General features: G+C 36.1%; 1 protein-coding gene across 3 annotated transcripts; it reads left to right on the forward strand.

The window, feature by feature from the left end:
- Positions 1 to 9650: 9650 nt before the first annotated feature.
- LOC129744462 (inactive serine protease scarface-like) lies at positions 9651 to 220436 on the forward strand. 3 transcript variants are annotated; one of them, XM_055736982.1, is made up of 9 exons: positions 9651 to 10016; positions 49406 to 50474; positions 50613 to 50845; positions 99471 to 99623; positions 204419 to 204511; positions 204857 to 205690; positions 205771 to 205925; positions 218327 to 218604; positions 218667 to 220436. In XM_055736982.1, the coding sequence occupies exons 2-9, from the start codon at positions 49406 to 49408 to the stop codon at positions 219080 to 219082; spliced, it is 3231 nt and encodes a 1076-aa protein (XP_055592957.1). In that variant the 5' UTR covers positions 9651 to 10016; the 3' UTR covers positions 219083 to 220436. The 3 variants fall into 3 exon arrangements, with proteins under 3 accessions (XP_055592957.1, XP_055592956.1, XP_055592958.1); XM_055736981.1 differs by having other exon boundaries at positions 204419 to 205690; XM_055736983.1 differs by having other exon boundaries at positions 49406 to 49529; positions 204419 to 205690.
- Positions 220437 to 265140: the final 44704 nt, after the last annotated feature.

Here is a 265140-nt window from a genome sequence, read left to right on the forward strand (position 1 = left end):
ACATATAACTAAATTAATTGACTCAAGTTTTTCATCTCAAATATGATGGGTTCGGTGAATCATTTTTTTCTTCATTTTCTACCTTTTTTATTGATCGAAAGGCTAAATTTAAATCTTTTTAATAAAATCACTAGATGGTCGGTCCAGTTTTCGACATTCAATTTAAGTTTTCCAAAAGTTTTAGTTTTCGACAAGAACATTTTTACCTCGTTTGTTTGCAAAGAAAAATGAATATTTGCATATTGGAATTGCTTGTATACTTCACACCGTTTTTGACCATGGAAACACAATAAACGAACACAGGGAGTTGGGTGTCGAAAATTAGATTATTGAGTGAATTTTCAGTGCTAGTTTTCGACAGCTTAAAAAACGGTTGAAATTCAATAAAATGTTAGCAAAAATATGAATTACACAAGAACACTTTATTCAGAACCTTGTTCATCAATTGATTTTTTTTAACGAACACGAACACATACAGAATCTCAATGAAACTTGATGTTTCTTCGAAGAGATTCCTTTGACTTAACTCTAAGCGTACATCTTCCGTGGATATGATGGCTAGCATCTTACAAATGCTAAAACCACAAACCCAAAAAGTGGGCTTGTGATATAGTTCAGTTGGCAAGTCTGTTGTCTCCTGAGCCGATGTCCGCGAGTTCGAGCCCAAGAGTAATCATCGAACACAGTTGTACCGGATAGTTTCTCAATAACGATCCGCCAACTGTAACGTTGATAAAGTCGCGAATGCCATAAAGTTGGTAAAACGACTATAATCGAAACAAAAAAAAACACAAACCCAAAGAAAGTGTACTATGTATGCCGTGACCGGGATTCGATCTCATATCCGTTTGCTTAGAAGACTTGAAGGCTATCGTCTACGCCCCGGGCTTAAGGCAATTTCCATTTATGTTGCTTTTATTCGAATAAAAGGTAAATTTTTTTCATGATTCAAAATAATTCTTATTTGGTCGATGGCAGTGAATTTAACAGGTTATTTAGAATGTTTCTTATAAATTATCGATTTACTACTATTAAACAACTTATTTAGAATGATTTTTATATTCAACACATGCTGCATATGACTAAGCAACCCAATAGAAAGATAAGAATTTAAAATCTGTCGAAAACTAGCTCCTGTCGAGATCTAGAGTATCTACCCTACTTATGTTTTTCTACAAAAATAAGATTATTTATTTATACTTACTGTGTTAAAGTGAATAATAATGCTTCTACAAACTATTTGCATTATTGAGCGTTTTCTGGTATTCCAAAGGAATAAATGCGGTTTTTAGGAGATTTTCTTTTAGTACTAAGGAATTTGACATTTTGGCTATAATACATAGACTCTACGCCGAATTTGAATAAACATCAGTCCTTGATGTTGAACGGATTTGAAAACCATTTTGAATTTTCCGAAATGAATGAATGTGTGCTGGATGGATTTGGTCACGAAATATGAACTACACTAATCAAATATTTAGAATTGCATCCTGGTCACTAAAAAGTGAACTTCTTGGACCGATAATCAGACTTGTGATATTTTGATCTTTAAATAAATTAAACCATTAGGGACTTCAAAATCTTTTTTCAGGTTTTTCGAATCGTGGAAATTGTATGCAATCTCATACATGATACGGTAAGGTACGTCTCGGTCCAAGCTAAACTACACGATGTGTGTAATGCTATATTCTACATGCTATTTTGATAAAAGTTGCATATACATCATAGAAAAATCGTATGAAAGTTGAAAAATCAGCATTCACCTACCAAAGTGGGGGCAATATACATATATTTCACATATTTTATTTCGTTCAAAAACGATGAAAACTACACCAATTGGGCGTTATCCGTTACCTTATTCGTACCTTTCAGAAAAATGCAAGAGAGAGAGAGCACGATTCGGCTCTCATAGCCTTCGAATCGTTGCTAGCGACAATATTTTCCAGCTCTCATTGGTCAATATTACTCATTTCCCCTCTGATTTTTAGCCATCTGAATGCACTGCTACGATTTTTTCACTGCGATTTGCAACACCATTGTAAACGTACTACAAGAATCAACTTGGGTACGTTGGATTCACAAGCTGTCTCTGAACGGACCTAACGTGCCGAAAGAATTGAACGCACTCGTATAGATGCCAGTTCTCAAATTGGGTCGATGTAAGAGTGAGAAAGGAAAGTTGCAAATTAAGCGGGAAGGCTAGAAGCAGAACGTAGGCAAAAAGTATACAAACAAGAATCATTCTTGAAAAATGAATTCTAGTGGTAAAGGTGTTTGAACATTTGCTTAATTCTACGTTAAGGCTCTATTAGAAAAAAAGACCTACTTCAAATTTATTTACGGGCTTATGTGAGTTTTCTTTAATTCTTTCCATCACCTAGGAAAATGTGATTATTTTCAGGTAAAAAGATGTACCAAAGAGATTTCAAAACATCAGTATTGAAGTAATTCATGAAAAAAGTGATAACCATTTCGAAATAAATAAATCCGAATGCATTGAAAACTGTTCAAAAAATGGCAGTATTTGCTTTCTAGGCCATTGAAGGATTTCATGACATGTTTTGACAAGGTCGTTTAAAGCAGTTTTTCGTGATTTTTTATTTTCATCCTACAGTAAAATAGTTTTCAAATATGCAGTCAAAAATGCTTAAATTGAAAAAAAAAACACATTTTGAAAGGCATTTTTTTTAATAACATCGAATATCTTTTCTATGGTACATGTTAGGTTTTTTCAAATATAATTGAAACAATATTCACCACACTTATTTTCTTCATATAATGAGAAGGCGACACCATCAGCATCCTCTAGCGGACAAAATGGAAGCATTAATTCGAGAAATTCGTCTAACTTGTGAATAGCGTGTATTCCGACTCGACTTGATCAGGGATGCCAGTTATAATAAATGAAATTGTTTGTTTCTATTCTTGCACCATACAAATTTTAGTAAACCAACAAATTTTATTGTTTCAAAAAATACATAGATTTGAATGCGCATAAAGTGTTTTTTTAAGAAAAAGATTTTAAATTCAATCGGTCAACTGCTTAACTGTTTATCAAAATTTTGCTTTCTATTAATAGTTAAGGAAAAAAATATCACGAAATTTACATAGAAATATCGTTACTTTCTCTTTACTAGATGACGGGTGTCGCTTTTCAACTTGGCAAAAAATGGGGTTTTAAACGATTTGTATTAAAAGATGGTATTGTTATTGTCTCATGCTAGATTTTTCTTGTTAATATTTGAACAAACAAATTGGTTTATCATTATCTAACTATAAAGTTTGTTAGATCATTTATCAAATCCAGATCTTAGGTCAAAGGACATTATACCGAGCTTTTATCCAGCAATAGCATGACAATAATCTCTCTTGAATGTTTATAATTAATGAATTGATTAAAAAAAATCAATGCTAACAAAGCGTTTCAGAAATGTAAGCGCTGCTGTTTAAATAAATATAACTAGGAAAAATTAATAATAATCATTTTTGAATTTCAATTTTTTTATTACTTTATCTATATTTAATTTTCGTCTCTTAGCTAAGCTTTTAAAATTTGTATTAAGCTTCCGCTTATTTTGATTTGCCGTTTTGTATGACATATTCTAGGTAACGGATCGTTGTTAAAAACTCGAAATAAAGACAAAGATGAAATAAAATTTATGGAATTTGATTTAAAGAAACTAAAAGGCGCAAATGTTTGATTAAGAATATGTAATTTGTTTGCTTTCTCGTTAAGTATTGGCGGAAATTTGCAATGCAAAAGTCTAAAATCTGTGCAGGCAGATTTTATGGCGAGTGTCGTAAACCAATGTATTTTTACACCCAAAAGAATTTAGAAATTATTTTTACGGGATTTTTCACGTAAACTATAATTTTGTTGCATCATATCGTTTCTACGTGAATCTTTAGTGTTTCGAGTGCGTCCAGGTAGTAACTACAGTAGCTCCACATAGTTGCCACATGAACTTCACGTAAAATCTAAGTGGATGCTTCAAATCGATTTCGAGAATTGTTTTTATTCAAATTCTTATAAGGAAAGATTAGTTTGGTGACTTTGTTCGTTCTGTTTGAGAAAGTTGTGATACACTAACCTAGGACTACACTGAAAACTGCGATTTCTGTCTGATGCCTCAGGAATATTTGGAAGGTGAGTGGTCACAATATTCGGGATTCGAATAGATTAACCGTTGATTGGGCAGAACCAAATTTGTGACCAATGAATTGTTTTATTTTCTCAGGCCACGGAACATTCCTTCACGGTAGCTTGGTATTAGGTTTCCAAACATCCTGACGAATCAAGTAAATCCGAGTGTCTTCCAGGGATTAAAAGGATACGAATTCTCGACTGATTCGAGAAAGGTAGTTTATTTACTTTTCAGGAAGTTCATTTTTATTTATTCAACTTTTTTAATACTTCTACAGGGGGACCCAATCGAAACAGGCCAAGACTGCGGATTGTTGCAGATTTTTTGTAACAAAGTTTAATTCTGTTTATGTTGCGCAACAAGTTTAAAATAAACTTTCTTTAAAAAGAAATTTTGTTTTCTTAATCAAAATAAAAAGAAAAAACAAAATCTACGATCATATAAATTGCATTTCAAAACCAAACGAATTTCACAAATCTTTCATTATCTCATCATGTCGTATTCATTATAAAATCACGTAAATTTTAGTTGATGATCATTCTACACCGATTCTTATAGGAGCGCGTTTACATATTTATTTCGTAGCATTTACGTGAAAATCAATTGGATAAAAATTATGTAGTTTTTCACGTAGCCGCTACGTGCAGATTATTTTGGGTGTAGTTATTTATGAAGTCATAATAAATTTGTCATTTATTACGAATTCTTGACCTTAAAGTTTAGATTCTAATAACATTCCCTTTTCATTCTTTCTTTTTTAAAACTTTGCGCTAAATCGATAGGAATATTACAATCACGATGTTTAAGAGTATCAGCAGCGGTCAGGTGTCAAAGCTATAATAACACTCAATTTTGACACTTGCTCCTCGGTATTGAAAAAGCAAGCCAGGAGCCATACTTGAATACCGACCAGCTCCTGATTTGACAGATGCTAACAAAAGGAAATAGCATCAAAAAACAACAACACCTATCGGAGCGTTACCAGTGGCTAAAATGGAAACCAGTTTAGCACTTACCGGTGCGCAAATGTACTGCTAAAGCTAAAAAAGGACCTAGCATGTGTTAACACCTGGGATCGCTGCCGATGCCTTAAGGGTTTAGACAACGTTTTAAGAATTGTAAGCATGCTTGGCATCGCTCCTCAGATTTGCCCGTTCAGAGTAAGAGCGTGTATTTTTTTCGGTGTGCTCTTCCCAAACGGGGAATCTTTAAAAAATTCTCAGTTACCTCCAGAGCGACCAAGCGTCCACTCAAGTGTGGGCAAGAGAAGCAAGCAAACTGATGAAGTGCGTTTTCGGTGCAGATAAATTCGTTCGCACTCGGGCGAAAGAGAAGCTTTACAAAAAGCTCAGTTTGTCTTCATCGGTTGCGTCTGGATCGATGTTTCGAAGTGCGTCAGAATTTACCATGCAGAACATAAATCTAACGGAACTAAATTAATAACGCCAAAGGTAGTAAAGATAGAATGCTGATGTCTTCGACAACATTGCTCTGTATAATAAAGCGCATATTTTTATATGAAATATAAAGTTTAGAGGTCCACCAATAGCAAGATATAAATCATAACTTTCTTGTTTAGCATTTTAGAGCTTAATTTTTTTCTACAAAGTTATTTATCTCAATAAAATACACAACATTGCTTAACATGTCAAAGTTCTACAATCTTAACCCAAGGAGATACGGTTAAATAAAAAAAAATACTTGAAAAATGCTTTACAAAACGTTATTGTTATTATAGCGCTATTTTTGAATCTCTCGACGTTAAATTTTATATCAAAATATGGGAATTAACAACTTTGCCCAAAACACCTATCTTTTCATTCCTGAGCGAGTTCCTCTAGATTGATGTTCTGCACCAGGAACAATGATTACACATGCTACGAAAGCTTTCTTCGGTCGAAAAATATTAAAAGTGTAGCGGTAAAGGAGGATAATTCCTAAATTTTACGATTTGTGAAAGTTTTGCAATTTTATTCCTAAAATTTGTCCCAGATCCCTGCGTAATTTTCACGGTTTGTTTAATAGACAAAGATTTTTGGATAATTTTAGTAAATGTTACTTTGCGAATTGCTGCTTTTGTAAATTAATGCTACCCAAACCTAAGTATACAGCAATTTGCGGATGCCCGGATATTGTGAAAAAACTACTTGGATTTTGCCCAGTTTTATCCACATTATTTGGAAAATGAAACAAGAAAATCGAATTCAGTTTAAAATTGTTTGTCAAAAATTGGATTTGTGAAAGTTTGTTTTATCAAAAATCAAACCAAAACTTTTCTTCGTATGCTTTAAACATAAATTTAACACTGCTGTTACTGTTACTGTTGCGACAAAAAAATGTAAATGTAAATGGCCGGATATTGCTCGGTTTTTGGAATGGAGAATTTCAGATTATTTACCCGGTTTTCACCATGTTTTTCAAATAAGTTGCCTGGAAGTGCCCGGCCCGGCTACGTACAAAAATAGTTCATACATTGAACCTCTTCAACTGATGCACTGTTCCGCACTGCATTATGGCTTTTTTGAAGAAAACATTCCTGCATTGAAATCTTTCTGGCTTGATACACTGAGCTACTCAGCAGCGTCGCTAGAGCACAATTTTCTAGCCAGCTCCTTCTCTTTTCTGTAGAGCGAGCGACGTCCACCCGACCGTCAGAGCAACCGCAATCGGGCGCACTCGGCAAAAAGATTTGTGAACGTTGATCGGCTGAGCAGTGCACTCGGAAACCGAAATGATAAAAGTGTAATTCGTTCTCTGCTCTGTTCTGTTTGCGAGGTGTTGGACAAACATGATTGTAAGAATATGCGCTGTTAATAATTCATATTTATTCAAATAGTAATCATTTTTCTTCCGCCTTTTCTATATGCTACGCCAAACTTTTTGCGATTGTCAATTGAAAAATCAGGACACCTGGCATCTCTGATCAAAGCTCCGAAAAAATTCACAGTGTAATAGTTCCATTTCTGTCGCCAGATAGCGCTATTCGTGTCACCCGATTTCTCGTTAAGTGGTGTATATCGGTTCTAGTATATCTGGTTTTTTGTTTGTTAACATGATATGTATTGTAAATATCAAGGAATATTAAGGGGGGGGGTAGGGTCTAACGGGTATAAAAAAAACACCATTTTCACGATTTTTTTCTAGAGCTATCGTTCAAACAAATGTATTCAAATTTTTTGCATTATACAAAGCATTGTTAAAAGAACATTTAGTAATTTTTTCGTAGAAAAATATTGAAAAATGAGCCGGTGACGGAGCATTTTCGAGGATGCCTTTTAGAAAACAGGATTTGCGGTGGACACTGTATCTCAGCACAGAATCATCTGAATTCAAAAAATCAGAGCAAAATATTTTTAATAGATGTTTTTCTGGACCCCAACGTTTTTATTTAACTTAAAAATATTTTTATGAAATTTTTGTGGCTGTTTGAAGTAAAAACTACGATTTTTCACTTAAAAATCCGCCATTTTTCACCTATAAAATCTCCCCAAAGTAAAAAAATCAAAAAAGAAAAACGTTGGGGTCTGGTATTTTATATGTAGAAACTATGTTCCAAATTTGAAAAGAATCGGATAAGTAGTTTTCAAATGACGATGTCCACGGACTTTAAAAATGTGCTTTCGAGAAAAACGCGTTCGAAGTTTCTGCTCTTGCTTTCTTGCAGTATTAGATAGGAGGAGATAAAGGCCTATAACTTCTACAGTTTTGCTTCAATTGACTTGAAAATTTGACACAACATTCTTGAAATGTTTTACAATAAGAAAATAAAAAAATAAAAAAATCGATTTTTTGAAAGTGTTAGACCCTACCCCCCCCTTAATGATCCAGAGTTATATTTTTATGAACTTCCAGTAGGTACATCTCTGGTGGTTTTTGAAAGCAACATTTTATTTTCCCATACAAATATCCATACAAAATTAAAACTCGTTCTGCTTATTCAGGACTCAATGAATCGCTTCCAAATTTTTTATTACTATTTTCCGCAGTAAAAACAACAGAAGATGTCATGGAAGGTGCAAAAATTTATAAATTTAATATTTCCAAACAAAGCTTGCAGCAGTATGCTGTCCATATTAAACGAATCGAACGAATTAAAAAAAATGTCTTCGTTTTGCACTGCGTCGACTGCCCTGGCGAGAATCTGTAAGGCTATCACCCTACCCACACAGATGTGATCTGCTATCTTTTACATCCCTAAGCCAGAGAATAAAATGTATATTTGCAACGAATGTTTGTATAAGATATCCCGACAAACAACGTTGACTGCCCCCAATTACTCCAAAGCCTGAATTTGCCTACGCTAGCCCCTCGTTTGCACAACCAAACCACCTTTTGACTCCTAGAAGCAGAACAGTTTTTTTAACAAAACCATTCGCTTAATCGATGTTGTCAGATTTTCAACGATGTGTCGCACTTGTTTGACTTCAAAGTACCCAAATCAATGTTGAAATGTGCAATCCGTGACGTTTATTTAAACATAAGTTAATTTAAAATCTCGTTCTGTATGGCAGCAGTCAAAGACTTAAATAAATAAACAAAAGGTATTTTCAACAAATCCACTGTTACTGAAATGAAACTTGTTTTAAACACCACTTGTTGGTATCATTAGTGTTGAGTTTTCGAATTTTGTTGTGTAAGGTTTCCTTACCATAATGGCTCCAAGTTGAAGTTGCCAAGGTATGGAAATCAGAAATAGCACCCACGGTCCTTCCGTAGTTTAACGGAATCAACTGTAGAATCTTGACGCGAATGATAACAATTCCTCCAAAACAAATCCGCTTCTCGGTATCAAAAATTGCATGCACCAACCTCTCAGAGATTTGTTTATTTTGCTCCAAGATCTGCTCAAATTTGAGAAAACCGTCTTGATTTCTCGGAGCATTTGGAGAAAATTCGTAAGCTAGAGGGTTTAATTCTCTTGCTAGCTCTAGGAGCATGAGTTACTTTGGTCGAGGAAACCTGCCTAAAACGTAAGTGCTGATCACTCAGGAGCAAAGAATCACGCATGTCTGGACCTTATCTCTTCTCCCAGCCGGCGCCAAAACGAGAGACTCCAACGGTAGAACCGGTAAGCGACGAACCCGCCGACGATGATGGTTAATCACGCGAACTGCCTCCAGCTAGCTAGCCAGGTGATTGTGATTCTGTTTTTTTTTCTCGATCATAAGATTCGCGGGAGGGTTTGTGCTACCTTGCTGAGAGAAGATCTCACCGGGTCGGCAGCAACGGAAGAAAGCCTGTTGCAGCTGCTGATTTGGGGTGTTTCGTATGTTTGTTTGTTTCTTCGCGGAGATGAGATGAGATTTTTGCGTGTCTGCTTGCGGCTAGCATGTGCTGGCAGCCTCGCCAGCAGCTGGAGATTCTCGTGCTTGTTGTACGCGATCGCGCTCGTTGATGGGTTTGAATGGGGCACAGGTGAATGGCGACGGGTCTGAAGGGAGTAAAAAAGCCGATCGGCTATAAAAGGTGTTGATCTTGGCGACCCGCAGCTCATAGTTGGGGTGATCATTGGCCGAATTTGTGCGCTTCTTGAATTTCGCGAATCCCGCGGAGTGCCTCCGGTTTACTCAATACGGTGTGTTCTATCTAGAATCTTTAATCTCTGATCGGAATTCGCAATCGAGGTCGCGTGTGTGGCCCAGCACCGAAGCGGATATCCGGGTTTAGTGGCGTAATAAACGGTTCCTTGAAAAGCGAAACACCTCACGAAAATTAAACAAAAACAAGGTGAAAGTGTGATTACGGAAAACGAAAAGTGAAAATCGAAAACGCTTTGCAGTGCAGTGACAAATCAACGTTCTGAGTGGATTCAGAACGAAACCGTGAAGAAATTTGTCTGAAACTCTTAGGAGATCTCAATCACCTACAAAAGTAAGAATCCTGTTTATCGATCTAGTTTATTTGTTTGATAATTATTTGATAAGTGCTTCTCCGTGTGTTCCAAAAATTTCATACTGCTGTTATCTTGATACTTGAAAACCAAAACCAAAAAAAAAGGACAGTGATTATATAAACGAAAAAAAAATTTGGAAATGCCTTTCAACACCAGCAACAACAACGAAACACCAAAAAAAAAACCAACAACCGACTGAAACAAAAAACAAGATTGTGTTTAAATGAGATGCGGGTGACCCAAAAAGTGCCTAGTTTGCACATTTAACCAATATCAGAAAACAGGATTCACACAGCAGAGATTTGCATCAACTTTCCTCCAGCGCGCCCAGACAGTAGCAGCAATCGTGAGTCAACAAGCAACAACTGAAAATGATTCCACGAAAAGTGAATGAGGGGTTTTAGCTATGGGGTTTAATAAGAGTTTCAATTACAATTGGTTTATTAAAAAACAACAATTCTCAAAGCCACAAAAGCTTCTTGAAAACGTCAGTAGAACTTTCCCTACTGAATTATTACTTTAAAATAGTTATGAAATTTTCTCGTACTTTTTTCAATCTAAAGTTGGTAATTAGTAAATAACTTTAGCAAATTAAGCTAAATTTATCTTATTTTTTTCAAAACAGCTATATTCAAGAGTAAAAACCAAAATTGATTTAATTTTTATTTCTGAGATTTTTTTAAATTGTGTTAAGAAAAGTCTAATTGAAAACAAGTAATAGTAGCAATCATAAGAATAAAATAACTTGGCTGCTAACACATTTCAAATTGAAATCTATATTTTTTACATTATCACAATATTCAACTTATTGTGCAAAAAAGTAAGATATATTAACTCACCAATTAAATATATCTTTTGCAATCAATTTTGTGCACAAACAGTTTTTTTTGTTATTAAAAGAATAATTTACTTGCATTTTTACAATATTATTCCACCATTTATACGAAAAAATATGATTAAATAGAAACTCAGTTTCAACGTTTGAAAACAAACAAAGATATTTAATATTTTTTATGTTAATCTCTTTTTAATATCAGGGATCATGGATTACCCATGATCAATAAGCAATCCAAAACCAAAATTGACAAAAATCTTTTGAAATTTTCAATTTGAAATGTTAAAAAATATTAACTAAACATTTTGAATTGATTCCTGGCATGGACGTTGGGAGAGGGAAGGGGGGGGGGGGGATCTCTCCTATGAGGGTCCTGAAAAAGCAAGCAGGTATTCTAATCTACACTCAAAATTTTAAATTCCCAATCTAATTTGCATAATTGAGTAGATTATTCAAGAGTAAAAATCTTTATTCGAAGCTTATGTTTAAACCTCGAAAATAAATCTCTGGTGTAAAATTCTGTTACAGTTTCAAAAATTTTTCACTTCTTGATAGGCATTCTGTTCGGAATATTGAATTTCAAATATAATATTGCTTTGAAGGTTTTGGCTCTACATTTTCAAAATCTAAAGTTTATTTCTGTTTCCATTTTTTTGGATTCTGTATCCAGTTCGGGATTCTTGATTTACAGATAGAATCATGATAAAAAAAAGTTCTGCAATTCTGGTTCAAATATGGTTTTACATTTCGTCAAATTTGAAATTTATAATTTTTGAAACTCAAATGAATTTTCAATATTTAGATAAAAGTTTTTCAAATATGAAAAAAATAATTAGAAATCAACCTGATTTTTTGTTTACCATTTTGATACGAAATTCTTATATCGACATAGTAGAGTTTCTTACTGGCGACCCAGAATTATAAAATTAAGAATCAGATGGATTATTCGAAATTATTTTTTTTATTTATATTTACAAGTCCGATTAAAAATAAAAAAATTAAATAACAAATTCAGTTTCAAACCAAAAACTTGAAAATTTATATTAAAGATTCATGATTGAGGGCCCTGAAACAAATTTTACTTCTTGGGTCATATTTAAAAACTGTGACCTGCAGTTTTGATACAGAAATCGTTTTTTTTTGTACATTTTAGAGATTGTTTTGAAATTCATAAACAGAATGAAAATTCTAATTTTGAATTTAGGTTTAAAATTTTGATTCAGAATTAATTTTTCAAATTTCAGATTCAGTTCAGAAAAAGGTTTATTTTTAAAAATATCAAGACGACTATTTCGTCAATGAATTCAAATAGCAGGAGATTGAAGACTTATTATTTTGATTGTCAAGTAAACCAAATAAAAAATTTCAGATTATGAATCACAGTCAGTTTTTTTATACAATTCTGCTGAAAATCACAAATATATTTGGGTTCATTTGCAAGTTTTGTTTAATTAAAGAAACTGAGTTTTGTTTGTCTAAAGTTATCCACAAAATTTTTTATTTATAAAATCGTTTTTAAATCAGCAATTTTTGCTGATAAATAAACCTTCACGCAAATTTCGAGCAAAAATCTTAAGTTTGGATCGAGTTTGCAAGAATCAAATTTGAACCGTAAATTTATAACTTTTTTATTTTTTAAAATTCTAGTTACAATTTTCATCGAAGGAAAAACAAATCTTTTTCACTGATAAATAAATATTCACGTAAAAAAATCTGCAGGGAATGCCATATTCTCTTGGTGGATTGAGTCACTTTTCAATATGGCGATTTTTTCAAGAGCCGAATTTCGATCGAAAATTTTAAATTTAATCGAGTTTGCAAGAATTAAATTTGAACCGTAAATTCACAATCTCTTTATTTTTGGAAATTTGAGTTACAATTTTTATCGGTTGAAAAAATAAATTAAGCTGCCCAAGAGTTGACTAGATTTATTTTACTTGATTTAAGCATTGCACATTTTTTTTTCAAAGAAGTTTTAGGCTTTCTTTAAAAATGCTTATTATTTAAATAACCTAAATCACCCAGATTTTTCAAAGATTCAAAGATTTGACCGACAATAAAAACAAGTTCCCTTTTTTATTACTGAAATCTTCATTATACAAATATTAATTATCATTTTAGAAATTTTAGGACGTATTTTTATGGAAAACATCTTAAAAATGAATAATCAAAAATGTAGTGCTAAAATTTTTTTGTTTGTGTATCATAGAAATAAATTAGTCTTCAAAAAGACCACTCCTCGCTTCCCTAATTCCTGGAAATCGGTTCTTTTTTAGAAATAGGTCAAATAATTGATAGTTTCCCTATAAATCGTTTCATTATGAGCTTAGAGATACACCCAAAGATAATGAAATTCACACTGTTTTTTTTTTTTTAATTTTCACTCTTAAACTGAATACAAAATTTCGTTTAATAAATTCAGAGCACTCATTTTTGTTTTTTTTTTCGAATTTGATGTGATACTTTTGAATTTTGGAAATTATAAGATATTTGACTCAATAAAATGTTTTGATGTGGTATAAAAAATTTCTCTGTTAAGAGCAACCTGCAAAAACCTTTAAAATTTGGGGTTAAAAGCTTTAAATCTGAATTTACAGCGAACTTGATTTTTTTTTGTTTTATATAAATATTGTCTCAATCAAAAAAAATCAATAAACAGTGTATTTTGTTTTTGCAAATTAAAACAAATTGAAAATCTTTCAATATAGATTAGAAATCTGATTAATTTGTTTCTATTGGATAATTTTTTAACTACACAAACATTTTTTTAACATCAATAATTTGAATTTTTCAGTTATCAAATTGCATGGTAATCTGTGAATTTTCTTTAGCTGATTTTGCTCTTTCAGCAGGGTTACCTTGAATTTTCAACATAAAACTTGGTAAAAAAAAAATCGTTCAATTAATTTTTCTGGAGTTTTTCAAATTGAAACATTCGTCAAAGTTACCAAAATCAGTCAAAGTTTGAATAATTCTCATATTTTTGAAGCAGGTGAAACCTTTTTGAACTTTTTCACAGAAATGACAGATTTGAATTTTTTTTTTATTTTTAGTTTTTTGTGTCAATTATTCTACATTAAAAATTTCTTACTCTACCTCGTTTTTGATTGAAATTTTTTTTTAACGTTCCACATAGAGTTTCGAATTTTTTTCGGAGAAAATATCATAAAATTGTTCCAGATATTTTGGGTCAATTCATAGAATTACTTTTTTATATTCAACAAACATTGTTTTGCAACCATGGTTATCGCTCGTGTATCGGACGTTTTTAGATCGGGCTTGTCTATAATCGAATGATTTAAGTATGGATGCGAAGTCCAATTGCCAGTCTGTAATCAAGAAATTTCCAAAAAATATGTTCTACTTATCGGATGCTTCCTAGGATGATCGGATGATCAATAAATAGCGAACCCACTATTTATTTGATCAATAAATAGTGGGTTCACTATTTATTGATCAAATTCTTTTTTTTTTGTAATAAATAATTGCATTCGGACTGTCTTTTCTAATTCATTTTTGGTTCCCTGAAATATATATCTCTGTTTTCCTCCTCTCTGTATATTTATTTTTTATAATTTATACTTAGCCTAACTCCCATTGTTAGTAATAAAATGCTCAAAAAAGACAATTTTGAGCCAAACGAAAATTACACGCACTTTTAGTAGTCTCTGGTGCCAAAAGTCGCTCATATTTAAAAAAATGTTCAGAAAACTCAAAAGGCAACTCTTCTTTTTTTTTGTTCAAAATAATTAGAAAAAAAAACATTCATAGCCAGGTATTCGATTTCAAAGCAAATGATTAACTTTTATCAAATATTTCAATTTGTAGTATTTTTCCATTAAAACTTTGTTCGACGGTCAGATGCCGGGATGTAGTAAAATTCAAAGAAAATACCAGCAATTAATCTGGCTTCAGATAAAAGCTAGAAAAATTCTAAAAAGATTAATCTTTGTGATGATAAATACTTCAGTTATGAAAAAAATCTGATTTTGATTCGATTAAAAATTTCATCTTTTATCAAATGTAGAACAACATCAGGTTCATTTTGACCAAGATTTTCTCATGATCGCAAAATTTACGTTGACTCAAATTTCTAGGTCGATACAACAAAGTATCACACATAACGAGGAAACAAAAATAAAATAAATCCAAGAATCCAATGTTATCTAATCAACACGGTTCGAGTTATGTTTCTGCGAAGCGGTCGATCAAATTTCCGCACCCTCGAGAAAATCACTAGGTCCTCTTTTACACGCTTGGGAGTCCTAATAGTGGTTAGAAAAAGTCCGCTAAAACCCATCACAGATTGACACCTTCAGCAGCTTTTCGACTCTGAAATCCTATATCTAGCTTTACCTTTTGGAGTGAAAAAAATGCCATCAACATCAGTCATCTCTCAGAAATCAATCCGGGTGTCTTGTAGAAACGGCTTTAGCATGGCGAAAATATCTAAGCCACTAGCACCAGGTGGCCCGAAATCCTAGACACTCTATGCTGAGCCTAGAGAGTGGTAATTTATGCTAATTAAAGCTAAGCAGTTGTGTGGTTTTTTTTTTGTTGAATCGAGCATAACTCGGGCTCGGAATTTCACTCATCTTCGAATTTCGAGAACATGTGAAATATGTTTTGAGCTCCGTTTATGTAATGAAACGGTGGGCAACACTGTAGCATGAACTTCAAACTCTTTTTGTTGACAAAGTTAGAATTTGAAAATGTGATCTGCTTTACACAAATCACATTCTACTTTCAGTAAATCAGTCTAATTTTCCAAAGGGTTAATTATTTTTCCAAGAATTTAAGTATTTTGAAACCTGATTTCTTGTTATGCTAAAAACTGACATTTTAATACGAAGTTTGGAGACAAAAAAATCGTACTCGATTTATAATACAGAACTTATCTAAAAAATTAAGTATCAATCCTACTTAATTAAAAATTTAAGATTCTTTAAAGTTTATTGAAATTTATTTTTATTTTTGACGTACGCTTTGAAAAATTATCAAAAATAGATTTTCAACCCTACAAAGATGTTCACATAATATTTGTTTCGGGAAAATTTGACCTGAAGTTGCTGTTCCGATGGCCTCAAATGTGGACCAATATTCATTATATTATAACCGTTGTGTAGATAATTTATTCCAATTTTTCAGTATTTCATAATGAAGTAAATGTGTTCTGCCAGGTTATCTGTTGTTAATTTCGAATAAAAAAATGAGAAAATACCAAATTTGATTTTTTAAACTGTCTGTAGTTTCTGATAGCCTTGCAATATTTAAGGTTTTGATTTTTTAATTGTCATCCGACGATCTATAAATGTGTGGGGGTGTGATAATCATTTTGACCACTATCACGGATTATCCGGTACAATATAATCTAACTTGAAAAAATTTAAAATGGTTTAACTGTAAATTGTAATGGTTAATATTGACGCACCAAACCTCTACCTCGTGCTTAAAATAGGTTTTTACTAAGAAGTGTACTTATACTTGTTCAAAATTTGAAAAAAAAAACTACCATTAGAACTTCAAAACTTATTCATAGAATACTCATTTTACACACCGCAAATTGGAAGCCTTGTGAAAAGTCTTGAACACTCACGATAGTCAACAGAATAAGCAAAATAAAAACAAAACCCTTGTATCGATTATAACTTTATATGATTGTTAAAAAAATGCTGATATGAAATATTTCTCAAAACTACATATTCAAAACGATTTTGAAAAATTACTCAAAGCCTCAAATTTCACATTTTACGAGGTGCAAGGAATATAAGAGCTGATTTTGATTAATGCCCTGAATCCAAATGTGCAATAAGGTTTTTGTCTAACAGCTTCTGCTCTTGAAATAACTTTTGAAAAGAGGTTAAAATCATTTTAGGAATTTCATTTTTTTTTTAACTTTTCTGACTAACTTAAAAAAAAAAGAATGGTTTCAAATCTATTATCACCTTTCTCCAACATCGCAAGAAATTTTGATTTCGGCAAAAAACAGTTGAGGCAGTATTTTACACAAATACAGTTATCAATGATTGATTTCACTTAAACTGTTTCATTTTGATACTTATAAACTCCATAGCATCAAAACCAAAAACGTACCTTTATAATCTTCTTATTTCGTTTTTATATTCAAATAAATTGACCTAATTTTAAAATGTTTGTAATCCAATTTTCACATAAATTTACCAAATATTATAGTAAATTTTTTTTCTGTGTTATTTTTAAGTGTTCTTATTGTTTTCCAATCCTTAATTTTTGTGTTCTGAAAACATAATAAATTTTAAAAATGAAAATAAAACTTAGTTTCTATAATTGGTCCTTTCCAGGACCCAGAATTTCAATTGAAGACTACAAAATATTCAGAACTTGAAATTTTGAACTATAAAACTTGAAAACTTTTAAACGTTTTACTTATTTTTATTACTTCAAATAATTTTTTTTGAGTCGTTCATGATTTTTTAATTCTATGAAAAGTTCAAAAAATTATTGGATGTAGCAACTTTAAAGCTTAGTTTAAATGTTCAACGACAATTGAATAAGCAATTGCTTTGTTCTTTCTATGTTTACTACAAAACTTCGAATTCCTAATTTTAAATTTTATCAGTTTCTTTATGATCATTAAAAAAAATCACCCATTTCCCAACCTGTTCTTTGGAAGTAGAAGCTTTCAAGTGAAATGAACATGTTGTTTGATAAATATATGAAGTTATTATTGTGAACTTCAAAAATGATAAAATTGGAAGAATTTGAATATAAAAATGATTTTTTCTCTGATTTTGGTCATTGGCACTTTTGAAATTAGATTGATTTTCTTCTTTGTATCAAATTGAATTTAATCATCAATTAGGTATGAATTTTAAATCAATTCTCTCAAGTTCAAATTTTTTTTTCCTAATCAAGAACTCTTTACTCCATTCGTGATTGAATATTTTTTCAAATGAAAAAAATTACAGCGGAAATTTCAATAATTTTCAATAAATTCAAAATCCGGATTTTTTCTCGATTTTTTTTCTGGAAAAGTTTTTTTTTGTGTAAACTTGACTGCTTGACATTTATTTTCAAACAAATGTCTATCTCAAAATAAGGAACATCATTTTGAATAATCTTTTGATGACTTGTCGGAAAAAGTATTGATTCAAAACTTTGATTATGATTTATTCTGAATCGTATCAATCAAATTTATTATATCTTCGACTTTAGGTGATGATCGTTAGTTTGAAAAAAAAAGATTAAGAACTCAAATCCATTATTTAAAGTTCAGTTTTTCTTTTCATAAATAGAAACTTTTGAAAATACATCTTTAAATTTCTAAATGGGTAAGCTATGTAGATTCGTTTAAGGTATCCTTTAGTAACAAATAAGGAAACATACTTTCGTAGATGTTTTTGATCTTTGAGTTTGCTCTGAAATCTGGACAGTTTAGCTTATTTTATTTGAATGTAGAATAAGTTCTTAGAAGAAAAATTTCAATTACTAAAAAAATTTTATTCTATGCTCAAATCACATGAGCTAAATCTATCAAACTATTGAGCAATTCTCAAGATTTCAACCATAAATGAAAACAAAGTTTTGAGAGAAAAAATATGTGAAAAGTGAAAATTTGCGGATCAAACCTGATTCATGCAATCTCGATCCAAATTCAAGGTTAAAGTTTGAAATTGTGCTTTTGATTAAACTGCAATAATTATTTTACAAAATTGTAAAAAAAATTAACTTCCTTTTTTTAACAGGAAGATATCATGTTTCTTCATCCGAGATTATTTCATAAATTCCATTATCAATATCCTGTGAATGTTTTGCTACATTAAAAAATGACTGACGTTCAACAATCAGAATTATTAATTTGCGATCTCTTGCAATTTGAATTTCTCAATGAAAAAATTATTTTGATAATTTTAACTCATTAATGAACTGAATTTAAATTTTGAATATACATGCTGTATCTGAATTCTGAACCTGAATTCAAAACTTGAATATGGGATCTGTTTCCGAATTTCAATATGTTTTCTGAAATGTCCAACAAAAAAAATATTTAGATTCAGATTCCGGATAAGAAGTTTGAAATCAGTTTCAGAGCCATCGATCATCAATCTAGTATTTTAATTTTGATATTTTGTGTTGGGTTTCAACCTGAATTCGTTGTACCTTTTTTTGAAATTTTTAATTCAAAATGCGAATTTGAATTTAAATATGAATTTCGAACGATGAATCTTTCTATGAGTTTTCAATTCTGGATCGTCATTTTGAAGTTTAATTGTGATTGAATTCTGCATAAGAACTTAGTTGAGGAACTTCAAATCTGAATATGAAACAAAAACTCAGGATGATTGTTTATTATATAATTTTTCATCTTCATAAGTTTAACAAATCATGGATAAAATTTAAAATAAAATGAAACACCAAAATTAAATAACGATTTCAAAACACCTTTTCAATTCTTTCAATTTTTTCGATTGATGATGCGAGCTGAAAATCAAGAATCCCATACAAAATACAGAAAGCAAAATATGAAAACAGAAATACATTTTAAATTTTATATATAAATAATAAGGAACCAGAACCTTTGAAATGAGTTTATTCTACTTTTAAATTTATTATTCAGAAATGAATTTCTATCATTAGGCGAAATTATTTTTAAAATCCATAGTAGAATTCTGAACCTGGGATTAATGTTCAAGGTTTTTACATCAGTTCTGAGTCAAGTTTGTTACTCTTCACTAAAGTTACTCAGTTATTTGATTCACAATTTTGAGTGTAGAGAAGAACACCCCGCTTACCTACTTTTCCTGGATCCAGATTTTTTTTTCCTGGATAATTCCAGAAGTTTTCTTTCCATTTACTTTCACTCCGTTAAGTAAAATAAGGAAGTTTTTACGTAATAATTTTATTTTAATTTAAAACCAAACGGAATCCGAGATATTATTCCAAACAAAAGTACAAACATTTGGTTGTATTCAGCTAAGTTGTAAAACGGATTAATATTTTTAAAATTAAGCACAAAAAATCGAACTTACAGTTTTTCGGGTCCTCCAGAGGAAAACGTTCTTCCGGATCAGCAGATGAAATCTGCTACTGTGTCGGCGAAACCAAAACCTAGTTTGTTTTGTTTCATGGCTTGCTTTGTGGGTAATTCTCAATTGATGATTGCAAACAATAGAATAGTGATGATGATGACGGTATAAATGTTTACACCATCACACGGTTAAGCAAGACTTCTCAAATTAGGTTCGTGGTAACTCAACAATGTTGCCAAAAGTTTTGGGTGGCAGTATCATTTTACTCATTGAGAAATGAGTACTTTCCCGGTCAGCGATTTCAAGTGTGAATAGTGACAAATAAGTTATCGCTAATGATACAAGTAACATTGTAACGAATAGACGAAGAATGAAAATAAAATTCAACTCCATTCTACCACTGAAACCTGAATGTTCCATTTTCACCACTAGTTTATTCTACAGTGAGCGAAATAAGAATAGCACCACTATGTGTTTTGCTTGTTTAAATATGAATGTTTGAAAATCACCAAAATTTTCTTCTATAAATTGTTTTGAATTGTTTAACGGATAAATCAAGCATAAGTTTACTTTTTTTGGACGTTGCAATTGGCGTTGAGGACCAAAACTATGGAAAAAGGGTGCGAAATAAGAATAGAACCACTTGTGTTTTTTCAACAAAAACAAGATTGTTTCTAAAAATTGACTGTATAAAAGTGAATAATAATGCTTCTACGAATTATTTGAATAATTTACTGCATTCTAAGGAGTTTTCTAGAATTACAAAGATTTTCGAAGGTTTTAAAATAGTGTTTTAAAAGACGCTCTACTAGAACTAAGGAATTTGATATTTGAGCTGTAATTCTTTACCAAACTACTTACTTTCTTCATTAAAATGACGTGAAATGCTGAATCAAACATTTTTGGTTTATTTTACATCAGAAAAAACAGGTTGGTATTCATAAACTTAGATTTTTTTTTCAATAAACATCCCTTTTTCCAGTTTCAAGTCATAGATGGCAGAACTATCTTGCCGTTAATACCAAATTAAGTCTCAATATTGATTTTTCAGGTTTATTTAGGCCCAAATTCATTATTTCGATGTAGTTTTCCAACACAGTTTTGTTGGAGTTCACGCTGCAGAAATCTTTTCCGTATTTTTGAATTTGAAGCCTGTTTTTTTTTATTCAAATTCAGCATCAAATCTATGTTTCGTCAATTTGCATCATACTTATGAATGATAATGAAGAAATAAAGCAGTTTGATAAAATATTATAGCTATCAGTAGTAGTAGTATCAAAGTATCAAATTCCTAAACGCTAGAGGAGCATCTCTTGAAACCCCCTTTAAAACCTTTGAAAATCTTCGAAATTCTAGAAAACTCCTTAAAACACAGTTATCTATTCAGATAATTCGTAGAAGCATTATTATTCACTTTTATACAGTAAATTTTTAGAAATAATCTTGTTTTTGTTGAAAAAACACAAGTGGTTCTATTCTTATTTCGCACCCTTTTTCCATAGTTTTGGTCCTCAACGCCAAATGCAATGTCCAAAAAAAGGAAACCTATGCTTGATTTTTATCCGTTAAACAATTCAAAACAATTTATAGAACAAAGTTTTGGTGATTTTCAAACATTCATATTTAAACAAGCAAAACACATAGTGGTGCTATTCTTATTTTGCTCACTGTATTAAATGGTCGAGTTTAAATTTTTAAACCTGGTTTCTCCTTAACTGACAAAACAATTTTATTCTTGTTTGTGAGATCTTCTCAAAAAAGTTATCTTCTTATAGAAGTTCACTCTAAACCTTAAAGTCTAACCTTATGTCGAAAGATTCTCATCGGTCTATCCTTCGCCACCTCGAATGTGTAAAAGTGTAACTACGAACTAATTGAATTCCCCTTTTGAAGAGGCCGTGCAGCTCTTTTGACCTTATCTTCTTAGGTTCGTTGGTACAAACGAATCCAGACGGTTTACATCTGTCCGAAAGCATCAAACTCACACGGTCTGCATGATTTTGCAACAAAACCGCAGATACAAAACAAAAATAAGCCCTCCTAGCCTAGGAGATGTTCTTTAACACCAACTACACCCACCGACGAAGACGACGAAGACGAGGGCTTAATGTTTTCGCGCTAGTGAATATGCCAAAAGGTACACAGACCGGCTGGCTGATTAAGACCAGGTCAAGCCGAGATTTGAAGATGGTGCGGATTAGCGCGGACATTTTGTATTTAGTAGGTACCTACTCCCTCTTGTTGTAAGCAAAACGAAACTCAGACCCTGTCAGGATTGCCTAATGTGGAGGTCTGTAGAATCTTGCGGTCTTCGGCAACCTCCCATAGAATCGTGAGAAACGATTTAATTAGTTATGACGACGACACAGAAAGGAGACGGCACACTCTTCGGAGTCAACTTCAATTTTCGTTTGTCGTTACCTTCTGTCACTTTGAACCAGACTGGGTTGTTGTAATAACGCCGTCGCACTACGAGTGACGATGCCCTTTCGAATCGGACTAAAATATGAATCGATGTCATTTGAATGACCCGAGCGAGCGATGATGGCAAAACAGCTGATCCATTTTGTGCACCTCCATCAGTCAGTCAGTCAGTCGGTCAATGCAATGGAGTAAAGCCGTTGGCGCTGAGCTACCTTGGATGTAATTAATACGCTCAAAATATCAGGTCGCTATAAATCACGCGCCGCGTCGCCAAGATAGTCGCCGAATATTTAGGAGTAGCGGAACTTGTTTTGGGGTGCCGAAATCGGTTTGCCAAAAAAAAAAAAATGGTTTTTGCTCGGAGCTGCCAGTGGTCATAAATGGAAATCTAGGTGCGCCTATCAAAATCAGTAAGATTTGAATTTGTGCAAAAAAAAGTCATTGATCAAATGGAAAGACTTGCAAAAAAAGGCACCAGGTTTAGACTGTGAGTCATGTGATAGACAAACCACCTCCTTAGAAACATTACAATGTTTTATGTGTAACATGAAATGAAGAGTCCTTATACAGATTTTTTGGATTATTTTATTTTATTTTTGTTTCGATACGATGGAATGTAAGAAACATTTATGGAATCGGAAAATTACTATCTGAGGGAAAAAAGACTCAATCTGACACTATAATGGTCGTTTGATAAAAATGCTTTTTAGGCTAAGAATGCAAAACATATTTCAGCACCTATACGAGCCGGACAAATCCGGGCTATTTTATCTAAACACCTGGCAAAATCCAGGGATTTGATTGCAAAATTTTCAACCAAAGAGCCGGACAGTATCCCGGAAAATTTGGTCAAAACCAAGAAATTACTCAACAATATTAAGAGAAAAAAAACTTTTATCAATTTTTTTTCAGCGAAACTTATCAGCAGATTTTAAATCGTTTTTAAGGCTTCCATAAAACATTTTATGATTATTTCTATAAAACTATATTTTTTTGTTTTTGGTCAATTTGGCTAATAAGGTGAATAAATCCGGGCACAATCCGGGCACAATCCGGGCTTTCATCAATGGATCTGGGCAACCGGGCCGGATCAGATTTTCCTAAATTTTGGTGACAATTTTTTTTTCTTATCACATTTTTGCTTGAACAATGCATATATAAGGATAAAAAAAATAAAGGTTCGATATTAAGATTGTCAGAATTTTTTCAGCACCTTTACGGGCCCGATAAATCCTGGCAATTTTATCTAAAAACCTGGCAAAACCATGGCATTTGTTTCGGAATTGTCGACCGAAAATCTGGGCAATATCCGGGCATATTTGTTCAAACCCAAGGAAATACTCCACAATAATCCAGAAAATGAAACTTAAAATATTTTTTTTTATTAGAACTCATCAGTTTATTTAATATTGTATCTTAGGCTCCATTAAAATCATCTTAGATTATTTTTATAAAAATTGCTCAAAAAATTTCGATTGGGACGCATAAATATGAAAAATATGCAACACAAGTGTTTTTTATTGTTTGATTTAGCAAATAAAGTGAATAAATCCGGGAAAAATCCGGGCTGTTTTCAATGGAATCCGGGCAACCGAGCCGGACCGGACTTTTCCCAAAACCTGGCAATCTGGCAACCTTATTCTTTATAACTATTCAGGTTTAAGTAACTTTACATTAATAGTAGGGTATTTATATTAATTTCTATTCTATCTATATTAAGCCAAATTTGAATACCGTAAACTGGGGTAAGATTGATCATTTTTTTCAATTTTTTCGATAATTTTTTCTGTTGAGGGCATGTTTCATATTTTTAAAACAAGTTAAAATCCTTATGAACTTAAAACTCTTATGAACGTAAAACATATTTGCAGAAATTTATTAGACTACTTTAAATAAGATTTAAAAATCGATTTCGACTCTGTTTTGAATTGGATGCTTTCGGGTAACATTGATCAGTCTACAACTACAACTACAAAAAAACTTTCCATTTACTAAGGAAAAAAGTTGAACTCTCACATAAATCAACCCGTTTGCTTCTAAACGCTTTGATTTCATCAGGAAGGGTGTTTGTTAGCAAGCCTTTTGAAAACATTTTTACTTACATTTGAAATTTTCAAAATCAAACCAAGTTTTTTCCAATTTGAAACTCAACTTTAAGGTTCTCAAACGTAGAATTTTTTTTTTTTTGAAATATTTTAACTTTAGACTTCCTTATTGATGATTATCTGGAAAAACATCATGTTGATCAAAGTTACCCCGTTTTGAGGTAATGCCTTTGGAACCTGAGTTCGAAATCTGAATTCCAAATTTGAATTTGATTTTCGAATCTAAATTCTAGATAATAATTCTTACTAAATATAAGCCAAAAGGCGTAATTCTCAGCAAGACATCATTCACTCGAATTCTGAATTGCTGGCTTTCGATGTGAATTTTTTCTTCAGTTATGTATTCGATTTGTGAATCTGGAAAAAAATTGCGAATTATGAAACTGTTTCAGATACTTTATTTCTGGATCACCATTATGAAATTTTCTTTACATCCAATTATGCATAAGAATGAAAAGAAAAAAATTGTAATCATAAAAATGGTTTATAATATTAAGTTTTTCCTTTGCACATTCCGAAAGGATTAGTTTCGAACATAAAAATCTGAAATCCAAAACCGAGATCCGAATCAGGATTTTTTTCTCAATGATTATCCAAAATTAAGTTCAGTAACAATTTACTGTATACAGAATCCTTATCACAGACATCGAATTTTAAAGTTTTTAAGTAGATTTGAAACCACAAAATCCTTAATTATTCTAGCATAAGCTTTCTAGATATTTTCCTTCAAGTATACGGGTCGTGCAAATCCGGGATATTTTCTCCAATATCCGCCAATATCAAAATTTTGAAATAAAAATCATCAAGAAAAACACTTGACTTTTGTTTATCGAAATACATCAGTCAATTATGCATCATATTTAAAGCTTTCAAAAAAGTCGTTGATTTTGATAAAATTTATACAACATATTTCAAAATTCATCATTATTGACTCAACCACAGATGAACAGATGTGTACAAGCTAAGCCTTGAAAAGTGTGTTAAGTCCCGACGACAGTTTGGAAACAATTTTATGGTTTTTGGTTGAGCCACCAGGTCTCCAAGGACACCGGAAAACTGTCAAGAAGAAAGTGCAATGTAAACAAAACAAAATAACAAACTATTAGTCAGTTATGAAAAGGTCGTATTACGTTTTAACGAGTTTCGAGCAAATTGATGTTGATGATTCTTAAGACATTTATGATTTGCGTTATCAAAATATTTAGCTTAAAGCGCTTTTTTTTCAGCTGCTTCAAACAAGCATGAAGCACTTTATAGAAACAGGATTTTACACTGGTTTCTGAAATTTTATAATTCAAGCATGTACATCTGTTTGTTATTTCTTCAGTCTCTCTAGTGAAAAAAATTTGATGATGCTATATTTCTCAGCTTAAAGTCATTCATGGTTCATTAAATAATATAGAGCAATTCATCTTATTGTATTTAAATTAATTGATTTATGAGTTTAAATACCATTACGCCCATACGAAAAATTCTTACCATCAGAAGAGCTATCTAGAAACAGTGCCATCTATTGCGCCGTTCAAAAGTTACAAAACAAGTTATAGATGGCACTGTTTTTCGTCATTTTTCACGGATTCTTTTAAAGAGAGCGATGGAAATTTCACACAAGATTTTTTGTTCGAGCTTGTACAACTGTTCATCTGTGACTCAACTCAAATATTTGTTTGACTTTGCAAATAAAGTGTCAAAATTCGGGCAAGATCTGGGCGATTTGGAAAATTGGGATTCGGTATTAGGGACAAAAGCTTCAATCCAAATATCTTTGTTGTAGTCAACAGTTTTGTCTATTTTACAATATAGTTTTCCTATTTCCAAGAGTCACTTCTTCAATCTTAAAAGGTACAACTGATAGAATAAAACTAATTCCTTTTAAACTAAGCGCTCATTAATTAGTCAACATGAGTTTCTAACTTGTTGTTGCTTAGAATGTAAAATACTTAAGATATTTGCAGAGAAAACATTCTCGAGAGGAATTCAATCGAAGTCTCTAGAGTCCTTTCAAAGTACTCAACCCAGAATTTTAAAGTTGCTTACAAAGAGTCATGAATTCAAATCGTTTCCATCATTACATAAATAACTAAAAAAACACCTTATAAAAAGGCTTATAAGTAATATTTTGTATTAAATTGAAATTGTTGAAATTTAGAATGTTGAGTGTAATTTGAAACTCCGAACAACTTTCTAAGTAAATGTTTGAAATTTTTATTGATCATATTTTTAAGCCTTGCTACATTTTAACTGTAACATTTCTCATTGTCTTTTATCGAAACAATTTACGTTGTCTTGTGACGTTTGTTGTGAAGTGTGATCGATGCCAAAAAATTTATTAAATTGGGAATGATCACTACTAAAGCTAGAATTGACAGGGTAAATTTAACAACAAATGGGAGTTCAAGAAGCTTAATTCTTACAAAAGCAGTTCTCTAAACATGCTCATTACCATGTTACTTATGAAACTGAAAAATAACTCTGTAAAAATTTCGAAACGATCGCCGAAAATTGTTGATGTTGCTTATAAACATTGTGACAAATCTTTAATGCAGCTGAGTTCACAAGACAAAGGGGAATGAATTCTAGAGAAGAATGACACTGAAATGTGCAATTCCTTAAAAAAAGATCATCGGACTCCAACCTATGTCCAATGTCCGTCCATTCAACTTAAATAGCTCTGGAAAGTCTCATTAAATCGATATTCGTGTTAGTGAAAAGTTATTCCAGAGCTATTGCCAAATGATTCAATTTGCGAGGATATTGATATTGAAGAATGATGTTTTTTTTAAATCTTAAAAAATATAAGGAAAATGTTGATTGAAGTCAGGGTATAGTGTAATTTGATATTGTTATTTATTTATTTACATAGTATTCCGTCTCACGACATAACTTGACGAACATTATTCCTAAAATTCACTCGGTCCATGGCAACCGTTCTCCAATTCCTCGGGCACCCCACGTTCGCCAGATCACGATCCACTTGGTCTAACCACCTCGCTCGTTGCGCCCCCGCTCGTCTTGTTCCTACCGGATTCGTAGCGAACACCTGTTTTGCAGGACAGTCGTCCGGCATTCTCGCAACATGTCCCGCCCAGCGTATCCGGCCAGCTTTCACCACCTTCTGGATACTGAGTTCGCCGTAGAGTCGCGCGAGCTCGTGGTTCATCCTTCGCCTCCACACTCCGTTCTCCTGTGCGCCGCCAAAGATGGTTCTTAACACTCGTCGCTCGAATACCCCGAGTGTACGCAGGTCCTCCTCGAGCAAAATCCATGTCTCGTGCCCGTAGAGAACAACCGGTTTTTAATTTGATATTGATTTGGATTATTATTCAATTAGCAAAATCATATACAACAATGATTTATGGGGTGTATATTGCTTCGAATTAATCTGTGTCAGCTTCAAAGATTGTTTTGTATTTATCTTTTAGCTATAGTCAAAAAGTTAAGTAATTTTTAAGTTAAAATATTGAACTAGTCCTGGCAATGAATCTAATTGAAATCACCTATTGAACTGCTTGGATATTTCTACATATTGTCCATGCAGTTGATTGGTGACGATGAAAAATTCATCAAACACCTCGGCAATCAGCAACTCTTTCTTTGGTTTGATTTCGACACTTGAAGAATGTTTGATAAAAGTCTGATGTCGTTGAAAAAAAAAACAATTTAAAAAAAATAACAGTTGAAGAAAAGGGAGTTGACACATTTTAGAAAACACAAAACAAAGTTGAACAAGCTAATCGTTATTAAATAAACTTCCAGTTTCCTTGAGAAAGACCACAAAAATTGGTTGAAACGTCGGTAAATAAAAAAGTTATTTGATTCAAGTCTCAGAACGTTAAAAGCCGAACATAATTAGTTTAAAACATCTTCCCGGTCGAAAACATAAATGTAACCCATTTTAGGAAAATTGAGCTTCAAGTCAACCAAACAGGCTGCTGTTTTTCTGTGTTATCAGAAAATATATTTTTACGAGCCCTCTAATGACTCTTAAACTCTGTTTCGATAGCCTCCGATTAGAAATTTCTCCCCAATTTCGCTTTTCGTTTAACGTTTACCAACTGTCAGAGCTGTTATTTGCTTACAAACCTCCCGTGGTGTGCAAATATCAACAGGACCACAAATATTTACGCCCGGGGCACTGGATCACATTTCACATCATCATCATCATCGATCGGTCTCCATTCATTAGTTGTGTTGGCACTTACTAAGGAGCTGTCTCCGAAGATTTGTGGCTCCAACCCACTAATCTATAAACCAAATGAACTGATCGATCGCCCGTTCGTAATCAAAGTTGGGGTTCAACTTGACCGAATCAAGAGTGCCATTTCGCTGCAGCTAAACACGGTTTGTGGAGCTGATTAATATATTTTTGAGTCCGCCGGCTAAACAGACAAAGTCAAGAAAAAAAAAACACAGAAATAATAGATTGTTCAAATGACCCCCTCACTTGATTGAATCGCATTTGTTTTAATTTTCTTATTTGGACCCTCCGGGGATATTTACAAGCGCCAATACGCCTCTTCTTTGTTGTGCTTTGGGCGGTCAGAAATCGAAAAAAAAAATTGAGAACCTGGTTCACTTCATCAGGCACTTTGCAAACTATCCCAATCGGCACAAATTTTTCGATATTTTGGGTATTCACTTCTTGTTGGTGCAGTTTCGTAAGGAAAAAAACTAAAAAAAAAAAAAAACAACACACATTCAGACAAAAACAATGTTTGATTGATCTGTTCCATATATCAAGGGGGCGTCGATTTTGCGGTTAACCATGAACTATATTCAGCGATGCACAAAAGGTTTTTCAGAATCGATGTCGGGTCATTTGTCCAGTTCGGGCCAGGGCTCAGAAAATTGTGGATGCAGTCACCAAAAAAAAAAAACGAAATTCTCAAAAGACCCACACGCAATAGCAACTTGTAGTTTTGGGTTTTTTTTATCTGCTGCAGAGCCCCTTCGAAGATTGAGGGATTCGAGGGGGTGAAAAATCAGCAGGTTTTCGATTAGTTAATGACAAAGCAATTTGTTAATATGACTTTCGAATGAGTTTGATAGATTTTTATCGGCGTCTGAGAATGGGACGTTGTTAGATGCGGTACCGTAATCGTACAAGAGATCTTGTGAAACTTGCCCTTTGGATAAATTGAAAAGCATTAGCTCAGCCGAAGTGGATTGCTCAATGTTTTGGATTCAAAATCATCCTTTCCGTTGGTGGATGGTTGAATTTGCTGCATCTTCTTATGGTTGATTTCTTCTTTTCAAATAGATCATCCAGCATAGTTTGGTTATTATTTCGAATTCAAAGCTCGTTGGTTTCTTTCATGATGGGTGCCAATCACCATACACTGGGAATCTTATTGATGTTTGCCAAACACGAAAAAAAAGGGTGAATGGAGGTTGTAGTCCAAATGGTAAGTTTATGTCTGATTCCTTTGTGACAAATTACTTATATCGTTTTGAAATTGTTATACTCTATCAGATTTCTTTCCTTCCTTTTTGCTTTAGAATCAAAACGATTTTCGAGCGTTTTACTATTTTAAAGATGGCAGCGGTCTTATGATTTTGAATGAATAAATATATATTTCCTAGGATCTCCGAAATCAAGTTGATCACATAAAACGCTTTTTTAATTTCCAGTTTGCCCTGATGAGACACCAGTAACTAAGTTGTTAACGCATTTTTTTCTGACTCCAGTTTCGACTTAGGGACGCACAGAGGTTTTCGAATAAAAATAACTTGGCAAAAGGGTATTTTTTAAAATGGCTCTGATACTTAGGTATTAAAATTGTGAAATAATTATAATTTCACTTTTGAGTTCAATAAAGAGTACATGTGGTTCACTCATGGGAATTGGACATTGATTTTCTACGGAAGAAGTCATTCAGTAAAATAAAACAACGTTTCATGTCAAATGCTAATCTTTTTTTCAAAATTTTATTAATATTACATGAATATTTTTGGCGTTGCATTGAATTATACTTTGATTTTGTATGGGAGCCCCCTGTTTAGAAATGAGAACCACTACCTATTGCAATTAGTCATAAAATTTATTTGTGTTTCAAATTTTATGAAATTCATATAATAATTGTTTAACTTCTGTCTGTGTTTTTTCTACAATTTTTGTATGGGAGCCTGCTTTTTTTCAAAGCAATACAGTAATTCTGCAATATAAATCAACTTTTTGTGTTAAATTGTGTTTGTAAATGAATTTGTTATGTGAATCAACTAAAAATTGATTAACTTGTTTCATATTTTCGATTTGTTTTGTATGAGAGCCCCTGCTCTCTATAGTCGGAGGATATAGTAATCGGGTTCCAAACCTCACGTGTCGCCAAAAAAAGGTGTACATTTTAGAATATAAGCATTTGTATGAGCCTTTTCTCCGCAAAAAATTGAGAGAGATCAATCATTACAGTAAATCATCTTTAAGCATCAAAAATGGCCGTGTATCAAATTTAATCAGTATTGCTCAACAATTGTTCGAGTTTTGTAGTATTATGCGTTAATTTTCTATAAAAGCTCCACCTGTTGACCAACTTGTCATGTCAGATTTTGCAAGTGTATCAAATTGCCATAAACTTACATAGAATTATATGAGTTCTGTCCAGGCCCGTGCGAAGGACACGTCCATATTATTCCCGGTTAGTTATTTGAAAAAAAAAAATTCAAAATCATGATTCTTATTCTGAACTAGATATTTTGAGTCAATATTTTTAAAATACAGAAAACGAGTGCGAATTAAAATTAAAATTTATAGAATAAGTCAATTCAACTCAACTGATTAGACAGAAAAATTATAAAACTTTGTTATTGTTAGAATTTGGATTATCAAAGTAAGCTGAAAATCCACTCATTGTCCCATAGCCACCTCAAAGTAACCATAGCTACTGCTATAAAATTATCATTTTATTTTATATTAACAACAGCTTGCTAGAACACATCTACGGAAATTTTCCAGAAAAATTGACTTTTTTCAATAAAACTCCCAGCGCACGCTGGAAACTTACTCAAATGAGTTCAAATTTGGCCAGAGTACTTGAAAATGAATGAGGATCAAACCCTGTAAGTGGCGTTGTGATCAGCGAAAAAAGCCGAAAAGTGAACTAGTCTAATATCTAATCAATGCATTTTGAAGGTGATACGTTTTGAACATAAGGCAATAAAGAATTTTATGAATTTACAAACTCAAAAAAATTGAAAAATTCATGCAAGTTTTTGATACCTTTTGATGTAATATTTTGACTTTTTAAAATTATACGTAAAGAAGCTGAAAAGAAAAACTAGGGTGGGTTTTGTTTCTCATTGAAATTTACTTAAAACATTAAACATATTTCAGCTTTTATTAAGGTTTGATAATTACTATATAGTGGAGTAAAAGAGTGTTTTTGTATGGCCCCATCATGTTTTTAAATGCCTCTTTCCTAAAATAACAGGTTAAATATAATAAATAAATGATTTTTATCATTGAAACATCAAATCTAAGCACTGATTAACATCTTAAGAGAGAATTGAAAATCTAAAAACAGATTTGATAAAGTTTTTCTTATGGATGAACTACCTCCATAGTATGGCAACCCTAACTTTTGTTTTGTTCCTTAAAATTATAATTTACGTAGATTTTTGTAAAGCTTCAGCTTTTTCGAAAGGATTGAATTACTTTCTAGCAGTTTCAATGAAATTATATGGAAATATTGCCCGAAAAAACAGGAATTTTGTTCAAAACATAAATAGGCGCATCTAGCCCGCACGGTTTGAGGTTCGACATTTTAGACAACAGTTAAAATAAAATCGTTCTCTTGAAAACGGAAGGAAATTTAAACATAAAAATTTGAGGTTCGACATTTTAGACAACAGTTAAAAAAAATCGTTCTCTTGAAAACGGAAGGAAATTTAAACATAAAAATTACACAAATGTATAGAAAACAGATGCCTTCACACGTGTATGTAGTTTTTGTACACATATTCGCTGTAATATTTGATTGAATCAGTGTTCTGCTTAATAGGCGCATATAGCCCGCTTCTCCCCTAATGTTGGATCAAGTAATATTTTTACTTTTGTCCACTGGTCACTGGCTGATATTGATGGAAAAAAAATCTTATAGCCTGCTTAATATAGAATTGGTATAAAAACAATTGCCTGTATTTTAGTTGTTTATAATTGGATTCCAGATCTTTTTTCATACAAATGCAGTATTTTCTTCATACTTTTAATAACAAATATGGATAGAATTATTATTTTACCTGAAACACGGCTCATAAGGCGGCGCACACCTTCTTCGTCCATGGTTTTAGCTATCTTTTTCCACCAGGTCCTCATCTGATTGATGTCTTTGTCGACCTTTCCCTTTACCTCAAGTCTCCTCTTCACGATTTTCCAGTATTTCTCGATAAGGCGGAACTGGGGGCAGTTCCGTGGGTTAAGGTTTTTCGGAACAAACTGGACTCTTTCTCTCCATACCATTCTTGAACCTTTTTTGCTGTAATAACAGCTTGTCAAATCTGGCTGAAACATCACGAGATGGTCATGGGATAGAATGAACGATGAAATTCATTTTTGGAGACACTCGGTACAGTACCGACGCCATTGTCTTATTTGTAACGAAAACTTAGGTTTTTTTGCCTTAGCTGCAAATACCCTACCAAATCATAAATTTTCGTGCAAATTTGTCGCAAAACCAAATTTCAATTTTGCTGCAACATTCCCCTGAGCCGCTGTAAAGTAAAATTTTCGACCTGATATTTGCCCGAAGTCAGCCTTGACATAGGTTTCATCGTCCATCAGAAGACACCCGTCGAACTTGGTCAGCACCTGGTCGTATAGCTTCCGAGTACGGGTTTTGGCAACACTATTCTGTTTTATGGTCAGTTTTGGCTGTTTGCTAGCTCGATATGACTTGATTTCTTCCCAGAGTCGAATTCTCCTCACGGTACTGTTGGCAGCACCGAATTGTTTTACCAAATTACGGTCCGACAGATTTGAATTCCTCCTAATCATCTTAAAAATTTGACCACGCAGTTTTCGGTCGACAGTTCGAAGATTGGCTTGTGGCTTCCGAATCATCGTCAATGTTTTTGTAAACCGTTTGATAACGCGCCATACGGTATTTCAGCTGTTTAGCTAGCCTAGCTGCAGCCCAAAATAGGTTATCCAAAAAACTGTTTAGATTTTTTTTCCCTTCTTTCGGCATCCATGTTGATTGTTTGCAAAATCGATTTGAGGAATGTCAAAAATACATAGGGGAAGCTGACAAAATTCCCAACACGTGGGTGCCAAGAACTTCCAAATCCGTCCACTAGGAGCGCCACAATATGAGCAAAAGTTTGTCCACTTCTAAATAAAGCAAGCTTCAAGCACCGAACATGGATTGAATTCCAGCGCTTCCGGCCTAAGGTAAAATTGAAAATATTCGATCGACTGTAGATTGATGGCCTGCCCATTCATCGTAACTCAGTTAACTTTTTGCTATAATAGAAATTGTAAGAAAGGAATCAACATACATTACTAAGACTTACATTAGGTATAATTTCTGTAATGATTTTATGTTAGCTGGGTAGAGTTTAAACCAGATGCATAGCTGTGGGAATTTTCCCTAAAATGACCAGGTTTAATTTTTGAGTAAAAACTCGAGAAATGTTGAATTTTTTTTGAAGATTAATAGATAGAATCTATTTATCGTCCTACAATATCACAAACCTGACCTTAACGTAGTAATCCCCTGGAGATGACCGATTTACTCACTTCCACTACTACTTAACTTCAACCTTGAATAAAGTCTATGATCAAACTTCCCTACCACAACAAGTCGCAACCCTTAAGATTTTAGGTCTGACGAGATTCTTCATTTGATAACTTTACACAATCTACATAAATCCCTTATGCGTTATTTGATCACATGCAAATAAAGATATTTATCATCAGCTGTCAAAATCCATTAAAAAAAAACTCACAGTCACCAAATCTCTCATCCCTCAGCTGTTCCGGCCACGGTTCCGATCCGGAGCGCATCCGCATGCGCGAACGGCCTTGTCAAAGGGCGATCCACGTGACCATGTTAGCTTTACGCAGACAGTCGTTAATTCAAAGCGCCCAACAAAAAAAAGAACACTCTCAAGCTTCCCTGTTGGTCTTAGGGTACCAACCTTTAGTTAGTTGAAGATTACACCGCAATCGTAAAACGAAGTGGCACCGAAAGTTAGTGTCCACAAATTCCTCACGCACTTATTCGCGCATTGCACGTCCAGCTCGCGTCAAGTTGCCCCTGAATTACTGTCGGACATCTCTTAATCAAACGGCTAAGTGTGTGCGTTTTTATAGCCGGCAGAAACATCGAGATTCAATAGTCTTTCTTCGAGGCTTTTGGAAGCGTTTCCTCTCGAAGAAGATATACCTCCATCGGTGTTGGGATGAGGATGAATGGATCAAAAAACATAACTCAACTTCCCCACGAACTGAGAAAATACGAGATCCCCTCAAGCTTCCACCAAGAGTGCCGCACAAGACCGGGTGGATGACAATGAAATCGAGATGGTCCTCAGCCCGGAGTTTGTAGTTTTGCGTAAATAAATGAGGCGTCTCTATTGCCGTGCCGTGCCGTTAAGAGGTTAACCGGTAAACCGGAATGTGTCCGAAAAAGCAGGGGGGTTTTGGTGGCTGATGAGGGAAGTGGACGAAAAACACGTTTTAGGGGTGTTCGGATTTTCGGATGTAGACGATACCGGATCGCGCGCACCCTCCAAAAATCGTGCCTCGACGATGTCTCTAAGTTTTTGAAATTGTACCCCCTTTGCCTCCGGCAAGGCGGGACTTGCAGAGCGATGTTTTCGGCTGAAGTTCAGGGTTAACAAGCTTTGGAAACAATAGGGGATGGATGAATGAAGTGGCCAGGTAGGGCTGCGTTTGTCGAAATGTTCGATCCGGCCACCCGGTTCATTACTACCGGATGATGTCCCAACTAACGATCGATGATCAAATCGTGAGCAGCTCATGTTTAGAAAATGTGAAAAGAGGATATGGAAAAAAATTGCTGGTTTTTACAGGTATTTAAGGCTGTGAAGTCAGATGAAGTTTTTTTTATTTGCAAGGGTTTTTTTTTTTGTTTTTTGAAGAGGAGAATTCAATAGAGTCAATAGATACCATTCATAACTGACATTACATTCAAAGTTCAAATTTAGCTGAGTTAATCATGGAGATCTGACTTGACGGATCAAGTTCTGACTACCAAAAAAATTTATTTGTGCGTTTTAAGTGATTCTGTCACATTGATAGTCCACGAGTTTTTAAATAAACCCTGTACGAACTTTCTGGTTTCATACTAACGTTAACGTTAACTTGACATAAGTCATGTTAACGTTACTTAAAAATTCTGCAAAAAATCATTGATGAGTTTCGATGCAAGACGAAGCTTTTTAGACTCCAGGGTTTGGAAAATTCAAAAATGACCAAAACCGACTTAGTTTACTATCATATTATTCTTATTGAATTGCACTTACATTAGGAGAAGCTATGAGAAGCTTTCAGTCAAAATTAAGTGAACATTAAAATTATTGAAGAATTCTTCAAAAAACGACTCCAGTTTCGATCACATATTTGATTATATCACTGCAACTACCTATCTGTTTGTCATCCGGATAGTGCAATCTTATCAGCGACCCCAAAAAAAGGTCCAAAAATTGATTGCCAACAACTCAACCGCAACATGATCGTGCCTGCCTTGCTAAAAATAAATGAAAAAAAAACCCAGCACAACAACCGTAAAACGGGCTTGCTCGTTACATTCTGGTCAACATTTTGGGGTCGTTCCACCGCAAGAAAAAAAAAGTATCGAAATGTAAAAAAAATCGCCCCAAAAAGTGCCATTGCCAGGATGTGTCAGCCGGTGCAAAAATCCAGTTGAATCAAAAATAAATTACCTCCTGTCGGGGGTTCATTAACATGCTGCCCGTTTGGAACGGATTTTTTTTTGTACTCTTTAATAAATTTTGCTCCATTCTGCCCAACAGCAGCAGATTCATTCAGCTGGTTGCTTCAGCCAAGCTAAATGATGACCAACTACGACATTGTGCTTACACACATGCTTTCTCGTTGTTGTATTTAGTATCAAGAAGTGTAGATACCGCGGCGGGTGGACAAAATATTTCTGGAGGGAGAGGTCGCGCCGGATCAAGTTTTTCACAAATTATGTTCGGCCAAAAGATATTTTACCCGGACGAACGACAAGCGCCCCAAAAAATAAAACAGTTGCATGAAATGACATTCTTCGGTGCAACGTTTCTTAATACCTACCAATTCGTTGTATTTTTTTTTTTGCATTACTTCAACCCGTGAACAGGTTTCGGGTTTCATAACCGAAAAGCTGTTAAGGAGGTTTTCTGAGGTTGCATTCGGGTTGGAGGAGATTTTTTTTTCGGTCCCAAATCATTACAGAGCTATATAAACATATCAATTCTTTCTTAATACTTCCAGCCTCAGGTTGATGTTATTTTTAGACTTTTTCTTTGAGTATTGAAACAAGGGACAACAAGTGAGGGAGAACAGTGATTTATAAATCTCGTAAAATAAAACAGTAAAAGTAAAATAAAACAACTGAGCAGGTTATTTGAAGATACTGCCCGCACAAGATTATAAAACTTTTTTTATTTTTTTCGTGACAAAAATCACTGAGAACGGATTTCAATCTTTTGCTTAGGTAAACTTCTCTTATCTTTGTTTTACTGTTAGGAAAAAATGAGAAAAATATATCACAATTGTTTTTACTCTTTCATGGATAAAAGCCGTTATGAAGTAAAAAAAACTAAGCATGTTCACGATTTCTATGTATAAACGATTATCTCTGTATAAACATCAATAAGACAACATATTTGAAAATATGAGAGAGAAAAACCTAAATTAATTGCAGAAGTTTACTTTAGAACCATAAAACTTTCTTATGGATCGAATGGGAAACAAGTAGAGTGTCCATTTCCCTGCCATTTTAGTGTATCCGGGAATCAAAAATTTGACGATCCTTTATCCGCGAATTCTCGATATCCCGGGAAAAATTAAAAAATGACGATTTTAAGTCTATACTGAATACGAAACCATATGTGTACGGTATTTTGAAGTTTTTAAGGTAATAGACTAATAGTATTGCAACAACAATTCAAATTTTTTTCATTCCCCCAAAAATCAATTATCGATTATAAAACCTATTTAAGACCCAAAAATAGAGTAATATAACCTACAAACTAGATACTTGCTGCAAGAATTTGGAATAGTCGAGATAGATTTTCCACCATTGATAGATGTAGGTAAGCTATACTTCAGGTTATTAATCCGATATCGTAAATTTTTCAGATAACTATCCTTTTGTTTTAAAATATGTCATTTCTTTGCCGATGTTTTGCTACTGTCAACAGTTTGAGAAACGGAAGTTCTGAACGATGAGTGTTGCAAAATAGAACATCATTTTCCTTGCTTAATCCGATCAATTTTTCCAATGAGGATGATGTAATTTTTTTTGTTTTTTAGCACTCTTTGTTGGATTGGGAAATTCCCGGGATTTTTTAGCGTTTCCCAAAATTCATGAATTCCATGAATACCATGAATTTATAATTATTCTCGGGTAGGACACTCTAGAAACAAGAGAGATACTGTATTGGATTGACACTCCTCGAGCTTTAATCTAGAAATGTTGCGAATTAATTTTTGATCACAAGATACCGTCAACTGGGGCAACATGCAACACTTTTCAACTTCAATGGCTACTAAAATCTTCATGCTTACAGATAAAGTTTTAGGGTTGGTGGAACACCAAACTGACGTAGTTTGAATAATTATTGGTTTTACCAGTTACTTTTAAATTTACAAAAACATGCGATTTTCACCCTACTAAGAAAAAGTGGTGAGTTGCAACAAACTCTGTAATTAATGAAAAATCAAATAAAACGTTTGAAAATTAATAGTTTTTGATACATTTGTAATGTCATAACGCATAAAGCACCAATTGTAGTAATTTTTGGTTTTGTTCGAATTAAATTTTACATTTCTTCTGTCAAAAATGTTTTAAAGAAAAAAGTGTTAATCTGCTGCATACATTTAGGGGTAAAAAATACCACAAAATATTCAATTATCTTAAATCATGTAAATAAATCTTGGGATTACAAATGTATACAAATGTTGCTTCTAACCCTGCTTTTGCATGATGCCCTGTTTGACGGTATCGTTTTTTTCACCATAGATTACTCCACTTCATCAACATGATTGTCAACAAATGATCACTTGACAAAAATCGATGGAACGAAAACAACTAGATTTTTATGATTATTGGTATTTCATATTTCTATGTCACGTAGGATTTAGTATTTCTGACTCAAATTTATGAAAATCTTATAACATAGAGAATGCAAAATAATTTTCAGGTACCGAATTAAATTGAAAAAAGTTATCCAATTATTTCATGTTTGCCGTGATGTTTCATAGAAAAATATTCACAGAAACCCATAATAGAATTTGGGTAAATTAACAAAATAGTGAATAGATACTTTTTTTTTTTAAACGCAAAATTCGGCATCCTTGTGCACAGCTCTCAGATCAACAAGAAGAAAAATCAATGAGAATGATTTGAATAATAAAACAAATAAGTTTCATTGATACCGAAAGAAATGTAGTTCCGAACACTCATATATAATTTCTGATCATAGTTTTTTTTTTAAATGCGAGAAAATCAATATGACTTTCACACAATTCCAAAATTTCAATCCATTTATTAATTAAGAATCGGAACCAAGTGTTAGGTTAAGGGCAGGACCGGAATAAGCCAACGAGGGGCAATTTTTCACGGGAGGCTCATACGAATCAATTTTGTTTTCATCTGCTTTCCCAGAGAACAAATAGGGTAAATGATCTTGAGCGGAACTAGTCAAAATCTGATCTTGAGCGGAACCATTTACTTTTTCTAAGTTCTAGGCAATGATTGTTTATGAATCTTACCAAACTGTTGAAAAAATACTTTTTCAAGATGTTTTCATACAAGCATTGACATTTTTGATAAAATTTATTAACTCAAATAATGTTATTAGAAGATTTAAAAACATACGCATTTCTGCTGCAATTTTCATCAATCTACGCTGACTTTGAACGTCAATTTATGTCACCCTTGACCGTTGTTAACTAATTCTCAATGATTGAAATGGCAGAAAAACTCATAAAAAAGCATTATTCGGGTTTTTGTAGCAAGTTTTCCATCAGAATATCAATTAATAGCGTAGTTTTTAAAAGTAAAATATGATCTTGAGTGGAACCATCTTCGATCTTGAGCGGAACTACTAGCTTCCGAAATAAACCGCTAGGTGCGCTGCCTTATACCTAATGTCTCACACGCAGTTTATACCCCTGAATATATGCAGCACATTTGTATATTTCTTATTCTATCAAAATGTAAAATTAAGTTCGAATAGATCAAAAACTAATTAACCCGTTCGAGACCGATTGCACACCGTGTGTGCAATGGAATTTTTGTGCCTTTGTCAGAACAATCTTTCATTGTGAGTTAACTATTGCGCGGAAAAATAATATTCTTATACCAATGGAATCTGCAAATGTTAGGCAAAATGTATTGGGAAATGGTTTTGATAAAAATCAAACGACGTAAAAGTTATCTAAGAGTAAAGTACTATGAGTACGAATGTCGTGAAAAGGCCTCCGTCTCGAATGGGTTAACTGGCGTCACAGCGTACCAAACTAGGCACACAAAAAGTTTAATTTTTTGGGGTTCAAGAAATGTGTTTTTGAATCTTTTTTTCAGAGGACGACGAGAAGGAGGAGGAAGGCATACATATTTTTTGGCATAATTCGAGAACTAATGAAGCCAATAAAGTTAAATCATTATTTCAGAATAAGAATCAATCTTCATTGCCATTATTATTCGTACTTTATGAAGTAGCTTTCTTTTAAAGAGATTGTTTTAGATGTTCATATTCCAATTGAAAACGATATACTATCTAATAAACAAAAAATCAAATTGTTTTTTTACACACATCATTTTAGTTTTACAAAGTGTAGCAAAGCACACAGGGAGCTATTTTATAATACTTCATGATTCAATTGGTGGCCTGGTATTGAAAACCTATCCGATTTCCTTGACTTCCTTGATTTGACTTTACACTTGAGCTCGAACTGGAAATTGGTTTGAGAAATAATTGTTTTATCAATTGAGATAAATAATTAGGCCGGAACAAATTTCAAATCCTTCTTTTGTCACTCGGAGTTGGAACATTGCGAGGGGGGGGGACAATAAAAAATAATGCGAAAAACAAATATATTGGAATAAATTGCACGAAAGATTGTATGCAACCAAATTGCATACTATATTATTGCATAAAACCTATAAATCAAGTATTTTTTTTATCGAAAAATTCAATAAAATCAAGAATACAAAATGTTAATTAACTTCCATCTTCCAAAATTTGATTCTTGGTCTTGTAATCTTTCGGATATTTGAATTTTTATTTGAAATTTACTTAAAATAATTCAAACTTTATTTATTCCCCCCTTCGGGATTTTGGAAATTTCGAAGGGGGGGGGGGGGGTGACAAAAGAAGAAATTGATATTTGTTCCAGCCTTAATGTTTCAATAAATTTTGAATATAAATAAATGTCAACGTGATTCATGAGAAACAAGAATTTATTTTAAACTTTATTCTATGAATAAGTTGCTTACAGCAAGGTTGCCGAAATGACAGTGAAATCTGTTATTTCACAAAATTTTGAGGAAATTTTATCACAGAATCTGTGTCACAGAACACGATATTTTGATATATTTACAGATTTTACATAATTTCTTAATTGCGAATGGATTTCCATAATAATAATTTTTTTTGGTAAATATAAAATTAAGGTTTCTTACTTTGAATTAGAAAAGTATGAAAAGATTTTCAACGTTAACTGATTTTTCCCAACTAAAATATAAAAACGTTGCAAATTTTCATGAATTTCCAATAAAGTTGAAGGAATTAAGGCAATAAGGATAAAAAAATAAGAGTTTTTTTTCTCAAAAACATTGATTTAGAGCAATGTACCGTTTTTTTGCCAAATCTGTAATTTAAAGTATCTTCTTTTTTATTACTAACTTTGTCGTTACCTTCAAAAGTTGTTCGGGGCAGTATGATCCTAAACACGCACATTCAAAAAAATCAATCAAATATACTAACGAATTTAATTTTTGTGATTAAAAAAACTAAAATTTGAGTTTAGAGAATCGATTCTTTCAAAATAGGATACAGTGCATCAAAGGGAAAATTGGACTTTTTTTAAGCAAGAAATAAATTTGAATGGATATTTTGAGAACAGCTTTGGAACGCTAAGTTTCTTTTTTTCACTTAAAAAAATTAATTTTTGAACTTTAAAATCTTCAAAGATGAAATTTAATTGAAGTTTTCACAGTTACACAAGTATTAGGAATAAGAGCTATTAAAGATGTTGACAGGAGAAAATGGTTCCGCTCAAGATCATATATTGGTTCCGCTCAAGATCAGCGTGGTTCCGCTCAAGATCAGAATTCTTACTTCAGTAAAACAGCTCTAGAGCTATTAGGATTTACTCTAAAATAATCTAAAAATCATCATTAGAAAGCAAAAACCAAGATCTATCCGCTGAACTAAAAAAATATTTGTTGGGATGTAACCCAAAGCCATACCGCTTGATCAACTGTTCCGAGTTGCGTCGAATTGAGCCAATTGGTTCCGCTCAAGATCATTTACCCTAATATTTTAAACATACAAAGAAACTGTAAAGAGTTCGTTATATTGCCTTCTAAAAACCATTATGTCCGATATTTTCAAACAATAATTGTTAATCCTTTAGATACAAACATTGCGAAAGAATTAATCAACTAATCGAAAATGAAATTGCTTATTTGAGCTCTGAGATGCAAAATTCAAATCACAATTTATTTAATAATTCTCTCACCACTCAAAAATCTCTGGTTTGTAAAAATTGAAAGATAGATTTCAAAACTCATTTTATTTAATTTTCAATCACTTTGTATGAGCTTCATCGAAAGCAGAATGAATATTTCCCTCATGACTATTGGGAGGTTACATTAAGACTTCAGACAAAGAATCTAAAATATGAAAAAAATACATCATAATTAAATTCAAATTCCATGGAAATACTGACAGTTCAATAGTTAAAGTTCAAAACCTAGAATCGCATGTTATTTGGACTTTTAATTTAAAGTCTCAAATTAAAATCGTAATATCAAATTACAATTGAACTCCAAATACAAAATTGAGAATCAAAATTTATTATTCAAGTTCAAATTTTTACTTCACTTTCATACCTTTAAAAGACAAAAAAAAGTCGACTTCATGTAAAATGGTGAAAATTTTTAAAATGTAATGCGGATTACAGACTAAAAATTAGGTATTTATTTATTTTTTTAAAGAAATTACTAAAAATTAAGAAACATTTGTCAAAAGTTCTTCAAAATGTGACAAAGGTTACCTTCGAAAACAATAATTCAGAATGGAAATTAAATGTTCAAGAAACAGAATCATAAGTTTGGAATAAGATGAGATAAAAAATGTAGAAATAGTTGAGGCCTTTTGAGCCAAAGGGGTATAAGTGCATGGAAGCTTATGTCGAGAAACCAGGCTTTTAATTTGTTATGTTTGGCAATTTTCCATATATTTTTCGAAAATTTTTATTTTGCTTTGGAACGTAAAAGTATGTAAATAGAAATCAAAAATTCAAAAAAAAAATCAATAAATATAGTTTGAAATGTGAAAAATCGTTTGGCATCATTAACTCAAAATCGACCATTTTGTCACTTATACCCCTTTGGCTCTGAGGGCCTCATTTATGTTTAAAGCATCGCTCAATGAAATTCGCAATTCAACTATGAGAGCTTTTTAAAGATAATAATAATTTGAGAATGGTCATTTACAAAATGATATACTGAATCCAGGGTTTTTCCATTAGTAGAGGATAATTTATAAAAAAAAATGTACATCAGAAACAGAAGTATGAAATTTGGGCTCAATCAGTTGGAAAAATTCCAATTCGAAGTACTAATATTAAATTTAAATTGGAATAAAAATTCAATAGTGGACTCAGTTTTTCCCATTGAACCTATTAAGTCAACTACAGTTACCTTTTTTTTTGAAAATTAAAAAGGGTGTAGAGTGTATCATTCAACGTAAATTCAATAATGATCGAAAAACTAACATTTATTTTACATTATTCGTACTCAGACAAATGCTCACAAAATGAGCATTCCAGATTTCCTGCTTTTATGAATTTTATTCCCAACAAAGCCCGAGAAAATTTACATTTCAAAAGGATTTTAAATAGTTTTGTTCACTTTCTCAAATTTCTGAAAAATTCCTTTCGAAATCTGATAATTCCTGTAATTTTCCCAAATCTAAGGAAAAGTAAATCTATCCTCCGTAAAAGGCGATACATTTTGTAACGATTTTTTCACAACATCCGGTAGAAACTCCTGAAACATTTTGTTTATTCAATATATAAGAGAAAGTGATATGTTATTTTAATTGTAGGGTATGCATTTCAGATTCACCAGATTTTTTGGACACGCCCGGGTTTTCAAAGTAAAGTGAACAAATAAAACAAACTAAGGACTAAACTAGGCTCAATTTTACTGTGCTTGTTTAATACAAGTTCTTTTTTGTTTAAGGATTTAAAAAACAGATTTAAATGAAAATTTTAGGTGGGTTTCTTATTGATTTTTTTAATTATCAACAAATTCTGCTTAAATTTGTCCGAATTTTATGTTGAAAAATTCAAAATCTAATGCCCAGATAATGCAAGGTTTATAAAAATTTATGCTGATTTGTTCAGCAAAAAAAAAGCGGAACAACTTCTGCAATACTTACACTAGGATGGCCCCTCAATCTATATTATAGTTGAACTATTAGAGATATTATTTCAAAGGAGTTCCCTTATCTGTTATATTATACATTTTAAATCCGAATTTCATTTTTTTCTCTAGTTTTCTAGAACTTAAAGCAGTATGATTTAAATAATGTTTAAATTTTTGTTTTCCTCAGGGGCCTCCTTTGAGCCGGGAAGCTGGGGTAAATTGCTCACTTTGCGCCTCCTTTGATTCGGCCTTGCTTAAGGGTTAAAGAATTTGAATTCAAATTCACTTGAAAATTAACTTTTTATTTTATTTAGATTAGGATATAAACTTTTAAAAAGAAGCTATAGTAATGTAGGTAATAAAATACAAAAAATGAAAAATTGATCCAAAAAGCGAAAACAAAACCAATAAAGTTATTTAAAAAAATATCAATAAATGTTTTAATCATAAAAATAAACAATTTACCCATTTAACTTGATTTGCAATAACAGATGGACAATAAAGTTACGGGAGCAATAACAAATCAGACTCTTATCAAACAATGAGCTATCTTGGAGGTGGAATTATCGGTATAAGACAGTATGCCGGACCAGCATTAACAAACTTTCTGATGACTGGCAATGTCCTCCCAGCGCAACCGCATGGCATATGTTTCGAAAAAAAAACCAAATAAAGCATGTCGTAATATCCTATCACAAGATAAAGCAGGATGGAAACAATCAGCCAGCCACGATGTAGTGGTCATGCATCATTTTGCTTGGGAGCTCGAGTCTTTATGCCAGTAGTGCTTTTCCAATCATTCCGTCTTTGGTACAGTTCACTTTTCAGCTCGGCATTTCCGGCCAGAAATTTGCTTAATAGGCATTGGATTTTTGCAACCTCTTCTATGGGTATAGCAACCTTTTTTCATCCATTGAAACATGAATATTGTTCCCTTACATCTATGAAACAGCACAATAAAGCTTAGTTCTTTTAGAATTCGGACACTTTCTTTTGCTGATATCTCATTTATTAGTTATTGCACGTTCAAAGTTTCGACAACCTTTTGTTGCCAATTAAAAGTACTATCAGACCTATTTTTTTTTCAAAGTTTTAAATTTACGCGTTTCTGAGATATTTACGATGCAAGAGAAAATGAAAAAAAAAATACTTTGCACAGTTTCCTTCAAAATCCGTCATTTTTTAATTGATAGCTGACAAAACCGTTGATTATTCCAAGAAATACTGTGTAAGAGTAGTGGAAATGTTGCAAACACTGTCGAAAAAGTTCACAAAAATCAAATCAAGCCTTGTAGACAAGCACTTGCTCGGTAACTACGGTGAAGGGTCATCAGGGAAGTCAAGTTTCATAACGGGTGTTAAATAAAAAATGAGAATTTTTTCAATCACATATAAAAAAATGGTTATTTTTTTTCATCGATTTCAGTATTTTTTTATCAATAACATAATGTATTTTCTTCAAAAAAATGTCAGTGAATGTTTGAGTAAGGGCCGTGGTCTGATGTTCGACGCAACTTTGTCTAGCATTCTCACAAGAACGTTGTACGGCACTTACGTCCATTTTCCGGATACAATTCCGGATTCTTGTAGTCAGTTGTTTCGTGTCTTTGGCCCTCCAATTGTTTTTATACACTAGGGCACTGAGTGAGCCAAAGAAATCTTCTATTGGGCGGCACTGGGGCAAGTTTGTTGGGTTACGATCTTTCGGCACGAACGGTATCTTTTTCTTCTCAAAATACGCCAGCCAGCCAGAACGAATGACGTCCCGCGGTATTTTTTGGTCATCCACCGACACTGTGATTTAACCGTCTCAATCTGCTCCTCCGTGTACTCCGGCGACCTCGTCTTCTTCCTGCAGACGATTCCTTCCATCTTGAGGGTCACGCGGGCTGGTTGCGTTCTTGTTGTCAAACAGCTTCTTTAACAATGTCTTCCTCTGCTTCGTCATTATCGTCACCGGACGACCACTTCCGACCTTCCGCTCTACGTTCAGGGAACCCAGGATACGATATACCGTACTGACAGGTACATACATTTTCTTCCTGAAAATGTGCCACCGATAACTTTTTTCCTTGCTGGAAATGCGTTTCGTAGAACCGTACAATGCGTTCGCGGAGCACGTTCTGTTTCGACGCCATCTTTGCTTTGACTAAATTCAAACTAGCAAAACCAAACACGCCTACTGTTTCTAGAGAGCCCAAAGAGCAATTTTCTTGGAGAAAGAAAATTTTACGCTCTTTATTTGAATTACTGAAAGGTATTGAAAACATTCTCATTTTTTATTTAACACCCGTTACTAGAATTTTTAATTTTTAATAAGCAAAAAACTAAGTATAGCTCGCTGAAATGTTCAAAAAAAGTTTCTCCGATTACCCGAAAGTGTTGCCTAGTTATGAGTCATTCAAATCTAACCTCAAACAACAAGTTTTGGCTCGTTCCAGAGCCCGCAAGCTCTATAGCCGCTTCCGAGGCTTTGAGACAGATGATTTCTAATGGACGACAAAACTCATGAAAAACCCTATTTAAAACAAATTCCAGCGTTTGAATCCTATTACATGTCTGCTCGTGGCAAGGTCCTTAGCAGATTAAAGTTTGTATTTGCTGGTTGTAATGTATAAAATATAATGATTTGTCAAAATTCTGCTCCTGTGAAAAAGTACAAAAATTTTGAAAACGAAAGCTTTGGTTTTCGCTGTTTTTAAAAGCCAAAAAAGAGTAATTTTGTACTTGTAATCATAGGCTTCGCAGCCTATGATCTATACTAACCGATTAACATTCAAGTTCAATCTCATGATGGTTTTACTTCGTAATTGACAGATTTATCCAGAAGCAATTCCATTTCAAAGCCTATTAAATGGCACAAAAATTATCGAGTTTTGTTTATTTTGAAACAGCTGTAACCACTTAAATTGCCTTTAGTTTCTTCAAAAAGAGAAGTATTGGACCAAAATCTAGCAGAAATTGAAGGAGGAGGATGCAGCCACCTTAAAAACAGATTAGACGAAGTCTAAGTTGGAAAAACTGATCAACATCATAACTGAAAAAAGTGTGCACCGGCCGATGGGAGATACCATGAATAAAGTAGACATTTTGCACATAAAAACTGATAAATAATTTTTTTGAAATTTTTTCATGAATTATCATAAGATTACCTAAATTTGCTTCATAGGAACGATCATGGATCATCATCGATCATCGATCATGGATCGAACGAATGGTTTTTGAGATGCACGCATTCGTAATTGTCCCATTTCTAAGTGCACTAAGCTTTATTCTTCGATGAATAATGTTTCGGATTCGTGTCATATTTTTCACCCTGAAGTTAAATGGTTAGCATCAGTAAACCCCTTCAAGCTATCTAGATTTGTTTTTTTTCAGTCTAGATTTGTATTAACAGCTAAACACTGTCATTAGTGCGAGAGGTCATTCCTAAAAACGTGTCCATTACACAAAAAGAGGGCTGGCGCTCCGAAATTGGAAGCAAGCTCTTTGAACTTTCTTGTGGACCAAATTGCCGTGGCTACCCCGAAACATAATTTGTTACGATAATCGATTTGGGGTTGTCCAAGATTTCGATAGGACCGTATCCGTATCGCTAGGTTCCAGTCGACAGTTGATTGATTGTTCTTTCTAGCTTATGATGATTGAAGTTGTCAGTCATGTTGAGGTGATCGTTTTGTGATTATCTCGTGGCATTGGAAACAGATATCCGATAATGAGGTACACGCTTTTAAAATGATCAACTTAAGTGTTATATAAATTGGTGATTTTCAAGGTGATTTTCCAAAGGTTTCAACCATAAAATTTAGATATTACCTTAAACAGCGCCTTGGGCAGTTCAATAAAATAAATAACACAGCCGCATGAACCCTGATTAAAAAAAAACCGGGTGCCTAATTAAGCGGTAATATCATTCAGAAAACCAACAATGCACCATTAGGTTAATCAGCTGTTCTCTAGAAAAGAGCACTCTATCATAAAACCCTCCAAGAGTATAGGTACCGTACCAAACACATTGCTCGGTGAAGATTGAACATCTCAATGCAGCAAACTGCAAAGCTCGCGAGAGTGCATGTAAAAAGTCAACAAATCAAGCGATAAATCTTCGTCATCGACCGGTGGCGGATGCTGCTGCCTGTTCCTACTTCATAGTAGAAGAGGTAGAAAAAATAGCATCTCAAATATTTGCGCTATGCTTCTTTAGGGTAATCTACCATCTCATACAACTACCTTTACCGTATACGATAATCAAGAAGATGCCGAGATGATAAGCAACAAATGTTTACGCACCTAAACGCAGCAGAACACCCCCGCACTTAACGAAAAGTATTTCCTTAGATTGGCAAACCGCGGGTGAGTAAGGTCAAACCAGCAAGAATTGGAGCTGATGTGGGAAAAATTCCCAATCTTTTTTTCGATTAGCATAGTGCGTGGGTAGAAAAAATACACCGGCAGCAAAAGCAGCGAATTGCAACTACTTCCAACAACGGTGATAACTGGGTGTTAATGAATCTGTGAAGTGATCGATTGTTTTGCCCCGGGCTTTCGGTGTTCTAGTCTAAAATAAGCGGGTTCATTTCTAATTGGCTTGTTAGCAGATGATGGCAGAAACAGCTTGGTTGCGATGCATTCGATTCCCTTATCACCGGTTAAATTTTAATCCAATCTAATGGTAAACTGACATGCAAAACAAGTTTTTTTTAAGAAAGGTGTTTCTCCTTTTGATTACGTAGCTCTTATTTCTTTAATGTATAGATAATGAATGATTAATAAATTTAAACTCAACAAACTTTGTCACTCAACATTTATTTAGTACAACTCGGCCCTGAAAATTGAACATTTCAGCTTTTTGAGTTTGGATGATAGACTTTTTAAAACTTCGGGCCTTTAAGTATTAATAAAGTCTACTATAAACTAACTACAAAGTTTTTTAGCTGATCAAAAAAAACCTGCCAATCCGATCGAAAAGACAAACTGCCTTCGAATAACCGATTGAAAGTCCCCTAAAATTGAATAAAAAAGTGTCTGTAAGATGAAGCGACGAATGTGTTAAGCCTGGAACACGGAAGCACTTGATCAAAATAAATCATTCAAATTCGACCAAACCAAAATAATCCTGAACCCCCTTGTCTCTCTCCACAGATGAACCTCCGAAGTGGGGCCTTGGTAGGCCTGCTTTGCATAGGGCTGGCATCGGCCCAACTGAACTTCCGGCCGGAATTCATCTCGGCCGGACAGGGTTTCCGGGCGGCCAACGCATTTCAGAGTAATACAGATGCCCATTCTCTAGTGAAACGTCAGGCTCAGGGTGGTGGGGATCCTTCCGATATAATACCGCATGATAATAAAAAGCAAACCACCTACTGGTGGGTTGCGCCTGAAACTCCCTTCAAAGCTACTAAAATAGGTGGTGGTGTTCAGAAGATTCCGGGTGAGACCGCGGAAGCTGCCGCGGCTGCGGCAAAGGCTGGGGCAGCCGGGGAACAGCTGGATCTTTCAGGTCGTCAATCAGCAGAACAGAGGACCATCGGTACGCAGACTTCATCCCAGGGAGGCATCGCTACGTTCGGTGGAGGAACTACGATTTCGAAGACCACAACATCAACTACACGGAACTTCCAGGCCGGATCAGCAGGAGGAGGGGTTGCTGGAGCAGGCCGAGGTGTTACGGCAGCAGGTGCAGGAGTCGGAGTTACCGGAATCAATACTCAACAGACGAACGTTCAGCAGCAAACCAACGTGCAGAGGACAGCTAGCGGAGCAGGATCAACATCAACCTCAACTCAACGGGGAACTGCTATAGCTGGAGGTACCAGAACTCAAACCCAGGTGTCATCTACACAAGCAACATCCCAGTTTGGACAAGGTGGACCCCCAGGGGCAGCTCGCGGAGGAGTTTCAACAGCAACAACCTTCCGCCGTACCCAGACTTCGACTTCGACCGGCATAGCTCCTGGCTTCCCACCTGGAAGCACTGGCACCACCACCGGAACTAACGTCGTTGCTACTCAATCTAGAACTAACACAGGCATTACCAGAACTACTACAACTGGAACCACGACTGGAACCACAACTGGTACCACTTTAACGGGTACTTCTACTACGGGGCAGCAGGGTGGCGTTCGTACTAACACTAACACTGGCGTCACAACCAGTACTACTTCTACCGCTACTGGAGTCGGAGTCGGAACCAATACGGCAGACTCGCCAAGTAATTTTCGCTTAACGCTAACAGCATGATTTTCCTCTATAAAAAAGCGTTTTCTCTCCTCTCCCCAACCAATTATCATTCTTCTCTTACTAACCGCCAACTCTCTCTCAAAACCCCAACCAAACTTTGAAATTCTAGATCAAGGAACGCCGTCTGTCACCCGGCAGCAGGAATCGGGAGGTGGTTACAGTACCCACACCGTCACCACCGGGGTCCAGCTGAAGCCCTTCTTCAAGAAAACCTCGGTCACTTCGGCTGGCTACGATTATCCGGTACCGTGCCCGGAGCCTCAAGTTTGTACCCCCCGGGATTACTGCGTACAAGGTCAGGTACAGGAAGCCCAGCTCAGCCTGTTCGACAGTACCAAACATGTAAGTAGTGCACCCTTATTATGGGATTTTTTTTTTCGTGTTGCTTTGCGGATCTACAAAAAATATTTCTCAAAAATGATTTTTATCGGGTAGACCATCAGTGTTTTAATTCTTTTAGATAAATGACTTCAAAAACATTTTTCTTCAATGTAAAGTTTATAAGGGGCTAAGGGTGTTTTGAAGTCTCGTCTTAGCACGGATTCTGCCTGGTTCTCTTATCGATTTTATCACCAGCGATCATAAAACCGTTGATCTGTATTAAATTTTCTTATTCCGCTTTACGAGACTCCTCTCAACCAGGTTGTTTCCACAACAGAGCTTCGTATCCGGTTGAATATGACAGTTCTGGATGCCTCAACCAAATATATAGCACTGAAGATTTCTTCTCATTAACTGGTTACCTAGCTCATAAATTCTTATTTACGGATTTAAGTACAAGACACGGCGAGCCATCGCGTCAACCCAGCTTTCTACTCTGGGTTTATTAACGGAACGGGACCACTGTACGTATACATACTGTACGTATACCTCCTGTAAAGTCATTTTGGGGGACCTTCGTTCCCACCTTGAACTGTTGATAATTTATCCTTCAATGGGTAAAGATCATACTCACACTAGTACGCTTTCCGTTTTTACAACTTGATGCCTGATCTCTCCTTTGAATGCTTAAGATCTTCCCTCTCCTCGTAATGACTCGAGGTTAACGCATACATACCTCTAAACGACTCAAGGCCTGATATCTCCTCTGACGACTCGGAATCTGCCCTCTCCTCATAGTGGTTTGTTACTAGTTGATCACCCAGGTGGTAAATTCTTTTAACGGATTGCATTCCAAGACACAGCGAGCGATCGATCCATGAGTGCAATTGGACGACTCATGATACTAAGAACTCCTACGCTATAAAGTCCACCTGGGGCCTCTGGTCATAATTCCCATCCGGAACTGCATCGAAGGCTGAACCCGAGATAGGAGACCAAGTCCACGATTAAGCGCTCATCGGCTAACTCAGTTTCAAGTCCAAACTCCAGTATATATACCCTGCATGATGTTACAATTCAAGACTAAGGACCTTTCCTCTGACGACTCGAGGTCCGGCCTTTACTCGCAACACGAGGCTCGCTTGGTTTCCACGACTATTGTGCGCTCCGTTTCTGTTCGAGACCACTGCAAGAGACCAATAACCTCTCCTCTAACGACTCGAGATCTTGGCTCCGCTTGGCTTGGTTCAAGGCCCTCTCCTCTTTGCCCGTCCGTGTGCCGAATCGAGAGCAGCAGATCATGGACTCGCGCCTGTCACAGCACACGTCCGGGGCTTTACGAAACTTCTCGGATGATTCCCGGCGAAGACGTCATACTACATTGACTCGAGTGACCCACTCGCCCACGACATAAAGTCACCCTAGCCGAGAGTATTTCGCGGCGTAAATACTCTTCCCCCTACGAGTACGACTTCGAAAAAGGTCAAGTCTTATCCCCGCAGCTTCCCTCGTAGGGAGCGCGTTCTACTCAGATACTCCGCAGCGGTGGAGGTATCCTACACAACGTTAGCGACGTACCTAACAACTCGGCATACGCGGAAGGTAGAGTCTTATCTTTGTATGCTTTACTGCTTGGATCGCCGAAAGGGCATACTACTTCGACCGTGGTCCGGTCTTCCTCCTCCCTTTTTGCTGGCAACCCTAGGTTTTTTGCCTGCCGTGTGCCGAATCGAGAGCAGCTTATTCTAGACTCGCGCCTGTCACAGCACACGTACGGGTCTTTAACGCATGCGACTCAGATGAATCTCGACGGTGATGTCATCCTACCCGACTCGAGTGGCTCATCCGACGGCGACGTGAGACTACTCTACCGAGAGTACTCCGCGACGTGAGTACTCTTCTCCCTGCGAGTTCGACTGCGGAAAAGGTCATGTCTTATCCCCACAGCCTCCACCGCAGAGGGCGCGTTTGACTCAGATATTCCGCGACGGTAACGGTGGAGGTATCCCACATACAGAAGCGCGACGTACCAGGCAGCTAGGCAAACGCAGAAGGTAAAGTCTTATCTTTGTATGCTTTACTGCCAGGATCGGACGCACACTACTCAGATGCTCCTCAACGAACGAGTCACCCTCCACCGGTCGCGGACTGGTGCTGGTTCTAACTTCTCTGCAGGGCAGTCATGATCCGGGTGAAACCATCGCTGACCACGCGCCAATTATTGGTATCCTCACACATTCTCCGCACGATGTTGTCGGCTGTCGTGGCTGGTCCGTAGGCGGCAAGCATGTTAGTGCGTACCCCTTCGAACCTCGAACCTCAAGACCGAGATGGGCATGACCCTCGCCATAACATCAGCAGCTACCGAGGACACCGTTCGGTATGCGCTGATAACTCGCAGGTTCATCAACCGCTGCACACTGCAGAGCTTCTGCATATTACACTGCCTGCTCAAGGCTGCTGCTCCGTACCGCGAAATGGACGAGGTCACGCTCGCCAGGACCCTCCTTCTGCTGTAACGAATTGTCAAGTTGTTCGACATGGCCCGTGAGAGGGCTGCTGTCGCCATTGCCGCTCTTTTACAGGCGTAGTCGACGTGGGCCGTAAAGCTCACCGGCAGGGAAACCAATCGAACCGATCTGATAATGATAACTGGTTTATCACTTGTGTAACACTTAGCGATAAATTTTAAAAACTGATGACTTCTCATCCCTTTCCAATGCCGATCAAGATAACTCGTTCGAACTTTGCTGTAGTGGGCATCAGATTTCTTGATGTGCGCCCCGTGCAATTGTTGGTATTTTTGATGGTGCGTCTACCGCTCGGGTCGGCCCGGCACCTTGTGCGTCATCAAGCAATTGTTGGTATTTTTTGTGGGTGCGTCTACCGATCGGGTCGGTCCGGCCCGGCACTTTGTGTGTCATCAGGCAATTGTTGGTATTTTTGGTATTTTTTGTTGGTGCGTCTACCGGTCGGGTCGGCCCGGCACCTTGTGCATCAAGCAATTGTTGGTGTCGTCCTTGGGTGCCAGCAAATTGTTGTTGCTTTATCCTTAACGTTACAAGAGACGATAAATTTGAATCGGAAAGCACAACTTATCGGGAGCAAAATTGAAGTTGATAGACGCTAGGTATAGTGTTCTTGAGGAAGAAAATCTCTCTCACGGGTGTTTTGATCGGCAAATTCTATCGGAGGATAGCGATTTTTGGATTCCCTGCTCACCGGTCGTCGATCATCACCCTCAGGTGCTTGATCGCAAGATTGGATTCGATTTCCACTTTCTCGATCGCTACTGTGGTGAGTAGCTGGACCTCACCGGTTGATGGGGCCGATGCCAGCAGTCCCACAAGTCTTACTCCGGTGGGGAGACGCAGTCTCAGCGGTTCGTCGTAAACGATGTTCCAAAATACCGGCCCAAGTATCGATCCTTGTGGAACCCCTGCCGAGACACTCACTTTTTCCAGTCCCTCACTGGTCATATACTGTAGTTGGCGATCACGGAAGTAAAACCCCACTGTCCTACAGATATATGCCGGAATCCTCATACGAATGAGCGACGACGCAATCACCGCCCAGCTGACGCTGTTGAAGGCATTCTTCACATCAAGGGTGACCACTGCGCAAAACCGGTCTCGTCTCCTCTTCCTAAGAGGGTCTAATAAACTATCGGTGTGGTTGACTGGAAGAGTTGTATCGATGGGGTAGAAGTCTAAAGCCGAAGGTTGAAGCTTTTTGGCTGATCCACGAATTCACGGAACTGCATCCCCGTGGACTAGGTGTTATGTTCAGCGATTTAAAAAGAAACAAATTTTCAAGAGGAGTCATCTACACCTTTCGGGAGCAACCGTTTCACGCATCGGTATAGTTAAATTGAAGTAACGAGAAACTATTTTGTTAACATCTTCATCAGCAATTTGCACCTTTCCACCTTTCCAGCTGATGGGTCACCTGGTGGCTTACCCGGTTTTGGCAAGAGCACCAATCGCTGCCGCTTCCACACGTCTTGAAAGACCCTCTCATCCACGTATTGTTGCAGGGATGACCGGAATATTTCGGGATGTTCCATGAGCGCGGCCTTCACTGCAACGTTAGGGATGCCATCCGGACCCGGAGCTTTGTTAGGCTGGAGGGATTTGGTAATGTCCCATAGTCAGTGGTTCCACCAGAGACATCTGCTCCTCTTCACGCGTGTCCCAATCATATAGAACCCTCGGCCATGAAACTTCGTCGTCCTGTGGGAATAGCTCGTTGACTATTTCGCTCAGTTTGTTCGGGCACGTTTCCTGTGGCACACCCCCGCTCCGCGTCTTGGCCATGACATGACCATGATCTCATCGCATTGACTCTTGACAACTCGACTTGATCACTCGAGATCTAGCCTCTCTTCTAACAGCTTGAGGTCTGACCTCTTATCACAAAAACTTGAGGGTTAACACGTTTTCCCTTCGTATATCGACCCAGAGCATTTTATTCTGGACTTGCACATATCACACACTCGCGAGCCTTTACGTAATGCGCGAACTATGTGTGTGTGTGTGTGTTCCATCCAACGACCCCCTGAACTGGCAGGTATGTTATGCAAAAGGACCAGTGTTAATCATTTTGATTAATTTGGTTCAGTTGCGGGTGCTGGAGGTGTTAGCTCTATTGAAATTCCAGTAACCCATTTCAGAATGACAGAGACCTAGCTGCACATTCCGAGGTTACTTTCCTTGTCAATAAGCCCCGCCCAATCATAGCCACATGACCAAATGGGTCATGCAATTATGATTAGACTTTCAATCTTTTAATTAGTACAATGAAAGATCGACTCGTATTTAATGAATGTTGCATTTTTAACAAAGGTATAATTATTTTGATAAAAATATATCTTACCGTCTTTTTTTCATTTACCATACTTAACCTTCATTTACCAGATGTACATATTAATAATACCTTAGCGCACTTACTTGAGACTCCAACAAAAGCATATCTTTCTAATCATAAAACTCTACACATACTCACAACCATCATGCATTACTTACAAAACCATCGTCTTCCTGTACCACCCATTGATTTCTCGGTCCTCAGAATTCATCAGTGTTTCAATAATTCTCTTATTTCAGAGGCCCAGAGGTCGATTTTTCTTGGTCGGTGGAGCCAGTGATTACAATTTACACCATTTTCTACATTATTCACCCCAAGAATATACAAACAATACAATTTGCAACAAGTGACAACTCGAAATCAAATCAAAACTTTTATGTTGAATGTTTGAAGGAAGTCTGAGCATATTTGTAAATTAATTGTTGTTTTCTTACCAATTTTTGTAAAATAATTTCGGAATTTCCATAACTTTCATTTAGATAGCAATCATCTTTGTTTTGATTCTGTCAATTATTTCACGGTTCTATTTTAAAGGAAGAGTATATTATTTTTCGAATCTTCTACCTGTCAATAATTTGATATTCGAGCAGCAGGTTGCCGACCTCTGTTTCATCCTATTTCTTCATGCCATATCAATGATGCCTACCTGCTACTATCGAAATCCGTCTTAAGATTTTTTCCCGTTATTTTCTTATTGCATGTTCATTTAACCTCCAATGTATATGTGAAGGCAAGTCATGTCAATTTGTAATTCATTCTTATTTTCTACTAAGCACAACCAATCTTCAACTCGAATGAACCACTTAACAATGTTCATCCCCTTACAAATGCCTTCTATCGCCCTTCATTGCCCGTTCAATCCACCAATCCAATGCCCCCACAGTCATCAATCATTTCGATATATAGCAATGATGCATGTTTCCAATTCGCTACCCCATCGTTAAGCTGAACACGGCAAGGTGTAATGACTACTCAACTCCCGTTATTTCAAATCTGTAATCTGTGTTTGTAAAGTAAATGAAACAGCTTCAATGTGTATGTATGCGTCTCAGAGAAATATGAAAGGTGAGAAAATTTTCAACGGTCAGTCATACCACACACACCATTTTAATTTGTTCATATTCTGGCTGTACAAAATATTCAAAAAGGTGGATTTTTAGAACATTTCACATTTCAAGAAACTCGGTTCGATTCCTCAATGCAGTTTCTAACCTCTGAGGTGCCATTTTACTAAACTGCTATTTACCGGATAGGCCCAACAGAAATTTCTTACTACTTTTTTGCTTACATGTGGGGTTAATACATGCCGAACCTATCACCACCCACCGACATTCAATTACCTACTCAACAGTTTTAGAATTTCATAGGGAACTCATATAGAAATTTATGTTATCAACACAGAAATTAATGTAATTTTTCAGGTTTCAAAAAGAAAAAAATGGATTATCAGTTTAAACCAAACTATCAAACATATTAAATTGGATTGATCTCACCAGTTTTTGTGCGCGTTCCAACATGGTCGATCAATGGATTTCTCAATTTCTGGCTTCTCTATTCGCCAATCCAACCAATACAGACAACGTATATTTCGCCCTCCCCTGTGCCAGATTTTCGTTCTGCTTGGTATTACAGGTCCCACTAATACCACTGTAGTCATTTTTTCAATTAAATGAGGCCATTTTATAATTGCTAAATAGGTTGAATTTTAATCCACTATAACACCTTTCCTGTCACTTATCACTCTCCAATTTCAGCATTTTCCAAATCTTCACCTATTCAAACACCATTTATCAGCACATAAGCCCCTTTGTTGTAAATATTTCACTATTAATTCGTAAATCACTCGCGAGATCAAACGATTGCCGACCGGTCCGACCCTCACCATTTCCCCCAGCCCTTTACGTAATGCGCGAACTATTCCCTAAAAAGGCGTCATCCTACATCGACTCGAATGGCTCGTCCGGCATCGAGGGCCACACTAGACGCTTGGTATACCCCGCCAACGAAAGATTCCCTTGAACTCCTCTGCGAGGGGTTATTCTAGACTCATGCCTGCCACAGCACGAGATCGGAACATTTAACACTACGACTCGGATGTTTCCCGACAATGATGGCATCCTACACCAACTTGAGGGGTTCACTAGACTTCGTGAGACTCTCTACCCCGAAGGTATCCCCCGACAGAACTTTTCCCCCTTCATGTAAGGATCGCTGCAAAAAAGGTCAAGGTATGTATGTAGGTATTTCCCACAGCACCCAACACCTACACTACACAAAAGGTAGAGTAATAACTTTGAAGCTTCTATCGTGGATAAAGACGCACTATAATTTGAGGCTCCCTGCGGATGAAGCCATGCTACACTGTTTGTGGGCTGCTGCAGAATACACCTTCTCTGCAGCATACATCTCCTCAGCATCACACACAGTCAAAATATCAACAACTGTGTGACATTGTGACAACTCAACGAGTGGACAGTAAACCCTATATCTAATTCCGAATATACGGAGTAGGATTGAGAACAAAGGTGAAATGCACATGGATACTTCATGAACTTACACTACCTATTCTGTAATACTGAGGAAACATCTGGACATAAACATAAATGTTAAACAATTTTTTGGTTAAGGAAATTGACCTCTTCAAAAGATACCTACGGAATTCATCGAATGACTAACAGTCAAATATAGAATATCCAAACATCTCTATAGATGCATCTTTATAAATTTCAGAGACGATTTTTCCTAGTAAGAACTCATAAAAAACTCAAGATGACGCTTCTTCCAGTAGCAAAATCAGCGGCTATCTCTGGTAGCGCATAGGTCATCGTCATCGAGAACGTTCCTAGCGGGCTCAAACAAGCAAAGAGCTAGGATCAGCTTAGAACCAGCAATGATCGTCGTCTGTCTTCTTTAGGATTGCTACCGGTGGCGGCGGCCGAAGAAGTTCACATACCACCTTGTGATAGGTTCTTAAAAAGTCGCCGCTCACACACGTGTTATGGCTAATTTGCAAGACCACCCTCTCTTTGGCGCTAGATTCCATCCCATCCGTCCCCTCGATAAGAAACGGGGCAGGCAGTCGACTTCAAAGGTTAAGCACGGTTTGCCATTTCGAAGCGTCCGACTCCACAAGGGTGCTCATATTTTGTTTATAATTTTTTCAAACATTCATACATGTGTCCCCCGGCCAACTCGCCAAAGGCCACAGATTGCTGCGGCGATGTGCGAGGGATGTGTGTGTGTTTTTTTTCTGTTTATTATTTCTTGGAGAAGATTTGTTGTTGCCGCCCGCTGAGGGAAGACACTACTGATCAAATATCATCCTCCAGTCTCGAGGGGTGTACGATGCTAATATTTGCACTATCTGCACTTTATGTTTGCTTGCAGTGTGCCACGTACCTACCATAACCTAAGAGACCATCGTCATCAGCAACACTCTCGTGATCTGGCCCGTGTCACTTTGGGCGTTAAGAGTCGTTTACTTTGCCGGCTTTCGTGTTTGCATCTATCTGTATGCAGTTCAGCTGATGGCGACGAGCGACGGGGGCGTTTTTGCATGTTCGCTATCAGATTTTGTTTCGTTTAAAATGGCGATTAAATCTGCTATATGGAATCATCAGTGGTCGGTTAGCGACTGACTGGGAGTTATCATCCCTTTTAATCGGGAAAATCTTAGCTTCAAGACAGTGGCTGCGGTCTCGGAAATTCATATCTCAAGAAAATTTATCTTAGGTCTGCCACAAAATCTCCATGCAATATCCATCTTTTTCAACAAAACATTGCCCAGAAAAGCTAAATATTAAAGATATATAGATCATTTTTTATAAACTTCAAAATTAATAACGCTGGAACAAATATCCATTTCAAGTTTGAAGTATTTTATTTAAATTTCGATGTTCCTACTCGGAATGACAAAAGAAGGATTTGAAATTTTTTCCGGCCTAAATAAAAATATTCAAAAACCGTTATTTTTTTAACGAGATACTAGCCTCTCCACTATCGGCTGTCGAATACATCCACTAAGGATGCTCGATGGGAAGTTTTACAAATGCTTAAACAACAAACCTACAAAAAGAATACTATGTTTGTCGTGACCAATATTTGATCTCATGACCACTAACTAGAAGAATTGAGCTCTTTTTTATAGACCACGGAATGTGGCTGCATTTAACAATTTACATCTGTTTAACATTTAACAACATACACAATGTGGAGTCAGTTAACTAATGAAAACTTCTTTTAATTAAACATATACCTAAACTTCATTAAATAAGATAAGACATTTCATATTTTTTGTATGAAAGTTTGGTAGCATAAGGATCTTTCTTTTTTTGTTTTTATATCTGCTTTTTAAAATGTTGCTTGCTTACAATTTTTGAAGCTATGAATCTAATTTTTTCAGATTAAAATTCTCACTTAAATTAAGAATGAATATTAAACATAGGTAGTTTTGAATAATATTTGAAAATGTCATGAAACGTATCAACGTTACAAATAGAGTAATGCAATAACACTTAGCACAAACATTTGATAGCTTGTTAAGAAAATATTATTGGAATTTTCCGCTCATTTGTTTTTTCAGATCTGCTAAAAACGGAAATCTTAAGAAAATTTAAAAGAACATTTTAAAGAAAATTTAATCTTAATGCAGCTTTATTAAATGACCTAGGAAATATGCATTTTACCTAAAATTGACCAATTAACAAATTTCGACACGCCATATCACCAAAACTAGAGGTGAAAGATAGACGAAATCTAGATAGACTATAATGACAGACAAAATAGACAAATGTTTGAATTTAGGAGGCCAAAATCTTCCAAATTATTTGTTGAAAAATAGGCACAAAAAATGTTATTCTCCGAAGAATCCATCCGTTATAGCTATTGTTTGATATGCTATTAGAAAAAATTTATTCTCAAGCAAGATCCAAATTAAATTAAAGTATAAAAAGTCGTTTTTGGAGTATTTTCGTTTTCCACGTATATTCCATTAAAATTTATGGAACGTGTCCGGAGCTTCCCTTGTTATAAACAATCCCTATTTTTGGTCCCAAGCCATTTGAGTCCATGACTGAGAAGGGCATATTTTGCTTTAAAGCAGTTGTACAGTCACTCAAAAAAAATGACCGTAGGGAAGATAAGGGCATAACGGCCACCTTAAGGAAAACGCTTATTTAACCATAGAGAACAGCTACAATATGTGAATTACATCATTGTTTCGTGTTCAGACACTCAAATAGTCTATTGCCTAATTGAATGAAACTTGAAAAAGTAGATGAAAACGTTTAAAAATGCATTTTTTATTTTTTATTTTTTTTTTTGCCGAAAGTTAAAAACCAGTCGCTGTAGGGGCATAATGAAATCGCTCTTGGGACAGTATAAGCACCATTAATCAGGGCACGATCAGTATTTTCTGCCGGAGAATCTAGCAGTGAATTCGACTCGATGAAGTCAACTGAAGAATAGAGCTACATATACAATACTTGTTTCATCTGTCGATTTGGCATATTGGTAAGGTGTCGGAGAGGTAATCAGTAGACTCGAGCTCGATTCCTGGTCAAGGTGATTTTTTTTCATTTATCATTCATGATCGATGCATTTTGCACTAAACGGTGAGGCGTAGATTCATCAAACAAATCAATAACAAAATAATCTAGGCCTGTAGAATTGAAAGAATTAACACATGCTCATACATTATGTTTCTAGTGTTTTGTCCGACGGATGATGCTACAATATAATGTAACAATAAAAAAAACCAATCATGAATGGTAAATCCCCTCGAACAGGAATCGAACTCGAGTCTACTGATTACCTCTCCGACACCTTACCAATAGGCCAATTCGACAGATGAAACAAGTCAAACTGTAGCTCTTTTATTCAGTTGACTTCATCGAGTTGAATTCGCTGCTAGATTATACTGCAGAAAACGCTCATCGTGCCCTGATTAATAGTGCTCTGTTCGCCCCAGGTCAACAAATTTAAGTAAAAACGGGTTTTAAAATTGATTAAAGTGAAAAATCAATAATTTTATGATGGTGAAAATTGAGAAACAATGTGTAAATCATGTTGCAGTGCATACATTTCAGATCAAGATGATTTAAAGGTCATGAAAGCTAATTTGGTGATGCTCAAAAATTATAATATTTTCGTCACTTGAGAACCTAGCTGGTTATAATTGAATATTTCTGTAAAGATGAAAAGGATATTTCTTTTTTGGTGAAAAATTTATACTAGAGATGTACCGAATAGTGGTATTCGGCGAACGGCCGAATACCGAATATTGACCTTTTCAACTATTCGGCCAAACGAATATTCGGCCGAATATTCGGTCGAATATACTGTTGAATTTTTAATAAAAATTCAAAAGCGATAATTTCTATTTCCTTCTATTGCTTCCATCTTAATGCCCTTTATGTTTTTAAGTCGACTATTTTCAACCAGTTGATGTATTACAAGATCTCTTTCAAGTAGGGGTATCTCTGACTTGAAAAATTTCATTAATAACTGAAAGGACATCAGATGACTTGTCACTTCAAGGGCGTTTATCACCAAAGAGATGGGTTCCTCTAAAATCTGAGAAAAAAACACGTCGAAACTGGTGCCAAGCAATTTAAAATAACTTTGATATCTAATTAGATGAGAAAAGTATTCGAGCAGGATTTCTTCAAAATAATTGTTAAAAAGTACGATGATTTTTATCAGTCTGTGCGTTAACCTAATGCCATGCCATACTTTCAACCACACGGTTGGGAAAATCAGGACAATTTTAGGAAAAATTTGAAAAAACGGGCAAATCTGAACCAAATCAAGGAAAAAACATACAATAGGAAAGTGAAATAAAATAACTTGAAATTATATGTTTTCATTGAAACGCATGAGCAGTATACAAATTGTATCTAAGGATTACACACACATTTATGTTCATTTTGAAATTGTTTAAAAACCGTTTTTGAACACAAAATCTTGAAATTTCCAAAAAAAAAATCTATTTTTTTTATTTAATTAAGAAAATTATTTGAATAAAGCCGGGCAAAATCCAGGAGGTTTTGACCAATATCTGAGCATCCCGGCCAGATTTGACTTATCTTGAATTCTTTATTGGATTTATGGGTAAGCCTGGATGTTTCAAGAGCATTTTCCTGTACGATCTTCAGTGAATGATACACAGATACACCTAAGATGCTTAACTGAAACCATAAGTTTTTGATGATTCTGTAGCTTTTACAACATTATTTTGGGCTGTTCTATAAATTATCCAAATTCATTAGAAAAAAATTGACACTAATGTTATTGTTTAAATTTGAAAAGTAAGTATTCGGCCTATTCGGCCTATTCGGCCGAATACTTGGCTCAACTATTCGGTGAGCCGAATATTCGGCTTAACGGTTTTTAGGCGGTATTCGGCGCCGAATATTCGGCCAACCGAATATTCGGTACATCTCTAATTTATACTATAGGTAGTACGAAACAAATCCTCATGAAAATTTGTTTAAGAAAATACGTACTTTTGTAGAAAAAAGGTGTGCTTATTATGCCCTGGGTGCTCGTTATGCCCTTATCTCCCCTACAACAATTATATCGAAATCGAAATATTCTATCAATGATTTTTTTTTAAAATAAATGACGGAATCAAAACATCTTCACTGAGCGTTGAGAAAAAAGTTTTTTTTAGATTGATGATTATGCTTATCAAACATAAATATTTTATGTTCAATATACTTACTACATTGAGCCCTTAAAATTTTACCGAAAAGTTTTCGTACAACGGAGTGCAAAATTTTACTCAGCCACAGCCAAATTTGAGCTGACTTCAACAATTTTCCGATAAACAATCGTCATTCTTGTTTCTTTAATTTTCAGCAAATTGAAATGCTTATGGTTTGAATTGGATGTCTCTTTTTTTGCCTTCAAATCAAATAAAAAAAACATAAATACGTGACTGACTTTAAATTTACGAAGCACACATAAAGGTTGCCAAAAAATATTCCGTGTTTTTGAGAAAAAAAATTCTGATTTTCTGTGATTTCACCAAAAAATTCTGTGATGGTTTTCTGTGATACTATTCCCTTTAATTTTTTTTTGAAAATTCATGATAAATTGGATCTTTTTTAAATTTAAGTGGGGTAAAATTATTTAAAATTACAAATTTTATCATACCTCTTAAATTCAAAGTAAAACATCTAAATTTTATATTGACCAAAACAATTATGATTTTAGAAATCCATTCAAAATTCAAAAATTCTGTGAAATATGTCAATTTAACAAAATTCTGTGTTTGCTCAAATTTCTGTGAAATTACAGATTTTTCTGTGATTTCGGCAACTTTGTCACACACCTCACTGAAAAAAATTCACAGATAATATCAAACATTATGTTTATGTTATTTTATTTTCCTTCCACATTATTGATATTCTTATTTGAACATTTTGATTGATAATTAAAACATTAAAATTTATATATTACAAACAAAGCTTTGTTCCAAAAATGTATCACTTTTAATAAGATCATAAAAAATTCATAGGTTATTAGCTATTCCGATGTACTTTGCAACACATTCTGGAAATTATTGAACATTGTAAAAATAATTTAAATTTTGATTTTTTAGTAAGCATCATTTTAAATCAAATTCCACATTCTGCAATGGGAACTGAAGCTGGATTTTCGAATTGCAATACAAAGATGATTAAATCTATTTGGTGAAACTTGATCTTTAAATTTGTTTTTTAAGATCTGAAATTTTTGGTGTATTTTTGTAAACATCATAAGTTCTTTTATCATGTCAAAATGCATGTTTTATTGGTTTGGATTCTTCGCCATTTCCTTCTTTCAAAATGAAGAGGGCTTACGAACTACCCTTAAAACATTTTTAGTATCCAAATTAGAGATGTACCGAATAGTGGTATTCGGCGAACGGCCGAATACCGAATATTGACCTTTTCAACTATTCGGCCAAACGAATATTCGGCCGAATATTCTATTAAGTTTTTAATGAAAAACCTAAAGCGATTATTTCAATGCTTTCTATTTCTTCCATATTGATGCCCTCATATATTTTAGTCGATAGTTTCCAACCAGATGATATTATCTAATGATAATGATGATGAGATATTTTTTAAGTAGGGGTCTTTCTGATTTTTAAAATGTCACCAATAACTGAAAAACATCAGATGATTAGTCGCTTCTAGGGTGTTTATTACCAAAGAGATTGCGTTCCTATGAAATGTGGGATAAAACATGTCAAAACAGGTGCCAAGCCATTTGAAATTGCTTCTCTGATACTGAATTAGATGAAGGTCGAATTTGAGTAAGATATCTTCAAAAAGTTGTTGAAAAGATACATGATTTTTAAACTTATGCATACCCTACTTTCAACCACACGTATCTACACGGTCAGGCATTCAGTACGATTTTTGAAAAAAAGGGTAAAATTTATGTATATTTTTCATTTTTTAAAAAATCGTTTTTGAACACAAAATCTTAAAATTTTTAAAGTGGAATTTGAGTTTTTTATTTGATTTAGCAAACAATCTGAATAAACCTTAGCAAAACTCGGGAAGTTTTAAACAATATATGGACATCCCGGCCAGATTTGACTTATCTGAATTCTTTGCTGGATATATGGGCAAGCCTGAATATATCCTGAAAATCTGAAATCAACTATAATCAAAGTTTCAAGCGATACCGTTCAGCATTCTCCTGTACGATCCACAGTGAAAGATACGCGGATACACCTTAGATGTTTGCTGCTTTTCGCACTCCGCCCTGAAAATAGGGAGATTATATTCACTTGATTTATTCTGAAATTATGCCATCAAAACTGTAGGGGAGAGTGGGGATACTTGATCCCCTTTTCTTATTTTCACCATATCTTTTTGGAAAAATTTAGCAACTCGCCGTCTTTGACATTTTCTGACAGCTTGTAACTTCAAGTTTCTATGCTCCAAAAATTAGAACGATACTTAAACCCGTTGATGAACTAGAAGCATTTTCGTGGGAGTAAAAAAATTGCGATTTTTCTGAGGTTAGGGGAGACTTGATCCCCTACTGAAGGAGACTTGATCTTTTATTCAGGCAGCCCTAATTCTTGTATAAAAATCGAACAAAACCCCAAGATAGAATGTTAATTTACTATTTTGGTCATGTTTGTTCTCATTTCACAATTTATAGCAGACATAAGAAGAAAATTATATAACTTTGTCTCAACGCTAATCACATTGCATACTTGAAGGCGCTATTTTTTATAATTAAGAGAAAATTAATTATTATTGCTCTTTTCTTCAGACAATTGTTTGATAAATATTAGTTTTTGGATAAATATTAGTAATTTCGTGATCAGCAATTATAACGATCAATTCAGAAGAAGAATAAGCCGTTTGGAAGGGGGATCAACTGTACCCAACTCTAGGGGATCAATTATACCCATAATCAACATTTTAGAAAACTTTTTCTGAAAAAAGTTGAGAGTTTTCCATTGCTTTGAAAATATGGCATTATGAAGTTCATTCTACGCTCGAACGATTGATATATTGGAACAAATATTTCTTTCATAATTTTCCCATGTAAGGTACATTTTAAAGTGATGAAAAAAGATCTTCAAGTTACATTTTGTGAAATTTTTTAAACAAAGTTCAATAACTCAAACAATTATTTTGTTAAAATTTTTTATACTACAAGCATTGTTATTTTGCTCATTTTGGCACATTTTTCTAGAACATTTGATCTTTGTAAGACATTCCAGTTTCGAGATATAGCTAAGGAATCAAGTATCCCCAGGGATCAAGTATCCTCATTCTCCCCTATAAGTCTTCCCATCTCCTTCGTATTTACTAACTGGAAGGGTGTTGTCTCAAATAATAGAAGAACCATTTCATGTGGAAAAATCATATAAATTTATCTCGTATCACATGCCCTCCCATGCTCAATTTACCCTTGCCTATACCAGAATGACCTAAGTTGTGAAACGGTCGTTAAATAAAATAAAAAAAATCCTTCCTTATCTCCCAACTAAAAGAAATGATTATGGATGCCCCACTCCTCATTTATCTCCCCCATGGATGAAAAGAGGGATCTAAAACAATCATTGAAATTTTTCTTGTACCCAAATACCCTCCCATGTCAAATTTGATTCCATTTACTTGAATAGCTTTCGAATGATATAAAAAATTATAAAGAATCACCCTCCCTCTTCTTTTCTCCTCACTGGAAGGGGGGAGGGATACCAAAGATTTTTTTTATTTATAAAAAGTTTTATTAAGACATTTAACTAATAAAGTTTTGTAATGCCGAGTATCCACTTCACTTGTGTTATGTTAGTAAGAAGGGGAGCCCTGATCGTCGGGGGAGCGATACCAAAGATTCAGGAACACATTATCGTGCGCTTTTTTCTTCCTATGCCAAATTTGGTTCCATTTGCTTGATTAGTTTTTGAGTTATGTAGAGAATTGTAAGAGAGCCCCCTCCCAAGTGGAAAATTTAAGATTAAGATTTAACACTCAGAACCGGGATGAAAATCGAACCCATGCCATCAGAGGACCAGCGATTACCGCCTTTCCAGGCTAACCACTCGACCACCGAGACGTATTTGATCTCATTTTCTAAAAAGATTTATAAATATATAAGGCCCTCAGAGTTGAAAAGTTTACATATACAATACTGTTTTCGAATGAACGAGCTTTAAAGAATTGATTTTTCCCATTATTCATACATTTTTTTGGGAGAGTTGTAGTTTTTGTTTGATCAAAGAAGTACCTATGAAAAAATCTCAAAATCTACACCAGATAATTATTAAGATATTGCATATTGCACTTTTAGGGTAATGGCCTTATTTTGGACAAGGGGGGGGGGGTCCACTAAAAATGAAAAAAAAAAACATTAGTGCAATATATAAAGTGCCTGGGCTTTAACTATGTTTGTTAAAAATTTCATGAGTAGTTGCTTTATAAAAGAGCTAAACAAGATGGTCCAAAATAAGTCCGTTATTCTACCTTTTTGGCTTCATTATTTTCTTTATCGAAACTTTAAAAAAGTAAAAAATAATCACATATGGCGCCCATGTGTTCCTGAACCATTATAAAACTACTAGCTAGAGAGAGAAAAACAAAACTCAACCGCTAATAAGCCATGGGAAAAAAAAACTTATCCCCCCGATTCACAGCTCAATGAACTAGCCCGGCACAGCTCGAGCGGCATCTCCCGGGGTTTAAATATTCAAAGCATGCATGCTCAATTGATACGTGCGCACTTATGTTAAATAATTGTTTAAAATTGTTTATTTAATGAAGGTGTCAGACTTTGATCTCGCTCAGCTGCCGGCTTCTGGTGGTGGCTGGTACGAAAATAACCACACATGACCGTGCCATTCATGGTTTTACGGCATGAATTGGGCTTTTAGATTACATATTAATAAAAAAAAATATTAACAGCAACAATGAACCTGACCAAATTGGCACTGCTGCTGCGCAATGAATCTTCTGACCTAGACCTTTCAGGGGATAATTTTAATTAGGTTTTGATTACATCTGGAACCGGCTGTAAGGAACGATGACACTAGGCTTCACCGATACCATATGTCCATTTCGGTTTTAAATTGACACCAATTGTTTTTGCTTATTTTAAATTTCCGCATAAGGTTCCGGGTTGATTATTGTCGTTTGTCCTTAAAAGGTAGCATCATTTTAATGCAGCCTTTAAATAAAAATTATTTAATAAGAAATACACAATAAATACAAATTTTATCATACTTGGAATCGCACTCATCGATGTCTTGAAACTTTATGATTACAGTCCAAGATGATCACAGCTAGTTTGTCAGATCAAGTTTCTTTCAAAGTGGCAGATTTATGAATTGATAGTTAAAATCGGCAGGCAGGTGTTTTCGGTTGGATGCCAAACCAGCTGGATACATGCTGAGTTTGCGTTGTAAGCCATTTGTTTGATTATCATCGCTTTTTGGTTTTCGAGCCTACAAATGGTTTGATATCGGATATCCCAGCTGGGTGGCTAGAGACTGATGCAGGAATAAAAAGAATTGTGATTTTTGTGACCTGGAGATTCGATATTGGGGTGGGTATGAAGTATCAATTAACAGTTATTTACGTTTGAGATTCATGGCTTGAAACATTTCTTATGGAAAGCGTACTTTCCAAACCGTTAATTTGAAATTGAGGAAAACCAAAACATTGATTGACACCAATTTCAAAATCTCAGTTTCAGAGATTACGATTTTGAAAAGTGTCAGGGATAACTTGAGAGAGGCGTAGACTAGATTAACTAGAATAGCATTTATTTTTATGCAGTTTCAATGATATGTATCGATTCATTGATCTTTTACAGTACGTTGAATGATTTGGTTAGATAAAAAATTCAAGTAAGGAGTCGTCAAGAAGATGCTTATAAAGTTGATGCTTACAAACTGGTGTTGAGTCGGTCCTAGACTGTCCTAGAGGTGATTTTTCAAATTGAAAATAGAACCAGCCAATCGTAAGAAACGTAAATAGGGTTAGTTGCCCTACTTTGGACCCTTTAAGCGGTGGTTTTTAAATAATCATGATTTTCTCACAAATGGACGGGAAATTTATATCCTTTAGGAAATTCATTTACAAGTCATTATCTCATCTGCAAGTTTCAATGAAAATTTTCAACATAGGTTACGCCGTTATTGAGAGATTTGCAAAGATATGGATGATCAAAAGTTCCAACATTGAACCTACTGTTCCTATTTTGGTACTGAACTGGTTCCTTTGAATGGACCTAGAACTAAAATTCATATTAAAGTATGATTTTTCGAAAATAAATAAACAAATGTATTGAAAATGTAATCTTCAATCAATTATTATCATACGAAAGTATTACAGCTTTTCAACATTTAAAAAAACTCAAATTTCTGTTATGAATATCACAAACACTTTCATTCCCCGTCAGCTCTATCAGCAGAACAATAGCTGAAACTTATTTGTGTCTACTTACATGTAATTAATGTGCGTATAGCTGACAAAAACTGTTCGAAATATTCAATATTGGTTCAGAACTATGCCTCAATCAAAAATTCGCACCTATGTTGATTTGTTGGTATTGATACAAAGTTTTTGTGATGTTAGGTCTAAACATGGAACATCAAAGTCGAAAGTTTCCTATATTTGGACCCGTCACAAATTTTCCGAGTTTTCCATTGATTTTCATGAATTTTAAGAAAAATAGGTACGATGGTTTATATTCTTCACAGTGAAAGTATTTTTCCTTTAAACTTTGGCTTGGGCAGTAAAAAATCGTGATTTTTCCTTAAACACTCTAATTTCTTAGAACGCGCCCCACTAAAAGAGCTGTCTGATTTACTACTGATGAGGGGGTACATTTTTAAAAACGTAAAAATTTTATCAGGAAGACTTTTAATGTTAAAAAAACGGTATGGTTGAGTTCAGGAAGAATAAGAGTTCATAGTGTGCATAGGAATATATTCATTCTATGCCAGCAGAAAGAATCATTTACAATTTTCGACATTTTAGGACTAAAGTAGGCTCTAGGTCCAAAGTAGGAGCACTCACCCTATCTGGTGAAAAAACGTTCATTTTTAGAGAACGAATACAGGGGTGGGGGTAGGGGTTACGGTGTTGCAGTTGAAATTAGTTTAATATATTTGCTTTATAATAGTGAAAACATTTGACGAATTTTATCAAAACACTTGTTTCGATATCCTTACATACATCTTTTATTAAACAATCTGCATCTCTAAAATATTCACTGCGAGAAAATTTTGATGAGGTGAGCATTTTCGTCCCAAATTAAGCTCAGAATTCCGAAAAAAAAACGCTTCTTAAGGCCAGAAAATTCATTTTAAAATTGTGATCCCAAATTAAGCTCAGAATCCCGAAAAACGGCTTCTAAAGGCCAGAAAACGCATTTTAAAATTGTGATCCAAAATTAAGATCAGAATCCCAAAAAAACGCTTCCACAGGCCAGAAAACGCATTTTAAAGTTGCGATCCCAAATTAACCTCAGAATCTCTGAAAAACGCTTCTTAAGGCCAGGAAACGCATTTTGAAGTTGTGATCCCAAATTAAGCTCAGAATCCCGAAAAAACGCTTCTAAAGGCAAAAAAATGCATTTTAAATATGTGATCCCAAATTAAGCTCAGAATCTCGAAAAAAAAAAACACTTCCAAAGGCCAGAAATCGCATTCTAAAGTTGTGACCTCAGAGCTTCTTCATATAATTCATAAGTTCATAATATTTCTTTGTGTTTCTAATTTTGCAACTATACATTCAAAAAACATTAAATTTTCAGCAAAGTTACCTGTAATCCTGTAATGTAGTGTTTACATTTGCGAATTATTGTGATGTTCTGTCAAGTGGTTTTTGAGACAGCGTCCAATGCAGAAATTTTTCGGCTTTAACTTTTTTGCAACACGTGCGCCATCTATGATGCATACTTTGAACCACCTTTTTTTCAAATCAAGGCTATCTTTGATTACATTTGATTGTTATTGATGCTTGACCTGAAAAACAAATCAAAATTTCTAATTACGTTGAAGTTATAACATATTAAGAAGATTTTCTCCTTCGGCACAAAAACAACATATATGACTTTTTATCACTCCACTACCTTTTTTTGCGTAATGGCACGATTTCAGATCAAACTAAAACAGTGTATAAACGGGACTTACTAAGTGCTTTGCAGAGAAAACGGTCGCATTCGGAGGCAGTCTTCATTGTATTTTTTAACCAATTATCGTGTCAATCGTTATGAAAGACTGAGCAATTTGCAGTTTCCACCGATCGTTAGCCTCCTCAAGTAGTCGTCAACGAAGAGTTTGTGGTTTGAAACCTGCCATGTGACCGCCAAAGAGTTCGTTTTGCTGTCCATTAGAAAATTTTTCAAAAAATGTCCCCACAAGCAGTCCAAATATATTGCGCACGATTTGACCACCGTATTTTGTTTACTTTACTGGTGGGCAGCTTTTCTACTTTGTAGAAATGAAGTCAGGCCTATTTTAAAGGCAGCTAAACGAACCAGTTAGAAAAATTTGACTCACTATTGGGTCCTCTAGGACATCTTTAATGATTTAGCTAGTGATCTTTGGTCGGAGGGTTTATTTTCAGCTGTTTTTGGGTCTCCCAATGGGTATTTTCTGAATTTTTCTCGATCTTGCCCAAACAATTCGTCAATGAACTTCATTATTGGACGCTATCTCGAAAACCACTTTACAGATTGTCACCAAATTTTGTACACGAACATCTTACATTACTAGGTCGCTTAACTGAAAATTACATCAATTCACATTTAAGCGACATTTTACATCAATTTACATTTAAGCGATACATTTCAAAAACGTACATATTTAGCCCAAAAAATGTTGTTGCGAAGATACATCGTTTTGAAAACATCAATTTTTATATTTTAAAAAATTAGCTAATTCTGGCTTCACAGAAGAATGTTTTGTTCAGCTTTAATACTTAGTGTTGAATACTGATTTTAATCTATTTAACAACTTTGTTGAAGGCTGCAAACCGTTTCAACTCAACACGGCGTTTTTAGTAGAAGGTCTTAAAGAAAAAAATACATAATACATAATACATAATTTTTGCATGGACAGAAAATAGAGCTTTTTCCGGTTCATTTTCATTAAAAATTTAAATATTTTGTCATTGACCCCCCATACAATTTTTTTTTTTTAAATTGTCTATTCGAATTCTTCTTAAAATATATATATATTTGTAGTGTTATATAATTTCAGAAGTGTTAACTCTCTTAGTTTTAACATTGAATACTTTAAAATTGAACCGGTAACTCAACAATGTCATAATAAAAACTTTGAAAAAAATTCAAATTTTTTTTAAACAAGTTACAAAGCTGATTAAACATAAAAGCTCAAAAAGTGTCTTATCATCCTAAAAATTGGCTGGAAAATCCTGACAGCAGTCTGAGGGAGTCAAATTATCTGAAATGATTAGAATTATCTGGAATAATATGAATCCATATAGGTATTAATCAATTTTAACCCATTATTTTTAGATTTCCTGACTGTGGCAACACTGGAGAGAATTTTATTTAAAAAAAACTAAATTATTAGGAAAATCAGTAAAAACAAAGAAACCTTTGCCTTAATTTAAGCTTTGAAAAAAAAACAAGAAAATGAATATTGAAAAGTAAACGAAACGTTCAGAACAATTTTTGAGGAGGAATCAGTTTTTATACTTCTCCTGAGTTGAATGTATCAAAACTCCATCCGCATTTCAGACTCAATGCAAATCGCTACAGCTATTCAATCTAGCTTAAATTTTGCTTTACTGTCTTTTGATTTAATGATCATTATAAACCTGGAGTTTCTTTTAATTTTTATTATTTTCTAGTCCAATTTTTTATACCAATTATGGTAAAAACTATAGAATGATTTATAAACCAATGGAAATCCAAAAAAAAAAACTATAGAAATCCGTAAAAACCAAAAAACGCATAAATTTGGTCTGAAACCGTCGATGAAATTGAAATTTCTCTTGAAAAAAAAAGTTTAAAATTGATGTTATGTAGCGGAAAATAAACGGATTTCAGTGCAAGAACTTTAACTTTGAACTAAATTTTATATCTTACTAGCTGACCCGGTGTGCTTTGCTACACCTTTCATGATAAAATGATATTTTCAAAAATTATTCAAATTTATTGTTTTGTTGGCATTATTTTAAATCAAATTATAACATATTTCATAAGCAACCACTACAAAATTACAGCTGCAGCTGGAGTTTCGAATTGCAACACAAAGATAACTTAAACAAATATTCTGAATCTTACTCTATAAATTTGTGTTAAAGATCTGATAATTTTAATCTGTCTGTAGCTTCCTATATTCCTAACTATATCCTATATTCCCAATTCTATCATCCTACTCCAAGAAAGGGTACTCAAATACTTTTTGATGCCAAATATGCTTTCATTTGCCTGATTAATTCTTGAGTTATGCAAAAAATTGTATGGAAGCCCCTCTTTCCCGCTTTATATCTTTCCGCTGAAAAAAGGTGGATTATCTCTCGTATCTAAATTCCCTCACATGATATGGTAGATATGGTTGAATTTGCTCGATCAACTCTCCTGTTATACTGAAAATTGTAAGGGAAATCTCTTCTCCCCCTTTTCATCCACCTCTTTGAAGGATTGAGGAATACCAAATATTCAAAGAAGCATTTCTCGTACCCAAATATCGTTCCATGCCAAATTTGGTTTCATTTGCTGTTGTAGTTCTTGAGTTATGCAATAAAAATTGTATGGAACTTCCCTCCCTCCTTTCTCCCCGCTGAAAGAAGGAAGGGGTCTCAAACAATCATTAGAACATATCACGATCCCAAATATCCACCCATACCAAATTTGGTTCCATTTACTTGATTAGTATTTGAGTTATGTAAAAATTATAAAGAGGGCCCCTCCCCCCTTTATATCTCCCTACTGTAAAGAGGGAGGGGCTCAAATAATCATAGAAATATTTTTCGTATCCCTTCCTAATACCTTCCCATGCCAAATTTGGTTCCATTTGCTTTAAAAGTTTTTGAGTTATGTAAAAAATATGAAAGAGGATCCTCCCCCTTTCAACTGCAAAAAGGGAGGGGTCTCAAATAATCATTGAAATATTTTTCGTATCAAAATACCTTCCCATGCCAAATTTGGTTCCAATATCTTGAATAGTTTTCGAGTTATATGAAAAATTGTAAGGTAGCCCCCCTCCCCCCTTCCTATCACCCCACTGAAAGGAGGGAGGGGTACCTAATATTCATTGAAATATTCCCCGTTCCCAAATACCACCCCATGCCAAGTTTGATACCATTTGCTTGATTGGTGCTTAAGTTATGCAAATAATTGTCTTTTGTTTGGGAGGCCCCTCCCCCCCTTCCTGTTAGGGGGAGGGGTCCCAAACCATAATAGGAACCTTCTCCGACCTCCAATACCCCCACCTGCCTAGTTTCACGAAAATCGGTTCAGTAGTTTCTGAGTCTATAGGGAACAGACAGACAGACAGACAGACAGACAGAAATTCATTTTTATATATATAGATTCATTGAAAACTGGTCTGCTTGGAAATGTTTAAATTTAATCAGAGCCATCTAGTCAGAGCCTGCAAATATTGTGGAAATATTTCGAAGAATAATTTGGTATAAAAAAGAAAAGATTTCAAGTATTTTGTTGAAAACCAATCAAATGATGTAGGACTGTTCTTATTCACATATCATAATTTTTTTTTAAACAGAATTTATTCTCCAAGATATACACAGATGAATATAAATTCATGTTACATTTGGATAACACCAATTATAGCAAAGATATTCCAAATAATAAAATTTTAAATAAAATATTCATATAAAAATAAGTTTTAAAGAAACTCTAAATCACTTATCTTTCTTACATTTTTTATTGTTTCAGAATGATAAAAAACTTGAATAATAATAAAAAAATAAATTTTCTAAGAAAAATGTTACTATACCATTGCACTGGAATAATTTTACTAATAAAAAATTCTAAATATGGACAACAAATCTTCAGAAAAACAAAACGTTTGGGGACTCACCGACCAAATATTTTAATTTTGCCTGAAAATGATTCAGAAATGGCTAAACTTTCCATTTCTGAAAAAGTAGAGTTACTGTATTTTTTCTTTAAAAAATCTTCTATAAACACACCGGGTCAAGCTTTTAAAAATATTTAAGATTTATTTTTTTTTAAAATGATTTAAAAATTCTAGTAACGAGGATAAATAACAAAGTAAAAAATTCTATAACTTTAACATAGAAGTCAAAATTACTCACGGTATGTTTTTCAAATTGATCATTAAGTTAAAACCTTTATGATTAAAATTATTGTAATTTTAATTTTTGACAAAAAAATGCACACATTTTTTAAATCCAAACTACTAATCAGGTTTCTAAATCTATGACTTTGAAACAACGTTGATAACACTAGTTTACAGCATATTAAACTAAGTCAGCTGAAAATATATTTTAATATAAAATTGGGCGCTGAATCGAAAACTTAAATTCAAAAAAATCTTAGTAGAACAATTTTGAAATTATCCTCCAAATATAATTTTTTTTTTTGAAAAATAACAAAAAAGACTTGTACTTATATGCAAATATCTTCGACTGGTTAACATAATTTTAAAATCTCTTTTTGTATATTGAAGGTGAATATATTTCCTATCGATCATCTGAACTTCACTTTTGCGTATGATCAACAGTATTGTTAAGGTTGCCAGATTGTCCGGTTTTATCCGGGTTTGCCCGGATATTTAATACTATATTTAAGTATTCTCCGACCGGCCCGATTGCCCGGATTACATTGAAAAATGCCCGGATTTTGCCCGGATTTTTTCACTTTATTTGGCAAATTAAACAAAAAAAAAACAACAAACACCTCCAAAACGAATTTTTTTGAGCAAGTTTTATACAAATAATCACGAAAGGTTTTTGAAAGCTTAAAAATACGGTTCGAAATCAATTTATCAGTTTTGATGAAAACAAATTTTTATTCATATTTTTTTCTTGATTTTTGTTGAGGAATTTCTGAGTTTTGACAAAATTTGCCCGGATATTGCCCGGATTTATGGACGTCAATTTGAAATCGAATGCCCGGATTTGGCCAGGTTTTGATATAAAAATGCTCGGTTTGTCCGGCCCGGATACGTGCTGAAAAAATTCTGGCAACCTTAAGAGGGAGTAGGGTCTAACAATTTCAAAAAATCGATTTTTTTTTATTTTTTTATTCTAAAACATTTCTAGAATTTTGTGTCAAATTTTCAAGTCAATCGAAGCAAAAGTGTAGAAATTATAGGCCTTTATCTCCTCTTATCTAATACTGCAAGAATACTGCAAGCAGAAACTTCAAACGCGTTTTTCTCGAAGCACATTTTTAAAGTCAGTGGACATCGCCATTTGAAAACTACTTCACCGATTCTTTTCAAGTTTGGAACATATTTTCTACGTAAAAAATATCAAACCTCAACGATTTTCTTTTTTTTTTACTTTGGAGAGATTTTACAGATAAAAAATGGCGGATTTTTTCTTGAAAAATCGTAGTTTTTACTTCAAAGAGCCACATAAATTTCATAAATTTTTTTTAAAGTTAAATAAAATCGTTGAGGTCCAGAAAAACATCTATTAAAAATATTTTGCTCTGATTTTTTGACTTCAGATGATTCTGTGCTGAGATACAGTGTCCACCGCAAATCCTGTTTTCCTCGAAAGTGCTCTGTCACCGGCTCATTTTTCAATATTTTTCTACGAAAAAATTACTAAATGTTCTTTAAACAATGCTTTGTATAATGCAAAAAAATTTGAATACATTTGTTTAAACGATTTTTTTTTGTGATGGTCACACAGGCCCATTTGGATCCTTCCTCCTTCATAAGGAGTAGGAGGGACTATTCATCCTCTGGATAATTATGTTTACATTATTTGATCAATTTCTATACAACTTGTTTGTCTTACTCCCGCGTTTTTTTCCGTCACCGTACATTTTTTTATCTGATACTGCTTCAGATCTTCATCACATGATTCTTTTTAGGATCGGTCATTGTTTCAGATTGACTGTTTAACGTATTGAATTGTCAGTTTTTTAAAGACATTTAAGTTTGAACTGTCTTTGATGTTCAGCGGCAGGTTATTATACATCTTCAATCCGTTGTAGAAAACAGAACGCTTGGTTATCTCTTTTTTCGTGTTTGGTAATCTAAAATCTTGAGCTCTTCTTGTATTGTATCCGTGTATATCGATACCATACTGCAGACCGTCGAATAAATAAGATTGTAACATTCCATTCTTCATTTTCTATGGACCAGAAATTTCATTTTAAGACAAATATTTCGAAGAGTTATTTATAAAAATCGGTTAAAAATTGTAGAATTTATGATTATTTCACTAAAACAGTGATATTTTCATTTTTAATAATTTAACAAATAGCAGTGTACTAACCTTAGTATAGCAAAAATTATACATGATACATCTTACTTGCTCCAAGCTTCCTTTCTTGCCATTGATTGATAAATATTATGAGTTTAAAAAATGTCTAACTTTGCTACGTGAATACGTTACCAAAAATATGTATTGTTTGATAGACACTTCTTGAGCTAGAGCCAATGTTATTTTCCAAATCTGAATAAGACAAATGATTAAATCTTAATCAAAACTGAAAACCCAAAAAAACAAATCCTCAATCAGGAGGTTCAACGCTCTGCAAAACTAACACTCAGCCCAATCCAATCACGGAAACATCTTGAAATCAATGGAAAATGATTTATGTTCACACTATAAATCCATTGATTTATTGGCTAGAATCGATTCCACTCCAGGCTTAAAAAACCATTTGTGAGTTTGAGTTTTTCGGCTTGTGAATAATCAAAACAAATCACCAACACCGTAAATCGACAACATAAGAAAATAATTAAAATTTTACTACCCTTCTGGTGTATCGGATCTTCCAAATGGTATCAGTCGAGCTTAATGCGAAATATTTTTGGGGGAAAAAAACTTAATCGGGATAAATTAATAACAGCAAAAAAACATCCCAATACCGCCGTAAAATAAAGCCATTTAACGGCTCAAATGTTCTCACGAACTGGGCTTTTTGGTACATAAAAAAAAGTTTATTTTTGAAAATTGACAACAGTTTCCAAAACCATCGGAAGCCTATTTGTTTTTGGGGGTTTCTGATCGTTAAAGTTTCGATTCGATCACCAACGAATTGTTACCAAAAATATCACAATTTAGGTTTTCGAGCTCTGGTGTTATGGTTTTAATAAAATTCAGCAAGAATAGATAAAAATACCCATCTGTGTCGTCCTAACTTGTCAATGGAAATTGATTTAAATTCCAAGTGCAAATTGAGCATCGATCAAGTCCTACCGCAATCTTGATCGATCGAGTCGATCGGTTGTTTGCTTACCGATGTCGGAGGAATTCAATTTCCATATTAACGACGAAATTATTTCCAGGGGATGGCCATTGAGCCACGGTAGAGTAAGAATACTAACTAAGAACTCAGGCGGGTGTTTACGTTAACAAATTTCCGTCATTCTTGTCATTGGTGATATGGGCCATAAAATGAACCTCCCAGTAGAAGAAGAAGGTGTGAGAGAAATACGTTCTTACAGCCGGAATAAATCACGATATGAAGAATTAGTATTCGAATGGGATAATTTGAATTAATTTTTGTGATTTTTTTTTTTTCAAATCGTAGACAACTTTGTCCGGTTTCGGTTGCAAATCCATCTAAAAACGACAGGTATTTTCTGTACCAATTGGGGATGGGCCCAGCCAGCTCGCAAACCACCGATGATGATGCATCCTCGAGAACTGGTTTGGGTTTCACTTTTCCCCATAAATACGATACGGGCTTAAGAGCATAACAGCCGCGTGGCATCATCGTTTACTTACTTAAAATTCACGACGCGCGGCCTTCGATGACATTGAAAACATCCTCAAGAAAACGGGGCATCCATCTACTCGGGCAGGCCGCCGGGGTCGACAGCTGCTCCACGTTGTCGTCTGCTCCAACCTCTTCTGATTTGCTACTTTTGTGCTCTAGTTGACCACATTTTTGGGCGGATTTTTCGCCGGCTTGTGAAACATGGAAGGATCTTTTTCTGACCTACATTTCATCGGTCGGCGTTATCAGCTGGCTGCAAAAGAATGGCATAAAAACGCAACGTAAAATTGTCGTTTGCTGTTTTTGGTCTCTTACAAACATTTTTTACTTACTGTTTTGAAGTACATCTTTTTTTTTTATTTTAGGTAATCCTTCTGTTACTAATTTTTCCTGAAGGCGTACAAATTATTGATAAATAATGTGAGAGTTTCAAGACTCTCAATATAAAAACATTAAGTAAACCTTGACATACCGTGCAAGTATATTTTATTCTGAATTTGTGAAGTTTTTGATTCCAAGTTCGGGAACTTTCTATACACAATAAATTGAATTTTATACTTTCGACTCCTGAAAATAAGCTTGTTTTACAGATTTTTTTTGGCAATGAAAATTCTAAAATAAATTACTAAATACTAAATTGAATTAAATTGTTTGCTGGTATCGCACCGATGTGCAAAACTGTATATGGAAAAAAGCCAAAGATGTTTTTGTGCCGAAGGAGAAAAATCTTCCAAAAATGATTCAATACAATGGAATAGTAATTTTTTTCATTGAAAATTTGTTTTATTATTTTTATTCAAGTTTTTGTCATTTTGGAACAATAAAGAATGTCGACGCCTGAAATGATAAGTAATTTGGATTTTCTGAAAAACTTATTTTTATATGAACATTTTATTTAAGATTTTATTATTTGGAATATCCTTGTTATAATTGGTATTATTTAAATGTAACATGAATTTATATTCATATGTGTAAACTAATTCTGGTTAAAAAAAATTATAATACATGAATTAGAACAGTCCAACACCATCTGTTTTTTTCCAACAAAATATTAAAATCTTTTTTTCCAAATTGTTCATTGAAATATTTCCACAATATTTGCAGGCTCTGATGCATACGGGTTCGCACTTTAGAAAACAATAATCGCGTTTTTGATAATACCACTCGCTCATGGCGTTTTTGATTTTTTTCCACAGATTAAATATAAACATATCTTAGCAGACCAGTTTTCGATATAATTCAAAATATTAATTTTAGTTTCCAGTCAAAGTACTGGCACTGAAATTCGTTTATCTTCTGCTACATAACATCAATTTTCAATTTCTTTTTCTCATATTGAAGGTGAATTAATTGTCTATTAATCATTTAAACTTCATTTTTGCTTTAGAATTGAAATACTGTTGATATTTTCAAATTCATAATCAACAAAAATATGAAAACGATTTTGTTTTTCAAGAGAAATTTTAATTTTATCGACGGATTTAGTCTAGACTTATGCGTTTTAATTTTTTTTTGTTTTTATGGATTTCTATGGTTTATTCAAACCAATGACTTCTATAGTTTTTATCATAATTGGTTCAAAATTGTAGAAGTTAGGATTGTTCTACTGTAACATTAATGCTTCATTAGGGTTCTATTTAATAATAAAGAAGAACTCCAATGAACAGTAGAATAACTAAAATAAGTAAAGGATGAACAAAATATGATAAATCTTACGCGCTGTAGGCTAGCTTGCTATCGATCATTTTAAATTAACTTTTGCAATCAATTCTGTTAATTTGCGTAAATTTAAGATCGACAAAAAGATTGAAAGCATTTTTAATGGAAAAATTTATTTAGCACAGTTTTAGAATAGATTCATCCATTAAATCAATTTTTTTCCAAAAATAATATACATATAACTCAATTTAAAATAAAGAATTCGAGATATTATTTAAATAATATAGTGGGTTGGAAACTGTAGAAGCTAAGATTATTTAACCTTAACATTAACTAATAAAATGGAAGAATCACAGAGTACAAAGTTTAAAGGAAACTCCAGGCTTATAATCATCAATGTATCAAAAGACAGTAACAAGCAAAATTTAAGCTAGATTGAACTGCTGTAGCGATTTGCATTGAGTCTGAAGTGCGAATGGAATCTTCAGACATTTAACTCAGGAGAAGTATAAAAACTGATTTCTCATCAAAAACTGTTTTTGACGTATCGTTTACTTTTCAATATTCATTATCTTATTATTTTTTCAACGCTTTAATTAAGCAAACGTTTCTACTCCAGATCGCATCAAGATAAGCGTTATATAAAAAAAAGTTATAGCGTTTCCTAGTGTTTACTGATTTTCTCAATCATTGAGCTATTTTATTATATAACTCCCTCCAGTGTTGCCCCAATCAGAAAATCTAAAGATAATGGATTCAAATTGATTCATATATGGATTCATATTAATCCAAATAATTTTAATAATTTCAGATAATTTGACCCTCTCAGACTGCTGACAGGATTTGCCAGCAAATTCTTAAATTATAGGATTAGATGATACTTTTTAAGCATTTTTTATATTCAAACAGCTCTGCAACTAGTCTGAAAAAAATTTGAAAATTTTTCAAAGTTTCTGATGACATTGTTGAGTTACCCCGTTTCCAGTTCTATTTAATAGCATTGAAAATTGAAACTAAGAGAATTAGCACTTCTGAAATTATAAAACACAAAAAATATATTAAGTTTATGAAGAATTCTAATAGAAAATTTTCAAACAAATATTTGTATGGGGGGTCACCGACAAAATATTTTAATTTTTGGTGAAAATGAACCGGAAAAAGCTCGACTTTCTGTCCTCGCTCAAATTAGCGTTACTGTATTTTTTTATATTCATCATAATATTCATCATAAATAAACCTATTTCAAACTCAACTTTATGCTGTGTTTCTTGTTCTATTAACACTAAACGAACCGGAAAAATGATGGTTTTTGAACTTTTAATGATGATCACGCTTAATATATTTTTTTTTTGCAAACTTATCTACAGGACTATTTTTATTTTTTAAATGAAAGTGTTTTTGCATTTTAATATTTTTTTCTAAATTTGTGGTTCTCCAATAACGCATGTGGTATACCTATTCACACCGCAAGCGGTCAAATGACGGTAAACACCTTTTTCGCTAAAACTTTCTTGTTTCTCAACCGATTTCTACAAATCTCATAGTTTTTCAAAGCCTATAGTGTGACTCAAATATGATTCTCCAACAATTTTCAGATACAATCATTAATTATAAAGTTATTCAAAGTCCAAGGAAGTTTTTAAAAAAGCATGATTCAGGATTTTTTTTTGTAAATCAGTTATGGAGTGTTCGATGGATCATGGCCACAAAAAATGTAAAAAAGTTGTGTAAAACCAGTATTTTTCAATCAATCAACCGCCAAAGCTGTTTCAATTTTTTTTCAATTTAAAAAAACGAATTGAAAAGTTTACGTAATTTATAACATTTTGGTATCGTTTTACGAAAAAAATCTTGGACTTTGAATAACTTTAAAATAAATGATTGTATCTGAAAATTGTCTGAGTATCATATTTGAGTCAGATTTGTAGAAATCGGTTGAGAAATAACATAGTTTTAGCGAAAAAGGTGTTTGCCCATTTTTGACCGCTCGCGATATGAATAGGTATATACAAAGTGTCGGTTTGTTAAGTGTTAAATACTTAACTCCACATTCAAAGGGGTTTTGATAAATTCCACAATTTTTTTCTATCAGCTTTGGTTTTAGATAACATTTGAAAAAAAAGGTAAAAATCATTCAAGATATTCTTGTACTTTTTTGACAAAACTGTAAATCATTACACAAAACCTTTTTTTTTAGTTTAGAGGCAGTTTTCGAATTAGCATTGTCATGTTTCTGTCCAACTCATCTTCGTCAGTCCACGATTTCAATTAGAATAGACGGAAGGAAAAACAGGAATCAATATTCTATTTTTGGCTATTTTTTCCCGTTGAAGAAATTAATAGAGTAGCGATGACACCTAAGCGTTGAAAAAAAAAGAAATCTTACAAGAACAATCGTATGACGATACCCTTGAGAAAGGTCAACAAAAATGGTCGAAACTTCGGGCATTTAAATAAAAAAGTTGTTTGCTTGAAATCCGAGAACGAAAAAAAAGCCACATACAGAATATTAAATATCACTAACAATCTATATCATAAACATAATTTGATTAAAATTTCAACAAAACATACTCAATCATGAAATTTTACTTTCGCCTTCAATCATTTTAAATTTTTTAAACAGAGGCTGTGTTCTGTCCAAAATTAATTTCTCTTCTTTTTCGTTATCCATGAAAGCATAACTACGGTACTTCAATCCAGGGTTAAAGACAACTCGAAAAGAGTTCTTCGCTTTTTCTATGTATCAGTAAAAGATGAGCTCGAATATCTTCTGGAATCAATCTATAAAAAAACCTAAGATTTTTAATCTAAATTATGATGAAGTCTCATAGATCAGTTTAGCATTTTACAGTTGACTGGCCCAAATTAATGTGGGAAGATTTTTACAACACTTTTGTTTTCAGCGCGACACCCCCTAGGTTGGTGCCTTTAGGTGAAAAAATGACTTTCTGAAGGTTTCAGGTTATTTGGCAGAAGCACGAACTGGCGCAAAGGACTTGAAATTTGTATGGAGATTTTCGACAAATCGACATATTTGTACTCTTTGTGTTCTAGAATATGTTTCTAGTATGCTAGAAAGCTCAGAATTACAGAAATTGTAGCTCAAACAAGTTGAGAAAATGAGTTCGCTAACCAAAAGCTATCGGACTATTAAGCGATAAGTCAAGGCCGGATTAAAGGGGGGGCAAAAGGGCAATTGCCCCGGGCCCCCCGGCTCAGGGGGGCCTCCCGAGGGAAAAAACAATACTTTAATCATACTACTACAAATCTATGAATAGAAATCGAAACTGGAAAATCGGAATGAAAACTTAAATTTAAAAACTAAAGGGCCCCCGTAAAATAATATCTAGATTAGTTTTTGTTTTAAAATGTTAAGGGGGCCCTAGAGTAAGCAGTGAAGGAGCTCTTCCACATTTTGCGGGCTGAGTATATCAAAATCTTCTGGATCAAACCGAACTTGAAAAAAAATTAAGAAGAATATGAGACAAAACACCTCGAATTTTCATTTTCTATCGAAATATATCAGTTACGATATTCTGTACAGAACAGGTAAAGTAAAGAAAAAACATCTCCTCATTTTCATTACATTCAAACGTCTTGAACAACAATAATGTTTGTTGTTACATTAAGCTTCCAAGTTATGGTTTACTGCACTAAAAGAGCAGCTAATTTCGCTTTATGATAAACATTTCATAATTTGTAACCGGGCAGAATCTGGGTCAATACCACGTATTATAATAACTTTTTACCTTTCAATAATCAATTATTATTGAAATTTTCATTAGTTTATAAATTCTAAACCATTTCCCTCCCTATTTTTGAATGTTAAATTTAAAAAAAACTGTAGTTGCTTGAACTGAACCAATCGACAGTACAGGGTTTCTTTATTGAATTTCCATCCCGATTTCTGTCTTAGACTTGAAATTTGTATTGGAGCATTTTCAACTGATTTAACCAAAATTTTATCATCTACTTAAGTGAATATCCTGAATTCAGTATATCATTTTCCAAATGATCGTTCTCAAATTATCATAACAACGATCTGATAGTTGAGTTGCTTGTATCATTGAGTGATTTTCTTAATATGAATAATTCTATGATCTTAATCTTATCTTTTTCCAGATTCAATTCATTGAGATTTTCAAGAATTGTGATGTTTCTTCAGTTACTGAAGTTCAGTTTCATAATTTTTCTGAATTTTGAAAATTCAGGATCTTTGTTTAAGGTACTAAACTCATTTGGATTCCTTATCTGATTTTTTAATGATAACTTATTCTGTGTTTTTAACATTGATTCTTTATTCTCATTTTTATTTTCAACCGATCATTTTTGCACTAATACCTCTTTGGCTTTGAAGGCATCGAATGAAGCTTTCGTCACATTCAGAATAACAATTTGATAAAAAAAAATTATCTGATGAGAATCATATTCAAAAACATCTAATTTCTGCTTTTGCTCTGATTGTAACTTTTTATCTATTTTTTCAAAATTAGTTTATATTTTGATTCTCAAAACTTGATTTTAAATTATGATTTAAATTCAATACACTCATTTTTGGTTCTGAATAGAATGTGATATAAAGTTTTGAATTCTTAAACTTTTACATTTGTAATTATATATAATGTGGATTTAATTGTTTTGTTTATTTTTTTTAAATTTTGTTTCCTATGTTTCAAATCTTCATGATATTTCCTAATTGTCACTAGTTAAATATTTCTCGAATAAGCACAAACCAAACGATCAATGATAATTTGAAAATTATTTAAAATATCTATCCGGTCATTTTTTTTAATTAGAGAATTTTAATTGGTGATAACGGTTTTAAAAAAAAGAGAATTAAATTTTGCATTTTTCAGCTTAAATCAGAGTTTTCATTTTTAAGAAATTTCTAAACTCTTCCGCAATATTTGCAAGTGATTGATTATCAACGTATATTTGAAGATACCAGAAATTATTTTCTACACAGGCAACATGGCTATTTGAAGAAAGGGGCCATTCAGATAACACGTGGACAGAAAAATGATTTTTTTAGCCCCTCCTCCCCCTCCCTGGAGAAGCGTGGATATTTGAAAAACCCTTACCCCCCTCCCTGGATGAGATTTTGAATTGTTTTTTTTTTCTTAATCTAATTTGACAGTTACAAAACACCTTTTTTTACCTTTTTGATATTGAAATGGCTGATTTTGAAAAAAAAAAACGAATAAGCATTTCCTGGAATAAAGTAATTTAAAAAATATGAATTTCTAAATTATCATATTTATCCTTTGCTTTCAAGTGGCTACTACCTGTTTAAACCTAAACCACAGAAAACAGACGTACAAGCTCGAACAAAAAATCGTCAAAAAAGTGTGTAAAATATCAAATGCAATAACCAAAAAAAAAAAAACGTTAGAAATTGACTACAAACAGTGCCATCTATTGCGCCGTTCAAAAGTTATAAATCAACTTTAAAGTGCCCAGTTTTCGAAAAGTTGTAATCGTTTATGAACTCACAAAAACAAATCCAATGTCTCAGAAGAATGGACGGTTTAATTTAATGCAAGGAAAATGAAATAAGAGCTACTTTTGACTGGGTGAAATTTTACTTTCTTTATTTTTGCACTACAACGACAGTTATAATAACTAACAGCTTTGGTAGGTTATGTTTTCGCACTTCTTGAATTGTAATTCATGTTAGAAAATGCATCGCCTATGTCCAGTCAAATATAAGAACAGTCTTGACGACCAGTCGCATCCAACAGTACTGAATCTAGGCATCTTAAAGCAGGTTACTTTCACATATCACTTCACCAGCCCGCTGTTTAAAACTTTGTATTTCCAACAAATTTGAACGAAAAAGCCAATAACTTTTAAGATATTTTTTTTTCATGCAACATAATGACGTATTACGAAACTTCAACAGCGATTTTCTTGAAGCATGCCAAGCAATTCATACGACCTACTGAAAACTGACTGAAAGTAGTCATTTTTTCTCAACTTTGTTTTGACAGTTCTCTTTGGTGTGTTTGGAGACGTCTGGTGGACCAGCCAAAAAACAAAAATTGGTTCAAAAAGGGTGTTGGGATTTTTACAAAAGTTTCGTAGGCTACCTAGTACGTTTTTTATCTGTGCCTAAACTGAAAGGCTTCTAAATTTTAAGATTTTAAGATGTTTCAACATCTTAATATTTATTCACCTTTAGAAAATATTTTGAACGTAAGTATGTCCACGTGGACATTACCCAAATCCTCACCCCCCTCTCCGTGGACAAACGTGGACATTTACATACTCCCCTCCCCCCCTCCCCCCCTAAGTTGTCCACGTGGTATCTGAACGGTCCCAAAGTATACTGAACTCATCTCCAGTTTTTTTACACGTTTGAAAGGTTTTGTATTTTCTGGGTAGCATTTGAAAAAAAAAAATCGAACTAAGGGGCCCCCCGAGAAAAATTGCCCCGGGCCCCCCGATGGCTTAATCCGGCCCTGCGATAAGTTGATTAGCGGTTTTGTGCCACTGGTACCAGTTTTTGCTTTTCATGCAGGTTTATTCGTTCATCAGGTCACAATGATTCATTTAATTTCTTGAGGTAGAATTTTCTGAAGGGTTAAATTCCTATAAAAAAGAAAAAAAAAAAAGATTTATTACACACAAATTTGCTTCATTGTTAAAGTTCAACGGAAGACGGAAAGCTATAGAATAATAACAATCAATTTTAAACTTCTTGGTGTCATATCACCAAAACTGGAGGTGGTAGACAAAATTTTACAAAAGATTCGAGTCCAAGACGCCAAAATCTTACAAATCAGTCATTTAAACATAGGCCTCGAAAAAGCTGAGTTACTCTTGTTAAAAAAAACCTTTTATAATAATAAAATTTAATCTTTCCACCTTCATATAATTATGAGACCGAGTCTCCGAGGATGTTTTTAAAAAAGTTTTATTTTCACATTCCTCTTACTTATTCACTAATCACTATCACTAAACTAACTGCTAACTGCACTTCCTGCTGCTGAACCACTTACTGCTGCCGGGTCGGGAACCAAAAAGAGAACGAGCATGCCTTCGCTATCGGTATTTAAGTGATCATATTTGCTTACGATGCAATTATGATCACCGCGTGGTTGCGCGTGGCTTGGGAGCGCCACGTTTATACATCCTGTCTCGGGTTCTGGGAGAGGGATGTATGTAACTCCTCCGGGGGGTGAAAAAGTGTCGTCCTCGACACTTAGCCGTCTGTTGATTTCTTGGTTTCTGCTGCTTCCCGTGGTTTATTCCTTATTTTGATAGTTACTCTTTTCTTAAAGATACAAAGAAAGGTTAGAGTTATCAAAATGATTATGCTAGTGGATATTCCACCGAAAGCTGTAAGCGAAAATTTTCGGAATCCAGAGTGTTCAAGTTTGATCAAGTCTAACTTCAGTCTATTCTGGATCGTCTCGTAGTGGATTAATGAGATGTTGTGATCCTGAATAGTATTCCACTTCATCGTAAGATTTGGAAAGGCTCCTTGTATTTCTTCGGTATTACTAACACGTTCTTCTGAAGAAAATTTCTGCCCGTCTATGGTAATGCTACAGTTAGAAATTTTAAGCATGAAATTGCCATGCAACTCACGATTATGTGGCCCACAATCTGTTTCTAATCTGGAGCCTCTTGCGTTATTGATCAGAATCTTGTTATTGTCGACTAATGAGATTCTTGTGGCATCTTCTAAAACAGATTTGCATTGTCCTTCTATTCCAAATATAATTGAATTAGTACAGCTATCTTTCAGGGGATTAAGAAAGACATCGCGTTGAATCAATTTTTCTGGGTATTCGGTTTGAAATAGTTGTTCTTTGTATTTCACTATGTGATTTGGAATGTTGGTAATCACATGATTGTTGACTGTTAATGGGATGAGTTGGATTATGTCACAGTCTCCTTTGATTTTAGGGACTTCGAGTATGTATAGCATTGTATCGTGTTTTGATGCTATTTTTGGCTTAGCATAATTTAGAGCTTCCTCGGGAAATTTCGTTTCGATACCTTGTTCGTTGAGAATTGCTTCGATTGAGAGGATTTCTTGGAGAGATAGTAGCTTACTGTTTGGCAGTTCAATTTTTGTCTTCAGGATTGTGTTTTCTAGTTGCTCTAGAATCTGATTCGTTGTGTCCATGTATAGGAGGAGGGTTACAGCATCCATTTCTTCCATTATTAATTTGTTTTCCATGGATTCATGTTCCAACAGCTTGTTGATCGTCCCTGTTATTTCCGAAATTCGGGAATCAATGAGAGAATTGATCCTGACTTGCTGGTTGTTCTGTTCTATGAGTTCGTTCATAGTTTTGTTGATGATGTCCAAATCGTGTGCATCCGGGGTTCCGGCTATCCATTTCCAGGCGGTTCCAATCTGGTCCCATCGTTTGCTTCTTCTTGGTTTCAGCGGTTTCAACAGGTGTAAGTTATTTACTAGCTGTCTGCTTTTCTGAATAACTAAACTTGTTATCGGATGGTTTGTATCTAGTTTCCTTGATATTTTTACAAAATTGTATACGTTTGATTCCAAATTGGTTATGTTAATCGGATGTATAATTTTGACAATCCCTGATTGGATTTTACAATTTCCGGTTTTTAACAAAAGCATCGGGTCGTTTGATAGGTTTCTAATTCCTAAATAGTTACATTTTGTTGACCCGGTGATTGCAGAGACAAATAGTAGGATCGCAAGTGATTTCATCTGAAAAATAAAAGAAATTAGAAAAGGTTGGCTATTCTTTTATAATCTAGAAAACATGATTTTCATGTCATGTTAGTTTTTTTATGTTTTTCTTGTGCCTTTTAACGCGCCTATTATTTTTGAACGTTTTATCTGTAATTTCTTGAGCGTTTGTCGGTTTTGCCCTTGGATCTAATTTTTTTCTAATGTAAGGAATGACGAATACTTCTTTGCCTTCCTCTATGATTGGTGGTTCAATTCTGTTCTTATTCTGTTTATCTTGTTTGTTTTTAGCTTTTTCTAAATTAATTTTTATTTTATTGAAAATTTGAGTAGATTCTTCGTTAATTTGTTGAGGGTTTTGAATATTATTTTGTCTAAAAATGACCTCGTTAGGCGAGTATTGTGTCGCTGAATGTATTGAATTGTTGTAAAGTGCTGTAGCTAATAGAACCATTGATGTTATGTTCAAGTGTTGGTGCTTGTGTTTATTAGTGTTAATGATCTCGATCATTGTCGAATGTGTTTTTTCTACTTGTCCATTCGATTCTGAACACGATGCATATTTGAGGTCAACGTTTAAATTGTCGAGATAGTTTTTCAAGTGAATTGAACAAAATGTAGTTTCGTGATCAGTTATGATTTGTCTTGGGGTTCCGAAAGTCATAAAATATTGTGCTAAGGCATTTTTGACGTCTGTTAAATTTTTAGTATCCATAGGGATCAATTGCGCATGCTTTGAAAATGCGTCAACTAAAGATAAAAAATTTTGTTTGTTAATTTGGAAAATATCCATGTGAACTCTTTCAAAAGGTCTGTCTGTCGTAGGTCTTGATGAAATTTTTATGTTGTAAGGTTTACGTTCATATTTATGCATATTGCAAATCTTACACATTTTTGTAACCATTTTAATTTTTTCAATCATTTTGGGCCAAAAATAACTTCTTCTAATTTGACTTTCTACTTCTGTGACTCCTCTGTGGGCTCTGTCATGTTCTTTGCTCACAATGGCGTCTTGACGGGCGTCCGAGTTAACGTCTTCTACCAAGTTATGAGTCATTACAAAGTGTCCGTGTTCATTAAAGTGTTCCTTGTATACATCTTGGATAAGTTGGGTAATATTTTCTGGTGCTAATATAGCCGTTTGCTTGTAATCATGAAATTTCTTTATGCAGTCACGTATTATGTCGTGATTAAATTCTTTTCTAGCTATAGTCACTCTTCGAAATTTTGGAAAGGGGTTGAAAATTAAGTCGCTCGTAAAGCTTGCTTTTTTAAATATGATTTGGTTTCTATAAAAGTTTATTGGTCTTTCTGTGAAATGAATAAAGTGATCGTCGGAAGTTTGCGCTGAATGAATCGTTTCAGTGTCATCGTCATCTTCGTCATTGTCTTTTAAAATGTTATCCGTTGCTGCAGGAAGAACATTGTTAGATTGTGATGGATTTTCTTCTGGTTGGCCATCATCGGTTTGATTGTGTTCCTCTTCTGGTGGGTTGCTGGTTGATGCCTCTCCTTGACTCGACCAATTTTCTGAAAATGTATCTTGGGAGACTTCTGAAATTGAAGAATTTGTGTTATTAAAGTTTAACTCGACTTCGTTTTCTATTTTTCTACTCAACGCATCTGCGACTACGTTGGTTTTAGCCGGTTTGTAAATAGGGGTATAGTCATAGCTTTCTAGCTCCATTCTCCATTTTAGGATTTTCTGATTTTTATTGCAATTTTTGATAAATTGAAGGGGTTTGTGATCTGTTAATAACGTAAATTTGTTACAAAAAAGATATGGTTTGAGTAAGACACCTTGATTTTTTAATACTGTGTCAAATAATTTTTCTTTTTCCAGATGTGAGAGGTGATCTGTACTAATTATGCTCTCTAGAATTGTTTGATTAATTACAGATCCTTGTTTTAATGGGATTGGTGTAATTGTTTCAAAGTTGTTTACCGTGAGGTTGATTCGGTCATTGATGACTGGTTTTTCAGCTTTGGTTGTCTGGACGAAGCAAAAATTTAGGTCTAAATCGTCTATTTCATCATCTATTTCTTCGTTTTTAATTTCGTTATTATTTATGGTTCGGTTCAGCGTTAACCTACTTTTAACTGAGCCTATCTCCATTGGTTGGGGACTATTGTAGGTATTTTTCTGATCGTTAGATTTTTCCTTATCATTGGTGTCATTTACTGGATATTTGAAATTTTTCTTTTGGAATGGGGGTTGTTGTGCAATACTTTCTCTGCTTTTAAATTTGCAGACGAAAGCGTAAGCTTCCTCGATGTTCTCCGGTTTTGCGGCCTGCACATACCCAAAATAGGGTTCTTTAAGGCCAGAAATGAATGCAGCAAGGATGTCCTCGTCAATAAATGAGCTTATTGCATCCCAATTTTGTTTGTATATAGTTTTTTGTTTGGCTAAACTTTTTATGTTTTGCCCAATTTCGGTAATTATTTGGTAATATTTATGAAGGGACATGTTTTCCTTCATTTTCGTTTGCCACAATTGGCTTTTGTAAAAGGTCAGCTCCTGCTTGTCGCCTAATGCGTTCCTGAGGATTTCGCTCGTTTCTTCGAAGGTACGCGGGTTGCCTGCCAGACAAATGATGTCCCGTGCTTTCCCTTCGATTTTATTTATGACGGCTGTCACATAAATTTCATACTGGCATGTTGTGACCAGCGGTTTAAAAACGTTAAGTGTTCTCTCAGCGTTATCCAGCCAAGCTGGAAGTTGCTTCCTGTTTCCGTCGTATTTAGGAATTGATTTGATAGGGTCTGGTATAGCAAATAAATTTTCTAATCTCCCTGTTGGTTCATTAACTGAATTTGGATTATTGTTTGCTAGTGCGTTTATTGCCAACTGTTGTTGGTCTTGGGTTGAATGAATTTGGCTGACCATAGTGGTTAGGTGCGTAATTTGTGCCACGAGGTCTTCCATTTTTATTTGTTCTAATTTCAGTGCTCCTAAATCGGGGGGATTTTCAATAGGAACGTGTGAAAATTCAGCAGATTCTTCCGAAATTTCTGAATCCGAAATATCACCAAAGATAATTTACGAACTGAATAATTGTCTTGCCTTTTTCAAAGCGCTTAGCTTTTTTTCTTTTGGCATTAATTTATTTGATGTAACCCCTTTAGTTTGCTCAGTCAGTATGAACGAGCAGAGGGAATCTTATTTCAGTCTCCTTTTATAAACACTTGGCGTGAACTAGCAGCGCGAGCTTTTTGCTTAGTCCGCCTTATGCGCGTTTCAAATGGTGACTATGTGGTTTATTTTAATTTTTTGTAGAGATCTGCCTATCTGGTAGTACAGATCAATACCAACAAAATTTTAGCAATTTTCTTAATTTCAGGGCCTATCTGGTAGTGCTCTGGGAAAAAATAAAACGCTAGCACTTTGTTTTAACTGGGAGCACACAAAATGTGTCGCCTCACTCCCTGTCGCGAAAGCTGTCTATCTGGTAGTGCAGTTTCCGGACGCAAAAAGATAAGCGATTAGCTTAGTTTTCGAGCCTATCTGGTAGTACTCGAGTGAAAAGAGGCCTATCTGGTAGTACCAAATTTCACTAAGATAAACACTAATCTTTTTGATTTGAGGTGAAAAGTAATAAAAAAAATCACTTACCTCGGTTTGCTGTCGTGACGGTAGGTTGCTAAAGTGGTCCTGACGGGGGGATCCTCAACTCGAAACGATGACAGGTCATCCGCGTTGTTCCGATGCTTTCTTCGCGAGATCACTTTTTTAAGTCGGTTATTAATCGACTTTTATCCACTTTTTTATCATCAGAATTCACTAAAGCTGCTTCCGTCGGCTGCGCCAATTATGAGACCGAGTCTCCGAGGATGTTTTTAAAAAAGTTTTATTTTCACATTCCTCTTACTTATTCACTAATCACTATCACTAAACTAACTGCTAACTGCACTTCCTGCTGCTGAACCACTTACTGCTGCCGGGTCGGGAACCAAAAAGAGAACGAGCATGCCTTCGCTATCGGTATTTAAGTGATCATATTTGCTTACGATGCAATTATGATCACCGCGTGGTTGCGCGTGGCTTGGGAGCGCCACGTTTATACATCCTGTCTCGGGTTCTGGGAGAGGGATGTATGTAACTATATATTGTATAAATTTTCAAATAAAATTACCGAATTTCAAAGCGCTGGCAAATTTTAGAATTATCGCTTTTTTTCAAATAAGTTTGTTTTTTTTATTTTTATGGTTTTGTGTTTTTCTTGGAATCATAAAAACATTGTTTGTTCCTTTTGTCCTTCCCAGGACTCAATATTTCAACTGAGGGGGGTGCGAACATTTTAAATGCTTGAAATTTCGAAAGATGAAGTAGCAACTAAGAAACTTTATTTTAATTTCCAATTTATCAAATCAAACTCAAGCATCTAACCTGTGTTTTGAAGAAATTCTCCCAAGTTCAATATTATATTATGAGAATTAACATTTCAAGTCGTGATGTTTTTTTTCGAATTTAAAGTATTACCCTGGAATTTTTCAATCAACCCTTCAATTGAAAATTAGTACAGAAATGTAAATAGATATGATAAATATTATAAAATCATTAAAATTTTCTAAATAATTCTTGATCAGGTATAATTTTTGACGTGATTTAAAATTAATTTTACAGCATTTGGGTTTTTTTTATCTGTTGTTATTTTTTTTATTTATTCTGTTTACTGTGCACTGATTCTTTTTATTACGAGGAATGAAACACTTCTAGATAGACTGATTAAGGTCAGCTTCAAAGCTAAAATTTATTATAAAAATTAGCAAATTGTAGTTGGATAGTTAGTTCATTTAGTGCTTACATTTTAGTGCTCTCCTAACCTTTTTCAAATTTCCAACATGTAAAAGCGAATCCCGACAGTATGTACAATAGTCTAGGATGCTTTGATTTAACTGAATTACCTGTGGTTTAGTAATTGTTAATTTTAATTGTTTTGATAGGATTGTATATAATACTCACGGTTCTGCTCAATATAAAGAAGTAATTATAAAGTTACTGAATCCTGTTGTAAGCCAGTGATACAAGCTAAAATAGTAGGGTTATATTAGAGCATTGAACTCATAAGTTCGAAAATGGTACTGAGTTCTTAGTAGGTAAATTTAATATTAGACTTGCCTGAATGTTATGTCATTCGCGGAATAGTATCACTAGCACTTACTCTATTTACACCAGCGTCAACAGTCGTCCCGGCCCTGAGTTCGTCTGTGGTGAAGGGGTTCTCCAGCCTGCGTTATCTGGCAAGTATTATATCACCGACAGTCCCTCTCCGCCTGATGGAATTTGCCTTTCCAGTGATCGTCGTTCCTGTTCTGCTTCTGAATCAGCCGACTCGATTAACATATACTACCAGAATGTTGGTGGTATCAATTCTTGCTTGATTGACTATTTCCTCGCCACTTCGTGTTCCTGCTACGACATTATCGCTTTTACTGAAACATGGCTCAACGACCGCACTCTATCTAGTCAGGTTATCGGCTCTGATTACGCAGTGTTTCGTTGCGATCGAAGTCCGCTCAACAGCAAAAAATCGACCGGAGGCGGTGTGTTACTGGCTGTTAAATCTAAACTCTCTGCCATGCTTATTGAAGACGACTCTTGGTTCAATCTGGAAATTCTTTGGACCCGCATCGATATTGGTGATCGGAAACTTTATGTGTGCGTAGTGTACGTGCCTCCTGATCGTTCCAGTGACCTGGTTGTAGCCGAATCTTTTTCACGTAGCCTCTCTAAAGTCAGTTCCATTTGCTCTCCTGAAGATGACATCCTCGTCATCGGCGACTTCAACATGCCTGGCTTGAAATGGTGCTTTTCACAAGGCAGGTTCCTGTTTCCAGATCCTTCGCGTTCTTCTTTCACGGCACCTTGCAGCCTCTACTTAGATGCCTTAAGCACAGCGACTCTACGTCAGATAAATTACATTGAAAACGAGAACGGCAGGATGCTTGACCTCTGCTTTGTTAACGAAGGGTTCAGGATTCCGACGATCGATTTAGCTCCCGCTCCACTCGTCAAAGACGTCCTACATCACCCAGCTCTAGTGGTCTCACTCGGTGCCGCCAGGTTATATTCTCCCATTGAGAAAACGTCTTACTATAACGATTTCATGAATATGGATTCCGAGGCTTTATTGCGCGTTCTGGAATCCATAGAATGGGAAATCGAGCTCGATCTTTCTGATCCCAACGCAGCTGCAGAGAAATTTACAAATATCGTTAATTACACCATCGATCGCCATGTGCCGAAACGTAGCGTAAGTGCTAATCTACGGACTCCGTGGGTCACTAAAGAACTGCGGGAACTGAAGACAGCTAAAAAACGTGCCCTACGTAACTATAACAAGCAAAAGTCGCTCTACGCTCAGAATGAATACCGCAAACTGAACTCGACTTATAAAAAGACGAGTAAGCGCTGCTACCAGAATTATCTTAATCGGCTCCAGCGAAACTTTAAGACCAGTCCGAAAAAATTTTGGAAGCACGTAAAAAATCAGCGGAAAGAAACAGGGCTTCCGTCCCACATGTTTCTGGACAACAACACAGCCGCTTCCGACCCCGAAATTTGTGTGCTCTTCGCCGGGAAATTCTCAAGCGTTTTTACCACCGAGGGCATTTCTTCAGAGCAACTAGCCAGGGCTGTCCGGAATATTTTACCTCCGGGTTCATCTTTGAATGGATTCCTAATTGAAGATGCAGCCATCTCGAAAGCAACAGCAAAGTTGAAAAATTCTACCTCAACGGGCCCGGACGGTATACCAGCAACTTTTTTGAAGCGTTTTATGCCACTTTTGCTGACTCCCATCAAATATATTTTTCAATCATCGCTGGATAACGCAATTTTTCCCTCACTGTGGAAGGAAGCTCATATGTTTCCTGTCCATAAAAAAGGGGACAAGAGAGATGTTAGCAACTACCGTGGGATATCAGCTCTATGCGCTATATCCAAACTCCTTGAACTGGTCGTTATGGATCCTGTTTTCTCGTTTTGCAAACCTCACATTTCCAACGACCAGCATGGATTTATGCCTAAACGATCCACAACTACCAACTTACTGAGCTTCACATCGTTCGTTCAAGACTGCTTTGCCAGGAAGACTCAAACTGACGCCATTTACACTGATCTCTCAGCTGCGTTCGACAAGGTGAACCATGATATTGCTATCGCAAAGCTCGGACGCTTAGGATTCTGTGGATCTCTGCTGGATTGGTTCCGGAGTTATCTAACGGGACGGAAATTATCCGTTCGAACTGGTGAATCCTTTTCCAGGCAATTCCCTGCCCCCTCAGGAGTACCCCAAGGAAGCCATTTAGGACCGATAATTTTCGTAATCTACTTCAATGACGCACTCTCGCTCCTTGAAGGCACAAAACTTGCTTATGCTGATGACCTGAAACTTTTTCACGCCATACACAACCAAGACGATATCGACTTTTTACAGCAGCAATTTTCCGTATTTGCTCACTGGTGTGACATTAACTGCCTGCCGTTGAACCGCAGCAAATGCTCGGTTATATCATTTTCCCGTAAGCGGCACACTCTTCGTGCGGAGTACATCCTTGGAAGCGAAACCATCACCCGAGTAGAACACATCAACGATCTAGGAGTCATCCTCGATCAACGGCTGGAGTTCAAGACTCACACGAACTATGTTGTTGACGAAGCTTCTAGAAACCTTGGATTCCTGTTTCGCATGGCCAAAGACTTCAAAGACGTGTACTGCCTTAAAAGTCTTTATTGCTGCATAGTTCGTTCCATTCTCGAGTACGCATCAGCTGTCTGGTGCCCCGTCTATCAGAACGGAGCTGAACGAATCGAGGCTATCCAGCGGCGCTTCCTGCGGTTTGCCCTACGTCACTTGAATTGGTACGATCCGTTTTGTCTGCCAAGCTACGAAAATCGTTGCCGCCTTATAGACTTGGACACGCTTCAAGTTCGTAGGAACGCTACTCGAGCTCTGGTTGTGGCTGACCTGCTGACATCGAGAAAAGACTCACCCACGCTGCTGGAGGCTGTCCCTCTCAGTGTACGACCCCGAGGATTAAGAAACCAGCATTTGCAGCTCTACGTCCCCATTCGTCTGAACAACTATGGGGCCAACAGCGCTTTTGTCGGAATCTTAAAAACTTTTAATCGTTTTTCTGCCCATTTCGACTTAGACGTTTCGAGAAATGTGTTCCGAAGGAAAATATTAGACGTGTCCAGAACTGCGTCGAGTGGATTTTAATTCTGATAAGTTATTTAGGATTAAGTTATCATTTGGATCAACATATGATCCGTTGATTTTTTATACAAATAAACAAATAAACAACTATATAATCTTCTTTTTAAGAAATTTTAAATTCTACACCTCGTAATGGCACAAGACACGTACTCGACTTTAGCATCTGTTTTCGTACTCCTGTTACGATGACAGTTATCGACGGTTCCCTTTTGAAGATGTCATCGCCTAGTTGCGAGGGGATGCTCGTTGTCAACACCTATCAATAAGCGCAAACTACTTTGCGGCGTAACATTTTTACTCGAAAATTTAAATTCTGGTTTTGATGTGTATTCGAAACTTTTTTCCTAATTTTTTTATTGGTGTTTAGAGAAAATTGATTTGAAATTTAAAAATAAGACTACTTAAGATTTATTTTTAAACAAATCTCTAACTCAGAAGAAGGAAGAAGTAATGAATCAGTTGAATCTATATTTTTATCCCCTCTCCCCCATGGACCCTTCCCACGAGCAAATGGAAACAACTTTAGCATGGGAAAGCATTTGGATACGTTTAACGGTTATTTGCTTATTTAAGACTTCTTTCTCCTTCAATTGAGGATACAGTTATGGAAGACGGGAGCTCATATACGATTATTTAGCATAAACCAAGAACTTATCCAACAAATGGAACCAAATATGACATGAGAATAATCATACAATCGAGCAAACGGAACAGAATTAGGCATGAGAGTGTATTTGAATACACGGAATGTTTCATCTTGATCCCCTCCTTTCAGGTAGGGGATAGGTAGGAAGAGGGGCTCCGATACCAATTTTATAGCATAATTCGAAAACTAATAAAGAAAACGAAACCAAATATGGCATGAGAGGGAATACGAGCACAAGAAATGTCAAATGGGAAGGGAGTCACTCATTCAATTTTTTGTTATTATCTCGATAACTTATCGAGAAAATGGAACCAAATTTTCATAGGAGCATATTTTTGTACGGTCTATACTTTTTCGATGGTTTGAGACGCCCTTCTTTTGCCAGATAGTTGACAGAGGGTCACCTTTTTTTTCAATAACTCGAGAACTTATCGAGAATGGAGCCAAAATAACATAGGATCGTATTTGTATACAAGGAGTGTTTTTCGGATGTTATGAGACCCCCTTCCTTCCATTAGGGATATAGAAATTGGGAAGGGGGTCACTCTAACAATTTGAATAATAATTCAAGAACGAATAGCTAAACTAAGTGTCCCAGGACGTTATTTTGTTACAAAAAATGTTTCTTTGAAAGTTTGAGAGCCTCTTCACATTAAAAGGGGAAGCGAAGATTCCAAATATTAAAAAAAAATATTTTGGCATAAGTTATAAACTTATGAAGCAAAGAATTTTAAAATTGAATTGAAAATTTTGTGCAAATAAATGAAAAGTTAAATAACTAGGTACCACAACGTAATTTTTTAAAGGTGTAGCAAAGCACACCGGGTCAGCTAGTAATCAATGAAATATACAGGGTATCCATGGGCACAAACGACATGTGTTCTTCCGACTCAGATTGGCTGATCTGATCAAGCCCTGTTACTAAAGCTCCCCTTGCGCTCCAAGTAATTCACAACATTCAATCAACTCGAAAACAAAACCAAATGAGAATAACAAAAAATCTCACCACTTCGTAGATCCGCAAACAAGCAACCCCATGATCTATAATCTAGGAATATTAATATGCGATAAATTCGCGCATCGATCGACTCCTTTCATCCGAAGGGTGCTTCTTAGTCAACAACCTTTTTCATTAATTTTCGTCCGTTTTTTTTTCTGCTTCTTCTTCCCCTACAGAGCTGCAATTCCGAAACCGAACAGTGCTGTTCGATCGTCCGGGCGCCCCCAACCCAATGTCCGGACAACACCTACGTGTGCGTGTCCCAGAGCTTATGCAACAACGGCGTCCTGAGCTACGATGCGCAAAACTCGATCTCCGCCCAGCAACAGGTAAGCACAGACAATATTGTAGGGGTATCAGGAACAAATTAATCGAACGGTTGGGTTAGTTTGGCGTGAAAATATCTTACAGGTCGATTTTAGGGGGTGGGAAAAGTTTTCAGCATCTTCATCCTTAAACTGAGGAACACAAATGGAGAGAAGATACTCGAAGAATGTGCGATTATAGAGTCAAAACTTGAATAAGTCTCACGGGGATAAAACCTAAAGTTACCAGTTACGCAAAACAAGCAACCACTTTCCTGCGAAGCTTATCAAACATAAAAACAAAAATAAAATCTCATAAACTAGAGTCGTATGCAAATATTACATTTTAACAACCACCAGACTCGACTTCTGTATTTCATCGGAATCTGCCATCAAGATATGATGAGTATAAGTATGTTTTACTGGAGTTCGTAAATACATACATCTTGGTCACTCGGGTTCATTTCCATCCAATTGGCCACGGCTCAAAAGAAGTGGCAAAGAAAAACTGAAGACTTAAATAGCATAAATTCGATTTTATGTTTACGGAAAGCCAGCAATCCGACCAGACGACCAGCTTATGACCGGCATATTTGGACACGGTCCGGTCCGGCCAGGTCGATGCAAATCTCAACCGGAGTGCAGATATTTTTGTATTTTACGAGCTCAAGAAAGCCATACATAATGCATGATCAAGCAAGAGGGCGTCTGGCAAGGTCGTTCGTTCGCATCATTTGAGCTGCGATAAAATCTTCCAGGAATTACACTTTTTCCTTAAATTTTCATGCGGTTTGTTTTCATAATATAGAGGGGGTGATGTTTCTGTTAATCTCTGCTGGTCGTGATCAGTATTTCAAATTTCAAGGCTAAATTTTACATAGAATAAGTGTCCTCAAGTTCAGAAATCAAAACAAGTACAACTCTTGAAAGAATTCCCAAATATACTATTTTATAAAAAAATCTTAAAACGTTTGAGCGCTCTATCTAACTACCTGACGGTATCATAAAAATGCAGAAGTTACCACGGTCGCCATGCGCCAAGCACTGATAGAGAGTGGGAAACAGAGAGCAAGAGTGGCACTGGGTCATACACCACGCTAAAACACCGGTTTGATTACATAATCTGCAAAGATCACCGCTAGCGTGTGTGCTCGCGCCATTGACCGCTCCGGGTTTTGGCGTGGCGTGGCGTAGCTTCGAAGAGACCGGCAACTTGCCCCTGCAGCAATAAACGGGGTATGCCAACGGTAAAGGCCAAAACGGCAGCAGCCGCAAAAAAAACCATCAACAACCGGGAACCCCTGAAGCTATTCCAATCCTCAACACTCTCTGATCATCCACCTCTCAGCTCAGCGATCTTTCTCGGTCAGCCAGACTGGGCTCTCTGGGGGTTTCTCGGCGTCGGGGTCTCTGCAAACAAACGGCAAGTTCAAGCTTCGTTCAAGCCGGTTCGAGATTCAGTCACCTTCGCATTATTTTCAACTTGCCAAACGCACAGGCACCGGAGGAAGGATCCCACCCCAACTGCTAAAAGCGACCATGATTGCCCTCGCGATCAGTTGATTAGTTTGGACGATGGTTTCATTCATAAATTTATGGATCAGAGTAATGGATAAAATTGGCTCTCGTTGAGAGAATTTTGAGTAAGATAATTGGTTTCTTTTTTTTCGGGATAGATATTTTTAGAACATTATCTACAAACTCTATGCCCGTTGTTGTATTAGTGAGGCATGTGTTTACGAGACGGCCAATTTTAGGAACTCAGAAAGGATTACATTTTGGAACAAGGGCCACATTTAGAAGCAGTTTAATAAAAAAGGAATTATAAGTATTTATTGCAATAATCCACAATTTTGAAGCCACCAAATATTCCACTGCACTCCAGGCTAGTAAGCAATCATATTTCTGGTAGAACATTCAAAAGTGCTTGTAACAGGAAGGCTACAACCATGAAAAAGATAGTCAACCACGCCGTAGGGGCTAACATCGGATACATTTACCCTATTCATAAAAATGATTTTCTACTGAGAACTTTAAAAAAATTATCAAGAACAAAACAATGCGAATAGTTTTAAAAATTGTAAGACCATCGACCGAACACCAAATTTTGACATTTTTAACTAACGAATAATAGGTTGAATGTTTTGTCGAATATTTAAGAAAATAACATAAGCGGTCATCTAAATTTTCTTTTGTTTCTTCCATCTTGATGCCCCTCATGTTTTTAAGTCGATTGTTTTCAACCGAATATTTAAACACTTTGCTTGGATCTTATGTGAACTTCGGAAATTCAGCACTAGATTTGTCACTCATGCCAAATCTTTTTCAAGTATATCCAAAATTTCAAGAGTTAAAATTCATTCCAAAAACTCAGCGTGCTCTCCGAGTTCCAGTAAAATTAGGGACAACCATCCCTATCCAATCAGATGCCAAATAGTATGAAATGACTTCAAAAAGTCATCAAATTTGATGAAATTCAAATATGAGTAAGATCTTAAAAACAAATAATTGTTCAAAACAACGATGATCCTTACACGAACCATTTTTCAAACTCAAAATTGATTTTGACCAAGGTTCAAAACATAATTAGATTCTGTGAACTTAAATTTAAGTTACCTTTTTGCTCCTTGCGATATGGTTCAAAACGGAGAACTGCGAACCCAAAACTAATCCCTTTTTTTCCTTCGGTGAAGAAGCAAAACTAAGTTCGACCTCATGAGCTAAAAATTGAACTCTATTTGTTAGACTAGAAACACACAGTGAGTTCACTTTGAACCGGAACAGCAACCAACAAACACGTCGCAAAATTTTGTCACTCCGTAACTGAAAACTGTGAAGGAACTTCCGCCGTTTTCAGCTCAAAAAACCTCCAAACGTTATTTCCGGTGGGAAGAGACATCCTGAAGTTTCCTTTGTAGTTTTGACCGGGAGCGTCAAAACTTTCCACCGCTCTAAAATGTCAATGCAATGTGCCGGACCAGCGACATCCGGTTACGCAAACTTGTAACCCTCCTTTATTTCTCTTAAAATAAACAGACCTAGACTAAAAAAAATGAATTTTAGTTCGGCTGTCGAACGTAATTTTGAGTTTGCCTATCAGAACTTAATTTTGAGATTGAGCAGTCGAACTCAAATTAAGTGTTGCCACTGAAGTGTTGTTTGGAACCAAACAACTTAATTTGAGTTTAAAACTAGGACCGTGTACACTAGAGTGCCCCAAACGACTCGACGTTTGAAAAAGTTATGCGCTGCAGGCAAAAATTGATCCTAGTAAAAGATCTCAAGCCAAATTTGGGCCAGATCGCATCACGGAAAAGGGTCGCTCAACAAGCCAGAAGTTTGTATGGGACTTTAAGACATTTTGTTCGGGATAAACATGAGAAATCCGTTTTTCATCAATAGCTTTGGTTACCTTCGGCCGATTTTATTTAAATGCAGGTTTTTAAAGAGTAAATTATGGCAAATATTGCATCCGAAGACTACATCTCGATTAGAGTTGAGATGAAGGAGTAATAAGGCTTCAAAAATTGGCTAACTTTTTTAAGACTTTTTTAATTCATCACTGTTAATGAGGCGTGAATATGTTCGACCGCTCCGACACATTTACAGTGATGAATACCAGCCTTAAAAAATGTAGCCAATTTTCGAAGCCTAATAAATTCTTTTTATTAACTGTGGTCGAAATACAGACTTCGGATGAAATATTTGTCATCACTTGAGCTTTAAGAAAACCTGTATTTAAAAGAAATCGGCCGAAGGGAAACAAAGTTATTCATTAAAAATTGGTTTTTCATGTTTCTCCCAAAAAAAAAAGTCTCAATATCTCAGACAAACTTCAGGTTCGTTGAGCGACCTCTTTCCGTGATCCGATCTGGCCCAAATTTAGCATAAGATCTTGTACTAGGCCTAGGATCAATTTTAGCCTACATCGTATAACATTTCACAGGTTTTTAATTTCCCATACAAATTTGGGACAGTCTAGCGTACATTTAAGATATACCATACATTCTACCACACGGCTGGGCAAATCTGGACGATTGTTGAGAAAATATGGATAAAAAAATCGTGGAAAGTGAGAAAAGTTCGTTCACAAAGTATCTAAGGAAAAAAGTACATATTTTTAAACTAACTTTTATAAACCGTTTTTGAGCGTGTAAACTAAAACGTTTCAAAGTAAAATTAGAGTGTTTTATTTCATTCAGCAAATAATGTGAAACCCTATGCATATCCCGGGAAGATTTTCTGTATTGTCATTAAATTATGGCGCATCTAACAAAGAACAATTGTTCATGACTTAATATAAAAGTAATTCCTTTTCTACTAGGATTCATAGTTTAAATTTCGTTATCAATTCAAAGTGTACTTTTTATAAAAAAGTTACCAAAGAAGTGCTGAAAGTTAAAAAAAAAATATAACTTTGGATTTTAAATATTCCTTAATTCTTGCAGTACATTTCATAACCACAAATCTAACTTTCACCTCCAAAAAGATATTCAGTGATATACATTAAAAAAATCAAAATACATTCTGTTGTGGTATGAGCCTACTTGGATGAATGATTCAACTGAATCAAAGCAATCGAAAGATTCCTTTTAATTCAACCACGGTAAATGAAAAGTTCATATACCAGTATTTCGATAGCAACTTACTACCTTCTTCAGTGAACGTTTTCGATTGATGAATGTGTATCGTTTCCCTCCCTTATATTGTCCGGGTTAGGTAAGCTACTACTAGGTAGCAGAAACCTCCGAATGCTCGGCAGTTGTGCCGTTGTCTGTTTTTTGGGTCTACCTACCCTATTCTGGGTGTTTTCTGGTAGTGCTAAATTATTTTCTACCCGTTTTTGGGCATTGTCAGGTAAATTATTGTATTTCTTTTTACCTAAGAATTTGAACAACCAAGTGTGCCCTGGTCCGGTGTCTCCGTTTAAGAGATGAACTGATTTTTCATTGAAGATTTCAATGCTTTCAGCAACATCCAATTTAAGCGAATTACTATTCAAAGACCGGATCAGCGAGACATTTCCTCGATCAATAGAGTGACCAGATTCACACATGTGTAAAGCTACTGCAGATCTAGGATTCTGTGAAGGAAGAATTTTCTTCTTTGAGTCAGATCTAGCTATAGCCATGTGTTCCTCGAATCTATCAATCAACTTCCTTTTGGTTTGTCCAATGTACACCTTATCACAGTCGGAACAACTGATTTTGTACACACCAGATCTATGAAGGAGCTCCACTGGATCTTTTGTCGATCCTAAGATGGATTTCAGTTGATTATTAGAGCTAGTGAACACTAGTTCAATATCGAACTTTGTCAACTTGTGTCGCAATTCGACTGCGTTGACACTGTTGAACTCCATGGACCTTCGTTGAAACTCCTTCTGAATGGGAGTTAAAGTAGTGAAAGATTTCCGTTGAAGCAATCTTTCTTTTTTCCTTATAATGGCTTGAATGGATCTACTTTGGTATCCATTTTTATTAGCCGTTTGGAAAATATATTGAAGTTCCTTTTCTCTTCCTTCCGTTGATAGGGGAATGGAGTTCATCCGATGGATCATGTGGTGAAACGCCGCCATCTTATGCTGGAACGAGTGGTTCGAGGTGCTCGGTATTACCCTCATGGTGTTTGTCGGCTTTCTGTAGATTTCGAATTGGAATAGGCCATCATCTCTCCTTACCAGAACATCCAGGAAAGGTAATTTCCTGTCTTCTTCTATTTCGCAAGTGAACTTAATATTCTTATGCAAACCGTTTATGGATGTTAGAAGTTCTTCTAGAAAATCTTTGTTTACTACACAAAAAATGTCATCGACGTATCTCCACCATTTTTCGGGTAATAAATCTTGATTTTCTAGAGTCTCCTCCAAATGAGCCATAAACAGTTCACACAAGAATGGAGACAGAGGATTTCCCATTGGTGCCCCCTTTGTTTGTCTATAGAACAAATCTCTAAATTTAAAGAAGGTTTGTCCCATACACAAGTCTACCAATTTCTTGTAGTTTCTAACTTTGAGTTTCCAAGTGCTCCCATTGTGTTGTTGAAGCAACCAATCTTCTAACAGATTAGAAGCTTCTTTAACAGGAACACTTGGAAACAAAGCTGAAACATCAAAGGAAACCATGACCTCGTCTTCTTCTATGCCTCCCGACGCCTGTAGTCTGTTCACGAACTCTAAGGTGTTGGTCACTGATCTCGTTTTAAAAGGTTTTGGCATCCTTGGCAAAATTTTTTATTTTTTTTTCATTTAATAGCTCTGCTTCTGCTTCTTTTCAATAAATATCGATGGAACAGATTTTTTTAAATTTTCAAATGGTTATATTTTTTTCATGAAAATCTTAGCTCCTTCTTATACTGGAAATAAATGAAGCTTAAAAATAGGCAAAACCAACAATTTAAGACAAATTTCATTTCAAGCTTATTTGAATTTCCTGGATGATTCAATCTGCAAAAATTCCTTTTCCATACTAAATTTATTTAAAGGTTTTGCGTTAGTTCAGGAATCAACCAAATCATTTCAAATTTTACACTGATGCTTGGTGACCCAAAAGGCATCGAAAAAACATATGGAAGCATAAAGTCATTTTTTTGCAACGGTCTACTGTTCAGTGTTTTCAACAGTCGATCCCTCTGTCAATTTAAAACCATTGCTCTTAGCGATTTCACAGGGTTGGGTTTTTTTTCTGAGAGCTCCAAACAATAATTTTTTTGTAATTTGTTCGATTGGGAATGAAATATTCCACTTTCACGCTTTCAAAATCACAACAGGCATAATTTTGCCAACCCATTGCAGACTTTCAAGCATTATTATTTTTCGGGTTCTTGATCATTTTCCGAGAATAAAAATCGATTGTGATCTACTCATCTATGTTTCCAATGTTTCTTTGGAATCCAAAGAGCAAGTAGAAATTTCTACCCGGTTGAAAAGGCTAAAAGAAATGTTCAAAGTATTCTATCTATATATATAAAAATGAATTTCTGTCTGTCTGTCTGTCTGTCTGTCTGTCTGTCTGTCTGTCTGTCTGTCTGTTCCCTATAAACTCGAAAACTACTGAACCGATTTGCGTGAAACTTGGCAGGTGAGGGTATTGGAGGCCGGGGAAGGTTCCTATTATAGTTTGAGACCCCTCCCTCTCTCAATTAGGGAGGGAGGGGCCTCCCAAACAAAAGACAATTTTTTTGCATCACTCGACCACCCATCAAGCAAATGATATCAAAATTGGCATGGGGTGGTATTTGAGTACGAAGAATATTCCTATGAATATTAGGTACCCCTCCCTCCTCTCAGTGGGGTGATAGGAGAGGGGGAGGGGGGCTACCTTACAGTTTTTCATATAACTCGAAAACTAATCAAGATATTGGAACCACATTTGGCACGGGAAGGTATTGGGATACGAAAAATATTTCAATGATTATTTGAGACCCCTCCCCCTTTTTTGTAGAAAGGGGGAGGGGGCCTCTTCCATATTTTTTTACATAACGCAAAAATAACTTAAAAACTAATAAAGCAAATGGAACCAAATTTGGCATGGGAGGGTATTTGGATATGAAAAATATTTCTATGATTGTTTGAGACCCATCCCTCTTTCCAGTAGGGAGAAATAAACAAGGGAGGGGCCTCTTTTATAATTTTTTACACAACTCAAAAACTAATTAAGCAACTGGAACCAAATTTGGCATGGGCGGGTATTTGGGAACGTGACATGTTCTAATGATTGTTTGAGAACCCTTCTTTCTTCCAGTGGGGAGAAAGAACAGAAGGAGGGGAGTTTCATACAATTTTTACATCATAACTAAAAAACTACAACAGCAAATGGAACCAAATTTGGCATGGAACCATATTTGGGTACGAGATGTGCTTCTATGAATATTTGGTATCCCTCACTCCTTCAAAGAGGTGGATGAAAAGGGGGAGGAAAGGTCTCCCTTACAATTTTCAGTATAATTGGAGAGTTGATCGAGCAAATTTAACCATATTTGGCATATAAGGGTATTTGGATTCGAGAAATAATTCTGTCATAAATTGAAGGCCCTACTTTTTTTTCAGCGGAAAGATATAAAAAGGAAAGGGGGAGCTTCCATGTAATTTTTTTTTTGCATAACTCGAGAATTTATCGAGCAAATGAAACCAAATTTGGCATCAAAAAGTTTTTGAGTACGAAAAATACTTTTTCTATGTGAAACAATTCCTTTCTTGCAGTAAGATGATAGAATTGGGAATATAGTAAGGGAAGAGGAGGCTTACATTTACTCTTTTTTTTCACAAAATTCGAGAAATGGACAAAACTTAACTTGAAAAATCATTTTGGTATGATTCTATGACACACCATTCTCCTTTCAGTGAGTAGGTACATAGGAGGAGGGAGGTGAGCCCAATACAATTGTGTTAGCATATGTTCTCAATTTATGCTAACGAAGCCAACAAATGGAAACAAATATGGCATGGAAAGGTACTTGGTTACGAAATATCTTTCTACGATTGTTATAGATCCTTACGCTTTACAGTGTAGAAAGGGGAAGAAAGGAGGAGGGTCCAAATAAATTTTTGTTTTAATGCTTAAAAACTTATCAACCAATGGAACTATATTTTATATAAGAGGATTTTTGGGAACGAAAAAATTAGGTATGATAATTAAAAATCACGACCTGCATTCAGCAGGGGGTGAAGGTAAGGACAGAGGAGGGACTCTCTTATCAGTTTTTCAGCATAAATCCAGATCATATCAAGAAAAAACAACCATATTTTATAAGTTAGATGGTTTGCGATTAATTTGAGACCGTCTAGACAGCTTCAAATTATCAGATCTTTAACAAAAATTTATAGAGCGAGATTTTGAATATTCGTTTAAGTTATTTTTGTGTTGAAATTCTAAACTCCAGCTGCAGCTCTCATTTTATAGCGATTGCTTATAAATTTTGTTATAATTTGATTTAAAGTAATGCCAATAAAACAATAAAAATTTGAATAATTTCTGAAAATATCATTTGATTTTGAAAGGTGTAGCAAAGCACACCGGGTCAGCTAGTATAGCATAAAAATAAATCGACAACATCCTTCCATAAGCTTGTAGATGTAGATATATATCTGCACAATCGGGTTTTTTTGTTAAAAAAAACACGTTTCAGAGCCGAATGCTGTACCTTGAAAATTGAATATAAAAATTTAATTAAAAAATTTCGATTCAAAATCACAAATCAGTTACACAAACATGAAATGCAATGTAAATTCAAAAATGAAATTGAAACATCAGATTTAAGCTTATTATTGAAAAATTAAAATTAAAATTTGCTAGTTTGTTTAAACATCCGTATGAAATTATTATTTGATTTAAATTGAATATTTTATGGCATTTCGGTACTCAATTTGCCTACAATGAATCAGTACATGAAATCAAAAATGAAAAATTCACTAGTTTTGGCGAAATAATTCCGTTTAACTGGTTCATGAAAGTTAACTCTAGATAATCTATAGCATTCTACATTAATTTTAAGTTCTTATCCATTCTTTCAATTCCATAATCAAGATGAGAAGAAATATATTCAACTTTTATACAGGACTGATAAAAACAGAGTGTACCATTTAGATATAGATGATTTGGACTGTTAAACATAATTTCGAAACGTTATTTAGTGCCTTTTAAAGCTATGCTCATTTAGTATCCGGACACTTCATTTCGGTCAAAGCTATGATACTAGAGCTCGGATATGCAAAACTTTAGCACCGTTGTGTTGAACTATCATGACAATCTTTTTCAAATTTTTAAATTACCGTGTGTTTGAGATATTTACGATGCAAAAAGACATGGTAAAAATAATTTTGCACAATTGCCTCAGCAATTCTTCATTATCGACTTGAATACTCATTAACTGTTGATTTTTTCTGATTTTTTTTTTGCCCAAATGGTTAAGAAGTATAAGGAGCCACTCTAGGATGCTTACGAAGATCAAACTATGCATCTGAGTGGGACCCTTGATCTCAAATATGGGTAAAAAAAAACTATGGTTATTGAAAATAACTGAAAGTATGTAGTAAATCCGTTTCCAGCAGGTAAAAAGTGTTGCCTAACTAGTAGAAACCAAGTGAATAACCAATAATGAGCAGTTCCATAGATCGCAATCTGTACAACCGATTTTTACGCAATATGACAGATTTGTTCTGATAAACTAGGAAATTTATTTTAATTTAAGAGGTCGAATTTAAGAGGTCAAATTCTTCGAGATGCCTACTCATGAAAATACTCGAACTATATTCAAACTATTTTTCACTCACCCTCAACTAAACTGAAGATTTGTAGCACAATCCTTCGAATTGAAAGTTCGAAAACACGAAGAAAAAAGTTTTTTCAACTATATTCCGCCAATATTCAACTATATTTCTGATCAATTCTCGACCTACCATAAATCTGAAGATTTCAACTATATATCTGATAGATTATGTGATTGATATTTTGAGTTCAACTATACATATAATAGAATCAACTATAGTTGTATGATTTATTTCATGCATGTAGCTCTAAATATACTAAATTAAACTATTATCATATGATTGCTGATGGGCATTCAACAATAAATATAGTAAATTCAATTTGACTAGTATAGTCTATTTAACTGTAAATAAAATAAATTCAATTTTATTAATAGTGTTGGTTTGATGAGTTCAATTATGTATAAATTGTTGGTTCATATTTCTGGTAAATTTTTTTTCAAACTTGATTATTTGGTTTTTATTCCATATGTATTCAAAAATAGTGTATACATTTTATTAAAAATTGCCCACGTTCATTAGGCTGCCCGTTATGATCAATTCATTTGCTTCAGCAACAGGATGGATTTTGTTATTTTCAAATGTTTCCAGCATTAACAAATTATTTAACAAATCGATTATATTTTTAATTGGTGTTGCCTAGAATTTTTGCTGAACTATGCATGTAGTTGCTATTATCTCGAAATAAAAAATAGAATATACATATACTTTCTTCTTCTTTTAAATGTTCACTCGGTTTTTTTTTTAAATAAACATAAATCGATTCTAGCAATTTTTTAACCTCTCAATTTTTAACAACAACTTAGAAATAATTTATTGACGTATCTGGCACTTGAAGGTGTACTTTAATTTGTCGGATGTAATAAGTCATAGGCTGAAAAACTGTATAAGCATATCTCTCACCATCTTTTTTGAAACTTTGCAATCAAAATGTATAACTACCACATTATCTCTTTCTTAAACCAATCCACTTATTATTTTGCAATATTTAAATCACTTACCGGATCTGAAAGGTGAAAGAAAAAGAGTCTACTTTTTCATTGTCTTAAAATATCCACTTTCGAATTCAACCATGATCTCCAAAGTCAAGGTTTCCAGTCAGCCGGTGTCGGTCGGTTGGTTGATCGGCTGGATTGGCCTCTCATGTTCAATCAACTCGACAAACTTACAGCTTAGTCCATTTGTATGGAAGGAACAAAAAATATAAATAAAAATACTATCAATCCGACAAAAGAAAAAAAAACACTTCAACTCACCAGCCTTCATCCGATGTGATGAAGACCAAGAGTTAATCAAATTAATCGATGGAAAGATAGCGCTAATTTTTTGCACAAATCTTCACGCTTGCCAATATTGTTTTTCTTGGGACAAGTGGGTTTTTTCAAGTCTTTGGACGTCTCTATTAGAAGAGGATTGCCCAGATTGATGTTTGGAATTTCTCAACTTCACACCTATCTATGTAGCTTTGGCGGTTTTTCTAGGCAACAACGATTCGTTGATGGTGTTTAGTTAAAAGTCAACGTTTCACACCAATTTGACCGATTGGTGGATCCTTCACCCCTGAGCCGAAGTCCTTGTGAATGATGCTGCAGAAGATCGATGTAGATTTTTAGACAATAATGTGTTGGAATTAGACGACGTCAGAAGAAGGACTGTCAAATTTCAATAAAGAACAACCTTCTGCAGTCATTAAAACTTACTGAGTAACGATGAGTGATAATTTTCCTTAAAAGGCATTTTGTATTACACACTAACAAGAAAAGTTTAGTTGAATTTATTGCTCATAGATCATCATGGGCTTTTTGTTGAGGAGCCTCTTTAACTAGTGTGTGGTAAAGGGAATTTCAGAAGTCCGTTCGAGTGGAAACATTCACATAAATCTTCAATAACTACACCCTTCAAGTGGGCCTTTTTTCAATATTTCTAAGATGCGTGGTTGTGTGACGAGGGTTAGGTTAGAAAAAAAACCAACATGACATTTGGTAAAACACAGAAGCTACAAAAGAGTGTCCTATTGATTTATGCAATCGACCTAAACTTACAAGACATAAACAAGCTTTAAAGACGAAGGGTAAACGACTTTGTAGTAAACTATTGAACCTCAATACTAAATCACCTGGGATAGGTTTTTTTGTGACTAGAGTTAGTCTTTGTGAAATATTGTAGGTTTTACATTTATGGAGATTTAGTTATGCATTTTTGTAAAATTTACTACGTACAATATTACACCAACTCAGAACAAACTTTTCATTAAAACTAATTGAGCTACTTTGAAAACATGAAAATTCGCAGCTCATAATTGAATTAGTCGTCTTCCATTCCTTCTTCAAACACACGTGCTGAAGTAAATTGATGGCAATAATTAAGATCTCTTTTTGTTCGAATGGAATGATGCTAATCTGAGATCTATCGGGTGTTCTGCTGATTGAATTGCCATGTTCAATACCCAGCTCTTAATTGTGGGCTGAACGTTGTCTTTAGTTTTTAATTATTTTGCGCATTGCGCAACAGAGACGTAACTGGGAATGATTGGATTAACTTTGGGAGGCTTATTGGTTGTTTGATGAATATTATCATCGTTTCTATCTAGAGATGTTATGATCAAATCATATGTTTCAACGTGAAGCATTTCAAATTTGTTTGTTGAAAAGATTATCCAAGAAGCAATCGATATTTTCTGAGCTGACGTTTACAGAAGTCAGGAATTATAGGTAAAATCTGGCGAGTAATGTCACGTGATTCTCATAATCATGCCTATATCGCAATAGACTGAGTCGATTAGGGTCATTTTTGAATTTTTGAAACCCTGGTGTCTTAAAAGCTTCTCTTTTATTCAAACTTATCCATGATTTTTCGAAGAATTTTTAATTAACGATTACATGAGTAAATTTTAACTATTCTGGTTTTATGGAATAATAGAATATTTTGTTCTGAAAAATCAACATCATTTTTGATTTTTTTTTCTGTGGAACTGAGCCTGTTAATTGGTTTTGTGCCATTTTATAAATTCTTGAAAGAATATTTTCCACTAAACAACTTTGTCGAAGATCATAACTTCGTGTCTTATTAGGTATCAAATTTATAAGCTGTTGAATAGGGGTATGTTTTTTTGACATTTAAAACCAATCAACTCAATCGACATCACCGCCTACGCCTATTAAAGCACTGCTTGAAAAGAAGTCACGCAATACCTCGCTAGGTGATGTCAGTTGAATTGATTGATTTTAAATGATAAAAGACATACCTAAAGTTGCCAGAATTTTTTCAGAACGTATCCGGCCCGGATAAATCCAGGAAATATTATATAAATACTTGACAAAATCCAGGCGTTTGATTTCAAAATTGACGACAAAAAATCCGTGAAATATACGGGCAAATTTTGCTAGAACTTCAACAAAAATCAAATCAAAAATTGAAAAAAAAATTTCATTATAACCCATCGACAACATTCAAATCGTATTTAAGGCTTCCAAAAAACCTTTCATGATTATTTTTTTATAAAATTTGCTCAAAACATTTCGATTTAGAGACATAAAAAAATACTTACAACACAGTTTGCTATTTTGTGATATTTGATTTGCCAAATAAAGTGAATAAATCCGGGCAAAATACTTAAAATCCTCTCTTAGGAGTGTTCAAACTAAATTAGAAATTCTTTGAAATCTATACACATTTTGAAAACTCAAGAATGTACATATGTATACTGTCACCTAAATTTTTGGTGAAATTTCTCTTAATATCTGCAAAATTAAAGGTTGTAGATTTCAGGAACAATTTTTCTGTAGGGGGACATAATCAGAGCATCGAGGACCAATTTAAATTGTGGAGAACTATCTCGAAAACACGATAAGAAAACATAACTTTATTAGTGAATTTCAATATCGATTAACCATCCAACTCTGAAAAGAAAGCGCTTTTATTTTTTTCTGATTTTGTGTTATTACTGTGTTAAAGCTCCGGAAAACTTTTAAAAGGGAGTGACAAAAAGAAGTATCACGTCGAAAAAAAAAATTTTTTTAGGAAAGAGATTTATCGTTTTATTAATCGTAGAAAGGTTTTGGATCATTTTCATTTTTGTGAACAAAAAAGTTGCAAATGATTACGGATAAGCTTAATAATAATTGAAACAAATTAAACTATTTAAAAAAAAATTCCCCTGACAAAGATTTTGTGATATACCTCATTAATTTCGGCTGGTATTGACCGACTTGCATTTAAAGACTTTAAAGACTTAAAAAACACATTGATTCTTTTGATTTTTTGTTTTTAATTTGTTCGTTAAAAATTGATATGTAAATATGAATATTGATATAAAACATTGACTTTTTATTCTGATACCTCTTAACTCAAAAGATTAAAATCAATAAAGTTCTACAAAATATTAAAAATTGTTATTTTAAGTGCGGCCCGCCTAAAAGATATAAAATTCAAAGTGTCTCGTTAGTTGAAAAGGTTGCTCACCCCTGAGTTAAACAGCTCTTTCTGCAAGCAAATTTCTTAGACAAATGATTGTTGAATTCATCCTAAGAAAGACATTGGTTGGTTGACTTTAACTGATTAAAACATTTAAATAGGATTCAAGGAATATCCATGAAATGGCTAATGAGGAAAATTATTTCGAAATCAAATGATTTTCTCGATTACCTAAATAGGTATTCTAAATGATCGAACTATACATTTTGAGACATATTCATTACTTTGAAATTGATTATTTATCATTTTTCGACCATTCAAAATTATTATTTTTACAGTTTTGCAAAATTTATGTTTTTGCCAAAATCATGCCATTTTTTTCCTTAATAAAATTGGGAAACCATTGTACCACTGTTTTTTGTAGTTTACCCTGCTATCGTTTTTGTCTAGAGCTAACGTAAATTTCTAATTATTTTTTTCTTCAAATTGATAATTTTAGCTGAGCGATACGTCTTACAATGAGTTTCGGTCAGAATTGTTGGCAAATTTCATCTTCTGACTGAAATTCTTATCTTTTGGAATAAGTTCATTTTTTTCCACTGAACTTTGTTTAAATAATATTCGATCTAGTTTTTCTCAACTTTTCAAAGCTCGAAATTACAACTCAATGTTTTCGATTCAATCAATTAAAAATGATTATGCAAATCATCGAGCTACATGGCGACCGTCATAAAACTCAAAAAGTGTTAAAAATTCGTTTGTCAGTTTTTGAATATTTGCCCCAAAAGTGATATGACCCTGTAGCAGGGCCGAAGTTTGTTTACACAATTTTCCCTATAATATTTTCTCTTGAAAAAGTGCTACTTAGAGTATCGCATCATTCGGGTTAAAGTTCCTTTTTATCAATTACTATAAATAATTTATTTAAGATCATAATATATTTTCGAAAAGATGTATCATAAGTTTCCAGTTTTTTTGAAGCTTTGAAAATGAATGAGGAGTCTTAAAGGCTTCATTTGAAAGTAAAACTTTGGTGAAAATGTCTCAAATATAAAGGAATAAATGGAAAAGAATAAGTTTGTGTTTCAAATAAGATTTATATTCAACTCTTGTTAACTCGATTTATTCAGATTTTACTTAAGATTTTAATTTTAAAGAATCTACAATATAACCAACCAATAAAATATATTTTCAGTTGAATTTTCCAAAACCTGAAGATTAAATACAAGTTATATTATAAAAAAATCATCATTTATATTTTTTCATCATTAAAATCCTTTGAAAAAAATTTAAATTGATAATAGGATTTTTCCTGAACGTAATCTTAAAAATGAAGTCATATATTATTTGAAAAAGTGGTTTGATCATGTTTTGTGATTTTCTTGGGCAATTTTGAATTTTAATTCTAAATGTGAATCCTGCAATTTGAAAGTGAATTAAAATTTTGAATTCCTCATTTAAAATCCATTGTTGAATCTAAAATGAAACCAAAAATTTTAATAAATTTAATAAATTTAATAAATAATTTTAATAAATAAATAAATCAAAAAGAGCATTTTAAAACAGAATTCTGAACCAGAGATCTCTTATTTGAATTGGAAATCTTGGATTTTCTATATGAATTCTTTCTTCAATTATTTATTCGTTATCCAGCTAGTAAATCTGAATGAAATTCTGACGAAGCTCTGATATTTCAATGCTGAATCACTTTTATGAAACTTTTTTAAATTTCAATTCTGGTTAAGAATTCAGAGTAAAAATGTCAAATCCAAATATTAAAAATTGATTCTAAATGTTTTCTTTTAATATTCCAGAATGATGAGTTTGGAACATAGTTTAAAAAAATCTTATTTTATTTTCAAATGCAAAACCAAGATTTTAATCAGGATTCCACAATCCGGTTACAGGCAACAAATTTGAACTTATAAAAAAATTTGAACCAGAACACAGGAAATGATTCAAATACAGGCTTACCAGATATTTTTCTGGGCCATTTTATCAAAAATTGAACCCATTAAAGGCTATTAAACCTTGCAAAATCTGGGCATTCTACAATACAAAATATGGGCAAAATTTTTTTCGAAAAATAGTTTTTCTTTTCATCGAAATACAATACATTTGTCGCCGTGATAGATTGTGAATTAATTAGTCGGCTTTTTTCGACGCGTTTTCGAATGATTAAAATGTTTTTTTTTATGGACAACTGATAAAAACGTTTTAATCAATCGAAAACATGCCGAAAAAAGTCAATTTATTAATTCACAAAATACATAATTGTGATCACGAGCTTTAATTTTTCCTTGAATTTGCAAATAAAGTGGAAACATTCGGGCAAAATCCTTGCAATTTGGCAACCTTAGTAAGTCTAACCTTATTGAAAATTCGACATTCGGGACTAGGGACTGTACCCTAGTCATTTCGTTCATCAACTTCTTTCGAGAATGACTTTTGATATCGATTTCCGAATATATTCTTTAAATATCTAACAACAGATGAGAGAATTTTTGAAAAACTGTAATAGTATGGGAGAGTGGGGAATCATGGGCCACTTTTTTTCGTTGTTCCATAACATCTTTATTATAAAAGATAAAATGAAAATAAAAAATGGTATGGCTTTCTACATTTTCAAGGTATCATTAGGTATTTTTTTTAAATTTTTAATAAGTTATGTTCTCCAAATTCTGACTGTTTGAAAAAAAGCAATATTTTTTGGATTTTGAAAAATGGTGGGGAATCGTGGGCCACCAAATCCAAATTGACCAAACAACTTTCAAAGTTTATGAGTTGACCCAAAACTGTGATTTCCTAATTCATTTCGTTATTTAAGAGCAATTTCAGATGATGAAATAAAAAAGAGAGCTGTGTATGACCGAATAGATTCAAAAACTGGCTCGCGAAGGTTTTTCAAAATTCCTTACATGGGATGGACAAAATATTTTTCATAACTCTTCATTTGGCATAAGAAAACTTCACAGATAGGTAAAACGTATTTTAAGTTCTGAATGTGTATAAAAACATAAAAATATGGGTGATTAAAGATGTGTGGCCCACGATTCCCCACAAGCTATGATTTGCAAATTGGTTGCGTTTGTGTGACTTGTTGATGTTTCATCGAAAATTCCTTTTCCATGTGAAAGATCATGACAAAACTAAGATCATAAGCGTATGAGCATATTTTTGTTATGTACTTTAGGTTCCCCATCGATGAAATTAGCGGGTGTTTTTTTAATTACGTAAGTAAATTTTTCTATCTTTTTTTAGTTTGGCAAATAAAAGAAGCATATGATGCGTATTTCAGTCAACAAAATATAGGAATATATGCTCACGTAAAGCGACGACGATGACAGTTGGTTTGAGATTTTTATCTCAACACACATCTGCGATATTAAAAGTGGCCCACGTTTCCCCATGGCCCACGATACCCCACTCTCCCCTACTGTAGTGGACCTTGGATAAGATTTCGAGATTTTGGGCTTAGTTCTGAGTCAAGTTCTGAGATTCCAGAATGATGAGTTTGGAGCATTGTAAAAAAATCTTATTTTAGTTTCAAATGCAAAACCAAGATTTTAATCAGAATACAGATTCCACAATCCAACTCTTGGCAACAAATTTAAATTAAAAAAAAATTGAAACCAGAACACAGGTTTCAAATCCAACTTTACCAGATATTTTGCCGGACTATTTTATCTTAAAACCTTGGAAAATCCGGGCATTCGATTTCAAAGTCTACAGCCCAAAATCTGGGCAAAAAAATCGAAAAAATTGTTTTTCTTTTCATCGAAATACATACATCAATTGGTCCAATCATTTCGGCAAAAAACAAAACTTTGTACAATTTTGAACGACCATCGTGCTATGAATAATTTATCGAATTGATTTATGCCTCCAATTAAAAAATTCTACAACCAAAATTAATCAATAACGGACAAAACATGATTTGTACTCAAAACAAAGCTATCTTCCAGAATGAATAAAGCTAGTATTTATACTAAAAATTTATTTAAAAAAACGGTAGTTTTAATGAAAAAAAATATCGTCTATTTTGAAATTATACCTTTTTAGATTGAAGACACGAAAAGAGTTCTAAAAGGATCTCATAAGCCGTTTTAAATAGTTTGACTAAGAAGGAATTTCCAGTAGGATTATAATTATCCAACAACTCGAAAATTCTAACAACGAGACAGGAAAATAATCTCGACAAAGATTATTGAAATTGGTTCATTTTTTTATTCATGCTCTTGATTCAATCCAGTTTTAAAAGTTTAATTCTCGATTGCGGATAAAATACTTATAATAAATCTTGCTTTTTCAAACAAGAGCAAAATGTTTGGATTGCGATTTGAAAAACATAAACTGAAAAATAAACTTAAAATCAGATAGTAGAACTTCTGAGTTGACAGCTGGATTAAAAAGTAAAATCTTCAATCCAAAAGTAAAATTTTCAAGCCTATATCATTCTAAAAGAAATTAATCACATTCAACTTGAGGAATAAAAAAAAAACAAACTTTTGTACACACGTGACAAACAAACAGTCCGTCGCCCAAATGTGGAATTTCCCAAACTGTTAAAATATATTTAATTCACATCCTTTTAAACCAGTCAATGACTTCGAACTTCCCCCGAGATACATATCTGATTCAAAAGCAAAATGAAGTAAATTGGTAATGATGTGTCATTCCAGATTGCGCCACCAGATTGTATCTACCCAGTCAGTGGTTTTTGTGTTGTGTTCTTTGTCATTTTTAGCGCCTCTCGCGATGCGACTCAGGAAAAAAGACGGAAAATAAATCAAAGCTAAAAGTCACCTCAAACGCTTAGTCTGAACATTCGTATTAACTTAGTTTGATTATTTAGATCTTGTAGAAAGATACTAGTTAAAAACTAGGGACAATTGATTGTTAGAAGTTGATTATAAGAAGAGTATCAGCCAAACAACACAGTATTATACGATTGTAAAATTGTAAAAAACGAAAAAAGACACATGGAAGAGGAAATAAAACAAAATTGTTTCAGAACCCGAAGGTCAGGTGTTCATTTTCCGTGAACGTTGTTGGGAATTTTGAAAAATAAAAATTATTCAATCCCAAAAATTAACAAATAAATCTTTCTGGCGTAGCGTTAGCACTGCCCACACATCGCTTGACGCGTTCTCGGCAGCAATTATGAATGGCGATTATTCTTGTTCTTTCTGAAGACACAAAAAGCGTTTTCCGGCAGTTTGGGAGCTAACTGACGTGAGAAATGGTTTCGGAATCGTGCTTCCCAAAAATGGCTTTGGCGTTTCATAGAATCGTTAAACTAACAATGATGCTCCTGCCTCAAGTGTTATCTGGAATAAATTACAGTTAATGAATGATTAATGTTATTCGAAGCGTGAAATTGCGAGCAGACAGAAGTTTTGAAATATTTTGCCTGGAGCTGCTGTTTCATTTGATCTGAAATAGCTCTGATTAGCTGTTCTATTGCTTCCTGTTTGAATGATTGGTATTCTGTTATAGCTTCCAAGTAGAGCTGGATTAAACTCTTAATAAAGAAGTGAAGTGAGAAAAAACTGGGAAAAATTGTGGATTTACTTGATTGTTTCAATATCATTTTAAATGGAAAAATATTTCTGCTAATAAGAAGTTGCTAAATTTGAGAATAGTTTATCACATCACTTTAACCTTGCCATTATAACATTACCAATAACGCATCATAACAACAACATATGGAAAAAAAATCTGAAAAGTTTTGGCCAGCAAAAATGTATTACATTGTTTCCATAAATTACAAAAACAATTAAAAAATAAAATAAAAATCCAAGATCTGACAACACCTTTAGGGAATGGTCGAAGCTGTTAATTTTGATCCTCGTACATATACACTGTCGGCCAAAAGTTTGGGATCACCCACTAAAAAACATGCAAATTTTGATCGTTCATATCTCAGCCGTCTTAAGACATATTGAAAATCTTCTGATCTCATTTGAAAGATAATGAGCAATAGCTATCTCGGAGGTATTTTGTTCAAATATAATGTTTTAGTTTTGAACTTAAAACTTAACCTAAAGTTATAACATTTTCAAAAAGTCGCACTAAATATTCAAAGCCGATCATCTCGGGATAGGGTGGACCAAATCTCAAAATTTGAGTGGCATTAGAATTCCTGTTCTTTACTTCTCAAAACACAATCAAAAAAATTTGAGAAAAAAATTCAAGAATGTATTTTTAATTAATAAAATAGACACTTTAGTTATCGTCCAAAAGTTTGGGATCACCTCTTTGTATGGTGAGTTTGGGATCATTCTTATAAAAACATGCAAATTTGTTTTATTCATATCTTTCTCATCTAACATCGTATTGCAGAGCTGAAGGGTTCATGTGGAAGCTTAGGAATTGTTGTTTTTTAATAAATTCATTCAAAAATTATATTTTAAGGTGAGAACTATAAAAAAAATCTGGGAACTTTCAAAAAAACAATTAATTTCAGGTGATTTTTTATGGTTATCACTTCAAAATATAATTTTTGAATGAATTTATTAAAAAACAACAATTCCTTAGCTTCCAAATGAACCCTTCAGATCTGCAATAAGATGTTAGATGAGAAAGATATGAATAAAACAAATTTGCATGTTTTATAAGAATGATCCCAAACTCATCATACAAAGAGGTGATCCCAAACTTTTGGACGATAACTCAAGTGTCTATTTTATGATCTTTACAGATGATCGGCTTTGAATATTGAGTGCGATTTTTTGAAAATGGTATAACTTTAGGTTAAGTTTTAAGTTCAAAACTAAAACATTATATTTGGGCAAAATACCTCCGAGATAGCTATTGCTCATTATCTTTCAAATGAGATCAGAAGATTTTCAATATGTCCTAAAACGGCTGAGATATGAACGATCAAAATTTGCATGTTTTTTAGTGGGTGATCCCAAACTTTTGGCCGGCAGTGTATGTAGGTAATTGCTTCATAATGAACGACTGCCAGTTGGCTGTGGTTTTGCTCCTTTTTGAAACACAACTTAATCGAGGGCGAAACGTGTTGTTGAATATTTCATTTTTCTGGTGCTTTTATTCTGATGGATGGTTGAGATCTGCCTGGAAGGCTTAACAACCGAAAATAAAAGAAAATGCTGGTATTTTGCAACGGAATGTTTTATTTCTACCAATTCGTCAGGACAGCAGGCCAACATGCTTGTCGAGACCGTTTTTTGATTGTTTTTTTTTTTTGGCGGTCAATCAAGAGCCATGCCTTTAAGTTCGAAATCTGCAAGTTTGTTGTCGGTGGTCAGTTTTGATTGGATCTGTCTTGGGTTCAGAAACACAGCAATATTGCAAATATATTTGGAACAGTTAAAAATGTTCGAATTCCGAACCATCTACAGGATGGTAAGGATAATTTTGAAATCATTATGTGGAACAAAAAAAGTGTAGTTATGTTGCTAAAAAAGTGACCAATTGCAAAGTAAATCAGAACAGTTTTATAATAAATGCTGTGCAAAAGTGATCGAATTTTTAAACATCGTTGAACAGATACATACATACTGTGAATCAAAAAATTGTCCGTACAGAGCAACTTTTAACACCAATATTTTATACGGGACACTTTTTATGCTAACAAGGCACCAAAATATCTTCATTTTGTGCACCAATACGTCCTTTTTTTTCAGATCAATTATTAATTTTCTTGTACAGATACACGTTCGTGAAAAATATTCTATTTAGAACTACAGGTCTTCAAAATAATGTGAAAAAAATAGTCCGTACATCGTTTCTTGGACTGGTTTGCCTTCTCCAATTTTCAGATTATTCTTTATGAGATTTCCAATGCACATTCCGAATTGAGCTTATTCAAAAGATTGCCGGGAGTGTGCGATAAGTTTTTGTAAAAAAATAATTTTTTAAATTCTTTCTGTACATGTTTCTAGCGATCCACTGTTACGTAAATTTACGTTTTTTTTTAATTCAGATGGTGATTTTGAAAACATTAAATGATTTTGTTTTAAGCATGCGCTAGATCAAACCAAAAAAATCAAATTCATCCAGAAAACAGATTTTTCAAAAATATAGATATATCAACATAAACATGTGAAGGAATACAAATTTTCAAACGTAATTGTAAATTTCTGAATTAAAAAAATCATTTCAAATCAATCATCTACTGATGAAAAGAATTCAGTTACCTATATCTCATTTGAATGGATGACGGATTGTGAAATCAACGTAAAATCATCGTTGCGAAATTTTCTGTCACAGTAAAAAAAATACTGTACAGCAATTTTTTATTTAAATGTATGATAAATTATTTATTTTTATTTTTTATCAAACTCCTAAAAAGCACTGGTTTGTATTCTCTGAGCTCTAAATTTAAAATAATTATTTTATATTTTGTATTCGAATGTTCAGTTTTTGAAAGCCAATTAAGACCATTTCCAATTCCAATGACCAATTAGTGCCATTTCTCATTCAAACTTGGATTAATTGTTTTCATTGTTGCTTCATCGAGCTTCGATGATTTTGTTTCCAAATTTTACTATTAGAACTTAAAATTGTATATCGCGAACTCCATGTTTAAAACGGTTCTGCTTGTGTTTATTGTACAATACATAGATTCAGGTCGCCAGATTGCCCGGTTTTATCCGGGTTCGCCCGGATATTTAACACAAAATTTGATAAAAGTTCGGCCCGGCCCGGTTGCCCGGATTTAGTTAGAAATGCTCGGATTTCGCTCGGATTTATTCACTTTATTTGCCTTGATTTGTGTCGAGTAATTCCTGGATTTGGACCAAATTAGCTCGGACATTGACCGGATTTTTGGTCGACATTTTGGAATTAAATGCCCGGATTTTGCCAGGTTTTAAGATGAAGATAGCTCGGATTTTCCGGCCCGGGTACGTGCTGAAAAAATTCTGGCAACCTTAACATAGGTAGTCCTCTATGAATCAGAATTTTCAAAGACGAACAGCAATATGACCAATTTTTTGTAAAACTTCCTTCATAGGCTATTTAAAATTTGGACAAAACACCATCGATCTTTGAAATGCTGAAAATTAACGTGAAATATTTTAACAATCAACACAAAGGAGAAGCTGCCTTTTGTAACACTTTTTTTTAATTAAATATGAAAATTAAATTTAAATGCTTTGTAAAACTTACTATAGTGGATTTTCAAATGTAAAAGATAGCTTGAAAGGCTTATCTGAACAGAAATATCAATCACTAGACAAAAAGAAAACATTCAGGGTGCACTTTAACTAAATTAAACTAGAAATAATTTTTCAGACAATATATAACATTGGCAATAAATTGAATGTTTAAAAATCCAAAAGTGATGTGAGAAAAGTGAGAACTAAACATTTTGATCCCGCAGCAACTTTTTTGTTTGTCGAAACGTAAATCAAAGCATAAAAAAAACAATTATTTTTAATAGTTCGATCAAACTTCGATCAATTCACTTTTTGATGCAAGCCTAATCTGATTTTTATTTGAAACTTCGAAATCTTTACAATTCACTAGGCCAAAGAGCGCAGATTTTGAAGGCTGCTGCTACGAACAAAATTATTTTTGATTCGGCCTAGCTACGGTAGAAAGACGGATTGGCACAGGGGTACAGTTTTTGAAGACTGCTTCTACGAACGCCTTCCAGTGGAACAAGACGGAATTGGCTTAGGAAGCACAGATTATTAAGGCTTCTGCTGCTAATTGTTTGTTATGATTTGATCTTGATCATTGAATCAAAGATTTAAAATTAATTATAGTTTTATGTTTTCGATTCCGAAATAAAATTATTTTTTCTAAATTTTAAAAAATCGGAAAAAAAGTATAATCTAATACAGTTTTTTTTTTCAAATTTAGTCGTCCGTCATGTATTCTGATGTTCACATTATTGTCGTGATTTTACGATTCTCACTAACCTCTATTCAATTTTGCCTTATGTTGCGAAAATAACAAACGTCGTCATAGAAATTTATCAGTTTTATTTATTTTCAGTGTAACCGATTTTAACTCTGCGCATCCTTTATCTCATCTCTACAAAATCCTCACTAATAATGTTCTCATATTCGTGTGATATTATGAGCTAACCACTCAGAATATCTGGTAACACTGCTCATAATTGGAATACGACACTTGAATAAATCTAAAAAAAATCTTTTTAAAACTTCTTCCAGTACAATAAACAATTCAAACACTCCGTTGATTCCAGAGAAAAAATCAATTTTATTACTTTGGTTAACAGAAAACAGGACAAAATTCAAGTTTTTTCAACCAGTTTTTTTCCCTTGTTAGAATGCTTTCCAATACAGAACTTTCATAAATTTAGCTAACAAATATCTTCAACATTTACTTTGAATGCAAGTTTTTGTGAAAATATCACTTTTTTATCAAAAACTATTAAAATACTTAGGTGTGTTTTGAATGACAAGAAATTCAATTTACCGCTGAGTATCTATCAGTATTTTTTCAAAAAATATTCAAAAAACTAAAGAAGACCTGAAAATTGATTCTACTTACTTTTTAAAAGATCTTTTAAAGAAAAAACCGTAGTTAAATGAATTTAAAATTCATCGAAAATTTTCACCTAATTGTTTACATTTCTTGCTTATAACAAAACGTCAAAGATTCATCTGGCATCCCGAATCCATTGTTCTGACTGAATTGTGAATTGATGCAAAGCGTGGAGAACCAAAACAAGCAATGTTTTGGTTCTGGTCGGAGCAGCAAGTATCTTTAGCAGCTGGATCACTCCGCATTTTGAAATGGTTCTTTTGGAGGATCTGAACAAACAGAAAGTTTCAACAAAATGTTTGTTTTTCATCACGAAGTTTGGTTTTGAAAAAGCCTGCTCTTCCTACTAAAAAAACAATTTTCAAAAGTAGTATGTTTCGATACTAACGATCTGTATCTTCAGGTTTAAAAATATGATTCTGAAGGGTATTTAGCGGTTTTGCTAGAAATTGTGTATGCAACTTGTGGCAAAACTCCATTTCTTGAGATCTTAACGTTATTCTCCTGCTCGTTTCCAAGCCTCGTTTCATAAACTTCCGACTCGTGCAGAAAAAAATTTCAATTTTTGCAACTTTTTGCATAATTAACTATTTTAAGTGAGCTTCAAACGGCAAATGTTGAATTTTTGTCAATATTCATATCAACTCTAAAAATATAATCTGAATTATCAATCGAGTTTTTAAATTATAATACGAGATATCAATATCTAATTGTAATTTTCAGATGATTCCCAAACGTGTATGAACATAAGAAATTTGCAATAAAACTATGATTTTTCAGTAGAATCTGAAAATATGCAAAGTGGCAAAAAGTTGAAATAAAAAACTGCTTCTTAACACTCGTCATTTACATTTTTCCGAGGGGCGAAGAACTTCAGAACTGATCTAGACACATTTGGGGGCGCTGATTTTAAATATGCAATAAGTGTTTTTTGAGCCACTTTTGTTTTCAAAATAAATTTGGAAAAAGGGTGAAAAATTCATTAATTCAATTTTGGCACTTTTTGGGAAAAATTGTAAAACTTTACAAAATTTGGAAATCAAAGGTTTTGAATCAATGATCAACTTTCCCTGAGATCGTGAGTAATTTTGACTTCTGATAAAAAGCTATAGAAGTTTGCTTCTTGTTCATTCCTTCCAATTTTGCAAAATATGCCAATTTTGAAAAAAAAAAATAAGAAATTTTAACCCAAATTTATTATTTGTTAATTTTAAAAAAAAAGTCCTTTCGTCTTGCAGTCCTCAACAAAGTTCTTAAATTAATGAAAATCTTGAATATAAAATACTCGAAGACTATCTTCAGCAGTTTCAGAAATAGTTGTTATGTATTTAAATTTCTAAAAATTGTAGAGTTTTATATTTTTAAAGCTACATATCTCTAAATCTTTAATATCTAGGAAAAATCTGAATCCTTGATTGAATGGAGGATAGGTTAAAGATTCAAAATATGTTTTTGTTTTTCACGTCTGTTTGTTGGTTCATCAGTAAAAAATGATCGATTTTACTCAAAACCGAAATATTTCAATATTTCTACACTTCATATCCAAGGGTTACCGAAAAAATTATGAGTTTTAACGAAAAAAAAAATTCTGACTTTCTGTGATCTAACCAAAAATTCTGAGATGGTATTCTGTTAGGGAAAAAGCATAAAATTCTTTAAAAGGTTATGAAAACTTGAGTCTTTTTTTATATAATACTTGAGAAAACCAAATATTATCATAATTTTCAAAAACGAAGTTAAAAATTCAAATTTATGTTGTAATAAAAAGTATTTCCAAAATTCTGTGTTCTGGGACACAAAATCTGTGATGACAGTTTGCTCAAAATTCTGTGAAATTTTTTTTTCTGTAATTTCGGCAACCCTGATCATACCACTAAAACAAGAGCTGATAGACAAAATCTGGCAAATGATTCGAATGTCAAAAATCTTCCAAAAACAGCTATTAAATCATAGGCACCCAAAATGCTGTTCCCTAGTTTTGTATTTAAGCTACGTCACAAGTTTTCCAGAACAATAAATTATGTACAAATTGATTGATAAGCCAATGTGAAATAGCGGTATCTTAAGAGGAGTGTCAAATTGACTCTCTGGAAGTTATTAGGAATGTTTTTATCAGGGCATCGAGGGAGAGTCCATTAAAAAAGTAATGTGGCAAAATTTAAGATCTCGTAATTTCATTAGGGATACCAGAAAAAAAACTTTTTTATTATGTGGCTAGAAAAAATTAGAAGCCAATCTTCGAAAAGTGTCATAAAGACACTTCAGAGCGGATTAGGATTAATGTGAAATCTGTATTTAAAACCGGCCTTAAATAGAATTCTGACAGAAAATATCCAGCAATTGTGGTTTGACATTTGAAATTCCAAAAATTAACCTCAATTCAAATTTGATACACAGTTGAGTTTGATAAAATTCTAACGAAAGTATTTCAAGTAAACAGAGAAATAATGTTTTTTTTGTTAATACTTTTATTTTATATTATTGATGTTACGTTTGCTTGTGTGTTTTCAACACACGTCATCGATAATTGATAATGACTTTTTCAAGTAGTAGGCAAAGATAAATCTCCAAGGTAATCGTGAATATATGGAGCTTGATTAATCAAACTACGTTAAGCCTGATTTGTAAACAATAGAACCTAAAAACTGTATTGCGATTCCTCCTAACTACAATGATACACAAAGCTTTATTTTCATTCATTGCTTTCCTACAAACATTTCTGTTACTCACAGGTAGTTCTCGCAATACCTGCGATGCCAATCATTTCGTATTAAATGTGATCCATCAGAACCGGATCTGCCGGATCGAATAAACGTTGACGATGATGAGCAATTAAAGTCACAATTAGGCGATTGGAATCTGTTCAACCGAACTAGGCTTAATGTTTTACTCGGTTGGTGTTATTTTACTGAATATAAGTTCATTCAGTAGTAAAAACGATAATGGCATTTCGGTGAATTATACATTCTAATAGGAAGAATTTCAAATGAAAGTAATGAAAATTATAGACGGATAAATTAGATTAGGAAGCATGAAAGGTGTTGAAAATCTATCCGTCTATAATTTTCATTACTTTCATTTGAAATTAACGTAAAAAATTAACGTGTATAAACGTAAGTCTAATATTTAAGTAGCAAAATCAGTAACAATTAAGAAAGAAAATATGTATTGCTAATGTAAAATATCCTTTGAAAATTGAAAACACTTTACTTGGTTTTGGAAAAAATAGACGAGCTCCGATTTTTTCTAACTTTAAACTTCCCTTTGTCATTAAGGAACTTATCTGAGGCACACTTCCCCTGATTGATAAAAAAAACACGCAACTTTTTTCGCGAGCTCCCAAATAAACCGAGCACCTGCGTGCCTCTAATTATAAGCTGTCTCTAATCGGAGAAGCACTAGACAAGTGCCCTGCGGGTTTCCACCTGACTATCATCTCTCAAACCACCTTAACGCTGAAATCGGTTGCCATATCTCCTTCACTGATTGCCAGTTTTGCATACAATTGCTATCGTCAGCCCACACGTAAAGATCTTTAGGGGTACCATTTATCAGAAACGATGAAGATTAAGAAAAAAAACGCGCGTACTCTGACATGTGATCTTTGACACACGCAACCAGTTTCAGCTATTGGTTTTATGCGCAATCAGTTAAAATGAGAAAAAAAAATCCACTCTTGATCAAGTAACGGTTTGTTGAAGTTCACGAGGGATGACACAGATTTAATTTTCACAGGGCGTTGACCATTCTCGGCCGACTAAAAAGATAACCCAACGATGCCGTGACTTCTGGCCGGTTCAAATACCATTTGTCGCAATTGGCCCGGTCAACCCACTCGATTCGCGATTGGCCAATCCCCCCGCAACTTAGAAGGTAGAAAACAAATCTCGAATTAAGTGTCGAAATACGACAAGTTATTCGGATAAATCGCTGTGCGAGAATGTGTGGTTTGGCTACTTTTTCTCGCTCCTTGGGGTCGGTCCTTTGCCAGATGACCAGTAAAAAAACTGGCAGGCGGTCGCATCTTCGACCACTTGACAATCGAGAGACCTCAAGAAGGGTAAAAAAAATTCTCAACAAATCTCACCCAGCGGGTGGCTACGGTCGTTTGGCGCGTATGGCGAGTAAAATGTGACTTTGGTGACATACTTTGGCGGTCGTTTGCCTGTTTTGATGGGTAATATTCAAGTTAATGTTGTTGTGGTGTTTTTTTTTGGCAATACATATGACACATTTCAACGACGCTAATAACCATTTATTGACACTTGAGCTGGTGCAGAATTGCAAAAAAAATAAGGAATGGTCATCAGCATGCAGCAGTGCATGTGAAAGTCTCGTTGGAATTCAGAATGACCGCACTAGTGACGTCAAATGTGAGGGTATTTTTCTTTATAAAAACTTATAGTTTTTAAAAATAAATAACAATAAGAACAAAAGTTTTTTCATAAGCATTAAATTCTACAGACTCTCAAAATTTTGTTATGGCTTTGGTTATAGCTCTGTTGGTAGAACTCTCGCATTTTAAATCAATAGTTGTGAGATAAAGTACGAAAGTAAATAACGAAAACGGTTGTATCAGATAGCTTTGCTATTACCAGAATTTTTGTAGAAATAAGAATAATAGCATGCCTACATCACCTTAGCCGATTTTGGTTTTACTAACTGAGTAAACGAGACGTGGTTAACTTAAGATTATCATTTAAAATCCAGTTCTAAGATATTTTTTTTTTTTGGAATTGGACCCATACCTCCAATGACCTGCGATTACCATCGCATAAAGCTAATTGTTCGGCGTACAGTTTAGAAAAATAAAAGTTTTGTTCATCTTATCATATTGGAAAGGTTCATAAAAACCAGCAAAACATTTGTTCGATAACTTCACTAGAGTGGACTGTAAACACTCATTCAGGCTATCAGTAAGCACGACACCAAAACTTCACCCCGTTCCGACGCTTGGGGACCAATTTAGTTTGCCCAATTAGGAGGGTTTTTCGGACGAGTTAAAAACGCGATACGCACTGGTTGGTGGTTGCAAAAATTATGATCTTTATTGCCGTTTGTTTACTTCTACCAGTTCGGCTCTCTGGTACTCTCACAACATATCGACGGTGTAACAGTGGGACGTGAGAAATAGAGCGAATCAATGAACGTTAGCACGTCTCACTTGGGGTTTCTATGAAAAACGGAATCTAACTACCATTTCTAAACAACATTAATTTTTGAATTTGGGTCTATTTTCAAACAACTACGAATAAAAATCGTAATTTCCCTTATTTCATCTCTCGTCTTCAGACAAACGTTTGAGCCTTGATTGGACTTGACGTTTTCTTAATAAGTGTAGGTACCTGATTGGAAGTGTTATTATAGAATAATGTATAAACAAACACTGAGACAATGTTATAATAATTTATTTTTTCTCTATTTCGTTACAGGTAAATTAAAAACAAAAAAAAATTACTTAGTTACCCATGAGCGTGAGTACAAAATACAAAAAATTAATGTCAAAATATCAAACTGCAAAATAAAGCTTAGTCCATTTTGAAATGCGACAGTTACGAATGCGTGTATCTTGAAAACATTCGTTTGATCGTAATACTTTCTTTTAAAGAAATAGAGGTCATTTTATGATAAATATAGAAAAAATTTGAAAAAAATATTCAGGAGAGAATGGCGTTACTTGATTCCCTTTTAATAAATTCATAATATCTTTCTGGAAAATTTAGAAACCAGCCGTCTTTTGCGTTTTCTGACAGCGTGTAGTTTCAAGTTTATTTGTATGTTGTATGTATGTTGGTAATCCACCATGAGTGCACGGATTCACCGCAGTTTCTGCCAAAGTATGGGTTCACATGCATTCCTTAGATTATTAGGTTCGACAAATCTCCAATGCAGCGCGCCACCATACCCGGACCCCATGGCTTCGTATGAACTGTTATGTGGTGAATGTATTGCGTGTGTTGATGTAGGTATATTTTGGAAGAACGAATCAATCAGGTGGGCTAGTTTACTTACAGGTATTCCGGCATCCGTGTATATACCTGGCCAGCTGGCAACTGATTGAACATTCCAATTATATAGTCAGTTATATAATGAAACACATCTTACCTGTCGGCCCGCTTTTGGGATTCGAACCCAAAAGTTTTTCTTGCCGATACCGGAAATCGAACCCAGTACGCCTGGCGTACCAATACCAGACTCGCGCCAGCCTATCCACTAGACCACATCGGCGCTTCAGCGTGTAGTTTCAAGTTTATTTGCTCCTAAAGTTAGAATGATCCATGAACCCATAGATGAACTAGAAGAATTTTGGAAAGACGAAAAAAAATTGTTATATTTTTTAAGTTAAATGAGACTTGATCCTTTACTAAAGGAAGTTTGATCCCTAATTCAGGGTACCCTGAACCTAGGCAAAATTCTAGCAATATTCAAAGATAAAATGTCCGTTAACTATTTCTTACCATATTAGTTCTCATTTCACAGTTTGTAAGTTTTAGACAAAGACAATTCGAAAAGTTTATCTACTCTCCTAGAGACATTGCATACATTAGTGTGAAACTTCTAGATTTTACGGTTACAGTATTTTGAGTCTTATTTAACAGATATTTACTGGATAAACATTAGTTATTGGACAAACATTGGTAATTTCGTGATAACCAATGATCTCGCTCCATTTAGAAAAAAAAATACATATTTTTGGAATCTAGCGATCAATTAAACTCATATCATACATTTTGGAAAACCTGTTCTAAAAAAAATGAGAGTTTACTATTGCTTTTTAAATAGGGCATTGTGAAGTTCATATAATATTCTAACGATTGACATATTGGATTAAATTATCGTTGGAAACATTTAGAAGTGAAATAAAAAGGTCTTCAAATCACATTTTGTAATATTTTTCAAACAAAGTTCAATAACTCTATAAATTAATTTTAAATTATTTTCTATTTGGCACATTTTCCTAGAATATTTGATATTTGTAAGACATTATAATTTCGAGATATGGATACTTTTCCCCAGGGATCAAGTATCCTCATTAGGGTGTCCCAAAATTGCATAATGTTTGGGAATCTGGGGGCTCACCATCCAAATGGTGGATTAGGATGTGGAGAACATACTTTTGTATGGGGCCGACTTAAAAAAATTATGTTAAGAGGTTCCGCAAACGCGATCTTTGAAAAAAGTCCACTTTCAAAAGATTTTATTGTAAATGAATTCTGGGTCCCAAAATTGCCGTTTTAACACGCAATTGGTAAAATGTACTCATTGCGTTTTACAGAACAATTTGCGACCAGAAACATTCTTTGAACAGCCTTATCTTTTTTGTTTTAAGTCCAATCGAGTTGCAGTCTTCAGATGAAATGTTAGTCTTAATTGAAATTTTAGTAAAATCAAAATAATCAAGTAATCAATAGGTATAAAAAAAAATTTGATGAACAACCAGTTTTTTATTCTTTTTCAGAACACAATGTCTCAGAATCCCTTTCACACTTGAGATTCAGTGCAACCCCTTCCCGTTGTCGGATTCAGCTAAAATTTGACATGTGGCCTTCTGATGACCACCTTAAACCATCCAAGTCTTTTTTGCAAGTGTTTTGATTTTCAAGTAGATATTTAATAAGACGCATTTGATAAGTTTAATAAAAAATATACTTAATTGCGATTTTTATTAAGGATTAAACCGTAAATAGCTCTTCTCACGACGGTACCAACAACATGCTTTGTCCAGCAAGGTTTAATTGCACAAAAATCCACATCTTTTGATGGCATTGGCATCAAAAATATTTTACGCAAGGTACACAATTTTTGCTCCAAAGTATTTTTTTTTCTTGAAAATAGCTTGCTTATTTTAAATTTTGATAGAAATTTGGTTCATTTTTTATTTTTTACGTGGTAGTATTTAACCCAAACAAAACAGGACCCAGAACATGATTTTTTTAAGTCGGTCCCATACAAAAGTTGGCTCTCCACATCCTAATCTACTATTTGGAGGGTGAGACCCCCGTTTCTCAGACATTATGCAATTTTGGGACACCCTAATGCTCATTCTCCCCTACTGTTTGTATAAGAAATATTTCTACTTTATTCTTGGCATCTCTTATCGGCCGGCGCACCTTTTTTTCAGTCATGATATTAATCAATTTTCTCACTTATACTTTGTATTTCTGGTGGTATTCTCCTCCTTAAATTTCCGCTACGTTTTGGCCCAATACTTCTCTTTTGATCTGTGTAATCCATAATGTACAAATGGATACATGTATCTTCAGCAAGGAGCAACTGTTCATTATCCCACAACAAATCCAGATGCAGAATTTTAGATACAAGTAGTGTGATTTGGAGCATTGTTTTGGCAGGCACTGCAGCCACTGGAGACCTCCTAGATTACGAATCTTTATATTTCGAATTCTCCAACACACAAAAATACAAAAAAAGTTTCGTACCAGATATCAGATAAAAAAACAATCTTTCAAGTATAAGTGAGTTTATTAATATAAACACTTGAACTCGATCAACAAAAATAAAATCAAGATCAAAGAAAATCAGCTTTTAAATTTACGTTCAAATTTAACTGAAAACCCAGATTCATAAAGCCAAATTCAGAATATTGATATAAATTAACAATAAAATTCAGAATAAAATTTAACTCTTTGGATTACAGTTTCTTATTTCAAGATCATAAACTAAAATTTTAAATAATTTGTGATTGTTTTGAATTTTTATTCCAAATAATGAAAATAGATTTGCCTTCATTCAAGGTTTCAAATGCTAAGAGAAAAGTAATCCAAAAACATGACACTTTATTTTTTTTATTTCCTAATTTATAGTGCAATTTGCCAATGCCTAACTCAAAATTGAAAAAAGATAATGATGAAACAAATTTAAAAAACATTTTCAAACATTATATTTATTAGAAAAGTGTTGCTGTTAAATGAGATGAATAGTGACTTTTCCTGAATTGTTAAATGTTTGTCAAACTCAGCTCTGTCAATTTACAATAAGATTCAATTAGTGCATTTAGTACAAAGTCCGAAAAAACGACATTTGAAATAATGAAAAAAAAAAATTAAAAATTGAGTTTATTTTCATTATTCTTTAAATGTTCTGGTTTTGTCCAAATCATTTTTTAATTTTTCTATTCTGACGATCGTGCTTAAAGAAAACTTCAATGTATTTAAAAACAGAGGTAAATACAAATCGAAAAAAAAACTCAGTTTATGACGACTCCAGCAAAAAGATCCATTTTATGTTCAAATCAATCTTTAGCAATTTTAAAATACTTGATCAGATAGGAGTTTTTGAATAGGAATGATAGCTAAACTAAATTGAAACTTGATAGATTAAGCGTTCTTAAGTAACCGGAAGAAAATAAGTTCGCTAACCAAAAGTTAGCGTAACTTATTTGTATATTGAACAATAATTCTGGATTTTTTTCTGACACAAGGATATCCACTTGCTTCAAAAGAAAGGCTGACTAAGCAACAGTGCTAAAATATAAAAAAAAATCTCAAAAATACAGGGTCAACAAAGTTTGCCGAGTCAGCTCGTTTTCGTATAAATCTGTCTTCAAATCCAGCGCCAAAAATCCTATTATTTGAAATAAAGCCATATAAAAATGGAGTCCATGGAGCTTTAATCTAGAATTTGACAAAATTCCATTAGCAAGATGAAACTCAAGTTTTTCAATAATATCAATATAAAATATTTGAAATTTTCAATAATGAATTTAGTTTTAAGTTAGAATATAAATTTTGAAAAGATATTTATAAATTTTGAAACGAGAATTTATTTTTTACTAACAGTTGATCCATTCTAAGCGCCGTCCCGAAAACTGTCAAAAATAATTTATTTTTTGGGGAAAAAACTGCAATGCCTAATTTAATTGAAAAATCAATTCAAAAATTTACAAGTTGAGTGTTTTTTCGAAATTCTCAAAAATTGGAGTCAGCGATCCAAAGTCAAAAAAAAAGATCAAAACTTTTGGTTATGAAACAATAAGAAAATCTGTGAACTATGTAGTTCATTCAAATTAATAATTTGGAAATGTTGATTAAAATTATGTGGAGCTGTAAATTTTTCTAGGAGTTCGGGCTTGAAATAAACCTAAAAGAGTATATAAGCGATGGAAAACTCCCAACTTTTTTCAGAAAAAGTTTTCTTTAATGTTGATTTTGGGTACAATTGATCCCTAATATATGGGTATAAATGATCCCGGTATATTCTTCTTCTCAATGGATCGTGGTCTGATTACGAGATTACTAATATTTATCCAATAGCTAATATTCATCCATCAATTATCTGAAGAAAAGGGCTAAAATAATTGATTTTCTCTTGTTTATAAAAAATTGCGCCCGTAAGTATGCAATGTAATAAGGGTTGAGAATAAGCTATAGAATTTTTTTCTGACAATTATAGATTGTGAAATGAGAACAAACATGACCAAAATAGTCAATTAATATTCTATCTTGGGGTTTTGTTTGATTTTTTCCATGGATTAGGGCTTCCTGAATAAAGGATCAAGTCTCCCCTAACTTCAAAAATATCGCAATTTTTTTACTTCCTCGAAAATGCTTCTAGTTCATCTACGGGTTCAAGTATCGTTCTTATTTTAGGAGCATTGAACTTGAAGTTACACGCTGTCAGAAAATGTAAAAGAGTGCGAGTTGCTAAATTTTTCCAAAAAGATATGGTGAAAATAGGAAAAAGGGATCAAGTATGCCCACTCTCCCCTACAGATACCCCATAGGTTGGCAACCTGCGGCTCTTTGGATGTATAAATGCGGCTCTTTAGCTCGATGTGTGAAAATTTTGAAAATCCTCGAATTTTTCTAGAGTAAACGAACGCAACATAAATTTTCCTTCAGTTCAGATAATATTTCCCAGGATTCCAAAAGAAACCAAAAAAACTACTATACAACAAATTAACAGAATCTTGTCAGTTTGCAATCAAGTTGAGATTGAGAAATCAGTTAACGTTCTTCATAAAAGTGTGATTTAGCATTTGGAAACTTGGAGAAAGTTTTCTTCGGTGGTATGGGAAGTTTTCCGTTGAATTTGTTTTATTTGTTGTTCTAATTTAATCGGATAAATAGGGAGAATTTTTTAATCGTCAAATAAAGTCCTTACTGTTCAGATTATGAAATTGAGTTTGATTTTCTTGAATTTAAAATTTTAAAAATCAATTTGCTGTACCACCATTCTGATCAAATATGAACATCAGATGATGATTTTAAAAATGCTTTGAATACTGACCTCAATGCCTTTTCAAATCCATGAAAGCATTCCACAAATTTTCAAAAATTCAAGTTCTTCGTTCTAATTTTGAACATGAGTTCAAGTGAACAAAGTTTTCAAGATTGTAAAATTTTTTTTTTGTAAATCGGGAGTTGAGTGCTGAGAATTTCCTAATAGAAATTCCTAATATGAATATTTTTGGTATTCATTCGTAGAAGCAACTTTATTTGGTAGAGCAGAATTTTCTTCCATAAACTTTAATATATTTCCTTACAACTTTTGCGTTCTTTTTTTTATTATAAATTTAATTCCTTTATCATGTTTCTGCACATTTTCATATGTGATGAAAGAAATTAGAGAAACATGAACTATCAAAGAACGAAAGAACATAAGCCGTAAATATCATGAAAATTTCGAAAAAGATACAACGGCTCACCGACAGGACTTGAACCTGCAATCTCCGGAGATTGCAGGTTCAAGTCCTGTCGGTGAGCCGTTGTATCTTTTTCGAAATTTTCATGATATTTACGGCTTATGTTCTTTCGTTCTTTGATAGTTCATGTTTCTCTAATTTCTTTCATCACATATGAAAATGTGATCATTTTCAGGTACAAAGATGTACCAAGCGATTTCATAACATCAGTATTGATGTTTCTGCAATTATTTTTAAAATGTCATGACTGTTTTAAAAGTTGATTTTGATTTCTGAATCTTTGTCAGAATTTTGGTTTTTGTTTATTCTTTAAAATCGTGATCAAAATAAAGTGATGATTTTGGTTTATTCTATAAAGTGATAATGATAATAACGTCAAAAAAACTAAAATTTGAGTTTAAAAAATTCGGTTCGTTGAAAAATGAAATACAGCGCAGCAAAGCCAAAGTATATTATTATTATTTTAGATTTATTTTTTGTACACGAAGATCCGAGATAGCTATCAAAACTTTCATTGGACCCAGCATGTTTCTACATCATTGGATGAATCTATTCTTGACGATTCCAAAAATCGCAGATACACTGAAATACAGCAAATCTGTCAAGAATTGAAAGTATTTCAAAAATATGTTTTTGACTGTTTGAAATATTTGATATTTTTTTGTTTTGAAATATTGAAATATTAAAGTAAAATATTCATACAACGAATCCCATATCATTACAATCAGTTAACATTTTCGGCCAAATTCAAAACATGAATTTGTGATAAGAATTCATAGAACATGATATATTTGAGACTCAGAGGTTTAGACATTATTTTTAAGATTCAATTAGTATGCAGAAGAAACTATTTGAAATGTTTACGATTATGAACAGAATTGAGAATTTAAACTTAAATTTTCGTTATCGAAAAATACATTTTTGAAACCTTTTTTATATTATACCAGAAATTAAAATGAGAACAAAAAAGCTGAATCGGAATGCTTGTAATAAAAAAAAATTTAAAGAGATTTTATAACCGCATTATCAGACCACATCTCGCGACCAATCGTTAAGTTTTATCAAATTTTGGTTGATTTTTTTCAATCCCTTCAATGAGCATTCATAAATAAAAATCTGTTGGTTTTTTAATTCTAAGGCTCGGAAAATATTTATCTATGTATTTGAAATGATAGTTTAATGCGCATAACAAACAAATGAACCACAATGGTTGGTTTTTGACGGATGTTCAAAACCAAAAAAATTAGGCCTTTTTGTAGAATTTGAAGTAAAAAATAATATTAACAAACCCTTGTTTATTTTTTTTAGTAAATTTATCTCTTGAAGTATGCATTTTTTTATATAAAATTTTCAATACATCTTTTTAATATTTCAACAGAACACATCGAAGGTCTATTTTTTTATTTTGAATAAGTGATAGGAATGAATTGCACCAAAGTTTGAAATCTTCATAATTTCAACGTTACTTAGCTGTACTCGTTTTGAAAATGTATTGATTCAGATGAAAGAAAATCGCTTCTGTTTGTCAATAGAACAACGAAAATCTGTGGCGATGTGAAAAAGGATTATATAACTGAGTTCACATCAGAATGCAATGTACCTTAGCGATCATCATTATCTGTAGTAAGGATAAAATGAAGTGCGGCTTTTTCAAATTTGGAAATTTTCTGAATTTGCAATTTTTGGCTCTTCTGTCTCAAAAGGTTGCCGACCGCTGCCCTAAGATGTTTTGCTTAACCATGAGTTTTTGATTATTGTGTAGCTCTTTCAACTTTACTTTAGTATATTTCATAAATTATCCAAAATCAATTCCAAAATTTGACAAGTCTGTCATTGTTTAAATTAAAATAATAAATATTCAGTCTATCCGACCTATTCGGCCGAATACTTAGCGCAACTATGCGGTGAGCCGAATATTCGGCTTAATGGATTTTCGGCGATATTCGGTACATCTCTAGTAAAAAGCAACTGTCCTTTTGAGAATTAATTCACAGATGCGCCAGTGTATGAGTCAAAACATGAATTCAATACATGTTCCGGTATGTTTTATCAACTTTTGTTGATAAATTATGTGTTTTCCTACATTATTAATTACTTCTTGGCACTCCATTTTTGTTGTTTATGTTTTAAGCAAAACTACTTCGTTTACCAATAAATTACAGAGTTTTGAATATCCGCTTTAGATACTAAACTTTGAAACCCCCTTTTGACGATTCTGATTTTGTCTTTTTTGAAGCCTAAATATTCAAAACTAGAATACACTTTGCATGTCTTGTACGTACTTGAATTCTTGTGTAATCAAACAGTGCAGTGCTTTTAATGAATATTTTGAAGAAAGTTTAATTTATCTATGTCGTATTGTTTGTTAGGGCCTTAACACCAATTTCTAGAAGAATTTTTTTTTCTTATCAGAAAAAATTTGAATGTTTGCACTTGCCCCGGTGTACCTTAAATTAAAAAACGATATAAGAGACATTCCATTTAAATAAGCATTGAATTACTTTGAGCAAAAAGAAAATTAAAGAATTGTATAGTGTATCAAAAATCTCTATCTAAAAGTCTATCAAAAATTGCTTTCAAAAAAAAATATATCAATTTTCTTTCTATTTGACATCATAAATTGCATTCCGTAACTGGTATTTTGAATTTTAAATACCCATCTTACTATTAAAGATATTTAAAAAGGTAGAATTTTTTTTTTCAATTCTCTCATCTAAGTATGGGAAAAAACATTTTATAATAATGTTCTTTAACCAACTGGCACCCTAATTTCGTAATTTAGATTGTTAAGATAATCAAATTCTAGTGGTTGCTCAAACATGTAACGGTCACAATAGGTCATAACGTTTAAGGTTAAACCGTTTTGCGTCAAATAACTAGGATAATCATGATGACGCCTCGGCTAAGTAGACTAAAGTGGTGGAAAAACAGTCAGTCAATGCCCCCAAACGCTAATGTTAACCGGGGCAAACTTCAAATGGCTGCACCAGAAGAAAAAATGATCCACGGCGATCATTTTTGATGATCATAATTTGACTAATGAATGTAAATTCCCATAGAAAACCCTCGTTTTCGGTGGGTTGTTGATTTTAATCTGTTTCGCTAAGCTGCTCAAATTGACTTGCGTTGACCTAAAGCTGGCCGGTCAGAAGGGTCAACAAAGTTTCGCCAAATCGTGGTGACACCGCGCGCTGTTGAAAGTTGTTTTTGTTTTATCTAGTTCAAGTTTGTGTGGGAAATGATCGTTAAACGTGGAAGGAAATTGTGATGAAATAGCAGCCCCCAACAATCATCGTTCATCCGATAGGCGGGCTGGAAATGAACGATGAGTCTTCCGATTGTTCTGACCTCACCTTAATTAGCGAAGATCGTTATCGTAATTTCTCGCGGTTTGCCGAGGGTGTGAGAAATGCCTAACCGGAACATTTGATTGTAACGGAAACTCAGATTCTGCACCAGTATTACTTACAGTAGAAGTTTCCGACAGTGTGATTTGAGATCATTATGGAGGAATTTGCGTGTTGAACATCTCAAGTCTACAGTGAAATGAAAGCATCTTGATAGGGTTAACGGAAGTGTGTGTTCGGAAATGAATTTGTTGCGTGTTATTTTAGTTTAGAGAAAAATTTCAAACACTTGTTTACACTCAATGAAATAGTATTATTATAGGCACGTCTTTTCAAACGTTCAAACTGGAATTCTCTACAATGTTTTAGTCTTCCTCATTTTTATTTCAAATTTGAAATTGAAATAAAACTTTATACCGTATGTACTTATGAACAGCAATTAGGAAAAATAAAGTTTAACTGGTCTCAATTATCACTCATTATTTGAGTAATTGCACTGCTTCAAAGCACCATACCTTCAAATTAGGTTCCAGGTGTAGGAAGTTCTCCACCTCTACAAAAAAAGAACGCTTCTCTAACGCTAAACCTACGCAGCAGCTACGCATATTCATCTTCTAGCCCTCAGGGCAACTTGCTTAGAAACTCATATAAGAAGTTAGAGCCCCACATCAAAACAAAACAAAAAAAAAACAATCTCAATCCACAGGGCTCCTCGGAAATTTGTCGACCTTGTCACGCATTCAATTGAGCCTGAAGTAAAAAAAACTTACATTCCATTTAGATACATTTGTGCCTACCATTGAGCGGCTCAACAATAAATCAACACTTACAGATCAAAGACAAATTGCATCTACAAGTTGTCTGATTTGTATCGCGGTGCGTGTCATCAGAGACCCAAGGCAAGGAAATCTCTTAGATGATCATACCATTTTACAACAATGTTGGAATGACACAAACAGAGTTTAACAAATTTACGCAGTTTAGATTTATCATAGCGATTGACAGTAGCAGTTTTTTTTAATGAAGTACATACAATGAGTTTCAATGATTATTCCCCTTATATAAAACATGTTATCCTGCCATAAAATTCTCTCGCAGGCATCTCTCAAACGTTGTCACAGTTTGCAAACATCTTCTACGAATTTTTACGCGTGTTTAACTTACAACAAATGAGACAGAAAGTAAAGCAAAAAAAAAAGTGCTCATCTGAAAGCTTCAGACAATTAGTATGCAAATGAGGCATTAAAAGTGCATCAGGTGCAGATGCTGAGAGGAACTGAATGCTAATTAGTACCTGACTCAAACTAACCTGCCTCCTCTCCTTTTGTATTTTTTTTTCGAATACGTATGCAGTTGGAAAGATGCGTAAGTCTTGAAAAGCGAACATGGAGTGACGTTTAAAATATGTTGCGATTTAATCGATGGACAACAATGGAAACGCACTGTTGTGTACGAATTATAGGAAAAGGTTTAAGTTTGCGAATAGATTTTTTTAAAAATTGATATCATATCAAAGACATTATAAGTAATAATCTTTGATATGCTGTGGAAGGTTTCAAAAATAACATTTCTCCACGTTATTATAAAAAAATGAAACAACAAACAATACGAAAATCTTATGGAGTTTTTTTTTTTTTTAAGTTGATGGAAAATATATGAGGAACATGAGATATCAAAGAAACAAAGAACGTAAACCGCAAATATCATGATTTTTTCGAAAAAGATACAACGGCTCACTGACAGGACTTGAAGCCACAATTTCCGCTTCAGTACGACGGCGCGTTAGCCAATTACACCACGGTAAACGTGACGAAATAGGCTTCAGTATGAGTACATGTCGAGCTCCATCAATCGACTGGATCTTCTATCGATACACTCTGTATGTATGTCGCATGTGTTCTTTGCCCACTATTGATATCTCTGTTGTTTCTCTATCACCACCAGCGATGTCACACATACCGACACAATGAATACAACTGTTTACGTCCCAGAGTGCCTGAACCGTCGCTTGCTCCCCTTGATCCACGAGCATGATCAAACGACACGATGGTTTGGTAAAAATCCAATAGAGTCCAGATCGTACCGAAGCAGATGAATCTGCCAAATTGTTCTCAAGCGAGACCTATCGAAATTTTTAGGGCCCTTACCAAATCGTATTTGATCTTAATGATCTCTCTGGCGATTTCTTTACCGATTAGTGTTTACTGAGAATTAACCCTCATTTTCCATCTGGGTCAGGTGCTTAGTTCTACACTGGTTAATCTGTTAGATGGGCAAGATCAGGCTTGTAAGTGGTCACCATCGTTTGAATTTTTCCGGAGACTACCATCACACATCGTTCGTGACAATCGGGGAGAGCGCAATCGTTTGATCGGAGAGCAAAAAAATGTCAAATGAAATTTTGATCTTTTTTGTGGTTAGTCGTTTGACTTTCATCCCTCTTGCGTAGATAATCGAGATAATCGTTCCACATTGTTCGACCAACACATCCAAACATCACCCGGCGCTGCAGTGTGGCGAATTTTTTTTCAACAGGAGGGAGTGAATAGAAAAGATTGCATTTGCTTATTAATTCTGTAAGTTCTGCTGCGTGAAAGAGATAGGCGATGTCGTAAACTGTCGGGAATAATGGTCGTTTGACCATCATATTACCCCTCTCGTGTACCAAGACACGAAATTTCGTTCGACAATCACACAAAGAAGAATTAATGTCGTTTCGTTTGATGGTAGTCGACTGTTCGGCAAGTTTTCGGTCGCATTCGTTTGATGGCACGAACAATGAAACTGATAAAAGCAGGCTGTGCGACTGTCAGAGAAAATGTCGATGGTTTACAAGTCTGGGCAAGATGAATGTATAAAATTGTTATGAGTTCGATTCCCACCGACAGCATCTTTTTTTTCTTGTTTCTGGGATGAATTATCCAAAAGGATGAAAATTCCATAAAATGTTTTTCTTCTATCGCTTAAATATTTGTATGTAGTGGTCCTATATCATTCTGTCCGAGAACTCGAGTTTTTATGCCGGCAGACGGGAAAGGAATCATATCATCTTTGGCGCAAGGCACATTAGCTTCGATTGGCATTAAAATTTTGCAATCTCTTCTTTGGGTGTAGTCCTTCTTGTTCTATGGGTTTGTGATTTTAGCATTGTTCCAGGATAATTGTACAAGAAATAAACATTTTATTTTAGCATTGTTCCAGGATCTATAGATAACTGTACAAGAAATAAACATCAAACCAACCTTTGAGCTATCCTTTTTTCCCAAATTGCTTCGAATTGATCAACTAGGTTAGGAATGATCAAATTAAAGGACATTGCATTGCCCATTTAACTTGATCTAAACAGTGTTTTTGCAAGATTTTGGTTAATTTTGAATAAATATTATTGTTCTTGAAACGTCCATAGTATAAAAATAACTTATTTGGTCAGGTAGATGGATGATAATGAAAGTTTTTTTTAATTTGAAAAAGTATTCCAGAAACAGACATGCGTAAACTCGCTCCGAATCGTTATGCTGATTTATTCCGAGCTTAACGCGTTATGATTGATTATATCTTTGTTCCAATCATTACGTCAATGCACACAAAACTAAGAGAACAGTTCTGCATTGATGATTTCGAAGCATCGCAGAAATAAAATCACACAACAAAACAACAGAACGAAGCTTACCGAACACAAAACGCACACGAGCGTTCGTTGCCCGACAAACCGAGCGAACAGTACCTCGCATCACTTTTTCGCTCATTTCCCGTTCTCTTGGCCCTACCACTTTTAGCCACGCCCCGTTGTGTTATTCGATTGATGTGCTCGTCTGCCGAAGGAACACGAGTTTGAATTTTGAATTCGCAGAACTATACGTTCGTTTTGCTGATGTTTCCTTTGATCAAGGTTGCTAACATTTTTTTTCGAAAATCAAGGAACTAGTGAAATAAAAATCAGGCAAAATCAGGCTACGTTAAAGTAACGGAAATTTCGCTTAAAGTGATGACCTTTTTTTTGGTCATCGCTCCACATTTTCACTTTAATATGTGGTGTGAGCCTACTTGGTTGAATAATTCTACTGAATCAAACCAATCGAAAGATTCCCTTTTTTTTTTAATAACAATTAAAAGGAGTCTTTCGATTTCTTTGATTCAGGCCACATTTGCACTTTTTAACTTAATCAATGGTACCAGTTCCTTACTACCTATTTTTTCATCACATTTGCAAAAATCAGGCAGGTGTGTTAAAATCGTGGTTGGTAAAATATTTGTTTTCATGTTTTTCAATAATTGGAGGAATAGTTAAACAGGGCAGTTTCCACTTATTGCGAAGCTGGATCAACCTGTTAGGCCCTTGAATACCGATGCTGTTCTTCCCGGAACGTCCTGGTGCGAGTGAGCAAGCATAGTGGGGCGTAGTGTTGTTCCCAAGGCCGGGTGTTGCCCAGCGGCCCACAAATGTCCATTCCATACTGCGGACGAGTCTGCACAGTCCTCTTAGTCAAAATTGGAAAAATGAAGAACGCCGAAGCTAAGTATTCTTTACTTTTTAGTTCATTCTTAAAAAAGGGATATCGATATATTCAAAAAGTTTTAGGATGCACATTATTTGCTTTGAGTAGGTATTTGGCATGCAGATTAACTCTCCTATACCGTTTGGGAATTCTAGTTAAATTTCTAGTTATAAATATTGACAAATTGAATAAAAAATAATAATTATTGACAAATGTCTTAAATTTAAATTTGAAAATTCATATTTAGCTTGAATTTGATATGTATTGTTGATATTTTTGAAATCATTTGTTTACAAATTTTCAACGTGATCCCTTGAATTCCCTAAGATCCCTTGAATATTCTCGTGCATGCATTGGTGATAATTGATTTCATCATTTAAATGTATACATTTCAATTGTAAGTTGTTTTATAATTATTTTTTATCTAAATGGACAGATTTTGAATCCTTTAAAGAGGAAATATATAATTTTTTTTTTAAGTATTTGATCCGGATTGCGATTTGCGAATGGTAATAAGGTAAGATGTAAAACATGAATAAAAATATGCATTTTATTTGTTTTTCATTTTATATTCAAATAGCTTAACTCTATTATGGGGTTCAGTGGGGGGATTGGACAGGACATCAAACGATCGGATGACTGATATACAATGGATTGTGGGTTCAAGCCAGCCGGAGTATCTCGGCAAATTTGGAATCATGAGTAGAGTACTTAGGTACCTTTTCAGCATTCTTTATTTGTTTCGAACAGTTTGAAGGGAGTAAGATGAGTCAAACCTGTCCCAAGCCAGTGGTAACGGAACCCTTGGTTGTGCTGTAATTATTGTTGATGAGTTAGGCATGAACAATTTTTGAATGTGCGATCGAGACTTCCCGTACCGACACGGGTCGAAAGACCTATCAGCCACTGGTGGGTTCTCATACATACATACATACATACATTTGCAAAAATCAGGCAAAATCAGGCATATTTTCAAAAATCAGGGAACTTCATTGGCTTATCAGGTTGTCAGGCTGAGCCTCGAAAAATCAGGCACATTGGCATCACTGCCTTTGATTGCAGTAAACTCGACCGAGTTTATCCAAAGCTCACATTCTGATGCTTTCCGAGTTTAGCCTACCGGTAGCATAATTGCAGTTTGAGTATAACGAAATAGAATCGATCTGCAAATATGGAAATGTGCGAGCATGTAGACTCGCGATTTTAACATGCTTAGCCAGAAACATAACCAAAATACTGATAAATTGGTCATTACGTAAGCAGCAGCTCAAGATTTACTTTATATCAAAAACTATTTACCGTAACTAGAAAAATTGTGTCATACGCATTTTCATTATTTTCCATATCATCTCGATCGAAAATCGTTCCATTATCTATAGTTTTTCAATAAAGACTTGAAACTATGAGAAAATGTATGAAAAACATACCAAGTCTAGTTGGTATTTAGATATTGTATTTATAATAAAGTGTATCAAATTGTAAGCATGCTCGAATTTCAAAAACCCTGTAAAACCCTGCAGTCTAAAAAGTTTCCATTTGGTCAAAATGAACGACAGATTTTTTGCAGATTATCAAAACACGATTTAGGCACTCGGGTTTTGATTTGAATTTTCGTATGGAAAAACGGAATAGAACTCCCCAGATGAGGGTCCAGACAATGCAAATAAGGTTTTTTACATCTTCACTCAAAAAATTCAATTCAAAGCACAATTTGATGGTTCAGTAAGGTTATTTACGAGAAACAATCTTGACTAAAACCTCGAAGACTAATTCCAAGTACAGAATTTTGCTTAAATTTCCCAAAAATTTTCTCAGATGTTGATCGAAATTCCATTCTGAATATATAATTTTGAATGCCATTAAATGTACTGGAAATCAAAATTGTGTTTCTTTTCTCGAATTCCAGTTTCGGAATTTTGATTTTAAATACGAATCATCATTACAAATTAGAAATAAAATGCTGTTTTGAAATCCTGGTTAAAGAAAATTTTTAAACTTCGTTTTCAATTTCATACAAACTTTCATTCATTATTTACGATACTCATTTGCATTTTCCAATTTTTTTAAATTAGTTTTCCGAAAATTAAATGAACAAGATACCATTCTCAGTTTTTGATCCATATTCAGATTCGAAGTTCTTATACTTAACTCTTATGTAACAAAGCTTCAAAATGGCGATTCAGAATTTAAAACTTAGAATCATCGTTCGAATTACTTATTTCAATTCGAATTTACTTGTCGGATTAGAAATATATTTTTTGAAATTCAAAATTAAATTGAAGCCCAAAATTTCTAAATTTGAACAACAGATTCATAGTTGAAGGGTTTGAAACAAATTTCGCTTTTTTCTCAATTTTAATAACCTGTTCTGGGATGCACATACAGATTCAAAATTATAATTTTTAATTTAGGTGCGTAGCTTTTTTTATCGGGCATATCGGTAAAAACTGATGGCCTTTTTTGTAGGAACATCTTAAGACTTTGAAATATCAAATTTCAAAGCAAGTTTTGAGAAACAAAATATAAAATAAATTCAAAAAAGAGATTCAAAGTAACAATTAGAGCCAAAGGTGAAATAGCACCAAATGTGAGTTTCAATCAGTGATTGAAATCCTCAACCATTTTCTCATCAGAGGCATTCAAAATACACACTTTGAGGCCTCGTATAGTAATACAGGAGACGATACATATACATTCATTCAAACCTCCCCCCATGAGGAGGATCTGCTCCGAGAGACACTATCCGTTCGCTGCTCAGAACGAACTCTCTCAACGTTCGGTCGCTACATGATGCATGAAGAAGACGAGGCACACATACTCATTTACGTTATTGAATTTGATGGACTCAAGCCGATAGCAAAGGTTGAGGCAACAACGACACAACCGAACTTATTACATTGCATAGGCCCGCAACGTATGGAGCAAGGAGAGGGGAGGAAAAGAAACGAAAAAAACTAGCTGCCTGCGTGCGGTTGCTGTGCAATAATAGCAATAGCAGAAAAACCTCGGGTATTCGATCCAGGCACAAACGAGGAGACTCGGGTTTGCTCTGCCTTTTGAATTCGGTTCCCTCAAGAATGTAACAGGAGAAGAGTGAGAGCCATTCGTTTGGTTTTTTGGATTCGCTGCCTCGAATGTATATTGCTTCTTGAAGGCGGGCCATGTGAGAGCGTATGCATCATCGGTTTTGTCGTTTTCGCTGCCTCAAAGCAACCTTTGCTTCCGAGTAAAGCGTTGAGCGAGAGATGGTTGATCAATTCATGCTCAGCCAAATTCAATCACTGGTTTCAATAATATCTTTAAAATACAAAAGAAAACCTTTTCGTGAGATGTTTTTGAATATGATTCTCATCAGATGAAAATAAATTGTTATCATATTGTTATTCTAAATGTGACAAAAGTTTCATCCGATGCCCTCAAAGCCAAAGGGGTAAAGTGCAAAAATGATCGATTGAAAAAAAAATCAGTGTAGGGGTTAAATGTTTAAAACACAGAATCAGTTATCATTGAAAAAAGTCAGATAAGAGATCCAGATGAGTCAAGTACTTTAAACAAACATCCTGAGTTCTCAAAATTTAGAAAAACCATGAAACTGAATTTCGGTAACTGAAGAAACAACACAAGACTTGAAAATCTCAATGAGTTGAATCTGGAAAAAGATCAGATTAAGAACACAGAAATATTCATGTTAAGATAATCACTCAACTATGAGATCGTTTTTATGATAATTTGAGATGATATATTGAATTCAGGATATTTACTTCAGTAGATGATAAAATTTTGGTTAAATGAGTTGAAAATGTTTCAATACGAATTTCAAGTCTAAGACAGAATTTGGAATGAAAAATCAAAAAAAAACTCCGCACTGTCGATTGGTTGAATAATAATGATTGAAAAGTGAAAAGTTACAATAATACCCGGTATTTACCCGGATACTGCACGGGTAAAATTTTTAAATGTTTATCATAAAGGTTCTCTGTTCTATCTTAGATCTGTGAGCCAGTTTTAGCGAAGTTAGGTGCTATTTTAGTGCAGTAACCATTGCTTCATTATTTTTGTCCAGATTTTGGGTTGAAAATTTTAAAATTCAAATATAAATATAACAATATTTCAAGATTTTTATTTCGATTTTCTAGCTTTCATTTCTTTTCATAGATTTGTAGAAATTGAAGTTGGGGGCCGTTCAAATAATACGTAACGCAATTTTCGAGTATTCTTAACCCCTCCTCCCCCCTAAGTATCACATTCGTCTAAGAATTTCTAAGCAAAATCCACAAGTCGTAACAAGCTGCTATACCCTCTCCCCCCCTTAAAGCGTTACGTAATATTTGAATGGTCCCTAGTATGATTAATGTAATGTTAAAACTTTTTTCCCTCGGGTGGTCCCCCTGAGCCGGTGGGGTAGGATGGAGGGGCAATTGCCCCTATTGTCCCCCTTTAATCCGGCCTTTTTTATCACAGAAAAGGCAGAATATTTTTGAAATCGTTAAAAAGTTTATGAGAATTACTTTTTATGGTAAATTGAGGTCTTATAGCATTAAATAGGAAGATTTAAACTTTATACATTAGAGTATCTTAAAACTATGCCAGTTAGACCAAATATTTACAATTATTTCATTGACCGATTTTCAAAAACTCTAGGTATAAAACGCATAATTTGACAAATAAATGGCCATCCTATCAAATTTTTTTTTCTTTGCATAAATTATTCTTAACAGATAAAAACTTTCATGAAAAAAAAACGATAATAGAAGTGCAAATATTTTCATTTTAAAAAATTATTTAAAACCTAACACTTATCAAAAACATGAAACTAACCCTTTTTTTTCTCTTTTCTTCTCTTTACAGGTATTATCCTTGAAACAATTTGAATACAGTTGTAAGTTATTATTAAAAATCTAAATCAAACAGCTTTTTTCATTAACTTATTTTCTAAGGTATCGCAAAGCACATTCAAATACCTATGAGTGCGTTCATAAAATATGTGACTGCATAGAAGGCAGTATGTTGTGTTATAAAATCGATTATTGTCGGAGAATACAATTACATACATTGATGGACTCAAGTATTCGAATCTTTCGGTGTTCTGTTAAAATTATCGTTATTTTAACATATTCCCTCCTTCTTATGGGAGAAGAGCTGAGTTGGGGAGATTTTATGCTCTTAGATAGAGAACATTTTACAGTTGGTATGTTTGGAATACTTTTGTCCATCAGTGTAGAGAAGAGTGCCCCAAATGACCCGACTTTTGAAAAAGTTATGCGCTGCAGGCTAAAATTGATCCTAGGCCTAGTACAAGATTCCATGCCAAATTTGGGTCATATCGGATCACGGGAAAGGGTCGCTCAACGAGTCTGAAGTTTGTATGGGATTTTGAGACACTTTGTTCGGGAGAAACATTAAAAACCAGTTTTTCATCAATAAATTTGGTTCCCTACGGCTTTTTTTCGAATTCGATTTTTCTTAAAGCCCAAATTATGGCAAACATTTCATCCAAAGACTGCATTCAATAAGACTTATAATAAAGAAGTTTGAGGCTTCAAATATGTTCTGACTTTTTAATAGTGGTATTTATCGCTTTTAATGAGGCTTCATTTTCATTAACAGTGGTTAAGACCACCCTTAAAAAAGTTTTAGAAGCTTAATAACTTTTTTATCTTAACTTTTATCGAAATGTAGTCTTGAGATGAACTGTTTGTCATAATTTGGGCTTTAAGAAAACCCATATTATAAAGAAATCGGCCGAAAGGAACCAAAGTTATTGATAAAAAACTGGTTTTTCCTGTTTCTCCCGAACAAAATGTCTCAAAATCCCATAAAAACTTCAGGCTCGTTGAGCGACCCCTTCCCGTGATCCGATCTGGTCCAAATTTGGCATAAGGTCTTGTACTAGGCCCAGAACCAGTTTTAGCCTGCAGCGCATAACATTTCACAGGTTTTGAATTTCCCATACCAATTTGGGGCAGTCTAGTGTACAATGTTGCAGTTTTTTTTATTGGTTTGATACTTTTCAAAACCAACCATAGCGTTAAATAAACGTTGCATAGAAAAATAAACATACATGGATTCTAAGTTAGCAGTACATTAATGATGCTTCAAAGTACTATGTACTATGTACTCTTTATTTCTTATACTATGTACTATGTATCTACTATTAATTTCAACAATTTCCTTTTTAAAGGACGGTCAAATTGAAGCAAGACTCAAATTAATTTAAGGAGTTATGACGAAATTCGCATTCGTCCTACATGACAAGTACCTACCCCTAAGATAATCATATACGATTATAATTTTCCGAATCATTTCAATTGGGTACAGCACTCAACTAAACAGTACTACATGAAGTCAATGAAAAATTAAGTCCCATAATTATCAACCGGCATAAGAGCCTACGTACGAATGTAAGTACACTTGCTCGTGTATCTGATTCGTCCTGTTGAGTTCGTCACTTGCGCCAGAGAGGAAAAAAAATGAAGTAAAACCGCCGCCCAGTTGTATTGTTGTGTGTTCGATTGTAGTTTCTAGTTCAATTAACTGATTACGATCGGGTGCATTAATTCAAGTTCTCAGAAGTAATGAAAAAAAAAAACAGAATACAACTACACTCAACGTCATTCGTAGACTCCGGCAGCCAGACAAACAGACGGTTCAAAGTTGCATCAGAGATTTGCATCGGTCAATTGCGGTGCGTTTTTTTAACCCTTGCACAGCTTGAAAAGTTGATTGTTTTGTGAATTTTTTTTAGATGTTTCAGTAGAACAGACTTTAACATTTGTGCTTTTATTATTTTCTAAATTTCTTTTGAAGAGAAAACTTTAAAAAAAAATAATAGCAAATGTTGAATTGTAGAAAACAGAGGGTCCCTCGAGGGTCCATTTGTTACCTCACCATTAATTGATAACAATCAATGTGTCGACATTGTCTTCCATTTATTAATTGAGTTGCATGAATTGGGAGGATGAAGCGATACAAGCCTGCAAAAACAAGTTGCATATGGGACGAAAGTGAACATCGATCATTGCAAGCAAACATCGATTGAATATTAATGAACGATGAGTTAATCTTTTTCACCGGTTCTTTTTTAATCCTTTGATTTACTAAAACAAGATTTTCATTCATAATCGGTATTGAAAACGATCAGCGAAAAAAAATCATTAAATTGACTTTGAGTAATAATTTGAACTGACATTTTATCAAATTTTCAATAATTTGACTCCTTCGAATTCTCGAATCTAATAATTTTGCTGCAAATGTCAAGAGCAGGAAACAATCTATTAAACTAGTCGCTTGTAGACACATATTCCTGAAGTCACCAAGTTCACTACCAAATCAATCATTGAGGTCTCCCACGTTAAGCTGATTGAATTCCGTTAAGTCATGGTGCAGATCTTGGCACGCAGTCTGCGGCATTTTTCATGATCACCTGGGCCTGACATCAATGCTGATCATCTGTGAAGACTGCCTCGCAGACGAGAAGATGCGAATCCACTATCATGAGCAAAATGTATGGAAAAATACGACCTTGAGCAATTACCTTCCACCCCTCAATGATGGCGCGTTTCATGCGTCAGTCATTCTCTTCACCAACGCACGCCTATCTTCAAACAACAAGAAGATCCAAACGGCAAGCAAACAATCCGTAAATGTTCATCCAATTTGAGTATCATCCAGCATCATCATCATCATCACCGAGCCTAGCAATTGCTGGAGAGACGTTTCGTATGAGTACCAACTCCGGCTCCGGGATCACCCACGACCCAAACTAGTTTCTTTGAGAGGCGTTTTTCCCCTTTAGGGTGATTCAAAAATACTCAGGTAAACCTTTCACTTCTGATTTTTTTTTTTAAATTTCAATCAAATACAAATTGTTGATAATGTATGGTGAACGATTGATTTCAAATATGAAACCATTTTTTTCTATTTTTTGACGACATTTCCTTTTCTGACTCCAGGAACGTCAAATCGATGAGCAGCCAAAGAACATTCATACCATCTATTTTGTCTGACGTCAATCGAGGTGAAATGGGCTTACAGAAAAATGTTCTATATTAGCAGCTGAATTCTGCAAAAAGTGAATCAGCTGCTAATACTGATCTCATGGCGACGGTCAAAAAGTTTTCGAATGGATGATCGGATTTCGTTTGATCACCCAAACAGCAGCAGTTTTGAGTATCGCCTTTTTGTCGAAATTATTCTAAGCATGCATGATTTCCGATTTTTATACAAATATCTGAGATCTGTATCAACACGAATATCTTTAATCTGTATCTGAACGAAACCTCAATCAACCATCTTCTCTAGCATTTTTATCGTTTATTTAAAATAGAAAATGAGACGTAGGTATTTCTTCACACTTTCTCCGTTCAAACAAAAATTTTAAAAGTAGTTTTTATTTCACCTCTTGTAAAAACTGTTTTAGAGATGGAAAAATTGGTTTAAAACTCGGTTACGAGATTCATGTAATTTCCATTATTTTGTCATTTTGGATACGTAGAGAATTGAATATACTACGTTAAGTTGGCTATTTCACGATAATTTTTTGGAATTTGAAATGTTATCCTTATTTTTATAATATTCCTTGAGTTTGCATTTGCAGTTTTAGTGAATTTTCACTGTTCGACCAAAATCTGAGGGCAAACTCAGGGAAGATTAGAAAAATAAGAATAACATTCAAAATTCCAAAAAAGTACCGAGAAATAGAAATCTTTGGAAAATTGTAGTAGATTCAATTCTCTACGTATCCAAAATTCAATGATTGCAAAATATTGGAATTAACATGAATTTTGTAATCGTATTTTGAAAACAATTTTTCCATCTCCAAAAGAGTATTTACAAGAGGTGAAATAAAAACTACATTTTTTTTATTTTTGTTCGACAAAAATTTGAAAAAAATCTCATTTTTTTAAGAAAATCCATCGTATAGCTTTTAACTTCAGCTTTCATGAACTTATAAGCAATATTTTTTGAAGTAAACTATGTGTAACTTACGGTAATTTTGTAAAGGATGTTTTTTCAGATGTTTTTTTTATGGATTAATGATACATAAGTTGGGAGAATGCTCCATACATTGACATCCCAAACAACCAAAAGTCCCATATCCAAGTTCGAATTTCGCTGAACAAAGGTTCCAAAGGGAATTGGTACCGAATTTTCTCGAAAGCTAGCATGAAAGTTACAAAATGTTCCTCAAATAGCCTTATTGTGACACGTCAATCGCATCACTCAGTGTTTAAGTAACTAATAGGGCCTCAAATAGCCTTTCATGGACTAGAATTTCCAAATAGTTCCTTAAAAAGCCTTTTTGTGACATATCAAATCGCATCCCTTCAGTATAAAATTTGCAAATTGGGTCTCAAAAAGCCTTCCTTGGACTTCAAGTTCCAAAAAGTTCTTTAAATAGCCTTTTTGTGACATGTCAATCACTTCCATTTAATATAAAAGTTACAAATTGGGTCTCAAATAGCCTTCCATGGATTTCAAGTTCCACTAAGTTCCTTAAATAGAATTTTTGTGACATGTCAATCGCATCCTTTCAGTATAAAACTTACAAATAAGGTCTCAAATAGCTTTCCATGGACTTCAAGTTCCAAGAAGCTTATTACCACTTCAAATTTCAGCTGCTGGTAAGGCAACATCTAGGCGTGACCTCGTGACAGTGTGTTTGGCTATCACCTCGAAGGGTCGCGGTTCAAATCTTGTATCAGGTCATTAGGTTGTTTGATTGCTTGAGTGAGCAAATAAATCAAATGTGTATCAGAAATGGCGTGCGGGCCGGCATGTATCAAACAATCCCCCTTATTCTGCGCCGCGCGTGAGGTGACGATAGTCGAGTCGAGTCGAAGTCACGTGAGTCTTTTCACCTTATTCCCGAAGTTGATGTGACAGAGGTTCATGCCCAGCTGACTACTAGATTACGATAAGAACTCAAAAAGTTCATTCTAAAAGACGTTTATCACCTAAAGCGACTACTGGAATCGGGTGACTAGGGTGATTCGGCTATCGTCACCTCACGCGCGGCGCAGAATAAGGGGGGAATGTCAAAAACAAAGCAATTAAGTCGGATGAATTGAGGTGATGAGAAGAATTAAGAAAAATGCCGAGAAACCGGCAGCACCACATGGGCTGGTGGTGACCGAAGTAAGAGAGGAGAGAATACTTTTTTTGTGTTTGCTGATTAAAAGATGACTTGTGAGCTGAATAGAAGGCCGTTCAAATCTGTAATGGAACTTTCAAATAGAACTTAAATTTTGACCTGAATAAAACGAACTTCAGCACATTGATTAAGCGGTGTTTGACCTTTTTAACGAGACTTTTGGTTGCTCGGGAATATTCTTTGCACTGACAGTATTTTAGACATTTATTCTGCACTTAATACTATTATCAAAATTATTTTTATGTAGTCCGGTATGTCTTGTTACATTTACCATTTTTGTTGATGTGATAAGGGCGGGAAAACAGCTCGACATAATTAGGAACACTGTTGATATAAGGAACACTTGTTCCATAAAATTTTTCTGCTTTTTTTTTTCAAAATATTTAGTGTAATACCTCTAATAGTTCTACTACACGCTTTATTCCTAATCAAGAACACCTCAATTATTAGCTTGAAATCCGTTCTATGGAAGGCTCTTTGAAAACAAATGTGGATAGTGAACACTTTCAAATTTCTTGGTTCGTGAAAAAATATTTTAATGAGAAATCAACAGAATCGAAACTGTAAATTAAAACAAAAAACACAAAAGATATATTTGGAATAATGATCTTCATAAAAAGGATTTTTTTGTATTTTAAAAGGTTAACAGCTCTTTTTATAAAACCTCATCTGTCCCAGGAAATTTTTCCCGTTAAAGTTCCTGGTGAGTCAATTTTACACTCCTAACTAAAACCGCTTTAATCTCTCTTGTTTCTCAATCATTTTTTTTTACAAAACTAATAGTTTTGGAAACCTCGGAAAATATTACGCTACCATATTTCAGTTTTCTGTTATTCAAAGTGTAAGAAAAAAAATCCGAAAAACAGGTTTCGGAAAAAGACTGTAAATCAGCTACGGAATACCCACAAAAAATTCACTAAATTACAAGAAAGCTGAAGTTGGAAGCTATACAATAATAGGTTGTTTGAATTTTTTTAAGATCATGACCACAAAAAAATGCAAAAAGTGTTGTTAAAACCGTACTTTTCAATCAATAAACTGTCAAAATTGTTCAAGTCACACTAGATGAATCTTAAAAAGGAAAAGGATTAGAAAGATTGTGTAATTTTCGTATCTTTAGATTTTCAAAAAAACGAAGCACAAAATTGTAATATGATTACACCACTAGAATTGGTATAAAATTGCCTTTCTGGTGGATATAAATTTATAACAGAAATCTTGTGTTAATATACTCAGAATCCAGTGCAAAGTAGAATTTAAATGGTGGAAAATCTGAGATATTGGAAACTTATTTAAAATTCAAAAAACAGCTATCTTTGGAAATTTGTCAAAAATTCTGTATTCTGAATTTAATTTTTTTTTAAATATGAAAATGTGCCAAATTCCTTCGACATTTCTATCCTCTTTTCAAAATTGTTCTGGTGTGAATCAAACAATTTCGACAGCTCATTAATTAAGAAGAACGATTTTGCAACCACTTTTTTTGCATTTTTTGTGATATGATGTGGTGTGAGTGATCTTATAAAGAAAAAAAAACAAAAAATATATAGTTGCGCACAACGTAAAGCTTTAAAATTCAGCTTTCTTGGAAACTGAGAGAGATATTTTTAAGCATTCTTTTTCTTTTTTTAATAACGGAAAAGTGAAGTGTTCCAATTTAATCTAGTCTGAAAAACATATTTGTATTGCATTGAGAAGTTTCCAAAACTATAAATTTTGTAAAATTCGGTTAAGAAACAAGATAGATACAGCAATTTTAAGCGAGGAGTGTCAAATTGAAACACAAAGTCTGATTAGGGAGTTTTTTTTGTCTGGGATTTCAGGGTGCTTCCATAAAAAAGTAATGATGCAAAATTAAAGATTTTAAGAACTCATTGAGGGTCCTTGAAAGGATTTTTTTATTGGATGCACCCGAATAAAGTTACAAGCCCCCAAACTTCCAACAGGGTCATATTGACTCTCGAGATCGGATTAGGGTCAAAGAAAGTTTGTCACTCTTTTAAACACCGATAAGGGGATTTTGCTTCAATTGTAACAAATCTTTCATCTGTTAGAAGTTAACTTCAGGATTATGAAAATTCAACTTGTGAAAACTTTTATCAAAATATTGAAAATGCATGAGATTTTCGAAAAACATGATTCAAATTTGATAAGAAATGCAAAACCGAATTTGAACCAGGATCTCAAAGCAGTTTTTTAATCCTAATTTCTTATGATTATCAAGAAACCTCAACTTGATACAGAATCAGAAACAAGAAAATATGTGGAAATACAATTTTGGTTCTGGGAATATGGAACCAGAACCTCCAAAGTGGGTTTAATTATAAATTTAATACTCAGACCTGAATTTCTATGGTAAGATTGCTCGGTTATAACTGGATTGGCCCAGATGTTTAATATTAAATTTGGGAAAAGTCCAGTCCGACCCGATAATCCGAATTTCATTGGAAAAGCTCGTATTTTGCCCGGGTTTGTTCTCATTCTCTTTCTGAAATCTTACTTAAAACAAAAAATAAATTGTTTTGGATTTTTTTTTATTTATGCGTCCAAAATTTTTGAAGCAAGTTTCAAAAAAATTATCATGAACTGTTTTTTAAATTTGTTTTTACATTTTCAATGAGCAATTCCTAGGTTTTGACCAAAATTGCCCGGTATTTTGGTCGACAATTTTGAAATCAAATACCCGGATTTCGGACGACAATTTTGAAATCAAATACCCGGATTTTGCATGTTTTTATTTAAAACAGCCCGCATACGTGCTGCAAAATATCTGACCAACTTATTCTATGAACATGTGAGAAAATTTTGAAAAACTGTTGCAAAGTTTTGAACTTGGGATGGATTTTTGAGGTTTTTGCAATAGTTTTTAGTCCAGATAGCTACTCTTGAATATCTTTTATCATAATTTGATTATGAATTGAAAATTTTGAGTGTAAAGTAGAATACCTCGCTTGCTATTTTAACCCCCAAACCCCGCCCCGTTCCTACGGCCATGACTAGAGAACAAATCGAGCAAATGGAACCAAATTTGGCATAGGAGTGTATCAAGGTACACAAAAGTATTTGGGAGCGAGATTGGTTCTACTATTATTTGAGATACCACCAATCTTCGGGCAAGTACATGGGATAGGAAAAAGAAATTAATCCAGCGAATGAAATCAATCTTAGCATGGGATGGATTGGATTCCATATAATTTAGTTGCATAGCTTAGGAACTAATAAAAAATGGGAATTTGATATGGGCGAGTTCCAAACAAGTTTATTTGCCATTTATCGAGAACTTTCCAAGCAAAAGAGACGATGTTTATAAGAGAAGTTGTTTGCGTACGAATGATTTGAGATGCTATTATGGTAGTTCGTGAGCCCTTCTCACTTGGGAAGAGGGATACGGTGGAAAATCTATACCAGTACAGCATACATTTTAGCTTAACTGATGATCTAAAACGATAATCTAACTCATGATCACGATATTAAAATGAATGTTTGTCTGTCTGTCTGTCTGTTCCCTATAGACTCGAAAACTACCGAACCGATCAATGTGAAATTTGCTTTGTAAGAGTTTTTGGTCGGAGATGGTTTCTAAATTACTTTCTAACCACTCCGACGTGTAGCAGAGGGCCTCTCATACAATATTAATAAAAATATTCTACCGTTTGAACAACTCTCGAAAACTACCGATCAACGTGAAATTTGCTGTTCAGCCATTTTCAAGACCGGGAATGGTTTCTATAATAGTTTAAAATCCCTCCGAATCCAAAAAGGAAGGGGGGGAGGGCTTCTATACTAAATTATTAAAAATTTGACACAATAGGCGATGGAAGTTTTAATTTATTCTTTCTCTCTTTAGGAAAAACCCCTAAGATCTGTCAAAAGTTGGGTGCTTTTAGCTGCTTCCCACTTGCACTAATGACAAAACCATCAAAAAAAATCGGCAGCGCTTCCATCGCCTATTCGAACAATTTTCGGAAACTGCTGAACCAATCAACGTGGAATTTGGCGTGAAGCCGTTTTCAAGACCGGGAATGGTGTTTATGATGATTTCAAACCCCTCCGAATCCGTTAGAGAGGGGTTGGAGGGAGGCTCACATACAAAATTAACAAAAAAATTGACAAAATTTGATCTATCCTTGAAGAACTTTTGTTAAAAATTGATGCTTGTAAGCGTTTTGACATAATGAGATGATTTGTTGAATTCCCAAAAAAGTTTTAACAAAATTAGATGTTATATTGCATTGATAGACGCTTCCCATTTTAGTGAATGAAGATTTTTATTTTCAATAAATATTATTAACACAATCAATGTCTTAGTTTTTTATAGTCTGGCACTTTTTGATTATGTAAAAATTTGACTGTATTTAAATACTCCGCCCGCTTCAAAAAGGGGGATTTTTTCAATTTAAAGGGTTTATTTATTGTATTGATCCCTCGTATTTTTTATTCTAAAAGGTGGCTCCTTTAACTTTAAAACCTTTATTTTACGTTGAGACTAAAGGCTCAGATGCCATGGGAAAAGGTTCGCTTTTGAACAATGTTGAAATTAAACTTAAAAAGAAGTTTATTTTAATTAAAATAATTTTAACGAACCCAATTTTTCTAGGGAAGGGGTAGCACTTGATCAGCTAGTAAAGCTTATAAAAACAAAATAAAACTTTCAGATCTTGAAAATCAAGTTCGGATATCAAGTTTTAATAAATAAATTAAAATCATGTATGTGTTGCAATTCGAAACTCCAGCCACAGATTTCTTTTAAAGTGATTGTTTCTTAATTATTTGGAAATTTGAAATTTTGAAATAAGACATCACTAGCGTGTGTAACATGGTGACACCGATGCGGAATGGTTGAAATTCCAGCCGGACTCGTTTTTTAAAACCTTCAACCTATTTTTATTTCGATTCCCTCGGTTTTCACCGCGGAATTTTCTTCATGGCAAGGAAATCGGATTCAAAATAATTCTAGGAGGCTTAGGTCGGTTTTTAGATTTATTGAGGAAACTAGCTGATTTTACCCGGCGTTGCTCGGGTTCGCATAAAATATAAATCAAAATGAGTCGTTGGACTTTTCAAAATTTTGGAAGCTTTGTATTCATCATTAGATATAAGAAATTTTGACAATTTTTGGCCATGTGAGCTATGTAAGTTTTGTTAGATTTTTAAAGTTTTGATTGAGATTATTTATTGTTTTTCTCGTTTTCATAAAAAAAACTTGTTTGTGTTGAAATAAAATTAAAACTATTTCCCTTGAATGCTTGTTCATCCTATCATAACAAAAATTTTTTTCACCCACCATTTCCAAGGAAGCTTGAATAGCATTTACTTGCTATCTTCAGCTGATAAAACTGTTTTTTTTACTTTCACATCCCCATTTTATTAAAAAAATTTTTTTGGAAATCATTCTACTTTTCAAGTTACATGATCTCCCTGTACAATGGTATATTCAAGTTTTGGTTACTTAGAAATTTTCAAAAAAGACTCACACTGCTTCATAAGTACTTGTTCTTAAACGTTAAAAGTTTAACTAATAGTTTTTTGAAGTTATCAAGAACAAACTATCTCTGAACCGAAGTTACCATTATTATGCTATGAAATAGATTTATTTAGAGTTATATTTCAATGCTTCTATTGTTGGACACAATCATCCCATTAATTATTGTGAAAAGTGATCAATGTTGTCAAGTCACATTGATGACCAAAAATGACTCAAAAGTTAAAAATTTACCAATGAAATTGAATTGTATAGTACTCAAAACCTTAGATTTAATTTCTTAATCAATTTTCTAAACCCCCGTTTGAATTCTTCGAAGGTTGTCTAAGAGGCTGAAAGCTGAATCTAATAATTTTTTTCTTTCTCTATGAAAAATCCCATAAATATTAAAATAGTTGGCTCTTTAAAGCTGGAAATTATGAAAATCGGTTCATAAGTTTTTCAGTCCAAATAGTTGTTCAGCTGAAAAAGTCAATTCATTGTTCACTATTCAGTTCACTGTATGTTTTTGTAGACTTTCAAAGCCCCCTAGCGGCGGTAAAGAGCTTTGATAAACACTATGTACAATGCTTGTCAATATCTATATTCCTAACAGGCTAGTTAGATTTTTCAATTCAAATTGTAGGCATATTATTGCATCCAAATATCTCGTACCAGTTTCACGTGCTTTGAAGTAGAATGACAAAAAAGCACCCGCCAAAATTTTCCCTTTCTAAATTTGAATGCTCAGCAAGCTTTGATTTGCTATCCAGTACACGTGAACTCTGGATGGTCGTTTCTAACGCCCAGCCCATGGGGGTGGTGAAAACAACCCCGCCAAAGGAAACGAAAATCGGTCGACAAAATGGTGCCATGACTTTTGGTTCGTGGAAGAAAAAACGAATGTTGTATGGGAGGGTCCCTTTTCTTAGATGGGAGGGGCTCAAAACTATTACTAAAACCTTACCATGGTCCAAATACATAACTGTACCAAATTTCAGGCTGATCGGTTAAGCGGTGTGGATTTGTATAAGGTGCATACAAACAAACATATATAGTCCAACTCATCTTTATATATTAGATAATAATTTTCACGTTCATTTTCACGCCTTAAAGCGTTATTTTGAGCGACGTTATAACGATTGATAATTTCAAATAAGCCTCTATGATAAAGAGAGAGATTTTTTTTTTTCTCATTATGATTCACATAATGCTAGATGATTGACTGTTTTATAGATGATTCAATAGGCGATGGAAGCGCTGCCGAATTTGGGTGATGGTTTTGCATTAGTGCAAGTGGGATGCAACTAAAATTTCACCCAACTTTTGACAGATCTAGCGGGTTTTTCTTAAGGAGAGAAAGAATAACTTTTCGAATCTATCGCCCATTTTTACTGAAATTCAATTGTGTTCTTTAAATGCTCTTCTATTCTATTTTAAACAAGCCTGGCCTTCTGATTCGTGTACATCTTAGAGCAAGTTCACTGGTGTTTGGAAAAAGTGGTAGAAATCTCAGCCGTAGTGAATGAAATATTGCTATTTTTGCATCACAGTATGCGAAAATACAACACGTGTTGTAAAAAACTAGAAGTCCAAAGATCTTGAAAATGTTTTTGCATGGGAAAATTTTCAATATGTGCCGTATGTGTCGAAATTTCTACCACTTTTTCCCAACACCAGTGAACTTGCTCTTATTTATTTTAAATTTTATAACAAAGAGACCTCTCCCAATAAAACTGGAACATCCTAACCTCTCCTTTTCTACCGTCAATACTCACCATCGAATACACGTCACTTTGGACGCATTTGAACAACACGTTAAACAATTACTGCCAAGTGTTTACGAGATGTTCTTCACTTGCTGATGCTTCTTCTCCTTCTTCTTCTTTGAACAACATCCAACAGCTTCTCATTAGCCCGGCAAGCTACTTCTCTTCTCAATCACCCACTCATAATATTTGCATGTTTGTTTTGTGATTGAATGTGCAAAAAGCGTACCCTTACTCTAGGTAAAATGTCTTATTTTTGGCACTGACGTACCTGGTTCAAATATGCCGTAGATAACGTTTGTTAGTAGATAACCTTCATCGGAGTACAAGATGGTGTGAAAACAATAACAAAAGGCTTATGAAAGGTTAAATGAAAGGTTTCAATGAAGAGAGTGTCGAACTCTTGTCGAAAAATTTAGTATCAATACAAAAAAAAAATTGTATTAATTTTTTAAAGAAAAAATACCTTTCAATTTCAATAATTTATTTTAATCAATAACTCCAGATCTGATATGATCCACCATGTTTGAACATCACTCATCATGCCGCGAACGCCAAGGTGCTTGTTTGACTAGCAGCAAAGCCGGTCGAAAATGATTTAATGAGCCGCCCGTAATTAATAATTCGCGAGCGAAAACAATTGGAACAAAATCGTCTTAGTTCCGCGTGAATTATGTACCCCACCGGCAGAGATCCGATTTGCTTCCTATTATCCAATTGAAATAATTTAGCATTTAAAATCGTTGTTAAACTAATAATACCGAGAACCGAGCAATGGTGATGGTGTTGATTTGGCGCGTAGTGCTGTGAAAATTGAATTAAAACTGCATGCTAAACAGTATTGATTGAAATTTTGCTATCTCGATGAAAGGAATCAAAATATTAAAATGTTACGCAAAAAATATGTATTGAAAGATTTTCATAATCGATGTAGGCTTGAGATTTTTTAAATTGATTCTTCATGCATAATTTTTCAACAATCTTTAATGTACTGCCAAGATAATCAAAAACAACTCTGAGCCTCGTTGTCCGAGGTCGGCACCGGAATTGTCCGAGATTACAGATAACGTTGTTCAATCAGCTTGTTTCACTTAAGCTTTTGCTCCCGTTTTCCACGGAAAACTGAATAACCGAAGCGATCCACTTAGGCCTTAATATTAATGGGCCCGTCTGGGACTGCAGGCTACGTTTTTGTTGTCAGTATACTGTCTTCAGATTTTATCGATACGTTTTCCCTTTGTGCTGATAGAAAATTTAAATTTTGTGAACAAATCGCTAACAGCAATGGTTTTATGAAGATAAAAATCATTATTCTAAAGTTTTACAATCCATTATTGATGACGATGAATTATTTTCAAATTCAAACTTTAAATTATTCTTAAGCTTCAATGTTTGATACCAAGTTCATATTTTAAATATCTCCAAAATATAAATTTTGTAAAATTTGGTCAATTGGTTGTCGAAATAAAGCATGTCGGGTTCCGGAAGTCCGGTGTCTAAATTTCTTCGTTCCTCAATGTGTTAAGAAGAATGCTTATTTTATAAAATATTTCAAAAATAGACGCGTATTTAATATGAAAACTTTATGCACATGAGCAGGCAACATTTTTATTGAAATTTAATCCATTTCGATTATTCTTCCTAAATGAGATATCTGTTTTGTAATTGTGGAAGAAATTTTTATGTATAAAATCTCTGAAAAGAGTTAAAAATCGATTTTTTTTTTCTATAAAAGTGGCCAAATTTGCCTTCAATCGAATGATGCGGGCTAATTGTTATCACAGATTTAATGAGATGGAGCACAGATAGGGGTGCCATACTGTGATATTATTTCACATATTTGATCTGCTTCAGCTAATGGATATTTAACTCTTTTATTCATACTGTGAAAACAAAATATTAGCTTTTACCACACTCATTGGCGCATTTAAAAACGGTATATCATTCGCAGCCCTATAAATGTTAAATTTTCGGATTATTTTCAGCTTTATTGAAAAGAAAAACTGTTGAGCTTCACTACACATTATTTCCGGTAAAAAAAATCTACGTTTAATAAAATATTTGAATGATTTTTTTTATAATTTAAATTTCTATAAAAATCTTTCGTGTTTTATCATCAATGAGTAAAACCTTCAATTTGCCGATGATAAACATTTCTAACAATTTATCAACTCAATCAAGTCTTAAATACTAAAATTGGTAAAAAAAAATATGTCCTAAGTATACGATGAATAAATCGAATTTAGCTGGAAAATCAGATTTTCCATTAAAAAAATCGAAATGCGTAAACTTTATTTAATTGAGTTTAAAGAAATGATTTTTTTCTGAGTTGAATAGAAAAAAAGTATAATGAACCTGTTATCATGCCATTCCGGAATGTTATAGGTCTATTAAATATGAATTGTAAATGTAAACAACAAAAAGATAAATAACTTCTTTAAGGGGGGGGGGGGGGGGGGTAGGGTCTAACGGGTATAAAAAAAACACAATTTTCACGATTTTTTTCTAGAGCTATCGTTCAAACAAATGTATTCAAATTTTTTGCATTATACAAAGCATTGTTAAAAGAACATTTAGTAATTTTTTCGTAGAAAAATATTGAAAAATGAGCCGGTGACGGAGCATTTTCGAGGATGCCTTTTAGAAAACAGGATTTGCGGTGGACACTGTATCTCAGCACAGAATCATCTGAAGTCAAAAAATCAGAGCAAAATATTTTTAATAGATGTTTTTCTGGACCCCAACGTTTTTATTTAACTTAAAAATATTTTTATGAAATTTTTGTGGCTGTTTGAAGTAAAAACTACGATTTTTCACTTAAAAATCCGCCATTTTTCACCTGTAAAATCTCCCCAAAATAAAAAAATCAAAAAAGAAAAACGTTGTGGTTTTGGTATTTTATATATAGAAAATATGTTCCAAATTTGAAAAGAATCGGATAAGTAGTTTTCAAATGACGATGTCCACGGACTTTAAAAATGTGCTTTCGAGAAAAACGCGTTTGAAGTTTCTGCTCTTGCTTTCTTGCAGTATTAGATAGGAGGAGATAAAGGCCTATAATTTCAACAGTTTTGCTTCAATTGACTTGAAAATTTGACACAGCATTCTTGAAATGTTTTACAATAAGAATATAAAAAAATTAAAAAATCGATTTTTTGAAAGTGTTAGACCCTACCCCCCCCCCTTAAAGGATTTTCCGCTGAACACCTTTTTCCTAGACCGAAACTTCGTATCTTATATGGAAAAAATGTTATGAACTGTTGAATAGGGATATATTTTTTGGCATTGAAAAATAATTATTTCAACTGACATCACTGCTGGTGCCTATTTAAGGGGGTTTTGCTTGAGTTTTTTGATCGTCCCAGCCTTTGCTGAAGGAAGTCTCAAAAACTATGATGAACTTTTGCTGCGTTCGTACTTGTAATATTTTTTTTGTTTCGCGCTGGATACGACTGTTTCAGTGGAAGCAGAAAATATATTGCTGAACTCTTACTTCCATCGACTTGGTTGAAAACTATATGAAAAAGACCAGAATCCGTCAAACAAACTATTTGAGGAAACCTTCTCTTGTGCCTTATTAAGAAGGTTGTTTTTCTTTTCCCACTCATAAAAATCTCTTATATTCGCCCACTAATATTTCGTATTTGTACTTATTATAGGAAAGAGATTGATATAGGGTGAGTGAGCCTACTTTGGACCTAGAGCAGATATACTACACCACTTAATGAGAAAACGGGAGACACGAATAGCGCTATCTGGCGACAGAAATGGAAGTATTGTACTGTGAATTTTTACGGAGCTTTGATCAAAGATGCAAGGTGTCTTAATTTTTCAATTGACAATAGTAAAATATGTGGCATAGCATAGCGAAAAGGCGAAAGTAAAATGAGTGCTTTTTGAATAAATATAAATTATTATCAGCGCGAATTCTTACAATTCTTAATACTTTATCCAAACCCTCAAACATCGTGATTGTAATATTACTATCGATTTAGCGCAAAGTTTATAAAAATGGAAAAAATGAGGTCAAGCATTCGTAATAAATGACTAATTTATTATGACTTCATAAATAACTAAACATACATTGAATTACGACATTCACGATCTGCCAGTACAGATTTTAGACTTCTGCATTGAGAATTTTCGCCAGCACTTTACTAGTAAACATACAAACTACAAATTCTTAATCAGACATTTGCGCCTTTTTGTTTCTTTAACTCGAATTCTATAAAGCTTAATTTAACTTCTTCTTCATTTCGAGTTTTTGACAACGACGTTACCTAGAATATGTCATACAAAACGGGAAATCTAAATAAGCGGAAGCTTAATAAAAAAATATATAAGAGACGAAAATTAAATGTAAACTTTTTAAGATAAGTTAACCACCGTTAATTCATTTTTGTAATTTTATTTTTCGGCATATCGGTGAAATGTAGTTCTGAATTTGATAAAGATGGATAGAGAAGTGAGTAGAAAATTTACAGATGTTGAAAAGAGCGAAAGAGCATTTTTGCGAGGAAACTTATTAACGTACACTAAATAATGAAATGTTGCGGGGTAAAGTATGGTGTACGTTAATAAATTTCCTCGCAAAAATGCTCTTTCGCTCTTTTCAACATCTGTAAATTTTCTCCTCACTTCTCTATCCATCTTTATCAATTTCAGAACTACATTTCACCGATATGCCGAAAAATAAAATTACATTATATATAAAGTATTAAAAAAGTAAAATTCAGAAATGATTATTATTAATTATTCCTAGTTATATTTAAATAGTTGTTTATGTTTTGGATTATCAATTGTTTTGTATTAGTAAAGATTTAAGGAACAATAGAAAAGTTTCATTTCAAAACCAACATACATGCCACTCGGAATCTGAAATGAATTTTTATTTAATTTCGTCACTTTCCATATCGGAAACAAAATGTTTCCTTCTTGCTAATAACAGATCACTTGATGTTTAATTTGCACTCAATTTTCGTGTTAATTAAAGTAAATATGCTGAAATTTTGTTTTCTCCTTGATAATCGTTACTGTGATACTTTTTCAGCTTTGATTTTTCATTTATTTAGATTCTTGTTTTACGTTCACGTGCACAAATAAATGATGGGAAAACATTAAGAAATATATCGCATTCCAATTATTCATTGAGAATCAAAGAGTTTTTTTAATTTATTTCAGTACAATTCGTTTAAATTTGGAAGAGAAAAAACAGTTCTGTTGCACACATTTTTCTCTCTCAATAATAAAAAATCAATTTGTGCCTTTTCAAAATGTTAATCTGAAGCTGTCAAAACGCTCATCAGGGATGCCGTCCGAACTTATTTTCATCACTTTTTTGTTTAGTTTACGTACACTTAAAAAAAATTAAATTCCGCTCATTTGAGAAATGAATATAAAATTCGCACCACCAGCCTACACTCTTTTCATGTTATTTGGAAAGTTAAAGATATGTCGCAAGTCTCTTAGGCATAAATCCAAGTCCATTATCAGAGTACATGGATACTAATTGTTAGACTTTTGTTTTTTGTTTTCTTTTTTTTTTTTTTTGAACACTGGCACTTCGGAAACGATTTGTAGGCATTGATTTTTTCAATCAATTCATTAATTATAAACATTTAAAAAGAGATTTTTGTTATGTCATTGCTGGATGAAATCTCGGTATAATATCCTTGGACCTAAGATCTGAATTTGAGAAATAATCTAACAAACTTCATAAACCAATTTGTTTGAAAATTTATAAATACAAACAAGAAACATCTAGTATGAGACAATAACAATACCATCTTTTAATACGAATCGTCGAAAAAACCCATTTTTTACCAAATTGAAAAGCGAAACCCGTCATCTAGTACAGATAAAAAACGATATTTCTGCGTAAATATTTTTTTCCAGAACTGTTAGTAAGTAAAAATTTTATATACAGTTAAGCAGTTTTTTTTTTATCTTAGCCGATTGAATTTAAAATCTTTTTCTTAAAAATCATTTTATGCCGATCCAAATTTTTCTTTTAAAATAATATATGATCTATATTACCTATTTTTCTTAAAACAAAATAAAATCAATGGAAAATACGGAAATTTTGTAAAGGGTCCAAAAATAAGACACTTTCGACTATGATGTTCCATTTTGAGACCTAAAATCACCAAAATTTTGTTTCAAAGCTAACCATTCATCAATGAAGGGGCGAATATTAAATTGGGACACAATTTAGAACTCTTTTTTGAGCATTACTAACATTTTTCGACAGGAACGAACGAAACTCAGCACGGAAATTTCTGCATGGAAATAAAAATTAAATCTTCTGCTTGTGTGTGAGTATTTCAGATATCCTTAACGTTCTTGTTTGGGAAGCCGGACGTCAGAAATTAGCTTCGACTGGGAGGGTACGGATTCACTTCTTCAAGCATCGACCTAAATATGTATATTGGAATAACCTGTTTTCGTCATTCCTGAGAAGAAAAAAACTCTACAGAAATGTAAAATTTCAAAGAATTAGACAGCATTGGAAACAACTTTACTTTAGTACTTAGGAAATGACTAAAATCTAATTACTCATACAAGTTAGGACAGAAACCGGGTGTTCGGATACCACCATCCAATTTAAGCTAAGATTGTAAAAAAAAATTTTCAACTCGTATCCGGGCCGGACAAACCAACTTGATTTAAAAACATGGCAAAATCCGGGCATTTGATTTCAAAACGGACGACCATAAATCCGAGCAAATTTACTCAAAACCCAGCAATTACTCATCAAACAACAGTCTCGGTGGTCGAGTGGTTAGCGAGGTAAGACGGTAATCGCTGGGTCCACTGATGGCATGGGTTCAGTTCCCATCTCGGTACTGGGTATTAAATGTTAATCTTAAGTTGTCTACGTCATTTATTCAGTCTGTAAAGCCTAAATCGGTTAAGACGGTGTATGTCTTTTTTTAATAAAGAAAAAAACTTAGAAAAAAAATATTTTTTTTCATCAAAATTTATCGACAGATTTTGAATTGTAGTTTAGGCTTCCAGAAAACCATTTATTTTTATGAAACTAGCTAAAAAAATTCGTTTCGGAGGCGTTCGATGTTTTCTTTGTTTGATTTGCAAAATAAAGTGAATGAATCCGGGGGAAAAATCCGGGGGAAAAATCCGGGCATTTTTAAATGAAATCCGGGCAACCGGGCCGGGCCCGACTGTTTCCAAATTTTGTAATCAATATCCGGTCAAACTCGGAAAAAAAACCAGGCAATCTGGTAACCTTAATTAAAGCCGATTTGGCCATCACTTTCTTCACACTTTCAAAACGACCTCTGATTAGTAGGTCTGGTCGTTAAGGGAAAGAAAATGATTAATTTCCTGAAAAAGTTTTTCAAACTAACCGTTGCAAATGACATCAATTGCTTAAACTCTAAAGGGGGGAGAACGGAAAAAGAAATTAAAAGGGGCAATAAACTTAATGAATTATGGAAAAAAAATCGATAAAATATTGTCCCAACGCAGTACACGAAATCGAAGATTACGGGTTCACATTTTGATTTAGAGACTATTGTATTTTATCGTCAATTTTCTAACTAATTTTGTGTCTCTTAATTTCCCGGTTTCTTAAATTCTTGAAAATAATTCAAATTTATTGAAATGAATTGTGGGAAAAAGTACATACAGCAGATGTTATGGTTGGGATTTTTATAATTGATTTGGCACACAACCTTTGGGATTAATTATTTAAGCCAAACTAAGTCATTATCTACTAAGTATAATGAAATGCAGGATAGTTCTTCCACCTTCTACCGCAAACTTCAAAAAATAAAAACCACTCTCATTAAAATGTAAGCTAGGAAGCTAGAAGCGTGAACAGTCAATAGGACTTATTTATTTTGCCATCTCGAAAATCTGCATTTCTCACTTACCTTTCTACATACGACTGGCTGGTTTGACGTGAAAAATTCCACACGGCTTAGATGAGCTGTGAAATAACTGCCTTCACAGACTGTGTGTGTGTTTATGTCAGATTTTGCACTCCCGCACCCCAGAAGCCGGTATGCGGATAACGACGAAGCGTGTGTGCGCGCGGATGAGACGCGTGCTTTGCCGATACGATGATGCTGTTGACGCGCGCGCTCGCACGACTAAGTCAAGGTCGCCCCGCGTGTATTGATTGAGCCAGCCAGCTGTTATTTAAGCAAATATCATCAACTTATGGCGCCTCACGGGCCAACAGCAACCACTTAGCTACTCTCACCTTTCGACCAGTAGTGAGTTGAATAACGATAATAACAGTGTTGGGCAGCTTCAATGCACGAGCCATGTAGATCTTGAACGATTTGGGAGAAAGAAGCGATGTGTATGTAAACAATAACAAAGTTTAATGGCTGACAGGAAGATGTCATCGGTGTCAAGAATTAATAACATAACAAATCTTAATTTTTTTTTTACATAATTAAAGATTTTCCAGTTCATTTTTCCCCTAAAACAATTTTTTTTAATTTGAACAATTTTTTTAGCCTGAATATGAAAGTTGCCAAATCCGTTAAGCCCTTTCAAAAGACTGCAACAACCAGTTGAAACTGATGCATCACCGTTGTAATTTTGCTAACCCATATTTGAATTACCGCATTCATCGTTCAATTCACACCTACTACTGTTTGATTTTCAGTTATTATTTATGCTAACAGAGCTGGGTTGACACCCTTAAAAAGAGCCATTGTACTTCAGTTGACAACTTTACCTATACCTAGATGATGATGATGATGATGGCCCACCTCCACTCCCCCGTACATGGGACTTGGGCTAGTTATCTTTTCAGATATTTGATAGTCTTTAGCCAATGTTCATTTTATTGTCCACTTTGAATTGCTTTATTCACTTTTGTTTTGCCCATGTACGTCCATCCTTTTTATATTTACTGTTCGTGCTACTACTGTCCTTAATTCAACTTTGGAACAGGGACCATCTGGGAAAAGGGTTATTTTGGGATACATCCCGCCCACACACATATGAGTCCAAGAAAGGGTTTTACCGCGCCCCGAATCGCGTTGCTTTTGAATAATGTGTCATATGCGGCCCAGAGACGTATGTTCAGTTGATCATCATCACCAGGTAACTATATTACACACATTTAAAACACGTACTTATAAACTAATGCTAGTTTTCACAAACGTCAAACACTTATTCTTAAATCTAGCCAGGACTTGTTCATTTTTTATTTCACTTGGTAGAGTATTAAACATTTTCACACCACGGTAAAACAAAGAATTTTGTGACGAAGACAGGAGGAATGCGGCTGATCTAATTTCATTTGAGAAGCGGGTTTCATAGCGGTGCAGATCTGTGCCTCTTACTATCCATTGTTGGAGATATTCGGGAGCGATGCCTTTGGTAATTTTAAATATAAGGAGCATTGTGAGGAATGTGACGCGTTGACGAACCGAGAGCCATTGTAAGCGCAGAATCAATCTCATGACTTTATTTTGAAGCCTTTGTAGCCTAGTCATTTGTTTTTCATTGGCAAAACATATAATTGAAGGACAAAACTCAAAATGTGGCGATATCAGTGCTTTGTATAAATAAATCAAACTCCATTGTGACAGGTCCTTCCGGAGGCGGCAGAGGATTCCATATTTTTGAGCTACTTTTTTTACTGTAAAGTCGATGTGTTTGTCGAAATTTAATTTTGCGTCTAATATCACACCAAGGTATTTCATTTCACTGACAAATTCTAAGCGTGTGCCGTCTATCTGGATATCAAACGAATCACAGTTGACAATACTATTAGACACAATCATACATTTAGTCTTTGACACATTTAACTTAAGTTTCTTAAAGTTTAACCATTTACTTAAACTTAAAAGATCACAGTTCAGTTTTTCTGTAGCAGCACTATCATCATCACAGTTTATAAATATCACAGTGTCATCAGCGAAAAGGTTTATATCACAGTATTTTAGCATTCTCTTCAAGTCGTTAATGTATAAAATGAAAAGAATAGGTCCTAAAACGCTACCTTGGGGCACACCGACTTTGGTTTCTTTGGCAGAGGATATCACAGATTCGAATTTAGTTTTTTGGCTCCGTGAATTCAAGTATGATTTGAACCATTCTAACACAGGACCGCTGATGCCGTATTTCTCCAACGTGACTATTAATTTAGATCGGGAAATCGTTTCAAACGCGCGTTTCAGGTCCAGAAACACTGCGATTACCTTTTGTCTAGTATCGATAATTTGTTTCCATTTCACTAGAATCAAATTGAGTGCAGTTTCGCACGAATGATTTCTCCTATAACCACTTTGCTCTGGTATCAGTAGTTTGTTGGCCGTGATGTATTTAATTAACTGCTCCTTGACAATCATCTCCAACACTTTTTCATACAACGGCAACATGTTTATCGGTCGAAACTCATCTGCTTTACAGGTACCAGAAACCTTTGCAATCGGGACCACGATCGACTCTTTCCACGAAGTTGGAACCGTGCCACTACGTAAAGATTCGTTAATGATTGCCAAAAAATTTTGTCCTATGGCGTTAAAAGAATCCTTCAGTATTCTGGAACTTATTTCATCTGCCCCAGAGGATGATCCCAATGACCATACAACGGTTTTCAACTCATCCAAAGTTATGAGGGAAAAGTAGCTCATTTGTGTAGCATCAGCAGTGTAATTGCCTGTTAATTCGACTGGTTCTGATTCCTCTTTGATGGCACTGCTTATTTCTTCCACACTGGTCACGAAGTAATCATTAAACTTGTTGGCAATTTCCGTTTCGCAATGAATTTCTGATCCACCAAATGATATTGACCGGGAAGCAGAAGTTCTGGGCTTGATCATCCGTTTTAAAACTTTCCAGAGGGATTTGGAGTCATTTTTATTTTCTTCAATTTGGCGTTGTATGAAGTTTCGTTTTTTTCTACGTAAGGCAAATAAATACTCATTCCTTAGCACTTTGTATTTCGACCATGTTTGTTCGACGTTTACAACTTTGAACCTTTTATACGCTTTGTCTCTGCGCCTTTTCAATTCAACTAGTTCCGCATCAAACCATTTCGAGGACTCTTTCAATTTCACAGATTTTAAACATAATAGCTTGTTCATACATGTTTTTAAAACATTTATAAGACACTCTGCCTTTTGGTGTACGTCATCCAAACCGTTGACTTCACACAAACTATCAGTCAATAAATTTATCAACTTCTCTTGACTGTAATTTTTCCAACACTTAACTTTTGTGATATGTTCCTGGACTTCGTCTTCTAACATTGAAAAGCATAAAGTTTCATGGTCAGATATCTTAAAATCATTGACGGCACTGACATTTATATCACAGTTCGAGAATATCAAGTCTATTTGTGTTTGACTAGTACGTGTTATGCGTGTATACAGATCAACTTTCTGATTAAGATCAAACGAATCTGTTATCAGCTTCAATTTGTTAGAGTCTCTAGGATCTTTCCAGTTTATGTTGAAATCTCCTGCAATAACATTGCTTTTCGCAGAGTCAACAAAATCTTCTAGCCACTTTTCTTCTAAGACTTGAAGAAACATCGAGTCACTATCATTTGGGGAGTGATACAACACCCCATAGCGACCTGGATTGATGCCGCTTAAAATTTCGATACCCAGAAACCAATTTCTCGCTTCTTGGCAATTCACTAGCTCTTTAAATCTGATACTTGAGTGTATTAACATCATGACACCCCCAGTATGCCTTGAATCCGAAAAGCAACTAACAGTTCGGAAGTATGGAATCTGAAAATGGTCATCTCCTGTACTCTTCGTCACATGCGTTTCTGTCAACATTACAAGTTTGGGTCTCATGAAATGCACCATTAAATTCACTTCCTCGAAATTTTTTGTTAGCCCACCACAGTTCAAAAACAGTACAGTTGTCCTTGATTGCTAAACAGAGTAGTCAATGGTTTGTCGTTTTCTTTCCACCAGTCTTTTAAATATAGGACATTCAACACTATATGCGTAATGATTTGTGTCAAGTTTCGTTTTCCTTTCTGTGTTCATTCTAAAACAATTGGCGCACCGACTTGAATCAGAATCACATTTGGCATCAATATGAGGACCAGCACATTTAGCACAGATTTCATTATTCTTACAATCACCACTTTTGTGACCGAAGCCGCAACACTTATAACACCGCATGACATTAATGCTCTCATAAACCCTGCATCGCTCCCATCCAACATTTACATGACCCATTTCTATCATCATATCGTGTGAGGCCAAATCAACTTCAACTATAGCAGTATATGAAGTGAACTCCCTATATTTATTTTCGTAGATTGCCACAATTTTCAGTGATTCAACTGCAAGGCTGACGTTTTGTTCAGACAAACAACTCTTTAATTCATCTGCTTCTAATTTTTCCGACAAACCAATGATTTTTAAACGTGGTTTCAATGGTTTTGATAAGGCCACATCGTAATCTTCTCCCATACTCGTTTTTAAACTAGAAACAACAGACTCCAAGTTGCTTTGATCATTTATCCCAATAATCACTGAACCATTATTGCCCTCCTTTACGCCTTGGATTTTCATTGCAGAACGGTTAACTTTTTCTTTCAAGGCTTGTTTTGTTATCCTTGAAGTTTGATCGGTTTGCTTCGGTTTAACTATCAAAACTTGCTCCTTTCTTCTTATTGGGGTCTTATTGCCCACCTTTCGTTGCAGAACCTCCGAATAGGAGGGAACACTATTTATTTCAATGGCATCGTCACATTCCTCTGTAGCTTCCCGGTCGATCACATCCAAGCGAGATCTTTTCCGTGACCTCAAGTTGCTACTTGGACCAGAAGGGGTAACCCAATTTCTGCTCTGTTGGACAGACTTATTTCTGTCAATAATTTTCAATGCTTCTTTTGCCAATTGATTTTTTCCACCATTCATTACTCTTTCCATATTAACTTCCATTTCTTTCACTTTTGTCACAATTTCTTCTTTCCATGAGTACATATTTCCGCTAAGTTTTTCAAATTCTTCCCTCCAAGTATCCATTAAATTTTTGAAGCCCGTGATATAGCCACTACACTGAGTGCACAAGTATTTCAACCCTTCATTTGATTCCATTGCGTTGAATCCATTTTCATCTATATCTTCACAGCATGACAAATGTGCAATCAAACCACAAGTCCCAAAGCACATCACTTTTTGGCTATCTCTTTTGATGGCCTTGCGGCAATAGACACACAAGCAGGTCATCGACATTCTGACGGTGCTTGTCGGCCCGTGGGCCGCTTGTATTCTGTACACGTTGTGTTGCTACTGATTGATCCAACTTGATCCAAAAGTGATGAAATTTAACATCAAGTTTTGGATTAACTCCAGACTGATTTTTCAAAGAGTTATGCACCGACGCAAAGCAAATTTTCTACACTTTGTATGGGTATATTTTTTTTCATTTGTTGCCACTTATTTCACATAGAAAATTCTGTGATAAAACTTAGCTTTGTGAAACTGTATCGACTGTGTTCGACAAACGCACTGTGTACCTAGAAGGTTACGAAGTTTACTCAGCAGAGGTATTTCACTTCCGTGGGACTTTTCTGTTTTGTTTATGATTCATTGTACTCTAGAGACTTACATGTAAAGGGGTGTAAAGTTGTTTATTGACCCAAGATAAGATAACTTACTCTGATATTAAATTTTTTAATATTTTTTCTTCTTTTCTTTACAGGTAAACTTCACATGCTTGATCTACGTCAACAAACAATGAGTTATGTCCATAATCGATAAGTATAAAAATTCCTTCTTTGGCGACTACTATTCAAAAATGATCAAAAGCATCGGCAAATCAAATATTTCACCAATCGGCTAACCCTCAGCCAGTCAAATAACTTCCGCGCCACCGAGAATTGCAGGTCAGAGACCGCCCGTGAAACAAAGTGTATAGGCCTTCGGAATATTTGCCGAATTTGAACTTGTCCTTCTAACGAATTACTACCCCGCACACCACCAATACACGCACTTCAAATTATGTCATCTTCAAAGCATTTATGCTGAATCGTCACCAGCCATATATGCATGCATAAGTGTGTCATTTCCATGATTTGCAGATTAATCATGGCAACAGCATCAGAGCCGTAGAGCTCATAGATCGACTTAATCCATGTAGCAATCCAAGAAAAGGGGAGGGAGTTGAAAAAAATAAAACACGCAAAGGTTAGGGGCACTGTCTTTGGCTATTCCGAGAGAAATAGAAACTTAATCCACCTTTGTGATGCTTCGCATCTACTAACTTGAAGTCATGCCCGGCCATTGATTGTCGTCGTCGTCATCGTAGCACACGGCACACAGGTGTCATCCATATTAAGAAGATTGATTGAAAACCGTTGCTGAATCAATTCCAATGAATGTCAGTCACTCGTTGTCATCGATGGACGTCGCTTGTCCTGTCCATTTACCTTCATTCCTGATGCTTTCCATTTCTATCGAGTGGATATGATTGTCCCAGTATTCACTTAGATAAAAGCGTTTTGTCTAGCAAAGCATTATCCATATTTAACCTTTTAGGTATTGGACTCATTGCTGAACATGAAATTGAAAAAATCGACCCTTACGCAAAGGATAAATGAGAATTAAAGCACTGTATATTTTGCTAAAATTATCGCGGAATGCTTCAATAAGATCTTAGAGACAGGAATTTATCTAAAATGCCTCAAAACTGTATGAGTGATCCCTATCTTTAATTCTGGTGACCAACTCAATGTTAACAACTTAAAAAAAAAACGAACACTAACACATACAGGATCTCAATGAAACTTGATGTTTCCTCGAAGAGATTCCTTTTTCTTAACTCTGGGGTCTTAAAAGCTTTGTTTTGGATCAACTATCATCCATGGTTTTTCCCAGAATTTTTCAGTAACGGTTACATTGGTAAATTTGAAATTTTAGGTTTGTATAGGAAAATTGAATATTTTGTACAGTAAAATCAAAACCATTTTTGTTTCTTCTGCATTCCACGTTTACTGTAGGTTTACATTTCCAATATCACAAGTGCATCAAGTATGAAGTACAGATAATTTGATAAGAAAAAAATGGGTTTTTTTTATAACTTAGTATTAGTATTATCACGGTTTCTTTTCGGATCTTGTTGAAGGAATTCCCGGCATCGAACGATGATCCTTGGGTGGGGGCCACGTTCTGCAAAACCAAAACAGATTGTTTCGGTTCTCTCTCTTTTGGTCAATTCGCATATCGAGAACAATAGCGGTTGACAGTTGATGATGATCGATGATGATGACAATAGGTCGATTCACGCACTGCCTGGCCTCACTGGTTTTGGCATTTTGCGATTCCTGTTTTGATTCCTTATTTTCCAATTCTACACGCTGAGGAAGCAAAGCAAAAATTTGGGTCCTCATTTAATTCACCTTCACGCGTTTTTAGCAAAAGTTCTCAGCTCAATTTTGGGATTTAAAAAAAATTAAAGAAGAAAGAAAATCCATCATTTTGTTTGTTAATCCAGCTGGAATAAACGGACTTAAACTTAATAGATAAACCACTGACCACACTGACTGGACAATCGATTCCGATTTTTGGCAGTGCTCGAAAATTAACGAGAATGTCCATACAAAAAAATTTCATGCTAAAATTGCTGCCGCGCAATGTCGATGATAGGAGGCTTCGAGCCAAATACTGAGAGGAATTTGATTCTAAGTCTCATGTCAGTGGTGTGTAGTGGTCAGACTATCTGACGATATTTTTATTCCTCGAATATATCATATCGTAAAAATTTATAATAGTTCAGCCTTTTCTTTCGGAATGTTTACCGGAGATTTTCCCTATATTGGATTCTTCTGTCCCTGAATAGTGTTGTCGTACAAGTATGTGCATTTGTTTACAGTTTCTGGTCAAAATAACACAAGAAATATCCGTACAATCGATTCGGCACATTCGAATTCTTTAGAAGTTTCCACATTTGGACATTACATGGAATTTTTTTGTTACAAGAAGACGCGCTTTCCCAGAATATTCAATACAAAGTGGGTTGGTCCAGAACAAATGTGTTGAAGAAGCGTTTTGAATACATGTTGAAACATTATAATAAACAAACCTCCTTTTCGAAATTTTGAAGAACTTTCAACTTTCTGTTCATTTCCAAAGAGATAAACATGAGAAACCAAAAAATGCGCTGAATTTAATTCACAAAATGGAACTTGTTTTTTGCTATCCTTAAACTGAGTTTTGAGTTAAATTTCTGGACCGTGTATCCACACGAAAAATTTAGCCGCACCCCATTTTTCGTTCGTAGAATTTTGTAAATAGGACGTGCAAACTGTCACCATAAAAGGGAGCTACGTCATCGTGAATCGAACCATAATACAAATGTTGTCTTGATACATGCTAGACTTCGCCAACACAGCTTGTGGTTATGAGTTCCCTGCAGTGTTGGCAGTTTATTCTGGATGGTTAAACCGAAAACTGATAGTATTTAAGGAATGATTCAGAGTTGAGAATCACTTAGAATAAGCGACAAAATTGTAATCGTTGTACTGCCCCTATTCGCATATGAGTCCCATGTGCAAAAACTGCAAACAGAGAAAAACGCTTGTAAAGTTTGGAACTTGTTTGAAAATAATAGAATGCATCATTTGTTGGTAAAACCTATCAATAGTTCGGATAGAAAACAATTCAAAGAATACTTTTGTTTACTTTTGAGCCAATACTAACTTGTATTTACAGAGAAATTACAAAAAAAAAATACTCATGTGACTCATATGCGAATATTCCTAACCTTCGAGCAGAGATTATTCGCAAATGAGTTTCTTGTGCTAAAGTTATCAGTGCTGGTGGAAGTGGCAAGTACTTTTCTAACATATTTGAGCATTTGTTTACCATTCTTTTTGATGATAAATAAGGTTTCGAAAGATCCTAATCCCAAAACGATTTCAATCGATGTTTTTTTAGTGGGATGTGATTTGCAGCGTTTTTTAAAAAACTTTGTTTCCATTCGTGTTAGATGTTCGGATACGTGGATTCCAAGACAAAGAAGAGGGCTTCTTCTGGGAATATATTTCTAGGTGATAAACGAAAACAGTGGTATTGATATTGTTGTGAATACAGGAAAAAATAATTAAAAAAAGTTAGTTATCTTATTTTTGGAACAACACTTCAAGAGTGTTTCACCGATTACCGATTAAATATGAGATCGTCAAAATTACCCACGGAGGATCCATCCTGACTGAAACCTAATCTATTGAGCATTGCTCATCAATTATTTTTTGTCGAAAAACCCATTTTGAGAGAATTTACCTGTAACTTATTAATGTTTTTGTGATAAAACAAGGTTTTCTACGGAATCATTTTGCTACTATACGTTCAAATGTTTATGTAAGTAAATAATGTTTTAAGCTGCAAATTATTGATTTATTTCATTTTCTATCTACAGTTTCCTTCAATTGTGCGCTCTAGCGCTGAATTTTGGTCATGGGACTCATATGTGAATATATTTCACATGGGACACACCAGGGGTCATATATTTTATTCGAAACTTTGGGAACAAAGACCTGTTTTATAGGTTGATAGGACCATAAGGAAGCGTTTTCCATCGGTAACTAAAAAACGATGAAAATGCACATGGGACTCATATGCAAATAGGGCCATCATAGCTCTTAGTAAGTTGATAAGGACTTGACAAACTGAAAGGAACAAACGGTATATCATTTCCAATCCAAAATACCTCAGCCAGAGGTCCCAAGAGGTCATCCAGAAGTCCGAAGAGGTCAACAAAAGTTCGAAGAGATCTTCCAGGAATCAGCCGAGGTCCGAGGTGGTCAGCCAAGATGTCAAAAGCCCAGGTCCTGAAAAAGGAAGCTAGGTCTACAAGGAATCCAGAGGAACCAGCAGTCAAGGAACGAGCCTGGGAATGGTATGTTACTATCGACTCTGCCAGTTGCCAGCCCGGAGAGGGCCGTCATCCGAGAGGAGTACTCTCGATGCCGTTATTATTTACAGTGGGTAGCATGTATATTGAGGATTCAGTGCCGATTAGTAGCTAAAAATCTCCTCCACACCATGGTGCAAACCTCCGAGGAAGAACGGCGCCTAGTAACCCTCCAGAAGCGCTAAAACGAGGACTCCGAGTCAATAACATCGCACTGACTTAACCGTTTTTAGATCAGATTACTCTGAAAGCCTCATTTTACCCAATTTTCCCTAAGTTTTTCATGAATAGCTGGATAATGAGAATGGGTGATATGGTTTTCGAATGTACACGGATGAGCAATAAATGGTTCGGAAAATCTTGACGAGACAAGAAAAAATTACTAAGAAGTCAAGAAAACCTATCGTGGGAAACAAAAGTTATGGAAGAAGAGGCCCTGTAAGGCTACCACCCTACCCACAAAGGTGTGCTCTTTTGTCTATACCGTCCCTAGGCCAAAGAAGAACATATTTGCAGCGAATGTTTGTATACGACATCCTGACAAACGCTATAGACTATCTACAATTGCTCCAAAGCTTGAGTTTGCACGCCCCAGCCCGCCGTTTGCGTAATCAAACCACCCTTTGGCTACCTAGAAACAGAACAGTTTTTGGACAAAATCATCCGCTGAATCGATGTTGTCAAGTCTTCAACGATGTTTCACACTTGTTTGACTTCAATGTATCCAAATCAATGTTTAAATGTGCAATACGTAACGTTCCCTAGTTTTAACATAGTTTTAATTTAAACATAAGTTAATTTTAATATTTGGTCTGTATGGCAGCAGTCAAAGACTTAAATAAATAAATAAATAAATAAATATTTAAGGGTGTTCGGATTAAAAAGTGGTCAACTAAAATTGTGTGTGAATCGATTTTTAATTTATCATTAAATTTTTTAAATCTATTCTATTTTTATTTATTTAAAGAGGATTTTAACCTCAGTCGTCATTCACCCTCTTATTTTTCAAATCAATGTATCTGACGCCTGCCATCAAATTTTTTAGTCACCTTATCTACTTTCTACGCCGCAGACCGCCAGTTTCATTGGAACTGCTTTTCGCTGCTAACAGTTTTTTGGGATTTCTCAAGGTTCTACTTAACTATCGCCCAAAATTTTCGATTGGGCGAAGTTCTGGTGTGTTGGAAGGGTTCTTATCTCTGGGCACAACCTGAATGTTGTTAGTAGCATACCACTCCATAAATAGCCTTTTTCCGTAATGGCAGGATGCCAAAACAGCATAGACAAGTCACGTTTCTTCAGGAAAGGCAGCAACGCTTTTGAAGACACTCTACCATTTAAATTTCCTGTTTGCCGGTCCTGGTTGCAACGAAAATGTCGCTTTTTAAGCCACAAGTTGGCAAACGAGATATTTATTGGCAAACTTTGATAGTTCAATGTGCTTGAAAATGTCTGCCATCTTTTCCCTTCCGGTTGCTGTGTAAAACTCTTGTCCAAGAAGCTGTCTCAATTGGTCCATTACAACGCAATCCAACTGTGTCAATAACGTCGTATACAGCTTCCAAGATCTTATTTTTTGCCGTAAGGCTTTACTTATCGTTTTGATTTGGAGTTACTATCTTCTTGTAGGTCGATAGTCTGGATCGTTTTTTAAGCTTCATGCATGGTTTTATACGATATTCCCAACTTTTTTGTGACATCTTGAACGAAGAGGTTAGGGTTTGAAAAATATTAAAAGTAGATTTTCTTGGTCTAAATTAACGCTCAAAATTGGTTTTAAACTTGTTGTTTACTTTCAATGAAAATTGGCCGTTTTAAAAAATTAATGCATTCTTCAGCACATTACGATTGGCACGTTATAACGCGCTCATGGGCCTTGATAAAACATACCCAAATAAGCATATCTTAGCGAGTTCAGTATCATTTTTAACATGAAAATCATAGTTCAGATTCTCCTCAATCTATGTGTCAGAAAAAATTGTCTTTTTCATTTTTCTGCTTAATGACACCTTATTGAAAATGTTTTGAGATTTAGATCGAAATGAAGAAAAACCTAAATTGTGAAATTTTCACGACACAGGGGTATTTGTAAGAAAAATTTGTACTTGCCTTAGCCAATCACAACATTTAAAACAAATTGGTAATATTTGCAGGCTTAAAATATATCAGTTTCTTCAAAACACGAGTGGCGCGTATAAGCCACATGGGGCGTTATATAAACTTTCCCCCTACACACCTTAAAATGAGGGGTGTTCAGATTTTTTATACCAATTATTAGAAAAAACGTGACGAATTTTAGTTGACCACTTGTTGATCCGAACACCCTTTTGAAGAGAAGATTGGCATAAACGCTAGCTGAAATTTTTCCCCTTTTTTTTATGAATAATGTAAATTAATATTATAATTATAGCGATATGCCATAAGCTTAAATAAGAAACTCTCTGTAATTATTTTAATATAAGATATTTCAAATTGACATACACTTAAGCATGATCGTTATAAAAGGCTGTTTTCAGTTTTCGAAAATGAACTCTTAACTGAACTCTTAAAAATTATATCAGATCACTATTTTTCAGCTCCGCAGATAAGTTCTTAATGATGCCTTTTCTCTTTCAATGCAAAAATATCTCTATGCCTGCAAATCTCGCAATAAATAATTATTTCAATAATCTTCAACCTTAAAAGCGTAGTTTGGATAAATTGTTTGACAATACGTTTTAAGTGTATCAGTAGCATAAAAAATATGCATAAGGTTAGGAAGCGTGGCAGATCAGACGGGTAGACGAAGTTAACGAAATTCTAGACCCAGGTATGAAATTCATCTAAATAGTATAAATTTCTCCATTTATCCTATGAGGATCGATTGAGTTTTCAAAAAATTCACATTCTAAAATAAGAAGAACAATTTCGCCACATACGAAACTCTACATATTCATCATATAAAAATCGGCGAGGACTTAATTTTTTTTTAAAGTGTTAAGGTGTTTCTAAAAAACAATTAGGATGAAAATTCTTATTAGAAAAAAAGAATACGAATTTTGAGTCCAAAAAAATAAATAGAATAAGAAATTATACAACGAAATTTGAAATCATTACTTTTAAATGATATCACAAAAATATTAATTAAAAAATCAAATATCGAATAAAAATATATTTTCATTGATTTCTTTTCCTTTTTTTTTGGTTAACTGGTAGAAATTAATTTTTTTTTTGTTCTAAAAACATCTTTTTTTTTATTTTTCAATACCAATTTTGTTTCTCTCATGCCCGAATGCCTAAAAAAAGTATTTGCTGAAATACACCCCATTTTCTTTTATGACTTTTGGCACCGATTGGTATCGGACAATAAATTGGCCTGTCCTTCATCATTGGAGGAAAGTTGAAAGCCCTCATCAACTTCAACGCGGGCGGGTCGTAAACTGTGTTATTTTTTATCTTTCGTTCCCTCCATTCACATGTTTGACATGTGCCCAGTTGTCAGTTTAGCTCTTTTACTAATTAAGATCGATTAATCACACCCGCTCTCCAAGGGGAAAATTGACGTCGCTTCACACCTTTCTGGATAGTTGAGTTCTTTTTTTTTCTGATCAACTGTGCTGCTTCATCATCGTCACAAAACTTGAATCAAAGTCTGTCATAAAACTGACCACCACGAAAACGAAAATCCCATTTCGGGTGTCAAGTTTGGGAATTAAAGTTTGCTTTGCAGTTTTTTTTTATTTCTGGGTTTGCTTCAATATGGTCATTTCAAAGTTGCTGCTGGAACGAATAGGAAAAATTTACATACAGATATGTGCAAAAGGATTGCCAACCGAGCCGATTCATTGACTATTTTGCTTTCTCGAGTCTTAAGCAGCTACCAGGCAGTTGATAGACTCCATGACCAGTTTTTTGATGAGTTAATTGAGTTTTTTGTTCGAAATTTGTGCTACATCGAAACCGATAAGATTGGATTACTTTCGTTTTGAGCTCAGATAACAAGATCGAGCCGAGTGTGACTCGAATAAGGAGATTAAATGTGTTCAGATTATCCTGTCACATGGTGAGCCTCTATGTGGTATGAGGCTTTGAAAGTGAAACTTTCAACAAGTTTCGATAAAAGCTTGTTCGTTTAAAAAAAGGCTTCTTGAAGACACGTGCTTTGCTTAATAAAAATGTATGATGATTAGTCATTTTATAACGTCATAAATTATTGAATTTGACGCATGCAATCAATCGCAAAATATCTGTCAATTTAACTGCCAACTTCAAAATCGCATCCTCTTCACTGTTAAAATATACAGCTCAAAATTAAGCTGAAAGTTGCAACTTCATAAGCAATGCACTTTTCTGGTATGTCATAAAACCGCTGAAAGAATCTTGTCTCGTAATAAAGTTGAACATTCTGTCAATGTTAGCTGTCCCTCAAATCAATCCAATAAATGCCACCCAATGAGCAACACATAAAAAAAAACATCCCGCCAGCTTATCAAGATCAAACGGCCAGATGTTGACGTTGATAATGATTTAGATGCACCTGGGGGGCTGTTGTTAAGTAGCCGATTTGTGGGGTGTCATCTCCATTCACTCCCCCAACCAACCCATTATGATTCGCGCATAAGTGAGTAGTAGCCTGGGGTTGGCCACATGGCTAGAAACAATTTGTTGAGCATCGCTTTTCTTTGACAGGACGCGTCGGCTGACCATCGACAGCCATATAAAATGCAAATTGAATTCATAAATGCCTAGTTGGAATGTAGTTACTGGCTTGCGCATCCAAACATCATGCATATCGGCATTATGGTAGCCATCTAAGGGTTTGAGGCTGGTGTAATTAAAATTCTAGCCAATCTTCACTGCAATTAGCACCTTCTGACAAATCATAAGCTAGCCATGGTAGGCTGCTTAGAATCTTTAAATACTTGACTCCTAGCATTGATTTGTGACTTCAAATGATGGGATTCTTAGGAGAACAACTTAGACTTTCAATTCAATATTTTAGCGAGTTGCCTTCAAGTTGTTTAACTACGCTATCGAGCATCTTAAAAGCTGTCAAAAACGCCATAAACCTAACATACTATATCAGCAGATAATCCGACTTGATTATGACACCTTCCAATGGAACATGAGCCAATCAATGGTATAAGCAGCAATGTGTCGAAACTTGAATAAAATGCTTCTTAGCTTTCTACATAGGAAGTTTTAACAGCCTCCTTAACGTTTGACTGTTGCCCGTGATTTGAGGTAATATAAAACTCGTCCTTCACATAAATTCAGCACACATGCAGTTTGAGTTTCGATATCACGATATTGATCAGTTTTGTGTATAGACTTTAGTGCGAAGCTATTCCAAAACAAATATTTTAAGGTGCCCGAAAACAACCTTGGGTTACGATTTTAAACCTTTGAGGCTGAATTTGTTTCTTGGACCAACTAAAAGCACCGTGCCAAATTGCAGTTCATTTAGTTTGTACGGGCTTGAAATTTTAGCACAAATCGTTTTTCATTAGTTGGATACCCAGGTGGTAAATCCTGGTTACGAATTGCATTCCACGATACGGCGCGCCACAGTGTTTCCACATTTAGCTACTCAATGGGACGACTCATGATAAACTCCACGTATACATCCTACACCCTCTCAATCTACGTGGGGCTGCAAACCTCAGTTCCCACATCGAACTGTCGTTCTTTTTTTCTTAAGGTGTGAAGTCATCTCGAGCTAGAGAGCACTACGGCATACTCAATACGAATTCACTTCTCTCAGCAACAACTTCAATTCTCGACGACTTAGGCCCGATTATCCTTTAAATGACTCAAGATTCGACCTCTCCTTGTGTTGAGTTGTGATCAACACTTTCGCGAAGCTTCGGAACGCAAATCGAGTCTGGAGCCCCGACACTTCTGATAACTCTTCTGTTTGACACCTCTTCTCTTTGTGTTGACTTGAAGTCCACATCGGGTCTGCGAATCGGGTCTAAGAGATCTTGAAGCGCAACTCGAGTTTGCAATAGGCCCTTTTTCATGAGTTGATCAACCAGATTGTAAATCCTTTTTACGGATTGTATTCCACGACACGGCGAGCCATCGCGACCCCCCAGTTTGATACTCTGGGTTCATGGGTGCAATTGATACAATGCTACAAGTAATATTGTACCCCCTACGCCATAAAGTCCACCTGGGGCCACTTGACCTTTGTTCCCACCTCGAACACACTTTATCTTTAGCGGTGGGAGGTCGTTTCGCGCTAAAGCGCTCCAATCAATACTCGTTTCCGGAACCACAATCAGCAATGACTTCATTTCAACACGACAACTGCTCCTCCAGGTCCACATTTAGCGCAACTACTAACTTAGCGAATCTAGTCCAGGATGTCCAGAAACACAAAGCGAGTTGTCGACGATACTTTCTCTGGTCGCACACGCGAGGCAAGGCTCCCTGAACCACGTATAAAACTCAAACTCCTTCGAACTCTCTAGTGTTGACTTAACTCACAACTCAGCGCAACACCCAATTTGCAAGTCGGGGCGTCACTTCCAAAAGGGCAAATCGAGCTGTAGACCGCCCTCATCAGGTCGCACTAGCGATTCGGGCGCATTAGTTCCCGAAACGCGTGTCGAACCCTGACACTTCCGGCATAACACGGTGCCTCATCTGACACCTCTTGTGTCTGACATATCTCTAAGTGTTGACGCGACATAATGTCACCACTTTGCACATCTACTCATTTAGGAGGTCCCGAAACGCAAAACGAGTTAGCGATCGCACCCCCTCTGATCACATCCGCAGTTCAGGGACATGACCCCCGAACGCGTGTTGGACCCTCACCCTCACACCCGAGTACTGGTACCTGAATACCCGAGTGTACCACGCGGATTTGGCAGACCCATCGACGGCCTCTAGTGCGTTTAGTGATAGTTCTCTACATGTGCCGTACATGTGCAATTGCCGGATTTGCAGACACATTTTCGCCCTGGACCACGAGGAAGTGGAACTACGAGCCCAAAGCAACGCTTCATGATATACTCCACGTATACATCCTACACCCTTAAATCCACGTGAGGCTGCAGACCTCAGTTTCCAAATAAAACTGGTGGTAAGGTGTGAAGTCATCTCGCGCTAGTGCGGTCCACGGAATATTCAATACGAATGCACTTCTCTCAGCAACAACCTCAACTCTCCCCGACTAAAGGCCCGATTACTTCTCGAATGACTCATTAGAACTCTCCTCGCAAATCGAGCCATCAATCGCACTTCCTCTGATCGCGCCCACGACTCCCCGAAACACGTCTGGAACCCATACACCTGTGATACCTCTTCTTTTTATTAGTTGATCACCCAGGTGGTAAATCCTTTTTACGTCCTCCCAGTTTGCTACTCTGGATCCATGGGTATAATTGGTGACTTATGATACTATGTACCCCTACACCATAAAGTGGACCTGTGGCCATTGGTCCTTATTCTCATCCGGACCTGTGACGAAGGTCGCCCGTGGTGGGAGACCATATTCGCGCCAAGCGCTTCACGGCAATACTCGTTTTCGTTCTACACCAGCAAAGCTCTTCCCCTCTATGATTCACGACTCACTAGTCATTCACCGCTACTCGTGACTCGAAGCTCACCTTCGGTCTCTAGTCACAATTCGAGACGTTGACGAAACGCCTCTACTCGTGTCTTGAGACACTTTTTCATTCTGCCGTTTTGACCTAATTCGAAACGAGACTATACCTCGTGTCTCCTCTTGTCTGGAAATCCCTCTTTTTTTCCATCTCTTGACTCAATTCGAGACGAGAACTCGGCTCTCCTCGTGTCTGCATACTTTCCACCAGCAGGTGCACGGCCAATTATCTTGGCCGTCACACGTCACACTTGGTACAGTCAGCTTGCCGGCAGCCTGAGTTCCGAGTGTGGCCCAAACGGGGTGTTTTTTTTTGTTACCCAGGTGGTAGATAAATTTAAAGAAGGAATTTTACGAATCGATCCCAATGCACGTCGAATATCCCCAGAACTTATCTGGGTTCATGGAACCCAGATGGTGGTAAAGCCCGGTTTACGGATTGTATTCCAAGGTACGGCGAGCCACCGCGTCCCCCCAATTTGCTACTCGGGGTCCATGGGTACAATGGGAAGACTCATGATATACTCCGTGTATACCCCCTACTCCCTAAACTCCACCTGGGGTCGCAGATCTTGTTCCTACCTCGAACTGTTTAACACACTATACTTCAATAGTGGAAGGTCTATTCGCGCTAGTGCGCTCCAAGGCAATACTCATTAACGAGACCACTTTCAGCAAAACCTCTTATTCTTACGACTCGACGCCTGAACTCTCCTCTAACGACTTGAGAACCAACATCTCCTCCCAATGGCTCGAGATTCCCACACAAACCTCTACTCTTCGCGACTCGATGCCTGATCTCTCCTCTAACGACTCGAGATCCGACCCCTCTTCGCAAAGACTCGAGGTTTACCTCTCCTTTGCACGATTCAAGGCCCGATCTCTCTTCTAACGACTTAAGATCTGACCTCTCCCCGTAATGACTTGAGTTGACCACTTATATCCCTTATTTTGTTGATTTAGGGGCAGATCCCATATCATAAAGGGTTGACCACACAAACCTCTCTGCCTGGAGTTTCGAGGCCTGATCTCTCTTCACATCACCTCATGTTAGTCAGACCGGTGAGGCCACATGTCCGAAACTGTGGTGATACTTCATGAAGCATCCATGACCAGTGAGGAATTGCGTCATGAAGAAATCCACTTTACCATGCTTTTTCCCCATCCACTCCTTGATATTAGGGATCAAACGATGGATCCACCTTCCTCTTGGTGAGCTGTCCCACAGCAGCTGCCAGTTGGAGCTATCTCTGGCTCGTGTTCTCACGTTTTGCGTGCCTCTATTTTCGTAGCAATAGGAGCCTTCCACCAACAAAACCAAGATTGGCATGACTCCCGTCATAACGCATGCAGCCTCCGACGAAACGGTGCGGTATGCACTGATGACCCGCAAATTCATCGGCCTTCGTACACTGCTCAGCTTCTGCTGGTTACACTGGATATTAATACTAGATTTCCAGGCCGCCCCTCCATACCGAAGGTTTGACGAAACCACACTCGAAATTATCCTCCGCTGACTACTTCGGATCCCCGAGTTTTTCACCATTGTTCTCGTGAGTGCAGCCGTTGCTGTTGCCGCCTTCTTGTTCACATACTCAACGTGGCTTTTAAAGCTGAGCCGGTCGTCAATCATCACATCCAAATATTTAAGCTCGCGCTTTGATTCAATAGTGCATGATCCAACTTTAATCCTGCCTGACGTGGTGTGACTGGGTGCCTTGGTACCAGTGCTCAGTTGCAACTAGAAGGAGGGGTCGTCACGTGTATCGGGAAGTCGCGAACCCGGCATGCGGGGCTACCAAAAAATGTTCGCACGGGTGTCGATCGCTTTGCTTTTTTTGAAGGCCCCGATTAGCGGATATGATTGGCACACGACGGGCAGAGAAGAGAACCTTCTACCGGAAACATTTGGAGTCAAGACCTCAAGTCTTATGAGGAGAGGTCGGGTCTCAGACTGAGTCTCTACGCTGGACTTGTGCTTATGTCTGACACAATTTTTGCCCGAAACCTTATGTGTCGTATTTTACCTGGATACTAGTATTTCGTATCAGATGCATCACTTCTTCCCAGCGGATTCGACGAGGATCTGTCAACGGCATCTAGTGGGCTTGGTGGTAATTTTTTAGCTGTATATCTATAATCGTCGGATTTAAAGACACGTTTCCACTCTAGACCATGGGGAGGTAGAACCACTGACCACACTGACTGGACACTCGATTTCTATTTTTGGCTTCTCGAAAAATTAATGAGCAATGTCGATACCAGAGGCGCTTCGGTCGATGTTGTAGCTCGGCTGGAAAATTAAACCAAACATTTGATAAATATCGATCAGTTTAGACCACTAGAACGATCTGAACAGGTTGGAGTCCATGCTATTAAGTCAAATTTTAATGCTCGAATTGCTGCCGCGCAATGTAGACGATAGGAGGCTTTTAGACAAAATTTGAACGAAATTTTGTTCTAAGTGTCATGTCAGTGTGATCAGTGGTAGCAATGCATTCTAGCGGAATCTGGTTTTTGTATGGGTGTATGAAGAAATTGTTCTACAGATGGAAAGAGTTAAGATTTACCGGTTTGGAGCTGTTGCCACACATTTTTTTTTTATTTGCTTGGTCCAAACATAGGGGTATGTCCCGGAAGAAAAAAAATTACTGAAACCGTTTCTTCACAGTAAACCAATATTTATTACTGAACTCCGTAATTTTTTTTTTACTGAAATCCTAACAAGTGTAACTTGGTAATTTGGTTTTTTTTATGGCAGAAAAATGACAGCTGTCAAATATTGAACACCGTTTTGGATGAAAAATTACCGAAACTCGACTGAAATCATCTGTCATGATATTGACAGTCAATGTGACAGCTCATTGTATTAGCGAACAATCCGGTAGTGTTAACCGAAATGCCTATATTTATAACCGAAAGGTCGGTAATGTTCAACCGGGAACCTCGATACTCGGTAACCTATAACGAACAACCGGTAAAGTTTACCAAAAAACCTGTTATAATTACCGAAATACTTGTTATAATTACCGAAATACCTGTTATTATCACTGAGATATCTGTAACTTTTACCGAAATACCATAACTTTTTTTTTACTGAAAAGCTGTAAAAGTTTGGTAATATTTACCGAACAACCGGTCCCTAGCTGCAATAATTACCGAAACACTTGTAAATATAATCAAAATTCCAAAAATGTTTACCGAAAAACTGTTAAAGTTTCGGTTGTTTTCACCGAACTATCGGTATTTGTTAGGATATTGCTGCCTTTGATTTTGATTAAAAAAAATGTGTTTCAAAAGAATTTGTTACTTCAGCGGAAATAAGACGATTTTCTTACCATTCAAAAAAAAATTAACATAAAATTGCTAATGCTTTTGGTCACTTATTAATTTTATTTTATTAAGCTTGATCTTCATGCATTTTGGCCAAAGTCTACTTCTGCGCCGCCATTTTCCGACACACGGCTGCCTAATAAGTTGTTTCTCTAAATTTGAGCCTCCTCCCAGGCAGATGATCTACAAATCCATGGCATCGGCAAAGATGGAAATATTTTGTTGAACATAAAATTTAAAAAAATATATAATTAACTACTTACCATGTAAAATGCAATGCTACGTTAATTACTACACCGACAATCGCAAGTAATTTAAAATTTACGCCAATCGAATTATTATATGATTTTTTTTCGCAAGGAAGAAATGCTCCTTTGAAGACTCGGTCAGTTACGAAAAAAGAAAGCACAAATTATCAACTCATTTCAGCCGCTCCAAATTACAACGTTCCATCGGGGGAATAAAAAAGATATATTGCACCAATAAGAAGGAAACTCTTGTCCTGCTCACTCCATGCCAGACAAATTTTTGACAATTTTTTTTTTGTTGTCAGGTATTTTTTTAACGGGATTTTTAGCCTCTATGATGATGTATTTCAACACAGCATTTTTTTTTTGCTGGAAACCAGAAAAATTTTGCTGGTTTTAGTCCCGCAATTAAAACTGCTGGAAAATCAATAATCCAAACTCCTGGAAACCAGTTTTTTCTTTAGACAAAACCGGCTGTATTTTGTATCAAATTTATATTTCAATTCAAAATTAGATTTTGAATACTGACTGTGCATATAATAAGCAATAAAAACATTTTATCCCATTTTTCAATAAGGGATATATTAATTTCCATGAACACGATTTTATTTCAATATTCTAACACCGGCTCTGAGGTGGCAGCTTTGTGCCAAAGTGGTGATTATTTGCCTCCTGTAAAAATAGTTTTGATTTTAGTATCTTTTATGGAATTTCTACCTGTCCAATAAAAACTCACCCTTGACTTGATATCTGGTTGCTAGGATATAGAGGAAAAAAATATACATATATTAATCTAACCAAAATTCGTAAAACAGAGTACCACCTTGCTTCAGCGTACGGAAAAAAAAACACACTCCAATTTGACAACTCGATTTCTGATTTTCCAGCAAACTAGATCAATTGCTGGAAAGTCCAACAATTTGAAAACCGATTGCTGATTTTTTAGCAAAAATGACAAGAACACAACCGAAAGCTGAAAAATCCAGCAAAAAGAAAACCGATTTCTGGTTTCCATCAAAAATTGAGATTGCTGAACGATTCCAGCAGTTTTTTTTGCTGGAAATCGAGACAAAATTTACTGTGTAAACATGTTGTCAGCTATCATTCCCAGCTTTTTCGGTAGTTTTAACCGAGTGACTAACAGTTTGGTGTTTTTTAACAAACAAATGAGCGATCTTCGGTAACTCAAGAATCATTTAACGAAGTTCGGTAGAAAAAAGTCGTCATATAAATAAATCATCGAAATTTTTCAAATTACAGAATCACCGAACTCGGCGATTTCAGTTGGCCTGCGAGAAGAACTTATTTCAAATTTCATCTCATTTGGTAAACTATAGAGGTCGATCAAATTTGACATAATTTGTACTACCTAAACTACAAACTCCAAAATCTAAAATCTAAGCTAAACTGGCTGGAAGATTCAAATTCTACACTCAAGTAGTTAGAGTTAGATTTATGCTTCTTATGCTTTTATCAGAAGAGGAGTAAAGGCATTTGAAGTGAATTTATGATTAATGTATAATGATTGCAAATCCTTTCCACCTGAATAAGGATGGGACTCCCATACAAAATCAACGTAAAATTCGACACAAATTAAACAATTTTGAATTGATTTTGATCCAAATTGGTACACAACAAAATTTTAAATATTAATAAGCACAGTTTGTTCCACTGGAAGAAATGATTAATTTTTTAAACGGAGAATACTCATAAAGAATCTTGCAATTTTAAACACAAACAGTGCTTAACATAACGTTTGAAACTGGACAAAACTAGATCAAAATTATAAGTAATTTGTCAAGTAAGGTGCGAATGTAAGACAATAAAATATGAGGTTAGTCAAACAACTTTCAGTTATTACTTGTTATAACCACTTTTATAAGGATGCAACAACGTGAAATATATTTTTGTCTTAAAAATGAACGATGATAATAATGGGCAAATCTTCTAATGTGTATAATGGGTTGAAACGATGCGCATTAGAGTTCTTTTTTTAATCGTGACTTTTTCATTGGATTAATGGAAGAGTGAAGATTACCGGGTCAGTTGGTGAAATTTCGAGTTTCTATAAACGCTGATAAATTTGGAAACCCAATCGTATTTATGTGATAAAAACCCTTATTCCCAAAAAAAATTAATTCTTAATGTCTTAAATTAGCATGAATTTCAGATTTCTTTCCGTACACATCCGAACCGGGCAAATGAAGGTAATTTTTCCAAAACTCCTACCCAAATCCGGGCATCTAAATTTCAATTTCTCAGCACAAAACCGAAAGCTCAGTAAATTAGGAAAAAAAATTATCACGAATCGAGAAAAAAGCAAAAAAAAAGAAAATCGAAGTAATAACATTGTAAATTTTTAATTCAAAACTCGGGAAGATCATCTTTGATTGAACTTTGTTTAGAAAAGCATTATCTTAATAACAATTATGAAAAAAGTAATAAATATTGAATGTAAGCTTCATTACCATTTTCACAGGTCAATGGCAAAAAACGTACTCCAAGTTGTATTCCCTTAAATTCCGCCCAAAATTTCGCCAGTGTACAAACGTCTCAATTAGGGAAGGTGTCACACGGGACGCCCAAATGATCGTATCGTATCGTATAAATTTGTTTACCGTTTACCACGGATCAGGTGCCGGAACGAATTGAATCGGTCTCTCTGATTGCCCGGCCTGGATATTGCCATGCCGAAACACAATTTACCACAGCGATCGACAAGCCGCGATCAAGCCGCTTGCTACCGGTTTTACGCACCATCGTCATCGGACAGTTCCATGCGTAAAGCAGATCATCTACGAACTGACCACCGTTTAGCGTGACCCAAACGCGTATTTGACAACCTAATTTAGTGCGTGTACGTACGCTTTGAATAGGACAAACGATCCTATTTTCAACCTTTTACGACTTGAGAGAGGAACAAAAGTTGATTTTCGTTTGGACAGATATTGAATCGTTTCCCCTGACAAGCCATCCACAAGCCATATCTCACAAAACCCAACAATAAACATCAAGCTTTTTGTTATACGCCACATGTTTGTCACGACTGGAAGTCGATAAGTTTTGATCTTACCTCAGTGAATTCGCAATAAATTCAAAGAGGGTCGTTACCTGCTTCCTAAATGAAATTCGAACTCTCCACGCGTAGACTGGAACCAAAAATGGGCGATTTTCGCACAACCCAAAACGGCTTAACCAAATATTTACAGCCACATTATTTGCTTTGAAATGCTCCGCCAACTTTTGCTACCGCTTGTTAACCTTAATTTCGGGAACCGATGATCGATTCATATCATCTCTGAGATTGCGGTAGTGATTTTTCTGATGAATCCAATTATGGATTGCTAGATGACTCTTTTTCTGGATCCGGTTTTGGAATTCAGTCGATCATCTCGAATATTTTGGAGTTCAAATAAGGTTAACATACCTTTGCGAGGGTTACACCAAATGCAAAGTAGGCTTTAAAAATATTTGCAAACTGTCACCGCCACGCAGCAGCTTGTTTTCATTAGCCAAAACAAAAACAGTGCCATTCGAATGGTGTCAGGTTTAAAAGTCAATCAAGGTGGCAACCAATCTATGGAGAGCCTTCGTTGATTGGTGATACTGGACCACAGACAGAATCGAATCCATACAAGCGCTAAACAGCATCAGCAAGTGGCTAGAGCTGCTTATAGCTGGTTTATAACCTCTAAGTTAGCAGGCTAACAACTATTTGATTTTTGTGTCCCCCCAATGTTTTCGGTAGGACATCAGCTTTTTGGAAGTCTCGTGCCACCGCGAGAAAAACACATGTACCTACTACGACGACGACGTGTATGTCTCCAAGCTCCAGTCAGTAATAATGCGGTCAGCGTGAGGCCACGTTACGTAAAACCATGTCCAATAGCTCGTGCCAAATTTCGTAGAGGTCGCCTAAGTCATTTGGTGTGGGACAGCATGCATTATTGGCTTGAATCTTGTCTGCTGCCTGCCACCAACGAGTGGAATCCTCCGGTATGTCCTGTTTTTTTTTTTTTTTTCAAAATTTCGCTGCCGAGCTTGGGCCTGTGTGGTTGGAATGGAACTTGTTTGGCATGCAGTTTTCTTATCTGGGTTAGGGTCAGCTAGGAAAGCATCGATCGATGAGATGTCAATGGCTTCTGGCGCGTTCGGCAGAGGTGGCAAAATGGAATCAAATATTGACGATGATGATGGTCCTACCGGTTACATACATCGGAGACGAGATCTTAAGCCACAGAGTATTCGTTTTTTGCCAGTCCTACGGTAAGGACTTGTAAGAGTTTATGTCGAGGTGAAACCCAATTTTCAGAACAATTTATTCATACACCTAAAAACACAAAACAAGAAAATGTTTTGAGCGCCGTCACTAGAGTAAAAGGTGTTCAAGTCCCATACATACTGCACGGATTCACTGCAAGAAATCTGCCGCCGCCCGTGGCGTAGAGGACAGCCTTAAAGTCTTCTAAGCCAGGGGGTGTGAGATCGAATCCCGATCACGGCATACATAGTACACTTTCGGTGGGTTGGTGGTTTTAGCATTTGTAAGATGCTAGCCATCATATCCTCGAAAGATGTACGCTTAGAGTTAAGAAAAAAGGAATCTCTTCGAGGAAACATCATGTTTCATTGAGATCCTGTATGTGTTTGTGTTCGTTTAAAATCTCCAATTAAACTTTCTCCATACCCGTATGAACTATAATATGATATTTATGTGAGCGAATGTTAATCACCATGGTGGCCTCAATTCACTTCAGTTCAAATGAAGAGTAATCTCAAATGCATCCTCAGCTCATGAGCTCGACAAGACAAAATATAATACAGTTTCCACCGTACCCAACACCTTATTTTTGTACAAAGTGGTTAGTTGAAACTCGTCAAACAGATCGTTAGTACAAAATAACACTGCCACATAAAAGCATCCCCATGTAACTAATCAAAAATTCTTTCAATACGCTCAGTGCCGCTTCTTTCAGAGAGAAGTGATCATAACAGGTGGCTAAAATAGCTTGTTCAGTACACCCTTCATGGGGGTTATGATTTAAGTATTCAACAACGTCAACGTAAACGTCGATAACAAAAAAAATTATCAAAGCTCAGACATTCTGGAACATCATCGATGTCAGATCCTTTCATAGCGCCAACATCAAGTCAGACCACTATCTGGTGATGTTGAAGATGCGTTAAAAGCTCTCCGTAGTGAACAAGATACGAAGCCGGCGCCCACCTCGGTTAAATACCGCACGGATGAAGCAACCTAAGATCGCGGCAGATTACGCGCAATCGCTCAAAGCAGCTCATCAACAGCGCTGCATAGAACGTCTTTGGTCATGTGGAACGAACTCGACGGAACGATTGGTTCGACGAGGAGTGTAAGAGGGTGATGGACGAAGAGAATGCCGCGCGGGCGGTAATAGTGCAAAGAAGCACCCGTCGAAATGTGCAAAATCACCGACAGCGAGTTCTAATTCCATCATCAGAAATTCAACGCATTCCGCAAGGCTTCGTGCCGTAAGCCGAAATGGGCCGGGACAAGAAAAGAGGCATCCTGACGGACAATCGTGAGGTGATAAGAAGGTGGAAGCAGCACTTCGATCAACACCTGAACGGTGCACATGCAGGGGACCAAGACGGTGGGGGAAGCTACATCGCCGGCATAGCCCACAACTAAGAGGAGCCACTCCCAACGATGAGTGAAGTTAAAGAAGCCATTCGTCAGCTGAATAGCAATAAGTCGGCTGGCTTGGATGGCATCGCAGCTGAACTTATCAAAATGGGCCCGGACAAGTTGGCCGATTGCCTACACCGGTTGATGGTCCGGTTTTGGAACACAGAAAAGCTACCGGAGGAGTGGATGTAGGAGGTAATATGCCTCATCTACAAGAAAGGCAAGAAATTGGACTGTGAGAACTACCGAGCGATCACTGTTCTTGATGCCGCCTTCAAAGTGTTGTCCCGAATCCTACTCCGCCGCCTAACGCTACAAGAAAACAGGTTCTACGGTCTACAACGGAGATCTTCACATTACGACAAATTCTCCAAAAATGCCGTGAACACCAAGTCCCTAGGCACCATCTATTCATCTACCTTAAAGCTGCATACGACACGATCCACTGTGATGAGTTATTGAAAATCATGGACGAGAACGGCATTTCCGGAAAGTTTACCAGACTGATTAAGGCAACGATGCTTGGAACGCAGTGCTGTGTGCGGATTTCGGGTGAAGTTCATACGAAACGCGTAGGGGACTTTAACAAGGCTACCCCGCATGATATACGGGGCACGATTTTCAACAGATTCAGTCATCTTATTTGCTTTGCCGACGACATTGACAAATCATCTGTGGCTATGGAGGACATCTACCGCGAACTGAAACACGAAGCAGGAAAGATTGGATTGATGATAAATACGTCCAAGACGAAGTTTTTTTTACAAGATGGAAATTTGACTTCAAACCATTACAGCCGTAAGTTCATCCCACTAAAACCACCTTGGGCTTCGTGTGCCAGATGTTCCCCTTGGGTTCACTCTATGATACTACATCAAGAGATAGGCTGTGCTCATGCACTTATACATCTCACCCTTCTTCAGACTGGTACGGAAGACCCCGGGACGTGTGTCACATATGTACGTCCGTCATAGCATCCACTACCCCGGGGACCTCGAAACGTGTGCCAGTTAGGTCGCGCTTTCAAAGTTACTCGCGCCCGTCACAGCATCCACTCCCGCAGGATTTTTTACAACCAAGGCATTGCCGATTGAGAAACTACCAAGCTAGAATCCCGTCACGACCTTCCCGAATGGTATCTCCGCTTCCTTTTGCTGCAGGAAAATCGTAGCTGAGTACGTGAGACCTTTAAAGTCCCACACACGTATGAGTCCAGATTAGGGTTACACAGTGGTTATACCGCGACCTAAGATCGCGTTGCTTTTGAATTGTAGTGTCATACGTGGCCGATGATTTTCCGTTAGCTTGTCAAATTTGGTTGACAATCTCGCTCTCTTCGTTCATCATCTTTCCTGATTCTTATTAGATCGCGCTTGATTTGCGAGTTTTCGTCGACTATAGTACGCCACGATTGTTCGTCGCGACACATTTTACTCATAATATTTTCAGCATTCAAAGTTTGATGTTGTTGACGCCTTGAAATGAACCTGGGGCAGACAAAGATAGCATGTTCTGCCCATTCCTCTGTGTCTACGCATTCCGGGCAATAAGGCGAGCTGATAAGCTTAATTCGATGAAGGTATTTCTTAAAGCACCCATGACCCGACGGGAACTGCGTCATGTAGAAGTTGACCTCTCCGTACTTCCGATTTACCCAGTCTGAAAGTCGCGGGATTAGCCTATGCGTCCATCCTGCGTTGTTCGATGCGTCCCATTGCTCCTGCCACTTGAGCATTGACGCTGCTCGTTGAATTAACTTGCGCTGACGCTGCTCGTAACACTTCATATTCTCCGCCAGAGTTATGTCGATGGGAATCATGCCCGCGATGACAAAAGCTGCATCTGCTGATATGGTCCTGTATGCACAGGAAAGTGGCAAGGCTATCAGCCGATGTGTGCTCCGTAATTTGGATCTGTTGCGCTCTACCTCTATCGCGGAGCTGCAGGCCGCTCCTCCGTATCGTAATTTCGACAGTGCTACGCTCGCAAGAAGGAGACGTCCCTTGCTACTCTTTGGACCATGGCAGTTCGGCATAATACAGGCCAATGAATCTATGACTTTCGATGCACTCCCACAACAGTATTTGACATGCGCACCAAAACTTGAACGATTGTCGACCATTACTCCAAGGTATTTCAGCTGTTTCGAAGATGTCGTGTGCCCTCCAACAGTAATCTAGATGTGCGGCACAACTCTTTTATTGGTCACGGTGAACTATCTGAACCTTAATTCCCTCCATCCAGATGCCAACCCTTTCGCCAGTGATCATGAGCACGATATCGTCAACAAATCCGACTATCTGCACGCCTGCTAGTAGTTTCAGCGTTAACACCTCATTATACATAGCATTCCAGAGCACAGGTCCCAGTATGAAACCCTGTAGAACACCCGCTGTTAGGGCAGTAGATCGTAACCCAGTTTCGGTTTCGTACGGTTTCGTACGATTTTCGTAGAAGTTTCCTTTTATCCTGCAGAGGGTATTGGGAAAACGCATCCTGTGAAGCGCTGTGTCAATCGCCTCCTAGCTGGCATAGTTGAAGGCATTCTTAACGTCGATTGTCACAATGGCGCAGTGACGAACGCGTACTCTGTCACCATTCGGATGGCCTCCACCGTAGATCTCCCTTTCCGAAAACCGAACTGTCTGTCCGACAATCCACTTTCGCCTTCTGTGTTGATAATAAGTCTGTTATCCTCTCCAGTAGCTTACCAATGAGTCTGTATGATGATGGATGCCCTGGGGGTTTCCCAGGTTTCGGTAGAAGCACATACTTCGCCGTTTTCCACGAATTCGGAAACGATCCCTCGTCGAGACACTTTTCTAGCACCACTCTGAAAGTATCGGGAATGGTCTGTACCGCCACCTTCAGCACTGCATTTGGGATTCCACCCGGACCAGAGGCCTTATTCACCGCAAGTTTCTTAGCTATAGCCACAAGTTCCACGATCGTTACTGGCTCGATGTCGTGGCCACCCGCGTCGTACGGGGTAAGTGGCCACTGCGTCGGGCCATGCTGCGAGAAAAGATGTGCCACGATCTCTCTCAGTTTATCCAGTCCAGTCCAAGACGAAATATGTATATGCAGTCCTGCGGATCCGATACCGATCGAGTCCGCATGTCCAGTAATAACAAGGTCACGATCGACGGCGACGAGTTGGAGATAGGTGAAGACTTTGTCTATCTGGGCTCATTGGTGACCGCAGATAATGACACCAGCAGTGCCTACTATGAACTCCACAAGCAACTGCGGTCGTTGAGACTTAGCCCTCGCACGAAGTGTAATAACTAGAAGGTATCGAATGCTGGGCGGATACGCTGGGCAGGACATGTTGCGAGAATGTCGGACGACTGTCCTGCCAAACAGGTGTTCGCTGCGAATTACGCCACCTTTATGGATATAAATTTTTGATTAAAAAAAGCGGTTCATAACATTTACTTACCTTCTTATGAAAACTTTTAAAAAAATTTCACTACGGGCACATAAACATAAAGTTGGCCATGTCGAATTGAGAGAATATATCATAACTATACTTTTTGTTGGTTGGCCTTAAAAAAAATGAAATGTGCCAAATTTCAGCCTCATCGGTGGTGATATACTTAGAAGTGTCTCAATGCGCTCAAAGTTTAGAATTTTTAACCCACAAAAACCACACGAAGAGGCATATGAAATCGGAAATATTGGAAAAAATAATAGGTACTCGAACCTAGCGTTGTGCGTGTGTTTGTAGCAAAAGCAAAAAAAACATTTCCTTATTCTAATTCCCCAGCAAAAAACCATCAGCCAAGCTACCTGGTTTCAGCAGCTGTGTGTGTGTATGTAAGATAGGCAGTAGAAAAGTGAAACAGTTAGGGGAAAGGTTTCCTAAATGGGCCTATCGGGTTAAATGCGCCTACGGCCGTTGGACGGAATGGCTGACTAAACAACATATTTCATTAATGCATTTTTAGGCAGGCTTCCGACGAATCCTGAGGCGCGACTCAAAAGAGGCAGAGCAGTACCACTCATAGAGGAGGAACTCCCAAACTCCTGGCAGTCGAAAATAACTCTTTCTCGCTCCTCCTAACGCCAGAATCTCTAAGAGCGCCAATCACTCTTTGCTCTCCCAGAGGCTCTGCGTTCCTCCCAAAGAGGCCTCCCTAGGAGGAATTACTTAGCGTGTGACGATTCAGAATTGCGTTCGAGTTAGGTACATATTTGATTGCTTCAAGTAGCTCGCTGGCTGGCTGATAGGGTGGTTGTGCGGCGATGTAAGCATAACGAGTTTTAGACTATTTTTGACTTTAACAACGTTTACATTATTACTCTAATTTACATTCAATGATCATGAAAAACGTTTGTCGTATTTTTGGTTTTCAGATAACATGTATTACAAAGAAATCGGCCGGTGTTGAAAGAAGTACCGTCGACTGGGGCATCATGCACACTTTTCACCTTGAATGGCTTCTTAAAACTTAACGTTCATAGATGATTATTATTGATAGGACATCAAATTAACGTAGTCAGAAAAAATATTGGTTTCCCCAGTTATTTTTTAATTCACAAAAATATGCGATTATCACCCTACTAAAAAGGGGCAAGATGCAAAAAACTTTGTTGTTAATGAAAAACAAATGGAAACGTTTGAATATTTATAGCTCTAGATATATTTGTGATGCCATTACGTATAAAGCACATATTTTAGTAAGTTTCGATTTTGTTCGAATTTGTTCTGTCAAAATTGATTTGAAAAAAAAGCATAAGGGCGCTGCATACATTTAGGGGTAAAAAATACTACAAAAATCAACTTGCTTAAATCATAAAAGTTCATGTTATGATAGATGAAATTTTGAAATTAACAAGCGCGTGATGCAAAACAATCATATTCAAAAAAAAAAGTTCTGTCAAAAATGATTTTAAAAAAGTTTAAGGTGCTGCATACATTTAGGGGTAAAAAATACTACAAAAATCAACTAGCTTAAATCATAAAAGTTCATGTTATGATAGATGAAATTTTGAAATTAACAAACGCGTGATGCAAAGAAATCATATTTAAGCATATGAAATCGAGATTTAAATTTGATGAATTTTTGCCCAGACTGGTAACTGAATTATAATTTTTTTTTATTTATTTAAAAATATTTGCATCAGAGTTGTTATAGGGTAATAAAAGCAGTATAAAGTTTGTATGCGATATCGTTGAGCCAATCCGTCAAGCTTGGTAAAATGTTTTATGACATCGAAAAATGTGAAAAATTGTACATCTATTGCTCAATTTTTTAATTTGAGAAAATGAGAATCAAAATTTTAAAAATCTATCTCGCGATGTTAGAAACTGAGTAATCATTATTGTCATAAAATGATAATTTTATTACATTTTATATATTTTTTTTCAAATTCAAATTGAATAATGGTTGTGGTATACGAAAGTAACATCTAACCCTGCTTTTGCACGATACCCTGTTTGACGGTTATTGAAGAAATACTAGCTACCCGAAAAAAATACATCAAACTTCTTTACTAACTTGAGGCTCGTAGCGCAATTCCTTCTTGTACTATCGAACTTAAACTTTTCATGTAAACTTCACACAGCAATCTGCTTATTTGGGCCACTCTACTCAACAAACTTATCAGCCGGGACACGTTCTATCTATTGCTATTCGTATTAAATCATTCCTAAATGACACCGCCGGCGTAAAACAAAACAAACGAACAAGGGCCAGCCAGATACTTAGCACATAACGTTTGCTTTATAAGCGTGCTCCTAGGGAGCTACTCCCGTAGAGCGCTCATTCTCTTTTCAGAGCAGAGCGAGAGGCAAAAAGAACTCCCTAGGAGCATTGCATCATTGAGGCAAATGGTAACTCCCTCTCATTCCATCTTGCCGCCTAAAAAGTGGGAGCAGATTTGAGCTCCGTGGGTGTTTACTCTCAAATGAATCCGAAGCCTGTTTTTAGGGTGTTATGCCTTGAACATAAGGCAGGACAAAATTTTATGGATAAACCAACTCAGAAAAATTTAAAAATTCATACAAGGTTTTGATATCTTTAAATGTAATATTTTGAATTTTGAAAATTAAACGTAAAGAATCTCAAAACAAAAAGTTGGGTGGTTTTCGTTTCTCAGTCAAATGAATCTTTGAAGTGAAAAAAAATTAAGATTTTACGATGTTTTCATAATGATTGGAAAGTGAAATAAGAGAGTTTCTTGTGTGCGCCCATCATGTTTGTAAAATGCCGCTATCCTAAAATAACAGGTTAAAACGAATAAATATATGATTTTTATCATTAAAACTTAGAATTAAAGCTCTAATTAACACCTTTAGAGAGAATTAAAGATCTCAAAACAGATTTGATAAAGTTTTTCTTATGGATGAATTGCCTTCATAGTATGGCAACCCTAACTTTTATTTTATTCTCTAAAATAATAAAAGAAATAGATTTTTTTAAAACCTCAGCTTTGTCGTATGAAAGTTATCAGTTTCTAGGATTTCCAATAAAGTTATACGGAAATACATATTGCCAAAAAAACATAAATTTTGCCTAAAACATAAATAGGCGCATTTGTCTGCTCATGTGTATATAGTTTTTGCACACAAATACGATGTAATATTTGAGAAAATCGGTATTCGGCTTAATAGGCGCATATATCCCGCTTCTCCCCTACTCGTTTTCAATTCCCAATCAATGGTAATCTATTGCCTTTACCGCTCCCACCACAAGACAAGGGATTCTTTTGAAGGAGGTTAGAATAAACAGCCAAAAGCCAGAAAGCCACCGCTGTACGATTTTTGGTGATTGAAAGAAGTGGCAGAGTGGCAGAAATACTATAACAATTCACTCTCATGCTCCATCCGGCTAAGGTAGTACACTGGTCAAGTTGTCCGATTGGCGGGACAATATAAAAATGGTTTGGTGAGATCGACATTCACTTCCCGAACGGTGCTTTATTTTCTTGTTTCTGGGATCAATTATCCGATAGTATTAAAATCTCATAAAATGTTTTTCTTGTTTCGCATGAATGTTGTAGTGATGCATTATTTTGCACGGGAGCTCGAGTTTTTATACCAATAGTTCTAATCCAATCATATCATCTTTGGCACAATTCACTTTTCAGCACACTTTAGGCATACAGGCTCCGATCGGCATTGAATTATTGCAGCCTTTTCTGTGAGTGTAAACATAAAAACGGTTTAAGTGTGGATTTAAGCAAGTCAAGGGCATTTTACAAGCAATTTCTTGAACATTCCATATAACGCCACCGCGTTTTCAAAAACAGGTAAATTACAGAAATTCATTTTCCAGCCGAAAATTATTTTTAAATATAAACAGTTTTATGCATTTAAGTTCGTGTGCTTAAGCCACACGAAAACAAAAGAAAAACAATATTGGTAAAACTTAGACTTCTGTATCTCTTTACTGGATGACATTCAGTTTCTACCGAATACTTCAATCGGAAGTCTGCGGAATCAGGTTGACGATTTATTTAAAAAAAAAGCAAAATAGCAAAAGAAAACCTGCAACATGCTTCATGTTACATTTGTACCTAAACTCATATTCAATATCGAGTCATTAATCAGAACACTCGCAACGCATTTGTGTTGAAATCAAAAGCTAAGCTATGATTAATCACTTTCATCGAGTCATAAAAAACTCGTTTCTCCCTGAAAACTAATCCAGGACTTTTATTACAAATAGAATCAAGGTATCTCTGAAACGGAAAATAAACAAGACAAATTTGTTCCGACGTCATTTGAATAAATTATGATAATCACTCTACGTTGCCCTCGAGGGTTCTACTGCTCTGGTTCCGGGATCAAACCTGAAGAGGACAGCTAATAACTTTGCCTATGGTTTAATGGGACAGGTTTTTTTTTCTGTGATTCTTGATGTGAAATTTACTTTTGGATTTTTGATTGGTCTTTAATGCGGGATAGTTTGACGTTTACAATTTTTAGATTTGAACCGAATGGTAGATAAATTTTTATAACGAGGCAATTTCAATGACTTATTTGCAATCAAGTGTTCAATAGTTTAAAACGTACCTTTGATGTTTATCTCGTTGCAGAGCGGCGTTTGCTACTCCCCCGATGTATGCTGCAAGACCCAGGGACAGATCGCTGACTCTACCATTCTGACCGACGAGGGATACGTTGTTCGGGTACCTGAGAATCAATACCTTCCACCAGAAGGCCAAAATTCAAACAATAACTTTCAAACTGCACCACCACCAAGACCACCAACTACACCTAGCCCACCACCACCAACCACCACACAACGATACATTCCACCACCCACTACACCACAATACATTCCACCATCCACTACACAACGTTACGTGCCCCCGCCAACCACGCAGCGTTACGTGCAGCAAACCACCACTCAGCGATATTTCCCACCACCTCCGACCACGCGCCCTCCATTCACCGGAAATGAGTACATTCCACCAAGGGAAGAAATTCCAGCCCCATCAAACACCGACCCTAATGCTGTCAGACCCCCACAGGATGAAAACCCCAGCCCAGCTAACGATACTCCGGTTGTGATCCGCCCGAATCCACCACGTCCATCTCCGCCAGGTGGCGATGCTCCACCACCACTACCCCCAGTAGGATGCTCTGCGGCCATGAACTGTACCGAACGCCAATTCTGCTCATCCACCGGAGTCATCTCGAAGACGCCAGTCAATCTGACCCCTGAACAGGAACTCTACCGTGTGCCGGTTACCGATTGCCGCAATCCCGAAAAGGGCTTCACCGGAGTGTGCTGTCGCGATCCAGACTACGTCGATCCTTGGCCAGTAGGCATGCTCGGTCTGTACAACCCGGAAATCTTACCTTTCGATGATGGATCCTACAAGCCCAATGGAAATGGAGGAAACGGAAACGCCGTCGCCGCAGGAAACACCAACGGAGCTGCTCGTAACGAAGCCATCCAAGCATCTCAGAGTCGGATCACCACTGCCCAAACCTACGGACCAAATCAACTGACCAGTTCCGGTACTCAGACACGGTTCACTCAATCGAAAACACAATACAGCAGCAGTGGAACCACTCAGTTGGGTAACTCACAATTCGGAACAGGTGCCACACGATCCCAGTACACGACGAGCGGCGCTACTCAACCCCAATACAATAACGGCGTTACGGCCGCTGCTTCCAGCCAATCGACAACGGCCATCCGTAGGCAACAGACCACAAGCGTAGGAACGACCAGCATCAACGGAGGCAACGGAGACAAACGGTTCACACCATCGGGACTTCAGTTCGTCAACAGCGGCAACACCCAGTTCAAACCGTTCCAGAAGCAAACTGCTGGCCAGTGCGCCCCCAGGAACTACGTAGGCTTTAGAATCAATGATTTCTTTTTCTAGGTCGTTCGGGGGATTCAGTAAATGGGGTTTTTTTTTATTAATTTCAGAACACTCAACCACGAGGCGCCGGACAATGGGATACCGGATTCGGTGAGTTCCCCTGGATGGCGATGGTGATCCTGGAATCGAACAAGACCCTGCTGTGCGGTGGTGCCATCATTTCCGAGAATACTGTGGTGACCGCCGCTAACTGTGTTAATGGGTAAGATCTGAGGGGAAGGTCAGCTTTGTGAGCTTCATTTAAGAGTATTTAGAGATGTGTCCATCCTCTGGGACAGCTTTTTGTCACAACCTCTCAACCTCTCCTGATCGGTATTAAGTCTCAAATTATCTGTGTGATTTCGTCGGTTACAGTGCGCTACGAGTGTTCGTCCCAAAACAAACATTCGTAGCATCCAGAGTGAAAAGTTTTATGAAAAGAAAGATCTACCGCACCCTTGACACTGACACGTATTTCGGGCAATATGGGAAGCTGATAAGCTCAAATCGATGAAGGAGCTGCTAAAAACGCCCATGGATTAATAGGAACTGCGTCAGGTAGAAGTGGACCTCTCACTTACTTACTTAATGATCCCGCGCCGATCCTCCGGTGCATAGGGCCGTGGTAAAAGACCTCCACTGTTGACGATCCGGAGCCAGCGTCTTCACCTGGTCCCAGTCAAGATTCTCGTCGACAGTTCGGATTTCAGCGGCTAGGCTTCACCGCCACGAGTTTCTGGGTCTGCCTCTTCTTCGATGTCCTTCTGGATTCTATTCTAGCGCCTCTCTGCAAATCTCGTTTTCATCTTTTCGCAGCGTGTGCCCAATCCATCTCCACTTACGATCCCGAATCTCGATTTCTAGCGCCCTTTGATGACACCGGCGATGTAGTTCCTCATTCGAGATCCAGTTGCCAGGCCACAAAGGCAGCGATTTACAAATACTTGCAGTTTTCGCGTCGTCACCGCATATGCGCTCCAAGTTTCGCACCCGTACAGCAATACGGATTTGACGTTTGAGTTGAAGATTCGGATTTTCGTTCGTAGAGAGATCTGGCGTGACCGCTAGATGTTTCGGAGACTCGCAAATGCAAAACGGGCCTTTCTGATCCGAGTTTCGATGTCTTTCCTGGGTCCACCATTAGGCGTTATCTGGCTACCAAGATACTGGACGCACTCCACTTTCTCAACTTCTCCATACTACCAATTTATCCGGTATGGAAGCCATCGAACCTCCGTATGCGTTCTTCGGGATTTTCATTCCTTCGTACATAATTATTCTATGCGACCCATTCCCTCTGCTTATTAAACTTTGACGTTGCTTGATGATCTTTACGCACTCCCCTAACTGCCCTTGCCTCGTTACACTTCTTGTCCTACGCTAGGATGATGTAGATGGGAATCATGTCCACAATGACGAAGGATCCATCTGCTGAATGGGTCCTGTAGGCACCGGAAACTTGCATGGCTATCAGCCGATTTCTGCTCCGTAAGACCGCTCATCTGTGCCGGAGGCAGGCTTCACTCGCAAGAAATCGTCTCCAACTGCTCTTTGGACCATGCATTGTTGAGGCCTCACTACTTCCATCAAGATAACAAATTTGTCTACAGACACCTTCGCAAGATCTGCTATGAACCTCCTCGATTGTTTCACCTGTGCTCATGAGCCCTGCTTGCTTGCTGCTGATACTTACTTACTTACTTACTTTATGGTCCCTCTTAGATTATCCGGCGGCGCATCGGGCCTTGGTAAAAAACCTCCACTGTTGACGATCCGGAGCCAGCGTATTCACTTGGTCTCAGTCAATATTCTCGTATACACTTTGGATTTCGGTGGCTAGGCTTCGCCGCCACGAGTTTCTCAGTCTGCCTTTTCTTCGATGTCCTTCTGGATTTCATTCAAACGCCGCACTGCAAATCTCGTTCTCATCTTTTCGCAGCGTGTGCCCAATCCATCTCCACTTACGTTAACGAATCTCGATTTCTACCCAGACAACCAGAAGTCGTATTTTCTTTTACAGATTACATCGTATAGAATGTTATTTATACTCATTTTCGTATATCTGCACCTACAATGTGCGGTCCATGCATATTCTTTATCGTATTTAAAAGCATTGCATGATTTTATTACGACAAGAAGTATTTATGTACATATGAAGTCGACCTTTGTGTACGACAATTCGCAAAAAATCCGTGGAACGACCGATATACGGTGATCAGCCGTATTGAGAAATTTGGTCGTGCTATGCATAAAATAATTCGAAATAAAAAACGTATATAACTGCATTGATTCGTTATAATGTGCATGCAATCGTATACCTTTGCAAATTAATTCGCATGTCGAATTTCCGTAAAACGTATTCGCTGGCAATCGTAAAAGAATACAAAAAAGTTCAATAAAATCGTTTATGGTAATGGGACATCGATGATTGGAATCGTATTAAAAGAGGCTTCAAAATGTTGGTCTATTTTTAGATCATCGATGACGTGTTCTACGATTTAAAAGATTTAAGTTATAGAAATATACGATTTGCTTTTGGTTTAATACCTTTGAAGCAAATCCCCTTGAATTTATATATTCCAGATAGCGTCGAGGAACCATCATGAGCTGATGATCGAATCGTCAGGGGATCAAGTCCAGGCGCTAACAATAAATTCATGAACGTGAAAAAAAATCAGCAATCAGTCAAATAATAAATATGTACGATATAAACTTGAATTTGACAGCAAAAAACACATTTCTTTGAAATTATCTTATTTTAATTATTTTTTGGGGATGAATAAACCAATTGGTTTAAAATCCCAGAGAAAAAAATATTTTTTTCAACTGACGGAAATGAGAGCCCTGCACTCAAGTCACAAAAGACGACCAAATAAGGGTTGTACTCCATTTACCTGAAAACCATTGCCCAGAATGGAAAATCCCCAGAATTCCAATTGCCAGAAAGAACCATTCCCCAGAATTTTTTTCCCCAGACGAACCATTCCCCAGAAAATTTTTCGCCAGAATGTACCATTTCCCAGAAAATTTTTCACCAGAATGAACCATGTACCAGAATTTGTTTCGCCAGAAGAACCATTTCCCAGAAAATTGAAAACATTTATTCTTACTAGAAATTATTTAAAAAAAAGGAATTGTTACAAAAAAAAATGGGGTTTCATAACTTTATTCTTTTGCGGCAAAGCCGCAACCAACGAGGATGAAATCCCAAATCCGAGGAGGCCGCCGACCCGCCGTCGGAAGCGGCGGCCCTAAGACATTGGTCTAGGTCTGCCGGGGCTTCCTAGGTCTGCGTGAAAGCTAGGGGTGATCCCTTAGCCCCGTCCGCCACGCGACAGCGTGAAGGACAAAACGTCTTTCAAGTTCGAACGCGCAGCGTGAGGAGTCGGATACCAAAACGGTTTTTTAAAGGACCATGGTAAGCATTGAATCAATTTAAGTACCCAAACCATAAACAAAGCACAATATTGGTTCTAACATAAATTTAGTTGGAAAATTTTAAATTCGTAGTTTCATTTAAAAAATCATTTTGAAAAAATTAATTTCGAATCATATGAAATATACAAGAATTCATTAGAAAAAAACAAATTAAAATACTAGGGGAAAAAATCTGGGATTTGTGCCATTCTGGTAAATGTATCATTCTGGGGAAAAAAATTATGGGAAATGGTCCATTCTGGGAAAAAAATTTCTGGTAAATGGTGCATTCTGGGGATTTTTTTTCTGGGAAATGGTACATTCTGGGGTTTGATTTCGGGTATTTGTCATTCTGGGAAAAATTCATTCTGGGCAATGGTTTTCGGGTAAATGGGATACAATCCCAAATAAGTCGTCAAACTTTCCATATTGTTACGAAAAATGTCGTATATTACAACCTCAATCATCTATATGATGATGTAAATTGTCATAGTATATTCCAAAAATAATCAGGGTAGTCGTAAATGATGCGCATGACAAGTCGTGCAAATCGTAATTTAATACAATCCAAATCAAGAATATGTTTGCTAATGTACCTATATGGCCTCCAAAATGATACGTATATACTGGGTTTGCTACATTATATACGATATATTTACACGTATATTTGCACGTATATTTGCGTTGCAAATTCGAAATACCCACCAAATGATTGTCTGGGTAGCGCCTTTTTATAACACCGACGATGTAGTTCCTCGTTTGAGATCCAGTTACCAGACTACCAAGCGCGGATGATATTCCGCAGGCAGCGATTCACAAATACTCGCAGTTTTCGCGTCGTCACTGCATATGTGCACTAAGATTCACACTCGTACAACAATATGAAGTTGACGTTTGATGTGAAGATTCAGATTTTTGTTGGTAGAGAGATCTTCCCAGAGATGTTCCCAAATCTTTACAACATTGACTTTGTGTTTGGGCGAGAAAAACAATATCGTCTTTTTTTTATTAGTTGATTGCCCAAGTGGTAAATCCTTTCTACGAATTGTATTCCAAGGCGCGGCGAGCCACTGCGTTCCCCCAGTTTGCTACTCTGGGTCCATGGGTGCAATTGGTGACTCATGATACTATGTACCCCTACACGATGAAGTCCACCAGGAGCCTCTGGCAATAATTCCATCCGGACCTGCAACGAAGGCTGTACCCATGATGGGAGACCATACTCTCGTAAAGCGCTCCATGGCAATACTCATTTCTACGTTCTACACCAGCAAAGTTCTTCCGCTCTGCTGTCAATCCGTTCGCCGCTACTCGTGACTTAACGCCCACATTTGGCCTCTTGTCACCATTTGAGGCTTAAGGACCGGCGCCTCTCCTAGTGACTCGAGACCCTCTCACGCTCATCCCTCTTGACACAATTCGAGACGAGAACAACTAACCTATCCTCGTTTCTTGAGGGCCCTCTTTCGATCCGTCTCTTGACCCAATTCGAGACGAGAACAACTCGCCTCTCCTCGAGTCTGGAGATACTCGCATGACCTAACGTCTTCCCCCTCTTGACTCCTCGAGATTCATTCTGAGGCCCAACAACTGGGTAGCACATGTTAACGGCACAATGCCTTCTGCCCGTCGTGAGTCGATCATATTCGCGAATCGGGCAGAAACCTCTCCAAAAAGCAGACCGATCAAAACCTGCTCGTCCCGCATGTCGAGGTCGCGACTACCCGATACGCGTGACGACCCCTCCCTCTTGCAACTAAGCACTGGTACCAAGGAATCCAGTTGCACCACGTTTGTGCCACACTCGGCACGCAGCTCGTCGGCTGGCTGACTTTTTTTTGTTGGTTACCACAGGTGGTAAATCCCGGTTTACGGATTGTATTCCAAGGCACGGCGAGCCACCGCGTCCCCCCAGTTTGCTACTCTGGGTTCATGGGTACAATGGGAAGACTCATGATATACTCCGTGTATACCCCCTACTCCCTAAACTCCACCTGGGGCCGCAGAGCTGGTTCCCACCCCGAACTGTTTAGTACACTATGCTTCAATAGTGGGAGGTCTATTCGCGCTAATGCGCTCCTAGGCAATATTCCTTTAACGAGACCACTTTCAGCAAAACCTCTCGTCTTTACAACTCGATGCCTGAACTCTCCTCGAACGACTTGAGAACCGACATCTCCTCGCAATGACTCGAGATTCCCACACAAACCTCTCCTCTTCGCGACTTGAGACCTGATCTCTCCTCTAACGACTTGAGATCCGACCCCTCCTCGCATCGACTCGAGGTTTACCTCTCCTCTGCACGATTCAAGGCCCGATCTCTCCTCTAATGACTTGAAATCTGACCTCTCCTCGTAATGACTCGAGGTGACCACTTGTACCCCTCCTCTTTTTGGTAAGGGGCCTGATCCCTCCTCTTACGACTCGAGACCCGACCCCTTATCATAAAGACTCGGGGTTGACCACACAAACCTCTCTGCCTGAAGGTTTGAGGTCTGACCTCTCCTCTAACGACTCGAGGACCGACCTCTTATCTTCAGGGTTCGAGGTTTGCCACCTTGCCCGTCGTTTGCCTGATCGAGAGCATCTTATCCTGGACTCGCGCCTGTCACGGCACACGCGCGGGACTTAACGCAACGACTCGGATGATTCCCGACGAAGACGTCATCCTACTCCGACTCGAATGGCTCGCCCGACGTCGAGAGCCACTCTACCCGTGGGTATTCCCCGAACGTGGAATAACCCTTTCCCAACGCTTTCCACTGCGAAGAAGGTCATGTCTTATCCCCACAGCTTCTGTCGTTGAGAACCGCTCTACTCGGATACTCCCCGAAGTTGGAGCATCTTACGCAAGAACGCGGCGCACCCACGGCATCCGCTACGCAGAAGGTATTGTCTTATCTTTGTAACTTCAAACCGCGGGGTCGGACGCACTCTACTCGACAGCCCCCCGTCGATGGGGTCAGTCTACTCCGACCGTTGTCCGGTCTTCTTTATCCCCCTTGGCTGGCAACCCTAGGATTTTTGGCCCGCGTATTTTCCTGCCCGTTGTGTGCCAGATCAAGAATGCCGGACGACTGTCCTGCAAAACAGGTGTTCGCTACAAATCCTGTAGGAACAAGACGAGCGGGGGCGCAACGAGCGAGGTGGTTAGACCAAGTGGAGCGTGATCTGGCGAACGTAGGGTGCCCGAGAAATTGGAGAACGGTTGCTATGAACCGAGTGAATTTTAGGAATTATGTTCGTCAAGTTATGTCGTGAGACGGAATACTATGTAAATAAATAAATGTGTGCCAGATCAAGAGCAGCTTATCCTAGACTCGCGCCTGTCACGGCACACATTCGGGACTTGGAACGCACCTGTGCAAAACACGAGATGCACTGATGGTTATATACTTGCAGAGTAATCCTGTTTTTTTATGAAAGCTTCTTTTATTGAATAATTGAAGATACTAAATTAGTCCATTCTTTTTACATTTGCCATAAAACATTGCGCTTCACTTGCAGAGTTTTATTATAACGTTGCTTACATAATTCATTGGACCTTTTTAGAGGTACCTACATCGTGAACAAAAAAAAGCAAAAGTATGTATGGATGTCACCTTGGGTGCACGGTCGTTACGCAGTTGTGGCTAAGGCTTCATCAACAAGTCCATCATTATCAAAAGAGCTTTTTCTTTACAAAAGGAAAATCTTCAATCAGGGTGGCCACTCAAAATCAATTTTTAATTTCCCGCATTTTTCCCGTTTTTTCCCGCATGGTCTCACGAAATTCCCGGTTTTATACAACAGAAAACCAAACAAAATTCCGAATATTCATTTTTGAAACCATATAAACGAAAATCGATTAAGCTTTCATTTAATGGTAAATGATCTTTAAATGGTTTTTGTTTCAGTTATGTTTACCAATAAACCTGCAAATCATTAGATTGATAAGCGGGTTTTTTTTTCAATTTTCTAAAGCTATGTCACTCGATTCGAAAATGTTGATTATCATTTTTCAATTTTATTTGTTTGTCATATATTTTAAGTATTTTAATTTTTCGTCCATCAAGCTTGCTTTTCTCTGAAGTCAAAAAGCAACTTCAATTTTTTCGCTTCCAGTTCCTTACTCTCCTTTTCTGACTCTCGCTCCCGTTTCGCTATAGTTTTTTTCAGATTTTCCTCCATTTTTTTGCTATTACGGACTCGACATATCTCGAATGAGAATTGAGAATTGAGACCATGCATCCTGGATTTCGTTACCCCCTGACCCCCTGAAAAGCCTCTTTCCATCGTCGCGTTGCCATGAGACAAAATTAGAATTTTCTGCAATAAGGTCGTTAAATTGAAGAACTCCTTTTTCGATTCGCCCATAAGTTCCATCCAAAAAATGTCCAATCGTTGTGTTTCGATATCCCGAAATGATGTTTTTACTGCAGGTATTACACACAATTGTCCGAATTCGTCCTTAATTTTATCAACACAAGCTCTACTTAAGTGTTGCTTGTCAACAAGTACTTCTAGACACAGGTCTAAACGTTTTTTGGCAATATCTGGATAGTGTGCAATCACATCGGGATTGGATGGGATAAGTCAAGGGAGATCGTATTGGCATTTTATTCAAAAATCCACAGTAAAACGAACTACAGCTATTTCTGAATACAAGGATATCCTTGTCGGAAACATGACCAGACTCTTTTGCTTTCTTAATTGCCGATTTAGTTGAGAATCCAATTTGTACGTTTCCAGGAGGTAGGAGATTAATTTTTGTGTTTCACGCAACTCAAATGGTCATTCGAACGCGTCAACGATAAGAATGTAGAACCAATATACCTTGCTTCAACTAGGTTTGTGTTCCAGAAGCGCACACAATATCCATTTGTTGCTTCTGCAAAATCTTATTCAACGTTTCGTCAAATCCCAATACGAACTCGCTACAATTCTGTAGTAAATTGAAAATTTCATTCAAAAAATAGAGAGCAATACCGTGTGGAATCAAATAGCTTATTTTTGTTCTTCCCATTTCTATTCGATTAGCAATCTGGCTGTTCGGGAACATCTTTTTGTTGCTCAATGAAGCAAGTTCAAACTAATCGAAACAGTTCCAGTTCGGCAGGAGGATTCGTTTTGACCTGATAGAAATCGTGTCGAAGTCAATTGGAAAGCGACTGGTGATCAACTGTAAATCCATTTCCATTTGTTTCGACCTATTCCGAATGAACTTCATTGAACAGATTTTCACCGAGACTAAAATTCCCGACTTTTTGAAAAAAATCCCGGCTTTTTCCCGCTTTTTTCCCGTTGGATTTCAAATCCCGTCTTTTTTCCGCTTTTCCCGTTTTTCCCGGTTGGGTGGCCACCCTGTTCAATGCTACTACTGTCTAAGTTGAATTGGTGTGCACGATGAACTCCTAGCCTCTCGTCTACGGGGAGGAGCGACCAGAGGTTGCGCATATCCATTGCATTTGCTGGGATGATCTGCTGCTTTCGACCTATTGCATCGCTTTCCGAGATATCGCCAGTTTTGTTATCCAATATCTTTTGCTCACGTTTTTCTCCTTTCTACTTCTTTGTCGTCTCCAGCCTCGGATACGATGCAACGCTTTTGGCTCCGTTATTCAAATCGTCGCTTGCAAATTTCATGTTGTTCTTACGAGCCTCCCTCTTATGACTGATTCACTGCTTTTCATTGTCGATAACTTTTTGTTGAAAACGCAGATTTCAGTGGTGGAATGGAGTTATCTTTATTCATGTTTCGTCAGTCTAGTCATTACATAACTACACAATTCATTAGCGATTGCTATTGTCGCACTCTACTTCTCATATTCCCTAACCGGGAAAGTACTCATTTCGCAATGAGTACTTTGATACTCTTATGCAGAATATCTGGCAACACTACTGTGTTACCAAAAACCCAATTTGAGTATTCTCATATTCCTGCCTAACCGTGTGATGATGTAAACATTTGTACCGCATTTATCATCATCACCTGTCATCAGCAATCATTGATCTATTGCTCTCGATTGCGAATTAAACATAGCAAGAGGAACCAAAACAAACAATGTTTTGGTTTTGCTCGTGGCAGCAGAAGTTTGCTGCTGTGCCGGAGGAAACCGTATGTTTCAACACAACTGACGACACAGCTGGTGGCGGGCGAATGTGACACCGGCTAGCCCTTGCTGAACGATTTCAGCAAATGTGTTTAACCGGTCTGATGCAAGGCGATCGTTAGCACTTAGTTTTTTCGGGCTTCAGGGTCCAGTCTTGAGGGTCCGTAAAACATCTACTTGGCAGACCTTCGTAATATACCCTAACTTTTATGCAATGGATATGGAGTTGTGCTGGAATCTCCTCCATCACCTCCATATGCAAGCCTCTCACCCCCGTTAAAATAGAAAATCCTGTTTCAGCTGAAAACCGTTCTCGACATAACCTTGACAATTTCGTTGTCGTACGCTTCGTCGTACGTGATAAACCGAAAATTCCGGATGTATTTGAAGAGCAAACTGTAACTGAAACACCGACGTTTATCGTGGAACCTTCCATATAAGAAGACGTCGTTTGCAGTCCTAATTTCATAAATGCATTTTTAATTTTTTTCTGACTGGAATCCCACGAAAAGACAATAGTTCTCCCTGTAGAATCCAAGGGTATGGGAAAAAAAACTTTCTTGATGATGCAACATTGGGTGGTCGGCGGTTGTGTTGCTAGACGGTGTAAAGGTTCGACATCAACTGACTTCGTGATATCGAGTCGTCAACGAAGCTGCTTGAGAACGACCTCTCTCTCTCTGGTTCTCCCTTGGAATGAGATAGCAAGGAAGGGATGTCAGTATCAAATATAAATCCATATGCAACGTTACTCTACACTCCCTATACACGGCATTTAGATCATCTCGACCACTAATGCCCCTGAAAAAAATCGAACACCTCGATGTTGGGTGGATTTCTTGAATTTGAACCAAACCGCAAAACAATAGTGTTTTCTCTTTTGCACATTCTACTATTAGTGCTCTACTTTCCACAACGAGCACAGCTTAGAGAAACACGTCCGCATTGAACGAAGCGTAAAGCCGAACTGCTTGCTTCAATAACTGTCCTGTGTAGTCTCCAGAGATTCTACAAGGCGCATCTAATTCACGCATACACTCTACCTATGCAACATTCGCATAGAAGTTCATATTAAAATTAAATATCATCCTGACCGCCCGAGATCATCTTCACGTGGTGGTCCGATCTGCTACGCTGATTGTTTAGCGTAGTTCATTTGATAGCTTCGGACTCATTAAGCTTAGTAAAGTTATGCTATGCTATTCTACGTCGATCGCAATTTGCGTCGTCCAACTCCTTTGCAGAGCAGTCATTATCCGGGCGAGTCCATCGCTGACTGCCGCTATGTGTTGATGTCATCACACATCTTCTGCAACACGTCCTCCGCTGTCATGTCTGGTCCGCAGCCGTCGAATATGTTTGCACGTTCCTCTTCAAATCTTGGACAATAGAATACCACGTGTTCGGCTGTCTCGTCCACGTCACCGAATGCTAGGTAGACTGGCGAGGCCACATGTCTAAACCTGTGGTGATTCTTCATGAAGCATCCATAACCAGTCAGGAATTGCGTCATATAGAAATCCACTTCGCCATGGTTTCTCTCCATCCACTCCTTGATATTTGGGATCAAACGATGGGTCCACCTTCCTCTTTTCGTGTTGTCCTACAGCTGCTGCCAATTAGCCATAGAGCTATCTCTGGCTCGTGTTCTCACGTTTTGCGTGACTCTATTTTCGTAGTAATAGAAGTCATCCAACAACAAAACCGAGATGGGCATGACTCCCGCTACAACGCATTCAGCCTCCGACGAAACGGTGCGGTTTGCACTGACGACTCGCAAATTCATTTGGCTTTGCATACTGTTCAGCTTCTGCTGGTTTCACTGGTTGTTAAGATCAGATTTCCAGGCCCCCCTCCATACCGAAGGATTGACGAAACTACACTCGAAATTATCCACCGCTGACTACTTCGGATCCCCGAGTTTTTCGACATAATCCTTGCTTCTTGCACACATACTCAACGTGATTTTTAAAGCTGAGCCGGTCTTCGATCATCAAACCCGAATATTGAAGCTCGCGTTTTGATTCGATAGTGCATGATCCATCTGTAATCCTGCCTGTTTGCGGTGAAATCAGGTTTGATATCAGGACCATCTCGGTTTTGTGATGAGTCAACTGAAAACTCTTGGAGTGCATCCAGCTCTCTACCGCTTCTACAGCCTTCGAAGCTCTGAGTTGGACGATTTCTGTTGAGTAACCCGTCGCCAGTAGCACGACGTCATCCGCGAAACCAACCAACTTTACTCCCTCTGGCAGGCTCAATGCCAGCAACTCATCGTAGATAATATTCCACAGGACCGGGCCCAGTATCGGCCCTTGCGGTACTCCAGCTGTAACATCCAATTTCTGAAATCCTTCGCTCGTCACGTATTGTAGCTTGCGGTTCTGGAAATAGCTATCCACTAGTTTGCAGAGATATTTCGGTATCCTCATTTTTATAAGCGAAGAAGCAATCGCTGCCCAGCTGACACTGTTGAAGGCGTTGCGCACGTCCAATGTTACTACCGCACAAAAACGATCTCTTCTTGAGTCTGGCTTTATCAGCCGTTTCGATGACAGTTCGAATGGCGTCGACTATGCATCGCCCTTTTCGAAAGCCGAATTGATTGTTGGACAATTCGCCTTCGCCCTCGGTGTACTGCTGGATACGATTCAAGATCACCTTTTCCAGAACCTTTCCAACCGTATCCAGTAGGCATATTGGCCTGTATGCCAATGGGTTTCCCAATGGCTTTCCTGGTTTGGGCAACAGAACCAGCTTCTGCCGTTTCCAAACATCTGGAAACATCCTTTCCTCAATACAAATTTGCAGTGACGGTCGGAATATTTCGGGAAGTTCCATAATCGCGATCTGGAGATCTAAAAAACCAAATCGTACTTAATGATCCGGAATATGGTGTACTTTTGGTGCAATCATTTGGCGTTTTTTAGCTGACAATTTATTCTTTACACTTTCTTGGCATACATCCTCGAAACTATAAAAATTTTTTGATCCTTCCATCGTTCACTTTGAGACGTACTTAGTTGGAGCTTGTCAAGCCTTTGTTGCATATGAAATTGTCCAAAATTGTTTAACTAGATACATAACAATTCAAATTTCCCGCAATTATTTCTAGCCTGAACCCACGGGACATCATGATCAAGGGCGGTGAATGGCGCCTGGGAGTCGATGCCGAACCGAAAACGTTCCAGATTGTCCGCGTCAAGGATGTGGCGTTCCATCCGGCTTACAACCCAACCACGCTGAACTACGACGTTGCCATGCTAATCCTGGAGGACCGCCTACGCTTCGATACCCACATCGGATCGCTGTGCCTGGACGAGAACGACGTTGTGCCAAGTGCTTCCTACGAAAACTGTGTGACCACCGGTTGGGGACGTGAGGTTCTTAGAAGTAAGTGTCGGTTGATGATTCCTTGTTTATCAAAAATTACTTATTGGATTCTTTGTTTCTAGTTCACATCGGAAACGCTCTGATGCGTTACATGCCGATCTCTCTGCTCTCGGAATCGGAAAGCCAGCGTCAACTGCAGACCAACGGATTTGCTGCTGAATCGCACATCTGTGGACGTCCGGCGGCCGACGCCTGTGATGTTGACATTGGAAGTGCCTTGGCCTGTGCTGACACCAGTGGAACTTACTATCTGAAGGGTGTTTACTCCCAGGACAACGGCTGCGGTCGACCAGATCAAATTGTGTCCTTCTCGAACATTGACGTCCAATGGATCAAGCAGGTGCTGAAGAACCCGAACCAGTTCATCACCCCGGTGCCAAACTACCAGACGGCAGCCAACAGCCCAGTGATTAGCACTGTACAGCAACCATCAACGCTGGTACCACAATACGGAAAGGCGTACTTGCCACCGTACTAAAAAAAATGTTCGTGTAACCAGCTGAGATATCAGAAACAGAATTTACTTAATGCTTTAGATAGAACCTATTCTAGCCCATAGATACAACAAAAACCGAACTCATAAGTTCGCTTACACGTAGACATTTATACATTTCCTACCGTCATTTGATTGTTTTACCTCCGGAACCAACAATAAGTTTTAAGTTTATATACCCGACCATAGATACATTCCGTACTTTGTACTTAACCATCAGAGAATCATGCGCAAATTCTTCATCAAAGCTGATCAATCGAAAATCGAAACGCATACATCCATGCAACATGTCAATTTTCTTGTCCATAAAACGATTGTTTCGCCTAGGTAGTCCCATTGTGTTAGTGATAGCTGTTATTGGTTTTTTCAACACCATCCTACCCCACTTCACAATGCCACACGCCTTCTTTGTTCACGAAATTGAGCAAGAGTCCGAAATGCCGGGCTCTTCTTCTAGCTTGTTCCGTTGTTACCAAAAGCGCATCGATCTTAGTAGACTCGTATGATAAGAGTCATTAAAAGAAAAAAAAATCTACTCTGAACTAAGCACAAGACAACATTATCCCTCATTTACACACCATGTACAAAGTTCATCTATCATCTTATAATGTTGATAGTTTATTGCCCTATTTGTTTTGCACTGCTAGTAGATGTACCTTTCATTTCGTTTTATTAACCGAATTTCCAGAATCACATCTTCCTTAGACACATTGCACAAGTGACACAAAAGCGCCATTTTCTTCGAGCAAAATGGTGTTCAATTTTGACAAACTTGACACTAATTAATATCGCTCTCTATTTCCCGCAACGATAGTCGAGCACTCTCTAAAACTTGCACCGTGACCAAACTTTTCCTAAGGGCACAGAGTAGCATGGATCTGGAAAAAAAGAACGTAAACGTGCATTTCTAAAACTACGCGGTACCAAATCTTGTGATGTTCTTTATTGCTAACTTGTAGTACGTCGGTAAAGGAAAATCAGATTAATATTTTTACTAACTCAGTGTGAACACAGACAGCGCAAAACAAATAAGAATTTCGGTAGAAAAGTTTTAATAAAAACCACTCGTGATGAGCGCGCAAAAATCATTGGCGCTCTGCAGATGATTCCTTAGAGCTTAGAGCTAACTGACTCGGACAAATGGGCCAGAGTTAGTTTGGAAAAGTGTTTTCTTTTTAAATTTGTCGAAGATCTTCGACAAGCATGCAGCCGGTGACTTTAGCGTTTAAGTGAAAAAACGAGTATAACGTAACCATTAAACAGTAGATATTTTTAGTGCTATTTAAACACCCTGTACATAAACCCATTTATACCGTAAGACAATTTGTAAGAAAAATAATGCAACTGGTTTTGATTTGCTCGAAAGAAACTGTGCCTTGTATGCATGAAAGAAGTTCTTCTGTCAGTGGATGCCGATTAAGGGTCGCAGAAATCTTCGTTCTGCGAAATCTTCTTTTCCCAACGATATTCACTGTAAAGAAGGTCATGTCTTATCTTCGAAGCTTCACTGGGATGCTTCCCGTCGACGGAGCAATCCTACCACCTACTACGCAAGTGACGTATCTCCAAGGTTCACTACGCAGTTGATCATGCCTCAACTTTGTAGTTTCACTCATATGATCGGACGTGTTCTACTCAAAGCTTTCTCGAAGGTGGAATTATTCCGATCCGGTTCGGAAGAAAGCGTTTTACTGTACTTGGGTCACCTCCTTGTACTTGGCGAATTGACTCAGAAATTTTTAAATTGATGAACGCTTTCACTTTAATCGGTCTTGAACCGAAATTTTTTTTAAATACCTATCAAGAAAACACTGGCATAAAGGGGCACAAATTGAGCTCAGAATCCCGAAAAACGGCTTCTAAAGGCCAGAAAACGCATTTTAAAGTTGTGATCCTAAATTAAGCTCACAATCCCGAAAAACGGCTTCTAAAGGCCAGACAACGCATTTTAAAGTTGTGATCCCAAATTAAGCTCAGAATCCCGAAAAACGGCTTCTATAAGCCAGTAAACGCATTTTAAAGTTGTGATCCCAAATTAAGCTCAGAATCCCGAAAAACGGCTTCTAAAGGCCAGAAAACGCATTTTAAAGTTGTGATCCCAAATTAAGCTCAGAATCCCGAAAAACGGCTTCTATAAGCCAGAAAACGCATTTTAAAGTTGTGATTCCAAATTAAGCTCAGAATCCCGAAAAACGGCTTCTAAAGGCCAGAAAACGCATTTTAAAGTTGTGATCCCAAATTAAGCTCAGAATCCCCAAAAACGGCTTCTAAAGGCCAGAAAACGCATTTTAAAGTTGTGATCCCAAATTAAGCTCAGAATCCCGAAAAACGGCTTCTATAAGCCAGAAAACGCATTTTAAAGTTGTGATCCCAAATTAAGCTCAGAATCCCGAAAAACGGCTTCTAAAGGCCAGAAAACGCATTTTGAAGTTGTGATCCCAAATTAAGCTCAGAATCCCGAAAAACGGCTTCTAAAGGCCAGAAAACGCATTTTAAAGTTGTGATCCCAAATTAAGCTCAGAATCCCGAAAAACGGCTTCATTTACGGCGAATTTTAAAGTTGTGATCCCAAATTAAGCTCAGAATCCCGAAAAACGGCTTCTAAAGGCCAGAAAACGCATTTTAAAGTTGTGATCCCAAATTAAGCTCAGAATCCCGAAAAACGGCTTCTAAAGGCCAGAAAACGCATTTTAAAGTTGTGATTCCAAATTAAGCTCAGAATCCCGAAAAACGGCTTCTAAAGGCCAGAAAACGCATTTTAAAGTTGTGATCCCAAATTAAGCTCAGAATCCCCAAAAACGGCTTCTAAAGGCCAGAAAACGCATTTTAAAGTTGTGATCCCAAATTAAGCTCAGAATCCCGAAAAACGGCTTCTATAAGCCAGAAAACGCATTTTAAAGTTGTGATCCCAAATTAAGCTCAGAATCCCGAAAAACGGCTTCTAAAGGCCAGAAAACGCATTTTGAAGTTGTGATCCCAAATTAAGCTCAGAATCCCGAAAAACGGCTTCTAAAGGCCAGAAAACGCATTTTAAAGTTGTGATCCCAAATTAAGCTCAGAATCCCGAAAAACGCCTTCTGTAAGCCAGAAAACGCATTTTAAAGTTGTGATCCCAAATTAAGCTCAGAATCCCGAAAAACGGCTTCTAAAGGCCAGAAAACGCATTTTAAAGTTGTGATCCCAAATTAAGCTCAGAATCCCGAAAAACGGCTTCTAAAGGCCAGAGAACGCATTTTAAAGTTGTGATCCCAAATTAAGCTCAGAATCCCGAAAAACGCCTTCTGTAAGCCAGAAAACGCATTTTAAAGTTGTGATCCCAAATTAAGCTCAGAATCCCGAAAAACGGCTTCTAAAGGCCAGAAAACGCATTTTAAAGTTGTGATCCCAAATTAAGCTCAGAATCCCGAAAAACGGCTTCGAAAGGCCAGAAAACGCATTTTAAAGTTGTGATCCCAAATTAAGCTCAGAATCCCGAAAAACGTCTCCTATAAGCCAGAAAACGCATTTTAAAGTTGTGATCCCAAATTAAGCTCAGAATCCCGAAAAACGGCTTCTATAAGCCAGAAAACGCATTTTAAAGTTGTGATTCCAAATTAAGCTCAGAATCCCGAAAAACGGCTTCTATAAGCCAGAAAACGCATTTTAAAGTTGTGATTCCAAATTAAGCTCAGAATCCCGAAAAACGGCTTCTATAAGCCAGAAAACGCATTTTAAAGTTGTGATCCCAAATTAAGCTCAGAATCCCGAAAAACGGCTTCTAAAGGCCAGAAAACGCATTTTAAAGTTGTGATTCCAAATTAAGCTCAGAATCCCGAAAAACGGCTTCTAAAGGCCAGAAAACCCATTTTAAAGTTTTGATCCCTAATTAAGCTCAGAATCCCGAAAAACGGCTTCTAAAGGCCAGAAAACGCATTTTAAAGTTGTGATCCCAAATTAAGCTCAGAATCCCGAAAAACGGCTTCTAAAGGCCAGAAAACGCATTTTAAAGTTGTGATTCCAAATTAAGCTCAGAATCCCGAAAAACGGCTTCTAAAGGCCAGAAAACCCATTTTAAAGTTTTGATCCCTAATTAAGCTCAGAATCCCGAAAAACGGCTTCTAAAGGCCAGAAAACCTATTTTAAAGTTTTGATCCCAAATTAAGCTCAGAATCCCGAAAAACAGCTTCTAAAGGCCAGAAAACGCATTTTAAAGTTGTGATTCCAAATTAAGCTCAGAATCCCGAAAAACGGCTTCTATAAGCCAGAAAACGCATTTTAAAGTTGTGATTCCAAATTAAGCTCAGAATCCCGAAAAACGGCTTCTATAAGCCAGAAAACGCATTTTAAAGTTGTGATTCCAAATTAAGCTCAGAATCCCGAAAAACGGCTTCTATAAGCCAGAAAACGCATTTTAAAGTTGTGATCCCAAATTAAGCTCAGAATCCCGAAAAACGGCTTCGAAAGGCCAGAAAACGCATTTTAAAGTTGTGATTCCAAATTAAGCTCAGAATCCCGAAAAACGGCTTCTATAAGCCAGAAAACGCATATTAAAGTTGTGATTCCAAATTAAGCTCAGAATCCCGAAAAACGGCTTCTATAAGCCAGAAAACGCATTTTAAAATTGTGATCCCAAATTAAGCTCAGAATCCCGAAAAACGGCTTCTAAAGGCCAGAAAACGCATTTTAAAGTTGTGATCCCAAATTAAGCTCAGAATCCCGAAAAACGGCTCCTATAAGCCAGAAAACGCATTTTAAAGTTGTGATCCCAAATTAAGCTCAGAATCCCGAAAAACGGCTTCTAAAGGCCAGAAAACGCATTTTAAAGTTGTGATCCCAAATTAAGCTCAGAATCCCGAAAAACGGCTTCTATAAGCCAGAAAACGCATTTTAAAGTTGTGATCCCAAATTAAGCTCAGAATCCCGAAAAACGGCTTCTATAAGCCAGAAAACGCATTTTAAAGTTGTGATCCCAAATTAAGCTCAGAATCCCGAAAAACGGCTTCTATAAGCCAGAAAACGCATTTTAAAATTGTGATCCCAAATTAAGCTCAGAATCCCGAAAAACGGCTTCTAAAGGCCAGAAAACGCATTTTAAAGTTGTGATCCCAAATTAAGCTCAGAATCCCGAAAAACGGCTCCTATAAGCCAGAAAACGCATTTTAAAGTTGTGTGTGTGTGTGTGTGTGTGTGTGTGTGATCCAACCAACGACCCCCTGAGCTGGCAGGTATGTTATGCAAAAGAGTCAACATTAATCCATTGGACTAATATTGCTCAGTTGCGGGTGCTGGTGGTGTTAGCTCTATTGGAATTCCAGAAACCCATTTCAGAATGACAGAGACCTAGCTGCACATTCCGAGGTTACTTTCCTTGTCAATAAGCCCCGCCCAATCATAGCCGCATGACCAAATGGGTCATGAAATTGTGATTAGACTTTCAATCTTTTATTGTTGACATATTCAGGTACTAAATGAATATAATTGCCGAATTATATAAAATTAGCACCCTAATACATCCAACAAAAGATCGACGTGTATTTAGTTAATGGTTAATGGTTAAAATGGTTAATCGTTATAATGTTAAAATATAATTATGTGGATGAATATTTATATTATGAGTAAAGCTGAAAATTTAAATAATTCAATTAAAAAAAAGAAAAAATTAAAAAAAAATATACTGGTTGGATGAGCTGAAAGAAAAAAAAAAAAAAAACCTTGGATTTTAATTTTATTTATTATTGTATCGTTAAGAGCGTGCTAAAATATACCTAGTTTTTGTTGAATAGTCATTTGATATAGACTTAAAATATAGTGAATGTAATGTAGTATATCAGGGTTTTTTTTAACTAGGTATGAACTCTGTCGTTAACGTAGAGGTCTTGGAGCATTTTTGCTAAAAAAAAAAAAAACGTGTTGATTCCCGAGAAGAATTGAAGAATTGTGCACACGGTAAAAAACCGTGTAAAGAGAAGCCGTTTTATAGTTACCGAGCAAAACCAAATCGCGTAAAAAAAAGCTTAGTGAATGTGTACTATAAATAAAACATGGCAGAACGATCTTTTTTAAAAAAAAATTTTCATTGAAAAAGCTGCAAAATAAAAGTTTAGGTGAATCAGTGATAATGATGAAAAAAGATTGTCTCCATCAGTAATCTATTTAATAAATCTGTGAACATTTTGCCAAAGATCTTATATAGAGAAGCTAATTAAGTAGTGAATGGTTTATCAACTTTGGTCAAATCGCCTCCTAGTTCTAAAAATATTTGCTGTAAAAACCTTAATATATTATGATTTTTGGGAAAAAAGTAGGAAGAAAATTTTTAAGAAGATATTATTACGCTGATCGAAGGAGCTGGAATAAAAAAGTCATCAATATCTAGGTTTAATATTTTTGTTATGAAAAGTGAAGAATAAAATATATTCCCATAAATTTAAATCGACACCGAATAGTATCAAAACACAACCGAATAACATTGAAATTGAGGGGTCCTGTTAAACATTAATATTTAAGAACATTGTGAAAATAAATTATTGATGAGGAAGCTCAAAGCTAAATAAAAAAGGGTAAAAATTAAAAAAAAAAAAAAATTCGAAATATTTTGTTATGAAAAAAAACTAAAATAATTTAGAAATAACATAAGCTCGAACCTCTAGTATAAAAACGAACACATAAGATTATATGAATAACGACAGAGCATTAAAAAAATTATCTGATGGACCGCTGAAATAAAGTATATAATTGAAAACAAAATAGTACAAACAAAGATTCAGCAAACCAGTTGAGCACCTGCCCATCATGCTTTTCAAGGGGTGAAACAAGGCCGCGAACAAAACGTAAACTATAAAAAAAGTCATTATTTCATTTTCATATCGTTCTCTCAAATCCTTGATAAATTGCTGCTAGAGATGCTGTAGAAGGAATTATTAATTAAAAGTAAAACGTTTATAAAAATGACAAATTATAATATGTGGTGTGATAATGCCCCTAAAACCTTGGATGTATTACGATAGATGATTTGCTGAAAGCAATTAAAACTGAGAATATATTCAATTATGATCCAACCTGGATTAATAAAACTATGCACGGCAAGTCAAACCGTTTCTTTACTACTGAATAGCATTGGGCTGGAAAAAGTAGAAAATTAAGTTGAATTTTAAATAAAATACTTGTACATAATGGGATATAATATTAATGTTTAATGAATTCGATCGGATTCCATTGTAACTGATAGAAAAATGTGCTGGCTAATGTATTATGTTCAACGGTCAATTCAAACAAATACTTTACTTGTATGTTGACTTGTGTACAAGATTGTATGGAAAATACTTAACGCTGAAATATTTCTTATAATGAAATATTTCGCGCTGTCTGTCGAAGTCGAGAAATAAACTGTCATGCTACCGGCGAAAAGAAATTTTCTATCTCTTTCTCCGAGGAAAGTTTTTTTTAGCTGCACTCATTGAAGACCGCCACTATATGCGTGTCAGTGTTTCTCAAACACTGGATTGAGGGCTATTAATCAAAACTTATTATTGTGGTTATGTTGCGGTTAACAATATAAAAATTTATCATGCTCGTAGGTTAAACCAATTGATATTTTATAAATACATATCAGCCTTGTCCATTAACAACAAAATTCTGTATCTAACAAACAAAAATATATAATATTCAATTTGAAATCTCAAACTTTCAAGGTTTGTCTTTTTGGAGATTTTATTTTAAGTGAGATTCGATACTGAACTTGAAAAAAATTAAATTCAAATTATGAAAATGAAATAGTTGCATTGAATAAAATAAAAATTATTTTGAGATGAGAACTGCTGCAAAAGAATGGAAGTTTAAGCTGGAATGGAAGAATCGACTAGATGTGATGTGATGTGTAAACAAGTTGGCAAGTAATATACTTTTCTTCCTGTCCATAGGGAAAAACACACAAAAAAACAAGAATCAAGATACTTATCTTCGGGTTTCCTGGTTCCCTTTGACTTATGTTATTAGTCAATTTTTGTACAAACAGCCATTCTTCATACACTTGTCGAACATTTTTGGACATGTTCAGATCATCGTATTAGCGAGCGAGACGGAATATCACGGCCTGCTTTCGTTTTCAGGCCTAAATCAGAAATGCAAAAGAAAGGGACGACAACACTCGCGTCGACAACAGGTGAAAATTTTGCGTGGGAGAATCCTAATTTTATTATTTCCCATTTTAAAGTCTCGAGGGGGTTTTCCCAATGAAATTCAACAATTTTTCAGCGAAGCACTACGATTAACACAGCACAACTTGACACAACGCGAAAAAGAATTCGAAATTCCTCGGAAAATGTCGATTAAACGCGAGCCGAAAAAAAACGCGTTTAAGGCAAACAAGGTTGCCAGACTCAAACCAGAAAACGCATTTTAAAGTTGTGATCCCAAATTAAGCTCAGAATCCCGAAAAACGGCTTCTAAAGGCCAGAAAACGCATTTTAAAGTTGTGATCCCAAATTAAGCTCAGAATCCCGAAAAACGGCTTCTAAAGGCCAGAAAACGCATTTTAAAGTTGTGATCCCAAATTAAGCTCAGAATCCCGAAAAACGGCTTCTAAAGGCCAGAAAACGCATTTTAAAGTTGTGATCTCAAATTAAGCTCAGAATCCCGAAAAACGGCTTCTAAAGGCCAGAAAACGCATTTTAAAGTTGTGATCCCAAATTAAGCTCAGAATCCCGAAAAACGGCTTCTAAAGGCCAGAAAACGCATTTTAAAGTTGTGATCCCAAATGAAGCTCAGAATCCCGAAAAACGGCTTCTAAAGGCCAGAAAACGCATTTTAAAGTTGTGATCCCAAATTAAGCTCAGAATCCCGAAAAACGGCTTCTAAAGGCCAGAAAACGCATTTTAAAGTTGTGATCTCAAATTAAGCTCAGAATCCCGAAAAACGGCTTCTAAAGGCCAGAAAACGCATTTTAAAGTTGTGATCCCAAATTAAGCTCAGAATCCCGAAAAACGGCTTCTAAAGGCCAGAAAACGCATTTTAAAGTTGTGATCCCAAATTAAGCTCAGAATCCCGAAAAACGGCTTCTATAAGCCAGAAAACGCATTTCAAAGTTGTGATCCCAAATTAAGCTCAGAATCCCGAAAAACGGCTTCTAAAGGCCAGAAAACGCATTTTAAAGTTGTGATCCCAAATTAAGCTCAGAATCCCGAAAAACGGCTTCTAAAGGCCAGAAAACGCATTTTAAAGTTGTGATCCCAAATTAAGCTCAGAATCCCGAAAAACGGCTTCTATAAGCCAGAAAACGCATTTCAAAGTTGTGATCCCAAATTAAGCTCAGAATCCCGAAAAACGGCTTCTATAAGCCAGAAAACGCATTTCAAAGTTGTGATCCCAAATTAAGCTCAGAATCCCGAAAAACGGCTTCTAAAGGCCAGAAAACGCATTTTAAAGTTGTGATCCCAAATTAAGCTCAGAATCCCGAAAAACGGCTTCTAAAGGCCAGAAAACGCATTTTAAAGTTGTGATCTCAAATTAAGCTCAGAATCCCGAAAAACGGCTTCTAAAGGCCAGAAAACGCATTTTAAAGTTGTGATCCCAAATTAAGCTCAGAATCCCGAAAAACGGCTTCTAAAGGCCAGAAAACGCATTTTAAAGTTGTGATCCCAAATTAAGCTCAGAATCCCGAAAAACGGCTTCTATAAGCCAGAAAACGCATTTCAAAGTTGTGATCCCAAATTAAGCTCAGAATCCCGAAAAACGGCTTCTAAAGGCCAGAAAACGCATTTTAAAGTTGTGATCCCAAATTAAGCTCAGAATCCCGAAAAACGGCTTCTAAAGGCCAGAAAACGCATTTTAAAGTTGTGATCCCAAATTAAGCTCAGAATCCCGAAAAACGGCTTCTATAAGCCAGAAAACGCATTTCAAAGTTGTGATCCCAAATTAAGCTCAGAATCCCGAAAAACGGCTTCTATAAGCCAGAAAACGCATTTCAAAGTTGTGATCCCAAATTAAGCTCAGAATCCCGAAAAACGGCTTCTAAAGGCCAGAAAACGCATTTTAAAGTTGTGATCCCAAATTAAGCTCAGAATCCCGAAAAACGGCTTCTAAAGGCCAGAAAACGCATTTTAAAGTTGTGATCCCAAATTAAGCTCAGAATCCCGAAAAACGGCTTCTATAAGCCAGAAAACGCATTTCAAAGTTGTGATCCCAAATTAAGCTCAGAATCCCGAAAAACGGCTTCTAAAGGCCAGAAAACGCATTTTAAAGTTGTGATCCCAAATTAAGCTCAGAATCCCTAAAAACGGCTTCTAAAGGCCAGAAAACGCATTTTAAAGTGTTGATCCCAAATTAAGCTCAGAATCCCGAAAAACGGCTTCTAAAGGCCAGAAAACGCATTTTAAAGTTGTGATCCCAAATTAAGCTCAGAATCCCGAAAAACGGCTTCTAAAGGCCAGAAAACGCATTTTAAAGTTGTGATCTCAAATTAAGCTCAGAATCCCGAAAAACGGCTTCTAAAGGCCAGAAAACGCATTTTAAAGTTGTGATCCCAAATTAAGCTCAGAATCCCGAAAAACGGCTTCTAAAGGCCAGAAAACGCATTTTAAAGTTGTGATCCCAAATTAAGCTCAGAATCCCGAAAAACGGCTTCTATAAGCCAGAAAACGCATTTCAAAGTTGTGATCCCAAATTAAGCTCAGAATCCCGAAAAACGGCTTCTAAAGGCCAGAAAACGCATTTTAAAGTTGTGATCCCAAATTAAGCTCAGAATCCCGAAAAACGGCTTCTAAAGGCCAGAAAACGCATTTTAAAGTTGTGATCCCAAATTAAGCTCAGAATCCCGAAAAACGGCTTCTATAAGCCAGAAAACGCATTTCAAAGTTGTGATCCCAAATTAAGCTCAGAATCCCGAAAAACGGCTTCTAAAGGCCAGAAAACGCATTTTAAAGTTGTGATCCCAAATTAAGCTCAGAATCCCTAAAAACGGCTTCTAAAGGCCAGAAAACGCATTTTAAAGTTGTGATCCCAAATTAAGCTCAGAATCCCGAAAAACGGCTTCTAAAGGCCAGAAAACGCATTTTAAAGTTGTGATCCCAAATTAAGCTCAGAATCCCGAAAAACGGCTTCTATAAGCCAGAAAACGCATTTTAAAGTTGTGATCCCAAATTAAGCTCAGAATCCCGAAAAACGGCTTCTAAAGGCCAGAAAACGCATTTTAAAGTTGTGATCCCAAATTAAGCTCAGAATCCCGAAAAACGGCTTCTAAAGGCCAGAAAACGCATTTTAAAGTTGTGATCCCAAATTAAGCTCAGAATCCCGAAAAACGGCTTCTAAAGGCCAGAAAACGCATTTTAAAGTTGTGATCTCAAATTAAGCTCAGAATCCCGAAAAACGGCTTCTAAAGGCCAGAAAACGCATTTTAAAGTTGTGATCCCAAATTAAGCTCAGAATCCCGAAAAACGGCTTCTAAAGGCCAGAAAACGCATTTTAAAGTTGTGATCCCAAATTAAGCTCAGAATCCCGAAAAACGGCTTCTATAAGCCAGAAAACGCATTTCAAAGTTGTGATCCCAAATTAAGCTCAGAATCCCGAAAAACGGCTTCTAAAGGCCAGAAAACGCATTTTAAAGTTGTGATCCCAAATTAAGCTCAGAATCCCGAAAAACGGCTTCTAAAGGCCAGAAAACGCATTTTAAAGTTGTGATCCCAAATTAAGCTCAGAATCCCGAAAAACGGCTTCTATAAGCCAGAAAACGCATTTCAAAGTTGTGATCCCAAATTAAGCTCAGAATCCCGAAAAACGGCTTCTAAAGGCCAGAAAACGCATTTTAAAGTTGTGATCCCAAATTAAGCTCAGAATCCCTAAAAACGGCTTCTAAAGGCCAGAAAACGCATTTTAAAGTTGTGATCCCAAATTAAGCTCAGAATCCCGAAAAACGGCTTCTAAAGGCCAGAAAACGCATTTTAAAGTTGTGATCCCAAATTAAGCTCAGAATCCCGAAAAACGGCTTCTATAAGCCAGAAAACGCATTTTAAAGTTGTGATCCCAAATTAAGCTCAGAATCCCGAAAAACGGCTTCTAAAGGCCAGAAAACGCATTTTAAAGTTGTGATCCCAAATTAAGCTCAGAATCCCGAAAAACGGCTTCTAAAGGCCAGAAAACGCATTTTAAAGTTGTGATCCCAAATTAAGCTCAGAATCCCGAATAACGGCTTCTAAAGGCCAGAAAACGCATTTTAAAGTTGTGATCCCAAATTAAGCTCAGAATCCCGAAAAACGGCTTCTAAAGGCCACAAAACGCATTTTAAAGTTGTGATCCCAAATTAAGCTCAGAATCCCGAAAAACGGCTTCTATAAGCCAGAAAACGCATTTTAAAGTTGTGATCCCAAATTAAGCTCAGAATCCCGAAAAACGGCTTCTATAAGCCAGAAAACGCATTTTAAAGTTGTGATCCCAAATTAAGCTCAGAATCCCGAAAAACGGCTTCTAAAGGCCACAAAACGCATTTTAAAGTTGTGATCCCAAATTAAGCTCAGAATCCCGAAAAACGGCTTCTATAAGCCAGAAAACGCATTTTAAAGTTGTGATCCCAAATTAAGCTCAGAATCCCGAAAAACGGCTTCTATAAGCCAGAAAACGCATTTTAAAGTTGTGATCCCAAATTAAGCTCAGAATCCCGAAAAACGGCTTCTAAAGGCCAGAAAACGCATTTTAAAGTTGTGATCCCAAATTAAGCTCAGAATCCCGAAAAACGGCTTCTAAAGGCCAGAAAACGCATTTTAAAGTTGTGATCCCAAATTAAGCTCAGAATCCCGAAAAACGGCTTCTAAAGGCCACGAAAACGCATTTTAAAGTTGTGATCCCAAATTAAGCTCAGAATCCCGAAAAACGGCTTCTATAAGCCAGAAAACGCATTTTAAAGTTGTGATCCCAAATTAAGCTCAGAATCCCGAAAAACGGCTTCTATAAGCCAGAAAACGCATTTTAAAGTTGTGATCCCAAATTAAGCTCAGAATCCCGAAAAACGGCTTCTAAAGGCCAGAAAACGCATTTTAAAGTTGTGATCCCAAATTAAGCTCAGAATCCCGAAAAACGGCTTCTAAAGGCCAGAAAACGCATTTTAAAGTTGTGATCCCAAATTAAGCTCAGAATCCCGAAAAACGGCTTCTATAAGCCAGAAAACGCATTTTAAAGTTGTGATCCCAAATTAAGCTCAGAATCCCGAAAAACGGCTTCTAAAGGCCAGAAAACGCATTTTAAAGTTGTGATCCCAAATTAAGCTCAGAATCCCGAAAAACGGCTTCTAAAGGCCAGAAAACGCATTTTAAAGTTGTGATCCCAAATTAAGCTCAGAATCCCGAAAAACGGCTTCTAAAGGCCACAAAACGCATTTTAAAGTTGTGATCCCAAATTAAGCTCAGAATCCCGAAAAACGGCTTCTATAAGCCAGAAAACGCATTTTAAAGTTGTGATCCCAAATTAAGCTCAGAATCCCGAAAAACGGCTTCTATAAGCCAGAAAACGCATTTTAAAGTTGTGATCCCAAATTAAGCTCAGAATCCCGAAAAACGGCTTCTAAAGGCCAGAAAACGCATTTTAAAGTTGTGATCCCAAATTAAGCTCAGAATCCCGAAAAACGGCTTCTAAAGGCCAGAAAACGCATTTTAAAGTTGTGATCCCAAATTAAGCTCAGAATCCCGAAAAACGGCTTCTAAAGGCCAGAAAACGCATTTTAAAGTTGTGATCCCAAATTAAGCTCAGAATCCCGAAAAACGGCTTCTATAAGCCAGAAAACGCATTTTAAAGTTGTGATCCCAAATTAAGCTCAGAATCCCGAAAAACGGCTTCTAAAGGCCAGAAAACGCATTTTAAAGTTGTGATCCCAAATTAAGCTCAGAATCCCGAAAAACGGCTTCTAAAGGCCACAAAACGCATTTTAAAGTTGTGATCCCAAATTAAGCTCAGAATCCCGAAAAACGGCTTCTATAAGCCAGAAAACGCATTTTAAAGTTGTGATCCCAAATTAAGCTCAGAATCCCGAAAAACGGCTTCTATAAGCCAGAAAACGCATTTTAAAGTTGTGATCCCAAATTAAGCTCAGAATCCCGAAAAACGGCTTCTAAAGGCCAGAAAACGCATTTTAAAGTTGTGATCCCAAATTAAGCTCAGAATCCCGAAAAACGGCTTCTAAAGGCCAGAAAACGCATTTTAAAGTTGTGATCCCAAATTAAGCTCAGAATCCCGAAAAACGGCTTCTATAAGCCAGAAAACGCATTTTAAAGTTGTGATCCCAAATTAAGCTCAGAATCCCGAAAAACGGCTTCTAAAGGCCAGAAAACGCATTTTAAAGTTGTGATCCCAAATTAAGCTCAGAATCCCGAAAAACGGCTTCTAAAGGCCACAAAACGCATTTTAAAGTTGTGATCCCAAATTAAGCTCAGAATCCCGAAAAACGGCTTCTATAAGCCAGAAAACGCATTTTAAAGTTGTGATCCCAAATTAAGCTCAGAATCCCGAAAAACGGCTTCTATAAGCCAGAAAACGCATTTTAAAGTTGTGATCCCAAATTAAGCTCAGAATCCCGAAAAACGGCTTCTAAAGGCCAGAAAACGCATTTTAAAGTTGTGATCCCAAATTAAGCTCAGAATCCCGAAAAACGGCTTCTAAAGGCCAGAAAACGCATTTTAAAGTTGTGATCCCAAATTAAGCTCAGAATCCCGAAAAACGGCTTCTAAAGGCCAGAAAACGCATTTTAAAGTTGTGATCCCAAATTAAGCTCAGAATCCCGAAAAACGGCTTCTATAAGCCAGAAAACGCATTTTAAAGTTGTGATCCCAAATTAAGCTCAGAATCCCGAAAAACGGCTTCTAAAGGCCAGAAAACGCATTTTAAAGTTGTGATCCCAAATTAAGCTCAGAATCCCGAAAAACGGCTTCTAAAGGCCACAAAACGCATTTTAAAGTTGTGATCCCAAATTAAGCTCAGAATCCCGAAAAACGGCTTCTATAAGCCAGAAAACGCATTTTAAAGTTGTGATCCCAAATTAAGCTCAGAATCCCTAAAAACGGCTTCTAAAGGCCAGAAAACGCATTTTAAAGTTGTGATCCCAAATTAAGCTCAGAATCCCGAAAAACGGCTTCTAAAGGCCAGAAAACGCATTTTAAAGTTGTGATCTCAAATTAAGCTCAGAATCCCGAAAAACGGCTTCTAAAGGCCAGAAAACGCATTTTAAAGTTGTGATCTCAAATTAAGCTCAGAATCCCGAAAAACGGCTTCTAAAGGCCAGAAAACGCATTTTAAAGTTGTGATCCCAAATTAAGCTCAGAATCCCGAAAAACGGCTTCTAAAGGCCAGAAAACGCATTTTAAAGTTGTGATCCCAAATTAAGCTCAGAATCCCGAAAAACGGCTTCTATAAGCCAGAAAACGCATTTTAAAGTTGTGATCCCAAATTAAGCTCAGAATCCCGAAAAACGGCTTCTAAAGGCCAGAAAACGCATTTTAAAGTTGTGATCCCAAATTAAGCTCAGAATCCCGAAAAACGGCTTCTAAAGGCCAGAAAACGCATTTTAAAGTTGTGATCTCAAATTAAGCTCAGAATCCCGAAAAACGGCTTCTAAAGGCCAGAAAACGCATTTTAAAGTTGTGATCCCAAATTAAGCTCAGAATCCCGAAAAACGGCTTCTAAAGGCCAGAAAACGCATTTTAAAGTTGTGATCCCAAATTAAGCTCAGAATCCCGAAAAACGGCTTCTATAAGCCAGAAAACGCATTTTAAAGTTGTGATCCCAAATTAAGCTCAGAATCCCGAAAAACGGCTTCTAAAGGCCAGAAAACGCATTTTAAAGTTGTGATCTCAAATTAAGCTCAGAATCCCGAAAAACGGCTTCTAAAGGCCAGAAAACGCATTTTAAAGTTGTGATCCCAAATTAAGCTCAGAATCCCGAAAAACGGCTTCTAAAGGCCAGAAAACGCATTTTAAAGTTGTGATCTCAAATTAAGCTCAGAATCCCGAAAAACGGCTTCTAAAGGCCAGAAAACGCATTTTAAAGTTGTGATCCCAAATTAAGCTCAGAATCCCGAATAACGGCTTCTATAAGCCAGAAAACGCATTTTAAAGTTGTGATCCCAAATTAAGCTCAGAATCCCGAAAAACGGCTTCTAAAGGCCAGAAAACGCTTTTTAAAGTTGTGATCTCAAATTAAGCTCAGAATCCCGAAAAACGGCTTCTAAAGGCCAGAAAACGCATTTTAAAGTTGTGATCTCAAATTAAGCTCAGAATCCCGAAAAACGGCTTCTAAAGGCCAGAAAACGCATTTTAAAGTTGTGATCCCAAATTAAGCTCAGAATCCCGAATAACGGCTTCTATAAGCCAGAAAACGCATTTTAAAGTTGTGATCCCAAATTAAGCTCAGAATCCCGAATAACGGCTTCTATAAGCCAGAAAACGCATTTTAAAGTTGTGATCCCAAATTAAGCTCAGAATCCCGAAAAACGGCTTCTAAAGGCCAGAAAACGCATTTTAAAGTTGTGATCTCAAATTAAGCTCAGAATCCCGAAAAACGGCTTCTAAAGGCCAGAAAACGCATTTTAAAGTTGTGATCCCAAATTAAGCTCAGAATCCCGAAAAACGGCTTCTATAAGCCAGAAAACGCATTTTAAAGTTGTGATCCCAAATTAAGCTCAGAATCCCGAAAAACGGCTTCTAAAGGCCAGAAAACGCATTTTAAAGTTGTGATCCCAAATTAAGCTCAGAATCCCGAATAACGGCTTCTATAAGCCAGAAAACGCATTTTAAAGTTGTGATCCCAAATTAAGCTCAGAATCCCGAATAACGGCTTCTATAAGCCAGAAAACGCATTTTAAAGTTGTGATCCCAAATTAAGCTCAGAATCCCGAAAAACGGCTTCTAAAGGCCAGAAAACGCATTTTAAAGTTGTGATCCCAAATTAAGCTCAGAATCCCGAAAAACGGCTTCTAAAGGCCAGAAAACGCATTTTAAAGTTGTGATCCCAAATTAAGCTCAGAATACCGAAAAACGGCTTCTAAAGGCCAGAAAACGCATTTTAAAGTTGTGATCCCAAATTAAGCTCAGAATCCCGAATAACGGCTTCTATAAGCCAGAAAACGCATTTTAAAGTTGTGATCCCAAATTAAGCTCAGAATCCCGAAAAACGGCTTCTAAAGGCCAGAAAACGCATTTTAAAGTTGTGATCCCAAATTAAGCTCAGAATACCGAAAAACGGCTTCTAAAGGCCAGAAAACGCATTTTAAAGTTGTGATCCCAAATTAAGCTCAGAAAGGCCAGAAAACGCATTTTAAAGTTGTGATCCCAAATTAAGCTCAGAATCCCGAAAAACGGCTTCTAAAGGCCAGAAAACGCATTTTAAAGTTGTGATCCCAAATTAAGCTCAGAATCCCGAAAAACGGCTTCTATAAGCCAGAAAACGCATTTTAAAGTTGTGATCCCAAATTAAGCTCAGAATCCCGAAAAACGGCTTCTAAAGGCCACAAAACGCATTTTAAAGTTGTGATCCCAAATTAAGCTCAGAATCCCGAAAAACGGCTTCTATAAGCCAGAAAACGCATTTTAAAGTTGTGATCCCAAATTAAGCTCAGAATCCCGAAAAACGGCTTCTAAAGGCCAGAAAACGCATTTTAAAGTTGTGATCCCAAATTAAGCTCAGAATCCCGAAAAACGGCTTCTAAAGGCCAGAAAACGCATTTTAAAGTTGTGATCTCAAATTAAGCTCAGAATCCCGAAAAACGGCTTCTAAAGGCCAGAAAACGCATTTTAAAGTTGTGATCCCAAATTAAGCTCAGAATCCCGAAAAACGGCTTCTAAAGGCCAGAAAACGCATTTTAAAGTTGTGATCCCAAATTAAGCTCAGAATCCAGAAAAACGGCTTCTATAAGCCAGAAAACGCATTTTAAAGTTGTGATCCCAAATTAAGCTCAGAATCCCGAAAAACGGCTTCTAAAGGCCAGAAAACGCATTTTAAAGTTGTGATCTCAAATTAAGCTCAGAATCCCGAAAAACGGCTTCTAAAGGCCAGAAAACGCATTTTAAAGTTGTGATCCCAAATTAAGCTCAGAATCCCGAAAAACGGCTTCTAAAGGCCAGAAAACGCATTTTAAAGTTGTGATCCCAAATTAAGCTCAGAATCCCGAAAAACGGCTTCTATAAGCCAGAAAACGCATTTTAAAGTTGTGATCCCAAATTAAGCTCAGAATCCCGAAAAACGACTTCTAAAGGCCAGAAAACGCATTTTAAAGTTGTGATCTCAAATTAAGCTCAGAATAGCTTAGCTTAGCTTAGCTTGATTGACTACTCACATCCACCTTAAATCATTGAACCTGAAATGCAACATGAAAAATATTCTAAATCAACAGTTCCTTTTAAACTTCGTCAAGCATTAAATTTAATGAAACGCATCAAACGCATTTCAAATTCAATGATCGCAAGCGTGGCTCAGTAGAACGAATTCCACATCACCAATGGTTGCTACTCCGTGATTGACCGAGGCCATCAATTTTGTCCAGAGGTCAAATGAATGGTATCTGGGATTGACAGCACATCCACAATGAACAAAACTTATGCTCTCTCTTTACTTATCAATAACGGCGCCGGCCACGTCCTAGTAGTCAATGGATAGAAGGAAAAAAGAGAAAAAGGATTGAAAGAATAATAATTCACGCTTTAAGACCGAGGTTACCTCTGCATCCTAGCAAAACAATTTTTTGTGTGGATTGGGTAAAAGGATATGATCAGGAAACACTTTTGACTAGTGTTATGCAATTTATGTTAAAATCCTATTCTCCTAAGCTCCTGTGATTTCGTATTGAAACTCTTCAATTCAGATGATTTTTTTAATAACTACCTAAATAACAATTAATAAGATCATAAGAGTTACTATTACAAGTTTTCGCATTATTAACTCCCTGCCTAGAATCAAATGTAGTTTTAACAAAAACCCAAAACAATTTTTGATAAATTTAAGTGGATCACCAAATTCCAGAAGATTTGAGTTTCGAATTTATAATGGTTTGATCTTATCCTTTACGATATTCAAACTAACTTTTTATTTTATTTTTCGTGAACATACTGGTAGCCAATATATTATAACTAACATTGAGTACTCTCAGCATGCTTCATATACTTCAGCAGCCTTTGTTCCCTATTGAAATTTCTGAAGATTCTTCTAAAACTCACATTCAGAGAATACATTTTCAATCAATCAAAATGTAAGCTAGTTATAAATATCGTTCTGAAAGGCATCATCTAATTTCTTTTACTAGAGTTATAAACTTTTGTGTTTTTGGTTTTTTTCTCTATTTGACAAAAAAAAACAAATTCTAACCCTATTTTTAAATCTGATGATTATCATGTTCACATGTTGAAAGGAATAAGTTAATGAAAACTAAAATTTTGAAACTATTATCTGCTCACAAGTTTCTAACTTATTTGATTTATTTTTATGAAAAAGAAATCTTATCTTTATTTCAGCATTCTAAAAAATATCTGCGTTGCAAATCTATTTTTGCTATGTTCGATTATATTGTCATTTTCAACTGTCAATTACAATGTTGAAAATTTAAATTAAGTAGGATAATAACTATTTTTAAACATATTTTTCCAAAAAGCTAGGAAATTCGCTGTTATTTTAAAACTGTTTTAGGTCTTCCTGGAAAACTAAAGCAGATACATTGTCTGAATCTATAAACAACTATATATTTAAAATTATAATTTTTATTTATTTGTTATTCCTTTTATTTATTCTTGAAAAACCGGTCATCAAATGTTAGTAATCTAGTAACATTACATAGATAATGTCCTGACATGTAACTCTGACAGCTTGAAATAGAAAAATATTGATGAAAATTCTCTGTTCTCATGAATCGAAAAAAAATTTCACGCTAAAAATTTAAAATTATACATTAAAAATAAGAATAAATTAACAATAAAACTATAAAAAACAAGCACGTTCACATCCAGATTTTAAGACAATAATTTGCATAACTCAAGAAGTTTTTTTAGGTAACGCCTAGATTCAACGGGGAATCATCCCTTGTTAAAATATTACTGCAATATTTCCTACTCTAATAAATCTCTCTAATAAATCTCTAATAAATAATAATAATAATAATAATAATAATAATAATAATAATAATAATAATAATAATAATAATAATAATAGGAAACACTTCTAGCGTAACATTTCATAAGGGCGAAACTAACAGTCAGCTCGAAACGAGAAAAATGCGTTTTAGATTTCGGAACATCTAATCAAAACCTATTTAAAAAATCGACCACTTTTCGTTCAACAAAACCAAAAATGTGCATTATATTCACTTATTATTCGTTGGTCATCAAAATTTTTAACTTTTTTCACTAAATTTTAGAGATTTTCGAGTTTCGCCTTTTTTTGTTTTCGATTTCAGTTACGCCTGCAAGTTTCGCCCAATTGATCGGCCGTTTTTGTTTTGGTTTTGAAGTTTCGCCCATTGGTCCTACACGCAAAAACTAATTAGGCCGTTTTGTCACACGCGGTCAACTCAGTTACGCCTATTAGCCCTACACGAATAGAAAAATAAACCCCATTTTGAATAGGCGTAACTTCACGTCCCAACAAAAATGCATCAACAGGAAGTTTCACCCAATTGAATTTTATTCATTTTTTGAAAGTTTTAAGTGATTTTAAGATGAAACCGCGTTAATTAGGTAAAGTGCAACCGCGTACATCCGGAATGACGGTTAACTCGATTTGTTTACATTTGGCAGTTTCGCCCTTTCGAAATGTTACGCTAGACTTATTTTAAAATCTGCAATTGTCTTGAAGTTCTACGTTTTTCCGTTGTGAATTACTCGCTAGATGTCACTACTATGCGTTAACTATTTCAGACAACGTAATGTATTGTAACGATTAAAAGCTTTTATTTGAAAAGTTTTTGCAGCGCTATCTTCCTTTAATTTCTCTTCTATTGAGGTGCGCTTTTTGTCCGATACAAATGCTACATCATCATAAAACCAAATTTCGTTGAAAAGAATATCTATAAATCTTTTACTTTCAACTACATTATTTTCATACAGAATAACATTTCATTCTCTCATCTAGCGCACTTTACTGTTAATATTTATAACTCTGCTATCCTAAAATCTAATACTTAAAGACAGTACGAAATATGCGTTCTGCTTGAGTTAGGGTTATCAGTTCTACCAATGCAATGTAATAAAAATTTATTCGATTTGATAAAACTCAAAATATGTTTAGTGATATCGTTATCAAAATAGGGAGTTTACTATGGTTTATCAATCAAATGTATTTAATACCTTGCGCTTCAAACTACAAAACTAAAAGAAAATTAAGAAACGGAATAGTTTTCTAAATACACAAAGTTTTCCATGTATCAAGTACAATAACTGAAAGTTATAACTAAAACTTGTTGTGAAATTCACTAGTGATGATATTTCTTATCGTGAATGTGTAGATAGGCTCGAAAATATGCACTATTTAAAAACTCTGTCGTTTGATTTGCAGTATTTAACTTCCGAGGTTAATTTTTTTTTTTTTTTTTTTTTTTTTTTTTTTTTTTTTTTTTTTTTTTTTTTTTTCACGCGATCCTACGAAATATCATAGATAACTATTATACGTGCTATACACTTGAACGTGCAGTAGTTAGAAAAGTTCTTTAATTTAGTGTACTAAAACAAATACACATTCTACTATAGATAGTCCTTTTAAGAAAATAACGTGAATATTTAAGAACGACAAACCGATGAAACAAAGTGTGATGGAATAGAGATCTTTCAAAACAATAAATTTGATCTTAAATTATGTTCAATAGAAAAAAACTAAATCTATTAGATAACGTATATCTATGATAACAAATGCATTAGCCATTAAATTTATTTGATTAGTTAACCATTCTATAAGATTACGATTTCAGACCATATTGCATAAGCAATTGTGCATTCCATTCATTCATGATGTAAATTTTAATTTAAAAGCAGCTGAAAATCGGGACTGTGAGTTGTATTAAATAAAAAATAAACAAATGCGAGACGGATGGCAACCCTACGTTACCTGTATCAATTCATCGATTATCGATTACTCTATGCGATGAGAATGAAACCCGACCGACTCACTGATGTGAAAATTAAGTTGATCGACTTCGACATTAAAGTTGTAGTACAAGTTTCTAAAGCTGTCAGACGGAAAAAGCTCACTGGGAATTGGAAATGTGTCTTGATATTCAATTCAATGTTTTGTCATACACGACTTCATGAATGTTACACTAACACACTTAAGAAATAAAAATAATACTCATCTTGCTGATCCTTTGTGACTCGACGATGAAACATATCAGTGGGGTAAAACATCGCATCAAATTTAGCGGAGACACAGTTGTGAAAGCTTTCACAAATCGCACAATAAGCACCACCTGGTTTTCACATACAGTAAGCTTCTACTGAAATTTTTTCTCCACGTAATCGATCAAACGTTAATCACAACACAAATCTCATTTTTCCCGTTTTTTACTTAAATAACATGATCCATTGAAAAAATTGATTGTACTCGCGACCACTACTATTTCATGCGTCGAATACGTTAAAAATATATATATAAAAGCCATCACAACACACAATATCGATACAAATTTTAATCGCTTGAAAAATTCGCGGCGTACTCTAACCAGTGTTCCCAATCTCCTCCTGTGATCTCAAATTAAGCTCAGAATCCCGAAAAACGGCTTCTAAAGGCCAGAAAACGCATTTTAAAGTTGTGATCCCAAATTAAGCTCAGAATCCCGAAAAACGGCTTCTAAAGGCCAGAAAACGTATTTTAAAGTTGTGATCCCAAATTAAGCTCAGAATCCCGAAAAACGGCTTCTATAAGCCAGAAAACGCATTTTAAAGTTGTGATCCCAAATTAAGCTCAGAATCCCGAAAAACGGCTTCTAAAGGCCAGAAAACGCATTTTAAAGTTGTGATCTCAAATTAAGCTCAGAATCCCGAAAAACGGCTTCTAAAGGCCAGAAAACGCATTTTAAAGTTGTGATCCCAAATTGAGCTCAGAATCCCGAAAAACGGCTTCTATAAGCCAGAAAACGCATTTTAAAGTTGTGATCCCAAATTAAGCTCAGAATCCCGAAAAACGGCTTCTAAAGGCCAGAAAACGCATTTTAAAGTTGTGATCCCAAATTAAGCTCAGAATCCCGAAAAACGGCTTCTATAAGCCAGAAAACGCATTTTAAAGTTGTGATCCCAAATTAAGCTCAGAATCCCGAAAAACGACTTCTAAAGGCCAGAAAACGCATTTTAAAGTTGTGATCTCAAATTAAGCTCAGAATCCCGAAAAACGGCTTCTAAAGGCCAGAAAACGCATTTTAAAGTTGTGATCCCAAATTAAGCTCAGAATCCCGAAAAACGGCTTCTAAAGGCCAGAAAACGCATTTTAAAGTTGTGATCCCAAATTAAGCTCAGAATCCCGAATAACGGCTTCTATAAGCCAGAAAACGCATTTTAAAGTTGTGATCCCAAATTAAGCTCAGAATCCCGAAAAACGGCTTCTAAAGGCCAGAAAACGCATTTTAAAGTTGTGATCTCAAATTAAGCTCAGAATCCCGAAAAACGGCTTCTAAAGGCCAGAAAACGCATTTTAAAGTTGTGATCTCAAATTAAGCTCAGAATCCCGAAAAACGGCTTCTAAAGGCCAGAAAACGCATTTTAAAGTTGTGATCTCAAATTAAGCTCAGAATCCCGAAAAACGGCTTCTAAAGGCCAGAAAACGCATTTTAAAGTTGTGATCCCAAATTAAGCTCAGAATCCCGAATAACGGCTTCTAAAGGCCAGAAAACGCATTTTAAAGTTGTGATCCCAAATTAAGCTCAGAATCCCGAAAAACGGCTTCTATAAGCCAGAAAACGCATTTTAAAGTTGTGATCCCAAATTAAGCTCAGAATCCCGAAAAACGGCTTCTAAAGGCCAGAAAACGCATTTTAAAGTTGTGATCCCAAATTAAGCTCAGAATCCCGAAAAACGGCTTCTAAAGGCCAGAAAACGCATTTTAAAGTTGTGATCTCAAATTAAGCTCAGAATCCCGAAAAACGGCTTCTAAAGGCCAGAAAACGCATTTTAAAGTTGTGATCTCAAATTAAGCTCAGAATCCCGAAAAACGGCTTCTAAAGGCCAGAAAACGCATTTTAAAGTTGTGATCTCAAATTAAGCTCAGAATCCCGAAAAACGGCTTCTAAAGGCCAGAAAACGCATTTTAAAGTTGTGATCTCAAATTAAGCTCAGAATCCCGAAAAACGGCTTCTAAAGGCCAGAAAACGCATTTTAAAGTTGTGATCCCAAATTAAGCTCAGAATCCCGAAAAACGGCTTCTAAAGGCCAGAAAACGCATTTTAAAGTTGTGATCCCAAATTAAGCTCAGAATCCCGAATAACGGCTTCTATAAGCCAGAAAACGCATTTTAAAGTTGTGATCCCAAATTAAGCTCAGAATCCCGAAAAACGGCTTCTAAAGGCCAGAAAACGCATTTTAAAGTTGTGATCCCAAATTAAGCTCAGAATCCCGAAAAACGGCTTCTAAAGGCCAGAAAACGCATTTTAAAGTTGTGATCTCAAATTAAGCTCAGAATCCCGAAAAACGGCTTCTAAAGGCCAGAAAACGCATTTTAAAGTTGTGATCCCAAATTAAGCTCAGAATCCCGAATAACGGCTTCTATAAGCCAGAAAACGCATTTTAAAGTTGTGATCCCAAATTAAGCTCAGAATCCCGAATAACGGCTTCTATAAGCCAGAAAACGCATTTTAAAGTTGTGATCCCAAATTAAGCTCAGAATCCCGAAAAACGGCTTCTAAAGGCCAGAAAACGCATTTTAAAGTTGTGATCTCAAATTAAGCTCAGAATCCCGAAAAACGGCTTCTAAAGGCCAGAAAACGCATTTTAAAGTTGTGATCCCAAATTAGGCTCAGAATCCCGAAAAACGGCTTCTAAAGGCCAGAAAACGCATTTTAAAGTTGTGATCCCAAATTAAGCTCAGAATCCCGAAAAACGGCTTCTAAAGGCCAGAAAACGCATTTTAAAGTTGTGATCTCAAATTAAGCTCAGAATCCCGAAAAACGGCTTCTAAAGGCCAGAAAACGCATTTTAAAGTTGTGATCCCAAATTAAGCTCAGAATCCCGAAAAACGGCTTCTAAAGGCCAGAAAACGCATTTTAAAGTTGTGATCCCAAATTAAGCTCAGAATCCCGAAAAACGGCTTCTAAAGGCCAGAAAACGCATTTTAAAGTTGTGATCCCAAATTAAGCTCAGAATCCCGAAAAACGGCTTCTATAAGCCAGAAAACGCATTTTAAAGTTGTGATCCCAAATTAAGCTCAGAATCCCGAAAAACGGCTTCTAAAGGCCAGAAAACGCATTTTAAAGTTGTGATCCCAAATTAAGCTCAGAATCCCGAAAAACGGCTTCTAAAGGCCAGAAAACGCATTTTAAAGTTGTGATCTCAAATTAAGCTCAGAATCCCGAAAAACGGCTTCTAAAGGCCAGAAAACGCATTTTAAAGTTGTGATCCCAAATTAAGCTCAGAATCCCGAAAAACGGCTTCTAAAGGCCAGAAAACGCATTTTAAAGTTGTGATCCCAAATTAAGCTCAGAATCCCGAAAAACGGCTTCTAAAGGCCAGAAAACGCATTTTAAAGTTGTGATCCCAAATTAAGCTCAGAATCCCGAAAAACGGCTTCTATAAGCCAGAAAACGCATTTTAAAGTTGTGATCCCAAATTAAGCTCAGAATCCCGAAAAACGGCTTCTAAAGGCCAGAAAACGCATTTTAAAGTTGTGATCCCAAATTAAGCTCAGAATCCCGAAAAACGGCTTCTAAAGGCCAGAAAACGCATTTTAAAGTTGTGATCTCAAATTAAGCTCAGAATCCCGAAAAACGGCTTCTAAAGGCCAGAAAACGCATTTTAAAGTTGTGATCCCAAATTAAGCTCAGAATCCCGAAAAACGGCTTCTAAAGGCCAGAAAACGCATTTTAAAGTTGTGATCTCAAATTAAGCTCAGAATCCCGAAAAACGGCTTCTAAAGGCCAGAAAACGCATTTTAAAGTTGTGATCCCAAATTAAGCTCAGAATCCCGAAAAACGGCTTCTATAAGCCAGAAAACGCATTTTAAAGTTGTGATCCCAAATTAAGCTCAGAATCCCGAAAAACGGCTTCTAAAGGCCAGAAAACGCATTTTAAAGTTGTGATCCCAAATTAAGCTCAGAATCCCGAAAAACGGCTTCTAAAGGCCAGAAAACGCATTTTAAAGTTGTGATCTCAAATTAAGCTCAGAATCCCGAAAAACGGCTTCTAAAGGCCAGAAAACGCATTTTAAAGTTGTGATCCCAAATTAAGCTCAGAATCCCGAAAAACGGCTTCTAAAGGCCAGAAAACGCATTTTAAAGTTGTGATCTCAAATTAAGCTCAGAATCCCGAAAAACGGCTTCTAAAGGCCAGAAAACGCATTTTAAAGTTGTGATCTCAAATTAAGCTCAGAATCCCGAAAAACGGCTTCTAAAGGCCAGAAAACGCATTTTAAAGTTGTGATCTCAAATTAAGCTCAGAATCCCGAAAAACGGCTTCTAAAGGCCAGAAAACGCATTTTAAAGTTGTGATCCCAAATTAAGCTCAGAATCCCGAAAAACGGCTTCTAAAGGCCAGAAAACGCATTTTAAAGTTGTGATCTCAAATTAAGCTCAGAATCCCGAAAAACGGCTTCTAAAGGCCAGAAAACGCATTTTAAAGTTGTGATCCCAAATTAAGCTCAGAATCCCGAAAAACGGCTTCTATAAGCCAGAAAACGCATTTTAAAGTTGTGATCCCAAATTAAGCTCAGAATCCCGAAAAACGGCTTCTAAAGGCCAGAAAACGCATTTTAAAGTTGTGATCCCAAATTAAGCTCAGAATCCCGAAAAACGGCTTCTAAAGGCCAGAAAACGCATTTTAAAGTTGTGATCCCAAATTAAGCTCAGAATCCCGAAAAACGGCTTCTATAAGCCAGAAAACGCATTTTAAAGTTGTGATCCCAAATTAAGCTCAGAATCCCGAATAACGGCTTCTATAAGCCAGAAAACGCATTTTAAAGTTGTGATCCCAAATTAAGCTCAGAATCCCGAAAAACGGCTTCTTTAAGCCAGAAAACGCATTTTAAAGTTGTGATCCCAAATTAAGCTCAGAATCCCGAAAAACGGCTTCTAAAGGCCAGAAAACGCATTTTAAAGTTGTGATCTCAAATTAAGCTCAGAATCCCGAAAAACGGCTTCTAAAGGCCAGAAAACGCATTTTAAAGTTGTGATCCCAAATTAAGCTCAGAATCCCGAAAAACGGCTTCTAAAGGCCAGAAAACGCATTTTAAAGTTGTGATCCCAAATTAAGCTCAGAATCCCGAAAAACGGCTTCTAAAGGCCAGAAAACGCATTTTAAAGTTGTGATCCCAAATTAAGCTCAGAATCCCGAAAAACGGCTTCTAAAGGCCAGAAAACGCATTTTAAAGTTGTGATCTCAAATTAAGCTCAGAATCCCGAAAAACGGCTTCTAAAGGCCAGAAAACGCATTTTAAAGTTGTGATCCCAAATTAAGCTCAGAATCCCGAAAAACGGCTTCTAAAGGCCAGAAAACGCATTTTAAAGTTGTGATCCCAAATTAAGCTCAGAATCCCGAAAAACGGCTTCTAAAGGCCAGAAAACGCATTTTAAAGTTGTGATCCCAAATTAAGCTCAGAATCCCGAAAAACGGCTTCTATAAGCCAGAAAACGCATTTTAAAGTTGTGATCCCAAATTAAGCTCAGAATCCCGAAAAACGGCTTCTAAAGGCCAGAAAACGCATTTTAAAGTTGTGATCTCAAATTAAGCTCAGAATCCCGAAAAACGGCTTCTAAAGGCCAGAAAACGCATTTTAAAGTTGTGATCCCAAATTAAGCTCAGAATCCCGAAAAACGGCTTCTAAAGGCCAGAAAACGCATTTTAAAGTTGTGATCCCAAATTAAGCTCAGAATCCCGAAAAACGGCTTCTAAAGGCCAGAAAACGCATTTTAAAGTTGTGATCCCAAATTAAGCTCAGAATCCCGAAAAACGGCTTCTAAAGGCCAGAAAACGCATTTTAAAGTTGTGATCTCAAATTAAGCTCAGAATCCCGAAAAACGGCTTCTAAAGGCCAGAAAACGCATTTTAAAGTTGTGATCCCAAATTAAGCTCAGAATCCCGAAAAACGGCTTCTAAAGGCCAGAAAACGCATTTTAAAGTTGTGATCCCAAATTAAGCTCAGAATCCCGAATAACGGCTTCTATAAGCCAGAAAACGCATTTTAAAGTTGTGATCCCAAATTAAGCTCAGAATCCCGAAAAACGGCTTCTAAAGGCCAGAAAACGCATTTTAAAGTTGTGATCTCAAATTAAGCTCAGAATCCCGAAAAACGGCTTCTAAAGGCCAGAAAACGCATTTTAAAGTTGTGATCTCAAATTAAGCTCAGAATCCCGAAAAACGGCTTCTAAAGGCCAGAAAACGCATTTTAAAGTTGTGATCTCAAATTAAGCTCAGAATCCCGAAAAACGGCTTCTAAAGGCCAGAAAACGCATTTTAAAGTTGTGATCCCAAATTAAGCTCAGAATCCCGAATAACGGCTTCTAAAGGCCAGAAAACGCATTTTAAAGTTGTGATCCCAAATTAAGCTCAGAATCCCGAAAAACGGCTTCTATAAGCCAGAAAACGCATTTTAAAGTTGTGATCCCAAATTAAGCTCAGAATCCCGAAAAACGGCTTCTAAAGGCCAGAAAACGCATTTTAAAGTTGTGATCCCAAATTAAGCTCAGAATCCCGAAAAACGGCTTCTAAAGGCCAGAAAACGCATTTTAAAGTTGTGATCTCAAATTAAGCTCAGAATCCCGAAAAACGGCTTCTAAAGGCCAGAAAACGCATTTTAAAGTTGTGATCCCAAATTAAGCTCAGAATCCCGAAAAACGGCTTCTATAAGCCAGAAAACGCATTTTAAAGTTGTGATCCCAAATTAAGCTCAGAATCCCGAAAAACGGCTTCTAAAGGCCAGAAAACGCATTTTAAAGTTGTGATCTCAAATTAAGCTCAGAATCCCGAAAAACGGCTTCTAAAGGCCAGAAAACGCATTTTAAAGTTGTGATCTCAAATTAAGCTCAGAATCCCGAAAAACGGCTTCTAAAGGCCAGAAAACGCATTTTAAAGTTGTGATCTCAAATTAAGCTCAGAATCCCGAAAAACGGCTTCTAAAGGCCAGAAAACGCATTTTAAAGTTGTGATCTCAAATTAAGCTCAGAATCCCGAAAAACGGCTTCTAAAGGCCAGAAAACGCATTTTAAAGTTGTATGTATGTATGTATGTATGTATTTCTACCACCCAGGTAGCAAGGCACAGCCGGTAGCAGCGTGCAACTTTTACCTTGCAACTTGTACAAGATGCATCAACTGGAAATGCTCAATAGTCTTTGAATGGACTGTTTCAAGGGACAAGAAATGTAAGCAGAGGCACCTACATATCTAAATAAGGATAGGATAGAAATGTCTCCATCGAAAGAACATATTAAGCTTAACTAGCATCAGGATCAAGCCATTGCAACGCAAAGCGCTCAGCTGGGTGGGGAGACGGACCCGTCCTCAATTCACGATCCCTTGCTGGTGAGGTAGCCCAATGCTCTCCTCAAGAATCGCTTCAATCGGATGCCCGGATGGCCCAAACCAAAACCCCATAAATATTTGTGGAATATCGGTAGTAAAAATTTATAAAACAATGAAATGAGATGTTTAATTGATGCATAGTTTTGTATATGATGAAGTTAAAAAACAATGAAATTATTTGAGTTATTAAAAGAATAACTAGCTAAATAAATGAATACAAAATAAAAGAAAAAAATACAAACTTATATCAAATAAATAAATATTTAAGAAAATTTAAATGAAACACTAATTTTAATAAAAAATTGGGTAAGAATACTATTTTTATATTGCGGCTTATCAATGAATTAGGGCTGTATACTAAATAATGTGCATACAATTTCGCGTGAAATGATAATCCATATAAGGTTTCTTTTCTGATCAAAATAATTAAACTAATAATAGACAAATCTGTGCATGCAGCAAACTCTCAAAATTTCATTGAAATATTAATTGAGGTTTCAAGTTATTACATATAATCAGAACATTCTCACCAAATTCATTTTGTCGGTTCCCGTTTCTGTTGTCAGCCTGTCCTGTGATCCTACTGTTTGGGATACGTTCACACAATCGCTTACTGCATGCGGTATGCCTCATGTACACCATTCACCACCACCATTTGGGTAGACCTTACTCCAGACACACGTACACATTTTTATTTAAATTGAAGCTCGAAGAACAAGAAATGTGCAAAAAAATAAATCACTTTTGCGCAAACGACGAGATTTTTCGCGAATCCGCGACCAACAAAAGCTGCACACACGAAATTTCACATAAACTTCTTGACTCGGGACACTTGATTCGATTTAACGAAAACTTCCAAAAATATTGAAGAGCCTACGGAACTAAACGCTAACCAAACAAAACCATGCTAATCTAAAATCACAACACTATAATAAGCTCGGGCTGAAAGTAATTCACCTCACTTAAACAAACATTTCAATAAAGATTCTTTTTTAAATCTTGCTTTTAAAATACACTCAGCTGCTCATTTCACCCGCTTTTCCCCAATAAGATGCTTGTTAGAAAACTTGCATACAATCTTGTATTGGAGCCCCCAGGGTTCAGGCACTTTAACACCAGGCATTAACACTTTCGTTATGCTCTTTCTTCGATCGGCTTCGCGAAAATTTTATTTATTTGACCATTTTCACCTTAAAAAACAGTTTTTTTCCTAAACCTCCATACGAAATTTTCACAATAATAATAAGATAAACGTATCCTTGTGATCCCAAACACACTTCTTCGTGCAAAACCGATTTTCGATGCAATAATCCGCGGAGCTCACACCAGACCAACCGAACGTAACCGAAGTCAGACCCGAACTCAGAAAACGCATTTTAAAGTTGTGATCCCAAATTAAGCTCAGAATCCCGAAAAACGGCTTCTAAAGGCCAGAAAACGCATTTTAAAGTTGTGATCTCAAATTAAGCTCAGAATCCCGAAAAACGGCTTCTAAAGGCCAGAAAACGCATTTTAAAGTTGTGATCTCAAATTAAGCTCAGAATCCCGAAAAACGGCTTCTAAAGGCCAGAAAACGCATTTTAAAGTTGTGATCCCAAATTAAGCTCAGAATCCCGAAAAACGGCTTCTAAAGGCCAGAAAACGCATTTTAAAGTTGTGATCCCAAATTAAGCTCAGAATCCCGAAAAACGGCTTCTATAAGCCAGAAAACGCATTTTAAAGTTGTGATCCCAAATTAAGCTCAGAATCCCGAAAAACGGCTTCTAAAGGCCAGAAAACGCATTTTAAAGTTGTGATCCCAAATTAAGCTCAGAATCCCGAAAAACGGCTTCTAAAGGCCAGAAAACGCATTTTAAAGTTGTGATCTCAAATTAAGCTCAGAATCCCGAAAAACGGCTTCTAAAGGCCAGAAAACGCATTTTAAAGTTGTGATCCCAAATTAAGCTCAGAATCCCGAAAAACGGCTTCTAAAGGCCAGAAAACGCATTTTAAAGTTGTGATCCCAAATTAAGCTCAGAATCCCGAAAAACGGCTTCTATAAGCCAGAAAACGCATTTTAAAGTTGTGATCCCAAATTAAGCTCAGAATCCCGAAAAACGGCTTCTAAAGGCCAGAAAACGCATTTTAAAGTTGTGATCTCAAATTAAGCTCAGAATCCCGAAAAACGGCTTCTAAAGGCCAGAAAACGCATTTTAAAGTTGTGATCCCAAATTAAGCTCAGAATCCCGAAAAACGGCTTCTAAAGGCCAGAAAACGCATTTTAAAGTTGTGATCTCAAATTAAGCTCAGAATCCCGAAAAACGGCTTCTAAAGGCCAGAAAACGCATTTTAAAGTTGTGATCCCAAATTAAGCTCAGAATCCCGAATAACGGCTTCTATAAGCCAGAAAACGCATTTTAAAGTTGTGATCCCAAATTAAGCTCAGAATCCCGAAAAACGGCTTCTAAAGGCCAGAAAACGCTTTTTAAAGTTGTGATCTCAAATTAAGCTCAGAATCCCGAAAAACGGCTTCTAAAGGCCAGAAAACGCATTTTAAAGTTGTGATCTCAAATTAAGCTCAGAATCCCGAAAAACGGCTTCTAAAGGCCAGAAAACGCATTTTAAAGTTGTGATCCCAAATTAAGCTCAGAATCCCGAAAAACGGCTTCTAAAGGCCAGAAAACGCATTTTAAAGTTGTGATCCCAAATTAAGCTCAGAATCCCGAAAAACGGCTTCTATAAGCCAGAAAACGCATTTTAAAGTTGTGATCCCAAATTAAGCTCAGAATCCCGAAAAACGGCTTCTAAAGGCCAGAAAACGCATTTTAAAGTTGTGATCTCAAATTAAGCTCAGAATCCCGAAAAACGGCTTCTAAAGGCCAGAAAACGCATTTTAAAGTTGTGATCCCAAATTAAGCTCAGAATCCCGAAAAACGGCTTCTAAAGGCCAGAAAACGCATTTTAAAGTTGTGATCTCAAATTAAGCTCAGAATCCCGAAAAACGGCTTCTAAAGGCCAGAAAACGCATTTTAAAGTTGTGATCCCAAATTAAGCTCAGAATCCCGAATAACGGCTTCTATAAGCCAGAAAACGCATTTTAAAGTTGTGATCCCAAATTAAGCTCAGAATCCCGAAAAACGGCTTCTAAAGGCCAGAAAACGCATTTTAAAGTTGTGATCTCAAATTAAGCTCAGAATCCCGAAAAACGGCTTCTAAAGGCCAGAAAACGCATTTTAAAGTTGTGATCCCAAATTAAGCTCAGAATCCCGAAAAACGGCTTCTATAAGCCAGAAAACGCATTTTAAAGTTGTGATCCCAAATTAAGCTCAGAATCCCGAAAAACGGCTTCTAAAGGCCAGAAAACGCATTTTAAAGTTGTGATCCCAAATTAAGCTCAGAATCCCGAATAACGGCTTCTATAAGCCAGAAAACGCATTTTAAAGTTGTGATCCCAAATTAAGCTCAGAATCCCGAATAACGGCTTCTATAAGCCAGAAAACGCATTTTAAAGTTGTGATCCCAAATTAAGCTCAGAATCCCGAAAAACGGCTTCTAAAGGCCAGAAAACGCATTTTAAAGTTGTGATCCCAAATTAAGCTCAGAATCCCGAAAAACGGCTTCTAAAGGCCAGAAAACGCATTTTAAAGTTGTGATCCCAAATTAAGCTCAGAATACCGAAAAACGGCTTCTAAAGGCCAGAAAACGCATTTTAAAGTTGTGATCCCAAATTAAGCTCAGAATCCCGAATAACGGCTTCTATAAGCCAGAAAACGCATTTTAAAGTTGTGATCCCAAATTAAGCTCAGAATCCCGAAAAACGGCTTCTAAAGGCCAGAAAACGCATTTTAAAGTTGTGATCCCAAATTAAGCTCAGAATACCGAAAAACGGCTTCTAAAGGCCAGAAAACGCATTTTAAAGTTGTGATCCCAAATTAAGCTCAGAAAGGCCAGAAAACGCATTTTAAAGTTGTGATCCCAAATTAAGCTCAGAATCCCGAAAAACGGCTTCTAAAGGCCAGAAAACGCATTTTAAAGTTGTGATCCCAAATTAAGCTCAGAATCCCGAAAAACGGCTTCTATAAGCCAGAAAACGCATTTTAAAGTTGTGATCCCAAATTAAGCTCAGAATCCCGAAAAACGGCTTCTAAAGGCCACAAAACGCATTTTAAAGTTGTGATCCCAAATTAAGCTCAGAATCCCGAAAAACGGCTTCTATAAGCCAGAAAACGCATTTTAAAGTTGTGATCCCAAATTAAGCTCAGAATCCCGAAAAACGGCTTCTAAAGGCCAGAAAACGCATTTTAAAGTTGTGATCCCAAATTAAGCTCAGAATCCCGAAAAACGGCTTCTAAAGGCCAGAAAACGCATTTTAAAGTTGTGATCCCAAATTAAGCTCAGAATCCAGAAAAACGGCTTCTATAAGCCAGAAAACGCATTTTAAAGTTGTGATCCCAAATTAAGCTCAGAATCCCGAAAAACGGCTTCTAAAGGCCAGAAAACGCATTTTAAAGTTGTGATCTCAAATTAAGCTCAGAATCCCGAAAAACGGCTTCTAAAGGCCAGAAAACGCATTTTAAAGTTGTGATCCCAAATTAAGCTCAGAATCCCGAAAAACGGCTTCTAAAGGCCAGAAAACGCATTTTAAAGTTGTGATCCCAAATTAAGCTCAGAATCCCGAAAAACGGCTTCTATAAGCCAGAAAACGCATTTTAAAGTTGTGATCCCAAATTAAGCTCAGAATCCCGAAAAACGACTTCTAAAGGCCAGAAAACGCATTTTAAAGTTGTGATCTCAAATTAAGCTCAGAATCCCGAAAAACGGCTTCTAAAGGCCAGAAAACGCATTTTAAAGTTGTGATCCCAAATTAAGCTCAGAATCCCGAAAAACGGCTTCTAAAGGCCAGAAAACGTATTTTAAAGTTGTGATCCCAAATTAAGCTCAGAATCCCGAAAAACGGCTTCTATAAGCCAGAAAACGCATTTTAAAGTTGTGATCCCAAATTAAGCTCAGAATCCCGAAAAACGGCTTCTAAAGGCCAGAAAACGCATTTTAAAGTTGTGATCTCAAATTAAGCTCAGAATCCCGAAAAACGGCTTCTAAAGGCCAGAAAACGCATTTTAAAGTTGTGATCCCAAATTAAGCTCAGAATCCCGAAAAACGGCTTCTAAAGGCCAGAAAACGCATTTTAAAGTTGTGATCCCAAATTAAGCTCAGAATCCCGAAAAACGGCTTCTATAAGCCAGAAAACGCATTTTAAAGTTGTGATCCCAAATTAAGCTCAGAATCCCGAAAAACGGCTTCTAAAGGCCAGAAAACGCATTTTAAAGTTGTGATCCCAAATTAAGCTCAGAATCCCGAAAAACGGCTTCTAAAGGCCAGAAAACGCATTTTAAAGTTGTGATCTCAAATTAAGCTCAGAATCCCGAAAAACGGCTTCTAAAGGCCAGAAAACGCATTTTAAAGTTGTGATCTCAAATTAAGCTCAGAATCCCGAAAAACGGCTTCTAAAGGCCAGAAAACGCATTTTAAAGTTGTGATCCCAAATTGAGCTCAGAATCCCGAAAAACGGCTTCTATAAGCCAGAAAACGCATTTTAAAGTTGTGATCCCAAATTAAGCTCAGAATCCCGAAAAACGGCTTCTAAAGGCCAGAAAACGCATTTTAAAGTTGTGATCTCAAATTAAGCTCAGAATCCCGAAAAACGGCTTCTAAAGGCCAGAAAACGCATTTTAAAGTTGTGATCCCAAATTAAGCTCAGAATCCCGAAAAACGGCTTCTAAAGGCCAGAAAACGCATTTTAAAGTTGTGATCCCAAATTAAGCTCAGAATCCCGAAAAACGGCTTCTATAAGCCAGAAAACGCATTTTAAAGTTGTGATCCCAAATTAAGCTCAGAATCCCGAAAAACGGCTTCTAAAGGCCAGAAAACGCATTTTAAAGTTGTGATCCCAAATTAAGCTCAGAATCCCGAAAAACGGCTTCTAAAGGCCAGAAAACGCATTTTAAAGTTGTGATCCCAAATTAAGCTCAGAATCCCGAATAACGGCTTCTAAAGGCCAGAAAACGCATTTTAAAGTTGTGATCCCAAATTAAGCTCAGAATCCCGAAAAACGGCTTCTATAAGCCAGAAAACGCATTTTAAAGTTGTGATCCCAAATTAAGCTCAGAATCCCGAAAAACGGCTTCTAAAGGCCAGAAAACGCATTTTAAAGTTGTGATCTCAAATTAAGCTCAGAATCCCGAAAAACGGCTTCTAAAGGCCAGAAAACGCATTTTAAAGTTGTGATCCCAAATTAAGCTCAGAATCCCGAAAAACGGCTTCTAAAGGCCAGAAAACGCATTTTAAAGTTGTGATCCCAAATTAAGCTCAGAATCCCGAAAAACGGCTTCTATAAGCCAGAAAACGCATTTTAAAGTTGTGATCCCAAATTAAGCTCAGAATCCTGAAAAACGGCTTCTAAAGGCCAGAAAACGCATTTTAAAGTTGTGATCCCAAATTAAGCTCAGAATCCCGAAAAACGGCTTCTAAAGGCCAGAAAACGCATTTTAAAGTTGTGATCCCAAATTAAGCTCAGAATCCCGAAAAACGGCTTCTATAAGCCAGAAAACGCATTTTAAAGTTGTGATCCCAAATTAAGCTCAGAATCCCGAAAAACGGCTTCTAAAGACCAGAAAACACATTTTAAAGTTGTGATCCCAAATTAAGCTCAGAATCCCGAAAAACGGCTTCTAAAGGCCAGAAAACGCATTTTAAAGTTGTGATCTCAAATTAAGCTCAGAATCCCGAAAAACGGCTTCTAAAGGCCAGAAAACGCATTTTAAAGTTGTGATCCCAAATTGAGCTCAGAATCCCGAAAAACGGCTTCTAAAGGCCAGAAAACGCATTTTAAAGTTGTGATCCCAAATTAAGCTCAGAATCCCGAATAACGGCTTCTAAAGGCCAGAAAACGCATTTTAAAGTTGTGATCCCAAATTAAGCTCAGAATCCCGAAAAACGGCTTCTATAAGCCAGAAAACGCATTTTAAAGTTGTGATCCCAAATTAAGCTCAGAATCCCGAATAACGGCTTCTAAAGGCCAGAAAACGCATTTTAAAGTTGTGATCCCAAATTAAGCTCAGAATCCCGAAAAACGGCTTCTATAAGCCAGAAAACGCATTTTAAAGTTGTGATCTCAAATTAAGCTCAGAATCCCGAAAAACGGCTTCTAAAGGCCAGAAAACGCATTTTAAAGTTGTGATCCCAAATTAAGCTCAGAATCCCGAAAAACGGCTTCTAAAGGCCAGAAAACGCATTTTAAAGTTGTGATCCCAAATTAAGCTCAGAATCCCGAAAAACGGCTTCTAAAGGCCAGAAAACGCATTTTAAAGTTGTGATCCCAAATTAAGCTCAGAATCCCGAAAAACGGCTTCTAAAGGTCAGAAAACGCATTTTAAAGTTGTGATCCCAAATTAAGCTCAGAATCCCGAAAAACGGCTTCTATAAGCCAGAAAACGCATTTTAAAGTTGTGATCCCAAATTAAGCTCAGAATCCCGAAAAACGGCTTCTATAAGCCAGAAAACGCATTTTAAAGTTGTGATCCCAAATTAAGCTCAGAATCCCGAAAAACGGCTTCTAAAGGCCAGAAAACGCATTTTAAAGTTGTGATCCCAAATTAAGCTCAGAATCCCGAAAAACGGCTTCTAAAGGCCAGAAAACGCATTTTAAAGTTGTGATCCCAAATTAAGCTCAGAATCCCGAATAACGGCTTCTAAAGGCCAGAAAACGCATTTTAAAGTTGTGATCCCAAATTAAGCTCAGAATCCCGAAAAACGGCTTCTATAAGGCCAGAAAACGCATTTTAAAGTTGTGATCCCAAATTAAGCTCAGAATCCCGAAAAACGGCTTCTAAAGGCCAGAAAACGCATTTTAAAGTTGTGATCTCAAATTAAGCTCAGAATCCCGAAAAACGGCTTCTAAAGGCCAGAAAACGCATTTTAAAGTTGTGATCCCAAATTAAGCTCAGAATCCCGAAAAACGGCTTCTAAAGGCCAGAAAACGCATTTTAAAGTTGTGATCCCAAATTAAGCTCAGAATCCCGAAAAACGGCTTCTAAAGGCCAGAAAACGCATTTTAAAGTTGTGATCCCAAATTAAGCTCAGAATCCCGAAAAACGGCTTCTAAAGGCCAGAAAACGCATTTTAAAGTTGTGATCCCAAATTAAGCTCAGAATCCCGAAAAACGGCTTCTAAAGGCCAGAAAACGCATTTTAAAGTTGTGATCCCAAATTAAGCTCAGAATCCCGAAAAACGGCTTCTAAAGGCCAGAAAACGCATTTTAAAGTTGTGATCCCAAATTAAGCTCAGAATCCCGAAAAACGGCTTCTATAAGGCCAGAAAACGCATTTTAAAGTTGTGATCCCAAATTAAGCTCAGAATCCCGAAAAACGGCTTCTATAAGCCAGAAAACGCATTTTAAAGTTGTGATCCCAAATTAAGCTCAGAATCCCGAAAAACGGCTTCTAAAGGCCACGAAAACGCATTTTAAAGTTGTGATCCCAAATTAAGCTCAGAATCCCGAAAAACGGCTTCTATAAGCCAGAAAACGCATTTTAAAGTTGTGATCCCAAATTAAGCTCAGAATCCCGAAAAACGGCTTCTAAAGGCCAGAAAACGCATTTTAAAGTTGTGATCCCAAATTAAGCTCAGAATCCCGAAAAACGGCTTCTAAAGGCCAGAAAACGCATTTTAAAGTTGTGATCCCAAATTAAGCTCAGAATCCCGAAAAACGGCTTCTAAAGGCCAGAAAACGCATTTTAAAGTTGTGATCCCAAATTAAGCTCAGAATCCCGAAAAACGGCTTCTAAAGGCCAGAAAACGCATTTTAAAGTTGTGATCCCAAATTAAGCTCAGAATCCCGAAAAACGGCTTCTAAAGGCCAGAAAACGCATTTTAAAGTTGTGATCCCAAATTAAGCTCAGAATCCCGAAAAACGGCTTCTAAAGGCCAGAAAACGCATTTTAAAGTTGTGATCCCAAATTAAGCTCAGAATCCCGAAAAACGGCTTCTATAAGCCAGAAAACGCATTTTAAAGTTGTGATCCCAAATTAAGCTCAGAATCCCGAAAAACGGCTTCTAAAGGCCAGAAAACGCATTTTAAAGTTGTGATCCCAAATTAAGCTCAGAATCCCGAAAAACGGCTTCTAAAGGCCAGAAAACGCATTTTAAAGTTGTGATCCCAAATTAAGCTCAGAATCCCGAAAAACGGCTTCTAAAGGCCAGAAAACGCATTTTAAAGTTGTGATCCCAAATTAAGCTCAGAATCCCGAAAAACGGCTTCTAAAGGCCAGAAAACGCATTTTAAAGTTGTGATCCCAAATTAAGCTCAGAATCCCGAAAAACGGCTTCTAAGGCCAGAAAACGCATTTTAAAGTTGTGATCCAAATTAAGCTCAGAATCCCGAAAAACGGCTTCTAAAGGCCAGAAAACGCATTTTAAAGTTGTGATCCCAAATTAAGCTCAGAATCCCGAAAAACGGCTTCTATAAGGCCAGAAAACGCATTTTAAAGTTGTGATCCCAAATTAAGCTCAGAATCCCGAAAAACGGCTTCTAAAGGCCAGAAAACGCATTTTAAAGTTGTGATCCCAAATTAAGCTCAGAATCCCGAAAAACGGCTTCTAAAGGCCAGAAAACGCATTTTAAAGTTGTGATCCCAAATTAAGCTCAGAATCCCGAAAAACGGCTTCTAAAGGCCAGAAAACGCATTTTAAAGTTGTGATCCCAAATTAAGCTCAGAATCCCGAAAAACGGCTTCTATAAGCCAGAAAACGCATTTTAAAGTTGTGATCCCAAATTAAGCTCAGAATCCCGAAAAACGGCTTCTAAAGGCCAGAAAACGCATTTTAAAGTTGTGATCCCAAATTAAGCTCAGAATCCCGAAAAACGGCTTCTAAAGGCCACGAAAACGCATTTTAAAGTTGTGATCCCAAATTAAGCTCAGAATCCCGAAAAACGGCTTCTAAAAGCCAGAAAACGCATTTTAAAGTTGTGATCCCAAATTAAGCTCAGAATCCCGAAAAACGGCTTCTATAAGCCAGAAAACGCATTTTAAAGTTGTGATCCCAAATTAAGCTCAGAATCCCGAAAAACGGCTTCTAAAGGCCAGAAAACGCATTTTAAAGTTGTGATCCCAAATTAAGCTCAGAATCCCGAAAAACGGCTTCTAAAGGCCAGAAAACGCATTTTAAAGTTGTGATCCCAAATTAAGCTCAGAATCCCGAAAAACGGCTTCTATAAGGCCAGAAAACGCATTTTAAAGTTGTGATCCCAAATTAAGCTCAGAATCCCGAAAAACGGCTTCTAAAGGCCAGAAAACGCATTTTAAAGTTGTGATCCCAAATTAAGCTCAGAATCCCGAAAAACGGCTTCTAAAGGCCAGAAAACGCATTTTAAAGTTGTGATCCCAAATTAAGCTCAGAATCCCGAAAAACGGCTTCTAAAGGCCAGAAAACGCATTTTAAAGTTGTGATCCCAAATTAAGCTCAGAATCCCGAAAAACGGCTTCTAAAGGCCAGAAAACGCATTTTAAAGTTGTGATCCCAAATTAAGCTCAGAATCCCGAAAAACGGCTTCTAAAGGCCAGAAAACGCATTTTAAAGTTGTGATCCCAAATTAAGCTCAGAATCCCGAAAAACGGCTTCTATAAGCCAGAAAACGCATTTTAAAGTTGTGATCCCAAATTAAGCTCAGAATCCCGAAAAACGGCTTCTAAAGGCCAGAAAACGCATTTTAAAGTTGTGATCCCAAATTAAGCTCAGAATCCCGAAAAACGGCTTCTAAAGGCCAGAAAACGCATTTTAAAGTTGTGATCCCAAATTAAGCTCAGAATCCCGAAAAACGGCTTCTATAAGGCCAGAAAACGCATTTTAAAGTTGTGATCCCAAATTAAGCTCAGAATCCCGAAAAACGGCTTCTAAAGGCCAGAAAACGCATTTTAAAGTTGTGATCCCAAATTAAGCTCAGAATCCCGAAAAACGGCTTCTAAAGGCCACGAAAACGCATTTTAAAGTTGTGATCCCAAATTAAGCTCAGAATCCCGAAAAACGGCTTCTATAAGCCAGAAAACGCATTTTAAAGTTGTGATCCCAAATTAAGCTCAGAATCCCGAAAAACGGCTTCTAAAGGCCAGAAAACGCATTTTAAAGTTGTGATCCCAAATTAAGCTCAGAATCCCGAAAAACGGCTTCTAAAGGCCAGAAAACGCATTTTAAAGTTGTGATCCCAAATTAAGCTCAGAATCCCGAAAAAACGGCTTCTAAAGGCCAGAAAACGCATTTTAAAGTTGTGATCCCAAATTAAGCTCAGAATCCCGAAAAACGGCTTCTATAAGGCCAGAAAACGCATTTTAAAGTTGTGATCCCAAATTAAGCTCAGAATCCCGAAAAACGGCTTCTAAAGGCCAGAAAACGCATTTTAAAGTTGTGATCCCAAATTAAGCTCAGAATCCCGAAAAACGGCTTCTAAAGGCCACGAAAACGCATTTTAAAGTTGTGATCCCAAATTAAGCTCAGAATCCCGAAAAACGGCTTCTATAAGGCCAGAAAACGCATTTTAAAGTTGTGATCCCAAATTAAGCTCAGAATCCCGAAAAACGGCTTCTAAAGGCCAGAAAACGCATTTTAAAGTTGTGATCCCAAATTAAGCTCAGAATCCCGAAAAACGGCTTCTAAAGGCCAGAAAACGCATTTTAAAGTTGTGATCCCAAATTAAGCTCAGAATCCCGAAAAACGGCTTCTAAAGGCCAGAAAACGCATTTTAAAGTTGTGATCCCAAATTAAGCTCAGAATCCCGAAAAACGGCTTCTAAAGGCCAGAAAACGCATTTTAAAGTTGTGATCCCAAATTAAGCTCAGAATCCCGAAAAACGGCTTCTAAAGGCCAGAAAACGCATTTTAAAGTTGTGATCCCAAATTAAGCTCAGAATCCCGAAAAACGGCTTCTAAAGGCCACAAAACGCATTTTAAAGTTGTGATCCCAAATTAAGCTCAGAATCCCGAAAAACGGCTTCTAAAGGCCAGAAAACGCATTTTAAAGTTGTGATCCCAAATTAAGCTCAGAATCCCGAAAAACGGCTTCTAAAGGCCAGAAAACGCATTTTAAAGTTGTGATCCCAAATTAAGCTCAGAATCCCGAAAAACGGCTTCTAAAGGCCAGAAAACGCATTTTAAAGTTGTGATCCCAAATTAAGCTCAGAATCCCGAAAAACGGCTTCTAAAGGCCAGAAAACGCATTTTAAAGTTGTGATCCCAAATTAAGCTCAGAATCCCGAAAAACGGCTTCTATAAGCCAGAAAACGCATTTTAAAGTTGTGATCCCAAATTAAGCTCAGAATCCCGAAAAACGGCTTCTAAAGGCCAGCAAAACGCATTTTAAAGTTGTGATCCCAAATTAAGCTCAGAATCCCGAAAAACGGCTTCTAAAGGCCAGAAAACGCATTTTAAAGTTGTGATCCCAAATTAAGCTCAGAATCCCGAAAAACGGCTTCTAAAGGCCAGAAAACGCATTTTAAAGTTGTGATCCCAAATTAAGCTCAGAATCCCGAAAAACGGCTTCTAAAGGCCAGAAAACGCATTTTAAAGTTGTGATCCCAAATTAAGCTCAGAATCCCGAAAAACGGCTTCTAAAGGCCAGAAAACGCATTTTAAAGTTGTGATCCCAAATTAAGCTCAGAATCCCGAAAAACGGCTTCTAAAGGCCAGCAAAACGCATTTTAAAGTTGTGATCCCAAATTAAGCTCAGAATCCCGAAAAACGGCTTCTAAAGGCCACGAAAACGCATTTTAAAGTTGTGATCCCAAATTAAGCTCAGAATCCCGAAAAACGGCTTCTATAAGCCAGAAAACGCATTTTAAAGTTGTGATCCCAAATTAAGCTCAGAATCCCGAAAAACGGCTTCTAAAGGCCAGAAAACGCATTTTAAAGTTGTGATCCCAAATTAAGCTCAGAATCCCGAAAAACGGCTTCTAAAGGCCAGAAAACGCATTTTAAAGTTGTGATCCCAAATTAAGCTCAGAATCCCGAAAAACGGCTTCTAAAGGCCAGAAAACGCATTTTAAAGTTGTGATCTCAAATTAAGCTCAGAATCCCGAAAAACGGCTTCTAAAGGCCAGAAAACGCATTTTAAAGTTGTGATCCCAAATTAAGCTCAGAATCCCGAAAAACGGCTTCTAAAGGCCAGCAAAACGCATTTTAAAGTTGTGATCCCAAATTAAGCTCAGAATCCCGAAAAACGGCTTCTAAAGGCCACGAAAACGCATTTTAAAGTTGTGATCCCAAATTAAGCTCAGAATCCCGAAAAAACGGCTTCTAAAGGCCAGAAAACGCATTTTAAAGTTGTGATCCCAAATTAAGCTCAGAATCCCGAAAAACGGCTTCTAAAGGCCACGAAAACGCATTTTAAAGTTGTGATCCCAAATTAAGCTCAGAATCCCGAAAAACGGCTTCTAAAGGCCAGAAAACGCATTTTAAAGTTGTGATCCCAAATTAAGCTCAGAATCCCGAAAAACGGCTTCTATAAGGCCAGAAAACGCATTTTAAAGTTGTGATCCCAAATTAAGCTCAGAATCCCGAAAAACGGCTTCTAAAGGCCAGAAAACGCATTTTAAAGTTGTGATCCCAAATTAAGCTCAGAATCCCGAAAAACGGCTTCTAAAGGCCAGAAAACGCATTTTAAAGTTGTGATCCCAAATTAAGCTCAGAATCCCGAAAAACGGCTTCTAAAGGCCAGAAAACGCATTTTAAAGTTGTGATCCCAAATTAAGCTCAGAATCCCGAAAAACGGCTTCTAAAGGCCACGAAAACGCATTTTAAAGTTGTGATCCCAAATTAAGCTCAGAATCCCGAAAAACGGCTTCTAAAGGCCAGAAAACGCATTTTAAAGTTGTGATCCCAAATTAAGCTCAGAATCCCGAAAAACGGCTTCTATAAGGCCAGAAAACGCATTTTAAAGTTGTGATCCCAAATTAAGCTCAGAATCCCGAAAAACGGCTTCTAAAGGCCAGAAAACGCATTTTAAAGTTGTGATCCCAAATTAAGCTCAGAATCCCGAAAAACGGCTTCTAAAGGCCAGAAAACGCATTTTAAAGTTGTGATCCCAAATTAAGCTCAGAATCCCGAAAAACGGCTTCTAAAGGCCAGAAAACGCATTTTAAAGTTGTGATCCCAAATTAAGCTCAGAATCCCGAAAAACGGCTTCTAAAGGCCAGAAAACGCATTTTAAAGTTGTGATCCCAAATTAAGCTCAGAATCCCGAAAAACGGCTTCTAAAGGCCAGAAAACGCATTTTAAAGTTGTGATCCCAAATTAAGCTCAGAATCCCGAAAAACGGCTTCTAAAGGCCAGAAAACGCATTTTAAAGTTGTGATCCCAAATTAAGCTCAGAATCCCGAAAAACGGCTTCTAAAGGCCAGAAAACGCATTTTAAAGTTGTGATCCCAAATTAAGCTCAGAATCCCGAAAAACGGCTTCTAAAGGCCAGAAAACGCATTTTAAAGTTGTGATCCCAAATTAAGCTCAGAATCCCGAAAAACGGCTTCTAAAGGCCAGAAAACGCATTTTAAAGTTGTGATCCCAAATTAAGCTCAGAATCCCGAAAAACGGCTTCTAAAGGCCAGAAAACGCATTTTAAAGTTGTGATCCCAAATTAAGCTCAGAATCCCGAAAAACGGCTTCTAAAGGCCAGAAAACGCATTTTAAAGTTGTGATCCCAAATTAAGCTCAGAATCCCGAAAAACGGCTTCTAAAGGCCAGAAAACGCATTTTAAAGTTGTGATCCCAAATTAAGCTCAGAATCCCGAAAAACGGCTTCTAAAGGCCAGAAAACGCATTTTAAAGTTGTGATCCCAAATTAAGCTCAGAATCCCGAAAAAACGGCTTCTAAAGGCCAGAAAACGCATTTTAAAGTTGTGATCCCAAATTAAGCTCAGAATCCCGAAAAACGGCTTCTAAAGGCCAGAAAACGCATTTTAAAGTTGTGATCCCAAATTAAGCTCAGAATCCCGAAAAACGGCTTCTAAAGGCCACAGAAAACGCATTTTAAAGTTGTGATCCCAAATTAAGCTCAGAATCCCGAAAAAACGGCTTCTATAAGGCCAGAAAACGCATTTTAAAGTTGTGATCCCAAATTAAGCTCAGAATCCCGAAAAACGGCTTCTAAAGGCCAGAAAACGCATTTTAAAGTTGTGATCCCAAATTAAGCTCAGAATCCCGAAAAACGGCTTCTAAAGGCCAGAAAACGCATTTTAAAGTTGTGATCCCAAATTAAGCTCAGAATCCCGAAAAACGGCTTCTATAAGGCAGAAAACGCATTTTAAAGTTGTGATCCCAAATTAAGCTCAGAATCCCGAAAAACGGCTTCTAAAGGCCAGAAAACGCATTTTAAAGTTGTGATCCCAAATTAAGCTCAGAATCCCGAAAAACGGCTTCTAAAGGCCAGAAAAACGCATTTTAAAGTTGTGATCCCAAATTAAGCTCAGAATCCCGAAAAACGGCTTCTAAAGGCCAGAAAACGCATTTTAAAGTTGTGATCCCAAATTAAGCTCAGAATCCCGAAAAACGGCTTCTAAAGGCCAGAAAACGCATTTTAAAGTTGTGATCCCAAATTAAGCTCAGAATCCCGAAAAAACGGCTTCTAAAGGCCAGAAAACGCATTTTAAAGTTGTGATCCCAAATTAAGCTCAGAATCCCGAAAAACGGCTTCTATAAGGCCAGAAAACGCATTTTAAAGTTGTGATCCCAAATTAAGCTCAGAATCCCGAAAAACGGCTTCTAAAGGCCAGAAAAACGCATTTTAAAGTTGTGATCCCAAATTAAGCTCAGAATCCCGAAAAACGGCTTCTAAAGGCCAGAAAACGCATTTTAAAGTTGTGATCCCAAATTAAGCTCAGAATCCCGAAAAACGGCTTCTAAAGGCCAGAAAACGCATTTTAAAGTTGTGATCCCAAATTAAGCTCAGAATCCCGAAAAACGGCTTCTAAAGGCCAGAAAACGCATTTTAAAGTTGTGATCCCAAATTAAGCTCAGAATCCCGAAAAACGGCTTCTAAAGGCCAGAGAAACGCATTTTAAAGTTTGTGATCCCAAATTAAGCTCAGAATCCCGAAAAACGGCTTCTATAGAGCCAGAAAACGCATTTTAAAGTTGTGATCCCCAAATTAAGCTCAGAATCCCGAAAAACGGCTTCTATAAGCCAGAAAACGCATTTTAAAGTTGTGATCCCAAATTAAGCTCAGAATCCCGAAAAAACGGCTTCTAAAGGCCAGAAAACGCATTTTAAAGTTGTGATCTCAAATTAAGCTCAGAATCCCCGAAAAACGGCTTCTAAAGGCCAGAAAACGCATTTTAAAGTTGTGATCCCCAAATTAAGCTCAGAATCCCGAAAAACGGCTTCTAAAG

Source organism: Uranotaenia lowii, chromosome 2 (genome assembly GCF_029784155.1).
Source record: "Uranotaenia lowii strain MFRU-FL chromosome 2, ASM2978415v1, whole genome shotgun sequence".
NCBI classification, from domain to species: domain Eukaryota; kingdom Metazoa; phylum Arthropoda; class Insecta; order Diptera; family Culicidae; genus Uranotaenia; species Uranotaenia lowii.

Excerpts from the sequence above, each read along its gene's own strand:
- LOC129744462 (XM_055736981.1), top strand. The coding sequence starts at position 49,406 with ATGAACCTCCGAAGTGGGGCCTTGGTAGGCCTGCTTTGCATAGGGCTG. Across the intron at positions 99,624-204,418 it reads CGATCTCCGCCCAGCAACAG|AGCGGCGTTTGCTACTCCCC; the intron begins GTAAGCACAGAC and ends ATCTCGTTGCAG. Across the intron at positions 218,605-218,666 it reads GGGACGTGAGGTTCTTAGAA|TTCACATCGGAAACGCTCTG; the intron begins GTAAGTGTCGGT and ends CTTTGTTTCTAG.